Here is a 251,714-nt window from a genome sequence, read left to right on the forward strand (position 1 = left end):
CCCTAGCGGGGGGACCGCGCCGCCCGAGGGGGCAGCGGGATGTCGGGGATGGAACCTCGGGCGGCCCTCGCGGCTGCCAGGGTCTAGAGTGCCGTGGCCACGCGTGCTCTGTCTCTCTGCATCCCCCCAGCAGAGATGTCCCCTCGCCGCAGTCTGCTTCCCCCTCCGCCTCCCCCTGCCCCTCCTCAGGGCACCGGATGTTCCCTCTCAACTGGAGCCTTCTCTTCGGCGAACAGGCTGTGATTTACTTTCTATCCAAACGAAACAAACCTCGCGAGCCGCGAGCCCCCACCCCACCTCCGCCGCACCTCTTCTTTCTCTCGAGCCCACTCCTGCTCTGTCTGAATCCTCGCTGCCTTGACCCACCTGCGGAATCTGGGGACGGTCCTCAGTCCCCCCCCACACACGTGACCATCAGCAGCCCCCGCAGTCCCCTTCCCCTCGGCGCTCCACCTCCGCCTGCGCCCTCAGGGCGCGGCTGGGCAGACCTTTGCCCCCCACTTCATGTCCCTCCTGAGGGTCCCGTCCTCTGTGACTGCTTCCGATTGCGGCTGTGAAGACCAGCCATGCAGCCTCGGATCCCACGTCCAGCCGCCTCCTGAACGCCACCACGTGGACAGCTGACTTCTCGATGTCAGCAGGTCCTAAACTGACCTCCTGATTTCACCCCTCCGTGTGCTGCCCCACCCCCACCCCAAGATAAAATGCTCCGGCCTTCCCTGTCTCAGGTCCGGGCAGACCGTCCCTGCAGATGCTCGGACCAAACCTGCAGCAATCCTTCTAGAAGTTCTGTCTGCCCCACTCTCAGAGCACCCAGACTCCCTCTCCCCATCCCATGGCCGCTGGCCCTGCCCCTGGCCGCCGCCCCTCCGGACTCTTGACTCACCGCGCTGTCTTCCTGTTGCGCCCCCTTGTGGTCCAGTCTCCTTAACAGCCAGAAGGACTTTTTCTTCTAACTTCTTTATTTTTTTTTAAGTTTATTTATTTTGAGAGAGAGAGAGAGAGAGAGAGCTCGCCCGCGAGTGGGGGAGGGGCGGAGAGGGAGGGAGAGAGAATCCCAAGCAGGCTCCGGGCTGTCAGTGCGGAGCCGGACACCAGGGCTGCGTCTCACCAACCACGAGATCACGACCTGAGCCACCCAGGCCACCCCTGTACCTTCCTTTTTACCTTGCAGTAACGCGTACATACATGCAGTAACATAAAATATACCATTTTAACCATTTTTAAGTGTCCAGTTCAATGGCATTAAGTACGTTCACACTGTTGTGCAGCCGTCCCCGCCCTCCATCTCCAGGACGTCCCCATCTCCCCAAACTGACACTGTCCCCGTTAAACGCTAACTCCCAACCCCCAGCACCCACCATCCTACTTGTCGCTGTGATTCTGACTGCTCTCGGGGCCTCAAAGAAGTGGACTCATACAGTGTTTGTCCCTTTGTGACTGGCTTATTTCACTGAGCATAGTGTCCTCAGCGTTCATCCGCGTGGTGGCAGGTGGCAGGAGGTCCTTCCCTTTAAGGTGAGTGATACTCCGCTGTATGGATAGGCCACCTTCCGCTTCTCCATTTATCTGTAGGGGCACCTGGGCTGTTCTATTGTAAATACCACTGCTGTGACAGAAGGACCGTTTTAAATGTTTTTCAGTTTCATTTACTTTTGAGAGAGACAGAGATAGCTTGAGCAGGGGAGGGGCAGAGAGAGAGAGAGGAAGAGAGAGAATCCCAAGCAAGCTCTGTGCTCCAATTCACGAAACCTGTGAGATCCTGATCGGAGCCAAAACCAAGAGTCAGACCCTTAACCGACTGAGCCACCCTGGCGCCCCCTAGAAGGGCCGTTTTAAATCATCATCAGACACTGTCCCCTGTCCGCTCACGGCCCTCCCAGAGCCCATCTTACCCCAGGGACAGTCCAAGTCCTTATGTGGCGGAGAAGCTATGAATATGGGGAGGCACATGTCTTTTCAAATTAGTGTTTTCTTTTCTTTTCTTTTCTTTCTTTTTTTTTTTTTTTTCAGATAAAAACCCAGTAGTAGGATTGCTGGATCATGGGATAGTTCTATTTTTAAGTTTTTGAGGAGGCTCCACACTGTTTTCCACAGCAGCTGCACCAATTTGCATTCCCACCGACAGTGCAGGGAGGCCCCCTTTTCTCCACATGCTCACCAACACTGTTTGCTTCTTGTCTTTTTAATGCAAGCTGGTCTGACAGCGGTGGTGTCTCTTATAAGGACACTAACCCTACAAGATTAGGGCCCCACCTCTAGGTGAAAACCTGAATGTTTTTCCATAAAGCACCCCCCAAATGCAGCCACACTGGGGGGTTAGGGCTCCACGACATAGATTTGGGGGATACAAACCTTCCGTCCATAACACCTCCACCCTCCCCAGCCTACCCTGTCCTACATTTTTTATTGTCCTTACAATTCTCACCTTCTGACACTCTACGTACTTTATTAAACATGTTGATTGCTCATTGGGCCCAGAGTTCCTGGGGGGAGGGGAGGAACTTTGCCCTCAGGGATATCTGGCCGTTTCCGGAGACTTTTGGGGCCGTCAGGGCGCAGGGCAGAGGCGCGGGTCGCTGCCGGCGCTACACTGCCGGGAGACCCTGCCGAAGAGCCCGGGGCAGCACTTGGCCGGATGTCCCCGGTGCTGCGGGGTAGGGGGCGGGGCGGTGTCTGCAGCATCTAGAACTGAGGGCCTTCGGAAGACACGTGTGCGTGGGGACCGGAGTGCGGGGGCCCGGGGGCCCGGGGGCCGGGGGCAGGAAGCGGCCTGGCGGGCACAGAGCAGGCTTTTCTCAGGGTTGGCAGGAGCTGGGACCAAGGGGCACGTCGTCAGGAGGCCGCTGGGGGCAGATGTCGGGAAGCCCGTGCTCGCTGGGAGGCACCACCTTGACAGATGAGGGAGTGAAGGGGTGCTGGGAGAGTGCTGGGGGGAAGCGGGGAATTCTCGCCAGAACCCGGCTCTCCCCCGCCTGGCCCCGTCGGGTTGGAGATTGAATGTGGAAGTGGTCAGCACAAGTGTGGCCTCTACAGTGACACCAGGAAGCTCTGGGACCACGTTTTGTTTTTTTAAGTAATCTCTCCTCCCCACATGGGGCTTGGACTCCTGACCCCGAGAGCACCCTGAGCCAGCCAGGTGCCCCGGGGAAAGAATCCTTTGAGGCCACCCACCCCAACACCCGGAGCCCTCGGGGCCGCTCCTGGTCTCTGGGGCCGCCACCACCTTGTGACCCGGGTGAGGGTCTGGGCCCTCGGGATCATCAAAGAGACGGGGTCGGCGGCTTTGTGCTCGCCTTGGGCTCCGCCTGCTACCGTGTCTCAGGGACCCTCTCCTCCTTCCAGAGCAGATGCACCCACAGGTCCACCATCCCCAATCTCCAGCAGTCAGGACGCCCTCTCCCGTCAGCCCTGCATTCACCTTCCAGAAGGAACGACCAAGTTGGAGATAGAGCCACAGGAGTCACAGATGCACGCGGGATGGGAGAGAACCGGAGGAGACGACGATGGCGTCAGATACGGCCTGGGGGAGACTGGAGGCTTGAGTCCCGGGTGCCGAGGACCAGGGTTTGGCCTTAGCCACGTCGGGTGAGGTCAGCTGAGGCTGTGAGAGCTGGGCAGGGCTGGGAGAACAGAGGTGGGCTTTGTGGCCCCAAAGGTTAGCTGGCTGAGCGCTGGGGTCTGACGCATACACACAACAGGTGAAGCAGAAAAGGGAGGCCCAAAGTAAGCCCTGCCTTTCCTTGCCCCCAGGCCTGGGAGTGAGCTCTCTGGATGTGGAGGGGGAGGGCAGAGAAGACCCACCCCTGAGAGGCTGTGACACCCGTCCAGTGTGGAATTGACAACCAACACTTCTACCAACTAACATGCTAAGAAAATGCGGGCCATGAAATTCTTTGAAAATGGTTTTGGACTAGCTACTCATGGCAGAAGTTAATTCGAATGACCCCAGGGAGAAGGTTTCTTCATCCTTCGACCCAACCAACAATTTTTCAAGGGCAATGAGGTACATGGTTAAAGCAAACGAGGCGTGCACAAGGGAGCACCCACCATGAGTGGGGGGAAGAGAAACTGACCACAAATGATCAGAAATACAAAAATTATCAGACACAGGTTTTAAAGTAGCTATGCGGAAGGAAGGGAGGAAGGAAGGGAGGAAGGAAGGGAGGGAGGGAGGAAGGAAGGCAGCAAGGAAGAAACCTTGAGTATATCAGGAAACAGGGAACAGAAAAGGTGATAAATACAATTTGAAAAAGAACCAAATAAGAATTCTAGAGCTTAAAAGTGCAATCCTCAAAACCCAGTTAGCAGTCTTGGCTGCATATTGAACACAGCTGAGAAGCATAGTAGTGAACTGACGGGAGTCTGGGGGGCTCGGTCGGTTAAGCGTCCGACTTCAGCTCAGGTCATGATCTCGCGGTTTATGGATTTGAGCCCCCCCATCGGGCTCTGTACTGACTGCTCAAAACCTGGAGCCTGCTTCGGATTCTGTGTCTCCCTTTCTCTGTCCCTCCCGTGCTCGTTCTCTGTCTCTCAAAAATAAACGTTAAAAAAAAAAAAAAAAGAATATTAGTGAGCTGAAAGATCAAGAAAATGCCCAGAATTAAGAACAAACAGGTTGGAGGATGCGGGACAGGTGGCACGGCATTAACACCAGAACTCTGCTCCCCACCTGGGGCGGGGCAGGGGCAGAATCTCACGTGTGGTAACTGATGGTTAATTTATATTAATTTCCACTTTCACGGGTAGCACGGGAGCCGCTACCCAGGCCCACAGCACACGGCTGTGCGTGGGTTTCTGGAGCAGCTGGCCTACAGCGTGCGGGAGCCAGGGTGGGCACAAGGGACCCTATCCTGTGCCCTCTGGGGATCTGTGTTTTGATGACTGCTTTTGATCACACGGGTGCAGGCACAGAGGTGGGTGGTCCTTGTCGTTGCACCTCCCCCATCATTGCAAGACCCTTCCCATCCCGCTGAACTGCCTTCCAGGGGATTGGAGGGGTGGGGCCCTCTTTCTCCTACTCGATCTTCTTTCCTCCCTCTGGGAGCCGGATCGAAGGCGAGGGTGTTCAAAAACAAGTGCTCGTGAGGGGAAAATCGGAAAGTGATCGTGCAAGTGCTGGGAAGGCTCAGAACTGACCTGAGAGGACCTTCAGTAATGCCTCCGGCTGAGCCTCAGCCCAGAGACAGCTGACAGCAATTAAAAAAAAAATTAATAATAAAACAATACCACAAACAGCAAACCCTGGGGAAGGAGGAACATCTGATTTTCAGAGTTGCCACATTATTATATTCGAATAATGTTTTTCAACAAAAAATCAATCACAGGGCATACAAAGAAACAGGAAAGCATCCCATTCAAAGGTATATAAAAAAAAATTCAACAGAAGCTGTCCCTGAAAAAGACCTAATGACTACTAAAGACATTAAAACAGTTGCCCTTAGGGGCGCCTGGGTGGCTCAGTCGGTTGAGCGCCCGACTTCGGCTCAGGTCAGGAGCTCACGGTTCGTGAGTTCGAGCCCCACGTCAGGCCCGGGTGCTGGCTGCTTGGAGCCTAGAGCCTACTTCAGATTCTGTGTCCCCTTTCTCTCCGCCCCCCTCCTCCTTGCTCTCTTTCTCTCTTTGAAAAAAATTTGTTTTTAAAGAAACATCTTGGGGCACCTGGGTGGCTCAGTCGAAGTGTCTGACTTCGGCTCAAGTCATGATCTCACAGTTAGTGAGTTCGAGCCCCGTCTGTGCTGACAGCTCGGAGCCTGGAGCCTGCTTCCGATTCTGTGTCTCCCTCTTTCTCCGCCCCTCTCCCGCTTGTGCTCTGTCCGTCTCTCAAAAATGAATAAATGTTAAAAAATTTAAAAAAAAAACAATTGTCTTTAAAGACATTCAGGGGCGCCTGGGTGGCGCAGTCGGTTAAGCGTCCGACTTCAGCCAGGTCACGATCTCGCGGTCCGTGAGTTCGAGCCCCGCGTCAGGCTCTGGGCTGATGGCTCGGAGCCTGGAGCCTGTTTCCGATTCTGTGTCTCCCTCTCTCTCTGCCCCTCCCCTGTTCATGCTCTGTCTCTCTCTGTCCCAAAAATAAATAAACGTTGAAAAAAAAAATTTAAAAAAAAATAAAAAAAATAAAGACATTCAAAGAACTGAAGGAGGATGTGGAAAAAGCCGAGAAAACTATGTGGGAACAGAATGAAGTATCAAGAGGGGCACACGGGCAGCTCAGGCAGTTAAGCATCCGGCTCTTGATTTCAGCTCAGGTCGCGATGTCGCCGTTCCTGAGACTGAGCCCTGTGTTGGGCTCTGTGCTGACAGCAGAGCCTGCTTGGGATTCTCTCTCTCCCTCTCTCTGTTCCTCTCCAACTTGTGCTCACTCTGTCTCCCCCTCTCTCTCTCAAAATAAATAAATGTGTTTAAAGTTATTAAAAAAAAAAAAACCACACCAGAATGATTGAGTCAGAGGAACAGATGGAAAAAAGAAAAGTGAACATAACCCAGGGACGTGTGGGACACCGTGAAGCAGACCAGCATATGCATCATGGGCATCCTGGAAGGAGGAGAGAGAGAGAAAGGGGCAGGGAGACCACTGGAAGAAATAGTGTCTGAAAACTCCCCAAATTTGATGAAACATATAAATACAAATACTCGAGAATCTCCGTGAATTCCAAGTAATAGGAACTGAGAGAGATCAACACCCAAACATATTATAATCAAACTTTTGAAAGCTAAAGAGAAAGAGAGAATCTTGGAACCTTGTGTGTACTTACCACATATAGGGGATCCCCAATTAGGTCAGTGAGAAGATTTCTCATCAGACACTTTAGAGGCCAGCAGGCAGTGGGCCGATACTTTCAAAGTGCGAAAAGCAAAGAAGAAAAGGAAGGGAAAGAAAGAGAAGGGAAGGGGAGGGGAGGGGAGCGATGCCTGTCAACCAAGAATCCTGCATCTGGAAAAACTGTCCTTGAAGCATGAGGGAGAGACGAAGACCTCCCCAGATAAAGAAAGGCCGAAGGAGACGTGATCACCTCACCTGCCCAGGAAGAAATGCTAAAGGGATCCTCCAGGTGAGACGAAAGGACACTAGACAGTGTCTCAAAGCCACATGGAAAAATAAAGATCTCGAGAAAGGTAAACACGTGGGCAATTATATAAGCCATGGTAACAATGGTTTGTAACTCCACATTTTGTTTTCTAGGTGATGTAAGAGATTAATGCATTTAAAATAATTATTACTGGGGCACCTGGGTGGCTCAGTCGGTTGAGGGTCCAACTTTGGCTCAGGTCATGATCTCGCAGTTTGTGGGTTCGAGCCCCATGTCGGGCTCTGTGCTGACAGCCCAGAGCCTGGAGCCCACTTTGGTTTCTGTGTCTCCCTTTCTCTCTGCTCCTCCCCTGCTCATGCTCTGTGTCTCTATCTTACAAAAATAAACATTCAGAAAAATTTTTAAATAAATAAATAAATAACATAATTATTATCTTGTGTTTGGGGCACACAACTTATAAAGATGTAATTATGTGGCGTCAACCCCTGAAAGGGTGGGGACAGAGTCGTAAAGGAGCAGAGTTTTTGCATGTTGGTGGAGTTATGCTGGGATAAAGCCAAGTTAGAGTGTTACAACATTATTTCCATGGTAACCACAGAGAAAATAGCTATAGAATATACATAAAAGGAAATGAGAAAGGAATTTAAACATTTCACTACAAAAAATAATCAACTAAACAGAAGACATTAATGCAGGAAATGAGGGACCAAAAAAAAATCTATAATGTACAAAGAAAACAGCACAGTGACAGAAGTCCCTCCTTATCCATAATTACTTAAATATAAACATAAATGGGTTAAAATCTCCAGTTAAAAGACAGAGACTGGAAGAATGGATAAAACACAAGATCCAAACACAGGTTGTCTACAGGAGACTCACTTGAGATCCAACGGCACAAACAGGTTGAAAGTAAAAGAAAGGAAAACACAGTCCAGGCAAATGGTCACCGAAGGAGAGCAGGGAAATACCAGACAAAACAGACTTAAATTCAAAATGGTTACAAGAGACAAAGGACGGTGCATGTTGATGAAATCCCGACACAAGAAAACATAACGATTACAAACATGTACACACCTAACGACAGACCATCAAAATATATGGAGCGAAAACTGACGGAACGGAGGGAGAAATAGACAGTCCGGCAGTGGTGGTGACCTGAACCCCCCACTGTCACTGGTGGATAAACAACAGACCGAAGAGGAGTCCGGGAAAGAGGCCCAACCCAAGCCGCCAGCCAGACGCAACAGACACACAGAGCCCGCCCAGCCACGAGCACACATGTTCTCCTCACACGCACACGGCCGTCTTCCAGGACAGACTGTGTGTCAGAGTGCGTGGTGAATCTCAGTAGGTTTTAAAAGATGTGTCTTCGGGGCGCCTGGGTGGCGCAGTCGGTTAAGCGTCCGACTTCAGCCAGGTCACGATCTCGCGGTCCGTGAGTTCGAGCCCCGTGTCAGGCTCTGGGCTGATGGCTCAGAGCCTGGAGCCTGTTTCCGATTCTGTGTCTCCCTCTCTCTCTGCCCCTCCCCCGTTCATGCTGTGTCTCTCTCTGTCCCCAAAAAAATAAATAAACGAAAAAAAAAAAAAAAAAAGATGTGTCTTCTGTGACCGCAACAGGATGGAGTTAGGAGTCCATAAGAAGGAAAACGGGAACATTCACAAATTTGTGGAAATTAAGTAATAACACTCTTAAATCAATTGATCAAAGAAGAAATCACAAGAAAATTAGAAAATACTTAGGAACAAGTGAAGATGAAAACACAACAAAACAAAACTTAGGGAAGACAGTGGAGGTGATGCTGAAGTTAGGGGAGATGTACAGCTACAAACACACTTAAAACAGAGAAGATTTCAAATCAGGAACCGAAGTTTACTACCTAATGGACTAGGAGGAGAAGAGCAGACTACACCCAAAGCCATCAGAAGGAAGGAAATAATAAAGGTGAGAGCGTACATAAACAAAACAGACAATGGAAAAACAACAGGGAAAATCCATGAAACCAAAAGCTGCCTCTTTGACAAGACCAACAAAGTTGACAAACCTCTAGCTATACATGGACTGAGAGACAAAGAGAGAAGTCTCAGATTACCAAAACCAGAAACGAAGCAGGAACATTATTACCGATTCTACAGAAATAAGAAGGATGGTAAGAAAGTATTGTGGACAGTCGTCCACCAACAAATCAGATCCCTTTAGATGAAACGGACAAATTCCTGGAAACACAGAACCTGCTGAGACTAAGTCACAGGGACACAGGAAGTCTGAATAGACCTACGGCTGGTATGGAGACTGAATCACTAATCAAAAATCTCCCAGCAGAGGAAAGCCCAGGACCTGTCGGCTTCGCAGGTGAATTCTGTCAAATATTTAAAGAAGAATTAACACCAGTCCTTCCCAAACTTTTCCAAAAAAATTTGGAACACTTTCCAACTCATGCTACGAGGCCAGAATTACCCTGTTACCAAAGCCAGACAGGAACACTGTGAGAAAACTACAGACCAACATCCCTTATGAACATTGATGCAAAATCCTCAACAAAACACAAGCAAACAGAAGCACATGACAAGGCTTACCCTAGGAGGGGGCAATGGGATGATTCCAGCCTGTGGGTAACACTCTAATTCTTTTTTTTTTTTTAATTTTTTAATGCTTATTTATTTTTGAGAGATTGAGAGCGTGAGCAGGGGAGGGGGCAGAGAGAAAGGGAGACACAGAATGTGAAGCAGTCTCCAGGCTCTGAGCTGTCAGCACAGAGCCTGATGTGGGCTGGAACCCACGAATTGTGGGATCATGACCTGAGCTGAAGTTGGACACTTAACCGACTGAGCTGCACAGGTGCTCCTATAGTTCTTGATTCAGACGTTGGAGACACAGTGCATTTCCTTTGTGGAAGTTCAACTGCGCATTTATGATTTGTGCACATTTCTATATGCACTCACTGTAAAGTTTACTTATATTTTTAAACAAAAGATGAGGCAAAATAAAGACATGTTCAGACAGAGACAGAAGGTCCTGAGGAAAGAAATGCCGAGGCTGTGGTTCAGGCTGAGATCCCCATGGAAGATGCGAGATATGAGAGAAAGCAGGACCAAGGCAAGAGGAGCATCTGGCGGGAAACATTAAGAAAACATGACTGCTGGGGCACCTGGGAGGCTCAGTCAGTTTAGCGTCCGACTTCAGCTCAGGTCATGATCTCGCCGTCCGTGGGTTCAAGCCCCACATCGGGCTCTGTGCTGACAGCTCAGAGCCTGGAGCCTGCTTCCGATTCTGTGTCCCTCTCTCTCTGCCCCTCCCCCTCTCATGCTCTGTCTCTCTCTCTCTCAAAAATAAGCATTTAAAAAAAAACTTCAAAAAAGTAAAAGAAAACATGACTGCCTTCAACAACAACAAAAGGATAGAAATAAGGCAGATGATAATGAATAAATCAGGCAAGGGTAAATGGAGTTATATTGTTCTAGATAACACACCCCAAAGACCTGTGTTTACAGAGGAGGTGCAGGCATTGTTTGCTTTATCACTTTTGTACAGGTTCTGTTGGTGTTGATCAGTTTTGACACAGGTGCATACCTATGATGCCATCACCACCTTCAAGATCACTGGGCACTCCCTCCCTCTGCCTCTCGCTGGCCCCTCTCCACAGACCACTTGCCAACCCATGTGCTTTCTAATAGATTTCTAATGTGCTTTCAAACTAATAGATTAGTTTGCATTCTCTACAAGTTTGTGTAAGTGGAATCATATATTCTATGTTTTGCCTGTCTTCTTTGAGTTAGTATCATTATTTTGAGTTCTATCTCTATCGTTGGGCGTATCACCAGGGCTTCCTTTTTTCAGCGAGTCGTGTTCCACTGTATGGAAAACCACAATTTGTTTATGCGTCCACTTGCGGATGGACATTTCGGTAATTTCCAGTATTTGGCCATTACAAATAAAGCTGTTCCGAACACTCATGTATGTGTCTTTATATGGACATGTGATTTCATTTGGGTGTTTTAAAACCTCTACTTAACATTTTTAAAAATTCCAGCATAGGGGCGCCTGGGTGGCGCAGTCGGTTAAGCGTCCGACTTCAGCCAGGTCACGATCTCGCGGTCCGTGAGTTCGAGCCCCGCGTCAGGCTCTGGGCTGATGGCTCAGAGCCTGGAGCCTGTTTCCGATTCTGTGTCTCCCTCTCTCTCTGCCCCTCGCCCGTTCATGCTCTGTCTCTCTTTGTCCCAAAAATAAATAAACGTTGAAAAAAAAATTAAAAATTCCAGCATAGTTAACATGCAGTGTTATATTAGCCCCAGGTACACAATGTAGTGATTCAACAATTTTATACATCTCCTTTTTTTTCATCTCTTAAAATTCAAATTTCAGTTAGTTAACATACAGAGCAATAATGATTTCAGGAGTAGAATTCAGTGATTCATCACTTACATACGATGCCCAGTGCTCACCCAACAAGCACACTCCTTAGTACCCGTCCCCCATCCAGCTCATTCCCCACCCACCTCTTTCCATCAACTGTTTGTTCTCTATCATTAAGGACCTCTTGTATACATCTACATTTTTAATCTTTCTTGTAGCTTCCTGAACATTTGGAATACAGTTATGACTTCTAAGTCTTCATCTGCTGATTCTATCATCAATGTCCTTTCCTGTTCAGTTCTGAATAACTGATTTTTTCCCATCTTTACGAATTGTATCTACAGGCTTCTTTGCATTTATGGTAAGTTTGACTGGGTGGCAGATATTGTGAATTTTACGATGTTGGGTCATGGAGACTTTCTGTTCCTTCATGTACATACATTTGGGCTTGTTCTGGAAGGCAGTTTAGTTACTTGGACATGAATTGGGTCTTCCTTTTAAATTTTGTTAGGTGGGCTCAGAACAATCTAATCCTTTTTTTTTTTTAATGTGTATTTTTGAGAAAGAGAGAGAGAGAAAGAGAGAGAGACGGAGGGAGGGAGGGAGGGAGGGGCAGGCAGAGAGAAAGGGACAGAAGATCCCAAGCAGGCTCTGTGCTGAGAGCAGGGAGTCCGATATGGGGCTCGAACTCACAAACCGCGAGATCATGACCTGCAGTCGGATGTTCAACCGACTGAACCACCCAGGCACCCCAGAACAATCTTTAGTCTAGGTCAATTTGACCATGGCTGGTGGGAACACACCCTATCTCTGGACCCGTGTGAACTCTGAGGGTTGTTCATCCTTTTCCATCGCAGTGGTTCTTTCCCTAGCTGTGGGTGGTTACACTTGTGGGAAACAAAGGCAAAAGAAAAAATTACATTTCCCTTACTGCTTACAGCCCACTGGCCAGTCCTTGAGACACGCAGAGTGACCTTTGCCAGAGGCAAAGAGCAACCTCAGCTGGACATGAGTTCGACCTCCACGATCCTGTAAGTGTTCTTTAACATATAAAAATCTCTTTGGAAAATTCCTTTATCTCTACCTGTACCCCCCACCCCACGATATATATTAGCAGTCATCCCCCAAGCATATGGCCCCCTGACGGACAGCTGAAGGGTCTCGTGACTGTCTCACCAGACAACAGTAAGTCACCTTAACAGCAGCTAGCCTCCTCAAGGTCCTGGAAACCTTGCTCCCAAAATTCCTCAGACGCTTAGGCTGTCCCTAACCTGCTCCCCACCTGAAGGTATATAATCAGTCACCTGTCATAACCCCAGTGCAGCTCTTTCTGCCCACGGGTCCCGTCCCCGGGCTTTAGGAAAACCACCTGTTTGCACCGAAGACGTCTCAAGAATTCTTTCTTGACCACCACTTCAAACCCCATCAGTTACTGCACATGCATGTTCCATCAGCCCTCAGCTGGGGATTTGCAGGGCAAACCACAAAACCCGGAGCCCTTCCCTCTCTCTCTGGTACTCTGTCCTCAAACTGCTAGCCACCCTGGGCACCCCAAACTCTGAGCTCTGTCCCTTCAAGTCAGGGTTACTGCCTAGCTTTATTGGGCTCCTCGACCCTCTCCTGTAGCCTGGAAAGTTCCTCCAGGAGTAGCCTGGGCTAACTGTAGAGCTTCCTGTGTTGTTTGCCTCTTTCAAGGATCACTGTTCCCCGCTGCCTGCAAAGCTGTGTTTCGTATTCTGCCCAGTTCTTTAGATGTGGTGGATGTGGGAGTTCTTTAGATGTGGTAGACCATATAGCCCTAAGTGGAAGTTGGTATTACTCATTTTTAGTATGCTAAGCAGACCCATTGTGATTTCTTGTGAGTCGACTACAAAAAGGCAGAGTGAATAACTTTTTTCTTTTTTTAAATGGATTTATTGATTGATAACTTTTAAACTAATGTGTGTATTGACAAAATGAATAAGGAACAATCAATCCAAAAGAAGACACAAAAGGAGAGAACAAACGTATCAATGAGTTTTATTCAACGATAATGGACAGAATATCCCAGTTAACAAAGATTTTATGTTTTGAATAAAAAAGCGAACGCGACACAGCTATATGCTGTTTATATGAGACACAAGTACATCATAAGGACACACAGAAAGGCTAAAAATAAAATAATGGATGAAAAGCATATTATGTAAACGCTGATTAAAAATAAGACTGGCATCACTCTGTTGATATCAGATAAAACAGATGTCAAGGCAACGACAAGAGAGAAACAGATGAATCCGCTACTGCGGTGGGACATTTCAACACCCCGCTGGCAGGGGGCAGAGAATCACGAAGGACACGGTTAAGGCCGTCCATCATAGTCCTGAATCCAGTCTCTAGTGGACTCTAGGCCACTTCACTCACCAGTGGCAGCACACACATTCTCCGTAAGCTCGCGTGGAACGCTCCAAGACGGTTCACGTTCTGGGCCAGAACACTCCCCTTAACAAATTTGAAAGAATAGAAATCGTACACCATCTGCTCTCTGACCACAATGGAATTAAATTAGAAATCAGTAAAGAAAGAAGCCTGGAAAGTCCCCCCAAATACTTGGAAGATTAAATAGCACTCTTGTAAATAACATGAGTCAAAGAAGAAATGGCAAGAGAAATTTTAAAATATTTTGAACTAAATGAAAATGAAACCCAACTTATCAAAATTTGTGGGATGCAGAGAAAGCAATGCTTAGAGGGAGATTTATAGCATCTAGTGCATATATCAGAAAATAAGAAATATCTATAACCAATAATCTAAATTCTACCTTAGGAAACTGGAAAAAGAAGAGCAAATTAAATCCAACATAAGCAGAAGAAAATAAATAATACAAATTAGAGCAGAGGGGCACCTGGGTGGCTCAGTTGGTTAAGTGCGGCTCTTGATTTCGGCTCAGGTCATGATCTCAGGGTTCATGAGTTCAAGCCCCACATTGGGCTCTGTGCTGACAGTGTGGAACCTGCTTGGGATTCATTCCCTCCCTCTTTCTCTGTCCCTCCCCTCTCTCTCAAAATAAATGAAAATAAACTTAAAAAAATTAGAGTAGGAATGAGTGAAGTTGAAGACATGAAATCGATAGAAAAAAATCAATGAAACCAAAGCTAATTCTTCAAAAGGATCAATAGAATTGATGAGTCGCAAGCCAGGTTAACTAAGAAAAAAAGAATAATATATATAAGCATCAAGCCATTATATTGGACACTTGGAACTAATATATGTCAATTATAGCTCAATTTAAAAAAAAAATAAAAGAGAGGATACAAATTACTAATAACAGGTTATCACTGCAGATCCCACGGACATTAAAACCAATAATAAAGGAACACTGCAAACAACTCTATGCCCACACATTTTTTTTTCCTAGAAATTGACAAATGATTCTAAAATGCATATGGAAATGCAAAGGGTGTAAAATAGCCAAATAACTTTGCAAAAGAACAAAGTCAGAGGACAAACACTACCTGATTGCAAGATGAATCATCAAACTACAATAATCAAGACAGCATGGTGTAAAGACAGATGAATAAATCAGGATACAAAAGTGTCCACAGATATACCCACACATATACGGACAACAGATTTTGAACAAAGGTTCAAAGGTGGCTCATTTGAGAAATAGTCTTTTCAGCAAATGGTGTTGGGACAATTGGATATCCACATTTAAAAACAAAAACTTGTAGGGCACCTGGCAGGCTCTGTCCATGTGGAGCACGTAACTCTTAATCTCAGGGTCTTGAGTTTGAGACATTGCGGGTAGACATTACTTAAAAAACGACAGCAAAACTTTTGACTTCCTAATTCTGCAATCGAATGGGTATAACGGGGCATCTCGTTATGTTAATTTGGACTTTTCAGGTCACTGAGAAGTTTAAGCATCTTCCCTGCTTCTCAAGTATTTGGGTTTCTCTTGTAGGCACTATCTCTTCCTTCCTGGGTGCCCTTTGGTCACTCCCTCCACTGTGGGGCATGCACCTCCCAGATCCTCACACACAGTCCTGGAGGGACTGGTAGGAGGGTCCACATCATGGGTTGTCTGTAGGGTGGGCAACTAGAAGCAATGTGAGAGTTTAATCCTAGAGGAATGGAAAGCCTAAATGTGGCGCATTCAAGATTGGGCATAATCTCACCTCTGACCATCCAAGACACAAACGTACATGTAACACTGAAGGTTTGTTAATGAGACACACATCAGTACACACTCCCAACACATTAGAGTTGGGGCGGGGGGAGGTACCTGGAGAGAGAAGTGAGCCGTGGGATTGGATCTGAGGGGTCTGGACTGCAGATCTGTCCACCAGCCAGGTGCAGAAGGAAAGGGGAGGCAGTGGGTGTGTCCCACCTCCCTCCCCACAGCCGTCTTAATGAGGTGGAAAGACGGAGCCTATGGGAGTGGAGAGCAGAAGGAACAGGTCGGAAGGGGAGATTTGGGCACAGGCATGTTCCCGAGACAAGGAGGTCCTGGCTGTGACGGGGAGGGGTAGATGTGTGTGGGGGCGGGGGTGAGGCACTGGGAGGCCGGTACCTTCCTGAGCCACTGAGGTGCTCCCGGTGTGGTCGCCCTTCCTCCTGCTCACTACCTGCCGTCTCTTCCACCCTCGGCTGCAGTGTCCCCTCCTCAGAGACATGGCCCCAGCCATGCCATGCCATGCCATGCCATGCCATGCCATGCCATGCCATGGTGAGCACGTCCTCACTCCTCCCGGTTTGTCAGCATATTCCAGAGCACCTCCTGGTCCACCAGAGGCCCATCCTCTGAGCAGGACTCTGAGCGATGTCTCCAGCTGGCCTGGGGGAAAGATGGGGTCGGCCAAGGTGGAGAGGGCCCCCTCCAGGCAGAGGGGCACTCACTCAATTTTGTGCTTTCCTTGATTATATGCCCAGAGCCGGCTGGAGCCAAGGCAGGGCTGACTTCCTCTTTAAAAAGGGCTTGGCTGCTGATTCTCCCCTACTTTGTATATCTGGAAAGGGCAGGCCCAAGTCTGGCAGGCGTGGGTGTCCGGGACAGGCCCCGGGGAAAGCTGCCTGCAGCTGACCTTGAGGACATGGAGCCACCCAGTCCTTTCCTGGGACAGCTGCCTGGCCAATGGCAAACAGCGGCACTGGGGACCAGAAGGTTTGGCCAGGCTTCCGTCCTCCCATCACTCCTGCCCACCCCCCCCCCCCCACCCCCGCCCGGCTCTTTCTCTCCACACCACCTCTGGATCGAGGAACCCACAAAGGCGAAGTTTGGGTCTGTGCTCGCTACCGTATCCTCAGCACCTGGAACAGCACCAGGCACAAAGCAAGTGCTCCGTGCACTTTGCTGCATGAATGAATGCAAGCAGGAATGCATGCATGCGCAAGGGAAGCACGCGTGAGCCTGCCTCCGGGCCACCCGGGACAGCCCGGCCGGCGCGGAGCCGGGCCCCATCTGCTTCGCGGCCCGACGGGGAGCGAGCAAGCACGCGCAGCCGGGCAGGCGCCCCGGGGCGTCGGCCAACCCCGCAAGTGAGCACACGCAGCACCCGCTTGGACTTCCGCCGGCCTCCGCCGGCCTCTGCTCCCAGGCGCCCCGCCCACCCGCCGCATGGGCACGACGCCCCTCTCCTGACGTCATCTCCCACGGCCTTCCAGAGAGCCGGCCGCGGACGCCGCCATGCTATGTTACGGCGGCTGGCGGGCCTTCCTCGGCGTCGCTGCACAGCGTCTCGCCGAGGCCCCGCCCCCCCGGAAACGTCACCGCGGCTCGTCCGGGCGGGCGCCGCCATGTTGGGGGTCCTCGCCGCGGGCGCGTAGGTGTCTTCATAAGATGCCGGCTCGGCGGCGTCCGGCTTTCTCCCCCCAAGATGGCGTCCATGCGGGAGAGCGACACGGGCCTGTGGCTGCACAACAAACTGGGGGCCACGGACGAGCTGTGGGCGCCGCCCAGCATCGCGTCCCTGCTCACCGCCGCGGTCATCGACAACATCCGCCTCTGCTTCCATGGCCTCTCGTCGGCCGTGAAGCTCAAGCTGCTGCTCGGGACGCTGCACCTTCCGCGACGCACCGTGGACGAGGTGAGGCGGGCGGCGGTGGGGGCCCGGGCCGCCCCTTCCAGTGACCAGAGGCCCCGGGCCCTGCTCCCTCCCCTCCGACCGTCCCTAACGTACCCCCTCGCACCCCTGGCCCGGACCCTCACGGCCAACCGCCCCCTCACCCCCGTCCCCGCGGACCCTCATTCCCGCCCGGGACCCTCCCCCTCACACCCCCTCCCCACGGAGGGGACCCCCTTCCCACAGACCCTCCCCTCCCCGCGGACCCTCGTTTCCACCCCGCACCCTCCTCTTCACACCCCTTCCTGCGGACCCTCATTCCCGTCCCGGACCCCCTCCCCACACCTCCCTCCCCCTCCGACTCTCATTCCTGCCCCGGTCCCTGGTCCCCGGTCCCCGACCCTCATCCGCCCTCCCCGCGAACCCTCATTCTCGCCCCGGACCCTCCCCCTCACACCCCCTCCCCGCAGACCCTCATTCCCGCTCCGGACCCTCCCCTTCACACCCCCTCCCCGCGAACCCTCATTCCCGCTCCGGGCCCCCTCCCCACACCCCCTCCCCGCAGACCGTCATTCCCGCTCCGGACCCTCCCCCTCACACCCCTCTCCCGGAGGATCCTCTTTCCCTCCCGGGACCCCCCTGGTCCCCGACCCTCACACCCCCTCCCCGCGGATCCTCACTCCTTCCTCCCAGGCCCCGCCCCCCTCTCCGGCCCGTCCCCGCCGCCCCCCCCAGGCCCCACCCTGCTCGCGCTAGGGTCCCGGGGTCGGGAGCGGCCGGTGCGCCCTGGCCGGGAGGGGAGGTTGGGGCGGGGGCCGCGGGGCCGGGGCACCTGTTGGCAGCAGGGCTGCGGCGGGCTCCCGCGCTGCGAGCGGCCTGGGGGGCGGCGAGCTGCCCGGAGGACGGGGCTTCCCGGAGCGGGGCGTCTGGGACGAGACGGAGGAGCTGCGGCCCTGGTGGCCCCGCAGTCTCGGTCCCTGGCGGAACAGCCGCTCGTTTAGGGCCCTGAATCCTTGGAGTCTTGCCACCCTCCCATTTTCCGTTTTCCGGCTCAGTGGGCAGCGGTGTGTTTCTGTGCTTTCCTGGACGGTCCTCGGCGTCGCTTTTCGTGCACGCGGCACTAGTGTTCCCGAATGCCGAAGCCCCGCCGTGGTGCCGGCGGCCCGCAGCGACGCTGCGGTGGTTGGTGGCTTGTGCGGGAGCTGTGCCGAAGCGCCCGCGGGGGGCCGGTCCGCGCCGCCCGGCCTCCCGCCCGCGGCCCGCGTGCCTTTACCGCGGCGGGTGCCTGGCCGGGAGTGGGCGGGGCTCGGCTGGAACGGGCCGGGGGCCGCCGCTTCCCGCGTGGCGCGTGCGGCGTGGCGCGTCCGCTCTGCCGCCGGCCCTGGGCCATTTTCCTTGCGAGTGGCCTTCCCTTCCCGGGGCCGGCAGCTCTCCGTCCACCCCGTCCTGGGGAGACCGTGGCTGGCGGCCAGCTTTGTGCGCTGGCGTCCTGCTGTTGCCCGCGTCGCGGTGTTTGCGTTAGGGTGTCCGTAAGCGTGTCTCTGTCCAGGGTACGGTTTCTGGGATTGGAACTCGGGGCGCGGGCGGGGGGCGGGGGGGGGGCTCGGCACGATGCTGAGTTGTTTTTCCAAGTGGTTGTATCCAATTGGACTCCTCACCGGCGCCTGCCGGCCTGGAGGGTGTGGGAAGGTGTTTGGTGGGGCTTTCTTGTTTGTTTTTTCCCAAAGTACCTACTCCATTTTTTAAATTGAGGTATAATTGACCTACAGTGACATTAGTTATATTCGGGTGTGCAGCATAACGATGCAGTGTTCGTATGTATTGTGTGATCACGTCAATACATCGATCATATATGCAGATCGTTTCTTGTGATGAGAACGTTAAAAAAGTGTTTAATGTTTACTTTTGAGAGAGAGAGAGAGAGAGACAGTGTACGAGTGTGTGTGTGTTGGGGAGAGAGACAGAGAGAGAGAGAGAGAGAGAGAGAGAAATGGAGACACAGAGTCCGAAGCAGGCTCCGGGCTCGCAAATGGATCATGACCTGAGCCCAAGTCGGAAGCTCAACCCATTGAGCCACCCAGGCTCCCCTAATGTTTATTTATTTTTGAGAGGGGGTGGGGGAGGGCAGAGAGCAAGGGAGACACAGAATCCCAAGCAGGCTCCAGGCTCTGAGCTGTCGGAGCAGAGCCCCTTCAGGGGCTCGAACTCAGGAGCCATGAGACCATGACCTGAGCCCAAGTCCATCGCTTAATTGACTGAGCCCCCCCAGGCGCCCTGTGATGAGAACTTTTAAAGACTTACTCTCTTGACAGCTTTCAAATGTGCAGTACAGTATTAAGTGTAGGCACTTCGTTCAGTGGTTTTAACTTGTATTTGCCTTAATACTATTATGGTTGAGCTACTACTACTAATGTGGTTCGTGTGTTTATTCACTGTTTGATTTTACTTTTTGTGAATATTCAAATCTTCTGTGTTTTCCTGTCTTTTTTAAATTGCTATGTAGGTTGAAAATATACATACATACGTACGTCGGGTAGCAGTCCTTTTTTCAGTTGTATATGTTACAGATGTTTTCCAGTTTCAGCTTGACTCAGCCCCTTTCCTGGAATCTTCGGACGTTCGGAAGCTCTTAGCTCTAAGTGTGTGCTTGTACCAGTCCCGCCTCCCCCAGTGATGGGGAGGGATTTTGTCTCGTGGGGCATGTGCCTCCCTGTGGGGGGCGGGGGTGGTGGGGCTCCTGCTGTCCGGTTGAGCTGCACAGTCTGCCTTTCACTTGCCGGTCTTCAGTCTACCTGGAATTGATCGTGCTGTGAGGCTGGGAGTGCAGTTTCGCTTTCCATATGGATGTCCGGTGAGTCCAGCACCACTTCCGGAAACAGCTGTCTCTCCCCGTTGATTTGCACTGTCACTGCTTCGGGTCGCTTCTGGGCTCTGCTCTGTTTCTTCAGGCCATTTGAATGTGTCATTGTGCTAATAGCCCACTGAGTCCTCTTACCGCTGCTTGACACAGAAGCCTTGACAAGCAGCCCCTCCCGCTTTGTTCTTCAGGGGCATCTCGGGCTATTCTCGGTCGTTTCTACTTCCACGTGTGTTTGATCTTCCCTTCTGAGGTTACACATACCTCACGTTGGGATTTTGACCGACATGGAAGACCGAGTTGAACTCACGATGCATTCTGGGGTGAAACCGTCTTAATAATACTCAATCTGATAGATTGTGAATATGGACGTATCTCTCTATTTAGATCTGCTTTAATATTTGTTATGAACTGTTAACGATTTTCTCCACAGAGGCCTGCCATCCTGTTAGATGTATTACTCGATATTTCACATTTTTCATGCTGTTGTAGGTGGTATCTGTTAAAATTTTATTTTTTAGATGAGTTTGTGAATAGTATCTGGGCCAAAGGCTTACTAATTGCAATAATCTTTTCTGTAAACTATTTTTCTGTGTCTTTCCTATTCTCTTTCCAGTTATGTTTTTTCTTGCCTTACTGGGCTCACCAGGACTCTGTCTTGTTTCTCATCACACGGGAAGAACTTGGACTGTTTTGCCAGTAAATACTATGTTTCCTATTATTTTGGATGGCTAGCTTTTGTCTGGTTAAGGAAATTCTTCTCTATTTCTAGATTTTGTTTTAAGTTATAATCAAGAATGAGTTTTAAGAGTTCTATTTAGATATAATTTACAAAGCATACAATTCACTCATTTGAAATGTACAATTCAGCAGCTTTTAGTATCTTCACATTTGTGTAGCCATCGTTCTAGACAATTTTAGAACATTTTCATCAGCCCCCAAATAAAGCCTGTACCCATTAGCAGTCTCCCCCTCCAGCCCTACCCCCCTTCCCTAGCCTGAGGCACCCACTTACCTGCTAGAATTCTGTGTCTAATGATTTGTCTATTCTGGACATTTCATATGAATGGAATCATACAATGTGTGGTCTTTTGGGACGGGCTGCTTTCAAGGCTCATCCATGTTGTAGCACGTGTAAGTATTTCATTTCTTTTTTGCAACTGAATGATATCCATTGTATTGATAGAACACATTTTATTCATCAGTTGATGGCCATTTAGGTTGTTTATACTGTTTTACTATTATGAATAATACTGTGAAAGTTCATGACAAGTTTTTATGGGCATATGTTTTCAATGTGGACATTGGATGTCAATTCTCAGGTATATGCCTTGGAGAAGAATTGTTTGGATCATAACTATTTTGAGGAACTGCCAAACTATTTTCCATAGTGGCTTCAGCATTTTTGCATTTTACACGAGTGATTTTTGAGTGTTCCAATTTCTTACATCCTTCCCAACTTTGTTGTTACCAGTCTTTCTGGCATAGTCATCCTAATAGTGTGAACATGAATGGATTTTGAAATTTGTCAGATGGTTAAAATATCCCTTGGCATGTAACTCACCACATTTATAGAATAGTTTCAATTGTAAACCAGCTTTGCATCCCTGAGGTATAAACCTAATTTAGTCATTTTATATTGTTGGATTATGTTGCCCAGATATTTTGTGTAAGAATTTTGTATTTATGTTCCTGGGTGAAATTAACCTGTAATTTTACTTTTTGAAATTGTCCTTGTCATATTTTGGTACTGAAGTTATGCTATCCTTATAAAAGGAATTGTGGTGTATCCTCTGTTTTCCTTTTCTTTGGAGTTTAATAATCGGATTATTTCTTCCTAAATGTTTGGTAGGACTTAGTAATAAAGCTATGTGGGGGAGCCTGGATTTCCTTTGTGGAGAGATTTTTTGAGTATTGATTTTTTTTTCTTATTTATTATCTTTATTTTATTTTTAAAGTTTATTTATTTATTTTGAGAGAGAGTGCTGTGTGCATGTGTGTGAGTGAGAGAAGGGCAGAGAGAGGGAAAGAGAGAATCCCAGGCAGGCTCCACGATGTCAGCACAGAGTGGGATGCAGGGCTAGATCTCATGACCCTCGGATCATGGCCTGAGCTGAAATCAAGAGTTGGATGCTCAACTGACTGAGTCACCTAGGCACCCTGTTTTATATTCTTAAGTAAAAGTTTGATGTTATTTTTTTTTAAAGGATTGACCATTTCTACTAAAACTTCAAATGTATTGGCATAAAGTAGTTAATACCCTCTTATCTTTTTAATATCAGAAGCATGTGTAGTGATGGTCCCTTTTTCATTTTTCTTTTTTTTTGATCTATTTCACCAGATATTTGTTAATTTTATAGAACTTCAAAGGACCAACTGTTGGCTTTGTTGATATTCTCTGTTATGTTATGTATTTGTTACCTGTTTAACTACTTTTTTTCATTTTCATTATCTTCTTCCTTGTATTTCCTTTTTTCTTTTGGTCTTTTACTAATCTCTTAAGATGGAAGCTGACCTCATTTTCAATGCTTTTTCCCTAAGATACATGTATAAAGCCGCAAGGTTTTTTGTAATCACAGCTTTAGCTGCATCCTGCAAGTTTTGTTAAATAGCATTTTCGTTAAGTCGCAATACTTCCTCATTTCTGTGATTTCTTCACTGACACTGTAGTTTAGAATTGTTTCTTAGTTTCTGTACATTGGAGAGGGAGAGATTTTAGTTATGTTTTGTTAGTGATTTCTAGCTGTATTGAGTGCTCATCAGGATACAGTCTACATTATTTCAGTTGTTTGAAATTTAAGATGGCTTAATGGCAAAATATGTAGTCAGTTTTTGTAGACATTGTGATTGAACTTGAGAAGCAGATTTATTCACTAATTTTGAGATCCATTGCCCTGTATATGTTCATTAGGTCAGTTTGTTTATTGTATTGTATAGGTCTACTGTAGTCTTACTGATTTTTAAAAGAATTACTTCATTTATTAGTGAGAGGGGTATGTTGATCTCTGTTATGATTATAGATTTGTCCATGTCTCCTTACCGTTTTATCAGCTTTTGCTTTATATATTTTGAGGCTATGTTATTAGGTGCATGCAAGTTTAGAATTGTTTTAGTTGCCTGTTAAGCTGAACCATGGATCTTTATATAGAGCTTTCTGTATGTGGTAATGTTTTTTGTGCTTAAAGTCATTTTTGGTCCAACTTTAATATAGATATATCAGCTTTCTTTCACTGATATATATCAATATATGTAGTTCTGGGACTTCATAATACCAAAACAATTTTTATTTATTTATTTGAGAGAGAGAGTATGCGTGTGCACGCATCTGATTGGGAGAGGGGATGGGGAGAGAATCTCAAGCAGGCTCTACCCAACACGGAGCTCTATCTCATTAACTGTAAGATCATGACCTCAGTGGAAAATAAGACGTTCAGAGTCAGAGCTTTAACCAACTGAGCCACTCAGACCCAGGCACCCCCCACACCAGTGTGTGTGTGTGTGTGTGTGTGTGTGTGTGTGTTTAAGGTAAGCTCTACGCCCAGTATGGGGCTTGAACTCAATGACCCCAAGATCAAGAGTCTCATGCTATACCAACTGAGCCAGCCAGGTGCCCCTATATTACAGGAAATTATAATAAAGGAATTATTGGCTAGGTTGCAAAAGGATTAGGCCATTCTGGGTAGTTTACTTTTCTGAAAAGCGTTTTTATTTTCTTGGTATTAAAACTTTTTTATTTTTCCCATTTTTTTAAATGTTTATTTATTTTTGAGAGAGAGGGGGGTGTTTGTGAGCAGGGGAGGGGCAGAGGGAGAGAGAGACAGGGTCCGAAGTGGCCTCTGTGTTGACGGCAGAGCGCCTGATGTGGGGCTCGAACGCATGAATCATGAGATCATGACCTGAGCCAGAGTTGGGTGCTTAACTGACTGAGCCACCCAGGCGGCCCTCTTTTTTTTTTTTTTTTTTTTTTGTTAGTATTTTAAGTAATCTGTACACCCAGCATGGGGTTTAAACTCACAACTCTAAGATTGAGAGTCTCATGCACTACCAACTGAACCAGCCAGGTGCCCCAAGAAAATTTGCTGAAACATCTTAATCCACTTAGCTATCTTAATTATCTTTAAGTTATTTAAGTATCTAATACATTTGAAATGTCATTCTAAAGATTAAGTTTTTCTATATAAGACTGTAGATACAGGGGGACTAGATGATCGGGCTGGATGTGTCCACAGTGTGTTAGAGTTCTCCAGAGAAACAGAACCAACAGGGTGTGTGTGTGTGTGTGTGTGTGTGTCTGTGTGTGCACGTGAGTGCACGCCCTATAAATACTCACATATGCCATATACGGGGGTGGTGGTGGAAGGAATTGGCTCACGTGATTAAGGAATCAGAGAAGTCCCAAGATCTGCAGCCAGCAAGCTGGAGACGCTAGAAGAGCCGGTAGTTCAGGCCAAATCCAAAGACTGGAAAAGACCAGTGTCCCACTTTGGCCAAGCAGGAGTTCTGTCTTCAGTTGGTTGAATGAGGCCCACCCATATCAGGGAGGGCAATCTGCTTTATCTAGTGTGCCAATTCAAATGTTAATCTCATCCAGACACACCTAGAATTGACGTTTGGCCCGATGTCTCGCACCCCCGGCCCAATCATGTTGTGCACCCCCGGCCCAATCACGTTGACACATAAGTTTAACCATCACAACAGCATCTGCTACAACCTGTGTTTCATTGTGAAATCCTGAAACCAGTTTACTAGTTTTATGACCTATCTAGTCTTCTTAAAAGCTAAGTAAACAACAGTCTGTGGCTAATACGGGGGGGGGGGGGGGGGGGAGGAAAAGAGATTTGAATGATCCAGTATTTTAGTTTATTTAGTAAGGGGTACAGAAGTAGGTTAGGGCTCCTGCTCTTTAAGAAATTTTTATTCTGGCTAGGGGAGTCGGAATGATGCCTTGAAAATGGAGGCGAACGATTTCAGGATATTATGTACATGAGGTGTCTTGCTGACTACAGAGTGTCATAAAATGTGAATAGTGACTTTGGGATGTTTGAGCTGTATTTGAAAAGGCATTCTAGGAAATAAATGCTACTGGAAAACACCAGTGACCACTGTGGTCTAAGACACTGACATTGGCGCCAGTGGAAGTCTTAGAACAGCGGGACCGGGAGATTCTGTGTATTCTGTAGAGTTAGCCAGGTCCGGGGTGACCATGGGAGGTCTTGGGGATTCCAGTGACCAGTGACCAGGAGGGCGAGAGATGTCTCAGCTGGAGGGTCAGAATGACAAGGCCAGCTGCACAGGGAACGATACCCAGTTTCCCCCAAGGACACACACTGCTCCTGTGGAGTGCTGAGCCTTCCCTCGCGTGGCTGTCTTACTGAGAAACCGTTGACTGAAATTACAGACTCAAACTTGTTTGTCTGAACTCAGGAAGAAGGAAATGTCCCACTTGTACCTGGAGGATCTCAGATGCTCAGACACACAGAAGCAGCCTCAGTTTCCAACCCAGGGGCGGAGGGTCAGATGAGGAGGGTCTGAACGTGACTTCTACCTCTCTTACCTGTGTTGTTTCCAAGGACACTGGACCCAGGTCTGCATCACGGTTCTGACACAGACCTTTTTTACACACGGACTCACCACTTCGTTGAAATTTCGCCTAAACTTTGCTGTCCCCCTGGAACCTAGTACCTCTGTTGTTTTTCTGCGATGGTGCCCGTGAGCCTCTGGCCTGCAGCTGTGTCACCACAGCGAGCCAGCAGCCTGGCACCAGGCTGTAGGCTCGGCTGTGATGGTCCCAGACCGTTGGTGCGGGACCGTGGTTCACTCGGTCGTCCTGCGAGTTTCCAGTGGCACGTTTTGGTGGGCTTTTCAAATTACAGGTATCTTTAATCTGTCTGTTCTAGAAAATCTCAGCAGTTATTTCTTCAACACTGCCTTCACCCCAGTTTCTCTCCCTTTCTCCCTGATTCTGCAGTTAGGTGCATATGGGACTTTCCTCTCTTTCCTGGGTAGCCCCTCCATATTTTCTAGTGGCTTCCTTTCTTTGTTGTGGTCTGGACAGTGCCTGACTTACCACCCCATCCCTTACTTCTGTCTGCTGTTAAACTTTTTACTGGCTTCCTTTTCCTTCCTACAAAGTCTGTTCTGTCGCACTTACTCTTTGACCCCTACATCCTGCTCCCACGTTCCCTGTAGGCAACAACCATTCTGTTCTACTTAAAAGAGTGTCTTTGCTTTTAGGTGGGGACTTTTCTTTCCTTTCAGGTGTAAGTGATCTAAACTGCCTGTATTTAAGGTGTGTAATGCGACATGTACACACCTGTGACATTAGGACAGTGAAGGTTCCGGCGGATCACAACCCACGTCTCCTGGCCCTCTCCCGTGCAACTGCTTTCTGTCACTACAGATTAAGTTGCACATTATAGAACATTATATGCATGGAATCGTCCAGAGTGGGTTTTTTAGGTCTCGCTTCTTTCACTCAGCGTATAATTTTAATATTCGCCCATGTGTTACGTATGCTAATAGTTCATAACTTTTGTTTTTAAGCTTATTTCTTTAAGTGATGTCGACGCCCATCCCGGGGCTGGAACTCACAACCCGAGCTCAAGAGTCGCACGCTCCACTGACTGAGCCGGCCAGGCTCCCTATAGTTCATAATTTTACTGCTGAGTAGGTTGTCTCGGTGTGGGCATGCCCCATTTACGGCTATGTCCCTGCGTGCACTGCTGTTCTCTGGAGGAAGCATGTAGGAGAGGGATGGCTGGGTCCTTTTTCTTTTTAACGTTCATTTGTTTTTGAGAGAGAGCCTGCACGTGCGCACGAGTGAGGGAGCGGCAAGGAGAGAGGGAGACAGGATCCGAAGCAGGCTCTACGATGACAGCAGGGAGCCCGACGTGGCTCAAACTCACGAACCATGAGCTCATGACCTGAGCCCAAGTCGGACACTTAACCGACTGAGCCACCCAGGCACACTGCTCTCCAGGGTGACGGTACCACTCACCTTCCCACCGGCGACATTCGAGGGCTCCAGTTGTCTTCTACATTTGGTAGCGCCTTTCTAATTTTAGGCATTTTTTGAAACAGATTTTATTTTTAAGTAATCTGTGTGCCCAACATGGGGCTCGAATTCACAACGCTGAGATCAATAGTCGCACACGCCCCTGGCTGAGCCAGCCAGGTGTCCCTACAGTCAGGCGTCCTAATAGGTGTCAGTTTGTACTTCCATAATGATAGTGACATTGAGCATCTTTTCTATCAGTCTTACGTTGCAAATCTTCCATATTTTTAAAAAAACTTTTGAAGTTTATTTCTGAGAGAGAGAGAGAGAGAGAGAGACAGCCAGTGGGGGAAGGGCAGAGGGAGAGGGAGAGGGAGAATCCCGAGCAGGCTTGGTGCTTGTCAGTACGGAGCCCAACCTGGGGCTTGAACTCATGAACTGTGAGGTCATGACCTGAGCCGAAATAAAAGAGACTCGGACTCTTAACTGACTGAGGCACCCAGGGGCCCCTTCACATATTTAAAAAAAATTTTTTTTTAATGTTTAATATTTTTGAAAGAGAGACAGCAAGCAGGAGAGGGACAGAGAGCGAGCGAGACACAGAATCCGAAGCAGGCTCCAGGCTCTGAGCTGTCAGCACAGAGCCTGACGCAGGGCTCAAGCTTACAGACCACAAGATCATGACTTGAGCTGAAATCGGTCACTTAACTGACTGAGCCACCCAGGCACCCCCACTTACTACTTTGAATTGATGTAAAATTATATTGTCTACGTACTTCAATTTTTTTTATTCATTTATTTTTTTAAATGTTCATTTTTGAGAGGGAGAATGCACGGGCACGCAAAGTGGGGGAGGGACCGAGACAGAGGGGGACAGAGAATCCCAAGCAGGCTCAGCACTCAGTGCAGAGCCCAGTGTGGGTCTTTGAAGTCATGAACTGTGAGAACATGACCTGAGCTAAAGTCGATGCTTAGCCAACTGAGCCATCCAGGTGCCCCACTTCAGTTCATTTTTTTAAAACAAAACATTATTTTTAATTATTTCAGCCATGTTGCTGTTTATCTAATCCAAGGGTTGATAAACTGACCTGTGACCTGTCTGTATGGTCTGTGAGCTAAGAATGTTGGCACGTTATTGAAAAGTTTATTTAAGCCTGTCTCATATCTTCCTCCCTCCCTCCTTCCCTTCCCTTCCCTTCCCTTCCCTTCCCTTCCCTTCCCTTCCCTTCCCTCCCCTCCCCTCCCCTCCCCTCCCCTCCCCTCCCCTCCCCATGTGGCCCACAAGCCCTAAAATAGTCACTGTCCGGCCCTTCAGAGAAAAATGGGCTGACTCCTGCTCAACTGTGCCCCCGCAGTTGGTGTCCCTGTGCACGTCCCTCCAGCCCTGGGTGGCAGGCTGCAACCAGCTTGGTTGTAACAAGCAGTGCTGTAGCACAGGGCTTCTTACCCCTGGGTCACTGTGGAGCTATCTTTGAAGTCTACGCCCAGGTGGAAGTGTTGGGTCACAGAATGTATCTGCTTAAGTGGTGACATTGTAGTGTCCACACGCCCACCTGAGGTGCCTGAGGGTACTTGATTCCCCCTCACTCTTCTCACACCTGGTTTTGTCCACTTTTCTGGTTTTGTGGATCAGATGGTTGGAAATTGATAGTTTGTGTTCATTTGAGGCATCTGTCCCCTGTGTTCCTTGCCTTGTCAGATTTCCTTTGTATGTTGCCTATTAATAGCATTTGCCTTTGTTTCCGTTGGGGTTGCTGTCTTGTTGATTTGCAGGGACTCTGTATATTTTGGGTAGTAAACACTGCTGGTTTTGAACATTACAGATTGCATCTGCCATTTTGTTACCTGTTAACTTTTTCATTTGTCCTTTGCTGAACAGAAATCTTTCATTTTAATACACAGTAAGTTTTTGGTTTATGCTTTGTGCTTTTGAAGTTTTAAGAAGTCGTTAGATGTGCCTCTTTCGTTTCTTTTCACTTTGTAGTTCTTCCATTCACAGATAGGTCTTTAATGCGTCAGGAGTGCACCTTTGTACGTGCTGTTATATTGGAAGCCGGTCTCACTTTTCTCTGTTCTGAGTCCGAGATCTGTGTCCAACCATGCATTTAGATGCATGCATTTTTCTCATGGATTTGTGACGCTGTGTGTATATGAGAGAGAGAGAGAGAGAGAGAGTGTGTGTGTGCATGCTTTAGGGCATGCGGCGTTGCCCTCTTGGCAAGACCTGGAAGGTCCTTACTCCAGCATCTGCCTCCCCCCAGAGACCCAATGAAAGCTACCATGAGAACACGGTTGAAGATAGGATTCTTCTTTTTTTTTCTCTTAATGTCTATTTATTTTTGAGAGAGAAAGAGAGAGAACATGAGCAGGGGAGGGGAAGACAGGGAGGGAGACACAGAATCCGAAGCAGGCTCCAGGCACTGAGCTGTCAGCACAGAGCCCGATGCTGGGCTCGAATTCAGGAACCGCGAAATCATGACCTGAGCCGAAGTCGGCCGCTCAACCGACTGAGCCCCCAGGAGCCCCAGACATTTACTTTCTTACAATTCTGGACCATAGGACATCGAGACCGAGGTGCTATCTGATTCAGTGTCTTCTGAGGGCTGTCCTGGCCTGCAGACGGCAGCCTTCAGGCTGTGTGCTCACTCCGTAAGAGAGGTCTGGGATCCCTTTTGTAAAAGGCAGGCACCCCTTCCCTCGGGACCCCGTCCCCTCCCGCTACCATCACACTGGGAATTAGGGCTTCAGCGTGTAGTTTGAGGGAACACGCATTCAGTCCATTAACATTTTTAGAAACCAGCGTCCATTTTGCCTTAGGGTTGTTGTATTAGTTTGCCAGGGCTGCTGTAACAAAGTAGCACAAACTAGATGGCTTAGAACAACAGAAACATAGCCTCTCACGGCTCTGGGTGGCCTCTCCTGACTCGGGATGGCCTCGGCTGTTTGGTTGCTTATAGGAGCATCGCTCCAGTCACATAGCTGTTTTCTCCCTGTTTCTTTACCTTGTCTTTCTTCTGTGAGTGTCTCATGTGTGTCCAAGTTTCCCCTCTTCGTAGGGGAAACCAGTCACAATGACTGCATTTTAACTTGACCACCTCTGTAAAGGCTCTGTTTCTGAATAGAGTCATATTCTGAGCCACTGGGCATTAGGACTCTGCCATATCTTTTTGGAGGAGCACAGTTCAACTTAAAACACTAGGTTTACAGGGCATCTGGGTGGCTTAGTTGGTCTAACATCTGACTCTTGATTTTGGCTGAGGTCATGGTCCCAGGGTCGTGGGATCGAGCCCTGCATCAGGTTCTGCACTGAGCATGGAGCCTGCTTGAGATTTTCTCCCCACCCCCCCCACCCCCCCCACCCCCACACACACAGCAGCTCTCACTTGTCCTCTTAAAGAAAACACCCAAAACAGGGGCGCCTCTGACTTCAGCTCTTGTCATGATCTCACGGTTCAAGGGTTCAAGCCCCACATCGGGCTCTGTGCTGACGGCTCAGAGCCTGGAGCCCGCTTCGGATTCTGTGTCCCCCTCTCTGCCCTTCCCCCGCTTGTCCTTTGTGTCTCTCTCTCTCTCTCTCTCAGAAAAAATAAAGTAAATTAAAAAACCAAAACCACTAGGTTTTTGTGAACGCAGGTGGGTTCTCAGTTTATTTTGTGCTCATGTGTGAGCTGTTTTGAGAGCACGTCTTGTGTCTTGCTTGTTTCTGCAGCTCTAACACCGCACCCCACCTGGCCCTCGGGAGAGACTCTGTCCATAGAACAACTAAGTCATTAGAGGGTCTGGTTAGCTGCACATCTCCTCTTGGGGAGGCTTGGGGAGGGGATCGCGCACGCGTCATTCCCTTCACTGCCTCGCAGAGTCTGCTTTCTCTGGTGGGTCTCTTGGTGGGCGCAGAGCTGTTCCCGTCTTCCGCTGCGGGGAATGCTCTGCCTGAGTGTTCTGTTGCCTAGGTGTGTAGGAGAGCCGGAGGGCACGTTCTTCTCGCCCGGGTGTGCGAGAGAGCCGGAGGGCACGTTCTCGGAAGTGCCGACTGCCCTGAGAGCACATAGCGTATAAATTGCGACGCGTGTTGCTAAGGTAAAAGCCTTGTAGACGTTATGCCCGCTTACGTTCTGGCATCAGCTGCTGTTCCTTTATTCGCGGAGGGGAGTTGTGGCACAGGCACGCCTGGGAATGTGCCCGTGCTTTTCCAGGGAGTGGTGACAGATTTGGGGTTTGGCCCGAGGTGGCCGAGTCCAGGCTGTTCTCCCCGAGGGGCCGCGGTGGTCGCCTGCCCAGGTACCTGCCCCGCGCCGCCAGGCTCACCGCGGGAAGCTTGTCTCCTTTCCGTGTGCGTTTCTTTTACATGGAGTGAGGCTGAGTATCCTTTGCGTTTTTAAGAGTTTTGAATCGTTTTCTGGTAAACCTTTTCTTACTGACTTGTAGGATCAAGTGTGTGTGTGTGTTTAATGCCTGTGATAGGAGTTGCAAGTACTTTTTCTCTAGCTTGTCGTGGCTCTTTTGATTGTATTTATGGGGCTTGGACTTTTTTGGGTTTTTCCATGCCAAAATAGTCGTGTAGTAAAGTTGATATTCTTGCCTTTTGTGGTCCTTGGTTTAGAATCGTATGTACAGACGTCTTTCTCACTTAGCAGTCACAAAAAAGGATTCCTGTGGTTTCTTCTAGTATTTTCACAGTCTTACTTTTCAAACTGAAATCGGATCCATTTGCAGCTTATTTGGAAATAAAGTGAGAGACTCGGAGCGTTCTCCATCGTGTGGCACATTCATAACGCGTTTTCACATCTGGTGAGATTAACGCCCTCTCGTTACCTTCTTTTTAAATGTTTCTCTTATTTTCCCTTGTTGATTTTCTCAGAGGAATTTAGAATCAGATTGTCCGGTTGTGTGAAGAAAACCAGGAATTTGAGAGGGGCGGGTGACCCCACACTTAGCGGCTGAAGGAGAACGGCCTTCCCTGTGGCATCGCGTGCCCTCCCCTCGCCCGCCAGGTCCGCGCGGGGCTCCTGCCCTCACTGCTCCGTCACCTTCCTTTGAACTCATTTGTCTGCTTTCTGGTTTTATTGGAGAGAGTCGTAAACGTTCATGGCACTGTAACCGGTCACCAGCATCACACGCTCTGGAGGAGTATTTGCCGAATCCGGACTTTGCCTTTCCTCCTCTTTGCTTCGACTCTGGCTGCGACTGTGCCAGTCAGTGCCTGCCTGCAGCATTAAAGCTCCTTTTGACCCAAGTACGTGCCTCCTGACCCAGCTGTCGTCACAGCTGCATCCTGGTGACGGGGACTGTCCCAGGCCGGCCTGGGCCGCCTCCTGGAGACACCACTCAGCTGTGCCTCTTGGGTGCTCAGGCGTGTGACGTCTGGGGACACGGCACCCGGGCAGGGGCCCGGGCCCGGGGGTGATGCCGGATCTGGAGACATCCTGCAGGCTTTGGCTACATTTCCCTCGGTTACCCTTCCGGGCACTTCCCCCACAGATTTTTCTGCCTCACATCATTTCTCAGATTGAGATATTCACACAGGACTCGTTCTTTGCACGTGCGGTTTGGTGGTCTGGGTACGTTCACAGTGTTGTGCAGACGTCACCGCTCTCTAATCCAGAGCAGTTCGTCACCCCAGCAGGGTGCCCTGTCCTCATCAGCAGTCGCTTCTGTTCCTGTCGGGCCCCTGTCACATCTCTACAGCGCACCTGGAACTGGTCCACTGTGTGGTCTTCTGGGACTGGCTTCTTTGACTCAGCGTCACGTACTGAAGTTCAGGTTGCATCTGTGCTGTGGGTACGCCCCGGTTGAGTCACCCCTTCACTGCTGAGCTCTTAGGAAGAAAGCCGTTGGCATGCAGGTCTCTGGGCGGACGTGCGTTTTCGTTCTCTCGTGTTTGTGCGGGAGTGGAGCCACGGGTCGCACGGTCAACTCCGTGCGCGTCTCACTGAGGGACAGCCAGGCTGGCTCCCCCCCCCCCCCCCCCGCCCCGCGCGGCCTCAGTTTGCATTGCCGGCAGCGGTGTCCAGAGGGTTCCGGTCCCTCTGCCCCTTTGCCCACGTCGCCCACCTGTTTGATTCTGCCCTCGCCCGGCTCGTGAGGCAGCCGCCCGCCGGTGTGGGCCACGTCATGACGTCACGTTTGCAGCCTCTCTTCTGCGTGGTCGTTGGCGAGTATGGACATTCGGGAGTTTCCTCAGGCGCAGTCTGTGTGTGTTTCTTGTTCTTCGTGCTTCGGAGCCATTGCCCAGGGTGGAACCTGCCATCTTACTGAGCCACTTAGAACGCTGGGCGCTCAGTACGTGTCATTTTCTTAGGCACAATTTTAGTCGGCCTGGGACGTGTTTTTATGCTCTTCTTGTTGTAGCAAGGGACGCATAAAGTTGTTTTAATTTGAGGGGCACCTGGGTGGCTCAGTCGGTCAAGCATCCAACTCTTGATTTTGGCTCAGGTCACAATATCATGTTTCGTGAGTCTGAGCCCCACATTAGGCTCTGTGCTCTCAGTGCTGAGCCTGCTTGGGATTCTCTCCCTCCCTCTCTCTCTCAAAATAAATAAATAAACATCTTTTAAAAATTGTTTAATTTTTTGGGGCGCCTTGGTGACTCAGTCGGTTAAGCATCCAACTCTTGATTTTGGCTCAGGTCATGATCTCACGGTTCGTGAGTTCGAGCCCCACGTCGGGCTCCATGCTGATGATGCAGAACCTGCTTGGGATTCTCTCTCCCCCTGTCTTTCTGCCCCTCCCCTGCTCGCTCTCTCTCTCTCTCTCTCTCTCAAATAAACTTTTTAAAAAAATTTTAAATTGTTTAATTTTTCACTTTGTGCTTTTTTGTTTTTAACGCAGAACAGAGCTTATATTATACCTCAATGGAAGTAAAGGGGAAGGCAGTGGATGGGGCACTCTTCTGTAACAGCAAAAAGCCCCCCCTACCACAAATGTTTACAAATTAATGTTTGCTGCTTTTTTTCTTTTCGAATATTCATTTAAATTCTAGTTAGTGAACATATAGTACAATGTTGGTTTCAGGGTTTATCATTTTTACCATCAGAGAACATATTTCTGCATATTTCAAGATATGGCCTTTTAGAACTGGTCAGCTGGCACCTGACCCTGTGTGTGGCTGGCAGGGGAGGGGGGCCCACCCTGAAGCTTTGACCTCACACGTGGGTACCTCTCCTCCAGTGGGTGGGAATGGGAGGGGGGCAGGGAGCTGTGGTGCAGGTGAGAAGGGCAGTTGCTGCCCCTGCGGGGCCAGGAGTGAGGAATCACATGTCTGAGGGATGGGAAGACCAGTGACCAGGTGGGCTGAGTGTAGGGCTAGTGTGGTCTTGCAGCGGCTCAAGGGTCCGGCCTTCTCCCCTTCCCCGGCCCTCTGTCTCCTGCATCCGTGCTCCCCCGTCAGGACTGTGAGCTCGCCTCTCCTTCCTGAAGGTGCCCCATCAGCAGGTTTCCTAAACAGGGGTGTGGGCCTGGCAAAGGCAGGGGCTTGTGTGTGGACAGCCCTCCCTCCGGCTGCTGTCCCGGCACACGGTCACCTGGGTGCCGCTAGGAGCCATCTAGGGGGCTGTGGGGAGAGGCTGCTGCGGGAGGGGGAGTGGGCAACAGGCGAAGGTGGGGGCGCTCAGTGTGAGTGGGCATCGCGACCTGGCAGAGGCCGTGGTGGCCCAGGGGAGCGGGATGGCCCTGGGGTGGGGGGAGCACAGAGGAAGGGGAGCCCAGGTTCCCGTGAGGAGGGGGCCAGGCACGGAGGCGGTTGCTGTGGAGGCTGGACGCTTCCCCACAGAGCTTCAGTGGGGTGTGAAGGGGGCTGCTGTCTGTGTTAGGGAACAAAGGTGTGCAGACACCTGCACCTGCGGGGGCTGCTGTCCCCAGCTGGTTGCCAAGGCCTGTCAGCAGTGGGCGGGGCTTCCGGGAGGGGCGGCCGTGCAGCCCCCAGGCTCAGGACACTGTCTCTCCTTTCCCGGCAGATGAAGGGCGCCCTGGCGGAGATTATCCAGCTGGCTACCCTGGACTCGGACCCCTGGGTTCTCATGGTAGCTGACATCCTGAAGTCCTTTCCCGACACCGGCTCGCTTAACCTTGACCTTGAAGAACAGAATCCCAACGTTCAAGATATTCTAGGAGAACTTAGAGAAAAGGGTATTTGTGTGTGTGTGTTTTATGTGGGGAGGAGGGAAATGTGAACTTGACATCTACGGTGTTGCGTGGTGTGCGGGGCAGTTGCTGCGGTTCCGGAAATGTTATCTGTGTGCATTTTCCACCCCCACCCCCACCCCCCGCCAGAGCTGCTGCCCAGCTCCTGGCCCGTCTCAGAATACCAAGCTTGTCAACAGCCCGCAAGCCGCTCCTCACTGCTCAGCTCCGTGAGGCCATGGGCTCTGCCCGTTCAGGTTGCATCTCTAGAGCGTAGAACATTCCCTGGCACAGAGTAGATGCTCAGAACTGTGTGTTTAAAGTATCACCAGTTGAGTTATTTTGAGCTTGAACTGAAAATTTTTGAGAAAATTCTCGTAAATGATCAGAGAAGACATAGAAAGACGAGGAGGGCTGTTCCTCCCAGATCTCTCTCTGTCCGGAGACAGGTGCTGGTGCCCCTTCAAGATGGAGCCTGTGCTGCCGCAGGGCCAGTAGCCTGGCCATTCCCCCCACACAACACAGAGTCTTTGGGAGCCCTGGGAAGCAAACCCAGGACGTCTTTGTCCTGGTGGTTATCTTGACCAGGGTCCAGGTGAGGTCTGCCTCTTAGGTGGGGAAGGGCCTGCTTTGTCTTCGGCTGCAGGGGGCTTCTTGGCCCCTGGCGGGGGGGGGAGGGTGGGGCCTGGTCCTATGGTGGGGGGGGGCAGGAAAAATAGGGGTGCATTTGAGCTCCTTCCTCAAGGGTTTTCCCTGAGTTCTGACTCCTGGGGGGACAGAGAAGCCACCCGAGTGCTGCTTCTGAGGGCCAGGATCCAGCAGAAGCCGGAAGAGACCACTGACAGGGGCCCGTGGAGGCTGCAGAGAGAAGCCTATGGTGACCACAGACTCACCTTTCCTATTGCTCGGGGGTGTGTGGGCATTTCTGATGCCTGGGAATGCTGGAGACACTCTCCAAAAATTGTCGTATTGATGCACACCGGTGGGGCCCCATCCTGGTGGGTGGCCACCCACTTGACCACCAGCCATGTTGGTGGCCGCGACTGGCGGGCGACTGGTGGAGTGGAGACGCTGGGGAGTCCGTCTTTGACGGATCAAAGCGGAAGATCCGCAGCTGTAAATAGGAAACGGCATCTTGGATTGTGTTTTCACATCAGTGGTGGAGACGGTGGCCTGGGTGAGGGAGCTCCTAACGAGTTGTGTCGGTTCTTGAATGAGCAGTGAATGAGTGTGAGGCGTCAGCCATGCTGCCACTGGAGTGCCAGTACCTGAATAAAAACGCCCTGACGACCCTCGCCGGACCCCTCACTCCCCCAGTGAAACATTTTCAATTAAAGAGGAAGCCGAAGAGTGCCACGCTGAGGGCAGAGCTCCTGCAGAAATGTGAGTGTCCGCCATCTAGGCGCCGGGCTGGCGGGGACCCTCTCCTCTCGGGGCCGCCCTGCCGAGCTCACGGTCGTGCTTCGGCCTCGGTCTGTACTTTTACTTTCAGAGTTCTTTGATTTATGGCTCCTAACCTGTCTTCTTGAGACCGAGGTCTGCAAAAGTTTTTTAGAAATTTATTTACTGCTACGCTAAACTGTGTGTTCTAAAATCTGCTCTAGAAACTTCAGAATTTTCGGGTTAAAGTGTCTGTAATCTTGTTACAAAAAGTGAAATCTGCAAACAGTGATGTGGGCAGTGATAGGTGGCCTGGCAAAAGCTCCTGAAAGGCCGGCCCCTCCTGTGACTGCCTTTCTCTGGAGTTGCAGATGGCGTGCATTTCACCGTAAAGATGTTTCAGCGTTTTATTTAACGTTTTCTCAGACAGTAGCATGTGAAATGGGTGTGGAAGTTGTTTGCTAGAAAAAAGGCAAGGAAGTTGATTCTTTTCAACCAAATTGCAAAACATATCCCGATAAACTTTTATTTTGAATGGCTACAGAATTGGTGTCAATGACATACGTAAATGCCCTGGTTGCAAAGCATCTGGGTAAAACACACCAGCCGTTGTGACTCTTAGTTCAGAATAGACAGTGTCTTGGGTCTGGTGCCGTGCTGTGGCTGCATGGGGCTGGTGGCCCCGCTGTCCCCTGTGGCAGAGCCTAGTGCTGGGGACCAGGCTTCCGGCCCCGCCTCGCTGCTCCCTTCCCCTTCCCCAGCACCCACCGAGCCGTCTCAGGAAAATCTCGTTCCCTCCTCATACTTCTGCGTCTGCACACACTTTGCCTGATGACCACGGTCATCAGTGTCCAGTGAGGACACTCCCATCGGGGCTGCCCGATTTGAGACCTCACACAGGGTGCCCAGGAGGCCTCCCTCTGGCTCCCCTGTCGGGCCCCTCTGGAGTACGGTTCTGCCCCTTCCGGGCAGCCCCACGGCTCTCCTTACTTGAAAGTAGGTCTTGTAAGCAAAAAACATACCATTTGCAGTCACATTGGGCTTCGGGGAACGTATGAATGTGTCTTTAGGAAGAGAGACCCGTGTGTGTGTGTGTGTGTGTGTGTGTGTGTGTGTGTGTGTGTGAGTGAATACTTACAGCACCTACTTCCTAGCGAGTCATTTCGTGAGCGCCACGCACATGTACCGCGGGACACGCTGCTGACACGTGCAACCCTCTTACAGCCACCGAGACGGCCCAGCAGCTGAAGCGGAGCGCGGGCGTGCCCTTCCACGCCAAGGGCCGGGGACTGCTCCGGAAGATGGACACCACAAGTAAGGCCTTGCCCGCTGCGCTCCGCCCTGGCAGCCCGAGCACGGAGCCGCAGGACTCCTTCCTGCTTCCGGGCTTGCCTCTGGGTCAGAGATTGGGGTTTGGCTTCAAAGACGGTTTTTCCTGGTTAGCCACACCATTTATTTATTTTTTTTTTAATTTTTTTTTTTTTTCAACGTTTATTTATTTTTTTTTGGGACAGAGAGAGACAGAGCATGAACGGGGGAGGGGCAGAGAGAGAGGGAGACACAGAATCGGAAACAGGCTCCAGGCTCCGAGCCATCAGCCCAGAGCCTGACGCGGGGCTCAAACTCACGGACCGCGAGATCGTGACCTGGCTGAAGTCGGACGCTTAACCGACTGCGCCACCCAGGCGCCCCTAGCCACACCATTTAAATGTTGGGCCCCAAAGGTGCCTTAAGAGGTGTTGGGAAAGGAACGCGTGGAATGAGGAGAGCTCAGGGTTAATGCAGGTTTTCCACCTACGGAAAGACCTGGAAGGATATACGTGGACATGCCAAGAGGAGCAAGACCAGAATTTGAGCAGGATGTGGGGGGGGGGGGGGGGGAGGGTGCCCCCTGCGCACGGTGAGTGCCGCCCCGCCGCAGAGCTTCGGGACTGACGGTGGACTGCGAAATGCCCCGGTGGCTGGTGCTCCTGGGCCGTACCTTCCTCCTTCCCTCAGGGCTGGAAACAGTTTCCAGCCCTGCGTGCACATCACCGGAGCAGAGAACAGGTGGCCTGGAGCGTGCCTCCAGAAGGCACCGGACAAACCAACCCAAGGGCAAGAGGCAGGGCCCAGGGTGACCGGGCAGCAGGGGAGGGGTGCCACCTGAAAACAGAGGGCACCCTGTTGAGCTGACAGGGAAGCCTGGCGGGGTCCCTTCTAGAGGCCCGCCCACCCCGCTCACCGGAGAAAGCTCTCAGGTTCTCCACGCCCCAGCAACGTGTCCTGAGGGCAGTGCTGGCCAGAGGCTGCGTGTGCCCTGGGCCTGGCTCACGGGGTGAGACCTGAGCAGGAGCAGGCCTGCGGGCTGAGCGTGGAGATGGGGTCCCGGGGGCGAGAGTGGGGAGGTGCTAGATGCCCAGCGGTGGGGGGGCAGGCCCTGCTTGAAAGGGAAGGTCGCTGTGTGTCAGGTGACTTCTTTTTGACACACTTAGGACCAACTTGAGGAGGAAGGGAGGGAGGGGAGGAGGAAGGGAGGAAGGAAGAGAGGGAGGGAGGGAGGTGGGAGGGAGGGAGGGAGGGTGATTCTGGCTGCAGTGTGTGGGTATCTAGCCTTTCACGGTCAGTTTGCTGGGAGGTACAAGAAGGGAGCGTGGGTAGAAGTTGCGTCCGTGCCGTCGGAAGCCCGCTGTGTTAGGATGGATGGCTGCAGACACGGTGTCGGTTTTTGTTCGTGCTTTGTCAACAATATCCTAGATTGGCTGTGATGTCATTGCTTCCTATGGCCTTGCCCTCAGACTCGACACCTGAGCCCTTGGCCACCAGGAGAGGGTCGCCCAGGGTCGCAGGTGTACTGGTGATGTCGCCTCCACCCACCCTCGCAGAGACACGGCGGTCCGTGGGAATTGGGGTTGCACCCGCTGGGCTCGCGCATGGTGTCACGGGGCCGGTGAAGCGGGCGGTGTGCTGGCAGGGTGGCCTCGCTCCTCAGAGGGAAGCATGAGAGTGGCAGGAGACAGGCCGGTCCCTGAGGTCCCCACCTCTTTGCAGCCCCGCTCAAAGGCATCCCGAAGCAGGCGCCCTTCAGAAGCCCCACCACCCCCAGTGTCTTCAGCCCCGCCGGGAACCGGACCCCCATCCCGCCTTCGAGGACCCCCCTGCGGAAGGAGAGGGGAGTGAAGGTAGGCACTTCCCCTCTGGTATCCGCGGCCTCACGAGACCGGCCTCGGTGTCCCTCACACCGCGGGTAAGGGCCGGCTTCTGTCTGTTTTGACAGCTGCTCGACATTTCTGAGCTGGACATGGTGGGAGCCGGCCGAGAGGCAAAGAGGAGGAGGAAGACGCTGGGTGTGTACACGGGGCTCCCTACAGGGTCTGGGCTGCCCTCCGCCCGGGCGCTTGGTCGGGGAGCCGGGGGTCAGGCATCGGGGTGGGTCTGGGCTGCAGTCCACCTGGGGGCTGCGCTTCCTGGCCGGTCCCTCTCCCGGTGACTCGTCCCGCCGGTGGCTTTTGTCTTGACGCTAGGTCCTCAACCGGGGCGCGGTGATCATACGGGGCAGGACTTCTGGAAAATGAGCTCACTCTGTTCTTTGCCTGGAGACCGTGTTTGAAGCACACGTTCAGTGTGGCGGTTCGGGATTGCACCCCGGGGGCCCGCTGGGCCTGCTTGTGGGGTGCGCGCAGTCGGGGCCACTGGCGAGGACTCTGTTTTGTCAGCAGATGCGGAAGTGGTGGAAAAGCCAGCCAAGGAGGAGACCGTCGTGGAGAACGCCACCCCAGATTACGCGGCCGGCCTGGTGTCCACACAGGTGGGGCCTGGGCGCTGCAGGGGCGCCTTCCACAACCACCCATCTCCCCCCACCCCCCCCCCCCAGCTCCTCTTGCGGCCGACATGTGGTTAGCCACACAGTGTGCCCTGTGGGGAGCGTGTGTGTGTGTGGATACGGGTGCGAGAGGCGTTGCACTAGGGCTGTGTGTGCGCGTCCCACGTGTGCTTTCCGGGGGGCTCTGTGGTGAGTCTCCTCACCTCTGGGCCTTGGTTTCCCCTCTCTAGTGGGGACCTGTCTTTGGGGCCTCAGTCCCGCCCACAGTGGAGGGGGTCAGCGGGCAAGCATAGCCTGCTTCTCGGATTCTCGTCCATGCACACCATCCCCACGCAGCTCTCGTGGGGATGGGGCCACGGGCAAGGGCTGGAGAAAGGCCTTGTGGGCATGGCTTGCTTCCGGGTAACGGCCCAGTTTCCTTCTATTGCAGAGTGGTGTTTTCTCTCCTCCTGGCTGGCTGGTTTGGGAAGCCCCCCCTCCCCCGCCCCCCATGAGGCAGGTCCAGACAGGGGCTGAGGAGAGCAGTGCCCGCCGTCCTGCCCCAGGGTTGGGAGTGCCTCCCGTGGGGGTGGAGGATGGAGTCTGAGGCTCACAGGGGAGCCAGCACAGGCCAGCGTCCAGGGGAAGCACTGAGCCCTGGGTCTCTTCTGGGAGGGATCGTAATAAAATCTGTTCCAGAAACTCGGATCCTTGAACAACGAGCCTGCGCTGCCCTCCACGAGCTACCTGCCTGCCACCCCCAGCGTGGTCCCGGCCTCGTCCTACATCCCCAGCTCCGAGACCCCACCAGGTGAGCGGGCAGGTGTCCGGCTCAGCCTTCTCCAGACCCCTCCCCAGCACCCACCGGGACTGCCGCCCGCTGGGGAGGGAGCGGATCCTCCCTTGCTCACATGGCGCTTCCCTGGGCGGCAGGGCATCTGTGCTGGAGCAAAACCCCAAGTTTTCACCTGCTCTGTCCTTTCTGGAGGCCCCTTCGTAGGGCCCAGTGGGGAGTGGGGGAGCTGGAGGAGGGGGAGGGGGTTGCCCAGCTGACGTCAAGATAGGGTCCAGGGATCCCCTCGCAGTCACAGAATTTCTGACAAAAAGGTGGACCCAGGGTAATGGACTTGACTCTGGGGCTCTGGCGTCACTGGGCTTAGCTTTGCCCTCCGGGAGCGGAAGTGGCCAGAGGGGGCCATGGGGGCCAGCAGCCCTGTTGGGCTGCAGGAGGCTGCCTTCCTGTGTTACCGGGGCCGTGGTGGGGGGGGGGGGGTAGGGAGGGGTGCGGGCAGGGGGCTGGGCCAGGCCTGGACATCTCATCTGCCGTCTGGAAGAGCCTGAGACTCCCTGCTCCCGCGGGGCCCGGAGGTGCTGCCGGTGGTTCAGGCTCAGGCCCCAGCTTCGGCCAGACGGCCTCCCACTGGGGACTCAGAGGCAGGACGGGGTCTGGCAGTCAGGGCCTGGGAGGTGGAGCAGGACCTGTCCCCTTGTTCTAGGGGCAGTGGAGCCCAGGAGAGCTCAAGGGCCGGGGGGGGGGGGGTCCCCGGGGTCCCCGTCCCCCCTTCCTTCCCCCGCCCCATCACCAGACCGCATTCTTCTTACAGCACCGTCTTCTCGGGAGGCTGGCCTGCAGGCCAGCCGGCCGCCTGAGGAGCCCAGTGCCCCAAGCCCTGCGCTGCCAGCACAGTTCAAGCAGAGGGCACCCATGTACAACAGCGGCCCGAGCCCTGCCGCGTCCACACCCTCAACGCCCACCTCCCCCCTGACGCCCACCACACCCCCCGGCCGTCACCCCGGCCGCCCAGACGCCTCCGGTGGCCATGGTGGCCCCACAGACCCAGCCCCCTGCCCAGCAGCAGCAGCCCAAGAAGAACCTGTCCCTCACGGTAGGTGTGCCCTGGGCGGGCTGAGGCCTTGCCCGCCCGCAGCTGCAGTGGGGGCACCCGCAGTGCCCGGATACCCACACCCCTGTCCACGCTTGCAGAGAGAGCAGATGTTTGCCGCGCAGGAGATGTTCAAGACGGCCAACAAAGTCACACGGCCGGAGAAGGCCCTCATCCTGGGCTTCATGGCCGGCTCCCGAGGTAGGTGTGTGTGTGGCTGGCCCCGGGGGGGCGGGCGGGGGGACGAGGGCCCCGGGAGGGGCGGGGGGACGGGCTCCTCAGTCCCCGGTGCCCCGCCCAGCAGCCCCTGCCCTCCGCAGAGAACCCGTGCCAGGAGCAGGGCGACGTGATCCAGATCAAGCTCAGCGAGCACACGGAGGACCTGCCCAAGTCGGACGGCCAGGGCAGCACCACCATGCTGGTGGACACCGTGTTCGAGATGAACTATGCCACAGGCCAGTGGACGCGCTTCAAGAAGTACAAGCCCATGGCCAACGTGTCCTAGGGGCCGCCCGCCGCCCGTGCCGGCCTTCGCCGTGGGGCTTGGCGGGACGGCCGCTCCTCGGGCTCCACCGGGCCCCAGCCCGCTAAAGCTTTAGGTTCATTTCTCGGGGGTGTTCTGGACTTGTTTTTTAAATTTTACTATGGGTTACCTTTTGTGTGATTTCGGATACTTTTTTGGATTCAATATTACATTTTCGAATGTTCAAGTTAACCAGAAAAGTTATAACTTTCGAATTTTAGCGACAGCTCTGCTTATTAGACTTTTATCTTTTTTATTTTTTCTTAAATTCCACTGACCACGAAGGAGGGCTTTTCCTTGCTAGTGCGACGCTCTCCCCGCCCCCCGAGGTTGAGGGGACCAAAGGGATGCCTGGCGCGGTGGACAGGGTGAGGTAGGGCTGCCGAGTACCCCAGGGCGGGAGATGCGGGCCGCGCTCACCGCCCGCAGCTTTTGTATTTGTCTTTTGTACGGTTGTGAGCGTTGAGACCGGTCTTCTGGTACCTGTTTTCATTGTAAAACTATCTGAGTAATTAAAGTCTAGCTTTTCTAAAGAAAGCCCCGCGGCGGTGTTTCAGGCCAGCCCGTCCTCTCTGCTCCAGGGCCGCAGCCCCCGTTGGGGTGGGTGGCGGCGGGCTGGCAGGATGGTCACTCCCCGACCAGGGGGAGCCAGGGTCAAAGGCTCTCCTCAGGGAAGATGGAGGACCCGGGGCGGGGCTGAGCGTCCGCTCAGAAGGGTCGGCAGCTCCTGACCGTTTCACCCTCGATGGGGATTTGCTCATCAGAGTGTTTAAAAAAGCGGGGGGGGGGGGGGGGGGGCATTGGGGCATTTTTTCCGAAAGGAGAGCTACACTTACTGTTTGTGGTGTTTGCTATCCCTCCGAGGCCACAGTCAGCTTCTACCAGGGCAAGTGAGCGGTGGAGCGACAGTCTGAGGACAGAGCCCTTCCCGAGGGAGGGCAGGCGGGGCTGTGCCAGCAGCCTCGGAATGACCACGCAAAGTAAGCGGAAAAGTGGGAAAAAGCCCAGAACTTCAAAAATGCAATCCCATATAAAATAAGTTTAAGAAAAAAAGCCTTTAAAAAGTTTTTAATACAAAAATACTCACATACAGTTTTCCAAACACAGCTTCCCACTTTAAATGCTATTCTCCCGACTGGCGGTTCCCGAGTCTACAGTTCCGTCTAGCCGCCCCGCCCCCCGCCCCCCCGCAGGAAGTTCAAGTTTTTAAGTCTAGCGAAACCGGTGATAGCACCGAGTGTTCCTATGAGGAGCCTGACCTCATTCTGTATGAAGCGTAGACACCAACAGGCACATTTAAATTCATATTTAATTTCTGACAGGGCATTTCACATCTCAACAGGGTTCGCTGGACAGCACGACGCCTGCGACAGCATTTCCCTCTAGTGACTAACATCCAACACTGTGCTGCTCAGAGGATATCGAGAATTTGGCAACAGTCCTTTGCGTTAACTTTCCTCAAAACAGGCTTATCTTTAATTAATTCCTGGAAACCAGGTAGTTCTGGAAGATGGGCACGATACACACTGTGGTTTTTATGTCGAGATAAGAATTTCAAAGGCGTCAGACGCGCAGACCTGAGTGCGAGTGAGGCCCAGGAAGCAAGGGAGGCGGGCTGTCCACGCGGTTCCTTACCGACCGGGGCAAACGGGGTCACTGTGCCACTCCGGTCCCCACAGTGGTCCTACTTCCTGACTGCCAGAGCGGACGTGTCCTTGTGCCCCGTGCGGTGTGCGAGGCGCCCGGGTCCCCGGAGGCCAGTGTTGGCACGGGAGGGCGAGACTTCGCAGGCCACGGGCACAGCACCAGTCGTTCTGACGCTGAGGGATCTGGAGGTGTTGGGGCGGCTTTCGTTTTGTTTCTGCTTCACATTGGTGACAAAGGGGTGAAGCTGACATTCATAAAGACTGAATCACCCCCCCCCCACCCCCAGCAAAACGAGCTCTCCCTCAGATTCAGAGCAAAGCCCTGGCAGGAAGGCCCTTCGAGCTCAGCCGCTGCGCCTCAGCCTTGTTGTACTCGGATTCGTAAACCAGTTTTCTAGAGATTTTCAAAGTTAGTGTTATTTGCTCATTAGTTTTAAGTTTTTGGAAAGAGGATAACCATATTTAAAATAATTTTTCCAGCATTTCCTTCAGATCGTAGAATTTGAAAATATCAAAAGTGACTCAAAACTCACAAGATTTTACTACTGTCAAGTACAAAAATAAGTTAATCTGCTCCCCAAAGTGCGCTGCAAAGCCAGTCTGATGGTCTGACTTCTGGTGGGAGAGGAGAAGCGAGGGGCGAGGCTGCACCCAAGGCCCTGGGCCATGAAGAGCGGAGCCCGCAGGCCTCGGGAATCCCTCAGGCCCTGAGCCGGAGCGCCAGGGCATGGGAACGCTGCTGGGCTCGTCGTGGGAACAACCTTCCAGGTTGTTTGGGGAAGAAGGAGCATAAATCTATATAAACCAATCCAGTATTTTCTTGGGACGATTTGAGAGAAACGAGTTCTACGCGGAAACACCCCACAGTTCCCCGGGTCCTACTGAGCAAGTGCATTTCCAGAGGTCACCTAAGCCACACGCAGGAGGGGTCCACTGATGACCAAGCTCTCGTGTCTCCTTCGTGGCCGCGGATGGCTCCTTCCTCCAGGATCACGATGGGAGAAGGGCAGAGGGACGCCTGGGTGAGACCCTGTTCATAGCGAGCGAGGCCCTGTCGGCGCCATGGAGCCTCACACCCGAAGCAGACTCTTCCCCGTGGTCCGAGCCCGGCAGAGACCGCTGCCCCCAAGAGCTCACGTCACCAAACCACGGAGAAGAAGTTAAACGGGGGGTCCGGGTCCAAGCATGTCCTGCAGTTGCACGAGGCAGAGGCAGTGATGGAAGAGAAACAGACAGGAGAGACCTCGGGAGTTTTCAACAAGGGACGTGTGTACGTCTCTGTTCTCCTTCGGTTGTTTTAAGAAGAACGGACCAGAAACAAGCATCTGCTGCTGAGTATTCCATTCCCTTCCCTCCCATCGTCAGCATGGAGGCTGCGGGCCCCACGGGGCGCACTTGGCTGCCTGGCGTCCGGGACCCCCGCCCTTGGTGCTCCGGACTCCCCAGGGTCAAGAGAAACTTCCAAAGAGAAGAGACCTTCGTGCTCCCAGGAGCTCCTCCCATGGTGCGGCCAGGCCTCGTAAGGAGTAAAAAGTTAGTGACGTCTCACAGAGAAGTTCCAGGCCCGACGCCCACAGATGGCGCCTCGGGCCCCCAGCACGAGTGCCTGGCGGTGGCGTCCTGGCTGGGCGCGTGTGACCAGCACAACTCCCGTTTTCTATGAACAGACCCCCAGGGGTGACGGGAGAGTAGCAAGTAGGTGCAACGGTCCTAGACTCTGCGTCTCTCCTCAGACCCCGAAAGAACAATTTTCGGAAAAGCCCGTCTCCCACGTGCTCTGGGTCCCCGGGGTGGGGAGCACCTGGCCGTGCCCTGCTGCCGGGACTGTCCCCTGCCGGGCCGCGGGCGCACAAAGCCCCGACAGAACCATTTCTGTGAACTCGGCGCTTCACACAAACTCACCGCGGGGCCGCACCCCCACCGAGTTGGCCCCTTTCCCTGGGAGAATTCAGGGCCGCATCAGTAAATACACGTTTCAGTCGGTGGTAATTTGTGAAAACAAGTTTAGCAAAAATATATTGAGAATAAAAGCCAGAAACTGGTAAAGAAAAGCCCAATGAAAAAAATATACAAAGTCTTCCCCCAAATGTTGGTTAAGAACCTAGTGCGTTCAGGGACAGGCCCAGGTGAGATGCGCCAGACCTGGCCTGGGCCGGGGAGGCCGCTCCGAGAGGCCCCACGCTTGCAAGGCCCACGGGGTGGCGCCATTCAGTCCAAATCCACGACAGAAAAAACTACGGGACAGCTTACAACACTGTCACTATCACCACTCCTGGGGCCGGCTCCTCACTAGGATGGAAAAGAAGCATTTTGAGGAAAAATTTCACATTAGTACAAAAAAACCCCCAAATCATACAGCTGTTTCAGAAGAGCAAAGTAATGATCAAAATCATGGTTTCCAAGGAATCCAGGGTCTGAGTCCTTGCCCGGGCCCCGCCCTGGTCTCCACTAAGTGACGAAGGCAGGTGAGCTGGCCAAGTGACTTTGTTAAGATGAAAGAGATCATAGTGAGCCTTTAGAAAAACACTACCCTCTACATTTCAGGTGAGATAAAAACATTTCATATGCCAATTAATTTTCAATTATAACTTTAACCTACAAAAATAGAGTGGGAGGGAACCTTGACATTCTCAGAAATTCAAGTGTAGCTGTAATGCTGTGTAGTAAGGCTTGTTTGTCCTGGAACCTTCTGAACCTCGCGGCTCAGACGGGTCATCAGTGCAGACGCAGCGGGCGCTGCCGAGGATGGCTCAGTGGTGGACAGGCACTCCCTCCCAGGAGGCCTACACGGCTGTCATAGCGGCTTCGAGCTGGGTCCTCCGGGCCAGGACCCCGCTCCTCCCCTCCCCCCCCCCCCCCCCCCCGCGGCCCTCCCCCCACCCCCCTCCCGGAGCTGGCCAAGCCACTGCCTGGCGCTATTTGCCTTCCGTGACCCTCCGCCAGCACCTCCTTCTCTTCCTCTTCCCCTTGGACTTGCTGGGTTCCGGAAAGGGTTTCCCAGTCTGGGCGCTCCGGGCCGACACGGCCCCCAGGTCATGCTCGCAGCAGCATGGCCGCCCGTCCCGCGTGGAGCCGAGGGCCGCCCCGTCCTGGTGCTCCTTGCAGAATGAGTTGGGGCAGAAGTGGCAGAATGACGTGGAAGGTCTGCCACACACGTCACAGTGGTGCCAAGGACATTCCCACTTCCCTGCAACGAAACACGAAACGTGAGCCGGAGCGGTGGAAGCATCGACAACTTCTAGCGTTTGCGTGGACTGTCCGGTGAGACGAACAGAGACGACACCGCTCCTCCCCAGCTGACGCGGAGAGGAGCAGAGGCCAGGCGGGCCGGCCCGGCGGGGGACGCGGCCCACCCCCGGGCCCCGCTGGCACCCCGGCTTCTCTGTGACCTCGCCGTGGCCTGGACCGCCTTTCTACTGGGGATTTGATCTTTCCGGCGTTAATCTGCACCAGCTTGCTGCTCAGTGGGGTCACCACCCCGTCACCTGCACACTTCCCTCTCGCGTCTGTCCAGAAAGTCTCGTTCTGTCATCTTTTGCACACGATCTGTTTTCTTTTACGATCAAACGTGTTTGCCTTCCCTTTGTATAGATTTTGGTTTGCATGAGGATCTGTTTCGCTTCTGGACAAGTTAACGTGTCACACCCTCACCCATCATCCCTCCAGAGCGAGGCTGTTGAGAACAAGGCGGAGCCCGCCCCGTGTCCCCCTCCCGGCCCTGCGCGTCCCAGGCTGGCTCCGGGGGCCCCCTTCCTACGACACCCAAGGCTGGGCAGAGCTCTGCGCCCGGAGCCCGGCCCCCCTCCCACGCCGGCAGCCCTGGCTCGGCAGCCACTCGCGGGACCTCGGCCCAAGCCGCGCTCCGGGTGGTCCGAGGGGCTCCACGGCCGTGCCCGCCGCAGATCCTGACTCCACGCACGGACCTCCCTGGGCCGGGCCTCGCTACCTGAGTCACCGAGTCTGTGACCGGGAGAGGACAGCCATCGACAGGGACCCCCAAAGGCCGCCGGGGGGGCCCGCTCACCCACCGAAGGGCCGCTTGCCCAGGCCCAGGCACGACAGGTGGTAGGCCTTGGTGCAGGACTTGCGGTCACACAGCACCAGCTGGCCGCCGTCCCCACAGCGGAAACACTCATCCTCGGACTCCTTCTTCCCTTCGCCTCTGGTTCTCCGCCTCCTCGTTCTTTTCTTGCTCTTTTTGCCCTTTTCCTCTGAAGAAAGGGACGTCGAGGTCTAAAGTGAGAAACAAACGCGCTTTGTTTACGAGACCTGCGTGGACCAAAGCAGTAACAAAAGGAACCACAAAGAGGGAGCACAAGAGCCGTGGTGCAGGTGCGTGCATCTCTGGGGACTCTGCAGACGCTTTCGCCTGGAGAAGACCGAGCGGGGACCAGGCGTGTGCCTCGGGGGGGTGGGGGGGGCTCAGCTCATCCCACACACGCCTGTTCTGCCCCACGGGTGACCACTGAGCACAGCGAGGAGGACCAGCTTTGCCAAGAGCCTCCGTAGTAGCAGCTGTCGGCGCCTCCCGGATCTGTGGGCGGGACGCACAGGCCCGGAGCGGCCCCGCCCCCACGGGACGCGCCCCTCGCTCTTTCCAGTAAGAACCGCACTGTGAGCGAGAAAAACAAAATCATGCCCTCGGCTGAAGCGGGAGACCCCCGTGGACATCCCAACTCCGGGCCAGATGCCCGTGATCCCCCCCCGTGTTTGGGGGCCTAGGCAGGCAGGTAAGTGGGCCCCAAATTCATGACCTGCCCGGAATCTCAGAACGGGATGCTCCTTGGAAACGGTGTTGATGCAGATGTAATACGTTAGGGTGAGGTGCTACTGGGGCAGGGCGGGCCCTTAACCCAGAATGACTGGCATCCTCACGAGGAGAGGAAGGGACACAGAGACAGGGAGAAGGCCCCGTGCAGATCGGGGCAGAGACGGGAGTAACGCGCCCACCAGCCAAGGAACGCCAAGGCCGGCTGGAAACCGCCAGAAGCCAGCAGAGCCTCCGGACAGAGCGAGGCCCGGACGGCGCTCTGGCTGCAGACTTCCGGCCGCGTGGCCATAGGAGCCCGGAGCCCTGCCTCCCACACCCTGCAGGGACCCCCTCCTGCCCGCCAAAGCTACCCGCCAGCCCGGAAGAAGGGACGGACGTGTGCGCAGACGTCAGAAAGGCTGGCATCCGTGACCTTACCTTTGGTCTGTCCCCAAGGAACCCGCTGCAGTTGGAGGCCCCACACCGACAGACTGTCTTCTCGTTACCCAAACAGTCGAGGTTGTAGTTAAAGGTCAGCTCCGTCCCTAGGGGAGAAGAGACACGCGGCCACCCTGGAAACGCGTTCGTCAGGCCCACAACACACACTCCTACTCGCTCACGTCCACACCGGCGTCACGGCCTCGGGGGAGCCCGCGGATATGTCGTACCTGCGGGGATGTCGCACACGGCAAACAGGCCCACGCGAGTGTCCCCGTTCACCGTCCACTTGAGGGTCTCACAGTTGGGCTGGCAGCTGTGATTCATGAACCGGGAGTAGTTTCCTTTGGGGCCAGCATCAATTATCCGGTCCTGTAAGGTACAACTCAAGTTTCAAGTCGCATTTAAACGCGGGGGTGACCCTTAGCCATTATGCCCTTCTTAAAGGGAATTTTCACCGTCTCTCCCACCGGACGACGATGTTGTACTGGAAACCGTGGTCTCCTGTGTCCACTCGGACAGGACGCCCCCAAACCAGTTCTCTGTTTCTCTCACTCACGGAGGGCAGGTCAGGACCACGTGGCGAGGACCAAGCCCCAGCGAGTCCCGGTGAGGACGGGGCAGCCAGCAGGCGCTTCCCCACACCAGCCGGCAGGTGACAGACAAGCCAGGAGGGACGGGAAGGTGTCACCACTGACAGCCGCCAGAGACTCACATCGACGGACACAAACGACAGGACCCCGGTTCCAAAGGAGCAAAGGATATGACCACGCGACTGCCGAAGATCTGACCCAGACGCGCAAGCACTTTGGGAAGGTGTCCACGTTGCCAAGCAGTGGAGGAAACGCAGGTGAAAAGGACAACGGAACCGGACGCGCTCGGTGACCGCAGGAACGGGTTTGATTAAAGCAGCCGGCACTGGCGAAAAACCACAAATATGCGCACGCCGTGGCCCTGCCCTGGGGCCAAGCCCGCGACGCAGCACTCGTGCACACGCCATCACCGTCCAGCAACGGGACGGTGCGGCTGGAGGTCCCTGCCCCGTGAGGGGGGCAGCCGAGGTAAGAGATGCACGGGGGAGGAGGGCACTTAACATCAGGCACATACAGCACTGTGGTCACGAGTTTGTGCAAAGCTCTGTGTGACTGGGGTGAACAAACGTGCAAATACACGACCCACACCCACGCCAGGCGTTCCTTTCAATGCAGCAACGCGATCAGAACGGGCTTGCTCTGCAGTGTGCCCTTTCCCTCCGCGTAGGGGCCTTTCACGGCCCGCACAGTGTTCCTTCCCACAGCGGCGGACGCCCTGGCCCCACAGCTTCCACGGCGTCACCGGCCCCAGGGCTCCAGGGCGCGCTTCCTGGCTGAGGGCTGAGGGCCAGCGTCCCTGGGCGACCTGGTGACCTGCAGCTCCCTCCCTGTGTGTGTGTGTGTGTGTGTGTGTGTGCGCGCGCGCGTATATTCTGGATGCCAGACCCTTGGTAACTACGTGTCAAATCTTCCTCCTAGGACGACACTCGATTTTTAACTCGATGGTACCTTTTCTCGCTCAAAACTTGCCCGGTTTTACACAACTGATTTTGTTAATCCTTCACTTTATGCGTTCGGGGTCTTCGACCAGCCTCGCACAGCCTTCTCTAACCCCTAAGTTACACAAGAGACCTCCGGTGTTTCCTGGCTCCTTACGGCATCTGGAAGATGTCCTCTTGTGAGTGCAGTGAGGGGGCACCATTGCCCAGAGGTCTGTCGTCTGCCGCCCCATCACTTGCTGCTGAGACTGGGCCACACCGTTCACGGGAACGCCACAGAGCGTGAGTGAGCGCCGTTCAGTCCTGCAGGCTTCGCCGTCTGCGTGGGCTCTAGATGGCCCGTCGACATTTACTTTTATAATTTTTTTTAACGTTTGTATTTATTTTTGAGACAGAGAGAGACAGAGCATGAACGGGGGAGGGTCAGAGAGAGGGCGACACAGAATCCGAAACAGGCTCCAGGCTCCGAGCTGTCAGCACAGAGCCCGACGCGGGTTTCAAACCCACGAGCTGTGAGATCATGACCTGAGCCGAAGTTGGACGCTCAACCGACTGAGCCACCCGGGCGCCCCGACGTTTACTTTAAATTGTTAATATTCGCGTGGAGATCACGGCGATTCGACGGTGGGGAAGACGCACGTTGTGACGACATTTCCTCTCAACCAGAAACGGAGCCGTGTCTCGTTCGTTCATGTCCTCTCACATGTCCCGCGGGAGAGCTGTTGCCAGTGTTTCCGCGTGTGTGGGGGGGACCCGACGCCGGTGCGGTCGTCCGCGAGCCTTCCCCCGTGCCGCCGTGTCCGGGGTCAGGAGCAGCAGCCACAGCGTCTTGTCTCCTTCCTGAGCCGTCTCAGGCCGAGAGTCGGGACACATTTTCACAGCTTCACCAAACTGGAAGAAACTCCCTTCTTTTCCCGGTTTCCGAGTGTTCAGGGAGCGGGGCTTACACAGCCTCAGAGGATTCCGCGGCACTCGTTAAGGTGACAGTGGGTGTGCCTTCCTGTGTCTGTCAGTCCTGGGCTGTGAAGGCCCCTGCGCTCCCGGGGGGCGGGGGGGTGCTTCTCAGGGGCGCACCCTCCCCTCCTGTGGGCCCCAAGCCCGCTCCCTCTGCCCCATCACTGGGCCGGGCCTGGGATCTGCCCTTGGGGTGGGGGAAGGGGAGGGGGGGTGTGTCTTTGGAAAGTACTGGGCACCGTGGGGGCGGGGGGGGGGGGGGGGACGGACGGACATGGCTTTTTACTTGTGCTGTTTGCTAACTGCTAAAGTTGTGCGTTGACTTCAGTTCCCTCATTAACCGTGTTCTTTCTGTCTGTCTGTCCAGGGCCCCTCCCTCTGCCTCGGAGGCGGATGCATGGCAGACCGGCTCCCCCAGCCTCTCCTGGCCCCCCTGTTGCCGCACGAGGGATGTGGCGCCGGGCACGCGCTCTGCACGAAGGGGTCCTTGCCGCCATCGAGGCCTTCCTTTGAGCCCCCGGACGTGGTGGGGCCGGAGTCCGACCTCACCTGACAGGGGCCGCCTGCCCCGCACACGACTTTACACTCCAGCTTTCAGAATCTTTCTTTCTACGGACAGCAGAGAAGCAGGCTTTGCTTTACGGACCACTTGGGGAATCTTTAAACAGGTGAGTTAATTCAATTCCCTCTTTACAGATAGGACGATTCGCCGTGCACAAGTCTAACCTACCAGCCCGTTCTGTTTGCAAGCAGGCCTCTTAAGCCTTTCACCGCGAAGTAAGGCGGATCTCGTTACAATTTTCCTGTCCTGTTGGCAATTTGGAGTTTTGTCCTCCCGACCACCCTTTATAAGCAGCCCGGCATCTCCAGCCGTGTGTGGCACCCACGGGTCTGCCACCATGGCCTCAGTGACCCCACCTCGCCAGCACCACTCGGCCACCTTCGGTCTCCCTCCGGGAGTTACCGGCTCCGATCCCCGGCTCCCACCGGAGGTGACCCGGGCTGCCCTTCCCTGTGTTGGGCACGATACCCCAAGCACGCTGTGCTCCCGGACAGTCTCCTGGCTCCGCGCCTCACACTCGAGCCTCTTACCCTGTAGCCGCTGCCCCTGACGAACCGCTCAGCTGGCCGCAGGGTCTCTGGTCTCTGGCCCTCTCTTCTGAACACCGTGTGGGAGCTGACCCTCTGCGCTCAGGCGCGGAGCTCTGTGTCCACAGCTGGCAAGCCGGCCTCATTCTCTTCCCTGGTACGCAATTCAGTGTCTTCGTCCGGCTACCAGAGGGTTTTGTCACACCCATAATTTTGATACAGTATTTACTACGCTGGCCATTCTGGATGGATTTCCCGGAAACACAGCACCGTCTTCACCTCCTTCCGGTGTCCGGAGCGCCCGCGGTCACGCAGAGACTGTCCTCGGCCTGTGCCCTGTGTTGTGCTGGTCTCGTCCTTCCCCGCTCTCTCCCCACCGCGTCCTGCTCAGTCCCCACGTCTGTCCCACGTCTGCCCCGCGCTCCCGCGCGCTCCGGGCAGCTGAAGCTTCTGCTGGGAGATGCCGGTCTCCTCCTGTTCCACCCCACGCCCCCTGCGTTCCCGACTCAGCTCTGCCTGCCGTCTGGCCGCCTCTGACTCCTCACTCTCTCAGGTCCAGTGCTTTGTGACAGCAGCCGTCCCAGTGGCTTCTCTCCACCACAGACGGCTTCTGTGGTCCCTTGACCACCCCGCTCGGAGGGCGCCGGGGCTCCGCAGCAGCCGGACTCAGGGAGTGTGCGCCACGTGCTCTGTCTCGGGCACCTTCTCTGTCTCTCTCGGAAGACGGCCCTTCCCGAGCCCGTCACTCCTGCCTCCCAGGAGCCCCCACACCTCCCGTCTCCACTGCCCCCTTCCGAGACTCAGTGCTGCTGCCCAGCAGGTGCCACCTGCAGACGGCTCTTCGTCTCTTCTGACAAAGGCACTTCCAGGCTGATGGCCTGTCTGTCCCCAGCCCCACCGAAGACGTACTCCATATACCTTTTGTTGCTGTTGCTCTGGGAGCGAGCAGCCACCCTCTCCTACCACAGTCCTACATGTATCTTAATGTTTACAGGCTCCTGTTGCTGCGCCGTGGGTCCACTCCTGTCTCCCGTTTTCTTCACTGACCTTCTTTTAAGATCTCCAAGCTGTTAGACACGCATTGAGTTCCTGGGTCTCCTCCACCCCCACAACTGCACCCAGTACGCAGGGGAGTGAGGACCCTACTAAGGCCTCCTCCTTGGCTGCTGTGGCTGTTCAAAGTCTACCTTATCTGGTGCTAATGTACTACGAACAGCCTTCTCTGCACTAGCCTCTACTAAGTTTTTAATCTTCTAGTACACTTACAAGCTTTCTGCTTCCTTTTTTTGTTTAATTTTTTAAAGTAATCTCCACACCCAACATGGGGCTTGAACTCGTGACCCCGAGATCAGAGAGGCCCGTACTCCACAGACTGAGCCGGCCAGGCACCCCTCTAGTTCATTCTAAATACATAAGTCACAGAGCTTCAGATCAGATTCCTGGGGCGCCTGGGTGGCTCAGTCGGTTAAGCGTCCGACTTCGGCTCAGGTCATGATCTCGCGGTCCGTGAGTTCGAGCCCCGCATCGGGCTCTGTGCTGACAGCTCAGAGCCTGGAGCCTGCTTCAGATTCTGTGTCTCCCTCTCTCTCTGGCCCTCCCCCGTTCATGCTGTCTCAAAAATAAACGTAAAAAAAAAAAAATTTTTTTTTTAAATCAGGTTCCTGTATTTTAGCCAGTCTAAACCTTAGTCTTATAAATTAAGCCATTTACGTTTATTGTGATCATTGCCACACGTGTATTTTTGTGTCCCGTGCATGGTTTTTTGTTTTTAAGAGAGAAAAAACAGAGGAGATGGGTAGGAGAGAGAGAGACCCAAACAGCCTCCACATTCATTGTGGAGCCTGATGCAGGGCTTGAACCCAGAACTCTGGGATCATGACCTGAGCTGAAATCACGAGTTGGACACACAACCAGCTGAGCTAAACCCATGCTTTCTAATTACCCTCTTTTCTCTTTTTACCTCCCTCCTACCTCACTGTCTACTTTCCTCATGCTCCTTTCCACTCAGTCGACGACTGGAAAGTCACACCTTCTGTTTCTATTCATTTAGTAATTTTCAGTGTAGCTTTAACACATATACTTTGCCAAAGTGGAAAGTTGGTGAGACCTCACCCCCGCATCCACACAAAACAAGCAGCTCGCAATGGCTCCGTGCCACCACTTCTAACCCCTCCGGGGCCGTCAGCCTGCCCTGCCCCTGACACCACAGCCCCTCCTGCCCAGCAGTCACCACCGTGGTTCCCACGGTGCCAGGCAGCCAGACCCGTACAGGTGTGCCCACTGTGGATTCGCGTGCACACCACACCTGCTTGCGTCTCGCAGGTCACTTCTGAAGCTCACTCTGCTTCCTCGGTGGTGCTCGACTGTGGAGCGGGGGCTACCACCTGCCACTCTGTGCCGTGTCTTCTGGCCGTGGGTCACATGTGGAGGAGTCTGACTGTCTGGCTGTCGCTCCTGGAACGTGCTCCTCTCTCTGCCACTTTCAGTCTCTGGTGTCCCTGCTACATGTCTTTGCTACGTTTGGGTGTTTTTTTTTTTTAATAGCATCTCTAGGTATACGTTTATTTTTAGTTATGCTATTCAAAACTTGGGTCAGTTTCCATCAGATTCTAGAAAATCCTTTTGCCACATGACCCTTCCCCCATTCTCTTGTCTTTCCTCTGGAGCATCTGAACATGTCTGCCTTCTGCGTCTCCCGGCCTCTCCGACAAAGTTTTCATCTTCCCTTCCCGTGCCACGGCCGACAGCCTCTCTGGTCCCGGCTTCCGCTCCAGCCATTTGCCCTGGGGCTGCCCAGCGTCTCCTCAGCCGCCTTCTGGGCTCATCTCGAGGACTGCGTGTTAGCTCTCGGTGTGAGGCGCGATCGCCACGTCTCCTTTAACGGCTTCGGCCGTTTCTCACACGCTCACTTAAGACTTGGTGCCAGACTTCAGTCTTACTACTTCTGGCTCTCACCAAAAGCTTCACCTTTGTGAAGGTCCTGCTTAAGGACATCTTGTTCCACGGCCCCGTAAGCGCTGAAGTGGGGCTTGCACTCTTTTTGTGGCAAGGACGTGACGTGAGGTATGAGTTGTTTCTCTCTCGCGGGTCTTTGGCTTTATCTTCTCTTCAGTCAGGGAGCCTAAGTGAATTGTTAGGGTTCAGCAATTTCAGGGACCAATGTGTGTGTTAAATGACGAACCTGGCATTTCTTACAACACACGAGTGGTTTACATTTTGACTCCAAAACCTGGTAAGACACGCGTTTCAAGTATTAAACTTCTAATAAAACAACCTCCCTCACCACTACCGTCTAAAAGGGAGGGGGGTGGCAGCGGGAAGCCTAAATCCGCTACCCTCGGGGCCAAGCATACGGGCCCCTTGCCTAGGACTACAGCCCTCTGAGGGGTCTACACGGGTGCCTCAGCTCCAGCTGCCCGCCAGGCCTCCGAGCAGGCCTTGGCGGTGGTCCCCACACGAGGGTTGGCCCCCGGAGGCTGCACGCGCTCGCCCCTGCTTCTGAGAAGCGGGCTCTCTGCCCCTCACCTGCCACCCTACACGCGTGTTGTGGGCAGTCGGTCCTCCCCCATCCACAGCTGGGTGTTCTTGTACCACGGGATCCCCGTTTGCCAGCCTGTGGGGTCTGCCGGACCCGCCTCCGGCAGGAGCTCCGGATGTACTGTGCCCCCCGACGGGCCCAGGGAGGAGCTCCGCCCCCCTCTAGTGCAGGACCCTCACCTTTCTAACCAATTCCTTCACCTTGAACGATTTCGAACTTACAGGAAGAAAAACGGAATGCTACAGCCGACGCCCGTACCTCTCACCCGGACACGCCGCCTACTGACACTTTCGCACGTTTGCTTTCTCCTCGTCACCTAGCCCGCAGAGGTGCCCGCGCACACGCTCCTTCCCTCGCCCTCTGCCAGTGAGCTCTTCGGACACGTCAACGCTGTCCTCCCGAGGAGCTCCCTGTGCAGACACTTAGCCGTCAGGGACGGCACCGTGTCCACAGTGGGGTTTCCCGTACGGTCTCCAGGGGGTCCCGTCCGGCATCCCAGCCCCAGGGTCTAGGGTCCCGGCAGGAAGCGCACGGACCGCGGCATCTGCCTCGTCTCCTCGTGGTGGGGCCGCGGCCTCCCTGGGGACGACCCTGCGAGGTCCCTGGGACCATCCTAACCTGGTGCGTGATCATCTTCTACCTCGTTTCCGGCCATCCTTCGCGGTAGCCACCCGCTCCTGCTGGACGACGGCCTCAAGGCCGAGCAGCGGACACGAGCCTCGTGACTGCCTTCCCCACGCACGGCGCTCGGGCACCACAGAGGCCGCCCCTGGGGTCAGAGCAGCCCTCCGCACACACACCCGGGAAGGGCCGTCCTGGCGGGCGGGAGCCAACCCGTGCGCGTCCCGGATGCACCTTCTTCCGTTCGCCCCCACCGGCAAACGGGCGGCGTGGCCCCTGCTCCGAGGACATCGGTCCCTCTGGCCGACGTATCCTGCAAACTGCACACCTGGGCTGTGCGGCCGAAAACGTGTAACTCTCCTCATCTTTTCTCCTCTTTTCACCGACCCTCGGTCCGGCCTGTTTGGTACTTTGTGCACGCACCAGCAGATGCACGCGGCCCCAGGACGCCCTCACGCAGACAGGCCCTCAGGCAGCTGCCGGAAGACGCCGTGCCCCTCAGGAGAAAACGCATAAACGTCTGAAGACCGGGCCACGTGGACGGGACCACAGACAGGCCTGTGGCCCCGGGGCACAGCGCAGCACACGGCCCGTGGGGAGCTGGCAGCACTACCTTGTCTATGGTGAGCATGTAGAAGTGTGTGATGTCGTTCTCGTGTGCGTGTTTGATCCTCGCCATGCACTCCTCCTCGTCAATCAGCTCACCGACGTACTCATTCACGAACTCTCCCTGGAAGGCGGAACGGCAGACCGTGACCGTGGTAAACAACGGGGTCCGGGTGCAGGAGCCCGCGCCCGAAGCGCCCGGAGCCGGCACCGCGCGCGCGTCACGATGCGGTCCGGGGCGCGTCTTCCCAAGTCCCTGGAAGTTCAGGTCTACCTCAACGACTCCATACTCGGCTGTCAGGGAACAGTTCACCCGAGCGTCCTTCCCAAAGCGGCACCCTAACTCTCGCTTCCTGCAGCAACTGCCTCTGGGCACCCTGGCGGCACACCCCGAGCTCCCACACGGCCGGCTGCCACGGCTCGCCTTCCCTAGTAGAGTCTACACGGCGAGAGCCCGGAGGAACTGGACGCCGAGGCGGCCAGTGGAACCAGACCCGCAGGGGCCGTGCGCGTTTCAGAGCCGCTGCTCTCGCCCAGGATCGGCCCTGAACCAGACCTGGGGTCTGAGGCCGCCGCCGCCCCCCAGGCCACAGCCTGGCTTCATAAGCCAATTCCGGCTGCCTCTCTACTTCCGGCTGCCCAGCCTAGGACATGGGCAGGCCGTGTGTGGCCTGTGGCCTTGACGGACGACCTGGTCCCGCGCTGCCCCGGACGGAACGGCCGCCCATCCAGGGCAGGGCTCCTTCACAGTCTTTCCTGTCATAGAGCAACCACCAAAATGCCAAGTGGAGGCCAAGTCAGGGGCCTGCTGAGTTTTACTTTGCTAGACAGCACGCACGTAACGTTTTACGACATTCAACCGTAGTAACTCAGACTTTTTAAAAACCCCGTTCTTACGTGCGTGCAAAAGCGTACTAAGCATATCCAAGCGTAAACCGCCAGCCGGCCCGGGACTTCTTGCAAGCAAGGAAAGGGGCTCGGCACACACCTTTCTGATGTCCCGCTTGGCGACCAGGCCCCACCCTTTGCCGTCGGTCTTGATGATCTTGGTCTCGGGGTACTGGCGCTTGGTGAAGCACTGATTCTGGCAGTACTCGCCCGCGGGGCACACCTGCGGGTGGCACTCGAACATCAGCATCCGGTTCAGACACTCCGAGTCGAAGCCGCAGGGGTTCTCGTCGGTGGGCTTACAGTTGCACTTGGGGATCTCAGAGATGTCGGCCGTGTGGATCTGGACTTTCCCATAGGGCTTGTTCACCTGCCGGGGACACGGGGGCGCGTCAGACAAGAGAGCAAGCACCCCGGCCTCCCGCCGGTCCCCACGCTGCAGAGGAGGGTGGCGGGGGGGGGGGCACGCCCGCTCCCCCCCCCCCGCCCGTCACTTCACGTCCCTCGTCCACGCTTGCCCCGCCAGGCTGCCAGAAGTCAGGCGCACAAGCACGTGCTGAGCACGGGGCAGGGTCCCTGTAGCCGGGGACCCGCAGGCAGGTGACCAGGGAGGCTCTGCCCTGGCAAACTCGCGGTTCACGGTGACAGCACAAGAGCAACCCGACCACAAAGCCACAGACAGAGGGGAAGAGGGACTGAAGCAGAGGCCAGTAAGGCGAGGGGAAACGTGGCGGAACAAAGGCCCTCCTCACTGCTGGGCCGCGACAGCGAAACACAGAAGCGCGATCCGAAAACCCGCCTCAGGAGCCCTCAGGTCCCAAGCTGTTTGACCCAGGAGCCCCATTTCCACGAAGTCATCCCTGAGGAAACACTAGCCCCAGAGAACGTGTCACCTGCACACGCACACACAGGGCGCGCCGCCCGGATCTGAGGAGCAAAGACGCGGCCTTGAGCGGCCAGAAGGCAGCTGACACACCGTGTTGAGGGGCTGCCGGGCCCCAGGCGGCAGGACACGGTGACATGGGCTCACCCCGTGTGGCTGTGAGGAGCTCCCGGACCCCTCTCCCTCCCACCCCGTGGGGACGTGGGGACCCAGGTTCCCTGCCGGGACTGCCGGGCTCGCCGGAGGCAGCACGGCCGCCCCCGCAGTCCTTGTGCGGCATCCACACCCTCTACGGCGGGAACATCGCTTTGTCTCCAGGGCTCCGGCTGACCAAGCCACGTTCCAGCCGAGCACCGGCCCGGGCTGGCCACCTCTCATCCAAGCTCGTCCCCAGCGCCGGGTGACGACGGCGTGCCCGCCGCCACCCCCCCGTGCCTCACGGGCTCCCGGCTGGAGCCTCACACGAGGGCAAAACCCAAAACCGCAGAGACCCCCCGCCCCCCAGAAAGGACACGCGCTGGGCAGTGGCTGCACCTGCTCTCTGCCCGTGACCTCAGGCAGCGGTCCACACGGGGGCTGCAGACAGATGCTTGCTCACGGCAGCCCTCTTACCCACCGCGGCTGGAGGGCCCACCCACGGTCCCGGCAGTGACCCCTGACCCGGCCCCCCACCCCCGTCACCTTAATGTGCTTGTACGGCGGGGGCTTGCGCTCACTCTCCTGCGTTTCTCTGGCTTCCCTTTGAAGTTTGATTTCACGAAAACGAGCTTCAGCTTCCTGCAGTGCTAAAAAGTCCACGAAACGTGAGCGTAAGAGGTTTAGTGAATTCACACCTCCACCTACAGGCTCTGCGTCTCAACGGCCGACGCAAGCCTCCGTGTCCCGCCAAGTGCGGTTACCAGTCTCCGGGAGGCTCTGGGGTGTGCACGCTGTTCAGGGCGGGCGCTTTAAATGCCGCGAGGGTTTTCCACCCAAGATGCTCAGAGCGCGCCGGGCCGAGGAGGCCTGGGAGGCGCTGCGCTGTGCCACCTGCCACCAGGAAGGCCCAGGGCGGGTTTCTCTGGGAGGGTGATGCTCTAGCTCTCACTGTCCACGGGGATCTAACATCCTCCCGGGAGGACACGTCCTCTGGGAGGGGGCGGGGCGGGCACCGGGCTCAAGCGAGGGCGGAGGACGCCACGCGTGCTGGGGCCACCCTGACCCCCAGGACTCAAGTCTGACCTCACGACCCGCCAGCGGACTCCAGCACGTTAAGTCTCAGTTTCAACATCTGTCATCTCGTTACGAGTTTTGAAAAATCTTTCTCATCAGACCTTTGCTGCCCGCTGTGCGTGAGGCCCACAGGAGACAAGACGCCGGTCTGTCAGCACAGCCCACCCAGCCACCCCCATGTGCCACCGGCCGCGATGCGCCCGCCCTCCGTGGACCAGGACGAGCCGAACGCACGCCAAGTCCCCCTTCCGCCCCACTCACTCTCGGCCCCGAGTAAATGCCACCTCCTCCAGTCAGGTGGTGGCATTCCCATCCCGTCAGTCACCCTGGCTGTGGTATCAGAGAGCGGGGCACCTGTCTACCTACCCACACCTGGCCCTTCCCGGGGCACCCGGTCTAGATGGCGGCAAAGTCTTCTCCACATTTCTATCTTACATAACAGGCAAGGCAGAAGACACCTCTGTAAACCCGTACTGGAATAACTTCTTCTAAGTAACTTCCACTGCGGGGCACCAGGGGGGCTCGGTCGGTCAAGAGACCGACTCTTGCTTTCTGCTCAGGTCACGGTCTCGGGGTCGTGGGATCGAGCCCCGCGTCGGGCTCCACACTGACGTTGCAGAGCCTGCTTGGGATTGTCTGCTCTCTGCCCCTCCCCCGCTCACTCTCTCAAAATAAACTTAAAAAAAATTTTTTTTAAATAAAAATAGAGCTTCCAATGCATGTGAGTGAAATTAATCCCAAACCAATGCCGTAAACGTTACTCGGGAGTACATTTTATCCTGTGCCTCAACAAATCAGTCTGCAAACCTACGTTTTCCTAATTGAAAGCACGGCTAGAATGCTTAGCCTGGTGTTTTGTACAGAAACCAAACTTTCAGACAACAAAAATCAGGGTTAGCAGAAGGTACCCGAGAGTGCGGTTTCACTCCGTCTGGAAATGTCCGTACCGTTTTTGAAGACTCTTCCGATCCCTCTGACCCCCTGGTAGCGGCTGCCCCGGTCCCCCTCCATGTACGGGAACACTCGCGCCTGATGCGTCCAGTAATAATCTTTAGACCCAAAGAAAAACACAGGGAATTCTCCAATCTCGTGCTTCATTTTCTGAATATTTGGGGGAACATTTTTGGGATGGCAAACTTCTGCCGGCCACCATCTATTATAAATATTAAAAACAGGGTTCACAGACTCTTCAGACAGAGTGACAGTCATTCAGCGCTTTCAGTCCTGCAAAGTGAAAAGAACACAGTGAACAAGGAGGCAGACAGGGTTCCGGTCCTCACACCTGTAGTTCCCCAGTTTAACCCAGACGACGTCCTGGAAGTGCAGCTTCTTCCCGGCTCGGCACTCGTTGCAGAACCAGCTGCCGTCGGGCATCTCGATGCTCAGGCAGTCGGGGTGGAAGGCCGCCGGGCAGGACTCACAACACAGCAGGCTTCCCCCTGCAAGGGAGGGCGAGCGGCTCACACTGGCCCTTCCCGACCCGCAGCCACCCCGCCCCTCGCTCCACGACGCGAGCCCAACCACGGCCGGCCGTCGGGGCGCAACGAAACAAGCCCGTTTTGTTGGCATCACGGAGAACTCGCCCTCCGGCGGTGCGCCGGCCTCCGTGAGTTCAGAAACGCCGCGGCGCACACCGGCACGGGAGCCCTTGGGAGACATCGGGGGCGTCCCCACCCGGAGCAGGGCGGGCGCGGAGGCCCCAGGGGTTACCTGCGAGAGCCGTGCGCGAGGGAGCCCAGGGAAGCAGCCCGCCCTGGCCGCCCGCCGTGGCGCCAGCCCTCACCTTTGGAGCACACGAAACACCAGCTCACGTTCACGTGAGCGTGATGCCTCTTCCCCTTGCGGGCAGTGAAATGGCTGGTGCAGATGATGCTGTGGGAAGCGATCACGGAGCAGCCGGCCGCCAGACAAGCGTCCCCTCCGTGGTAGGCGACGGGGCAGCGGACGCACCGCATCATTTTCCCTGGGGGCAGAGACACGCGCTGAAGGCCCGACAGCGAGCAGGGCGGCGAGAGGCGACCGAGCCCCCCACGCGTCTAGAAAATTCACGCCGAAATAAACTCGGAGTGTTTGACGAAAGCAGTAACTAGGATGGAAAGAACACTTAATAGATGTTACAGAAACACATCTCCCCCAGGCAAAGGTGCTTCAGAACCATCAAGAGAATAGTCAATCACTTAAAATGCCTTATTCTCTCTCTCTCTTTTTTCTTTTTAAATAAGAGTTTATTGGGGCGCCTGGGTGGCGCAGTCGGTTAAGCGTCCGACTTCAGCCAGGTCACGATCTCGCGGTCCGTGAGTTCGAGCCCCGCGTCGGGCTCTGGGCTGATGGCTCGGAGCCTGGAGCCTGTTTCCGATTCTGTGTGTCCCTCTCTCTCTGCCCCTCCCCCGTCCATGCTCTGTCTCTCTCTGTCCCAAAAATAAATAAACGTTGAAAAAATAAATAAATAAATAAATAAAAGTTTATTTATTTTTGAGAGACAGAGAGACGAAGCACGAGTGAGGGGAGGGGCAGAGACGGAGGGGGAGACAGACTCTGAAACGGGCTCCAGGCTCCGAGCTGTCAGCACAGAACCCGACGCGGGGCTCGAACCCACGAACTGCGAGATCGTGACCTGAGCCGAAGTGGGACGCCCAACCCGCTGAGCCCCCCAGGCGCCCCGCCACATTCTTAAATAAGGTCAAGCAGGGCTGATAAACCCAGGCACCGCCAGCCCGTGGGGCCTGTAGTGCGTCTCGCAACGGCTCCAGCCTCTACCCACTGGGTGCCAATCTGCGCCCCCCAGGGTCTCCCCAGACGTGGCCCAGTGTTCCTGGCGAGCAACATCGCCACGGTTGAGAACCACCGGTGTCAGAAGTACAGATAGCCCGCCGTCCTCAATCCCACACGCCTAACGTGAAATAAGGCAGATACGACTTGCTGTTAAAGTATCTTCCTCAGGGCGCCTGGGTCGCTCAGTCGGTTAAATGTCCGACTCCCTTGCTTTCAGCTCAGGTCACGTCACGATCGATCGTGAGATCAAGCACGGAGCCTGCCTGAGATTCCCTCTCCCCCTCCCCCCCAGCCTCACTTTCTCTGCCTCTAAATGAACAGATGAATAGAACATTTTTCTCACATACGAAGAAGCACTAAAACTGGAACAAACATACGGGCACCTGGGTGGCTCAGTCAGTTAAGCATCTGACTACAGCTCAGGTCATGGTCTCGCGGTTCGTGAGTTCGAGCCCCTCGTCGGGCTCTGTGCTGACAGCTCCGAGCCTGGAGCCTGCTTCAGACTGTCTCTCTCTCTCTCTCTCTCTCTCTCTCCGCCCCTCCCCTGCTCATGCTCTCTCTCTTGAAAATAAATTTAAAATTTTTTTAAAAATTAAAAACTGGAACAAACAGAACCTATCAGAATGGTTCACAGGCCCCCCTCCTAAAGTGGAGGCTCCGGGAGGACACGGAGGGCAGGAAGAAGGCACGGCAGGGCGGATCCTCTTACCGACTTCTCGAGAAAAACCCTGCTAGCCGGTGTCGAGTCAGTAACAGAAAGACAACCGCCACTCCAAAGAAAAACCGAAGGCCTTTGGGGACAGACCTTTCGGCCACCGCGCCCGCCTCCCGTGAGCGCCCGTACCTTTCGACGGCCTGGGGTTGGAAGGGTTGGATGCGTGGCAGGTCACGCAGCTGTGCAGGGGGCAGCGGAAGCCTCGGCTCTCGAACACGGTCAGAGGGTACTTCCTCACACAGGCTTCGTGGTAGAACTTCCCGCACTGTGACACGACGCAGCGCCTGACGTCGGTCTTGCTCTCCTTACACACGAAACACGAGTGAATCCCTAGCAGACGGTCAAAGAGGGGCAGGGAACAAGAATTAAACTGTCGTCCCTGAGCCACCGAACTCCAGCAGCCCCGTCAGGGGCGGCCCGTGCTGCCGAGGCCTCGGGCTCTCTTCGGACCTCGGTGCCCGGTCCGAGCACGCTTCAGAAAACGGTCCCACCATCAGGGCCGTTACCTTGCCGTGAGATGGGCTCCAGCTTCCCCGGAGGACAAGGAAGTCTGAGCAGGAGGCGGCTGAGGTGGGCACACCCCCTCGAATTAGCGGGAAGCCGGAGAGCAGGCGTTCCTCCGAAGGAAAGCTTTTGCTCTCCCTCCTGAGCCATCAACCAAGTACAGCGAACCTTCGCTCAGAACCAACCACAGGCAGCGGAGGCGAGGTGCCGTCACATCGGATGGCCTCGGCTTGGGACTGGAGGGACTCGGGAAGACTCCACGCGTCTTCCTAAGCTAGGACACGCGCCCACGAGAGCCAGGAGGCCCTCGGGGCTGCGCGTGGACAGGAGGGGCCGCATCTGAGCGGCCCCTCTTCCCAGCGGCCCCCAGAGTGCGCTGGCGAAGGAAGCGGTGCGGCAGAAGGAAGCCGTGGCCGCTCGGGGACGGGCGCGTCCTTGCCGTTGACCCCGGAGTTCGGGTCCGCGCCGCGTGTCTACGGAAGCCCACGTTCCCGTGAACGTCCGTGTCCTGGGACTGACCGGCCAGCTCACCTGTACTGGTAACGCCGGGCCCTCTGACACCGGGGCGCCCACGCCGGCCGCCTCCCAGCGCGGGGCTCAGGACAGCCCGTTCCGTCACTCTGCCGGTTACCCTACGCCGCTCTACCTCCCGGTACGGCCACCGCCACCGAGGGGAGCGCGTCACGCTGGAGAGAGCAAACCGTGGGGACGCCGAGGGGAGGCGCGCACCCGCCGGGGCGGGGGGGGGGGGGGGGGGGGCCAGGCCCGTGAAGCGCGGAGGCAGGCGGCCCGGTGGGGGGGGGGCCGAGGAGGGGGGGGCGGGAGGGGCGCCCGCGGAACTTGCCTGAGGCGCACTCGCTGCAGGTGAACCTCCCTTCGGGTCTCCGGGCCAGCCCGAGGCAGGCGAGGTGGAAGGCTCCGCAGCAGGGCCCCTCGCACAGCAGGAGGCTGCCCGGCTTCTCGCACAGCTGCGGGGCGGTGAGGACGGTGAGGACGGTGAGGACTGAGGACGCCGGTGGTGCCGGCCAGGCTGAGCCCGGGCGACCCCCTCCCCCCACCCCCCGGCCCGCCCGCGGCTCCCCTGCCTCCCCCGTCCACGCCCGACTTCGCACGTTCGGAACACGCGTGCGCCACACGGCGCCACACGGTGGTGACACGAAACAGCCTCGCGCGGACGCCCGAGCCCGGCCGGGGCGCTCGGTCCCGGGTCCCGTCCCCCCCCCCCCACCCCCCCCGCGGCCCGGCGCCCTCACAACAGAAGCCCGTGTGACCGCGGGTGCGAGTGCGGGCCCGGGCCCGGGTCAAGGACGAAAGCAAGCGGCGGCCGACCCCTCACCTGACACACGTACTCCTTTTTGGCGGCCACGCCCCGCTCAGACTTCTTGGAGGAGACGGACGCTTCGGTCTGGGTCTCGTCGGCGCTCTCGTACGGGGACTCGGCGGGCTCGTCTCCCGGGCCGTCCGACACCTGGGGGCGAAGGAGGCGGCACGGGTCACCAGTGCGGGCGGAGGCGGCCCGACTCCTGCTTGGCTGCGGCCCGACTGCCAGCTCCTGGCCGCAAAGGCCCGGTGCCCACGGTTTCCTGGGAGGGCGCGGCGGGTCGACCGAACTGTAACTGTGCGGAGGCTCAGAAGCGGACTTCGCCCTCTCCGCGCGGGCAGAAGGGGCACAGAGGCACGTGTCTTCGCGTTCCTGCCATCCTGACCAAGGAAGGAACTGGTGAAAACCCCACGTGCCCCAGCAGGTGACCTGGGACGGGCCCGGGACTGGGAATCTTGACCTCTGTCGCCCAGTCGCTTACGGCCCAGCTTTTCCCAGTAAGAGAAGCAGATCAGCACCCAGTGACTTTCCAGAAAAGCCAGAGCGAGGGGCAGGAGGGGAGCCTCCGCGCGGCGGGCCCGGCCGCTCCTGGAAGCCGCCAGCACACGCAGTGGGCCGCGACTAACGGGCCGTCCCGACTTGCCCTCTGCCTGCCGCCCGTGGTCCCCGGGCGGGTAAGCGGGCGAAGGCAAGGTCAGACCTGCCGGCTCTGGTAACGCGTGAGCCCAAGAGAAAGCCCTGGGAGAAAAGCATGGCAATCGTGGAGCAAACAAAGGCCCCCCCCACCCCCCGCCCCATCCCGGTCGTATTTCATCCCCCTTCATTATCAGGGATCAAGGAGACCAGGCTAAAGCCTCCCTCTCATCACTGTATGCAACGTCTTGCCCTCACTTGAGCAGCAAGAAACCTCTAAATAGAAATCAATAAATCTTTAGTACGAAAACGTTCTTCTATACCAAATTGAAACTGAAAAAAAAAAAAAAAAAACACCTAAAAACACATTTAGCATTTATTTGACGTTAGGTAAATGGAATGTTGAATACTGAGTTTTTCAACACAGCAGAAGTATAAACTACATTTCCTGTATACCTTGATAACCACGACAAGTAATTATGTTATATATAGGCCTGCCGTTTACCAATGACTACAAAGCTAGAAATTAAAATCGGGCCACAATTAAACAAAACAGAACAAACCCCACCAGCCAACCCACCCAATTCTGTAGTCTTATCAATTAACTTCCTCCAGACTTAGCTCGATGAAATTACAGGGAGAAGAAAAACACCCCAAAACACTTAAGAGCTGGTGTTAGCGGGCTGGTCTTTGAGGGACACGATGCCTCTGGCTGGTGTGTGCATCGGTTGTGGGGGGGGGGGGGGGCGGGACAGGAGGTCGGGCCCAGCTCTCCGCCCTTGCTCCTCTATGCTGACCCCTCCCGCAGTAACACAGTCTCAGGAGGAAGCCGCCTTTACACTCCAGTTCCTCACCTTTTCCAGGAAGACGGAAACAGCGGCATGAACGTACACTAAGTTATGGGGGTCTCACACAGTAGTAGGTCTCCCCTGCCCCCCAGGCTGGCCAGATGGTGCCCCTCCCTATCAGCTCAGCACATTTACTCCTTTATCATCAACATCCAGAAAGAAGGCAACTTGATAAAAAAAAAAAAAAAAACAAAAACAAAAAAAACCTCTGCGTTCAAACCCCAATTTTAACATGTCCATCGTATTCGGAGTCACAGATGGGCGGGGTCTGAGACGCTAGGGGTGCTGGGGGAGCCCGGGGCGTTGGGAACACCAGCCACACCTCGGGGCCCCGGTCAAAGGGCAGCCCAAGGCTGACCCGTCTGACGAGGAACCGAGGCCCAGAGAAAGGGCCTTCAACAGGGGCTCAGGGAAAGCGAGCCCAGTGCCCTGCCCACCAACCCACATTCTTCCCTTCAATGTGGTCGGAACAAATTTAAAGCTTTACGAAAAAAAGAAAAACAAAAAACAAAAAACAAAAAAAAAAACAAAAGAAAAAATGCATGGAGAGAAAGACAGAAAACACAGACCAGTCCTGGGTCGAAGAAAGGAACAGCACCTTTTATTTAAGATTTACAGAAAAAGTTAGCACGTTTCCACTTGGAGATATTTCCTAAATTAACAAAGTCTGTTTTGAGGAAATAAACACTGAATACATATTTTGAATGGAAATATAAATGTTAAGACACACATGAGGCTTGTTTCCTGATTGGGGTCTAAGATACACATACAGAATACAGACCTTACAATATTACAGTCCGTGACACAGATGCGGGAGATGGCGACCTTCGGCCCAGCGAACCCCTTCCCAGCGACCCAACGACCACTAGCACAGTCGGAGGGATCCACCGGCTCTCCGCTCGGCAGACCACCCGCAAGAGGAGCAAAGTACGCGGGCACCGCGCCAGCCTCTACTCCGGGTGCAGGGCTCCGCCTCCACGGGCACCAGGTGACGGTACTTACTCGGAGATGCCGTTTGTGAAAGCGACACCTTCACCCGAACGGTCCCAACACGGTCCCAAATCTCAGTCTACGACATCTACGGTCTATTCCATATCCAATAGGATGCATTTGGGAAAAGAGAAATGTAGTAACTGAACGGACACAGACTGTCAACAACTTTCCCGTCGCTTCCCGATCCACCAAAGCCACACCTGTGGCACGGATTTCCAAGCAGCTTAGTTCCTGACTTCTCCGAGTTTTCTGGAGTCTGAAAACACTTTCTCTACCCTCCACTCAGTATGTGATAGTATCAAATTGCCTATTTGCCTTAGAAATACGTTCCTTTAGGGGCAGGGAATGCTGTCTCCACAGTAAAGCAGGGATTTTTCAAGATGATATTAAGGAACACAAAGTAACCTAGTGAACATATTTGAACCAACTTCAGGAAACAATGTAGCCGTTTAGGGGGACTAACGAACCCCAGTCCTCTCTGCTGTGACTGGGGGGGGGGGGCGGCCTGTGCCTCAGACGGCAGGGTACAGAGTGATTTTTAAATTTTTTGACAAAACAAATCCCTTCACAAATCGAATTCCACATCATTTTTGAAATACAATTACAGACCTTGAACAATATATATTTCTATAAACCAACATTATTTCCATGTTTACGTTACGCTTTTGTAAAGGAAGAAAGAACTATAAGTACTTTCACATAGCATCTTGGATTTACAAACGGTAAATATCCTGTGCTCAGCAGAGTTAATGAGCTTAAAATCCAAAGACCAATCTCAGGTCCTCCAAATTAACATCACAGTGAAATATTAAGAGTGGAATTAAAGTAATTTTTAAATCAGTCATTCACCACCTAAAACACTACAGTTCAGAGTAACTTTTATTAAAGCGACCCTCCTAGATGACCTCGACTACAATGTCCTGGGGGCGCCTCAGTTCTAGGGCTGGGCCGGGTCACCGAGAACACACACACACCACACACACACACACACACACACACACACACACACACACACACACACCCACCCACCTTCTACCCTGGAAGCCTCTGTGTCGTCCAACGGCCCCAGAAGGTGCCAGTGAGAGCCAACAGGTCGGCCACGGCCACAGCCATCAGGCCATGTGGCGGCCGCTCCAGATTCAGATTCAAGGCTGGCTCTGATCGTAAGAGGAGTCTCTACAATGTCCTATCGACCCGACCCCACTCCGTCCCAACGGTGTCCTCAGCAGTGGGGGAGGGGCCAGGGCCAGCCTGCTACAGGCAACAGCAATAGCAAGGCAGGGCAGCGTGAAAACAGTAGCAAAGCTCCCACCTGCAGCTCAGCAAGCCCTCCCCCCCCCTGCACCCCTGCACCTCTGCACCCCTGCATGGGCCGACATTTCTTAAAGATACAGTGTGCCTGAATGATCAGCATGCTTTAAAAGGTACACCAAAGAATTATGTGCCCAAGCTCAACAGCTCTGTGTAGGCCAGAAGAAGTTATAAAGCGGATCTAATGTGTAACTGTCTAGTCGCTGTCAGGTTCTTGGACGGACCCTGAGGGACATCCTCCCTGGCTGGTGACAGCGCCTGGAAGGGAGTGTGGAAGGGAGTGTGCGTCTTCCCAGACAGTACAAGGAACAGGGTGAATACAGTGCATGCCATTTTCCACCTGCTAAGGGTAGTCGGCTTTCCATCAATGGCCAGTAAGTCAGTGGTGATTTCTAATAGGCTAGGTAAAACAGCAAAATAGAACTGAAAAGGGATCAATACCAATGTCCCTAACCAGAAATCCTAAAATACACAGGAGCCAGTATACTTCTTAAAACAAAAAAAGGGAAGAAAAAGGAAGGAAGGAAGACAAACCTCAGAGCCAAGAAGCAGCCAGTGACAGACTGACAGCGTGTGGAGACTCTTTTCTAACCAGACTCCATTCTTTCAGCTAATGACAATCCTTTAAATTCTTATTCCAAAGATAACCAGCAGGCCTCGGCAATTACTTTCTCTGTTCAAAGATGTTTAAAGGCTGAACGTAACGGTTCTAAAAGCGTGGAACGCTACGGCCCGCACGAGGTAGAAAGAGGCCTCACCAGGCCGCACACAGAAGTCTTCCTGATCAGAACCACCTTAAAATGGACTTAACAACCTAAAGGGGCTAAACGTGGTCGAGAAGCGTTAGGTCAGAAACCAAGCGAGAAAGGAACCCAGAAGACCTGCCCACGTACGGACGTCTGCCCTCTCCGACAGGAGCACAGCCTCCTCGCCAGCTTGGCCACACGCGGGGCCTCTGGGTCACCAAGCCTCCCCTTTCCGCCGCGCTGGAGGCAGCAAATGGAGGACTGGACTTAAAGACGCTCGTGCTGTTACCAAAATGGCACACAAAGTCACCGCTCGTGGTCTGCCACAGCAGGCCCCACACCACTCACATCAGGCTTCGGCCAAGACCCCTCTCCAAGGGCATTCCTTCATCACTGGAGTTTCACATCCACACATGGGTGCATTTTTTTGTCTTTCGGAACCAGATGCTAACTTACAATCTCAGCTTTATTCTCAGCTTGGGGACAGTGCCCAGGCAGACCCTTGCTGGGTATGCACGTCACCACCCCCGGGCAAACGCTGGCTCTCCTCACACACTTCTGGTCCCAAATCTTAGGCAAGCAGGTCAGGGCCAAAGAGACACGGGAGTCCCGATCGGGTCGCTAACGGTTCAGGTCTCACACGGTGCGTGTGGCCTGGCCGGTGACACCCCAATTACGAAAAGTCCTGTAACGGCCACTCCCCTGTCCCACCCCCCAAACCCTGAACACTTCGTCTTAACCCCTTCTGTGCTTGTGCGTGACCGTCCAGCGAAAAGCTCGGCCTCAGACACACGCTGAAGGCGGGGGACCCCACAGCGATCACCCACGAAGCAGGCTAACCCTTCCTGGAGGGCGGGACAGACAGGACTCGTCCATGCACCGTGCGGGTTCTGTTCACCACACGGAGCATTCCTGTCATGAGATCTGGCCTACATTTCCTGTTGGTTTTTAGGAGCTAGCTCCCTCTTGAAAAAAACGGGTTATTTTCAGTCGGGAGACAGAGATGTAACAGACACAATTACAAAGAGGGTGTGGAGATGCACCCAAATCCATCACCATCAGAGGCAGACGTTTAACTCTTGTATTAACTCTGGAGGGAGGCCCACATGGGAGACAGAAGCCCCTAACAGGTGCATCAACAGAACGGGAACCTCTACTGCCGACAGGTGCACATACTTCATGGGACCTCTATCATCGCGGGAAACTTCCAGTCTCAGAACAGCTACAACCTCAACTTTTATATATTCCAACAGGTTTCACCTCTTCCGAATGCCTTGCGCTCCTTCTCGTAGCTACCGCCCCTGACCAGGCACCAGCGTGGGGTAGGAAGATGGACTGCAGCAATTAAGTGGGGCCGTTAACAACGGTTCTATGTACAAGAACAGTCACCTCCACAACAAGCAGTTCAAACGGCAAGACTAGAACGTGTTCGGTGTTGTCCTGATCTCTTTACAAAACGAGGGAATTTATGTTCGGTTAGTAGCATAATGGATGTGTATCGTGGCAGACAACCTTCCTCGCCTCCTAAGCTCTTTTCAGAACAGGAGCCCTGTCCACTCACCTTCAGGAAGAGCCGCGGGTGGGAGTGTTCCCCAGCAAGACCGCTGCTGCCATCTGGAGCGGGACGGCTCTGCCCCACGCGGGACCGTCTGCGTCCTGCAGGAGCTGAACACACCTGCCACTGCCTGGTCGCCCGCCTGGTCACTTCCCGACATCCTCGGGGCGGGGGTGGGGGGCGGTGCCTTCCCCGGTGGAGGAACACCGCGTGACCCCCATCCCTGCCCCACCCCACACCCTCCTGTGTCCTCGGCTGACGCCACTCAGCGGACGTACGGGCCCGTCATCCCGGCAGGCGCCTCAACGGGGAGGAAAGCCCCTGCTCTCCGGCTGACTTCTGGTGCCCCCGGCGCGGGCTGGGAGCCGGCCGGCCGCCTACGCAAAAGTCACCGCGCTACAGTTTCAAACGGGCTCGACCCTGCTTGCGATAGTTTCCTGACCCGGGCCACTCCTACACGACCTTCCTTCGCACTTTCCAATTTCGTAACTAGTTCTCCGCCAGCCCTGCCCACACTCACGTCCGGGCCTCCCGCCGCGTCCGAGCAGAGCCACCCGCCCAGCGCTCAGCCACAGTCTAGCGCCCGGCCGTGCTCCTCAGACCCAGCGTCTGCCACTCGACCCCCACGTGCACGGGGCAGTCAGGAGGAGAGCTCTTCATGCCAGAGCAGAATTTATACTTTGGGATAAAAATGGAATGATGGAGATTTTATTGTTTTTATTGTTATAACCATTATTGTCACAATAGCGAACCACCGAGTCCCTGCAAGGCGTCAGGTACCCCAAGTGTTTTACATGCGTTACAGTACTTAACGGTTAGAACACAAGTATTAGTCAGAAACTTCCATTAAAGGTAGAACGCGTGTGAAGAGTGTGCTGGGAATGACCGAGGGCTCCTAACACGGTAACGTCAACAGCAGTCCTGCCTCCGGGAGCTGAGGGGCAAGTGTGGCCTGTGCCCCTCCATGCAGGCATGCGGACGCCCCGGGGTAGGACAGCGGGCGACACCCAACACTCAGTCATTTAATGTGACAGCTGACGTCCTACAAAAGCAACCGATTAAGCTGTGGTTGTAAATAACCTGATCGAGGTATCCCCAAGATACTGGTCGCTGCATCAAAAGTTAAATGGCTCGTATGATACTGAAAATGAGATTCTTCCTACAAATTCACTGTGTCTAGTGTCATAGTAAAACTGTGTAGTAAAAAAAGGACAGAATCGAAACCCTTCCTGCCTTCGGTGTTGGAAAGCGGTTTCGTGTCTACAGTGCTGAGTGCATTCCAGCTGGCAACGGGGCAGCTGACGCGGGCTCCTCCTACTGTGTGCGGCTCGCTCTCTTTCCGGCGGTGCGGGCGCCGGCAGTGTTCGGTACAAACTCGGTAAGTCACGAGCCAGAGGACGAGGGTGGCCTCTAGCAAGGCCAGCCCCTTCGGCGTGGCGTCCTCGTCGCAGGCCCAGGGCAGCCCCGTGTGGCGGGCGTCCCTTCGGCCTGACATCTACACGGACCGCTGCGGGAGGAGTGTGCCTCTATCGTGAGATGAGCGGGATCGGGTAAATGGCCTTGCCTGGGCATCTTACCTTGGTCTTAAAATTTGTTATCTGTTCTCTTCATTGTGTGTGTTATTGATACCAGTGAAAACAGATTATCACACATCTTCCATAAAATGACTGGGGTACGAGTGTCACTGAGTGAGTGCGTGGACGTGCCACCTGCAGCAGGCATCTGGAATATTACAGCATTTAAGTGCGGTACGGGGCAGCTGGGTTCACATCCAACTTGGCTGATGTGGGCTCCCGTAAAAGCTGTTACCAGCGAAGGCGAAAAAGATAAGAATTTGCTCTACTAAGGGAATAAGAAACGAGGTTACAAGACACTTAAATCACATCAACTCCCTCACAGGCCTTTGTCACGCAAGCGTGCGATCTCCGTCTATTCTCTTCATCGTTTCACCATCAGGGCAACGAAGCACTTGGCAGCAGTCCTTCCGATATAAGTTTTATTTCCCACGTTTACCTTTTTTGAGAAAAGTTTAAACCACGAGTGACCTAAGAGATCTTGAAACACCAGCTCTGTGACAAGCCCTTATTCCAACCAAGGGTGACAAAAGTAGGAAGGAGAAACAGCAACGGGTGCGTGGCCCGAGGAAGGGCCGGTCAGCGCAGACCGCAGCCCCACGGGGCCTGACTCCCTGCGCCCCCGGACCAGGTCTGCACGGTGCTTCTGTAACGCGCACTGCGCCTCTTGCTCCCGAAGGCGGCCAGCACAAATACGCCGTGAACGCGTGCTGTGGCTCTGGAGCGTCAACACATAACAGACAAGGCTTTTCGTTCACCCGAAGTGGTTTTAATGAACAACGTAATCCTGTGAAAATTAACTCTAATGGAAGGCTTCTGCAAGCCACGCAGAAGTGGCCTGACATCAAAGGCCTGGTGGTTTAAACGTTGTTGTATAAGGAGCTGAACGCACGTGATGGGAACTATGTATCGCCTTCAAAATGCAGGAAGGTATAGGATTATAATGTAGTTAATATAGAATATAAACATAATTAATAAACTAACCACTTCTAAAGTTCCAAAGAATTAAGAATCAGTTAAGTCTACTGATTATAAAATGCTTCCTCTAAGTCTCCCCGAGTTCAGAACAAATGTCTAAACCGGGAAGACCACGCTCACCCTGGTTACAACGAGAGTCAGGCTGCCCGACCCTAACCAACCCCCGCTCCCCGCCCCCACCCGCCCCAACCCCCCCCCCCCGCACCTCCCTGCCCTGGGCCAGGGGGCCCCTGAGCCCAGGCCTCTGACTTGTACAGCTTCTGACCAGGAATGACAGAGAAGATTTCAGCAGCCTCAGTGCCTTGCCTTTGATTGGATCTGACGAGGGTGTAAGTAAAAACTCAACTGAATGGTGGATCAGAATGCGATGACAGAAAAAAAAAAAAAAACCCCATTAAAAATCTTTTTACATATAAAAGCCGACTTTAAGCAAAAGGGATCTACGGACCTGAAACTTTTTATTTTTAGCATTCTTTTTCTTTGGGATGGGAATCCTCATTTTTAAAAATTCTTTACGATACTAATCATAATTCCGACAAGAAAAAAGGAAAAAGGAAAAAAAAATCTGTATAGAATTGGTCTCTTCCACGTTTCAATAAGCCCCCTGGAAGGTTAGTGAGCGCCTACTGCATTTTCGTGAATGTGCCCGAACAGAAGAGAGGTCTAGTCCCCTGTGCACATCAGATGGCAAGAAAGTTCCAGTCCCGCGCATGTGAGCAGCCCCCACCGCTACTGGTGTTGAGTCCCCAGAGAAGACCCCTCTCTGGGTGGCTCTCTGCACCCGCACCCCATCAGACTGCCCGCTGCCTGGGCCCCCGAGGACACCTCACAGGGGAAGGGCCCCCTCGTCAAAAGGGAGGAAGCAGCCGAGGCTGAGAGACAGTGACCGTGGCAGGGGCCGGGTCACAAGGGCCACCTTGTCACCCAACAGGGCTAGGGGCTACTACCTTGTTCGAAAAAGCCCAAAGTTAGCAAGTCCTCATAAATGTTCTAAAAACAGGCCTCCTGTCTACAGTGAGGACGAGAGGCCCCCAGGAAACAAAACAACAAGGAATTAAAACTGGAATAGAAGCTCCTCGGGTAGTCACTAGAATCGGGAATCCAGAGCCCCCTCTGGACAAAAAGTGCTACGCTTGCATTCTGAGGCTGTTTTTTTGTTTTGGTTTTAGAGTGGCAAAGACTTTAGATTTGATGACGAAGTCCAGATGTCATGATACAAGGGTGGGAACAGCCTCAGAGAGCTGTCACTCTGCTTCTGTGTGTTCTGCAAATCCAGAAAATAGAGGAGTCGTATTACCATGGTAGTTGTGACTCACCTCAACACTCAAGTACCTAAGAATATGCCAGACTTTAAAGGACCAAAACCAGGGAACGCGGGAGGACATTCCTCCGTGAGCCCAGGTCCAAAAGCCGCTGAAAGGCACCACGACAGGTAAGCCGCCCTTCTTCCCGCCTGAGGTGGGTGAGTGCACGACGGCCAGGGTCAGCTCGAGTGACACAGCGCGTCGTGCCAGGGCCAGAGCGGGCTTGCGGTGACGTGGGCCAGGTTACAATGTGAGGGCTACACGGAGCACAACGTTCCAGAGACAGACTGCGAGAACAACTGCACTACGTCCAGACCGGAGCACATGCACGCCCGCCTGTGCGTACTCTGCGTGCATGCGTGTCTGTGGCGCTCACGGAGGCTGAAGTCGTCGCTTCTTCCGCCTCCGACTCGCCCAGAGTTTAAATGACCTGAGACTCACCTACGTTCGCCTGTGGCCAACACCAGTGTCACGCGTGTCAAGTCTGACTCACTGGTGCTTCCACCTGGGCAACTAAATGGCCTTCACGTGAACGCCAGTTAACGCTAGGATTATGATTTTACCTCATTCTCAGTTAGGGACGCAGAAGGAGATGAACTTTTGCTAAAAGGAGCGCACGACGCTGCTGCAGACGCCCGATTTCGCTTCTTCAGTGGTTTGCATGCGTCAGACAGGTGTTTCGTTGCTGTAAGACAATTTTGGTTTATAGAGTAAAATTTGAAGTCTTCTGCCCTCCATCTCCTTCTTTTCTGCTTTAAAATCACCCCCCTAGTAAGTGAGGTTCTAAAGATAAATTTCCCGGGCCGCTTTGTGACACTAAAGGCTTAACTTTTTACCGCGAAAAAACCTCACTCTAAACAAGGGCAGACTGTACAGTGAGCCCCAGTGTCCCCCTGCCTGGCCCCCGAATCCATCAACCTGGGGCCCAGAAGGCTCCATCCACGCCTAGTTTCACGTCCCCCTGGCCACGTTCTTCTGGTGTGCATTCCACACCCCGTTTCACCTGTAAAAAGCTCAGTACGTGTCTCTGAGACAAAGTCTCAAATACAAGCGCAATGCCGCGACACCATTCTTAAAAGTAACTCTCGATCCCTTCGTATCATCAAATATCCACTCAGTGTTCAAACTGCTCGTAAACGTCTTCCTTCCAACAGTCTATTTAACCGAGTTTTAAAAACCAGCACAGCACTTGCTGCAAGATAAGGGAAATGAATCCATTTCCAACCCTCGTTCCTCCCGTGAATGTTTCCTTCCCTAGGTAAGAGCTGGAGATGGTAAGCCCCCTGTGATAAACTATCAGATACGATAAAACGACAGTGAGAAGGTAAGGCGGCCCAACTCCCCCTTCATTCTTTTGACGGTTACTTTTCACAAACATTCAAAGCCAGTTTTCAACGCGTGAAAGGGAAACAACTAGTCACTACTTTTACTTCCGCTAATACAGTAAGTGAAGGATCGGCTCCTAAAAGGGGTGGAATCTATAGCAGCAGCTGGCACCAGCAAGTTAGAAACACGGATGTTCCTGGTTGAAGGAACTTTTCTAGTATCACTTTAAACTGAAAATAAAGCCCAACAGAAATCAGTAGAAAAATAACTTCAATAAAACGTAGCTGGATCATTAGAACAACTTACACATTCAAGCAGTTGATCTTTCAGCTGCGCGAGAACGTCCCTCCACCTTATCCTTGGACCCTGGGCCGTCAGAGCCCCGGGCTCCCCGGACCCTGGCCCAGCCCAGCTCCCCGTCCGTCCACCTGCAGCCCACCAGGCGCCTGGAAGGGCCTGCCAACAAGGAAGAAGCGCTAATGCCCACATTACCTGCCTGGCTCTTCAGCGAGGTGGCGGCCTCCATGGCCTTGCAAGAACCTGTTCGGGCCGTCTTGTCACTCGCCGTCTCTCTCTGTTGTTAAACAAAAGAAACAGGAGAACAAGAGGAAGGGAAGAAATCTGACGTGAACCGACACGGGTTGCCGAAACGTGCGACAGAAAGGTCTTCCTCTGGAGATGGGCTCCACGCGCGCCAGGAGGGGGACCCCGCCTCACCCCTCTCCACTCTGCCATCTGCTGGGACAAGGGGGCCAGCGGGGCTGCGCCTCACGACCTAACGGTCATGCTGCTGAGACTCTTCACGTGAGCGGCATTTGATGTGCTACTCAAATCTGCCTCTGAATTCAAAGTGGAGTCGGGGGTCCGCCCCCCAGGCTGTCCCGTGAACCTGAAGGGGCCCCGGGTCAGTGCCAATGTCACCGTGCTGACCCCCCACTCGGAGGGGCCCCGACTCGGAGACCAGCTCCAGGTGAACTTCACAAAGGTCATCCGCAAAGCACGTTTCACCACCGAGAGACTCCACCCAAAAACACGGTACGGGGACCGTTTTTGCCTAGCACTCGGAACCAGAAGCAGGTGTAGACAACCTCTCCCGACAGCCCCAGGGGCCAGGGGACCGGGTCACAGGACTGTGCAAAAGGGAACAGGCGCACGGCACGGGGCGGCACCTGGCGCATCCAGGGCTCCGCGTGTTGGGAATTCTGTAGGACACACTTACTCAGATTGATAACTAAACCCGAGGAGACACCACTACTCTCTTTGTTTGCTATTTCCTGAGCTATCAGCTAATCAAACATTTCTACCTAGCTACTTAATGCGAGTTTTGATATTTCAAATGTCCAGGGCCACACATTTTTTTAAGGTAAATATGAAATGCAAATATTTCAAAGCAACCGAGGTCACTACGATTGCCGGCAAAGGACTGCTCTAACACCAGGTGGCCAGAGGGCACAGTCACCACACGCAGTGCAGCGACTCAAGGTGAACATTACCTATCTCAGCACTGGACACTTGACAGGTGCCCCAGAAGAGGCCCTGGTGGCCAGAAACACTGGGCAGGGCCCGTGTGCCCCCTGAACTGCAAAAGCAGCTTTGAAGTAACAGGGGCGCCCGCGTGGCTCAGTCGGTTGAGTGTCCGACTCTTGGTTTCAGCTCAGGTCGTAACCTTGCGGTCTGTGGGATCCAGTCCCGTGCTGGGCTCTACGCTGATGGCTGGAGCCTGCTTGGGGCTCTCTCCCTCTCTCTCAAAATAAATACATAAACAATTTTTTTTTAACGTTCAAAAAAGAGAAAGAAGACAGAAGATGTGGTGGCCGCATATTTACGCTTCAACGACATGCGGAATTCATTTTCCATTCCAAAAATACAGCAAAACAATAAAGGAGCCTCCTAACTTAGGTTAGAAGATGGTATGAGGCTTTACTCAAAACCGTAAGTACACAACTACTCTGTCAGAACGATCGCTAAACAGCTTTACACTAAGACATAAGACGCAAAGCCTGTTGGGGCGCCTGGGGGGCTCGGTCGTTCGGGCGTCCGACTTCGGCTCAGGTCACGTTCTCGCGGTCCGTGAGTTCGAGCCCCGCGTCGGGCTCTGTGCTGACAGCTCGGAGCCTGGAGGCTGATTCGGATTCTGGGTCTCCCTCTCTCTCTGCCCCTCCCCCGTTCATGCTATGCCTCTCTCTGTCCCAAAAATGAATAAACGTTAAAAAAAAAAAAAAAAATTTAGGGGCGCCTGGGTGGCGCAGTCGGTTAAGCGTCCGACTTCAGCCAGATCACGATCTCGCGGTCCGTGAGTTCAAGCCCCGCGTCGGGCTCTGTGCTGACAGCTCGGAGCCTGGAGGCTGATTCGGATTCTGTGTCTCCCTCTCTCTCTGCCCCTCCCCCGTTCATGCTCTGCCTCTCTCTGTCCCAAAAATGAATAAACGTAAAAAAAAAAAAAAAATTTAAAGATGCAAAGCCCGTTTACGCTCCCGGTTCATGGAGAAGCTCACTGGACGTGTGAGACAGTTTCCATAAATGACACTGAGTCATAAAGCACATTGGAAAAGGCTCCCGCTCCCTGCAAACATGAGCACCATACGCCAGGTGGGAGAATCCGCCGTCTCTCCAGCTATGTGGACCCTGGCCAGGCAGACTCGGCCCCCTGATGCACGTTCGACACCCACTGAGCACCACCCCAGAGGAAGGCCTCCTGCCTCCCACAGGCATCCACTGAAGAGTCACACGGGAGGGCCACAGTCCTCCAGCCTGGACAAACCCGGGGTGCAGTTACCTTCCGGAGACCGTGCTTGTCGGTCCTGAGTCTCTTCCTGGGTGCGTCTTCAATTTCAACGTCTTCAGGAGGGTCCTGTGTCCTCTTGGTATGGTTTCTTTTTTTCCCATTTACGTTACCTTGGAACAGAGAATGGGCGAAACTGACGTGAAAAGCACTCCACGAGCCACCCTCCAAAGCACTGCTCCCCCAGCCGGGGCACGCGTGCACCAACCCAGCCCAGGAGGGTCTCCTGCAGGGCCATCGGTTCCCAGGGCCCGAGAATTAAGGGCCAAACCTCTCTGCATTCTGCACACGTAACATCGAATACTGGAGAACGCTTATCTCATCTACAGATTATTATATTGGTATTGCTCATAATAACGTTTTAACGTACTAGAGCATTAAATGTAAATATAACCCAGGAGTTTACTAACACTCAAAGATGGAGGAATTTAATAATTTTTTTTTTTTCCAACGTTTATTTATTTTTGGGACAGAGAGAGACAGAGCACGAACAGGGGAGGGGCAGAGAGAGAGGGAGACACAGAATCGGAAACAGGTTCCAGGCTCTGAGCCATCAGCCCAGAGCCTGACGCAGGGCTCGAACTCACGGACCGCGAGATCGTGACCTGGCTGAAGTCGGACGCTTAACCGACTGCGCCACCCAGGCGCCCCAAAGATGGAGGAATTTAAGTGGAACTTTAGAAAGGACACAACTTGCTACTTTTTATACATTTCCTTAAAGAAGCATGTTGGGTAGCAGCAACACGGCTGCGGTGTCTGCAGACTAAGGGTTTTCTACCAGTGGTTTGTGCCAATTACGTGTTTCCAGGAATATCAACTAATCCAAGTCTTAACGTGTTCAAACAGTACTGACCTAGAAAAGTGAGACATAAGGTAATCTTACGGTGCGGTAAGAATTCGCAGTGCAAATTCTAGAGAGGTGATTAATTTGAACGCGCCGATGTTTATTTCAAACACAAACCCAGCATTTCCATTTGCACGACTCTCTTACAGAGGTGCAGGGCTTATCCCTGGACTGTCCGGGAAAAACATCCCGTGGGAGGGCAGCGCTGTCCTCAAACCTTCCTACCAGGCGGGACAGAGCCCTCGGGCCAGGAGTGTGGCGCCCAGCAGGAGGTCACCCCAGCCGGGGCAGACACGGGCACAGAGCTGAGCGGCCGGGCAGTCCCGGGACGGCGTCAGCCGGCCCCCTCCCGGCCACAGCACCGTGGGCTGCCGTGGCGGCACAGGAGAGGTGTGCCCGTGGAGGTGTGGGGGCGGTGGCGGCTGCTAGGAGGCCGTCCCCACGCAACCGGCACAGGGCGCCGCCAGCCCGGCCTGCCGCAGCCTCCACCGCCCGGCGTGCCCACCCTCCTCGCAAGTGTCCACTGAGCCACAGACACCCGCTAGCAGCAGCCGCCATCCGGCGGCTCACCTTCACACAGGTGAGGTGGGGCCGCAGTCCTCGCGGAAGACGTCCCCTGGGCCCGAAATGACACAGCAGGGGCTTCGTACACAGGTAAGCAACGTGGGCACCTGCCTGACTTCCTCACACTGAGGCCGTGGCACAGCTTGTCCCACAAACACAGTCTGCCCGCCATCTTGGTCACCGGCACGGGGGCCCCGATGGGGAGGCCGGGGGGCCCCCAGGACAAGCACACACTGGACACACACACGGAGGAGACCAGCCCTGTCCCCCTGTCTAAGCACTTGGTAGCCGTCCCAAGTGACCACACGTGACCCACAACCACCTGCACACTTACTCCAAGGGTAGTTAAATCTGGCTTCAGGAAAACCCGACTCCTTCTTAAGTAAGCCAGTCATTGAAAAGGGACACTCCTCTAGATGTAGGGTCCTGACAGAGTCAGGTGATCTTTTGCCTTTTAAAGAAAGTGCACGAGGGGCGCCTGGGTGGCTCAGTCGGTTAAGCGTCCGACTTCGGCTCAGGTCATGATCTCGCGGTTCGTGAGTTCAAGCCCCGCGTCGGGCTCTGTGCTGATGGCTCGGAGCCTGGAGCCTGTTTCAGATTCTGTGTCTCCCTCTCTCTCTCTGACCCTCCCCCGTTCATGCTCTGTCTCTCTCTGTCTCAAAAATAAATAAATGTTAAAAAAAAAAATTAAAAAAAGAAAGTACACGAATCCAAAATATGCTTACTAGTCTACCTGACAGCATTTGCAACAAATCCTGAACTGGACAAAGTCAGTATTAACATATGAGAGAGTCGATGTGGAGACCCAGAGGCCCTAGAATCAAGATCCTCCATGAACGAAACAGAAAGGTCTCTAGTGCGTGTGCAATTGGTCAGATGCACCAGTGCTGGTCCAGAAGCACGAGCAGGTGCACACGAGGAAAGTGCGACTCCTTCTGGCTCTCGCCCCCCTCTAGGGGGTCTTCGAACACTTTACATCTGGCCTCTCCAAAGCTCTTCAGGACTGAACCTTGAGGTACAGAACTGTTCTGTATTTAAACTGATAACCGACCCATCACGCTTATTTTTTACGTTAGAAACGTCGGTTTTCCACAACACGTGTCCAAGCGCACACAGATGACAAATCTGACCGTCGTCACGGTTCCTCCAAAAGCTCACAGTGTTAAGTCTCCCTTCTCTTTCCGTTCACCAAAGCAAAGTAGCATTTTTTTGATATTTAAACTGAAGGCCTGTGAAAAACCAGAGGTCACCCACATTTAAGGTCAGTCCACAGTCACCTTCCTCACCCTGCGAGCTCTCCAGCAAAGAGACCAGGAAGGCCCCCCTGCCTGTAGGGGCAAAGCCCCTTGCGAGGGGCAGGCACAGCCCCTGCTGGGACGGCAGCCTCGCCAGGGGGCCACAGTCCACGGTCGGACTCTACCGTGCCACGTAAGCCCGGGCCCCCTTCCTTTGGGTGTCCTCCCCTACACCGCCCTGCCGGCTGCAGGGGTTAGAGCGCCCGCTGCGCTAGGGCACAAGAGCGAGGGACCCGAGGCCAGACAGAGGGTGACACCGAACAGCTCTCATGCGACGATGAGGGAGGAGCCGCAGACAGCGGAGGTGGCTTGATCGCGCCCACACACACCCTGGCTGCCGGCACGGGCAGCAGGGGCAGGGCTGGGGAGGGTGGCCCCGCCGCCCCCGGGCTCCCAGACCGGGGCTCGGCCGGCCCCACTACGCACACCGCACACCTCAGCAGAGCGCACTCGCTCGGCTCTAGGTTTACCGGAGTCTTCTTCAGGCTGGGGAGAGGCCACGAGGGCAAACTTGGTGTTATAGCGCGCCTTCTGCTTCTCGTTGAGCATGTCCCACTGGGAGCCGAGCAGCTCTTTGACCTCCTCGGCCGAGGCGTCCGGGTGCTCTGCGACCACCTGTGGGCACAGCAAGGGCGGGGTGAGAAAACCACACACCTGCAGCCCACTGGGGGGTCCGTCCGCACCAAGTCCAGGCACGGCCCCGAGAACCCAGCACGTGGCACACTTACCCCCGCGTCACGGAGCTGTACCCCACAAAAGCTTCAAAGAGAATTAGTGAGGATCTGCTGCTATAACTCGTCAGAAGTTTATAAATAAAAGCAGCGTGGTGAAAACCAGTCAACAGAACTTAGGACAACTCAGGAAATAATAAATGGCTAGAGAAAAATACATATTTTCCCCAAATCACTAAAGTATTAGTAAGTTACAATTTTCTAGGCATCCTTGACAAGTCAGCAGTGGGAAAAGTGCCCCGCGAGCGCTACCTGTCAACACGGGGGGCGGAGGCTTGGCTTGGCTTTCCATGACCCATGACTCGGGCGCCTGGCCTGGATGGATGACACAGGGGACGAGGCAGGAGCACCAGGCCCCATCACCGCCCGGGTCGGCACACAGAAGCAGGCCAGAAATGCGGACCTCGGGCCACACCCCGGCCTTCCCCAAGGTCTCCGGGGGACCCAGAGTACCCTGATCAGGTACCCGGAAGCCTGATTCCTGGGCCCGCGGCCTTGGCTGCATGCTAACAACCCGGGGAGTTGGAAAACCTCTGGTGCTCAGGCCACACCAAGGCCGGGTCACGCTCTGGGCCTGACGTGGCTGCTGTGAGGGCTCCCGGGGGCCCCGCTGGGCTCCCAAGCTGGAGAGCCACCAGCAGCAGAGGCGCGGAGGCTGACAGATCGCGGCCTGCAGGCCAAGCGAGCCCCACCTGCTGTCCTCTGTGTGGTCTATGAACCAGGAATTGATTTTACACTTCTAAATGGCGGGGAAGAAGAACACTTCGTAGCTCGTGACAATTACAGGAAGCTCGGGTATCGGTGCTCCTATCTAGTCTTACTGGAATTCGGCCCCAGGCACCCCCGGCCGGCCTCCCAGGGCCGCCTTCCGGCCCCCCCGGCAGAGCCCCTTTGAAGGCCTGCTGCCTGACTCTGAGCACTGGCCAGAACGCTCTGGAGCCAGACCCCAGTCGGCCTGTGGCGCCTGCACTCGCAGCTCCGCAAACTCGGGTGAGCAGAGGTGCGGTGTCGTCCTCTGAGATGCGGCCACCCCGATCTCCCGCCTGTCCGGCCACCACGGGCCACGTCTGCCCCAAAACGCAGCCCCCACTCACACCACGGTCACCACAGCCGGCTTCCTACAGCCTCCCGTGTCCCCCACTCGTCCCCACGTCCCGGCACGCCTCCGGCTCCCCCGGCCTTGGACCTCGGAGCACGTGCACCTCCACATGTGGGTGCACAGCCACCCAGCCCTCTGTGCCCTCCCATCACAGGGCGCCTCTGGCAACCACAAGTCCAGCCCCGGTGCCCCGTGGGAACTGTCCCCATCCCCACCCTGCCCCCGCCGCGGCCCCACACACACCTGCCCTCCCCTCTCACCTTGGGGGCTCCCTCGGCCTAGGGGCCGGCAGGGTTCTGTCCCGCCCGCCCAGCCTGAGGGATGAGCTCACCAACCCCCACGCTTCAAGCACCGAAGGTCTCAGACCTTCAAGCAGCAGAGGCTTCTGTGCACGGCTTGGACTCACAGGACGCTTGCCTTCTAGAACTCTCCTCTTGAAGATTCCTCAAGATCAGCACATGCATTTGTGGACCCCCCACCCTATCACCCACCCCTGAGTACAATGTCCTCAATCAGAATTAATCCTAACAGTGTTCACAGCCACCACCCCCCCGCCCCCCGTCAAACAAGATTCCCCACTCCTCCTTGAGGCCCCCTTCCCCCCTGCACCCACATCCCTGCCAGGCCAGCCAGCCCCTCTCCCGGATGCCTCTGCACCCACCCCACCTGGATGGCTATGGTTTCAGCCACCGGTTTTCTGGCTCTTGGTCCTATCCATCTACCTGCTGACATTCCCACCCTAAGAGGTCTCCCTCTTGCACCAAGAGGGACCATGGCCTGGCCCACATGCAGGGTAGAGTCCCTGCCAACGGACAATGTCTTCCATGGCCCCTCAGAACCTGGAGCCCATCCTCACCCTCCTCTCATCCCTCCCCGGACAACTCTGCACTCGGGGACATGATGGCTCTGTCTCTCCACAGGCCCTTCCCTCCCAGAAACATGATCTTCCATCAGGCTGACTTTGGAGCGTCCTTCAGCTACAACGCTGCCTGCCTGCCTGCCTTCCGGCAGCATCCGGAGCTAGGGGACAGGAAATAGTGTCGTGGCAGCCACCACCCCACCTACAGCACTCACCTCATTTTTTCACCCCAGTCGCCCACCCAGACTCTGGCCGGGGCCTCAGGGTCTCCCTCCCGCGTCTCAGGTTCAGGAAGCAGCGGCTGCCCAGGAAGGTCTGCGGGGTCTCATCAACGCACTTGTGCGGCACAACGGCTGCACGTTCAGCGTGCACACACGTTCGTGTGCACAGGCAGGCACACACGCACACACTTAGGGCCAAGTCCCACTCCTCCTTCCCGCCTGCGTCCCCCCACTGGCAGAGGACGGTCACTTCACATGTCTGGGTTCAGCGTAGCCAGCCCTGAAACGGGGATGACTTGTGCCAGCCTCAAAAGGCCTTCGTGACAACTGAACGTGAGTTTTTCCAGGAGCGCCTGGGTGGCTCAGTTCAGGTCAGGATCTCACGGTTCATGAGCTGGAGCCCCACCTCGGGATCCCCGCTTGGGATCCTCTTTCTCCCTCTCTGCCCCTCCCCTGCTCGTGCGCACCATGTCTCTCTCAAAAGAAATAAACTTAAAAGCAATAAATAAGACGGTCGTCACAGTGGCGTACCAGCCACATTCCTCACAGATGGCAAGCACTCAGCGGTGGCCACTCCCATACTTTCAATAAACTACTTCGGACACACAAAAAGGCACAGAAGGCTGAATACCCCCAAGCTCACCCACTGCGCTGACTCAACGACACCGGAACAAAGATTCCCCGCGCCCCTCAGGGTTCGCACTCCCTGCCCCCGGCCCACCTGTCTGCTCACGCACCCGTTCAGACCTTTGTGCCGCCTTCTAGACTTCTGGGATGGTCACGGCGCCACCCTCCGAGGGGCCCCGGGAGCCGCTGCCAGGACTCCCGCCTCCCTGCTGAGTGGCACTGCCAGTGTAGCCAACGCACAGTGTAGACAGGCAGCCCACCGGCTTTCAGGTCTGAACTTCCAGAAGACGTCGCCCTGCCCTCCGGGATCACCCGTTCCACAAGACGCCTGCCTCGGTGCCACCCCACAGACAGGACCACGCGCTGAGGCCTCCCACAGGCGCCATCAGTGCAGCACCTCAGAAGACCATCCCCCAGCCCCAGCCCCCCTCTTAACTGTGACCTCACGGGACACCCTGAGCCGGAGCCCCTGAGCTGCTCCCAAACCCCCGACCTGCAGACACCGTGGGCGGATCCACGTGTGCCGGTGGTGGTGGTGGCGGTGGCGGTTTTCAGGCCGGCTTCACACCCAGTGCGGAGCCCGACGTGGGGCCTGAACTCACCGTCCTGAGATCAAGACCTGAGCCAATGGGGCGCCTGGGTGGCTCAGTCGGTTAAGCGTCCGAAATCGGCTCAGGTCACAATCTCATGGTCCGCGAGTTCGAGCCCCGCGTCGGGCTCTGGGCTGATGGCTCAGAGCCTGGAGCCTGTTTCCGATTCTGTGTCTCCCTCTCTCTCTGCCCCTCCCCCGTTCATGCTCTGTCTCTCTCTGTCTCAAAAATAAATAAAAACGTTAAAAAAAATTAAAAAAAAAAAAAAAAAAAAAGACCTGAGCCAAGATCAAAGTCGGACGTTCAACCGACTAAGCCACCCAGACGTCCCTATGCGTGTTGTTGTTTTAAGCCACTAGGTTCTGAGGCAATGTGTTATGCGATACTACATAACTACCGCGAACGTTCGTACAAAGAAGGAAGACATGAAGCACGGTTCGCTTCTATCGCATCGATAAAAACTGGGATCAGGGAAGGTGAAACAGATTCTTTAAAACTTGGAAACTGAGACCATACACATCAATAACCAATGACATTGCTACTGATGCTGGAGCCTCTGGGAGATCCTTCCTGGGATTTTCGTCACAGTGGGGCTCCCCCAGCTGCTCTCCCTTCCTTGCCTGCAAAGTGCCCCCCACCCCCACCCCCGCCCAGGCCTTCATCAGCAGGACTCCATCCCACTGCGGGCTCCGTCTCCCAGCAAACTATTCACCACCCCCACTGCAGCCCCATCACTGTGCTCCAGGGACGCCACAACAGACACTTGTGAGCCGAGCCTGCTGGACAGAGAGAACCAAACGAAGCACGTTAATGAAGAACTCAACCCACTTCACAAGGCAGAATATTCTCCTTCGTTTGCAAGAAGGAACTTGAACTTCAAAACAAAAGCCCGCGGGTAGCAGCCAAATATCCCTGAGAGTCACAGTCTTCTATCTAGTGACCCCGGAAGAGGGGGCAGGAAGCAGAGGGAGGGCTTCATCCAACTCTGTTCCTCAAGAGTTGGCCATGATTCATCAACTAACTACCAAACAAAAACCATCCTTGGAGTCACCGTCACCCCTCAAAAAGAAAAAACCACCTAGACAGACCCAGACCATTTTCCAGGGTGAATCAGAGAGCAGCCTCCCCAATTCAAGCCTAGAATTACTTATCACAGAACCAGCACAAACACACTTGTATTAACAACAAAGTCGCTGAAACGGTTGAAGAACATCCAGGCGTCATCACTCTTCTGACGACGATAATCACCCCAAACCAAGCAACACCTGCATCCAGCTGGGAGGGAAGGGGCCCATGGGCCTCATACCCCATCCCCAACAGAGACTGGGTACAGGCAGGGCAGGGTAGGGCACCTGTCTTGAATGTGAACTGAAGCTTCATCGCGCACCCTTCAGTTTTGGCTTCTGCATTTAGCAGGACGCCACGGCAAACCTGTGCGTCACGTGCTCTGGAAGGCGCTCGGAGCTGAGGGACTCCGCGGGTGCCCAGCACCTCACACACGCAGTGTCTGGAGTGAGAGGCTTCTGTTTGCTCTTGGCACTTTCCTTAGTACTAGAAAGGCCATCCTAAGAGCAGGATGGGTCCCCAAAGGCAGAAAGGGTGGCCTCGGGAAAGCGGTTTGAATTCTCAGGCACCCGCTTTTCTCTCGTAATTTCAGATGCGCGGAGAGACCAGGGACAAACAGACGGGAGTGTGGCTGGCTGGCTGGCTCTGGTCGAGAGCCCTGACCTGCTTCCCAGGGCACGCAGCTGCGCGGCAGCCACAACGGGGGCCCGGCGGGGACCGTCCACGCCGCTCAGCGCCCCGTACCGCTTCCAGTCCGACAGAGGCCGCGGCTCCTCCCCGGGCCGACTTCTCCGCTCCGAGACGCTGCTCTTCAGGGACAGATGAGGCAGATGGGTGGGTAAAACGGGGGGTGCGCTGCACTTCTCACACTTCCCACAAGTGACAGGATCTGCACGTCCTTCGGCCGACGGCCTCCTGCTGGACTTGCGGCGGCCGCTTCGCCGCCGCCCCTGCCCCTCCCTTAACCACCTTTCAGTTGCAACCACCGTGCCGTCTCCTTGGGCACGTGGGCCACCTTCTGCAGGGTCAGTACCCGGGAGTGACCTTACAAGACAGAAAAAACATGCATCTTCGGGGCATCGGGCTGGCTCAGTTGGAAAAGCATGTGATTCTTGATCTCAGGATTGTGAGTTCAAGCCCCACGTTGGGTGTAGAATTACTCAAATGAATGAAAAAGTAAATTTTTAAAATAAAAACTTTAAAAACACAAAAACAAAAAAAACACGCATCTTCAATTCCGCGATACGTCACCAAATTTCTCTGGAAACCAAGTGTAAAGAACGATGCGGGCTCTCTCTGCCCGTCCTTCCCGAGGCGCAGGGCTGGGGCGCTCACCCGGCAGCCGCGGACAGTCCTCCGTGGTTCCCTGGCTGCCAGCGAGGCAGAGCGACCTCTCTCTGTGGATGCACTGGCTGCCCAGGCTCTTCTAGAAATTGCCATTTTCGCAGCCTTCAGAATGGTCTGAGCTCCGTACCCAGTTTGTCCTTTCGTTTTGTTCCCGGGTGTCCCTGTCACATAAACTTTCATTTTAACGTAGCTCCTCAGGGGCCTGTGATCGGTTTGGCTTAAGAAATCCTCCCCTCTCCCAAAGGACAAAGTTGTCCCGCAGTGGCTGAGTCCTGAAAGCCCTGGGCGGTCCTGGCGCCCGTCCAGACTGTCCAGCTGCCCGCGCCCCTTCCCCATCTGCTTCCAGGTTCTTCTCTGGGTGCGGCCACTGCCCTGAACATCCCCGGCCGACACCACTGCCCCCAGCAACAGAACCTCCTGTGTGGTGGGCAAGTCCTCAGGCCGGGCTTCTCCTCAACGTGGCTACTCATCACCCACTTACAAAGTGCAAACAAATTCCTACTGGGAGTTTTATTGGGATTACATGGAATTTATAGTTTAATATAAGGTAAACGGACAACCTCCACTTCAGAATACGGAACCTTCCTATATATTAATGTGTGTATTTATTCAGGTCTGCTAAAATACCAAGAGTTATTTTTCCCAAAGTCATACATATTTTGTTATATTTTTTTTCCTTCAAATTTTTATTTATAATTCTCATTAGTTAACATATGTAGTGTAATATCGGTTCCAGGAGAATCCAGTGACTCATCACGTCCATACAACGCCCAGAGCTCATCCCAGCAAGCGCCTTCCGTACTACCCATCCCCCATCGAGCCCATCCCCCACCCACTTCCCTCCGTCAACCCTCAGTGTGTTCCCTGTCCTTACAGTCTCCTGTGGTTTGTTTCCCTCTCTCCCCTCCCTTCCCATGTGTCCATCTGTTTTGCTTCTTAAATTCCACATATGAGTGAAATCATGTGGTATTTGTCTTTCCCAGACTGACTGATTTCGCTTAGCATAATGCCCTCTAGCTCCATCCACATCATTGCATATGGCAAGATTTCCTTCTTTTTGATGGCTGAGTGGTACTCCATTGTATACATACACCACATCTCCTTTACCTGTTCATCATTTGGGCTCTTTCCACAGTTGTTGATAATGCTGCTATAAACAAAGGGGTATGTTGTATTTATTTCTTGATACCTTATGTTTTTGTTGCTGTCATAAATGGTATCTTTTTTTTTGGTAAGATTTTATTTTTAAGTAATCTCTACACCCAATGTGGGACTCAAACTCACAACCCAAGATCAAGGGTCGCACGCTCCACCAACTGAGCCAGCCAGGTGCCTCAAATGGTATCTGTCTTATGTTAATTTCCTCTTTGTTACGTTCTTGTATACCCCGGTCCTAGTGAACTTTTATCAATTCTGAAGATTTTCTTTTTTAAATATTTTTTTAAATGTTTTTTTTATATTTTTGAGAGAGAGAGCACGCACATGCGTGTGCTACTCCACCTCAGTGGCACCCGGGGCGGGGAGAGGGGCATCTGAAGTGGGCTCTGAGCTGACAGCACAGAGCCCAACGTGGGGCTCAAACTCACAAGCTGTGAGGTCATGACCTGAGCCAAAGTCGGATGCTTAACCGACAACCACTCAGGCGCCCCTGTAGATTCTCTGAAGTTTTCTACACAGACCTCTACAAACAATGACAGCTTTATTTCTTCCTTTACAACTATGCCTTTTTTATTTGTTATCCTTATCTTACTATACTGACTAGTATTTTCACTACAACACTTAACGTAAGTGGTAAAGAAAGGCATTTTTGTCTTGTTCACAGTTTTAAAGAGAATGCTTCTAATGTTTCACTAGTAAGTGTGATGCTTGCCGAAAGCTTCTGATTGATACCCTTCCACAGATTAAGGAAGTTACCTTCTAATCCCGGTTTGCTAACTTCGTATCAAAGAGCAATGAATTCTATCAAATGCCTTTTCTCCATCTACCGAGTGGATCATTGATTCTGCAACACAGTGAGTCACACACTCGATTTTCTCCCATTACACCTTTCTGTTCCTAAGGAAAGCCCCTCCCAACCCGTGTATCACTATGCATAATATCGAACATAACCAAGGCCGGGGGTCTAATCCCTTCAGCTCTTTACAACCAAGCCCTTATCACCATGTACTAACCGATGCCGCATTCCAGGAAGGTGATCAAGAAAAGTGTTCAAACGCTTGCCCTATCGATATACTTCTGTCCCTGCTGTCTCCTCATCCACAACGGGAGGGACGTTCTAGTAACCCAGAGCACACAGGCAAGCATCTCCGCCCTCCAGGACGAAAGTGGCGGTTCCCTAACACTCACGTATTACAGCTCAAACCTCTGCAAAGCTCGCTACAGACCGTGCTGAGAGCACCGCGGAATGGGAGGACTGCGCTGAAAGGATGTTCCCCAAACTCAGGAACCCCCAGAATAAACGCACAACTGAGAACCCGGCACAGTACCGACCTCATCCCTGTGCTTCTGACAGAAGACCAGAAACTGGGATGCCGCATCTCCCTTTCTGCTTCGTGGAGCGGAGGCCGTGGCCTTCTTCCTCCCAGGAGGAGACCCGACTCCTCTCTTGGGGTCGGCCTCTGCCATCTTTTGAGGAGTACTCTGTACTGTCCCAGGGTCACCCGCTCGGTTTTCGGCAGAGCTAGACAGCTTCACTCTCCGCCTTCTCTTGATGGGAACGCCCTCTTCTCGCATGGACTTGGGGTCAGCAGCAGCTTCCTCGGGGACTCCTGAGGGCTCTACCATGGGTCCCAGAGGCGGAGCCTCCACAGAAATGCCTGCCTCCTTAGCTACGTGAGGGTTGAGGTGAAGCCGCTCCCCCACGTAGAGGAAAGTGAACTTGGCCTTCCGCTCCTCCACCGACATGCTTGCAGCTTCTTCTGCTTGAACGATGCCCGTTTCCCACTGGGCCCTCAATTTCCCTGAAATAGGTTTCAACAGCTGAAAAGAGAAACATAAGACACTGTAAATTTCATTATACAAACAAAAAAGCTAACCCACTTTAAAGAAGAATATTTTTAGAATTCCAGACAAATTTAGAAATCAAAAGCTATAAAAACCAATTTACTTGAACGTTTAGACAGAATTCAGCCCAATGTAATAACTGTTTCTTTAAACCAATTCCAATCCCATTTAACTAATGTAACATATACACTACATAGTATATATCAGAGATAACATTTCATGTATTTTTATGTATACAAAGAAAAATAAAAATTATAAAAGAAATTATCTGATTATCATCCAATGAGTAAAACGAATAAAGTAGGTCTCTAAGGACACTTGTCGTATTCCGTAACACAGCATACTTGGGCAAAATCAAACAATGATAGACATAAATCATTATAATATATCAAGCAACCATAATTTCAAAATAAGGTAATAATTAAGAGTAAAAATTATTTTGGTCTAAAATTATACTTAAGGAACATCTATCACCTTAATTTTCTCAGCTTTCGTGGGTGCCTGCTTGGCACTTTCCTGGCATAATTTTTCAAACTGTCCTTCTCCTTCAAAAGCTACAAGGCTCTTCTCAAATATCCAAGCTCTTTCTGGGGCATCACCAAAGAATTGTACGTGATACTGGCGTGCACTCTTTTTCTGACCTAGTTTTTAAAATAAAATGTTAGAACTTGAAAGTTAGAATTTGGGATCAAATTAGGCAAGTCTATTAATAATTAGTGATATGAAGCTGCTTTGAAGTTGTTTTATTTGGTTCTGTTTCAGTCTGTTAACCTCAAAAAAAGTCCTACTCTTTTTACCCCACCAAGCTCCATGTCAAAGAGAAAGGAAACACATTTATGAGGGATTCAGGTAAGATTCAAATTCGACTAGGAAAGAAAGTAAATAAATGCTCTCCTTTATCTCCTCCGTCAAGATCCACTTAAAAAGATTACCAAATAAAGAAAGTAAGAGAGGACATCAGCAAAAGGGCCATTCAACAGAGAGGGTACTAGGCAGCAATGAATGGGATATAGACTGGTGTCAGATGGCCCGGGTTCAAATCCCAACCCCATCACCTACCAGCTGGGCAACCTTGGGCCGGCTACTCACTCACAATGCTCAGAGGGGGAATCAGGGTACCAATGACCTCTGAAGGCAGCCATGAGGCCACAGGGTAACCCCTCAGATGTCCACTGCTGTTCCTCTTAGCAGAAAGGAAAAAGCCACATCCTACAGTGCAGCCAGAAGGGAGATGGGTGAGGCAAGAGACACTTGAACCCAAAATCCAAGAGAGGATCCCAAAATGCCATATTTGGCTGAAGAAGAGTGAGGCTGAAAACAAGCAAGCTGGTTAAAAGGTCAGACCTCTGTGCCAAGTGGAGGGAGAAAGGGGGATCTCCATGGGAGGACCGCCAGGCCCTGTTCCTTCACAGAGAACGTTGGCCAAAAGAAATCCAAGAACACTTTCTACAGAACCAACACATCCAGAGGAAAAATGTCTCCACTGAGTCTTTTGGAGATCCCCCCAACTAAGTGGCCGATGGCCAGCTGGACCCTCTAAAATAAGCTGTCCGTCTCCCCACACACAGGCTGCAGCAGCTCTAAGTGGCGCTCTCTCAAATGCAAACGCAGCATCCAGGACTCCCGGGACCCAGGGAAGCCTCTAGCACAAACAAGCCCAAGATACACAAAAATAAGCAATCTCTGCAAGGCCACACACACACACACACCATGCCAGGAAGAGAGGACACCTGACAAAGAAAATCTCTAGTTTGCTATGTAAAGAAAACAAATAAAAAGAGCTATCAGAAACTTTGAAATACAATTATGAAAAAATAAAATCATTAAGAAAGCTTGGAAGGTATGTTAAGAAATCTCCCAGAAAGAAGAAGGTTAAGATGAAAGATATCTACTCCTGTCAGAAACCTATAGGATCAATCCAGGAAGGACCATACTCAAGTAACTGTCCTTCTAGAGAGAGAAACAGAGAAAGTTGTCAAAGAATTAACAACACAAGACCACGTCTCAGAACTAAAACAATTCTAAGTGTCTCATCCAATACCCACACCAAGGTACATCTTTGTGACATTTAAGCCATTGAAGGAAGACAGCTTCCATGTTAATGGAAAAGTGTAATAGCACTTCAAGAACAATTCTGGATGCTAGAAGGAAATGGTGTAATACCTTCAAAATTCTGAAAAGAATTATTTTCAACATAAAATTCTACGCTGAGCCAAACCATCAATCAAGTGCGAAGATAGAGAAGTAGCATCCTATGAACCACAAATTTACAACCCATACACACTTTCTTACAATACCAAAAATATATTCCAGCAAAAAAGGAAAACTGACCAAAAGCACAGTGTGGAACCACACAAAACAATGCACATAACTCAGGAATGCATCTTTAAGAAGTCTAAGATTACTATAATGCAAAAGGTTAAAAGAGTGCTGGCAGTCCAGACTGAAGCAGGAAAATGGAAAATTCTAGCACAGAGCTCCAGGGGAAGAAAAGATGAGAAAAAAGAACATTTCCATAGCAAAAGAAAATCTGAGCAGCAAGGAAAGATGGTTAAAAAACGAGATCCAGGGAGCAGAAAAGGAAAATAGCAAACACAGGTTTTCACATTTTCCCCCCAACAGAAAAATCTATATAAAAGGAGGAGTTTCAGGGACAGAAAAATAAATAAGGCTGTATAGACAGCAAAGCACAGGATTTAAAAGTAAAAGCAGCAGTGCCTGGCTGGCTCAGTCAGTGGAGTATGTGACTCTTGATCTCGGAGTGTAGGTTCAAGCTCCATATTGGGCATAAGAGCCTACTTTTTCAAACAAAACAAAACAAAGGCAATAATTAACTCCAGGAAAAAAAAAAGGTTGTATAAGAAAGAAAATGCAATTATAGAACACACTTCTCTTTTCACTCAATGATATTTACATAGTCAAAATTATGTGAACATTTATGTTTGATGTAATAAAAACAGCAAGTTAATTATATGCAGAGGATGAAAAGAAATAAGAAATAATGGAAGGGATCACTTTCCATAATAGAAAATCAACAGAAAATATCTAAATGATAAATCAAAAATGGTAGTTAATTGGAAGTCTGGGTGGCTCAGTCAGTTAAGCGTGTGACTTCAGCTCAGGTCATGATCTGATGGTTAGCGGGTTCAAGCCCCACGTTGGGCTCTGTGCTGACAGCTCACAGCCTGGAGCCTGTTTCAGATTCTGTGCCTCCCCCTCTCTCCCTACCCCTCCACCACTCACATTCTGTTTCTGTTTCAAAAATGAATAAATGTTTAAAAAAATTTTTTTAAATAGTAGTTAATCCAACTATATGACATTCTGAAAACAGCAAAACTATGGAGACAGTAAGAAGATCAGTGTTTGCTGGAGGTTCAGAGGGAAGGAGAGATGAATAGGCAGAGCACAGAGGTTCTTCAGGGCAGTGTAACTATTCTGAATGATACTATAATGATGGATATAGGTCATTACACATTTGTCCAAACCCATAGAATACACAACACCAAGTAGGAACCTAATTTAATCTACAGACTTAGGGTGATTGATGTATCACTGTAGGTTCATTGATTATAACAAATGTACCACTCTGGTGGAAGATGTTGATGGGAAGGGAGGCTGTGCATGTGTGTGGGTGGGCTATCTGTACCTTAATGCTTCTGTGAACCTAAAACTGCTCTGAAAAAAATAATAAAGTCTTTAAAAAAAAATAAAAGTAGTTAAAACTAGAAGAAAATGTTGGAAGTGTTAAAAATACATTAGCCCTAAGGAGGAGACTGGACTATTTTTCACTATTAAACTCTCAATAGAATTTGATTTGTTTGTTAAATGTGCACACTTCTTTGGGAGCTCAGAGCTTGGGGTCTGCTTCAGATTCTGTGTGTGTCTGCCTCTCCCCCACCATGCTCTGTCTCTCTCAAAAAAATGAACATTAAAAAAATTTTTTTTACGTACGTATACTTTGATTTTACAATAGGTGAGATTCAAAACTATGTTAAGAGATTTGTGACTTCTTCCATTACTTTAATACTTTGAAAGAACTTTCCTTGGTCACGAAAATGACTATAGGCATATGTCACACCATTCGCATAACAAAGAAGGTCTGTTACAGTGCATATAGTGAAACAATATGAACTTACGCTATTTTCTATCAAAAGTTAATTACACAAAAAAAGACTCCTTACAGAGAAAGTGAAAAGAAAAAAAAAAGCAGAGAAAAATACTATAGTCTGATCCCAGGTTTGTAAAATAAATATAATTAGTTTTTTTTGTTTTTTTTAAATTTTTTTTTTTTAACGTTTATTTATTTTTGAGACAGAGAGAGACAGAGCATGAACGGGGGAGGGGCAGAGAGAGAGGGAGACACAGAATTGGAAGCAGGCTCCAGGCTCTGAGCCATCAGCCCAGAGCCCGACGCGGGGCTCGAACTCACGGACCGCGAGATCGTGACCTGGCTGAAGTCGGACGCTTAACCGACTGAGCCACCCAGGCGCCCCTAAATATAATTAGTTTTGAAGTTCTTTCCTGCCTAGAAATTTGGTAACAATATAACCCAGTTTTTTTCCTAGTTTTGTGGGTTTCTTTAATCCATATGAATTTCACTGCTTCAAGAGGTGAATATCTCAGTGTTTTATTTTACCACATAATTAACCAGTTGTCCCACCATTTATTAGTAATTATTTCTTCCTGTGATTTCTGATGTTCATCAATCATGTTCAGTATGAAAACACTTGTCATTGACTCCCCCTACCCACACAACCTTCTAAAAGAACCTATCCTCCACCAATAACCCAGGTACCTAATTTTGCACTACAATCCTTTTGTCCCCATCATGGCCCATTGGACTCAAGGTGACCCTGACCCTCTGGGCTAGAATGAGCCAGAATCTCTCCAGATTCTGCGAATCCTTTGAGTTGACAGCAGTCACCCATGCATGCAGAATGGACCCCACAAAGAAACAAGGCTGCTTTGCAGCTGAAGCTCCAGGCAGGAAGAGCAGCAATTAAAAAAAAAAAAATGCAGACAAGTGTCTACAGAAGCAAGAATAGAGAACAGGGACAAAATCACAAGGACATGACACCACAGAGTTCCACAGAAAATAAACGACAAGTATCACCATGCCTGAATTTCCTGGTTTAGTCCCTGGAGGGCACTAGAGCACCAAAACAGGGAAAGCAGACACTGACAAAAAACTGCCACCAGAAGAAGGCAGGTTGGCTATCAGTCGATCATTTTAACATACCTCTCTTGGTAACTGAAAGAATAAGCCAAAAAGAAAAAATCAGTAAGGAGATGATACTATGAAGCGATACGATAACCCAAGATATGAGAAGACCAGATTACCCATCATATTTTTTGAAAATGCTGGAATTTAGAAATCAAGCAATGAGGGTGACCTTCCGTAACAGAAAATGTGACAAAAATTTTTTCCACAACAGAAAATGACTGGACTCCAGACAGCAGTTATCTGATGAGGAGACTAGTGCGATACGGGCATACCCTGGACACGGTGAAGCTCTCAGGTGCAAGACAATTGTTCTCTTCATAGTGTAGTATCTAAAAACCTACATTTATCTTCTGTTTCCAACTTGAGTCAGGCCTCAAAGCTGCTCATCCATCTAAGATACCCTGGTAAATAACAGGCCAGACAAGTCCTGCTACCGTGTATCACAAAAATGCTGTCTTAACGTTTGTTTATTTATTTATTTCGAGACAGAGTGTGAGCAGGGGAGGGGCAGAGACAGAGGGAGAGAGAGAATCCCATGAAGGCTCCACACCGTCAGCAGAGAGCCCGAATCGGGGCTCGATCCCAGGAACCGTGAGATCATGACCTGAGCCGAAATCAAGAATGGCGACACTCAACCGGCTGAGCCCCCCAGGCGCCCCTGTTACAAACATGCTATTAAGACTTTCATTAACTTAGCTTCTCAAAGGGAATCTACACTTTCAAAGGAGCCTGGATTGAGCTGTGGTCTAGGAGTTGTATTCTCGTCTGCATGAATGTTGAACACCGGGTTTTTAAATCTGAGTATATTACTAAGATCCAGATTCAACCACAACTATAAATCCAAGTGTGATTAGAAAAAAAAAAAAAAAAAAGTACGCCTACGCAAAAAAGAGAGAAAACTTGGGGTGGGGTAGGGGTAGGGTGAGGGAGTTGCGCCTCACAGGGAAAAGATCCCCCCATGCTCAGCCAGCGCCATGCCAGAAGCCGTCCTTCCTTCAGGTCCCTGTCCTCCCCCAGTGAGGATGCCTGAGCCCCCAAAGCTTGCCCATCACTCACCATGTCAACCCACCAGGGGCTGCTGCATGCCAAGTGTTCAGAAATCATAAACGGACCCCAAAGTTCCACCTGCAGCCAGGTCTCCGTCCTGCCTGGAGACCTACCTCACACATCCCTGGTGAACTCTCGGTCTCCCACAGCCGTGAACACAAGCAGTGCCCACACGTGGGCTTCCACACACCGCCGTCTTCTAAAGGACCCAGCTTTCCTCCCAGGAAATGGCGGACACGGCAGAGTGTAAGTAAGTGTGCATGGAGCGTCTTGTGGGTCTCCACAAGGAAGCCCTCACGGGCTCACTGAGACACATCAAAAGGACACAGCTGAAAGGGACTTAATGGCACTTCTGCTGGTTAAAATCTGGGACAACTAGGGCATTAAAGAGTAAGGACTGTAATACATAACTAAGTGTTTAGGAAGAAGCTCATTTTCACAGAAAAATGCCACTTAATTAAACACAGGAGGAAGCAGGATAAAAACGGGCAGGTACATTTGCTCAGCCGATGGGTCGTAAAGGAGTGGGGAGGGCGTGGGGAAGGGCTGGCGGGGGGACGTGGTGCCCACGTATGGCCACGGGGCACTCACTAGTGACAAAAAAGGACTGCACCTTTCCACTGGAGAGCTCTGTCAGCCACCAGCGACCGAGAAGTGGGACAGCAGACACCAAGAGCTCCCCAAGCAATTCCACCAGGACACGTGTCCTCATGGTTTCCTCTGACCCCTTTTCCTTTCAGAGGTCACGTGAGCCTGCTATCAGCTGGCAGGAGGGCAGGGCGTTCACCTGGGCCCTCCTCCTTCTGAACTACTTTTCAAAAGCACAGTACCGCTCTTCCCAAGGTGATCTGCTTGCAATCGTGAGCGCCCCCTCCCCTGTGTCCCCAAACAACTCCTGGAGGAACGCGCCGCGAGGAGCAGGTACTTGGTGACAGGCCCCACGTAAGCCCCCTCCCTCAACACCTGCACGGGACTCCTGAGTCTGATCACAACACGGCAGCGCAGTTAAGAACGGGGCTGGGGGCACAGAGCGCTGTGCTGGACCGCGGGGGCCTGAGGAGCCGGGCCAGCTGGTGCAACGCAGGCACCCTATCCAATCCCGAGCGAAGGAAAAACACGGGCACAGGGAAAATCCTGGGGAAGTCCACCCAAGGGCCGTCGTGTCACTGCTGGAGGGCTCCCCTGCATGTAGCTGGTGCTGAGCTGGGCAGGAAGCGGTCCCTGTCCTCAGAAGACCCCGCTGACGTGTACAGGTGAGGCACCAGGAGGCCTGCGCCTACGTTCCCGCGGGCTGGCAGAGAGAGAGTGTTCACAGACAGAGAGAGATGGAACAGGTCAAAAAAAAAACATGTAAAGTTCACAAACACAGGTGAGGGTGCATGGGTGCCCAGCATACTGTCCCACTTTGAACTATACGCTCGGAAGGTTTTTAAATAGAAGACGAGCAAGCAGGGACGCCTGGGTGGCTCAGTCAGTTAAGCGTCCAATTTCAGCTCAGGTCACAATCTCACAGTTTGTGGGTTCAGCCCCGCGTCAGGCTCTGGGCTGACAGCCTGGAGCCTGGAGCCTGCTTTGGATATTCTGTGTCTTCCTCTCTCTCTGCCCGTCCCCCACTCATGCTTTCTTTCTCTCTCTCTCAAAATAAATGAACATTAAAAAAATTTTTTTAATTCTTTTAATGAAAAAAAAAAAAAAGCAAGCGAACAATAAATAAAACATTCCACAAAACAAACAAAAGACAAGATGGAACTCAAGTGTGACCCTTCAGCACGGCTATCAAAGCCAGGCCACATCTGGGGACGTCGAGGCACTAACAATGGCACAAAATTCCTTAAATTAAATGGCCCAAAACTAGGGCCGTGCAGGGGGAAACAACTGGTCAAACAGGAACGTTTTCAGGAAAGAGCCCTGATTCTGAACGCTCACTACTCACCACGCTGAGACTTTCCCAAACAAGGGCTGGTATCATTACCCTCCGTTTCCATACAGAGGGAAACGGGGGCTTAAATTAAGTGGTTCACTACCAGACCAAGTTGCTGAGCGGGGCCCCAGCAGGCTAAGTCCAGAGCCCACACCTCAGCTGGAAGAAGAATCCTCCAATGTCGTAGGCAAAAGAGTAAAAGTCCTGGGCTGGAGTGAAGGCTCTAAGAGTAAAGAAAGAGGAAGTGAGAGATGAATAAAAACGTGCTGTGTCTGCACGTCATTTGGACAGGCTGCTGGAGACTGCGGGAATTCTTTTGCTCTACATCAGGGGGAAGATGTAATGAAATTAAAGTTAATTCATCCCAGTAGCTGGAACAAAGAGACATTCAAAAGCCTCCTTCAGTTACAAGGGTCGGACAAGCTAGGAGCTTCATGTAAACAGAGCAGAAATCCTCAGACACTAAAAAGAAACTGCTTGTGATGTGCTAGGCAGACCAGAGACGTGGAAGCCATGAAGGCCACACTGACTTTTACTTCAGTTTGCTGTGTGGCTGGCTTGTTTCTTTATTTTGAGAGAGAGAGAGAGAGAGAGAGAGAGAGAGAGAGAGAGAGAAGGCAGGGGGGGAGGGAGAGAGAGAGAGAATATGCATGTGTGCACTCAAGCTGGGGCGGGGGGGTGGGGAGGGAGAGGACGAGAACGCACACATCCAGTCGAAGGGGGGAGGGGCAGGGGGGAGACAGAGAGAGACCCTCAAGCAGGCCCCACACCCAGCGCAGAGCCGGACTAACATGGGGGCTCACGACTGACCCACCGTGAGATGACGACCCGAGGAGAAATCAAGCCGGACACCTAACCCGTGCAGGCGGCTGAGCCCTGAGAAGGGTCCAGCAACGCCACACGTCCGCACCTGTGTGGCCACCCAGCTTCCGTCTCAACTACTTCTTTCCACACTCCAGGTCTAGATGCCTCCGGGGTGCATCCTGGGGCCCCCGAAGGCTTGTGGAAGAGACCCCCCCCCCCACCAATTCTGGCAAGCTGAGGACGCTGACAGTCCTCCACGGGGCGGGAACCGCAGCTGGCCCGCCACAGCCCGTGCTGAGCACGTGCGCGTCCCCGAGCCTCAAGGCAGAGGCCAACCACCTCCAGGGACAGCAGGCCGGGCACAACTCAGACGGAGGCACTTGCCACTGCAGTGTGGACCTCTTCGTCCTGAGCCCGTCCCCCCCTCCGGTCCGCTGGCCAGGCAGGCGCCCCCATGCCCCTTCCCCAGCGGCCAGCCGGCGTGAGCAACAGCCCCACCCAGGGCTGCAGCCCGGCAACAGGGGGGGCCGCATCCCGAGTCCCGCCCAGCGGCCACACGAGGCTGACCGGACAACCGCACGAGGAGGCCGGGAGCCCGCCCGGCCCAGCCCCCGGCTCTAGTCACCCACACTGCAGAAGGGTGCACAGACCTGTGGGGTGCTACCCGGCTCAGCTCCAACCCTGTACTCACACCTAGCACCTTCTTCAAACTCAAGTCAAACTTTAAAAGAACTTTCCAGAAAAATCTCAAACCATCCAAACTCGTTTTTTGCTCCAGAAACACAAGAGTTTTTATGTTTTGTGAGTTCTCCAATTACTGCTTATGTTAGGATCTGCTCTAATCTGTATCAACACGTTGTATTCTTACCCTGTTCTCCAACTGCTCCGTGCAATAATTTATATTCCCAAGTTTCCTGATGCAAAGATCATTTCTGGTTTTTCCTTCTCCCCACAGGCCTAAAAAGTAAACTGGGACATCTTTATAACTCAAACTTAGCAGAAAATATGATTTCTGGGGTGGCGCCTGGTGGCTCAGTCAGTTGAGCACCTGACTTAGGCTCAGGTCATGATCTCACGGTTTGTGGGTTCGAGCCCTGTCAATTGTTCTGAGAGCACAGAGCCCACTTTGGATCCTCTGTCCCCCTTTTTCTGTACCTCCCCCACTTGTATTCTTTCTCTCTTTCTCTCAAAAATAAACAAACAGTTTTAGGGGTGCCTGGGTGGCTCAGTCGGTTAAGCATCCGACTTTGGCTTAGGTCACGATCTCGCAGTCTGTGAGTTTGAGCCCTGCATCAGGCTCTGTGCTGACAGGGGCAGCCCGGAGCTTGCTTGGGATTCTGTGTCTCCCTCTCTCTGCCCCTCCCCAACTCACACTCTTTCACTCAAAAAATAAACATTAAAAAAAATAGAAAGTTTTAAAAATGCTATTTCTGAAAATCACACTGAAACAAGCAATCATTATGTATCTAAAACGATAATAAATTACCATAAAACCTGAAAAGCAACATAAAGCCACGACCACTCCTCAATTAATAATACTAATTCAATCAGGTAAGGTAAATGTCTGAGTTGGATATAAAAAGAAATGGCAATGTGTTACATCCAAATCAAGTATTAACGTTGCAAAAATGAACCACAGTAAATTCAGCAACAAAAAAACCAAAATCTGATTCACATATGGGCAAAGGGCTAGTACAGACACTTTTGCAGGGACATACAAATGGCCAATAAGCATGTGAACAGATGCTCAGCATCACTAATCCTGAGGGCACTGCAAACCAAAACCACAAAAAGGAGACAGACAACGGAACGGTGGGCACCAGGGGCCAGGAGGGGCAGGAATGGGGGTTAGCGTTTAATGGGCACAGAGGTCCAGACCCGTAAGGTGAGTGAGCTCTGGCACGGATGGTGGAGACGGTCGTACAATGCTGTGAACGTGTTCAATACCACTCAACTGCACACTTAAAAAATGGTTAAGATGGTCAATTTTATGTTATGTGTATTTTAGCACAATTTTTTAAAATAGGAAAACAAAAAAAGAACCACCACAGTAGGGCCGTTTAAGGAAAGGTAAGAAAAAAGTTTGGAGATTAGAAAGATTAAGTGCAAAAAGAGAAAGACGGAAAAACAGTCCATAAACACAATACCTTTAAGTTTGGTGTAGTTGTGAAGGAGTGGGTCAGCAGAAACCATGCACGGCCACCAAGGGTAACCGGACACTTTGGACCACACCAAGTCGCCAACACTGTATTTCAACAGGTGGTCTTTGTCTCTGCCAGTATTTGGACAGGACTCTTTCTTAGCCGCAACCTGAAAATGAACAACAAAATACATACTAACAATCTAAGTACCCCTAAATCCAATCTTCTATCCAAAGATTACGCGGGCTAGAGGTCTCTCTCTCTCTCTCTCTCTCTCTCTCTCTCTCTCTCTCTCACACACACACACACACACACACACACACACACACACACACACACACACACGGAGAGTGCTTCCCCTGCTATCACTTCATCAAACCGCACACAGTAGGTACCCGACTATGAAGGGCCCTACATAGCTCTATTTCCTTGGTGTGGTGGGTGGTCTTTAATGGTGCTTTACTCAGCTGGTCAAATAAGTTATTTTCGTGGAAGCGTGGATCCACACTCTGACCCTCCCGCGCCCCCCAGCCATGTGTCTGTCAGTTCTCGGGAGCACTTGTGTCACCCAGCACAAAAGGACCCAGGGTGGCAAGAACCTCAGGAGGGCTTGGCAACAAGTCTCAGCTCCATCGTGATCTGGGTCCTAGGGGTCTCTGAGCCTCCATTTCTCTTCCTGAGAACATGAGTCACTTAGGAGCTGGAGGCCTGACCGGGGCCACGGCCATCCCACTCCTCTCTCAGTCCCTCCAGTGGGACAAGCAAGGTCAGCATGGCTCCTGGCCTCCTCCTGAGTGTCACTTCCCGAGCCTTCTCCCAGAGCTCTACATACCTGGGCAAGTTGCTGAACTTGTTTGGGCCTCAGTTTCCTCGTCTGTAAACCAAGGATAAGGGCTCTGAGATCTCACTGTGTGTTATGAGGACCCGTGCGCACGGTGCTAAGGGCTGGCACACAGCTGCTACGTGCTGGCTCTCCGATTAGCCCACAGCACCCCAGCTTTGCATTTTCATGTCCTCTAAGCCACGTGAGAGCCCCATGTGGAGGGTCACCACCCCACTCTGAAGATGAGAGTCAAAACTCAGGTATTTACCCAAGTTTATCAAAACCGACTGGCAGAGCAGGAGTAACTTGCACCAGCCTCTTCCCTATGAACGAGCGAGGTCCCCCACAACCACGCGAACTTCAGACCCTCGTTGCATCAGCCCAGCTCGCTAAATTCATCTATTTTTTTAAAAAATTCACCGTTGCAATACATTAGCAAGAGCCAAACAGCTCCTGAGCACTCACTTTTCTAAACCTTAAAAAATCTTCATTATTTTAACGATTTCAAGGGAATTTTGAACATTCTCCCTTTTATCTGTGGAAACTGTAAATAAAATTCCTCAAGTGTAATTTTAAACTAAATACTCCAACCTCGGTGATGATACCAACCCAAAGTGGTTTCAGGCTCCCTCTCCCTACCCCTGCAAGTGGGCCTGGAGCTTCGACTAAAGACCGAAGGACCCCAGGCCCCTTCCAGCCTCTGTTCACATAGACCACAGACACCATCAGCCCTTGGCACCCTCCCTAGTTCCTTCTGCCAAGGCCAAGGCTCCTTGGCCGCTTTACATGGCTTATACTCATTTCAGCAGCGGGCCATCGCAGTGCCACTTTAAGACATGGTGGCATAAACCCCTACAGTCCTTCATCACAAGCAGGGGTTTCCACCCGTCTTTGAGGACTGAACACCTGCTCACACGTGTTCAAGTGCTGGGCTCCGCACTGGGAACCAAGAGCGTGAAGGTACAAGGCAGACCCAGTCCTCAAGGAGGCGGACCGTCTGCGGGACCACCGGGTAGAGGAGACAAGAGCGGATGGCAAACCATGTGGAAGGACAGGAGCCCCCCTGCACCGCCCCCCCCCAACATGGCACCAGGAAGCCAGATCCCAGCACCCTCTCGTTCTCTCGTTCTCTCGTCATCGTCAGGCTAAGTCCTGAAGGTCAAGGGGTGTGGAACTGGCCAGACCTGGGTCTAGAAACCGGTTTTACCTCTTTTTATCCATTTCACTCTCCAACACTCAGTCAAGTCCCTAGTTTCACAACTGGCTCTGCGGGCGGGCGGGCCGGCCGCTGTGAGACTTAACACAGGGTCGCCTGAGCCACAGCCGGGCTCCCTTGTCAGCCCGGTGCACCCAGGGCGAGGGGGCACACTCTCCTCCCCTGCGCCCCGCGTCCCACGCCCAGAAGGGGCTGCTGCGCGCGACCCCACCCGGGCCACGCCTCCTCACAGGCACCTTTTTGTCGGAGGGACTCGAGATCCTGGACACCAGCGCTGCCTCAACAAGGCCGTGCTCCAGCAAGGAGTCATACTTTATGCTCCGCTTCCTGTTCCTTCTGGCCTTATTTTCCGGTTTTTGTCCGTGTTCTTCCGACTGGGACACGGCAGCAGCACTGTCCCCGCAAATCGAAGATTCAAAGAGAGGTTTCCCGTTCATGTACGTTTTGGTGATCTTCAGCTTAATCTCCGGAGAGCCGTTTTTGATGGGGGTGGTGCTGGGCGGCGTCCCGAGCGCCTTCACTTCCTGGGACTCAAAGCGCAGCCTGGCATCATGAGCACCAGGTTCGCCATTAAATACACGGGACGTCAGGTCCTTCAGCTTCTCGGATGGGATAAAGGGAAGTGCGTCGTGGCCGTTGAACTTCTGCATGACCCCCTCCTGTAGACTGGTCGAGAGCTGGGCTTTGCTGAGGAACACGGAACATTCACGATTCACTTCACAGTTCTGGGTCTTCCCGTTCGTGCTGCCGAGGGTCTCCGGTGCCTGCTTCATCTTGACACACTTCGCAATCTTCTCAACAGAAAGAGGACCCTTTTGATGCTAAACTGCATTCAGCCCAGACGCTCCGTATCTAGAGCACTACAGTGTTAGAAAAACAAAAAGAAAAAGAAACATCACGTTTAGAACCTAACAGAAGTATCCTGACACCTCTACGGCTTTGTGTGGTTTATCGTGAGACCATGTATGACGTTCACATAATCCCTCGGTCATAGGAGGCAGCTCCAGTATCACAGAAATGAGACAGAGTCACAAAATGATAAAGTGGAAAGGAAAGGGAAAGGGGAAAGGGGGAAGGGGGAAGGGGGAAGGGGGAAGGGGAAGGGAAGGGGGAAGGGGGAAGGGGGAAGGGGGAAGGGGGAAGGGGGAAGGGGGAAGGGGGAAGGGGAAGGGAAGGGGGAAGGGGGAAGGGGAAGGGAAGGGGGAAGGGGGAAGGGGGAAGGGGAAGGGAAGGGGGAAGGGGGAAGGGGGAAGGGAAGGGGAAAAGGGAAGGGGAAGGGAAGGGGAAAGGGAAGGAAAGAGGAACGGGGGAAGGGGAGGGGAAGGGGAAGGGAAGGGGAAAGGGGAAGGGAAGGGGAAATGGGAAGGGGGAAGGGGGAAGGGGAAGGGAAGGGGGACGGGGAAGGGAAGGGGAAGGGAAGGGGGAAGGGGAAGGGAAGAGGAACGGGGGAAGGGGAAGGGAAGGGGAAATGGGAAGGGAGAAGGGGGAAGGGGAAGGGAAGGGGAAAGGGGAAGGGAGAAGGGGGAAGGGGAAGGGAAGGGGGAAGGGGGAAGGGAAGGGGAAAGGGGAAGGGGAAGGGAAGGGGAAATGGGAAGGGGGAAGGGGGAAGGGGAAGGGAAGGGGGAAGGGGAAGGGAAGGGGGAAGGGGAAGGGAAGAGGAACGGGGGAAGGGGAAGGGAAGGGGAAATGGGAAGGGAGAAGGGGGAAGGGGAAGGGAAGGGGAAAGGGGAAGGGAGAAGGGGGAAGGGGAAGGGAAGGGGGAAGGGGGAAGGGAAGGGGGAAGGGGAAGGGAAGGGGGAAGGGGAAGGGAAGGGGGAAGGGGAAGGGAAGGGGGAAGGGGGAAGGGGAAATGGGAAGGGAAGGGGAAGGGGAAGGGAAGGGGAAGGGGAAGGGAAGGGGAAGGGAAGGGGAAGGGGGAAGGGGGAAGGGGAAGGGGGAAGGGAAGGGGAAAGGAGAAGGGAAGAGGAATGGGGGAAGGGGAAGGGAAGGGGAAATGGGAAGGGAAGGGGAAAGGGGGAAGGGGAAAGGGGGAAGGGGAAATGGGAAGGGAAGGGGGAAGGGGGAAGGGAAAAGGGGGAAAGGAAAAGGGGGAAGGGGAAGGGAAGGGGAAAGGGGGAAGGGGAAGGGAAGGGGAAAGGGGGAAGGGGAAGGGAAGGGGAAAGGGGAAGGGAAGGGGAAATGGGAAGGGGGAAGGGGGAAGGGGGAAGGGGAAGGGAAGGGGGAAGGGGAAGGGAAGGGGGAAGGGGAAGGGAAGAGGAACGGGGGAAGGGGAAGGGAAGGGGAAATGGGAAGGGAGAAGGGGGAAGGGGAAGGGAAGGGGAAATGGGAAGGGAAGGGGGAAGGGGGAAGGGAAGGGGGAAGGGGGAAGGGAAGGGGGAAGGGAGGGGGAAGGGGAAGGGGAAGGGGAAGGGGAAGGGGAAGGGGGAAAGGGAAGGGGAAGGGGGAAGGGGGAAGGGGGAAGGGGAAAGGGGAAGGGGGAAGGGGGAAGGGGAGGGAACCACTTTTAAGGGGGAGAACACAAAAGTCAGGCCAGGAGACACAAGCCATGCCACCACGAGCCAGCAGCGTGGCTGTGACAAGTGGCTCATCGGCCCCGTGGCGGTGAGTGCTGGTACCTGAGGTGGCTGGCACAGAGACAGGCCGGCCTTTGCAAAAGGGTAAGAGGGAAGGGCTCAGAAGCCAAACCGATCGTCTGGGCACGGCTGAGGGGGACTCCCAGGCAGAGGTCCGGCAAATGCCCAAGGTTACTGCTCAGCACAGCCGAAAACGAGACCTCCCAATGCCTGGCCCATCATTAGTTCCAGACTGACGATGGGGGGAAGCCAAACATCAAGAGTAACAAAGTGAGAAGACGGCCCCAATCAGGTGTGCTTTATGCTCAGGCCAGTCATCTGATCTCTGTCATCCACCCCTCCCTGCCCAGGCCCAAATTAAGGGCTGACGACAAGAAGCATCGTAGTAATGGTGCCTTCTATTCAGCTGTCTCCTGGAGATTCACTACCAAGGTCAACACTGCTGAGCCATGACGTACTTTCGCAGCGTGCCGTTCGGGCCGCGGGGGGACCCACGAGCATTAGGAAGACCCCTCAGGCTGCCTGTGACGATGAGGTCTTTGCTGCAGGACTGCAGTCCCCACGTGGGGACACCCAGTGACGGCATCCAAGCCCAAAAGGCAGCCAGGAACAAGGAACAGGCGGGCACCCCTTCACCAAGAGTGCACTGGGACCCTCCGAGAAGGCAGCACAGCGGCAGGGGCGGCAGGGAAAAGCCAAGTGCGCGAGAGTGCACACACCAGAGAGGTCCACACGTGCACGGCAGCCGCTCCCCATGCTGCCCGAGGACAAACGTCTGGAACCGATTTTTACTGTTACCACTGGGGAGCTGCTACAGACGTCAACTGGGGAGGGGGCAAGAAGCCCGCGAAATGCCCTTCTCCGCACAGGACAGCCCCTACGACACAGGATCATCTGGCCAAACACGCCGACGGTGCTGTGGTGGAGAGACCTCCAGTGCAGCAAGAGGGCTTGTGGCCTCCGGGGTTTCCACCCAGACCTCGTAGGAGACACAGGAAAGGAGAGCAAACTTAACAGGCCAAGATCCGGCTCGGCTTCACGCACACCGGATGGCCTGCTAACACCAGGAGACGTGGGAGCGCACGTGGTTTCGCTCACGCAACGCTTTTTTAAAGGCAAATGATTCCAGCTCATGTCAGACCAAAGTGGGCAAAAACAAAAAAAACAGGGATGCCTGGTTGGCTCAGTCAGTAGAGCATGTGACTCTTAACCTCAGGGGTGGGGAGTTCAAGCCCCACATTGGGAACGGAGCCTACTTAAAAAAATAATTACGGGGGCACCTGGGGGGCTCAGTCAGTTGAGCGTCTGACTTCGGCTCAGGTCATGATCTCACGGTTCAGTTTGTGGGTTCGAGCCCCACGTCGGGGTCTGTGCTGACAGCTCGGAGCCTGGAGTCTGCTTTGGATTCTGTGTCTCTCTGTCTCTCTCTCTGTCCCTCCCCTGCTCGTGCTCTGTCTCTCAAAAATCAACATTAAAATTTTTTTTTAATTATGTAACATATGTATATACGTCACAATTACTTGAAGACACAAAGAGAGACAAAAGCAGGAAGAAAATAAATGGGACTCTGCTCCTCAAAGAAAGGAACAGTGCTGGGCGAACGTCCTGGCTTCTAGTTTCGTGCCTAAGGAGGGTCTGAGAGGACCCCTGGAACACCCTACAAGAAGTAAGACTCCCAACGGGTGAGAGCCGTGGAGGAAGAGCTCCAGATCCCGCAGACAGACTGTGCCCAAATCCCAGGCCGACACATATGTGGGGCAGAGACCACACAGCCTGGCTTGTAAAGTAAGTGAAGCAAGATTCCAGCTGCTAGACAAAAAATAAACCACAAGACCACTTTTAAGATCAAAACCACAATGAGATCCCACCTCACACCCAGTGGGATGGCTACTTGCAAAAAAGTACATAAAGTAACCAGTGTTGGCGAGGATGTGGGGAAACCGGGAGCCTATGCGCTGTCGGTGGGAAGGCAAAATGGTGCAGCCGCTGTGGAGAACGGTGTGGAGGCTCCCCACAGAACCAGAACCAGACCCACCACAGAATCCCGCAATGCCACCTCTGGGTATGTACACAAAAGAACGGACAGCAGGGGCTCCAAGAGGTGTGTGCACCCCACGTTCACAGCAGCACCGTTCACACCAGCTAAGACGAGCAAGAACCCAGAGTCCGTCGACAGACGCGCGGGTGAGAAAACGTGGTCCATCCACACGGCGGAATGTTCCTCGGCCTCGAACGGGAAGGACGTCCTGCCGCCCGCCACCACACGGATGGACCTGGAGGACATTGTGCTCCGTGAAACAGGCCGGTCGCGAGGGGACGAATACTATATGATTGCACTTACAGGAGGTCTCTGGAGCGGTCAGATCACAGAGACAGAAGGCAGCTGGTGGAGCTGGGGTCTGGGGGGAGGGAGGACGGGGAGTTGGTATTTGATGGGCGTTAGAGTTTCAGACTCACAAGATGAGGACTTCGGGGGCTGGATGGTGGGGACGACTGCACAGCACGGCGGACGTACTTAATACTACTGAACGGACACTAAAAATGGTTAAGACGGGGCACCTGGGTGGTTCAGTCAATCATCTGACTCTTGATTTCAGCTCAGGTCATGATCTCAACAGTCGTAAGATTGAGCCCCAAGTCAGGCTGCCTGCTTGGGATTCTCTCCCTCCCTCTGTCCCTTCCCCACTCACGCACATGCACAATCTCTCTCTCTCAAAAAACAACAACAACAACAACAACAACAACAAACTAGTAAAGATAAATTTCATGTTATGTGTACTTTAAGAGAATTAAAAGTAAAAAAACACTACCACTCTTAACGGGAACATAACAGAATCCAGAGCATCTACAGCATATCATCAAAATATCCAGGATATGACCCCGAATTACTAAACATATGAAGAAACAGGGAAACCACACAAACCAACCCTGAAATGGCCCAAATATTAAAATCCAGCAAATAAGAATTTTAAAACTTTTTTTAATTAAAAAAAATGTTATTTGTATTTTAGAGAGCGAGCAAGCACGCACAGGCAGGGGAGGGGGAGAGAGAGGGAGGGAGGGGTAGTGAGAGAGAGAGGGAGAGGGAGAGGGAGAGAGAGAGCGAGCGAGTACACAAATCCCCAACAGGCTCCGTGCTCGGCGCAGAGCTTGATCCCACAGATCAAGACGCAGAGCTTGATCCCACAACCCTGTGATCATGACCAGAGCTGAAATCGAGAGTCCAACACTCAACCGACTGAGCTACCCAGGCATCCCAGCAGATAACAACTGTAAAGCATCTATTATAACCATGCTCAAGAACATAAACAAAAATGTATTAATAAAATAATAAACTGGAAATGTAACAAAGAAATAAAAACTATTTTTAAAAAAAGAGCCAAATGTAAATTTTACAAGAGAAATACTGTAACTGAAATCAGAGCATCATTGGATGGATATTAGATATACATCCAAAGTATATTAGATATGTCAGGAAACTTGAAAATAGATCGTTAAAAATTATCTTGTCTAAAAAACAGAAAAATTCATTTAAAAAAGAAAGAGGGGCATCTGATGGCTCATTAGGTCAAGCTCCTGACTCTTCATTTCAGCTCAGATCATGATCTCACGGTTGGTGAGTCCAAGCCCCATGTTGGGCTCTGTGCTGTCAGTGCAGAGCCTGCTTGGGATTCTCACTCCCTCTCTCTGTGCCCTCTGCATTCTTTCTGTCTAAAAATAAATGAATAAACTTTAAAAAAAGAAATAAAGTGAGTGAGCGAGCCTCAGCAATCTACAGAACAATATCAAAACGTCTGGATTCCCACTCACACCCACAAGGAGAGAAGGAAAAGAGTGAGACAGAAAAAATATTGGGGGAAGAAACAGCTAGAAGTATTTCGCAAACTGGGTGAAACATAAATTTATAGATGCAAGAAATGCAGCACAATAAATATAAAAGAACCCACACGCCAAGTGCACATCAGTCAAAATGCTGAAACACAAGATAAAGAGAGAATCTCAAAAGCAGTCAGAAGAGGGGTGCCTGGGTGGCTCAGTGGGTTGAGCGTCTGACTTGAACTCAGGTCACGATCTCGCGGTTCATGGGTTCGAGCCCCGCGTCAGACTCTGTGCTGACAGCTGCTTCAGATTCTGCGTCTCCCTCTCTCTCTGCCCCTCCCCCGCTTGCACGCTGTCTCTCTCTCTCCCTCTCTCAAAAATAAACAAGCACTAAAAAAAAAAAAAAAAAAGAATGAAGGCAAAAATACATTTTAAAAGAAATACAAGTTAATAAGCTGTCAACAGATCTACACTACAAGAAATGCTAAAGGAAGTTCTTCGGGGGAAGAAAAATGAGACCAGACTAAAATTTGGATTTTTTTTTTTTACGTTTATTTATTTTGAAGGGACAGAGTGTACGCAGGGGAGGGGCGGGGGAGGGGGGAAGAGAGAGAGAATCCTAAGCAGGCTCCACACTGTCAGTGCAGAGCCTGATGTAGGGCTCAAACCCATGATCTTTGAGATCATGACCTGAGCCGGAATCCAGAGTTGGACACTTTAACCGACTAAGCCACCCGGGTGCCCCTGAAACTTGGATCTTTAAGAAGGAAGGAAAGGCACCAGAAGTATTGAATAAATGAGTAAATATAAATGACTCTTTGTTCCTCTTAGTTTCAAATTCATGTTACCAAAGCAAACTTTATGATTGTGGGGACTGTAACTTAACAGATACGTATGACGACTGTAGCATGGGAGAGGAAGTAAATCAATCTAGACAGTTGCAAGAATCTTAAACTTTCAATGAGGTAGAATATTACCTCTAAGCAGACCCTGATGAGTTAAGTGTGAAAACTGCAATCCTAGTTAGAGCAAAACCACAAAGAAAACAATGCTAACAAGTAGAGCCCGCCGATAAGTCAAGAGTTTAGCTGCCGACAGTTAAAGTTTGGGATATTTTACACAAAAATTCAGATTTCTGGCTTCTCTCAGAAGGTACCCAGGATCACAAGGCTAGAAGTCCCAGGGCCAGGATTCAATGTCAAGCCTAGGTTTACGTGAATCACAACCTGACGTATGAACCACACTTTTCAAGATTGCTGGTTCCCATTTTAAATCCTTAAACATGTTAAACCTAACTGTTTTAAGTTTGTGGACTTCACAAGTCTGTTTTCGCTGTTGTTTTTTTAAGTTTCATTTGTGTTGCTGGTCTCCTTGCCTCGTCACTGTCTCCTCCTCACCTGGGCGTGGACGGCTGACGCCCCAGGACCCCACCTGCGAGAAGTCTCCAAGGCGCAGGGCCGCCACAGGCCACTGGCCTTCACCTCCCACGTAGCAGCGCAAGTCAACGACCACTTCGTCTTATGTTTCTAAAGTCATACCGAAGTCATACCGATAAATTAGAAAATCTTTCACTGTGTCCAGCCTTTCAAGAAAAACCAACCGTAAGCAAGGGGTGGAACGCCTGAGAGGCCCAGAGCCCACAGAGCCCAGAGGGCCACACTCCCCACCGCCCCGCAGGGACCCGTCATTCTCCCCGGGAGGGGAGGCAGGGGCTTGCAAGAAGGAAGCGTGAGGCACAACAGGCCAGAACCCCCGCCCTGAAAGGACAGTGTGTTAGCCCCAGGCCACATTCGCTTCCAGCCGTCTTTATACGGAAAAAAGGAGAGCGAGAACTCCAGACAATAGCACCCACAGACTTAGTGCTTCGGGCTTACTCTGGGGTGCTCGGTACCTGAGAACTGCAAAAGGAAGTGCACGCAGCACCCTGTGGGCCTCCTCTGGTCAGACCGCCCGCCACCCACAACAGCCTGCGGCGGGTGCTCGCATCCCCTTTCCCGGGCGCGGACACCGCGACACCCGAGTCATAAAGCGGGAAGGCACAGGGGCAGCGGCGGTCCAGCCCCCGGTGCTGCCTCCCACAGGTGTGGGTTGGAGGAGTGAAAGTCGGCCTCCTCTTGAAGCCAAGTCTCGTCTGCCCTTCCTCAGAGGCGATTCCCGTCACAGGTTCACTGGGCATCCTTCCAGCCTCAGGCGTGCATCCGGCAACAGAGTTGTTTCGCGGGTCCGTATTTCCACAAATGCGATCACGCACCGATCAACCTATCTTTACTTCCCCATGTCGATATATGCCAGTCGAGCTCAGTCTTTCCAACTGCTATGCCTTGTGCATCACATAAATATCATTCCCGCTGTTTAAATTACTCCAGAACGTAGAAAATACTGGAAAGTTTCCCAAAACATTATAGAAGGCTGGCATAGCTCTCATACCAAAACCAGAAAATTGCATGCAAAAGAGAGCTATAGACCAAGATCAGTAAAAAAAACACTGTAAATAATATCACAAAACAGAAGTAAATCAAACCCCGTCACTACTACACTAAAAGATGCCAGAGAGGATTTACCCAGAAACGATGATTTGGTATCAGGAGCTCTATTAATGTTATGTCACCGTGTTAACACACTACAGGAGATTTCTGATGAAGGTGGTCAAGTAGTTTTTCCTTTTAAAAAAAGCCAGCTATGCTGCCTAATTCAGAGCAAGAAAGGGAAACCTTCAGGTCCAGGAAGGAAAAGCAAACAGCAATCAGCCTCAGCGGGCAGAGCCCGCAGCTGTGAGCGAAGCAGAGCTCGGGAACAAAGCGAGGGCTTGGGGCTCCTGGCTCCCCAAACAGAGCCTATAGCAGATCAGAAGGGTGTGGAGGGCAGCGGGCTGGAGTGGCTCAGGGCACCGCGTGGAGGCCGCTGCCTAGCCTGGAATCTGGGCTCCAATGCTTATTAACCATCCGAGTGACAACATGCTCTCCTCCACACTCCACCTCCTGAGGACAGAGGACCGACTTCACAGGGCGGTTCTGAACACTGGGGAGGAAGAGCAGGCATCACCCAGAGCAGACCGGAGTGCCTACTGTCACAGTGCCATCGGCATCTGAGCCGATGGCCAGCCTGGGGCAGGGCCCTCAGCAAATACCCACCAGAGAACACCGGGGAGACAGAATCACTCTGGAGAAATCTGCCTCAGAGGCTGTGATATCTCAAATCCTGAGCCAGGAAACTTAAGTAAAAACCTCTCTAGAATGAATGATGCTGGCAGGGCCCCGCAAAGGCAAGCTGGAAGCTGCTCGGGGGATCTTGTACAACCCAGAGCAGGCTGGAAGATCTCCCTGCTGCAGGAAACCAGGAGAAAGAGATCACACAGCACGCAAACCCAACACCAGCAGAGAGGAATATCCAAGGAGCCAGGCACAGCTCCTAGCTCCGGAGAACGAGCTCCTAGCTTCCACAGAGTAAGAATAGGAAGTTATTTTTCTCACAATTTGCAGATTTGGAAAAGAAAAAGAAGGCACTGGAATTAAAACAGTTGAGTTGAATACAGCAGACTAACCACAGCTAAATATATAAATAAACTAATAAATTAGAAGATAAACCTGACCAACTCACCAAGCCGTATGGCTGGTAAAGACACGTAAAATATTTAAGAGGGATTAAGAGACACAACATTCATGTTTCATTCTTTCAAAAGTTTCTACAGTGCCTATGCTGTGCCAGACACGGGATTTTAGGCGCTGGGGCTACACTATGGAACAAAACAGGATTAAAAACATTCTGCCATCCTAGCTAATGCAATTAAGACAAGAAAAGGAAATACAAGTATACAGACTGGGAAGCAGAAAACAAAACTGTTGTTCACTGATGACATGGTGTCTATGCAGAAATCTGAAAGAATCAAAAAAAGTCCTGGAACTAATAAGCATTCATATCAACATTAGAGGACACCAGGCTAGCATACAAAAAAGTCAATCACTTCCCTACATGCCAGCAATAAACAAGTGGAATTTGAAATTAAAAACACCATTCACATTAGCGCTCCAAAAAATGAAATACTTAGGAATAAATCTAACAAAACATTTGCAAGACCCTTTGAAGGAAAACTATAATGTTTTTATTTATTTTTGAGACAGAGAGAGACAGAGCACGAGCAGCGGACGGGCAGAGAGAGAGGGAGACACAGAATCCGAAACAGGCTCCAGGCTCTGAGCTGTCGGCACAGAGCCCGACGCGGGGCTCGAACCCACGAACCGTGAGATGGTGACCTGAGCAGAAGCCAGACGCTCAACTGACTGAGACACTCAGGCGCCTCTTGAAGGAAAACTATAAAACTCTGATAAATAAAATCAAAGAAGAGCTAAACAAATGGAAAGATGTTCCATGTTCATGGATAGGATGGCTCAATATTGGCAATATGTCAGTTCTTCCTAACTTGATCTAGAGGCGAAACGCAATCCCACTCAAATCCCAGTAAGCTACTTTGTGGATATTGACAAACTGATTCTAAAGTTTATGTGGAGAGCCAAAAGACCCAGAAGAGCCAACACAGTAATGAAGGTGAAGAACAAAGTAGGAGAACGGACACTACCTCACTCTGGGGTTCCTATGAAGACAGTACACCAAGGAAGGTAGCGTTGCACTGGCAAAATCAGAGATAAGTGTTCAACAGTAAAGAAGAAACAGACCAGAAACAGACTGTCATAAATACAGCCAACCAATCTTTGACAAAGAAGCAAAGACAATACAACGAATCAAAGACAAGCTTTTCTACAAACAGTGCTGGCACAATGGGACAACCACATGCAAAAAAAAAAAAAAAAAAAAGACTCTAGACACAGACCTTAACCCTTCACAGAATTAACCCAAAATGGATCATAAACTTAAATGTGAAATTGAAAAAAACTACAAAACTTCTAGAAGACAACACAGGAGAAGACCTATACGACATCGACTTTGGCAGTGACTTTTTATATACAACACTAAAGGCACAATCCATGAAAGAAATATCTGATAAACTGCACTTCATTAAAAAAAAAAACAAAAAATACCAAAACAAAACACCTTACCTTCTGTGAAAGACAAGGTCAACAGAATGAGAAGACAAACCAGACTGAGAGAAAAAATTTGCAAATGACATCTGATATAAGACTGTTATCCAAAATATTAAAAGAACTCTTAAAACTCAACAACAAGAAAACAAACAACCCAACTAAAACATGGGCCAAATACCTTAAAACAAAACACCAAAGAAGAAATATAGATGCCAGATAAGCATATGAAAAGACGTGCAATATCATAGGTCATCAGGGAAATGCAAATTAAAACGAGGTAGAACTCCACACACATCAAAACGGACAAAATCCAGAACACTGACAACACCAAATGCTGGCAAGGATACGGAACAAGAAGACCTCTCCTTCGCTGCTAATGGGATGCAAGGTGGTTCAGACACTTTGGAAGACAATTTGGTGGTTCCTTACAAAACCAAACATAATTTTATCATAACATCGAGCAATCCCATTCCTCGGTATCTACTCAAAGGAGTTAAAAACTAACATCCACCAAAAAACCTGCACAAAGATGGGCTCTACGCCCAGTGTGGAGCCCACTGCAGGGCTTGAACTTACAACCTTGAGATCAAGACCTGAGCTGAGATCAAGAGTTGGATGTTTAATTGACTGAGCCACCCAGGCACCCCTGCACACAGACGGTTTATACCAGCTTTTATTCATAATTGCCAAAACCTGGAAGCAACCAAGATGTCCTGCAGGAGATGAATTAACAAACGGTGGGCCATCCAGACAATGAAATATTACTCACGCTACAAACAAACGAGCTATCGAGCTAGGAAAAGATACGGAGGAACGTTCGATGCACGCTACCTTGCACGCTAGGGAAAGAAGAGATTACACACCGTATGCTTCCAACCACAGGACATCCTGAAACAGTGAAAAGATGTCAGTGGCTGCCAGAAGGAGGGCGATGAATAGGCAGAACACAGAGGATCTTTAGGGCAGGGAAACTACTGCGTAGGATGCTGCAACAGTGGACACCTGCCGTGAACCACACAACGCGCAACACCAAGGGTGGGCCCTGATGGAAACTGTGAACGCCGGCGATTAAGACACACCCGTGCAGGTTCATCAAGTGCAGCAAAGGTACCACTCTGGTGGAGAATGTCGGTAACAGGGAAGGCTATGGATGTGTGTGGGTGGGGGGCAGGGTATATAGGAACTCTCTGTACCTACCTTCCTCTTAATCTTCCTGTGAATCTAAAACCGCTCCAAAAAAACTAATTCTGCCCATCCAGAAGAATTTAAAGCAGAGACTCAAAAGATGTTTATAACCCAACAATCACAGCAACATTATTGATAACATCCAAAAGATGCCCGCCTGTCCATCAGCAGGGAATACGCAAAATGTGTACATAGACAGCGTCCAGCCGTGAAGAGTGATAAATTCCTGCACACTACAATCTCCGTGAACCTTGAAAACATTATGCCAAGTGAAAGAAGACAGTTATAAAAGGAAAGTACTGGTTTTTAATCTTTTATTTATCTACTTTCATCTTATTTCAGAGAGAGCGTGTGCACAAGCAGGGGAGAAGAGCAGAGGGAGACAGAGAGAGAGAGAACCCCAAGCAGGCTGCCCACTTGGACTCCATCCCACAACCCTGGGATCATGACCTGAGCCGTAATCAAGAGTCGGGACACTCAAGCGACTGAGCCACCCGGGCGCTCCTTTTTAAAATTTTTTTTTTTTTTATTTTTTAGTAATCCCTACTCATGACCCCGAGATGACTCAAACTCATGACCCCGAGATGAAGAGTCACATGCTCTTCCAACAGAACCCCCCCATTTTTTGACGTTTATTTACATTTACTTTGAGAAAGAGAGTGTGAGTGCAGTGTGAGCACAGTGGGGGTGGGGCAGAGAGAATCCCAAGCAGCTCCGTAGCTGTCAGCACAGAGCCTCGAATCCACAAACCGTGAGATCGTGACCTGAGCTGGAGTGGGACACTTAACCGCCTGAGCCCCCCAGACGCCCCTTCTTTACGTGCGTGTGCACGTATTTACTTACTTTTAGGGCAAACACTGTACCACTCCACCTACACGAAGTACCCAGAGCGATGATATTCATACAAAGTGGACTGGTGGCAGCAAGAGAACGGAAGCAGAGTGGGGGCTGGTGTTCAATGAGGGCGGGGTGTCGGTTTGGGAAGGTGAGACGGTCCCGCAGATGGAGGGGGGTAACGCCTACACCGAGGTGAACGGACTTCATGCCACTGAAGTGCACACTCAAGAGTGGTGAGAATAGTAAATTTTACGCCGTGTACGACCGCCACAAAAGAAAGGATACTCTGCCCTCAGGAAGCTGACGTCCCAGTGGAGTTCTGGGAGAGACAGGAGGATGCGGGACAGGCAATTTCAAAGGGATAATGATGGAAATTTTCGCAGAGACGGAAGGAAATCATGTTTTCAGACTAAAAGAGCAGCCAGGGTCCTAAGCAACATAAATAAGAGCAAATCGGTGTCTAGAGCCACGACTCAACACTTAGATGAACGCATTCTCCTAAGACAGCTCACACCACGTTGAAGTAGCTGTAATTATTTAAAACTCCACCCTGACGCTGTTGACTTTGGGCCTCGCCACGCTGAAGCCACACAACATGAAGGACAAAAAGACAATCTTAAAACCCATAAAGAATAAGCTAACTAGGGGCGCCTGGGGGGGCTCAGCCGGTGGGGCATCCGACTTCGGCTCAGGTCATGATCTCGCGGTCCGTGGGTTCAAGCCCCGCGTCGGGCTCTGTGCTGACAGCTCAGAGCCTGGAGCCTCTTTCGGATTCTGTGTCTCCCTCTCTCTCTTCTCTTCCCCCACTCATGCTCTGTCTCTCTCTCTCTCAAAAATAAACAAACATTAAAAAAAATTAAAAAAGAAAACATGACTGCTGGGGCAGCTGGAGGGCTCAGTCAGTTGAACGTCCGACTTCAGCCCAGGTCATGATCTCACGGTTTGTGGGTTCAAGCCATTCATTGCTTCGGGCTCTGTACTGACAGCTCAGAGGCTGGAGCCTGCTTCGGATTCCATGTCTCCCTCTCACTCTGCCCCTCCCCTGGTGTGCACTCACTCGCTCTCTCTCTCTCTCTCTCTCTCTCTCTCTCTGAAATAAACATAAATAGGGGTGCCTGGGTGGCTCAGTCAGTTGGCTCAGGTCATGATCTAATGGTTCGCGGGTTCCAGCCCCGCGTCAGGCTCTGTGTTGACAGCTCGGAGCCTGGAGCCTGCTTTGGATTCTGTGTCTCCCTCTCGCTCTGCCCCCCCTCTGCTCATGCTCTGTATGAGTTCCATATGCACATCCCTTTTACAAAAGAAATGCTAAAAGAGGCATGGTAGCAAGAACATAAACCCAGAAGAAAAAACAGGATGCAAAAAGTAAGGGGAAAGAGGTAATTCTAAAACAATTTTTATATTTAAAAAGACTGTGAGGGGCGCCTGGGTGGCTCAGTCGGTTAAGCGGCCGACTTCGGCTCAGGTCATGATCTCGCGGTCCGTGAGTTCGAGCCCCGCGTCGAGCCCTGTGCTGCCAGCTCAGGGCCTGGAGCCTGTTTCAGATTCTGTGTCTCCCTCTCTCTGACCCTCCCCTGTTCATGCTCTCTCTCTGTCTCAAAAATAAATAAACGTTAAAAAAAAAAATTTTTAAAAAGACTGTGAGAGGGGCGCCTGGGTGGCGCAGTCGGTTAAGCGTCCGACTTCAGCCAGGGCACGATCTCGCGGTTCGGGAGTTCGAGCCCCGCGTCGGGCTCTGGGCTGATGGCTCAGAGCCTGGAGCCTGTTTCCGATTCTGTGTCTCCCTCTCTCTCTGCCCCTCCCCCGTTCATGCTCTGTCTCTCTCTGTCCCCCAAAAAATAAATAAATAAACGTTGAAAAAAAAAAAATTTTAAAAAGACTGTGAGAATATTTCTCACACGCATGTACACTCCTTCCGGAAACCCCAATAAAAATGACAGCAAAGGAATTTCAAGAACTGCGTGAACCCCCAGGGACACAGGCAGCAGAGGGAGTGGGGCTGCAGGTGCCCCGCGTGGGGGGCCCACAGGGACCGAAGCCGCCTCACAGGCACGCGGGAAGAGAGAGGCCAGTAGCCCGAGTCCTCTTGTGCATAAACATGGTCCCTGTCAAAATGTCTTCCAGGAACGAATGTAGCACGTGATCGTGGTAGAAAGGAAAGAAAACACTGAAACAGAGTGAGAAATGAAACTATGGAAGTTAAACCGAAATTAGCAGCTCCGAGCTATGGGTGGCTTTTCCAGGGGGCAAGTGCAGGGGACTACGCACCCTGCCGCTGCCGTCCGCGACGAGCTCTCCAGGGCTACGTAATGACCACCTCGCGTGTCACACGACCAACGGCACACGTCAAACGGCTGGGCAGGGCCACATGGAACAGAGGAGGGTCTGCAACGTGAAACAAGGCACGCTGCTTTCAGGAGAAAGGGACAAGCCACCCAGGAAGAAACGATCGGCATTCAGAACGACTTACGGGCACCAGGCCTGCTCCAGCAGCACCTGGAAACAGAGCGGCAGGTAAAGCACATTCTGTATTCTTGTGGAGCTCATATTCCAGAGGAGCAAGACATTTCAAAACACAGACGGAGTATGTGAAGGAAAAGAGGAAGGAAAAAGAGGGGTGGAAGCACAAGACGGCAGGAAGAGCGTCCTCCCCAGACCAGAGCTGAGCACTCTCCAGAGCTCATCCCGCCACGGGGCCCCGCTGTCCCACACCCCCGGCCACTCGAGCATTGGGCCGCGGCCTGTGCTGTCCACTCTGGGAATCCAACCGAGCAGAATCACTGCAGAGAAGTCTCGATGCTGGACAGCAGTAAGGCCTTCAGGACATTCCCTAGAGCCAAGCCGGCGGAGGGATCAAGCTCTTGGGTCACTCCCCCAGGGGCAGACGAGAGACTTGCCCAGAAAGCCGGGAAACCCTAGCCTACAAATAAATCTGACTCGCAGACACAGACTCCTTCCGTACTCCCTTGCTTTCTAACATGTCACACTCATCTGCCTGGAATACACTCTTCTCCTGCCTCCGCCGAGTGATGACCTCCATCCTCACAATGAAGACTGCCGTGGGATGAACAACGAAATCAGGATGGCTTGCTGTAGAACCAGGGTTGAGGGCAACAGCCACTCCAAGTCTCTCATGAAGGAGAAGCTTTACTCTACAAAATTTAGAATTCATAGCAAAAGTCTGCTTCTCCTGCAGAAATGCACCTAGAAAAGTCAGGACTTTATAAATGACCTGTTTCTTGTTTTGTTTGGAAGCTTCGAGCCTCAGGCCGATCTCGATGCTAGCCTTGGGCCTACCCGTCTGCTTGCCTCCCCTGCTGCTCCAATCCTAACTTCATGATGATACCCAAGTTGGTATCTTCCTTGGTCCCATTGCTGGTTTTTACTCTCAGTGTTAAACGTCAAATCTCTGGACCCTCCTACGCTGCTGGTGGGGATGTGAAATGGTACGGCTGCTGTAGAAAACAGTCTAGCCATTCCTCAAACAGTTAAACACAGGGCTCCCACGACCCAGCAATTCCACTCCTCGGTGTCTACCCAAGAGAGAATTGAAAACATACGTTCATACAGAAACTTGTACAAGAATCGTCACGGCAGCATTATTCTTAAAAGCAAAAAAAACCCACCCAAATAATAATGATAAACTGAGGAAAGAAATGTGACCTACCATACAATGGAACAGTCAGCCCTAAAAAGGCCACACATCATATGATTCTATTTATAAGAAACATCCAGAACAGACAAATGCATGGAGCCCAAAAGGAGAAAGGTGGTTGCTGGGAGCTGGGGCATGAGAGGGGACTGAGAGTGACGGCTAGGAGTACTGGGCTCCACACCAGAATGATGAAAACAGGCAAGAATTACACGGTGCTGACGGTTGCAGAACCCTGAGACATACTGAGCAAACAGAAAGGAAAAAACAAAAAACAAAAACAAATACGAAAAACATTGAAGTAGGGGCACCTGGGTGGCGCAGTCGGTTAAGCGTCCGACTTCAGCCAGGTCACGATCTCGCGGTCCGTGAGTTCGAGCCCCGCGTCGGGCTCTGGGCTGATGGCTCAGAGCCTGGAGCCTGCTTCCGATTCTGTGTCTCCCTCTCTCTCTGCCCCTCCCCCGTTCATGCTCTGTCTCTCTCTGTCCCAAAAATAAATAAACGTTGAAAAAAAAAAAATTTAAAAAAAAATAAAAAAAAAAAAAGAAAAACATTGAAGTATAAATCTTAAAATGGTTTAAGTGGTGAATTTTATGGTATGTGAATTTTACCTGGTTTTTAAATATCAATTTATTTTGCTGAATAGGAAGGGTATTAAAAGCATATTAAATTGTATTGTTCATAGCCGTGAAATATTTTTTCCTATTTTCCCTGTAAAATACACCTGACGCAGAATGAGAATTCACCACATGCAGCAGGGGCGTCTGCTACAAAAACTGGGAAGAGCTGGTGTAGGTCCAAGAAATATGCAGCCCCAGCCCCGTCCCCGCTGGACACAGCCTGGAGTCTAGTCTCCGGACGGGGCGCATCGGAGGGGCGCACTACCGGGGGGGGGGGGGGCGCTCAGCGCAGCGCAGCAGCGATTTCTAAGACAGCTGCCCGGACCCAGGGGGAAAGGCCCACCAAGCCTGACGGTGGGGTCCCGACCAGTCAGCCTTCAGTCAAGCCCCCCACCCAGACCCTGCCACCGGCTCCGGGACCTCCATCTTAACAACAAACCTTCACTGAGAGGGGCAATCAGAACAGCGAGGAAACTCACCACGAGAAACAAGAATTTACAAAGGCAGAAGCGAAGCAGCAGCTCAGAGGACACCTCGCACAGAGAACGGGAGAGCCCTCGATGTGACTCCCACGGGAGTCCAAACAGACACAGCCTCCCACTTGGGTATTCTCTGCCCACCTCTGGTGACACGGTGGCCTCTAGGGAGGTGAATCGGGTGGCCAGGGTATGGGGTGGGAGAGAGATTTTCACACCATAACGTTTTAATTCTGAAGCAGGAGAACGTATCATCTAGGCTCTTCGTTAGATTTTTAAAGGAACATTATGAAAATGTAAAAATATTCCCGAAATAATTAAAAACGACAGCACTGTCTGTAGTCACATTCCAATACCACTAAGGGGACAAAAAGAGACAAGACATCATAATCTCCTAGTCTTGCCAAAGGGCAGAGAGGAAGGAAGGAGGGAGGGAGGGCGGCAGGAAGGGAGAAAGGAGGAGAAGGAACAGGGAGCGGGTGGAAGGAGGAGGAAGGCAGGAAGGAAAAGAGAAACACTGGAGAGAAAAAGAAGAAAATCTGAAGATCATGCTGACACAACAGCCATGTGGTAAGAGTTCCAAACAGAAACAGAAGGTTTTAGAAATTATAAAAGAGCCCTAAACAGACATTTGTCCCAAGAGGGCCCGCAGACCGCCAGCAGGTGCACGAGAAGATGCCCAGCACCACTCATGGTCACAGAGAGGTCGTTCAGAGCCACGGTGAGGACGACCTCACCCCTACCAGAATGGCTAGCATCAAAACACAAGAAACGAGCACAGGCAAGGAGCGTGTGCTGCTGGTGGGGACGTGAATCTGGTGCAACCACTGGGGAGGCCAGGATGGAAGTTCCTCAAAAAAATTAAAAACAGAAATACCATCTGAGGAGTGTCGGTGGCTCGGTCAATTAAGCGTCCCACTCCTGATTGTGGCTCAGGTCACGATGCCACGGTTCGTGCGATGGAGCTCAAGGTCAAGCTCTGGGCTGACGGCACGGCCTGTTTGGGATTCTCTCTGCCCCTTCCATGCACGCTCACGCGTGTGCTCTCTCTCAAAATAAAAAAAGACATTAAAGAGAAAGAAGAAACAGCACGTGACCCAGCAACCCCATTCTGAGCATTTATCTGAAGGAAACAACATTGCTATCTCAGAGGTATCGGCTACCCATGTTTAGTGCAGTGTGATTTACAACAGCCAACACATGGCAACAACCTCTGTGTCCATCAACCCACCAGCTGATGAAGAAAATATGGCCCCAAAAAATTGCCCCAATTAAAAAAAAAGAAAAAAGGAAATTCTGCCATTTGCAACCCAGACGACATTATGCTAAGTGAAATAAGCCAGAGAGGGAAAGCCAAAAACTGTGTGATCCCCCTTACATGTGTAATCTGAAAAAGAAAAAAGAAAAAAGTCACACTCATACAAAAAGAGAGTAAAACAGTCAGGGGCTGGGGGTGGGAGAAACAGGAGAACATTGGTCAGAGAACACAAACTTTTGTTTTGTTTTGAATCTGAGAGAGAGAAAGGGCACACCTGTGCTCGCACAAGCAGGGGAGAGGCGCGGAGGGAGAGAATGTGAAGCAGGCTCCAGGCTCAGCAAGGAGCCCAACCCGGGGCTGGACCCCACAACCCTGGGATCATGACCTGAGCTCACCGACTGAGCCACCCAGGTGCCCCAGAGAATGCAAACTTTCATTTATAAGATCAAAGATATAATATATATTATGGTGACTATAGTTAATAATGTATTTCACTTGAAATTTGCTAAGAAAGCAACTTTTAAGCACACTCACCACACATAGTTTATATTGTACGCTTGAAACTAACATAACACTGTATGTTAACGACACTAGAATTAAAATTTTTTTTTAGTATTTATTTTTCAGAGAAAGAGACAGAGAGAGGGACAGAGACAGTGCAAGCAGGCGAGGGGCAGAGAGAGAGGGAGACACAGAATCTGAAGCAACTCCTGGTTCTGCAGAGCCTGACACAGGGCTCGAACCCACAAACTGCGAGATCGTGACCTGAGCCAAAGTCAAGACGCTTAACTGACTGAGCCCCCCAGGCGCCCCTAAAAACATTTTTAAAGGTAACTTTTAAGTGATGGATAACTTGATTATGGTACTCATTTCACAATGTATACATATATCAAATCATTACCTTGTATGCTTTAAATATATAACAATTTCGCTGGTTATACCTCAATAAAACTGGAGAAAAATAGAAACATAGTCAAGATTTTTTAATTATGGAAGAAATAACTCAAAATGTCCCAGAATCAAACGGTTAATAAGACCCACCAAGTCATCAAGTGCCAGCATAATGAATGCAGAGGAGACCCATGGCCGGGAGGGGTGGGGGGTGGGGGGCAGGGTGCAGATAACAGGTCATAGGCAAAGAATCAGAAACCGCGATAGCATCAGTGTTCCTAAAAGAGAAAATGCACACGGAAAGCCCCAAAATACTGAAGCAATGCACTTCAAATTTGTGAGAAAATTATTTCCAATCCAAACCACATACCTAGCCAAGCTATCAACCGACATAGGAGATTGTTTTAGCATGCCAGGTCTCAAAAAATGTCGCCTCCCGGAGCACATTTAAGAGAAGCACCACAGGTCAAAGTAAATCACAGAAGACAAGACACCCAAGAATTGGAGGTCCACCTGTGAAGGGAAGAACACGCAGCCGTGTCACAGGCCCGTGGGGACCCAGTCTGGAGCAGGAGGGCAAAGAGCTCCGAGGTCACCGAAAGAAAAACATGGCCGTGACAGAGTCCAGCTGACCATCACTAAAGGCTGTTTACACGGTTCACCTGGAAAACCTGGGACTGAATTAGTAATAGACGCACAGGAGACCAGGCAAATGGAAAACAACATAACGGTTTCCACTAAGGAAACACGAAAGCAAATATTACCCATCACACTGCACGGTTCAGCTGAACGATGTAACAGTTGCTACACATCCATTTAAACCAAAAACTGTTATAAAACTGTGGAGGATGAAAGATGGCCCCAAATCCTCTCTCGCTCCCCTGCACAAAGAAATGTCTACGTTTCCACGCCCTTTGTCTGGCCTGGGGCTGTGACTGCTTTCACGGAAAGAGCATGACAAGAGCAATGCCACACCAGCGCCGGCCTAACCTTGGAGAGCAGCCACCACCACGCTGAGAGGAAGCCCAAGCAGCCTTGTGGGAAGGCCCACCTTGGGGAGAGCAGAGGCCTGCAGCCTTGTGGGAAGGCCCACCTTGGGGAGAGCAGAGGCCTGCAGCCTTGTGGGAAGGCCCACCTTGGGGAGAGCAGAGGCCTGCAGCCAAGAGCAGAACTGCACACAGACAAATGCTAGGTTTTCAACCACCGAATTCTAGAACAGCCCGCCACGTAGAAATAGATTCGCCAGCACCACAATATTGGGAGGAAGCAGGGAAGGGAGTGGGAGGCGAGGGGACAAGAAAGATCCTGAACTCCCAAAGATGGAACCTGACACATAACATGTAAACCTCAAAGTTCTCAACTCTGCAAAATGAGCAAGTCCTTTTTTTCAGAGTGCAGACAGAGTCTACAGAAACGACTAACAAGAGTGCAGCGGTTGCCTCAGGGGACAGGGGAGCAGAATTTGTTCTTAGGGTTCGTGGTCCAGTTCGATAAAGGAGAAGCTAAGCCAGAAATAGCCATAAACATTTTAGTTGGTGAGGTTATGTTTCCTTCCTTCCTACATTTCTGTATCATACCAATTTTTCACAAAATGTGTTTTCTGATTTAAAAGTTATCTGTAATAGGGGCGCCTGGGTGGCTCAGTCGGTTGAGTGTCCAACTTCAGCTCGGGTCATCATCTCACGGTCCGTGGGTTCCAGCCCCACGTCGGGCTCGGTGCTGACAGCTCGGAGCCTGCTTCAGGTTTTGTGTCTCCCTCTCTCTCTCTACTCCTCCCCCGCTTGCACACTCGCTCACTCTCTCTCTCTCAAAAATAAAGATTACAAAATTTAAAAATCATCTATAATAATAATTAAGCTTCCTATTTCGCCTTAATGATGTGTCAAGAATTCACGTATCCTTGAAAGTAGGACTTCTATGAACTCCAGCGGGAACTCAAACTCGGGTTCTGCTCCACCCCTACCCTGCCCATCACTCCTGTGCCCAGCGGTTCATGAAGGGAGAAGAGCAGCGAGGTGACACCAGGATATGAGCAGCTACAAAGAAGCAGCCCTGAGATCTCGGCCGCGCGCGGAGAACAGGTAGCTGGCGAAGACCACGGGAGCCAACACTGGTTTCTATGGGACGCAGACAGCCCACAAAGGGGCTCAACCACGAGCGGCCGCCAGGTCCAATGCAACAGCAGGTGCACGTCCCTCCCACACCCGCGCTGGCCACGCTGGGCCCCACAAGGAGTCTCCCTGGGGGACTCAAGAGGCTGCCGGTAAAGGAAGAGCGAGGCCCTATTATTAAAATGTAACGGGCCGCCAAGGCAGATTCCCTCTGCCTCAGACACTTCTCAACCTACAAAAACAAGGAAGGCCCCTCTCCAAAGGAAGCAGAGAGGGTAACGGTCCAGGATTTCTTCTGAACCAGGAGACAGCCCTCAATCACACTCCACTGACCCGTGGCGGGCGGCCGACACGAGAGCACGGGACGCCACCCTGTTTCTGCCCTTTACTGACGCCACCTGCGGATTCACACGGGTCCCTAGAGCAGCCGAGAGCACCGTACTGTCTGAGAGGCGCACGCGAGCTTAGCCTCCAAAGGTGGGCAGTGGACAACACGAACCACTCCTATTTTTTCTCAAACAAGTTATAAGCGGTTGAATTTTAAGGAAACAAATACTTTTTTTATACAACTTTCAGAACTAGACAGAAAACAACCCAATGACCTGTTAACGTGATGCGTAATCCCGACTCAGGTCCCACAAAGCACAGAGCTTCAGAAACAGAACGGGGGAGAGGAAAACCCACCACGCTGCCCTGTCAGCAGTCCCGCTTGCAAGCCTTCATTCCGGGCACTGCTGCTTTCAACAAAACATGCTTGTCCTCTCCCACCTGAGGAGGACTAAGCCGCCCGAAGTCAGACAGCTTCCCCACGCCCTCAGGCCAGACCTTCCCACAGAAATTCCAACAGATGAGAATCAGGGGCCTCGCTACCAGACGCCGGACAATGCTCGGCAGCACCCCAGTCACACGCAGACCAAAACCCGAGCGGTTCTAAGTCGCCCGCACTCCCTCCTGCTCACCCCCCGAGGCCGTGGTGGGTGGCTGCGGCCTGCTCTCGGATCTGGCCACGGGGACTGCATCCGGTGCTGACCCCTCAACAGGCAATTGTCTGTTCGGCTCACACACGCCGAGTGCTTGCAGGGACACAGAAGTGAACTCGAGACAAGGGCCCTACCTTCAAGAAGCTTCCACTCAAGGGGGAGGGGCAATAAACAAAGTAGCGGCTGTTGTGGAGAAAAATAATCAGCCAGGGGGATCTGGGGAGCAGACAGGACGCAATTTCAAAGGCGGGGGGGGGGGGTGGGGGGGATCAACGTGAGCTTCACTAGGAAACTGATATTTCCACGAAGACATCAACAGACGTTTTCATGATTCTTTAATAGGCTGTTCTTGGTTTCTGAACCCTGAAACCAAAGTAGATATAAATTGTTCTTACAGAAGAATATTTTGTCTAGACGGTGAATGGCACCCCATCTATCTGGTTTTATCAGACAAAAACTTAGGGGCCACCCCAAACATCTCTCCCATCCCAAACAACAGGTCTTATCAGTCTTATTCCAGAATCCTTCCTACCCACACCCACCTACTTCTCCCCACACCCACCACCTCGGCACTAGCCCACCACCAGCATCCTTCACCGGACAAACACCGCAAGGTCCTAACTGGCTTATCAATCAGCAAAGTCACAGGCAGTTCTCCTCGACGTAGAAAGCATCACAATCACGTGAAAAGCTCATCTGAACACAGATGCCGGGCCCCGCTCCAGAGCTTAGGACTCAAGAGGCCGAGGACAGGCCCGCGAACGTGTGTGTCCAACAAGTTCCCAGGTAAATATGGTGTCAGTCTAGGGGCCACGCTTGGAGACCCAAGGACTAGGTCATGCTGCGGTGACAAGCCCCAAAGCCATCACCTGTTACCTGGCTCAACCCAAAGGGTTCTCTCCTGCTTACAGTACAGATCTGTGTGCTCCCACAATGAGAGTCAGAAAAAGAAGATATGATAAAGCACACATCCCTCAGACCCTCTGGTCAGAAGCAACAGGTCACTTCTCATTGTCCAAAGCAAATCATACGGCCACACCAAACTCCACGGGGGCAGGACTGTTCAGTCCTACCGGGCACCAAACGTCCAAAGCAAGGACGACTGGAAAGATCCCCATGCAAAGAGACAGCAGCCACAGCCTGGCCTCCTGTACCCAGCTCTTCACGCTCCCCCGTCCTCCCATCACCAACTCTACAGACGACTCCGACAAAGGCACTGTCCAAAGCCAACGGATGTGTGTCTCACCCACACGCCCCGCCCTTCCTTAAACCCTCCAAGGGCCTCGCGCTGCTCTTAGGAGGAAGATCCTTCCTACAGCCCCAAATTCCTGCCCCCTTCCGACCTGTGCAGCTTCATTTTGCACACGGTCCCCTCACCCTCCGTTCCCGCCCCAGGGTCTCTGCACAGGCTGCCCCCTCCTCTGCGTACGGGTGCCTACCTCAACTAGGTGTGTCCCCCACCAAGCCCTCTCCTGCTCTCTGCTCCAGCACCCATCCCATCAGGAAGTCTTCCCTGAAAGCCAGTCCCCAGCTACATAGAATCTCCCTACAGATGCTACTAGACGCATCCGAGATTTCCTTCACGACTTTCCTCTTTTCTGTCATGGAGAATTCTAAATACACATAAAGGTAGATAGAGCAGGTACAGCCCCACGTTCCCATACCAACCTCGACCTAGGTCAGTCCTGATCCAGCCAGCCATACATCCACTGTCCCCTCTTCAGAGAATTGTGAAGCAAATCCCACGTGGCGCATCATTTCATAGGTAAGTAACTGAACGTGTCTCTAAAAGGTACAAGTTCTTTTCGTAAGTAAGCTCCGTGCCCAATACGGACGGGGCTTGAACTCAGGACCCTGAGATCAGGTCACATGCTCTACCAACGGTGCCAGCCAGGTACCCCTCAAATTATGTTCTTCAAATATAACAAAACCATTATGGCAGCTAAAAAAAAAATACTTCCTTAACGACACATCCAGTCAGTGTTCCGGTTCCTAAGTATCCCGGCTATCACAGGTGATGTTTAGCCATGTCTCTAACCAACTGGCCTGTCTTGGACACAAATAAAACGTCCACAGAACACTTTTGTTCCTTGTTGAAGAGATCAGGTCACTGGTCTTGTAGGTTCTGCCAACGGCGACCCTATGGTTTAGCTTAACGTGTTCCTCTCCCCCTGTATTTCCCATGAATTGGTTGTTGGACACAGAGCCTTGATCAGATTAAGGTTCAACGGTTAGGCAGGACTATTTCAGGGTTTCCAAAGACGTGTCTCCCCTGTTTCATCCCCCTCACAGGTCTGTAAACTCCACGGGGTGAAGGCCATAGGCTCTGGTTCATCGCTGGAACACAGCTGATACTCAGTGAGTGAAGAAATGTTAGAAAGAAGTGCACCGCCATGCTGACTAACAAAAACAGAATGGCCCACCCTCCCAGCCACGTATAGACGGGCTTCTGTTTAGACGGGCTTCTGTTAAAACATCCCGAGAGGCAGAACAGTAAGCTGCCAGAGACGGAAACAAAGGTCAGGCCTTGCAGGGGCTCTAATCACTTATGGCCGCGTGCCTTTGGGTCAGTACTTAATATCTCTGGGTTTCGGCCTCCTGCTGTGAGGGTTCGACAAGAGGTAAAGAATATTCAATGCTGGAAGCTGCAGAGAAAAGCTCTATGCAGACGGCACCAACTTCAAATCTTTTGGGGGAAACGACACGAAGTCTCTTATTTCTAACATATATTTCAATCTAAAAAATGTAGGAATTCACACTTTCATGAAACAAAAGGCTTCAGGAAAAGAGAAGACTCCAAAGCTGTCCCCGCTTGTTAACGGAGTACTCAGTGGCACTGTTCGAGGACCCGAAGACAGGTCAGAAGGTCCTCCCCCTGAAAAAGTCACGACCTAGAAAAGAGGAAGGGACAGGAGCCCACACAATGTGCGGTCACGACAGGGCCTAGCATTCACAAAGCGATGACAAACTTGGGAGCAAAAAAGCCAAACAACAAAGACCCTGTATCTAGTGCTGTGGGTGCTGGGTGGGCAGCACCAGAGGCAACAGGTCACCAGAGCTGCAGCACCAGGACAGTGAGGTCTTGGAGCAGCCAACAGAGATGCTGGACAAACACGCAGGGGCCACACGCTGTGCTCAAGACCCATGGCCTCCTCTACGGAAGGAAGAGGAGGAAAAGCACCAGGGATACTCGTGGCTGGCAGGTGAGATCAGAGCTCCTTTCTGCAGGGAACAGAGATCAGAAACTAGGCCCAACTTCCCTCTCACGAGTACACAGGGAGATAAAAATGGTGCCCCAGCCACCAGATTTTTCAAATTATGAATACTGGAGTCACCTGGACCAAATCTGTCCCCTGAATTTGAGCCCTATGCTGTGCCCCAGCCCATCAATCCCACTTCAGCCCCCTTTCTTGTATCTGCCCGCTCTTCCCACCCCTACCTCCGGGGTCTTGGAGAGCCACAATTCTCTAGCACTGGTTCGTGAGCCTCCTCTCTGACATCTGTCACCTGCCCATGGCCCTCCTCTGCATTCCCAACCTCACAGCAGGGCAAGCATGCTCACAGCACTTCTGAGACTGTATACACTCAAAATCAAAGAACTGAGAGTCCATTCATTCAAATAATCACGGAGCAACTGATGGTCACTGGGGCACCACCCTAGGCACTTGGGGGTATGAGAGTAATCAAAGCCAGAAGAGAACAAGTCCCCACCCTACAGACATGTCAATGGAGCCAGGCAGATGGACAGATCAATAAAACACAGTGTCAGGGGATAAGTGCCAAGGAGGAAAGGCTAAGGCAGATGGGTAGTGCCAGGGTCTTTTAAGTCAGCGGTCAGGGAAGGTGCCTGGGAAGAGGTCTCAGCAAAGACCTAAAGGCAGGCAAGGAGCTAGCCGTGCAGGTGTTCAGGGCAGAGCATTCTGGGCAGAAGAAACAGCAAATGCAACTACCTGAGGCCACGCGTGGCCGCGGTCCTTGCGATGGGCCAAAGAACAGTGGGAATGGAGAGTGGGCGAAGGTGGGCGAAGCACAAAGCGCTCCCGGCATAATTACGAGGGCCTCTCAAAACAGGCAGAGACTTGGGTGGCCCTGTGGGAGTGTGGTCCAAGCAGAGAGTTGAGCGAGAGGTAAGAAAAGCCAACGGTGCCCACGTACGCACTAGGGGGTGTGTAGGCAGGGAGGCGGCAAGCACTGACCATGCAGATGCCCAAGGGAAAAGCGCAGCCCAGAGATGGGCCGCAGGACGAGATAAGTGCAGCACAGGCTGAGAGGCCAGGGACGCTGGTCTCGAACCCTAAGGCAATGGAGATCCTTGAGAAGTGGGGCCTCACGTGATGACACGTGCACTTTTCACAGTCGAGGCAGGGTGTAGAGAGCTGACTGAAGGCGGTAAAGCTGGAGTCAGAAACACGCTTTCTGATCTGTTGGCCTCCAGAATACAGCAGCAGAAACACATGAAACGTTACCAGAAACACGAAGGTGCTGCTGATACAAATATATCCTTTAACAGCATAACAAACAATTCACACCATCAACTCTTTCCGTGACAACCCAGTCAGCTTAAACGCTGAGGTCCCAATTCCTTCCAGGAATAAGGAGTGTTCCCTGTACACCTGCTAGGAAACTCTCACTACTGGGAGCTTTAAGCTACAGGCCAACACTCAGCTTAACCAAGACTTTGCAAGGTCTGTGCCTCTATGTTTCGTTGAAACCGTTGAAGTATTAGAGAAACACATGCTTTGAAGACGCTTATGTGGCCACTTGCTTGTTGGAAGGCAGACTCAAGGACAAAACAACTTTGTGGTCCATCTTCAGTTTTTTACCTAGCAATCCAAATTTCATCAAACCAATCAACTCCTTCAGAAGCTATATTGCAACCAATAGACAAATTAAAACGCTGACAAGTCCCTGGGGCAACCAACTTAAGTCTCTTTCTCCCCAAAGGGCTTAGTATAAATAACCATGCCTGGAAAAGAAATTAACAAATCACACAGGGGGTGCCTGGGTGGCTGAGTAGGTTATCCGTGGGACTCTAGATTTCAGCTCAGGTCGTGATCTCACCGGCATGAGATTGAGCCCTGCATGTGGCTCAGCACGGAGCCTGCTAAAGATCCTCTCTCTCTCCCTCTCTCTCTCTCTGCCCCTCCCTCGCATGCTCACTCTCAAAAAAAAAAAAAAAAAAAAAAAAAAAATCACATAAAGACTGTGTGTAAAGCAAGAGCCTAAGCCTCCCTCCATTCACCTCTTGTTTCTCACCTCCTGTTCTGTATTTGCCCCGCAAGACAAACAGGTACGGTCAACACATCACTGCTTGCTTCATCTCGGTGGTAGATACAGGTCTACTACTCGTTACACTTACATGCCTGCAGTGTCTCATAATCAACTTTCATTTAACTTTCGAGTTAGCTATGATGAGAGAAGGAGACAGCCCTGCCCGGCAAACACGGTCTTGGCTCCCCGACCGAAGCCCGGTGACCCTAGGCCAGCCGCTTACGTTCCATACTCAGCTTCTTCCAGAGGATCCCTTTCTGCGCCAACGAGACTTACAGAAAATAGAGGCAAACAGGTCAGGTGCTGACTTTAAAACGGGCTGTTTGTTTATCCTGAGTCGTATGCCCGTATATTCAGCATTCGCGGAGTTCTTGCCGTGAGGAGGCACCCCAGAGCCTGTGCCGCCCAAGGCCAGGAGAGCCCTATCTTCAAGAGCTAGGCCAGGAGGGGGGAAAGGTCACAGCCGGCCACTGGAAGGCCGGGTACTCCGCGCTCCAGCAGGAAGGACAAGCAGTGCCCCTGGTCCAACAGCAGCCTGCGCAAAGGCCTGGAGTCAGGGCAGGGCACCGCATATTTGGGGAACAAAGACACACTTGCTGGAGTCCAGCAAAAGAGGAGAGTGAGGCTCAGGCAACTGAGACGCTAACCCGAAACTGCTCACGTTCTGTCACCAAGCCGGAACCGCAGCAAAAGTGTGTACCAGGACAGGGGAGCGTGAAGCCTAAATCTCCCGTTCCCGCTGGCTCCCGAAAGTGTTTCTTAGAAAGGTTATTTGCCCAGAATAAAAAGGGCAGAGCAAAACACATCCAGACGGCAAACCTCAGCATCATCTTAGCACCTTTTACATGGGCTGTGTCTCACGAGGCACACCTTTTATGGGCGTTTTCCACCGTCTGCCAGCACCTCTGAGTCTATCCCACCTACTCTTACACCCGAGCGTCAAACCATAAAAAGGAAGTAACTAATTAGTTGACATTCTGCCGCAGGAGCTGGGACTTTTCAAAGTTGGGACTCCTTGTAGGAGGAAAGGGCATCCAAACAGGTGGAAGGCTAGACCCACTCCTCCTTAACCAGAGCCGCGGAGCCTCTCATTTCTGGCATCGAATTCCCACAGTTCCTCACTGGGCTCCTCACATTAAAGCGCTACTTACTGTTTTAAGGGTTCCATATGAATCACGTGCATAAAAACCCTAAGCCTAGCTGCCACACCTGGTGGCCTGTTTATTGTTTCACTCGGTGTTTCCACAAATCGCAGGTCGGTTTACTTTGCGTAAGAATAAAATTGTCTCTCAAGCTTCAGTTACTTATCTGAAACTCTTACACAAGAAAGTTTACAGCTGGAGTCAGAGGCCAGTCTGACCCGCAGTCATGTAGTCGGAGGGAGGATTTTTGCGCAGAAGAGATCAGAGCTCTCCACAAAAGCTCTCACCAACTCACAACCACGCAGCACGCCCTCTCTTTACCAACCATCAGCCCAAAACTGAAGGCTGCCGGGCGTCTGAGAAAATGGAAGAAAAGAAAAGGAAATGACTCAAAGTAATCATGCTTAAGGCATGAGTCCCCTTCACTTCCAGTCGGTAGTTTAGATTTGAACTATGGACGGTTGTGGGGTAAGAGCACACAAGGCAAGGGTTGTGCGCACAGGCCGGGTTTCCTCCGTCTTGCCGTTTGCAGCTGTACTTTGAAGCACTGTTGTTCTCACACTTAGACACCGAGGGCATTTAAAGCATTTGAAAAAATAAAAGGTAAGGTCCTAGCTGCGAGAATGGGACGGCTTCTTACTTAACATCCTGACAACCTCATTTTAAAATACACGAAACACAACGTAACCGGTGCGCGGGGTACCTACGTGAGCTCCTGAAGTTGTTCAGTGATCAAGGAAGCTCGGGGTTTAACTCCTGTAAAAGTCAAGGCCCCCAAAATCTAAGCGTGGGTTGTCAGCGCCCAAGCCTCGCGCTCACGCCCTACCACAGCGGCGTGTTCCTCGCAGGCTCACGCTCACGCTCTCACTCTCGCACCCGGAGCCCCCACTCATCTGCTGCACCAGCGTGCGGCCCGGCGGAAGGGCAGCCGCGATACTAAGTTTCCACCTGGATGTCAAACCTGGGGCGGCTCCGGCCCCCGGGCACAGCGGGAGAGAGGACTGACGCCGCGGGCCCGCGCGACCTTTCCACCCAGACTCAAGACCAGCATTTTTTAAACGCCGAGATTTTCAACCGCCCTTCTCGCGAGTGGGGCCGCGGCAGCCGTGCGGTCGGCGGCCGGGCTTCCGCGCGTCCCGAGACCCCCCCCCGGGGGGCTCCCGGTCCGCGCCGGGTGGGGGGCGGGGGGAGAGGGGGCCGGGGCGGCGCGCGCCGACAGCCCCGGGCGGGGTCCCCGCGCCTCCACCTGCCAAGGCCCGGCCCGGCTCCGGGGCGCCCGCGCTGACCAACGGCCGGCGCCCGCGAGTGTCACCCGCGGACCGTCCGCAGACAAAAAGCGCCTCCCCGCCGGCCCGGCGCGCCCCTCCCACCGCCGGCCGGGCCCCGCGCCTCACAAAGGCCGGCCCGGCCCGCTCGGCGCCGCCGCGAACAAAGGCCGCCCGGCCCGCAGGCCGGCACAGGTGCAGCCGCCGGCGGCCGGGCCCAACATGGCCGCGGCCGCCCTCCGCCCGGCCCCGTTAGCCGCGGCCGCCCCCGCCCCGCCGGCCGGCCTGCTCCTCCCGGCCCCTCAGCCCCGGCCCCGCGGCCCCCGCGCCCCCGGACCCCTCAGCCCCTCGGGGCCCGCGGCGGCGGCGGCGGCGGTTGAGCCGGCGGCTCCAGTGACCTGTTGTGCGTCGCATCCTCCGGCGGCGGCGGCTCTCCCGGCGCGGCGGCTCCGGCGGCTCCGGCGGCGGCGGCGGCGGCGGCGGCGGGCCGGGGAGGGGGCCGGGGCCGCGGGGGAGGGAGGGCCGAGGGAGGGGAGGGGGCGGCGGCGGCGGCGGGCGCAGCGCGGCCAGGCCGAGGCTCTCCGCGCGCGGCGCCGACCCCGCCCCCGCGCCTCCCGCCCGCCGCCGCCGCCGCCGGGCCGCCGCCGCCTCGCAGAAGCCGCGGGAAAGTGCGCGCCGCTGATTGGCTGCCGCGCTCGCGGGGCTGCGGCCGGACTTTTCAAATCCGCGCCGGGCGGGGCGCGCGGGCGGGCGGGGCGCGGGGGCGGGCGGGGACCGGGAGGGGGGGAGGGGAGCGGGGGGGGGCGGCGCGCGGGGGGCGGGGACCGGGCGGGAGGGGGGAGGGGGCGCGCGGGGGGCCGGGGCCGCGGGACCCCGCGAGCCGCCTCAGAGCAGCGCGGAGCGCGCGTCCCGCTCCCGCTACTCGGCCGGGCGCGCGCCAGGCGGCGGCTAAACCCAAAGCCCGGAGCCGGGAGCCCGAGGCCGGAGCCAGCGGGCGCCGGGTGACGTCACGGCCGCGCGCCCAATCGCGGCCCGCGAGCCGGCCCCGCGCGATCGCGGCCCCTGCCGGGGGCGCGCGGCGGTGGATCTGGGACGTCGGGCAGCCGCGCGCGTCCTCCTCTCAGCACGAGCCACTCGGGCTGCGGTGCGGTGGCCGGTGCGCGCGGCACCGCGGGGCCAGCCCGCGGGGGCTGCCAGCCCGGCACCCAGGTGGTCACCCACGCCCCTACCTCGGGGGCGGGAAGAAGGCGCCCGGGACAGGAAGCGCGGTGGCGCGGGGAAGGCGGAGGTCAAGTTCCAACTGCCCCTCCACACACACACACACACACACACACACACACACACACACACACGCCACACACACACACACACACACACACACACACACACACACGCCTGCGCTCCTGGAGCCTACGCTACAGACTTGGCTTCCGATGGTCCCAAACAATGGGAGGGAGCGTGGAAACAGGCCGGAGAAGGATTGGCCAGCTCGCTGGTGTCGGAGTCTTCCTGCAGAGTATCTGCAGGGCGTGGATTCAGCGGTTCCCCACCCCGTCCCCAGTCTCAAGTCTGGCCTGGAGCTGGGTGGAGTGGGGGATCTGTGGTCAGAGTGAGGACTCGGTCCCTGGAACTGCTGGGCGATGTGCCATTCCAATGAGGCTGCAGCGGGGCAGGGCGGCTTAGGAATGCCAGCCTGTGGTCAGAGCACAGCTTTGAGAAGATCACTCTGGCTGTGGTAAGGACAGGGGGCTGGTATGGTGGACACGACGATGTGCCGCTCAGGTCCCCTTCCAAGCAGGGTCTTCCTGCTCAGCCTCCAGCCGCCACGTTCTACGGGGTTGGCCTCAGCTGCAAAGAGCCATCTCACCGCAGGTCTCATCCCGTGTCTGAGGGCCTGGGGATACAAAGGCTGTCCATACAGTTCCGCCAATGTAGGACCCTGGTAGGAAACTCTGCGTTAGACGTGGGCACTTCAGAGTCCCCACCTTGACCGGCTCCAAGCTGCTTCCCGCCAGAGCAGGGACCGGCATAGGGCAAGCCAGGGCAGGGGTGAGACCCTCCCCAGTGTCACAAGTGAAAGGAATTAGGGAATTGCTCACGCTGTCAGCCAAAAGGTATCCATGAGGTCCTAATGTGTGCTGTGTCCTTGCAGGGTGCTGGAGATCCCGAGATAACTGAAGAGACCCCCCCCAGCAGTCACTGCCAGACTCCACCGGAGCTCCTGGCAAGGTGTCCAGCTGGACGGTGGCTCATTCATGCTCTCATTTAGCCTTGGTATCTGTCCGGCTGTGGGGAGAATAGGTGTCCTTGTCCTTTCTGGGGGCCCAGGATCCCTCTGGGGAACAAACCTGAAAACTGTCTTATAAATCTTGTAGTGCAAGACAGATACCACCATCTCTCATTTGATTTCACAGATTTGGAATTAAAGCTCCTCTCCTGAGGAAAAAAAATGCATTTAGAATAGTGTGATCAATATGCAAATTTATTCAAAACATGCAAGTGTGTGTTTAGATTCTCTTGAAGAAAGTGATTTGGGGCTGGCTGGTCTTTTCCCGCCCAGTGCAGTCCTCCCCGGGCCCAGCCTGGCTGACTCAAGGAGGTCCTGAGCCCTTTTCAGCGAGCCTGACCAGCAGGACAGCCCCCCAGCCCTGCACACTCCAGGGGCCTCGCCCTGCGGAGACCGTATTTCCGATGGCTGAGTCTCCCTCGGTGTGAAAAAGAGGCTCTCAGAAGACTCAGGACACCCCCCATGCACAGACGGACTGCTGGGTGAAGAGGCCTTCGTGTGCGGGTACATCGGTGCCCCCCACAGGTGTTCACGTGTGAGGCTTCCACAGGTAGGCAGTCGTCCCTGGGGTGGCTATTTCAGTGCGTACAGAGCTTGGCAATTCTGAGAGCCTGGGTAGTTCCGTGCGGGACAGGCTGAGAAAACATGTTCTTGGAAAACAGGCCCCAGGCGTGCGGGGGAGCGCCATGAGAGGCACAGCCCCAAGCCCGGCGGGCCCAGAGGGATCCCAGACACACAGGGACGGCGGCAGCTGGGGCGGAGTCTCAAAGAGACTCCTGTCCTTTCTCTGGACAAAAACCCCGTACTCAGAGGCGGGCAATTAACAGATGATGGAGCGAGCGCTGCCCCGCTCTGGCCTGGTGGGGTTCAGCTGCCCTCCATCTCGGCCCCCACAGCACCCCTCCCACCTTCTTAGGCAAGGCCAGCTGGGCAAGGCCTTTAGAACCAGAGGACTCCAGGCCTGCCTGCTGGCACCAGCAGACAGAACAAGGGCTCGAGAGGAGCGGGGAGTCCCCTGAACACGAGGTGTGCTGCTGTGCCCCTCTGGCCGCCTGCCTTGCGCTAGCCGCCTACTCTGGGCACGCGGCTCCAGGAGGCACACGGCAGTCTCCCTCTTGTTTCCAGTGCGGCCGTGGCCGGAGCACTCTCTGCCTCCCTGCTTCTCCCCACCACATGCCCTGCAGCTCACCGCCTGACCTCCCCGGAAGAGCTGCTGCCGAAAGCAGAGCCCAGGCCCCTGAGCCCAAGTGAGCCCCATCCCCTGCCAGGGCCAGGGTCCCTGAGGGGCCAGGCTCATCGCGGTTTCCATGGGGATGTGTGCACTCTGACCCCAGCCTTTCTCCATCCCTGGCCAAATAAAGAGGGCTTCCAAGTGGAAACTGGCAGTGTTAAGCCACCCCTCCTCCCGTGCCCCAGGTGGCCCCTGCCTCCAAGGAGGGGAAGGAACAGAGGCCCTTCCCCCAGCCCAGGCAGAGCGGGGGGGGGGGGGCTCCCCGCACCCCACCTTCCCAGCAGCCCCTTCCCAGCCCTGCCCACTCGCTGCACTCTCCAGACTTGGAAACTTGCCTTTTCCGAGGTCTGGCTCTGCCTGTGCTCCCACCTGGCCCGAGGGCCACTTCAGTCTGCTGGGACAGCCACCAGGAGTCAGCAGGCAGCACTGCAAGGCCCCTCAGGGCCACAGTGGCCAACCCTCCGTGGCATGGGGGTCGCTGTCAGGCAGGGAAGATAGACATGTGGACTGAAGCCTGGCTGAGGGGTCTCCCGTCCAAGTCCTGGCTAAGAGGCCTGAGCAGGAGGTTTGTCCACCCTCTCTCCTTCCACCTTGGGGCTGACCCCCCCCAGAGCCTCCCAGAGGCCTGAAGCACCTGTCATCAGAGTCTCAGTGGTCACCTCCAAGAGCAAACCAAAGCCCAAGGCCAGGGTCCGGTCCTGGAGGTAAACACAGACCCTCCTGCCCCCAAAAGCCGCTTCCTGGAGACCCCACCTAGCATTCCCCCACACCCTCCAGGGACTCCACTTCCTACGTCCCTTCTGATCCAGCCTGTCTCCAGTAGGAGGCAGCCTTGGCCCCCTCCAGTCCATGCTCTGCATTCAACCAGGAGAATGTTTCTTTTGTGTGTTTTTTTTTTTTAATGTTTATTTTATTTTTGAGAGAGAGAGAGAGAGAGACAGACAGAATGTGAGCAGGGGAGGGACAGAGAGAGAGGGAGACAGGATCCCAAGCAGGCTCCAGGCTCTGAGCTGTCAGCACAGAGCCTGCCACAGAGCTCGAACCCATGAGCCATGAGATCATGACCTGAGCCGAAGTCGGAAGCTCAACTGAGTTACCCAGGCGCCCCTCTTTTTCTTTTTTAAGTTTTATTTATTTTGAGATAGAGCATGCGCATGAGTGGGGGAGGGGCGGAAAGAGAATCCCAAGCAGGCTCCCCACTGTCGGTACAGAGCAGGGAATTTTTCTAAACCACAAAACTGACCACGTCAGCCAACTGTTTAAAATCCTGCTTGACTCCTCGGGGCTCCAGGTGGCTCAGTCAGTTAAGCGTCTGTCTTCGGCTCGGGTCAAGATCTCAAGGCTGGTGAGTCTGAGCCCCACATCGGGCTCTCTGCTGTCAGTGCAGAGCCCGCTTCAGATCTTCTGTCTCCCTTTCTCTGCCCCTCCTCCGCCTTGCACACGCACTCTCTCTCTGTCTCAAAAATAAACATTAACAAAATAAAAAATAAATAAAAATAAAATCCTGCTATGACTTCTCCGTGTCCTTCACACAAAACCCACTCCTCGGCCAGTGTTGGACTTTCAAGAGTGGGAAGGACACTGCCTGTGCCTCTCCAGCCCAGCCCTCTCCCCAGAGCTCCAGTGTCTGAAGCTGACTCCCTCCCTGCTGGATGTCAGCCCTTGGACAGCCACACCCACCCACCCTTGTTGGATGTCAAATTGAACTTCTTCTCCCCCTGCCCGCACATCAGATCTGAGCTGGGAGACTACTTTCTCCAGAAGCCTTCCTTGGCTCCTCCCAGGCTGGCTGAGTCCCTCTGGAAGGTACACACAACTCTGTGTTTATCTCCAGGTGGCACTGCTGCCTGGACCTGGATGGCCAGTCTCCTAGTCCTGGTTGCACTTTAACAGGTAGTTTAGGGGCCCCACTAAAGTGCCATCAAACAACACAGTTACTGTTTCACAGTTGTGGAGTCCAGAAGCCTGAAGCTGGGGCGCATGTAGGGCCATGCTCCCTCTGAGGCTCTCAGGGGGAATCTTTCCTGGTCCCTTCCCAGCTTCTGGTGATGATGGGCAGTACTTGGTGTCCCTAGGCTTGCCTTGGCATCGGTCCACTCCTGGGCTCTGTCTTCACACAGCCTCCTTCTTGTGTGTCCACCTGTCTGTTTTATCTTCCTTTTTTTTTTTAAGATTTTATTTTTTAAAGATTGTTGAAGGAGAAAGAGAGAGAGAGAGAGAGTTTGCACACAAGCCGGAAAGGGGCAGAAAGACAAGGAGTGAGAGAATTCCAAGCAGGCTCTGCCTGATGTGGAGTTTGATCACACAGACAGCAAGATCATGACCTGAGCCAGAATCGAAAGTCGGTTACTTAATGGACTGAGCCACCCAGGCACCCCCCTCTTTTTTTTTTTTTTAATTTTTTTAACGTTTATTTATTTTTGAGACAGAGAGAGACAGAGCATGAACGGGGGAGGGGCAGAGAGAGAGGGAGACACAGAATCGGAAACAGGCTCCAGGCTCTGAGCCATCAGCCCAGAGCCCGACGCGGGGCTCGAACTCACGGACCGCGAGATCGTGACCTGAGCTGAAGTCGGACGCTTAACCGACTGCGCCACCCAGGCGCCCCTCTTTTTTTTTTTTTAAAGACTTTTTTTGAGTAATCTCTATACCCAAAGTTGGGACTCCCAACTCATAACCCCAACCAAGAACCTCATGCTCCACCAACTGGGCCTGCCAGGTACCCCTATTTTCTCTTAAGGACGCCAGTCACTGGATTAGGGCCCCCCTAAGAACTTCATCCTTATTCGATTACATCTGCAAGGGCCCTATTTCCAAATAAAGTCGCATTCACAGGCAGGGGGTTAGGACTTGGACATATCTTTGGGCGGACACCGTTCAACCCACATCTCTCTTACTAGCTGTACGACCTCGGGCAGGGTGTGAGGCTTCCGTGTGCACAGCGGGGCAGTAGGGCAGCGCCCGTGGGGAGCGGCTGGCAGGAAGCAATGGCCGCGTGAGGTCAGAGCCCGCCTCCCTGAGGGCACATGCTCCCATTTGCCCGGCGGCCTTCCCTCGAGGAAGCGCGGGGCACGCCCGGCTGGGGGGGGGATGGCGCGGGCAGCCGCGGCGTGGGGGTGGGCGCCGAGGGGGGCGGGGGTAGCCGGGCAGGCAAGTTCGCGCGATCCGGCCGCGGGATAGGAAGGCGGCCGCCCGGCGACCCCAGAGGTTAGGGACCTGCCCCAGCCCGGGACGCGGGGCTGCCTCCGCCCTGGCCCCGCCCCACAAGTCCCGCCCGGCCCATTGGCCACGCGCCTCGAGGCCCCGCCCGCCGCTCCGGCCCCGCCCGCTCCTCGCTCCTGGGGCGCTTCTTCCTGCCTCCGACCTCCCGTGGCCCGGCTGCAGGCGGGTTGGGTCTCTGCAGCCTCGGCGGAGGGAAGGAAGCGATGCCGCAGCACCGAGGACAGTGATGAGAGGAGGGGCCATCTACGCCAGGCCGCGCCCGTCCCTCCGGCGGCCCCCGCACCCTCGTCCTCCGCGGGGACTGCCCCAGGTCGAGGACCACTCGGGTCAGGGCTGCGGCCAGCGCTGCCCACTCATTCAGGCTTTGGCTAAAGAACCATTGGTTTGTGCTAAAGTAGCGCTTCTTTTTCTAATTATGAAGATTGCAGGAATTCAAAACCCAAAACAACAAAGAGAAGAACATGAAAGGTCTTCCCAAGCCCTGGGCCTGCCGGAAAGTGTAAGCCCTGGTAACAGCTTGGGGGATGCTTTGGACCACGGCTGTTCTGGACTAGTGACCGGCTTCACCAGCCTGAGTTGGGGACTGACCGGAGACAGCAGGAGCGGCCATTCAGAGCCAGGACACAGAGACACAGGACACAGAGCCTGGCCTCTCTCCCTCACTCCTGTACCAGCCAGATGGATCATTTAACATTTTTTATTGCAATAATGTCACATTTACAGGAAAGATGCACAGGTAACACAGAGCTCCCCCCACCCATTTCCTTTAATGTCCACACGTTACATTTCCGTGGTAGCTTTATCACAACTAAGAAACCAACGTCAGTCCATCACCACTAACTAAATTCTAGCCTTGATGCAGAGCTCACCAGGTTGCCCACAAACGTAGAAAGAGCTTGCCTTTGAAAAAAACACATTTGATTGAGGCTTCTGTATGGGCTATTGGAGAGAATCCTGTGCCAGACTGGCCCTCCACTGTAACCAATCATTAACATGGACAAAACAGACCAGGCAGCCCTTTTCAGGTGTGAAAAACAGGAAATGCAGGACTGCAATCCCCAGGGAAGGGAAATTCCTGAGGTCCACCTTGCCCACCCCAGCTTGCTACTGTGGCCGTCTCCCACCCTGGCACAGAGAGATGGCGTCCAGCCAGGCCACCCCGTATTACTGAGCTGAGGACGCAGTGGTGCTGCTGGAATCCGTGGAGAGGGGAGTCTCAGAGTTCCCACTGTCCTTGGCTGAGGACGGGGCTGCACGGATGGTGAGGCCTCCAGGCTTGCCACAGAACAACTGTCGTGGGAGCTCTGGGCCCGCTGGAGTGGACACCTCGTCCAAGCCCACGAACGTCCCTGGCATATGGCAGAGACACCGGGATCCATGCCCCGGGAACTTGTCTATTCTTGATTGTCATGTGTCACGTTACCCCAAAACTTAATGGTTGAAAACAACAGTAGACATTGATTATCATGTGCAGTTTCTTTGGTCGGGTATTCAGGGTGGGTGAGCCAGCTTTGGGGCTGCAGGTGGGCTACCAAGATGGCTGACTCGGGTGTTTCTGGATATTGGCAGGAGGCCTCCATTCCACCCCACAGGGGCCTCTCCACAAGCTGCTCCAGTGTCCTCCCAACACAGGGCTGGCGTCCCCTGGAGTGGGAATCCGCAGGAAAGAAGGCGCAAGCTGCAGAGCTCTTAGTGATCTGGCCTCGGAAAGCGCGCGCTGTCATCGTCAAAAGAAGATAACAGAATCTAGAGACTATACCGTATTATCCACAACAAGCAATGAACAATAAAGTCACTCAGCATGCAAAGAAAACAGGAGATGTGGCTATTATCAAGGAGAAAAAAAGAATCGACATAAGTCAACCCTGAGCCCCATTTTAGGTTTGACAGAGAAAAACTTTAAGGCAGTTGTTTTAAGATACTCAATAATTAAGGGAAAATATGGTCTAATGAATGAAGAGAAATCTCAATAGAAAATAGAAGCTGTTAAAAAGTACCAAATAAAAATCCTACAAATGACAAAAAAAAAAAAAAAATCACCATATGGGCTTCACAGCAGACTGAAGCTGATAGAAGAGTGAATTTAAAGACAGACTAAGGGTCATTATCCAATCTGAAGAACAGGAAAATGTTGAAGAACATGAGCAAGCCGTCTCAGGCACCTGCTGGACAATATTAAAGGGTTAACATATGTGTGTTAGAACCTGAGAAGGAGATGGGGCGCCTGGGTGGCTCAGTCGGTTAAGCACCTGACTTCGGCTCAGGTCACGATCTCTCGGTTTGTGAGTTCGAGCCCCGCGTCAGGCTCTGTGCTGACAGCCTGGAGCCTGCTTCGGATTCTGTGTCTCCTTCTCTCTCTGCCCCTCCCCCACTTGCGCTCTGTCTCTCTCTCTCTCTCTCTCTTAAAAAATCAACAAACATGGGGCGCTTGGGTGGCTCAGTCAGTTGAGCGTCTGACTTCGGCTCAGGTCACGATCTCGCGGTCCGTGAGTTCGAGCCCCACGTCGGGCTCTGTGCTGACGGCTCAGAGCCTGGAGCCTGCTTCCGATTCTGTGTCTCCCTCTCTCTCTGCCCCTCCCCCGTTCATGCTCTGTCTCTCTCTGTGTCAAAAATAAATAAAAAAACATTAAAACAATTTTAAAATCAACAAACATTAAAAAAAAAAAAAAACTTCATAAAAAACAAAAAAAGAACCTGAGAAGGAGAGAAAGGTAGGACTGACACGGGGGAAAAAAAAAAAAAAAAAACAGTTGTCAAAATAATGGCGAAACTTTTCCAAAGTTGACAAAAACATTGACTTACATATCCAAGACGCTCAGCAAACCCCAAGCAGCCCTGCTGGGGTGCAAGCACACATAGGCACTTCCTGGTCCACCCGGAAGGGCCCGCAGCACGGAGAGAGTCAGGGGCCCTAAACAACCGCAATCCAAATAGCCCACTCTATGAACTTTCCCCAAAAAGGAAAGAGCTATGTGAATGCACTGACTTGCCAGAGGCTCATGCAGGTTAGTGGCAGGGGGACTGTGCCTCAGTTCAGAATGGTTAGTGGTCCGGGGAACAGCCGGCCAATGAGAGAGAAGGGAAGAGAAGAGAGTCCAGGGGCACCTGGCTGGCTCAGTCGGTAGGAGCATGTGACTCTTGATCCCAGGGTTGTGACTTCAAGCCCCACGTTGGGCATGGAGACTAATTAACTTTTAAAAAGAGAGACAGAGAGAGTCCAGAAACAGACCTTCCTGGTAGAACTTTGATATATGACTATCCAATTAGAAGGCCTGGGAAAGGACTGTGTTATCTACAAGGAAAAAATGAACTTGGGCTCGCATCTCACACTACACGCAGAAATTCCTGGAAACTCCAGATGGGTCAAGGAAGAACGAAAGAAAATCTTTAAGGGGTGCCTGGGTGGCACAGGTGGTTCAGCGTCTGACTTCGACTCAGGTCATAATCTCACGGTTTGTGGATTCAAGCCCCACATCGGGCTCTCTGCAGCCAGCACAGAGCCTGCTTGAGACCCTCTCTCCCCCTCTCTATGCCCCTCTCCTGCGCTCTCTCTCTCAAAAATAAATAAACATTAAAAAAAAAAAACCACACATGCAAACAGGCTTGAAGAAGAAGAAACTGGAGGTCTGACAGCACCATATACCAAGACAGGTTATAAAGCTAGAGTAACTAAAAGCACTTGGTATTGGCTCAAGTGTAGCAAAAACAACAAGCAACAGAATAGGGTCCCAACGGGCTACCTGCTGGCTAACAGACGTGCCACGATTGCATCAGGGGTATGTTAGTTGTTTGCTTCTGTAACAAGTTCTCACAGACTGAGTGGCTTAGCACAACACAAACCGATCGTCTCCAAGTTCTGTGGGTCAGAGATCTGATGCAGGTCTCGCTGGGCTGATGACCACATGTCATCAGGGCCACATTCCTTTCTGGAGGCTCCAGGAGAGAACCCATGTTCTCACCTTTGCCAGCTTGCGAAGGCTGCTCGCATTCCCCGGCTCAAGGCCCTTCCTTCACCTTCGAGGCCAGCAAAGGCTGCATCGTTGCGACCTCTTCCTCTGTATCAGATCTCCCTCTACCCTTCACCCCTGCCTCTGTCATCCATTTCTAAGGATGCTTAACGATGACATTGGCCTAGCTGCCTATTCCGGAATAATATCCCATCTCCAGATCCTTAATACAATTATCTCTGCAAAATCCCTTTTTCCATGTAAAGCAACATATTCCCAAATTCTGGGATTACGATGGGACACGGGCATCTTCCGTAGCTGTGATTCTGTCCACTGAATAAATGGTGCTGGATCTACTTGGTACCCACAGGGAAAAGTAATCCTGATGCCTGCTTTACAGTATACAAGACAAACACCAATTTTAAATAATCATAAGCCTACATGTGAAATATAGAACAATTAAGTTTCTAGAACAAAACATAAAAGAATGTCCTCATGACCTTGGGGTAGCAAAAATTTCTTCAACTCACCAAAAAAGAGATTGAATCATTAAAATCAAGAATGATTCCTCAAAGACACCATTAAGAGTTGAAAAGGTAATCTACTGAAAGGAAGAAAAGGCTTGCAATACATACATCTAAGGACTCATATCCAGAATACACCAAGAACTCTTACAAATCAATAAGAAAAAGACAGATGACTGAATGGAGACGTTGACAAAGAACTAACCTTACTTACATAGACACTTCCCAAAATAGCAAGTCCAAATGGTCAAGGGTAAATGAGAGGACGCCTCAAAATTTTCAGTCATGCAAAGGAATGCAAAATGAAAGCACAATGTGCCTCCAGAATAATTATAGTCACAGTCACAACAGAAATGAGGGTCAGTGAGGGTATGGAGCGGCTGCATCCCTCCTGCTCTGCTGATGGCGGGCTAAGCCGAAAGGACCCCTTTGGAAACCATTTGTCAGTCCCTACAAACATTGAATTTAAGTACACCCCTGACCAGCAATTCTCCTATCAAAGCTGTACGTATGTGCAAAAAAGGCACATGTGAGAACATTAATAGCAACGTTGTTCACACTGGCCAAAAGCTGAGGGCCCATCAACCCTCCCAGCACTGAAAAATGAGCTGTGGTATACTCATTAAAACACATAATGGGATACTGTGTATCCCATTGAAAAATTCCCGATTTTATATACCAATGAAAAATAACGTATGTGACTCACAACAGTGCTGATGAGTTTGATAGACATAGCGTTAAATGAAAGTAGCCAGATTTAAAACGCATCCACCACAGTTGACTCTTGAACAGGGGCACCAACCCCTCCACCCTCGTGTACTGGAAAATCCACGTATAACTTTTGACTCCCCCCAAACTTAATTATTAATAGTCTACCGCTGACCAGAAGCCTTACCAATAACAAAAATGGTTGAGTAAGACATATTCTGGGGGCGCTTGGGTGGCTCAGTCGGTTGAGTGAGAGTCTGACTCTTGATTTTGGCTCAGATCATGATCCCAGGGTCATGGGATCGAAGCCACATTGGGCTCTACGGAGTGTGGAGCCTGCTTGGGATTCTCTCCCTCTCCCTCTGCCCCTCTCCCCCACTTGTGCTCTCTCTAATTTTCTTAAGTTTATTTATTTGAGAGAGAGAGAGAAGCAAGGGAGGGGCAGAGAGACAGAGAGAGAGAGAGAGAGAGAGAGAGGAGAGGGGGAGAGAGAGAATCCCGAGCAGGCTCCACAGTATCACCGAGGCAGAGGAGCTCAACGTGGGGCTCGAACTCGTGAACCTCAAGATCATGACCTGAGCCGAAACCAAGAGTCAGTTGCTTAACAGACTGAGCCACCCAGATACCCCACTCTAAAATAAATTAAAAAGAGGGGCGCATGGGTGGCTCAGTCGGTTAAGGGTCCGACTTTGGCTCAGGTCATGATCTCAGGGTTTGTGAGTTCGAGCCTCATGTTGGTCTCTGTGCTGACAGCTCAGAGCCTGGAGCCTGCTTTGGATTCTGTGTCTCCCTGGCTCTCTGCCCCTCCCCCACTCACGCTCTGTCGTGCTCTCTCTCTCTCACAAGTAAATAAACATTAAGAAAAATTTTACAAAAAATGATCCAGGGGCACCTGGGTGCCTCAGTTGGTTAAGCATCCAACTTTGGCTCCGGTCATGATCTCACAGTTCATGAGCTCAAGCCCCTCTAACAGCTCAGTGCCTGGAGCCTGCTTTGGATTCTGTGTCTCCTTCTCTGCTCCTCCCCCACTTGCGCTCTGTCTCTCTCTGTCTCTCAAAAATAAATAAATGTAAAAAAAATTTTTTTTAATAAATTAAAAACCAACAAACACAAAACAGGCCAAAGTGGTTTTGAGGCAGCAGTTAGAGTGGAAGGTGGTGTCTGAGAAGGGGTGACAACAGAGGGGGCATGAGGCTTCTGGAGCGCTGGCGGCCTTCTGCCTTGATGGGAGAGGGGCAGCAGGAGTGTGCGCACAACAGGGAAACGCTTCAGACTGCTCGCTTAGGACTTGACCACTTCACTCGACATACAGAGGTATGTACACTTTACATACGAGTCAAATTTAAAGTTTAAAGTTAAAACCTTTCATTTTAAAAGTTTGCAAAAATATACATTTGCATCACATTGACTCAGCAATCTAGCTTTTAGGGATTTTTCCTTGAATCCGTTATGATTAAATGCACCTTTATATACAGAAACCCCTTCAAATAACAGTGACTGAGAAAAGATAGATGTTTTCTCACTTTTAAGTCAAACAAGTCCAAGGTTGGCAGTCCAGGGTCCTTTCTTTCCATTCCATCACCCTCAGTGCTTGGCAGGCAGAAGGAAGAAGGGTCAAGGGAGGCCGGTGAACGGAGAACCCAGCGCTCTGTTACGGAGACAGGGAGAGAACAGGCGTGGCCGTGGGCTCTGTCTCAGCCCCACAGACACCATTCTCGAGTACTCATGACCCAAACGAATGTCTCTTCCATACCCGAGCCCGGGCCACTGCCCCGGGCATGCAGGTTGTTCTGACAGGTGAGAGGGGGCTGGAGGCCAGCGCCCACCCCTTCTGCTGCGTGTGCCGGGTGAGCCTGCTTTCAGTCGGAGGAAGGCATGCCTTTCCCCATGGCGCTCAAAGGCGTCCTGGCTCTTCTACCCAAGGACCTTGGCCTCCAGCCTCACTTGAGGCTCTTCTCCCGGGCTCACTTCCTAGCCCCTGCCGTGGACGATAAATGTGGGCCACCCACCACCCACTGTGAGCACCCCCCTCTTGCTCTGGTACCTGAGTCCAAACCCTCTTCAGGATGAGCAGCCTCCACAGGCCAGTGGTCCTGCCACTTCCCGCCGTCCCACACTGCTCCCACCTCTTCCACCCTCCCTCCACCCCCCGCCCCAGTTTAAACTCCCCAGTCAAGCCTTATGGCCACTCTTCTGCACACATCTTTACTCCACTGTCCCTCTCCTCCTTTGTCACGCTTCTGGGCAAAACTCCAACCCCATCAAATCCAACTTCACCTGCTCTGAGCCTGATCGTGGCTGCAGTACGGCACATGGCGGGGTCTTTCTCTGATCCCTGATCTGTCTCCTAACCCGCCTCCCTAACCTGCCTCATGACCCCCTCCCATTCCCAACCTGCCTCCTAATCAGATGTCTAACATGACCCCCCCACGCCCCTAACCTGACTCCTGGCCTCACCCCTAGCTAGATTCTCTGACCTCCCTAGCTGGGACACCTGTGCTGCCTGAATATTCCACCCTGTTTCTCTGAAGTCTTGTCACTTATGTGAACGTGGAGCGACTACGGAAAGTTGTGTTCAACTTGTGGGGAGCACAGGGAAAATCAAAAGGCCTGTAAAAAAAGAGAAGGGAGAAAGAAAAGAGCAAAAAGGGTCCATGATACAAAACCAGACCTGCTGTGCCAGGATTCTGTGCACTTGGACCTGCTGCATGAGGGGCAGGGCAGGAAGGCAGCTGCTCATACGGCTTAAAGGGTATGCACGGTAAGCTGGCAGGATGCCAGATTTCTACTTTTTTTTAAAAAAATTATTATTATTATTTTGTTACACAAGCTCTATGCCCAACATGGGGCTTGAACTCATGATCCTGAGATCAAGAGGCACAGGCACCCCTCCACTTGTTTCTTTATATTTTTTACAAACTTGTTATAATAAGCACATGCTCCTTACCTAACTAGAAAACCCAAAGTTTAAAGTTACTCTTGAAAAAATGAATTTCTCCAGGGCTATCTGGGTGGCTCAGCTGGTTGAGCATCTGACTCTTGGTTCTGGCTCAGGTCATGATCTCGTGGTTTCGTGGGTTCATACCCCACCTCGGGCTCTGTGCTGACAGTGCAGAGCCTGCTTAGGATTCTCTCTCCCTTTCTCTCTGCCCCTGCCCTGCCCATGCTGTCTCTCTCTCAAAAATAAATAAACCTAAAAAAATTAATTTATCTAAAACCCTATCCTGGCAGAGCTGTAGGAAGCATCACAGATGGTGTTCAGAAGCGCCCACCCCCACCCCCTCGACATTCCCTCAGTGGACACCCTATTTTTGGCTTCTCCCTCTCATGCAACCTGGCTAGGCCAGAGGTGAAACATCCCAAGGGGAAGTGAGCGATGTTGCCACATTTCCTCACACCAGTCCCTCAACCCCTGGGGCAATACTGAGGCAAGTGGGGCTTTCCCCCCACTCACTGTCCTTCAGAGTCCCACGGACGTCTCATTCCCCCTGTGGGGCCTGCCTCCTTGCCCCTTGATGGCTTCGGAACAGAGCTGAGGGCCAATGCCAGCTACCAGCACTAGCGCAAGCTTTCTCCTGCACTTGCGGCTTTGAAAAACCAGTTCTGTCTGGTCCTGAACACCTATTTGCCAGGACTCAGACCTGACCCTGGGTAGGGGGACAACGATTGCCCTTCCTTATCCCACCCTTGCCTCCTGGGGAATGTATAGAAAAGAAGCCTGGCTTTATGGTATTTTTGGCTTTGGAGGCTTCAGTTTCAGGAATCCATGTGCTTAGATTAACTGCAGTTGAAGTCTCACTGCCCAGTGCCAATGCAAGCACCGCCTATCATCTCCCAAGTGCCCTGTACTACCTAGCTCCATTTTCTCCCACCTGAGATGGGGACTGCAGACCCATCCCAGTCCAGCGTCAGGCAGTTCTGGTGCAGGAAAACCACTTCAGGCGGGCTATTTCTTCCTGACGGTGAGGGCTGAGTGCTGGAGGAGCCTCCTAGGGAGAACGCCATTCAGCCAAATTCAGTCTCTTTAGAGTGGGGAGCCTGCTAAGACCAGGAGTTCCACAGTCGCGCACCCCGGAGAACAGATATGCACTGAGTACGCACTGCAGGACCTTCACCAAGCGGCACCCTGGGATAACATTAGCGAAAAAGAGTCGGGCAGAAGAGGCCAGGAGGAGGGAAAACACCTTCCAAGCAAAACGTCGGAGAGGAGCAAAGCATGGGAGAGCGGAAGCGGTGTGGCGCGTCCCGAGAAAGAGCCTGGTGCCACTGGGCTGGAGCGCAGGCTGGTGGGAGTGGCCTTCCGGGGAAGACCGTGTCCACTGGGCCCCAGGAGCTGGCCACCCCATTTCGCCCAGCCTGCCTTCCCTGCGTCACCTCATCCATCCCCGCACGACCTTCGCGGATAGGACACCGTCTTAGGAAAGGGGAGTGTGGGGCTCAAAGGTCCTGCACGGAGAGATCTGGGAGCAGGCGTTTGAGCGGTCAGCCCGGTGGGCCGGGCCGCGAGGTAGGGGCGCCGCCCCGGGCCGGATCCGAGACCGACCAAGGGTCAGCCATTCAAGCCGGGCTGTCAGCGCCCCTCCGCGGGGCCCTCCCCGAAGGCGTCCCCGCGGCCGTACGCCGAGCCACAGCCGCTCGGACGCGGAAGGGCCCAGCACGCGTGCGCAGCGAGCACGCCCGGCCGCGCGCCGGCTGCGCGCCGAGACCCAGAATGCCGCGCGCCCTCGGGGGCCGGCCGTCGCGGGGCATGCCGGGACCCGTAGTCCACGGAGGCGCGGGCCCGCCCCGCACCTGGCGGGCGGCGGGCGCCCGAGGGGCCCAATGGGAGCGGCGGCCCGGCCGCCCCGCCCCGCGCCGCCGGACGCTGTGCCGGGACATGGCTGCCGCCGGTGCCGGGTCTTTGAGCTGAGTGTCGGCCGCCGGGAGCCAACCGCCGCCCTCAACCGTCCGCGCGGGCGGGCGGAGGCGCCGGCGGGCCGGCGAGCAGTCGCGGCCGCCGCGGAGGACGGGGAGGCAGCAGCAGGAGGCCGGAGCGGCCGCCGCAGCCGGGCACATGGCGTCCATCTTACTGAGGAGCTGCCGCGGCCGGGGGCCCGTTCGCCTGCCGCCGCCCCGCGCCGCCGCCCCGAGGGGTAAGCAGCCGGCCGGGGCCGGGTGGGGGCTGGGAGCCGGGACAGCGCCGGGGCCGGCGGCGGCAGCGGCAGCGGCGGGGGTCCAGGGGCTGGGGTGGGACCCGGGGGCCAGGGGCGTTAAGAGGGCCGGACCAGGGGGGTCCGGGTGTCTCGGCCGGGGCCGAGACCGGCGGGCGGCAGAGGGCCTCGGGCCCAGCGGCCCCGCGACTCCCCAGCGCGAGGCGGCGCCCCGGTGGGGTGGGTGGGTCGGGGCGCTCGGGCGCGGCCCGGGGCTGGGGTCAGGCCGGGCTGGGACTTGGGGCGGCCTCGCCCCTCCGCCCCGCCCCGACCAGCCGGTTGCCGGGGCGTGAGTGCCGCGTGCGGGGCGGCCCGGCGCGGGCGGCGGCCTGTGACTCACTCGCGCTGTGACCTTAGCCGCCCGGCTGCTGGCCGCTGCGTCCAGAGCGGGTTTGGGAAAGTTTTTTGAAGGGAGCGCGCTGACGGCCAGCCCTGGGGCTGTCTGGGCGCTCCTCTCGTGGTTAAGCTTGGTGGAACGTGGTATTCACTCACGAGGACAGTCGTGCCCTTGGGCCACGTTTAGGACTCTTCACGTGAGACGGCCTGGGTCTGCCGCCTTGTGGGACATCCGTGGGACCGATATCCGTATAGGACTGTGTGGGGCATGTGTAGAGGGGCCCCAGGCCTTGCTGTGCATGGCCCCAGCCTGGCCCCTTTGTACCCCCAGGCTCTGTGACCCTAGCTGTCCACACAGATCACACCTAACGCGGGGCTCCTAGGGGTTCACATGCCAGCAGCCCACACTCCCTTTCTGACTCTCTCCCCTTTGACATTAACCTTTCTGAGTTCCTTATTTGTAAGATTGGGACTTGCCCTACAGAATTTAGATTCAAGTAAAATAAATTTCAAGGTACGTACAATTCACAAAAGCACTCCCAAGAAACATGATTCTTGTAATTTTTAAGTGATGGCTGGTTGGCTTCTTAGAACTTTGGAGCCATGGGAAGGGCATTGGGCCGCAAGAACTGACAGTGTGAATGGTCTAGGTGCCCAGTCAGCCTCCCACCTTACCACCTGCCCTCAGAGTTTTCCGTGTTTAGGATGGTAATGAAAATGGTTGGCCACTTCACGGCTCTGTGGCGTGTTCACAGTTTAAAAGTTAGCGGAGTTTGTCCTGTGGTTGCCTCGTTCTGGGACCACCGACGTTTCCTGTAGTTGGCACTGTTCTGTATTACACAGGAAGGGGCTGAGAGGGGGTCAGACCTCCGGGTTGCTGCGGGACCAACAGGGAATCCAGAGCCTGTGAGACCCAAGACTGGACTGTGGGGCACAGTCCCAAACCCTCCGAAATGGCACTCCCAGCTGGGCACAGCAGTCCTTCTCTGGAGCACTTTTCCCCATCGTTAACTTCTTTCATCAGTATGGCTCGTTGTCGTAATTAGTAAACCAACTTTGAAGCATTATTACCGACTGAGGTTCTGTACTGTATTCGGATTCCTTTCGTTGTGTTCCATACTTTCTTCTGATTTTTGTTTTGTGATTTACGTACTGTATATTCTGCACGTACTTTTCTATTTGTTGGAAACATTTCCTTTACTTCTTTAATTTGCACACATTTTACTCTGATGTCTTTCTTTGTCCCAGGATCTTATCCAGGACACCACATTACATGTAGTTATTTCTCTTTATAGTCTTGGCTGTGACACGTTGCTCAGGCTTTCCTTGACAGTTTTGAGGACTGTTTAGATCTAGTGTAGAATGCCCCTCTATTGGGATTTGTTTGGCATTTTTTCTGTTTCTTTTTCTTTTTTTAGTTTTTAATTTTTCTTTTTTCTTTTTGAGAGACAGAGTGTGAGTGGGAGAGGGGCAGAGAGAGAGGGAGACACAGAATCGGAAGCAGGCTCCAGGCTCTGAGCTGTCAGCACCGAGCCTGACACGGGGCTCGAGCTCACGGACGGTGAGATCATGACCTGAGCTGAAGTCGGACGTTTAACTGACAGCCACCCAGGCGTCCCACGTTTGGCATTTTTTCATGGTTAGACTGGGGTTATGTGTTTTGGGGAGGAAGATCACGGGTGTGATGTCCTCATCACATCCTGTTTAGGATGCCTGCTAGCAAGATGAGTTTTGTAGTCAGTATTGACCTTGATCACTGGGCGGAGGTAGTATTTGTCAGATTTCTCCACAATGGGGAGTTACTTTTCACCCCCTTTTTGTGCCATGCTTTGGAAGTTGCTGTGTGGGGCACATACTTGGGAGTGGGCTGGGGCCCTGTAGCGGGGGGACTGACCGGGTTTGCCACAGACTGGGTGAGAGCTGTGAGGTCTTGGCCTTTGGCGACTGTTGAAACCGGGGAGGACTCAGGGAGGAGCAGGCCGGGGCAAGCCGTGGGTTCTCAGAGCTGTTGGATGGGAAGTGCTCAAGGGACCTCAGAGTCTCCTATCCTCACAGGTATTCCAATGCAGGGTGCCTGGGAAGGTGCTGGAGGGTGGGTAGGGAGGATCCTGCCCGGAGCAGCTGGTGGAGAGAACCCAGAGAGCCCTGTCTCCTGGAAACCAGGTGGAGAAAGGTGTGGGATATGAAATACATTTGGTCTGTGCCCTGTCCCTGTTCCCGGCAGAGTTCTTAGAACCTTTGATAGTTCCTGCAACAAAGGGGTGTTTTGTGTTACTTATAATGAGCCCCCTTTCTTCACACCTATGCTAACAAGGTACCTGAGATTAGAGGGTTGGCTCTTCCCAGCCCAGCCCCGACCTTCAGGGATGGGAAGGGATCTGGGGATTGAGCTCAGGCACCAGAGGCCGAGGCTGTCGTCAGTCACGCCTAGGTAAGTGAGGATGACTCCTGACTAGGGAGGCTTGGGGAGCCTCGGAGTTGGTGGCTTCTGCAGATGCCGACCCCACAGGGACAGAGGCTCCTGCGCTTAGGAGTCCTGGAGACCTTCCTTGGGTACCTCACCGTCTGGCTGTTTTTCCTGTCCTGTCTAATAAACTCTAATAGTAGGCAGAACACTTTGCTGAGTTCTGTGCTGTTCTGGAGAATTAACAAAACTGAAGGTGATCGTAAGAACCCCCAAATCTGTAGCTGGCAGATGTGTGGGTGGCCTGGGGACCCTGCTTGCAGCTGGTGTCCCTAGTGAAGCAGTCTTGTGCTGAGTGCTTAACCAGTGGGTTTGCATTAACTCTGGATAGAGTCAGAATTGAATGGTGGTTGGGGCCCCTGGGTGGCTCAGGTCATGATCTCACAGTTCATGAGTTCGAGCCCCGTGTCGGGATCTGTGCTGACAGCTCAGAGCCTCAAGCCTGTGTTGGATTCTGTGTCTCCCTTTCTCTGTGCCCCTCCCCTGCTCGTGCTCTGTCTCTCAAAAAATAAAATAAAACGTTAAAGAAAAAAAAAAAAAGAATTGAATGGTGGGTTGCCCAGTTGGTGCTGGAGTATGGGTTGTTGGGAAAAAAACAAAACAAAAGAAAAGGACTTCTAGAAGGAAAGAGTGGCCCACCCATGAACCGTATCTCAAGAGTCCCCATCACCTCCAGGAATGGGGTTTCTCAGAGGGCCAGGGAAGCCTTCGGAGTGGGGAGATTGTGGGAAGGGACCAGGTGGGACCGGGATGCACAGTTCACACAATGTAGAGATGGGGGGTAGGCCAGGCAGCTCTGGGAGCTGTGATGGCTTGTGTGCTTCCGGGGGGGGGGGGGTGCAGCGTGGGGTTGCAGGGAGCAGGCCCAGGGTGGGGGTGTGCAGGGGAGTGCATAGGGCAGGGGTGTGGGGGGCAGCCCAGGATGGGAATGCGGGGTGGGGGGGTGTCCAGGGTGGGGGTGCACTGGGGGAGTGTGCAGGGCAGGGGGCTGGCCCAGGGAAGAGGATGTGGAGGGTGTGCAGGGCAGGGATGCAGAGAGCAGACCCAGGACAAGGGGTGGGGGTGTGTGCAGGGCAGGGGGCTGGTCCAGCGCAGGGGTATGTGTGTGTGGGGGGGTGTCCAGGGTGGGGCTGCAAGGCGGGGAGTGTGCAGGGCAGGGGGCTGGTCCAAGTCTGGGAGTCCTCTGTTTGGTCCTCAGCTAGAGTGAGAAAGACTTGATGTGATTGGAAATGTAGTGTTTGAAATGGAAAAGGTTACTTTATGAACCACAGTGACCACATGTGAGCCCAGACCCCAGCTTAAAACAAGGCTGTCACTCATACTACAAGGTCCTAAATTTAATGTTTGATGGGAATATGAGAGTTGCCTATGATGACATCGGGCTCCTTCTGAGTTACATAAAGTGACCAGTGGAAGTGTGTGTCCCCAGAGGATCCACTGGGAGCAGCCTGGATCTGCCCTGCCTGGTCTGCTCCGAGCTCGTCCAGGAGTCGGCACCTGTCCCCTGCCGTGCCTGTCTGCTCTCCTCCCTTCTCACGCTGGCTCCCCGAGTAAGGCCTCGGCACCCCAAGCCTGCTCTGTGCACTCCTGCTGCCTGAGGGTCTTAGGGTGCTGGCCCGCCTTTCCAGCCCTGCTCTGCCCTGACAGCACGGTGCCTGTGGCCCTGCCGCCCCAGGATTGCCAGTGCCTGTCTCGTCCCCTCCACCGCTTGTGTCCGCAGCACAGGGTCTGAGCACAGGTCGTGTGACTGGACTTGGAATTTATGCTCAGGGAAAGTGTCAAAAATACACGAAAATCCTAAAAGCGTGCTGTACGCTCAGCGGTAGTGTTTATCCAAGATACGGTTTACTTGCAGTGTTTGGTCTACGAGTGGTTCTCATAACCCTCGCTCTCCTGTGGGCAGAGAAGTTGGGGGACCCTTTGGATCAGGCCCTTGCTTGCCCTGTGGGGCTGTCTGTGCACTGGGGGGTCCCGCGCAACTGTGCATCAGCTGGAGCGAGTAGGGTCCTGCCTGGGGAGACCTTCAGGCCCGGGCTCTGGGCCCTCGGCTGGTGGAACCCGGTGTCCCCGGTAGGGGTGCGTGAGGCCAGGGGCTGCCTCAGGTCCCCCTTCTTCCCTAGAGCTACCCCAAGACACTGTGTTCCTAATGTGTCCCTTCACTTAGCAACACCCTGAAACCTTCCGGCACTCAGAACACGCTTCCAGACACTTACTCTGTGAAAGACACGGGGCACCCTTTCGGACTCTAAAAGGTGGTGTTGGTGTGAAACGCCTGGTTTGACACGAATTTTCCTGCTTTTTCTTTGTCTCTGTCATAGGTGGTCTGGGAGAGCCCGCTTGTCTCAGTTGTGCCAACGCCGTGGGGTTGATAAGCCACTTGTAAGTAAATCGTCACTTATCGTCCTTCTGTAAGTGGGAGCTTGGAAGTGCTCGAGTGACGTGTGACTCCTGATTGTGGGGAGACAGTACCTCCTGCTTTGCTGTTTTTGTTTTCCTTTCTTTTCACCCTTTATCTTTTCATTTTGAAACATAACCACATGTTAGTGGGTCTTTGGAAAATAAGCATTCATAATTTCAGTGTCTGTTACAAATATTATTAGCATTTTGATGTATTTTATTCTGGTCTTTTGTTCACGCATCTGTTTTTTATTTGTTTATTTAAATGCTTTTTATTTAGTTTTTTTTAAAAAAAATTTTTTTTTTCAACGTTTATTTATTTTTGGGACAGAGAGAGACAGAGCATGAACGGGGGAGGGGCAGAGAGAGAGGGAGACACAGAATCGGAAACAGGCTCCAGGCTCTGAGCCATCAGCCCAGAGCCCGACGCGGGGCTCGAACTCACGGACCGCGAGATCGTGACCTGGCTGAAGTCGGACGCTTAACCGACTGCGCCACCCAGGCGCCCCACTTTTTATTTAGTTTTGAGAGAGCGCAAGAGTGTGAGCAGGGGAGGGGCAGAGAGAGAGGGGGACAGACGATCGCTCTGTGCTGATACCAGCAAGCCTGACGCGGGGCTTGAACTCACAAACCGTGAGATCCTGACCTGAGCCGAAGTTGAGCATCTGACTTCCCACTGAGCCACCCAGACGCCCTCACACGTCTGTTTTGGAAAGTGCGCTGGGTACTTCGCACCGTGTGCTTTGCCCTGCTCACATGGCTGCTGTTTTCAGTGGCTTTTCATGGACTTTGCAAAAAGACGTTGGGTGCTCCACACAGCATTGCAGGTGTGGGGCTCCCTCAGTGAACACACTAGACCCTCGCTTGAACCCCATTTGGTCCTTCACAGAGCGTCATGTTGAGCGAGTGGTGGCCGCAGGGCTCACTTACCCCCACCTGGTTCTGGGGATATGTCTGCAGTGTGGATTTAGCCCTTCCCTCTGGTGAGAAGTCTGTGATACTGTTGCGAGGCTTGGAGGGCTTCCTGGAGGGAGTGGCATCCACTCTTCCCTGTGTGCTGTCGCAAATGGACTTGAACTTCTCTCAGGGTTCCTGTTCTCTCCCACCTGCATTCCCTCTGCCCAGCATCCCTGAGCACAGTTTCCTTCTGATCCCCCTCACCTACGTGGTGGGATGCCCAGACCTTTCTTCCTGATCCCAGGCCCTTGTCCCAGACACCCAGAGTGGAGCCCGTCTCTCCCTTCCATCCCTGATTCTCCCTGTTGGAGAGTGCAGGACCCCCTTCCCAGGTGCCACCCAGGTGGCCCCTCACAGCATCTTGCCCATGGAACCATGGGGGCTTTTAAGTTTTTTTACTCATTTGAGATCGTTAATTTGTTACCTCATCTGGAGAGGGGCTAGGCTCAGTCAGTTAAGCGTCGTACTTCGACTCAGGTCATGATCTCACGGTCTGTGGGTTCAAGCCCCACAGTGGGCTGTGTGGTGACAGCTCGGAGTCTGCTTGGGATTCTCTCTCTTCTCTCTCTCTCTCTCTCTCTCTCTCTCTCTCTCCCTCTCTCTCCCTCTCTCCCTCTCCCTCTCCCTGCCCCTCTCTTGCTTGTCTCTGTCCCTCTCTCTAAATAAATAAATATTTTTTCTAAACAGACCTTTTTTCTCTCTCAGGTGAAGGTCACTTTCTTTGTGTAGGCCACATGCATTAATTGAAGGCAGTTCCCAGATGTGTTGGATTTGGTCTCGTTAATGGACCTCTTGTCTCATTTTTTGAGTGGTTATTGCTGGCACGTAAGTTACCAGCTGTCTTGTGTCCAACCACTTCTCACAGCTCCCTTTACTAGGTTTTAGCTCCTTCTATAACACCTTTCCTTAGTGGTGGGGGTGGTCCTGGGACGTGGTAACAGTACCAACGTGTGTTTCTGCCTCTGTCTAGCTCTTGCTTCTGCTGCTTTTGGGTTCTCTCGGCAGCCGGAGAGCTGCAGGCAAGAAGTAGTATCTAGTGTTGAGTCTGGAAGGTTGGCTTTTGTTTCTAGGACTCTGCTGTGTCTTTTTATTTGTAGAGTGCGCTAAAATGTTTTTATTAGGAATACGTGTTGAATTTTTCAGGCACCTTTTAAGAGTCAAATGTACCTGCATTTAAGATTCATATTAAAATATAAGCACTCTGTGCTTTATTAACATGAATTTTTTATAAGTTAACAATTTTTAGAAAATTAAACACTTTTTCTGGGGCGCCTGGGTGGCGCAGTCGGTTAGGCGTCCGACTTCAGCCAGGTCACGATCTCGCGGTCCGTGAGTTCGAGCCCCGCGTCAGGCTCTGGGCTGATGGCTCAGAGCCTGGAGCCTGCTTCCGATTCTGTGTCTCCCTCTCTCTCTGCCCCTCCCCCGTTCATGCTGTGTCTCTCTCTGTCCCCAAAATAAATAAACATTAAAAAAAAAAAATTAAAAAAAAAAAAAAAGAAAACTAAACACTTTTTTTTACAAAGTTAAGCAGTGAGGGGCACCTGGCTGACTCAGTCTGTGGATCATATGACTCTTGATTTCAGGGTCGGTCGTGAGTTCAGGCCCCACGTTGGGTGTAGATTACTTAAAAATAAGTGAAATAAAATTATATGTAAAAAAAAAAAAAAAAAAGGAAAGTTACATAACGAGAACTATAAAGCTGTTTTGCTGAACTCATGCATCTGAAATGAGCAGTTATAGGTGAGAGTTGAAGTTTTATATCACATCCAGCACATGTTACTTGTTATTTTGATGGCACAGATAAGTATCGGCGACCCTTGAACAAGAACGCAAGGCGGGGCTGGGGGCGCTGGCCCCTGTGCAGTCGAAAGTGCACCTGTAACTTTTGACTTCCCTGAAACTTAGCTACTGACATCCTGCTCTTGACCAGAAGCCTTGCTGAACATAAAAAGTCAATTAACACGTGACTCGTATACGTATCATATGCTGTAGTCTTACAATAAAGCAAGCTAGACAAAAGAAAACTTAAGAAAACGGTTAGGAAGAAACGCTTACGGGACTGTCCCGTGTTTATGAAAAAGCCTCAGCGTGGACGCGATCCCGGCACAGAAGTCCGTGCGTGGCACGGGCCTGTGTGGTGGCGGTGCCCCGTGAGGGGGTCTGTCATCTCAGTTTTCAGTTCTGGTGGTCCCGACCCCAGAGCGTGAGCGGCTGCGGAGTTTCTGATCCAGGACCACTCGATCGATGGGCGTTATCTAGCTGCCCTTGACCTCCTTTATCCTAAAAGTGAAGGCAGAGAGGGAGTCCAGTAAAGTGCAGCCCCTTGGTTGCAAAGCCCCCCAAGCACAGGGGGTCGTTCGGCGGGAGGACGGGGCTGCCGTGAGGCTCTCGGGCTCCTGCATGGGACCACTCGGATTGGTGGCGGGTGCTTGCCTGGCCCCCAGAGTGTCCTGCAGGGTGCGCTGGGTACCACAGGGCCTGGAGGGCGCTGACAGGGGTCCCAGTGCCATGGGCGGCGGCGGCCTCCCATTCCCCAGCTGAGGGGCACCTTGTCCTGCGGGCAGCGTCACCTCTTGTCTCTGGGCAGAGAGGCACCCTGCGCTTCAGGAACCATTCCTCCTGGTCCTGGGACTGGTGGCTTTATCATCCTCCTCTGCTTCCCTTGCTTGTTGCTGCTGTCACCACCCTTGCTGACGCTATGTCCCTGAAGAACTGAACGTTCTTGGCACGTTGAGGGTTGGCGCCCTCCGTGGCCCAGCCGTAGGCCGTTGTCTGGGTGGGCTGTCCCCTTGGGAAGGGGACGTGTCAGGTGGCCCGCAGGTGTTGTGCCTGTGGCATCTTTTCAAGGGTCCAGAAGGTGCTGTGGGGAGAGCAGGCCTGGGTCCCTCTGCCTGCCATCCTGTGTTCGTGCGGCTGATGCCACGAGGCCCGGGAAATGCTCTGACCCGCGAATGCACTCCTCTGCCAGGTGCTGCTTAGGACTTCTCCCCTTTTTTTTAAGATTCCATTTCATTTCTTTTCATTTCATTTCATCTGTTTATTTGAGACAGAGAGAGAGAGAGAGAGAGAGGCGGGCTCTGTGCTGTTAGTGCAAAGCCCATCGTGGGGCTCGATCTCGCAAACTGTGAGAATTCACAAACCCCATGATCAAGAGTCGCATGCTTGGGCGCCTGGGTGGCTCAGTCGCTTGAGAGTCTGACTCTTGATTTCTACTTGGATCATAGAGGTTGGGCTCTGTGCTGTGTGTGGAGCCTGCTTAAGATTCTCTCTCTCTCTCTCTCTCTCTCTCTCTCTCTCTCTCTCTGCCCCTTTCCCTTGCTCATACTCTGTCTTCAAAAAAAAAAAAAAAAAAAAGTCACACACTCTACCACCCGAGCCACCCAGGCACCCCTGGTTTTTCTCTTGTTGAAGGTGGCAGCAAGTTGTCAACGTTGAGGTGGACGTGGGAGCCCGCACCCTTAGGTGAAATGAATGCCTTTGATAGGAGTCCCTCAGCGTTTTCATGTGAACAAACAGACTGTCCTCTAGTGACTGTGTATTTCTTGTTGACGTTTCTTTTGTCCAGAGTGGTTTTTTTCCCCACTTTAAGGGGAGCGAAGAAAAGAGAAAGCAGGAGAAGGTCTGGTGGTGGGCCGGTGGGAAGCTGGGCCCACTGACCCCGTGTAGGTGAGGCGGGCGCTTCTCGGGAGGGACGCCGAGCCGTGGACTGTAGCGACCTGGGGCAGAGCAGGGTCCCGGCAGTGCCCAGATTAGTTTTGACGAATATTTCTAAAGTAATAAATTACGCAATTTTATGCTTTTTGAAAACAGCTAACCCTTTCTGGGTAGAATACTGGTAATGTTAGTTTCTAGCGTGCTTGAAGATAGCCAGATCCCGGAGCCTCGCTGGCCCCAGTGGATATGCTGGTGCCTTGCAGCTTGCTGTGTTTTCGCGAGTCTCTGCTTTCGCCTGTTGGCTGTGCTGTCCAGCGCCGATGTCACGCCTTCTTGTGGAAGCCGCTTGCTTCCTCGCTCGTTGGGTGTCGGGAGCCTGGATCATTAAGTTTGACAGAGACAGGATGGCAGGTTGATCCCTGCACCAGGAGGTGAGGCCGAGGCACAGAAGGCGCAGTCGGGGGCCACAGTCCCACAGCCGCAAGTGACTGAGCGGCTCTGCTGTGCTCTGTGCAGCCTGTCCCTCGGCAGCCGTGACCCAGTCAGGGCAGGGTGGGTTCAAGGCCGCGCCCTTCCCGCTCGGGTGTTGACCGTGGGGCCCTGGGGCTCACGGCACAGGACTGACCCTGCCCTTTGAAGGCAGGAGGCCGTTGAGGGGTTGCTCGATGGGTGGCGGGTGATGCCCTGTGCCAGCTGCACCCACGTGATGCAGGCTGTGAACCGAGGCGGGCACGCCTCTGGCTGTCCTTCAGCATTCCCCACCGTAAGCGGTACAGCTGGACCAGACGTTCCCTGGCTTCCTCCAGCCCCGATTGGCGGCTGCCAGCTCCCTGGTGGGTGTCCTATGCACCTGGCGCTCTGGGTGCTTCACGTGTCTATTACTGCACACATTTACAGAGGACGCTCACGAAGCACAGAGAGAGGTTAATTAACTTGCCCGAGGTCTCAGCATTAAGTAGTGGATTGGAATTTGGGATGGGGCAGGCAGCTGCGGAGCCCAGGTCCCGTGAGATGCTCCAGCCGATGGGAAGAGGCTGGGCTTGAGGCTGGGCTTGTGTCGGTTATGAGCACGAGCCTATGAGCTGACTTGGAGCCTGTGGCCTCCCGGGGGTGGGTTTGTGCCCGGGGGCGGGGGGAGCGTCGTCCAGTGTGACGGGTGGGGTACGAAGGAGATCCCGGGGCTCCAAGAGTCGTGCAGGTAAGGTGTTCCAGCGCTGGATGTCATCGAGGCTCTGGGCTGAGCAGAAGCAGCAGCGTGGGGAAGATGGAGGAGCGGGTCCGGGGCGTGATTCGTTGGGTTTTCGCCACTTGGTACAAACGTCTCTGCTGGACAGTGCACGGGTTTGGGTCCCCGTGGATTTGAGCGTCCTCACTAACTTCCGGGGCTCGCTCAAGAACTGCAGATCTTCGTAGAAAGTCACCTGGTAGGGAACGGACCTCCCTGCCCCGCCTCCACCCCCCCCAATTCCCCAAGTCTGGGAAGCCACCTGGGAGACCTGCCCCGAGGTCGGTTCTGTAGTCCGGGGGTCAGGGGCCAAGCTCTGCTGTTTGTGTCCAATCTGCCCTTCCTTCGAGCCCCCGGCCCCTTGGTGCCCTGGTGCCACCTGTGAGCCCACGGGGACCGACAAGCCCCTTCCCAGCAGCCCCTCTCCCTCCTGATGTGTTTCCCGGGCACGCAGACGCGGTGGGGAGTCGGTGTCGGTGCTGGGAAGATTGAGTGTCTGTGTGGTTGTGACGCAGCCTGGTCCGTGTCGCGCTTGCGGGTTTGAGGTGCCAGGAGGTCACCCCTCATCGCTGTTTTCCTCTCTCTCTCTTCAAGGAATGTCTCGTTTCGCTGCTGCACTCCTGCCCACCCCGTGTACCTGTCCTTCAGGACCGATCCCCGTGGCTGCTGGACTGCGAGGCCCGGGCGTGTGTGCTCGGTGGCCCGAGTGCCGTGGGCCCCCGCCCCCGCTGGCCTGTTGGTCACAGGGCCTCAGTTCCTCCCCATGCGCTGCTGGCACTCCACGCCCCCGCTGGGTGACGACTCTGTGGTGGAGAAGTCCCTCAAGTCCTTGAAGGACAAGAACAAGAAGCTGGAGGAGGGAGGCCCCGTGTACAGCCCCCCGCCGGAGGCGACCGTGAGGAAGTCCCTGGGGCAGAGGGTCCTGGACGAGCTGAGGCACTATTACCACGGCTTCCGCCTGCTCTGGATCGACACGAAGATTGCGGCGCGCATGCTCTGGCGGGTCCTCCACGGCCACAGCCTCACCCGCAGGGAGCGCAGGCAGGTAGTGGACGCTCGGCAGCTCCGGGTCGGGCCGCCTCTTAGGTGCTTTCAAATACTTCCGGGGCTTTCCTTCTGCAACTTGTGGTTAGAAGATAATAATAACAACAGGAAACTCTAACCGTGAACCTCCCTGTACCACCGCTGATAATCTCTCGGTGCCTCCGCGGCCAGAGGGTCTCACACACCCCGTCTGTGGTCTCCCGTCGCTCTGGCCTTGTGCCACCGCGTCGGCCTTCTTTCCTGTCGGAGGCCTGTGCCCACCCCGGCGGACTTCTTTTGCAGGGTAGCTGCCTTTTCTGTCTCGTTGCTTTCCAGATGTCTGTCTTTAGGGCTGTGCTTCTCCCTCTGTGAGCTGGGTCTTACTTGTTGGCTCTGAGCTCCTGACTCAGGTGTCACCTCTGTCATCGGCTCCAGAACCTGCCCGCCCACCGGCTCTTTAGCTGCCGGGAGCTCTGGTTCAGCATTCGGTACGCCAGCTTTCTCCGCCATTCACCAGCTCTTTTATTTTTAAACCTGTTTCTTCATGTTTATTTATTTGGAGAGAGAGTGAGCGTGAGCAGGGGAGGGGCAGAGAGAAAGGGAGAGACAGAATCCAACGCAGGCCCCTCACTGTCAGCCCAGAGCCTGACTCGGGGCTTGAGCCCACGAACCGCAAAATCTTGACCTGGGCCAAAATCGAGAGTCGGACGCTTAACCGACTGAGCCAGCCAGTCACGTCTGCCCTTCACCAGCTCTTAAAAAAAGATTGCTCCTGGGGCGCCTGGGTGGCTCAGTCGGTTAAGCGTCCGACTTTAGCTCAGGTCACGATCTCGCGGTCCGTGAGTACGAGCCCCGCGTCAGGCTCTGGGCTGATGGCCCAGAGCCTGGAGCCTGCTTCCGGTTCTGTGTCTCCCTCTCTCTCTGCCCCTCCCCCGTTCATGCTCTGCCTCTCTCTGTGTCTCAAAAATAAATAAACGTTAAAAAAAAAAAATTAAAAAAAAAAAAAGATCGCTCCTATTTTTCAGGAGCTCAGACCTTCTGGGTGTCTTACTTTGCCTGAAATAACTGACAGTTACACTGTAGACTTTCCTTTCTCCCCTTCTTGCCCTGTTCTTTTTTGGTGGGTCCCCAGGGGCCAAGGGGCAGCTTTAAGTTCTCAGTGCCCTAGGATTCTCCGAGGAAAGGTGCAGAAGTGTCTCTTCCCTGGAAGTTGACTGCCAGAAGGTTCCTCTGTGAGAAAACAAGGACTTGACTTTAACGCGACCTGGGGAGTTGGCCGTTCTGTGTGAGAGCTCCTCTGGCTTCTGATTTCATACGTGTTCTCAAGAACTTCTGGAGAACCTGGGTCGTGGTTGTTTGACTGGCCGGGATTTCCCCTGGGATGCCACGTTAGAAGGGAGCAGATGGAGAATTGAAAGAAGGACAGTTGTATTGGAATTTCAGGATCATCCTGTTAGTGTCTGTCGGATGTTGATGACGAGGCGCGTTGTTGAGTTAATCACAATGTAATGCTTTATATCCTGGACTCCCGTGCGCTGCTCCCCTACCCCGCGAGAGCTGTGTGCATTTGCTGCTTCCGTGAGGATGATGAGACTTCGTAAGAACAAAAACAAAAGAGTGGGAGCAGATGAGCACGTCCCAGCGAGAGGTCCCAGTGAGAGGCCCCAGCGAGAGGCCCCAGCGAGAGGCCCCAGGGAGAGGCCCCAGGGAGAGGTCCCAGCGAGAGGCCCCAGAGAGAGGTCCCAGCGAGAGGCCCCAGGGAGAGGTCCCAGCGAGAGGCCCCAGGGAGAGGTCCCAGCGAGAGGCCCCAGAGAGAGGTCCCAGCGAGAGGTCCCAGCGAGAGGCCCCAGCGAGAGGCCCCAGTGAGAAGTCCCAGCAAGACCCCAGCGAGAGGCCCCAGCGAGAGGTCCCAGCGAGGCCTCAGCGAGAGGTCCCAGCGAGAGGTCCCAGCGAGGCCCCAGCGAGAGGTCCCAACGAGAGGTCCCAGGGAGAGGCCCCAGTGAGAGGTCCCCGCAAGGCCCCCGCAAGAGGTCCCAGCAAGGCCCCAGCGAGAGGCCCCAGGGAGAGGTCCCAGCGAGAGGCCCCAGCGAGAGGTCCCAGCGAGAGGCCCCAGAGAGAGGTCCCAGCGAGAGGTCCCAGCGAGAGGCCCCAGGGAGAGGCCCCAGGGAGAGGTCCCAGGGAGAGGCCCCAGGGAGAGGTCCCAGCGAGAGGCCCCAGGGAGAGGTCCCAGCGAGAGGCCCCAGGGAGAGGTCCCAGCGAGAGGCCCCAGGGAGAGGTCCCAGCGAGAGGCCCCAGGGAGAGGTCCCAGCGAGAGGCCCCAGAGAGAGGTCCCAGCGAGAGGTCCCAGCGAGAGGCCCCAGCGAGAGGCCCCAGTGAGAAGTCCCAGCAAGACCCCAGCGAGAGGCCCCAGCGAGAGGTCCCAGCGAGGCCTCAGCGAGAGGTCCCAGCGAGAGGTCCCAGCGAGGCCCCAGCGAGAGGTCCCAACGAGAGGTCCCAGGGAGAGGCCCCAGTGAGAGGTCCCCGCAGGGCCCCCGCAAGAGGTCCCAGCAAGGCCCCAGCGAGAGGCCCCAGGGAGAGGTCCCAGCGAGAGGCCCCAGCGAGAGGTCCCAGCGAGAGGCCTCAGAGAGAGGTCCCAGCGAGAGGTCCCAGCGAGAGGTCCCAGCGAGAGGTCCCAGCGAGAGGCCCCAGGGAGAGGTCCCAGGGAGAGGCCCCAGGGAGAGGTCCCAGGGAGAGGCCCCAGGGAGAGGTCCCAGCGAGAGGCCCCAGAGAGAGGTCCCAGTGAGAGGTCCCAGCGAGAGGTCCCAGCGAGAGGCCCCAGTGAGAAGTCCCAGCAAGACCCCAGCGAGAGGCCCCAGCGAGAGGTCCCAGCGAGGCCTCAGCGAGAGGTCCCAGCGAGAGGTCCCAGCGAGAGGTCCCAGCGAGGCCCCAGTGAGAGGTCCCAACGAGAGGTCCCAGGGAGAGGTCCCCGTGTGCATATGGACTTGGCAGGGGTAGCACATGGGAGAGGCTTTGTGGGGCTGTGCTTTCTTCTCCTTGTTTCAGGGCCTTCCAGGTGATTTGAATTTGAACAAAATGTTGGCATATAGAAGAGTGACTCTTACAATTAGGATATTTACAAAGGCAAGCAGTTGTAAAATAATTTGTAGGAGTCGTTTAAGTGGAAGATAGATTTGAAATGTGAATTTAACTCTTGCTGTTGTCGTGAAGCAGAATTCACCAAACGTTGGGTTGTTCCCCCCCCCCCCCCGCCCCCACCAGGGAACATGAGCTGGGTTTGGACCGCCGTGAGACAAGTTAGCTGTACCCCACTGGCGGGGCGTGCTTGCCATGGTGATCCTCAGTCCAGAGGAGGCGCAGTCCAGACACCTGGTATATGTGCTTGGCCGAGGCTCCAATGGGGCGAAGGTGCCATCTGTGGGATTATGACTGGCCACCTCTGAGTCAGAATCCTGCCCAGGCGGAATGATAGGACAGCGCCACGGGGCCTCGATGGCCTCGGATGGCTGCTCCCCCGCCGGCCCTGCCGGCCGGCCCTGGTGCGTCGGGACCAGGGTTGGGTGCCGAGAGCCCCTCGTCCTGGGCAACAAGGCCACCCCTTTGCCTGTCATGCAGCGCACGTTCGTGGGGAACCTGGTGCTTTAAACCATTCACGGACGACCGGTTTCTGAGTGGTGGCTTCCCACATAGCACAGCAGCTCCCTCACTGCGATCAGCTGAAAGTCAGCCCTCCTTAAAAAAAAAATGAAATGTGAATTTAAGGTCACAACTGTTGAATGCATGCTGATCGTGTGAAACAGAGAATGACAGAAACGTCTGAGGATTGCTGTGGAATAGAAGTATTGGGAAAGTAGTTTTGTGTTCTGACCTTGGGCCCCGTGGACCTGCAGGGTTTGGAAGGACTGTTTCTGTCCCCCAGATGCTCACAGCAGAGTCGGCGCACCCTGGAGATGCCTCTCGGTGGCAGTGTGAACGTCGCAGCAGGGAGGATGGAGAAGCAGGGCTGAGGTCTGGTCACAGCGTGCGTCTGTTGACAAGTGTCCGGCGGCCATGCAGGCAGACTCTGTCCCGTTACCGGCCTGCGTTCGCGCTCAGTTAGCCGAGCGTTCCTTTAGGTGCCTCAGCACCGTGCGGGGGGCTGCAGCCGGGGCCTGGTCGGCACACTCCCAGGGGTTCTGGGGAGCCGAGGGCGGGGGGCCTTCGGGAAGGGGCTCCTCCTCCCAGAGCTTTCCCACCGCGTGCTTGCTTAAGCTGAAGCACGTCGGAGGGCTGATGCCTTCATCTGCAGCGACGCTCTTGGGACGGTTAAACCGCTCGCTGGTCCTCCTTCGACGCCAGGTATGTGGTTGGGAGTCACCGAGGCTTCTCCAAGGCCCCGCAGTGAGTGTTATGTCCTCAGAGGCTCTGGCTGCACCAGCCTGCTCTCATCTGGTCCTTGACCCCTCCTGTGGTCGAGCCTGGTGCTCCAGCAGATGTGGCAGCAGCGACAGCCTGGTAGCAGTGAGCACACTGGGCCCCCGGCCCTGGGCTTCGCTCCTCCCCACGAGGGGGAGCCAGGGCTCCTTGGAGACTGAGCCCAGCAACAGCTGGGACAGCAGTGGTACAAGAGGAGGAGCCTGGGTCAGAAAGTAAAGAGAACGCGGGCACCTCTGGGCGTGGCCAGTGTGGAATAAAACAGATTTCTTGTTTCATTTCTTTCAACAGTGTTGTGCAGTTTCTTTTTTTCTTAACGTTATTATAAATAGTTTTTTTGGGGGGGCGCCTGGGTGGCGCAGTCGGTTAAGCGTCCGACTTCAGCCAGGTCACGATCTCGCGGTCCGTGAGTTCGAGCCCCGCGTCAGGCTCTGGGCTGATGGCTCAGAGCCTGGAGCCTGTTTCCGATTCTGTGTCTCCCTCTCTCTCTGCCCCTCCCCCGTTCGTGCTCTGTCTCTCTCTGTCCCAAAAATAAATAAACGTTGAAAAAAAAAATTTTTTTTAAATAAATAAATAAATAGGTTTTTTTGTTACAAAGTAAACAACCTAAAATTTACCCTTTTAGCCATTTTTCGGTCTGTGCTTATGCGGCACCGAGGACCTTCCCAGTGTCGTGAACGTCCCTACCACCCGTCTCCAGAACCCTGCCGTCTCCCCAAACTGAAACTCTGCCCCCGTTCCACACTCACTCTCCAGCCCGACACCCACCACCTCCCTTCTGTCTCCGTGATCTGACTCCCCTGGGGCCTCATGTAAGGGAGGTCACAGAGCGTCCGTCCCTTCGTAACTGGCTTACTGCACTTAGTCTGCTCAGAGTTCATCCGTGTGGCGGCAGGCGGCAGGCGGCAGGAGTCCTCTTTTGAGGCTGAGGCTGAATAGCACTCCATTGGGTGGATGGACCGCACTTTCTCACCTGTCCATAAGTCACGGACACTGGGTTTCTTCCGTCTTTTGGCTCGTGTGGGTGAACAGAGCTTTTAAAATTTCAGTCTCCACGTGTTGATTGCTAGTACAGGTGACCCTTGAACCACACAATTCGAACTGTGTGGATCCATCTCTGTGTGGGTTTATTTTTTATAAATATACGAACATGGAAAAAATATGGAAACGTGTGCGCTACTATAAATGTACTTTCTCTTAAGATTTTCTTAACGTTTCCTTTTGTCTGGCCTTATTGAAAGAATGCAGCATGTGATACCTACAACATACAAAGTGTGTGTTAATTGTTTACGTATCGCTGAGGATTCTCGTCAACAGTAGGCTGTCAGGCTTTTAGTAGTTAAGTTTTGGGGGGATCCAAATTTACGCGAGGCTTTTTGACCGTATGGGACAGTCAGTGCCCCTAGCCCTGTATTGTTCAAGGGTCAATTGTATATAGAAATACAACTAATTTTTACAAAGCTTTTTTAAATGTTTGTTTATTTTGAGAGAGAGGGGGAGAGAATCCCAAGCAGGCTCCGTGCTGTCTGTGGAGAGCCTGACGTAGGGCTCAAACTCACAAACTGTGAGATCATGACCCGAGCCAAAATCAAGAGTCGGACACTCAGCTGACTGGGCCACCCAGGTGCCCGCACAACTGATTTTCATATATTGATCTTATATCTTGCAGAGTCACCAAAGACGGTTGTTCTGGGATCTTTTTTGTTTCTTTGTTACTGTTTTTAAAGATTTTACATTTTTTTTGCAAACATTTGTTTTCCCATTTTTGTGAACATTTGTAATCTTTTGTAAAGATTAACATTTTTTAAAAAAACATGTATTTTGAGAGAGAGAGAGAACGAGAGAACGCGAGCGGGGGATGGGCAGAGAGAGGGAGACAGAGGGTCCACAGTGGGCTCCGTGCTGACAGCAGAGGGCCTAATGCAGGGCTTGAATTCGTGAACCTCGATATCATGTCTTGGCCCCTAAACATTTTACTTTTAAGTGATCTCTACACCCAACGTGGGGCTCGGATTCACAATCCCTAGATCAAGGCTCGTATGCTTCACCAGCTGAGCCAGCCAGGTGCCCCTCTGGTATCATTTTTGTAAATTCCATCAGAGTTTTTATCAGGAATGGATTTTGGGTTTTGTCAAATGCTTTTTCTGCATCTGTTTAGATGATCATACGGTTTTCTGCCGATTAAATGTTTGAGGTTGTAAGATGAGATTAAAAGGCGAGACCTAACTACACGCAGTCTGCAAGAAACACCCCTCAAATATGAAGACACAAATAGGGGTGTCGGGGTCGCTCAGCCAGTGGAGCCTGTGACTCTTGATCTTGGGATTGTGAGTTCGAGACCCACGTTGGGTGTAGAGATGGCCTAAAAATAAACCTTAAAAAAAAAAAAAAGTAAAGGCACAAATAGATTCAAAGTGAAAAAATGGGAGAAAGTAAGTGCTGCTAACAGCAGTCGGAAGAAAGCTGACGTGGCCACCTTAATGTCAGACTAAGGTGGTTTCATAGCAAAGATACCCAGGGATGAAGAAGGTCATCCTGGCATTTAACGTTGCATAATGTCAAAGGGGTGCAGTCATCGAAAGGACATAACATGCCTAAGCATTTGTGTGTCTCATGGCAGAAGCCAGATGCCAAAGAATGTCTTCTACAGCCCCATGTGGGCAAACTTAGAGAAACAAATCGATTTACCGTTTTCCTGGGGCTGAGGGTTGAAATGGACTGCGGATGGACATAGGGCACTTGATGGTATGATGACAGTGTGCTAAAGGTGGATTTTGGTGATCGTTTCACAAGCTGTAAATTTACCAAGAATCATTGAATTACACACTCACAGTGAGTGAATGTCACGGAATGTAAATTAAACCTTGATAGAACTGCTGAAAAAAAATTAAGGAGGAATGTCAGAAAACACAGACACCAGCTTGAAGGGCCTCTTCTGGGACCATTTGAGCATAAAAGTAAAAATAGTAATAAATTGTAAACAAATGAAAAAGTACAGGAATCCGTGAGTCTGTTTTGACGACAGATAGAAAAGTGAACGGGATGGGGCGCCTGGGTGGCGCAGTCGGTTAAGCGTCCGACTTCAGCCAGGTCACGATCTCGCGGTCCGTGGGTTCGAGCCCCGCGTCAGGCTCTGGGCTGATGGCTCGGAGCCTGGAGCCTGTTTCCGATTCTGTGTCTCCCTCTCTCTCTGCCCCTCCCCCGTTCATGCTTTGTCTCTCTCTGTCCCAAAAATAAATAAAAAAAAACGTTGAAAAAAAAATTTAAAAAAAAAAAAAAAAGAAAAAGAAAAGTGAACGGGCAAGGTTTGTACGTGGGAAGACGGGCTCGAGGTCGGGGTCCCTGTTCCATGACCCTTGGAGCAGAGACTGGTTTGGGAAGAGCTGGGTGAGTGCTGCCCAGGGAGAAGAAAGAGCCTCAGGTGTCTCCTCCACAGAGTGCTGGGGAGGGGACCCTCTGGCCGGGTGGTCACAGTGCGCACCACCACGGGGCAGGTGGCTCCCAACTGCCGCGAAGGGCCGCCAGGATCTGGGGAGCGGCGCCCCGGCAGGAACATGCCACTTGACCGTCGTAAGTGTCAGAAGAGGCCAGAACAAAGCCGTTTCTAGGAATGACCTCGCTTTTCCGGAGACGTGTAGTTAACGACCGTGGAAATGCACACCTCGACCGGCACGAGCGTGCATCTCGGTTCCTGTGAGCCTAGGCAGCTTGGGGTCAAAGGTGTTGACTGAGTAGACTGAAGAGAAGGCTGCCTGGGGACCCAGCAGCGAGTGTCCGCTGAGTGTCACTCGGGGGCTTTCGATGCTTTCAACTTGTGAACGTGTTTACTGGTGTCAGCAGTAGTGGGTTCACGTCGAGGAAGCGTTGGGTTTTGGCCTAACTGTTGCTGTGTGGTCAGACCCTCTCGCCCAGTGTCACAGCCGTGACACTCTCTCTGCGGGCTCTTTGGGGCGGGCGGTGTGGCCACAGCCTTCCCTGGTGGCCTCGGCCTGCCGTTCTCATCCCGCTGGCTTCCGAGTTCAGGGGGCAGCACGGTGTCTGCGTCAGGCTGTCTCCGCAGAGCGGAACCCCCTGGTGGACAGGGCGAGAAGGGATGGGCGGTCCGCTCCCCACGCCGGCTTCCGCCCCTCCTAGCCTTTCTGAAGGCTGTCTTCCCGTGGTGTGGACGCTGGAGAAACAGATGCCTTTGGGAGCAGCGTGCCGGGCTGTCGGGACTTAGCACCCTCGCCGACCCCCGTCGGGCTTGGGCTGCCGTCGCGCCACTGACGGTCGTCGTGAGCGGTGTTGACGCCTCACCCCCTGCTCCCTTCCGCCTTTTCCCAGTTTCTCCGGATATGCGCTGACCTCTTTCGCCTGGTCCCCTTCCTGGTCTTTGTGGTGGTGCCGTTCATGGAGTTCCTGCTCCCTGTCGCCGTGAAGCTCTTCCCCAACATGTTGCCGTCCACGTTCGAGACCCAGTCCATCAAGGTGACGGGGCGTCGGGGCCGTGAGCTCGTTTCAGAGCGAATTTGGGCGTAGTTACAACGTCTGCGTTGTTTGTGGCTGACGTTCAGATGGTCGATGGTTTTGAAGTTGTATGTTTTCTTCCTAATTGGGTCATGCTGTGCTGTGATTAGTAGACGGTGGGTTACGGAGTTGTTTTTCTTTAAATGTGTTTTAAAGTACGGTTTCTGTAGCCCACTGTCCTTCAGGCCACGGGGAGAGGCCGCCCGTGGGCGGTGCGACCTGCGGAGGGCAGGGCCCATCTGCTGTCCCCGCAGTCACAGCGTTGTTTCACCCACGGCCCAACGGCCCACGAAGCTTAGAAGCTTCAGCGGCCGGTCCCTGTCCTGAGGGGCCCCACGACTATCTTCTCAGGCCCAGAACTGGAAGCGCGAGTCTGGGAAGGCACAGTCCCCGGGGGAGCGCGTGCCGCTCAGGAAAGTGCGGGAGGTGCCGGGCTGAGGGGTAAAGCGGACCCCGTGCTGGGTGGAAGCAGGCGGGGGCCGGGGTGTGGGCCAGGGGAGGGTAGCACCCCCTCTTTGACCTCACAGGAGGAGAGGCTGAAGAAGGAGCTGCGGGTCAAGCTGGAGCTGGCCAAGTTCCTCCAGGACACCATCGAGGAGATGGCCCTGAAGAACAAGGCAGCCAAGGGGAATGCCACCAAAGACTTCTCCGTGTTTTTCCAGAAGGTGCCGTGATGCTTCAGAGCCCTGGGGGCCTCAGCCCTCCGGTCCCGAGTGCCGGTCCGAGTGCCGGGGAGAGCCTCAGGGCCGCCCCGTCTTACGTAGGGCGCGCCTCCCGTCCCTCTTGTTCACTGCGGGATGCGGGAGTGGAGCCCCCAGGCCGCCGTGGGCTGGTGCCCTAGGGGGTTTAACCCTGCTCGGTGATGTTGGTTGGGCCTGCTGTCCTGAGCTTGCTGACATCAGAATTATTTGCCTGTGACTCCGTACTTTGCAGCAGCCCCAGGGGAGGCAGAGTTCAGTAGATTCGGAACTAAGACCCTGCCGTTGTGACGAGCTGGGGGGCCAGGCCGGGGGAGGAGGGGATGGGCCCCGAGGCTGCTCCACAGCCACGGCCACGGCCACGGCTCTGCTGGCGTGGGCGGGAAGGGTCCACGAGCGGGAGGGGGGCCGGAAGCTGCAGGGAGGCATCACCCCGGGGGAGCCAGTGCAGGCTGGGCGCTTGGAGCCCTCGAGGGGCTGCTCCCCAGGAGGAGCCTGGCGACCAGGGAGATCCGAAGGGGGGGTTGTGGATGGTCCGGGGCACTTCCAGCTGGGGCGTGTGGCCCGAGGCCGTGGGCGGTGCTAGGGAGCCCCCTCCCCCCAGTGGGTGGCTCGCTTGATTGTTCCCACAGATCCGAGAGACCGGTGAGAGACCCAGCAACGAGGAGATCCTGCGTTTTTCCAAGTTGTTCGAGGACGAGCTGACCCTGGACAACCTGACGCGACCGCAGCTGGTGGCCCTGTGCAAGCTGCTGGAGCTGCAGTCCATCGGCACCAACAACTTCCTGCGTTTCCAGCTCACCATGAGGCTGCGCTCCATCAAGGCCGACGACAAGGTGGGCACCCGCACTCGCGACCACCCTCTCCAGGCACCTGGGGCTCCGGTGTCCTGACCGTAGGGGAGGCGGAGTCACCAGCGGTCCTGTCATTCCCAGATCGCGGCGGTGGGCACTTTGCGCCTCTGCCCACTGTGGCCTGCGTGCACACACCCAGCGTGCGCGTGCGTCTCCTGGAATGACGTTGGAACCGCACGGCCCTTACGGTCTGTCCCTTGACGTGACATTAGGAGACCTGCCCGTGTCGCTAAGTATTTGTTGAAAAGGTGAATTTTAGTGGCTGCCTGATGTTTCATGGTGTGGACACGTCGTGACTTATTCACCGGTACTTTGGCTAACGTTTTGCCCCCCTAAGCTGCGCTGTGATAAACGTCTTTTAGCAGCTCTTTCTGCCCACGGATCCTGTCCCCGTGCTTCAATAAAATCAAAACAGAAGCCACGCTCTTTTGACACAGAGTTTTGTTACCGATCTTTGACAGTCTTCATAAGAAGAGTGACCTAGGATTGGGGCTCCTGAGGAGAAGGGCAGGAGGTCAAAAGCAACCACCTTGCTCCTAGGGCTGTGCTGACCACGGTGTCCCCCACCGCATGTGCCCTCCAGTGTGTTTCCGGGAAGAGCTGCTAAAACCCTCCCTTTTCTCTGAGAGTGTGCCCTCCAGTGTTTCCAGGAAGAGCTGCTACACCTCTCCCTTGTCTCCGAGAGCGCTGCCGGCCCCGGAATCTGCGGCGTCTGCCGGCCGTACAGGCACCTCGGAGGTGTCCGGTCTCTGCTCCCGGCCACTTCTCTGTGTTCGCGAACGTGCTCATCATAGTTCGTGTCTGACCACTCCAGTAGCTGTGGTCTGTGGGTCTTTTTGTCCGGTTTGCAGTGTCTCCTTCCTGGACCTAGACGTTGTCCGTGAGAAGTTTCCGAGGTTCCAGGCAGGGCCCGCCTGGGTCTGCCCCGCTAGAGAGGGGCCACTTGGCCTGAGACCACTAACCACGGATCGGGGCCGGCCCTGCTGCCTCTGGTTTGCTCCCCTGACAGAGCGTGGGCTGCAGCTCCCCTGTGTCCCTTCCTCGCGGTGCCCCCTGCGGACCAGAGCCCAGGAGCCCCGCCCCGCTCTGTGCACGTTTCCTGCCCGGCTCCTCGCTTCCCTCTCCCTGGGCGGCAGCCTCTTGGCTCTGGCGGGGTGTCTCTGCCTCTGAGCAGGGGCCTTTGGCCTGGACTCTGAGCCTGCGCTACGCGTCGGCAAGTGTCGCTGGGTCCCCAGTGGCTCACACCCCCGTGGTTGTCCCGTCTTTCCCGGTCTGCGTAATCTTGCTGTCCCCGAGCCCTGTTGTGCTAGCTTTCTGGTGCCTCCGAGCCTGTTTCTGTGTTCGTTTCAGCTGGTTTTTCTAGTAGCTCTCGGCAGGGGTGCCGATCTGGCAAAAACCGGCTCCTGGCCGTAGCTGGAAGTGGCAGGCCATCACTGCGGGTTTGTAGGGTTGAAAGGAAGTCCTTCCTCCACTGTGTACGCATTGCGTCTCGGAAGGCGCTTGGGACACCCACTCTGTGGGCGTGAGGGGGGCTGGCACGGGCAGTCCTCTGGGGGCCACCTCACTCCCCGGGAGCCTGCGTGTGGCTGCCCCCACCTCAGGAGAGGCAGCTAGGGGCAGGTGGCCCCGGCTGGAGTCCTGGCCACTCCCTTGCTTTGTGACCTTGGACGAATCACGGCTCAGTGCCTCAGAGCCCTCTGAAACAGAACAGCCTGCACTGTCAGAAAGGTGGCCTGGGCCTCCGCTGTCCTGGGCGTGAAGTAAAAACCAAATACAAGAAGTCTCTGAGAAGTGGGAGAAGACGACCCTGGGACCCCAGGACCAACCAAGTGGGTGTTCGCGCCCTGGTGCTGAAGGAGCGGCCGCTGAGGCTTGCTGATGAGTGCGGACTCCGGAAGCCCTGACGGGCAGGGCTCTTACCAATAGGGTTGTAAGTTCGAGCCCCACGTTGGGTAGAGAGATTATTTAAAACACACACAAAAACAACCCTGAGAAAAGCCTGCTCCCTCTGGCCAGAGGACAGGAAAGGGGCTCTCCAGGGGCGCCTGGGAGGCTCAGCTGGTTAAGCGTCCGACTCTTGATTTTGGCTCAGGTCATGATGTCACGGTTGGTGAGGTCTCTCTCCCTCTCTCTGCCCCTTCCCCGCTCGCGCTTTCTCTCTCAAAATAAGTAGATAAACTTTTTTTTTTTTTTTTAAAGGAAAGGGGCTGCCTAGCAGGACAGAAGGCTTCAGACGGTAACGCTCTACTCCAGCCAAACACTAGAGGAAGTAGTCCCCCCACGGCAGGCGCCGGTGGGTGAGGGCTGAGACCTCCACCCTCTTCAGGATGTCACAACTGGGGTGGCGTCAGGGAAAGCCAACGAGGCTGCTCCTTCCTCCCCGGTGGGTGGTAACGAGCTGCCGCTCCGGCCCCCGGGGCACAGTGTCCCCATAGAGACCAGCAGGGGGCCTGGCAGTTCCAAGACCTTCCCTGCACACCCCGTTTGGATGGCGTCCAGAGGCCAGGTGGGGCAGCCCCAGAGGTGCGTGGAGGGCTCCCCGCTACCCTGGCTTCTCCTCTGGGGCTTGGCGGAGGCTGAATGGGGAGCCTGGCAGCAACGAGGCGGCCCCCTAGTTGTTCCAAACTACCACGGGTGTAATTTGTGGGTGTAACCGAGAGGGGGCACAGACAGATCAGCCATCAAAGGGAGCTTGTGACTCACGTTTGCGCCAGAAGCGGGTACAGCCCCTGCTCAGGACTACATGAGACGCTGATGCCCCTGGGGACCAGGAAGCGGGAGCAAGGGAGGACGTGGGACTTGGCCTTTATTGCTAGTGTGGTCAGAGTGGCCAGCTGCAGTAAGTGATACGCAGGGCTTAGGCTTTGTGTTCGGAGGGCTTGAGACAGGATTCTCACGTCCCCGTGAGAGGAGCCAAGCAGTGGGGCCAGCCCGGAGACCGGAGGTGAGGAAGCACACAGCAGGCCCAAAGTAGCCGCGTGTGGCGCCTCACCGGGCAGCTAGGGAGTGAGCCGCGTGGAGACACAGCCTCCCAGGAGAAAAGAGGAGGAGACGGGCCCCTGGGGGACTCAGTCGGTTGGATATCAGGTCTTGATTTCAGCTCAGGTCATGGTCTCACAATTGGTGAGATCGAGCCCCAGGTCAACTCCACGCTGTGAGCGCGGAGGATGCTCGGGATTCTCTCTCTCTCCCTCCCTGTCTCTGCCCCTCCCCTGCTTGCGCTGTCTCCCTCTAAATACATAAATAAGCGTTAAAAAAGAGGAGGGAGAAAAACCAAATGGAAATTTAGAATTGAAAAATACAATCCAAAACAAAAAGCTCAGTGGATGAGCCCTACAGGAGAAAGGAGAGGACAGAAGACAGGATCAGTGAACTTTTAAGATAAACTATAGAAATTGCCTGTTTGGGGCACTGGCTGGCTCAGTTGGAGGAGCGTGCCACTTTTTTTTTTTTTTAATGTTTTATTTATTTTTGAGAGAGAGGGAGACAGAGTGTGAGTGGGGAAGGGGCAGAGAGAGAGGGAGACACAGACTCTGAAGCAGGCTCCAGGCTCTGAGCCGTCAGCACAGAGCCCGAGGCGGGGCTTGAACTCATGAACTGTGAGATCACGACCTGAACTGAAGTCAGACACTTAACTGACTGAGCCACTCAGGTGCCCCAAGGAGTGTGCGACTCTTGATCTGAGGTTGTGAGTTCAAGCCCCACGTGGGGTATAGAGATCACTTAAATAAATAAAAACTTTAAAAAATCACCCATTTGAACATCTGAGAAAACAGTTAAAAAACAAGCAGGGTTTCAGCCACCTGTGGGACTAGAGGAAAGCATCTAACATACTCGTCATCGGAGTTCTGGAAAGAGGGGAGGGAGGCTAGAGCTGGGAAGGTGTTTGAAGAAATAACTCCTGAACACTTTCCACATTCAGTAAAAGACCTAAGTCAACACATTTTATTTGTATTTGTTTTTTAAAGCTTATTTATTTTGTGAGAGAGAGCATGCACGCATGCATGAGTGTGTGAGCAGGATAAGGACAGAGAGAGAGAGAATTCCGGGCAGTCTCCGTGCTGTCATTGCAGAACCCGACACAGGGCTCAGACTCACAAACTGAGAGACTGTGACCTGAGCTGAAATCGAGAGGAGGATGCTTCACCAACGGAGCCACCCGGGTGCCCCTGAAGTCAACACATTTTAGAAGCTGCGTGAACCTCAGGCAGGACCAACCCAAAGAAATCCACATGAAGACCCATCACCGTGACACTAAGCAGCGCCGAGGACAGGTAATCGTGACGGCAGTGAGCGAGACCGGCGTCTGGCACAGGGAGGGTGACCCCAGGGACAGCAAGCTGCTTATCAGAAACTGTGGCAGCCAGGAGGAGGGAACAGTATTTTTCACATACTGGAAAAAACCTGTCAACTCAGAATCCTGTATCCAGCGAATATCCTCTGAAAAAGAGGGGAGAATCAAGACCTTCTCAGGAGAAGGAAACCCCCGCGAGAACCTGGAGGAGGGTCTCTAAACAGGAAGTAATCAACGCTTGAACAACGTGGGGCTTAGGACACTGGGCCCGGCACGGTCCCCCGGCACGGTCCCGGCACAGTAGAAGTTTCCTTTACGCGTGAGTGAGATAAAGTTACAGCGTATAAGTTAACACAGCTGCAGTCATACCGCGTGGCAAAATAAATTGTCTAGAAGGCAGCAAAAGTCCATGGTGAGTGTGTATAAAAAGGCAGTGTTTACAGTTGCACTTGTTACAGGATTCTTGGCTCTGTGATGTTTCAAGTTGAGTTCTTAGAAAGAAACAAAATGCCCAAGATTAAAGGGAAAAATACCCAAAGCACATGGATTTGACTCCATTAAAAACGCAAAGCAGAGGGAGCGTCCTGTTCTCTGTTGCCCCACGGTGGGCCAGCAGGTGGCACAGCCCCGCCCTCCGTGCAGGACGTTGGGCTCCCCAGAAACTTAACTGCCGATGGCCTACTGTTGACCTGAAGCCTTACCGAGAACATAAACGGTTCATTAGTCCCTATTTTGTGGGTTACGTGTATCGTATGCTGTGTTTGTGTAATGAAGTACGCTAGGGAAAAGAAACGGACGTTTACAGCACTGCTGTGTCGAGGGACACCTGTGCATAAGTGGACCTGTGGACAGTTTAAGCCCGTGTTGTTCAAAGATCTCTGGAACACGAAGAAGAAAGAAGGTGGTCAGCAAAATACGGGTAAACCCAGTAGACTTTCCTTCTCGTTTGCCTTCTAAAGTCCGTGTGATAGTTGAGACAGAAGCGACAGTGCCGTGTGGGGTTGGAAGGAAGAGACATTAAGACGAGCTTAGAGTAGGAGAGGGCTGAGGGGCGTCCGGGGGTGAGGTTTCCACATTTCGCTTGGACCCGAACAAGGACGCGGAGGGCGTGCGTCCATCGGTAACACCCAGAGCGACCACCGAAAACGCCATATGAGGAGATAGACTCGGAAGCGCCGTGGAATTCGTGTTTCCCACAGGAAGATGGGGAGAGGGGAAAAAACGAGGTTTTCCGTTATAAGCCCACAGCGGAAACAGCCCAGTTGTCGTGCGATGGGAGAAGGTCAGCCCGGATGGTCCTACTGTGCAGAGCTAGTTAGCACCCGAAAGAGAAGTCATGGTTAATGTGCTCGACAGCCTGCAGGAGTCTTCCAGGAATCCCCAGCAGCGTGTGCGTGCACGCGTGTGACCCCACCCGTGCAACATGCTTCACACACAGACGCGCGTGAAGGCTGGATTAGTGGTCGGATTCGTGGTCGCCACGGGTTCAGGAGGTGCCGGTGTGTCTGTGAAAGGACAAGAAGGGTTTTCTGCCATGACCGGCTTGGTGTCCTGCCGTCATTCTGGGTGTGGTTTTGTCACTATGGTTCGTGAGACGCTACCGCTGGGAGAAACCCTGTCACACCTGCGTGTTGATCTCCAGTCAGCCCGGGATGAGAAGCTTCCTTTGGAAAAGGGAAGCGATGGATGCGTCTGCCTCCCGGGGTCGTCGTGAGGTTGAGTGGGGCCGAATGAGGTGGCGGGTGCACCCCTGCGCGGCATCGACCTGGGGCCACTCTGGTTCTTTTTCTGTCCCCTCCCCTGCCACCCCTGCACCGTCTCCGCGACATTCTGTGTCTTCAGTCTCCGGGACTCTGGTTTATTTTTCTCCCTTGCATCACCGTAGTCTCAGGCTGAGGAGGAGGGAGGGGGCTCTGGCTGCGGTCAGGCTCGCCCCGCTCTCCCTCCTTCCTCCTCTGTCCTGAGGATCCTGAGAACCCGTGGTGGGGTGGGGAGGACAGCCGGGGTGTTCACAAAGAGGCGGCGGAAGAGGAAGGGGGCGCTGAGAGCGAGGAGCCGGGCCTGGGCAGAGGCCGGATCGGTCCTGGCCACCGTGCGCTTCCCCGAGGCCCCCACCCCCCACCGGACAGCCTGGTCACTCCGGACCCGGAGCGGAGGCCTCAGTGGTGGCGATTCGTCCTGCGCCTGGTGAGGCACATCAGGGAAGCGTCTGGCATTTAGACGCTGGGTTCCAAGCGTGTCACATAAGCACCACCACCTCTGATGACCTTTCCGTATGTAGTTTGTCGGCTTTCTTTTGTAGCTAATCGCCGAGGAAGGGGTGGACAGCCTGAACGTCAAGGAACTGCAGTCAGCGTGTCGGGCACGAGGCATGCGGGCCCTTGGAGTCACAGAGGATCGTCTGAGGGAGCAGCTGAAGCAGGTGCGTGGTTGAGGGGCTTTCCCTTACGTCGGGCCAGCGTCGATAGGCTTGTTGTGCCAAGACCTCCCCGGGATCCGGTGGTGTCAGCCCCCCCCCCCCCCCCCCACTGGCTGGGGGTCCGGACGAGGGTGTGGTGACCCTGTCACGTGCCATGTGTTCACGGCTCTGAATGTTGCCTGGTTTTTCTCCCCTGCTCTTGGTCGATAACGGCCTTACTGTCCCCTCCTGGTCATCTGTGGACAGATGAGGACGAGGTTAACTTCCCTTGAAATTTCAGTCGGCCTCTTAACTGAGGCCAGAGACCTCTGGGTAAATAGGCCCGGGCCAGCCCACCCCAGGGGCCTCTCTCGGCTGTCTTGACACCTCTGCAGCCCGGAGGGCCCTTGATCGGGACCCAGAGGCCAGCTCTGCAGCTGGCATCAGGTTGAGTGGGAGGCGACATTCCGCGTTCACAGCGATTCAGCTGTCGCGTCCGAAGACCTATGGTGTGTCTGGTGCCGGCCGGCACCCTCCTTGGCGGTTCCCCTCCGCGTGTAGACGGATATATGTCAGTACCCGCTTCTCCTTTGACACAAGCGGTGTTTGTTATGTGGCCCCCAGACGGAGCCTTCTCTGGAGGGTGAGTCTCCCTGTGTCTTCCCCCACGCGTGCCTGGGATTGTGTCCAGTCTTCTCTGAGCACGCTCAGGACACGTGTGAGTGTGGGCGCTGCCCCCACGGCGCTGTCGGGGATCCGAGTGTTTGTGCGTCTTCCTTCTTGTCCCACCTCCCGTCCTGCGTCCAGATAGTGTCCACACATGTTCATGGGCTTCCTTGTCACTTTGAAGGCCGTCTTTGTATCGCGAAACAGCCGTAAGCAGTGCGGGCGCTCGGCAGGCATGCGGGGCCCTGAGGGCCTCATGAGGCCACGGGTGCTACCATTGTGGTTCATTTTTTTTTTTACGTGACAGAAGTGAAGAGCTTCGGTAACAGAGTCTGGGCGTCTCGCTCAGTTTCTTCTGAGCCCGGCCGCCATGCCGTGTGGCATCTCATGCTTGACTCCCTGAGGGCGGGCGGCAGGTCGTAAGAGGCAGCGGTAGGTGGGCGTGGTGGAACTTGAGGACTCCCGTTCTTGGGAGAACTTCCTTTGGCGACTCGGTGCGCCCATCCACTCGAGTCCTCCCCCCCCCATCAAACCAGAACAGAGAGGACCGTTCCAGGGTCCGGGCCCCGGGTTAGGCAGACACGGGGCACGGCCAGTGGGTGAGTCTGTCTCGAACCCCCGATTGCAGTGGCTGGAGCTGCACCTTCATCAGGAGATCCCCACGTCCCTGCTCATCCTGTCCCGGGCCATGTACCTCCCCGACACCCTCTCGCCCGCCGACCAGCTCAAGTCCACGCTGCAGACGCTCCCGGAGATCGTGGTGCGTACTGCCTTCTGCGGCTCCCTCTGGAAGGGGCCCTCTCGCTTCTGGGGGGAGCAGCTGCAGAAGAGGCCCCCTCCTCGGCCAGGGCAGCCCTTGGATCCACGCTCCCAGCTTCTCTCTCGTCTCGTCTTTTCCCTGAACGTCGAGGACTCCGGTGGTGTGTGCAGAGGGTGACCCTTGGCCGCCTGGTGGCCTTTGCCCGCCGCTGGGGTCCCCGCGGTGTGGTCCTTTCCCCTTGGAAGCCCGGACGGCGGCCCCTCTCAGAAACACGGGCTGGGGGCAGGGTGCTGTGCGAGCCTCCCCGGCATCCCCCCCTCACGGGTGTCCCCTCTCTGAAGGCGAAAGAAGCACAGGTGAAGGCGGCCGAGGTGGAGGGCGAGCAGGTGGACAACAAGGCGAAGCTGGAGGCCACCCTGCAGGAGGAGGCGGCCATCCGGCAGGAGCACCGGGAGAAGGAGCTGCGCAGACTCTCAGAGGCGGCGGTGAGCGGCCAGCAGGGCCCCTGGACCTGCCCGGAGAGGGGGCCGCCTGGAGCGGGGCACAGGCCGAAGGTGGTCTTCGGCCTTCCCGCTGGCGGACCGGGTCCGAGTCCCTACGGTCCGCCTCCTCTGTCCTTCCTGGAGCCATCGGGTGGCACAGCGGACGCAGGGGTGCTCGGGGCGGGGGGCTGCGGCTCTGAAGTGGGGGCAGGACCTGGCCGGCAGGTCACGCGGCCCTCGAGGTGTCCCCTCTGGAAGGTGTGGGCAGCTTCCCAGAGCTGTCAGGGCAGGGCCGAGGATGGAATCAGACTCCGTAGCCGCTTTATATGGGGGCCTTGGTTGACCTGGGAAACGCCAGCGCCCAGCCCCCCAGGGCCGCGTCACTGCACCTGTTGGGGGCCCGCCGTGAAGCCCACAGAAGGCGCGTCACCTGCCGCTGGTTGACAGGTTCTTACAGCGCCCGCCAGCTCGGAGCGGGCCTGTCGAAAGCGCGCCCCTGGCCTGGGCCGGCGTGGACGCCTCGGGACGGCGGCCAGAGGCACCGAGCTGACAGTGGTCTTGCATTTCAGAAGGAAGCAGAGCCGGACGTGACGGCAGAGGCCGCCCCTGGGAGGCCTGTGGCCGAGCTGCAGCCAGACGTGTCTGAGGTGACTCTGCCGTCAGAGGCCCTGAAGGACCCCGCCCCCGTCCTGGAAGGCTCAAAGGTAGCCGCGCACGCGCCCCCTCGCCTGCCCCCCCGGGGGTGGAGGCTGTGTTGGAGCTCAACCGGAGGGTGAAGGGGGCTGGCTTGCGCAGCGGGGGCTCCTGAGGAGACGGGGCCACGGGGGTCACGGCCTGGCTTTGGACACTAGTAAGTAGCTGTGGGGCGAGGAGGTGAGGCCGCAGGTCGGCGATGTTTCTGGGAGGCCCAGTGTGGTGTGAGAAGAGCCAGCTGGGCCCCAGGCTTTGGGCCTGAGCACCTGGAAGGTCGAGGCATCCATTACTTAGCACCCCCTCCTCCCAGCCCTCTGTAGCCCGAGTGTCAGGGCCCCCCATGCCTGGAGGCAGGTCCACAGGCCCTTTTATTGGCTGGGCTGTGCAGTGGGAGGGCCTGCCCGCTGTCACCTGCCCCAGTCTGATGTGCTGTGCACCCTAGGGATTCTTCTCAGGGTGGCCTCACTGTCCTGCCTGTAGCCCCCTCCCCTTGTGGGACGCCTTCCGTCTTGATCTCCCAGGAGTCAGGTAGACAGATGGCGGAGGAGGAGTGAGGCCCGGGCAGCAGATCCATGTTGGGGGATTTCAGGCAGGGTCCCGGGCGGCCTCCAGGTCCAGAGGTCAGAAGAGACGGGGCTATGGAGGCCGCGCTTCTGCGGTCCGACACGTTGACGCCTGGGTAGAGGGGGCTGCGTCCAGGGGAGGGTGGGCCTCGTCAGGAGTATTGAGGGTCTGGTGGGGGAGGCCTGAAGACTGACTCCAAATGGGTAGGGGGAGGTGGTCTGTGGCCTTGGCGGGAGCAGTTTGGAGCAGAGGTGGCAGGAAAGGCCCCCTGGGGTGTCTCAGCCTTCTCCAGGCCTGGGGGGTGGGGGGCGCTGGAGCAGGTGGCAGGGAGGCCTGGGGCTCGGGGCAGACCTCTGCTGGGGGTTGGGGACAGTGGTGGGGAGGGAGGCCAAGGCCATCCTGGGACACGACCTAGGAGAGAGAGGGAAGCAGACCTGTGGCGGTATTGGCACATCGGGTGGGGGACAGGGGCGGGGAGAGAGGGTCCCAAGGACTTGGCCAAGCTGCCCTCAAAGGGTGACCCGGGGAAGGGTCAGGGCCAGGGCCCGAGGTGTCAGCGTTGTTTTTGAGGTGGGACAAGGCTGGGATGTAGACAGCTGAGCAGAGATGGAACCCGGCTGGGCCCACGCGGTTCAGGAGGAAGGAGGCACCTGTCATTAAGTCCAGTGGGTGTGCCCAGCTGTCTTCACGGAAGCGGATGCACCCCACTTCCAGCGGATTAAAGACCTGAGTGTGAAAAGACGTTTCGGAGTCTCAGGAGAACTAGGGCTTAACAAGGGTTTCTTAGCAAGAAGCACAAACCGTTAAAAAAACTAAGCGGAGGACCTTTCTTCCCCAGAAAGATGCCGTAAAGAGTGGGTGGAACAGGCGGCTTGTCCCCTCTTGCGGTGCGGCCTTGTAGGTCTTAGCGGCGCTGGCTGTCTGCGGGGCCCGACGGAGGACGCTCACAGCTCTCCCTCAGCGCAGAAGTCGAGCTTGCGCCGAAAGCCTTTCCACGGAGAGACCCAGGCCCACGTGGCTCCACAGGCGAGGCTCCTGTGAGTCCAAACGTGTAGGGAAGGGGTCCCACACAGACTGCTTGCAGAAAGCGAAGGGGGGTCGTTTCCTCGCTCACTGCGGCGAGCATCGGCAGCATCGGCCAGCACCAGGTCCGCAGGAGGAGCCTTCGGAACCGCGTCCGTCGTGAGCACGGTGTGAAAGTTGTCAGCAGACATGCAGCGGGTCCCTCGCATCTGTTCTGTGAAAAGGATAACCGTGGTCTCGGGGGGCTTGTCCGGGAACATGGCACAGTGGCAACACGCTGAGGGGAAAAGCCACAGACGACCATCTCTGTGAATACGGAAGTACTTCACAGAATCCAGCATCTCCCTGATTAAAAACACACTTCTCAGCCAGTGGAGGGGAACCCTCTCACCCCAGTGAGGACATCTGTAGAGGTGCCGCGGCTGGCGTGGCCCCTGGCGAGGGCGCCCACTTTCGCTACGCACCGTGCAGAGGTTGTGGCCAGGACACCTAAGCAAGAAAAAGTAAAACCACTCCGTCAAAAGGAAGAAATGAAACTGCCTGTTCACAGACGGTGTGAGCAGCTACAAATCAGCTGTGTCCTCTGTACTGGTGATGAGCAGTGGGGTCGAAATTTCAAAAAGTGTATCGTTTCCAGCCCCTAAAGTGAACTACTAGGGAGAAATTTGACCTGTACGTTGAATGCTGTGAAGTGTTGAGATTGATTACCTAAAACAGATTTCCTGCGCTCATAGATAGATGCGTGCGAGGTGTTAGTTCTCCGACCGACGTACAGATTCAGAACCATCAAAATCCCAGTAGGCTTTTTGTTGACACAGACGGACGTCTTCTAAGACGTCTGTGGAAGCTCAAAGGAGCTACAATATAAAACAGTGGGTGAGCGCGTTGGGTAGGTGTTCCGGATGGGATACTGTTCAGCACTTGAAAGGCGTGAGACAACGCGGGGTCTCCCACTCAGAAGGCGAGCGAGGGCACATGTGCAGGAGCTCGCTCTCTGGGACCTGCTCAGTGTGTGACCCCCGAGGTTTTGGGGTGGCCGATGGTTTCCTGAGTGCGCGTGCACGTCAGATCCACGCTCGGGGCGCCCCCGGGCACCGTGGGCAGTGAGCACGGGCACTGCGCGTCTCTGCTGGCCTCTGCCCACCGCGGTGGGAGCAGACTCTCTGGCGGGGTGGAGGGGGAAGGGCTTTCCTTCAACCGGGTTTTCCCTGGTGTGCCCTTGTTTTCTCCACAGGAAGAGGAAATAACGAAAGAGGAAATCGACATCATCAGCAATGCCTGCTCGAAGCTGAAAGAGCAGAAGTCGTCCCTGACCAAGGAGAAGGAGGAGCTGGAGCTGCTGAAGGAAGACGTGCAGGACTACAGTGAGGTGGGCGGGGCTGCCAGTTGGGGGGGCATCAGGTGAGGGGGTGCCAGGTGGGCGGGGCCGCCAGGTGGGGGGGGCATCAGGTGAGGGGGTGCCAGGTGGGCGGGGCCGCCAGGTGGGGGGGTGGGGGCCGCTCCACAGACCTGGACAGGGAAGGAAATCCCAGGGGTGCTCAACGACTGATGAACGGCACCTGCTCTAGTCCTGCGGTGCTGGCCGTCCAGGGGCCTGCCCCTTGTGGTTTCTAAAGGCACGTGAGGGATGGGATAAAAAGCCTGGATGTTTGATAAAGGAAATCTTAGTTTCATTCACATTTCCCGGAAAGAGATTTCTCTGTTACGTACGCTGTGTGTGTGTGTCTAAGGAAAACGTGTTTGTTTGTTTTCTAAATACTACTTTCTAATCTGCTTTCAAAGAGCTGTTTTGGGGCACCTGGCTGGCTCAGTTGGTGGAGTGTGCAACTCTTGATCTCGGGGTCCTGAGTTCTAGCCCTACGTTGGGTGTAGAGCCTACTTTGTAAAAAGGTGTAAAAGACCTGTGTTTTCACAGACGTACTCGGAAGAGACGGTTCCTCGTCTCTAGCCCCGTTTTCCATCCTCCCTGTAATGCTTGCTCACAGGGAAAATCCTGACTCAGGGTTTAAGAAGACATTTCTTGTTCCTTAATTCTTTCAACCATTTATTTACTGTCTTAAAAGACACATGAAGAAAGCTGAGACTCAAATAGATCCCATTCTTTGCTACAGAAACAGTATTTGGGTTTGCAGAACCAAGCTAATAAGACTTTGCAGCTTTCCGTGGCTGGAATTGGTGGGTTTCTGTTTTGTTAATGACCTGGAACTTTTTATCTTTGTGATGCCACTTTGGGTTAATTTAATTGTTACAAGATAAAGTTAATTGTAAGATTCTTTTTTTTTTTTTTTTTTGAGACAATCTTTTATCGCTAAATCATTTCACTAGGACTTGCAAGAGATCAAGGAACTTTCAAAGGCGGGCACAGAGGTCTGTGTGGAGGAGTCTAAGGCCAGCAAGAGGCTGACGCGGAGAGTGCAGCAGATGATCGGGCAGATAGACGGCCTGCTGGCACAGCTGGAGGCGGACCAGACGGCTGGCAAACTGGGCACGGCCGCCGCCAGCCCGCCTGCAGGGTGAGTGTGCCTCAGGTGCCGGCCCAGGGGAGCCCAGGGCCTTTCTGGCCTTGGAGTGCTTCTCTGCCGTGGTGCCAGCCCCTGACCTTTGACCCAGTGGTTCCAGCCAGAAGCCCAGCCACATCTTTTCAGTGTCCACTTCTCAGTGATCGTTTTACTGAAGGAACTCTCAGGGTGGCCTCTTCTGCACACACACACGTGTATGCACACACACGCACACCTTGGCCACTGTCAGGACCACAGCCGTGGCTTGGCTCCTCTCCCCCTGGCCACGATAGTGCACACCTCTCTCTCTCCAGGCTTCTATCAAGCTGGTCCTTCCAGAATGTACAGAGGGTTACAGCTCCCCTGGGAACCCCCAGCCTCTCCTCCCCCTCCAGCCACAGCTACGCTTAGTTCCTGTTCTCCCAGATTCCCAGTGCTCTCCTGCCTCCTCCCTCTTTCCGAGCCCTCCACACACAGGCGCTCGGTGATGGCCCCCACTCTGGAGGTCACTGTGTGCCAAGGAAACGACTCTGCCAGGTGGTAGCGGCTGACACTCGATGCTCCCGTGGGCTGGGCACTGTGCTCTGAGCGCCCACGTCTCTGAGGGGCGGGTGGGCTGGCTGCAGAGGTCCTGCTGTCCTCAGGTTGGGGGGCCTTCACCCCCAGGACAAGGTCAGTGTCCCTTCCCGGGGTGACCTACTGTGCAGGGTGGGCCCACTCTGACCACGGCACGGGCAGGCCTGAGGGACCCGGTCCTAGTAACCACGGGACTCCCTGTCCCCATCACCAGTGGAGAGGCGGGGCTCACCGGGGGACTGCACACACAGGGAGACCTTGGACTGACTGATGGTCTCTGGTTTTGTGTCCGAGTTGGCCGGGCGTTCCCAAATGCAGGGGCGAGGGGCCCTGGAGGGAGGGAGAAGTTGCCCGGGTCGAGCTGACCCGTGGGAGGCCTGGCGAGGCTGTGGTACGTCTGTGCCACATGCAGGCTGTGTCCCCCCAGGGAGACTGTCATCAGCGTCACCGAGCTCATCAGTGCCATGAAGCAGATCAAGCACATTCCGGAAAACAAGCTCATCAGCTTGGTCTCGGCACTGGATGAAAATAAGGATGGCAAGGTCAACATCGATGACCTGGTCAAGGTGAGTCGGCGGGGCCGGGTCAGGGCCACCAGGCCCAGCCGAGGGCTTGCTCGGGGGGCGTGTGTGGCACGTGTGGCCCCGTGTCTGCCCTCACACAGAGTGAGGAGTGGTGCGGTTGGAATGTCCGTCCAGAGCAGCCCACCCGCTTTTTGACAGGACACTTGGCTCCCCCCGCCTCCCGCGGGGCCGCGGCGCAGTCTGGGAAGCGTGTTAGCAGGGTGCCTGGGGCACACTGACCTTGGCGGGCTGCTGTGGGTCGGCTTCGGTCCTGGTGGCGAACTGGGCAGCCCGGGAGACCCAGAATGGGATCCCCCTTTGTAAGGAGGCCTGTGGCCTTGCATTTCTGAGGAGAGAGCCCCTTCACGGGTGTCGGAACGGTTCCTGGTGTTTCCAGCTAGTGATTTTTTTACACGTTTCCCGAGCGTATCCGCTAACTTACCGTGTAGTTCAGCCGCAAGGCCAGACGGTACCAAATGCACGTGCTGGGTCATTGCTTTGCCGGCAGCAGAGGCCGGGAGGCCCGAGCCCCCGTCACCCGCCCCTTCCCTGGGGCCCCTTTCCTTGGTGTGGACGGCAGCTCACGTGTTCTCGCCCTGCACTCAGAGCGCTGCACTCTGTCCGGGGCAGGCCCCCCGGCCTTGTGTCCACCTGGCCTGGCTTCCGCTGTTCCTTCCTGCATGCCAGGCCCGTAGGAGGCGCACCCAGCACCCTCGAGAGCCACACGTCCCCTGCCTCTGGAGCCCCTCTCCCTCGTGGCTTGTAGCTTGGCCTGGGCCTTGGGAGCCTGTTGGCCTCCTGGGGGTGGGTGGTGTCTAGTCATCAGAACCAGGGCAGCTGAAGGACCCCGGGGGCACCCCTGCTGGGACGTCACTGATGGCCATTCAGCCTGGTAGCCAAGGACGCAGCTTGGAGGGGGAGCCGCGCCGTGTTCCCGGCGTGTCCCCGGCGTGCTCCTTGGGGAAAGCGCCGCGCAGGGACAAGGCCACCCCTGAGCCCCCTGGTCCTTTCCCGTGTGCATAGGTCATCGAGCTGGTGGACAAAGAAGACATTCACATCTCCACCGGCCAGGTGGCCGAGATTGTAGCCTTGCTGGAGAAGGAGGAGAAGGTGGAGGAGAAGGAGAAGGCCAAGGAGAAGGCCGAGAAGGAGGCCGCGGAAGTGAAGAATTAGGGGCCGCCTGCTCGTGTGCGCCTCGGGCCCTTCCCGTGTCTGCCTCCACCCCGCCGCACCGGCTGCCGCGGTCCTGCCGTGGTAGTGATGGCTCTGAGGTGATTCTTAGTGACGCATCTAGCATTTTGTCTGGAATAAATCAGAAACTTCCATAATCAAGTAATTTTTAATTTTCATCATTCCACGAAGATTCATTCAGTCTGGAATCCCCGAACCCTTGCAGGGAATCACGTCCGGATTCACACGGTGGCACGGTGCTGCAGCGGCCCCAGCCGTGGTGGCCGCACGCGGGCCTCGTGGCTCCGGAGGTGGGCCCGGCCGGACTGGGGCAGGGAGGCGCCTCGCCGAGTGCCGCACGCTGGCGGCACCTGTCCCGGGAGGAGAAAGGACCGGCCGCGTGGACCCCCGTGCCCGTGAAGCCTGCGGCGTGCAGATGGGAAGGAGGCACGCGCGGCCCTCCCCAGCTCTGGACAAGCGTCCGGCAGTCAGTCTGCGGACTCGGGTTCCTGCCCGTCAGCGTTGAAAGCACCGATCCGTGCCCATTTCCAAGGTCGTCTCTGTAGCGACGGGGATCGCGTGGCCTCTGGAAAACCACAGTTGTCTGGCAGGAATGTCGTGCCTTGTGCGAGCCCCCTGTCGTGGTGTGTCAGCTCTTCCTTGCTCTCACCTTTGATTTTCACCTAGTCCCTCACCAGTTGACTAGTACAGAATTTTTACACACGACGGTCCGCCTGCCGCGTGCGTAACAGCTAACGTGAATCGTGCCGTGAGAGATGCTAATGAAGCCCTTGAAAATGAAGCATTTCCGTTTGAGTGATTTACCACCCTCTTGTAGCTTTCGGAAAGTTTCCCAGTTTGGGTCCTTAGCACCTCATCGCCCCTGTGGGTGGTCAGAGCAGGTCCCCCCGCGTGTCCAGGCCGACGCTCTGCGTGCGCCTCGCCCACCATAGCTCTGCAGCCCCGCGGTGTCCTCGTTGCTCCCGGCGCTGCTAACTCGGTCCCCTGGCCCCCCGCCCCCACCCAGGACAAGTAGGCCGCTGGCCGTGCTCCTGGTCCTGTGGGTGGCGCGTCCCGAGGGGGCTTCGGAAAGGCAGAATCCTGCCGTGGGTCCGCGTAGGGCCGGCCTGGTGCGCCCCTGGGGGAAGCGGGGCGGCCTCCCTGGGCTTGGCGCCCCGCCCTGGCCTCTGGCTGTCTCGGCACCTGGCAGCTGAGGTCGGCGGTGCTCAGTGGGCGGCCTGTGGCCTCAGCTCTGTGTCGCTGGCCCTTCAGAGGCCGGGTCCGTTATGGGCCAGGACGCGCTCTCAGGGGAGGCCAAGCAGAGGAGCCCGAAGACATAGGAACTGAGTGGCCAGAGCAGCCAGGAGAGGCCGAGCGCCCAGAAACGATGCACCTGAGTTACTTGAAACCCTTCGTTCCGCCGTTAAAGAGGAAACTTGACAAGATAGGAACACGATTATGTATCGTCAAACGTAAACCTTTGTGAAGTAGCAGCTGGGCTCTAAAGGGTGTTTCCTTCAGTTGTTTGAGAAGGAAATCTATATATTCTAGATGCTTAATTAATTTATCTATGAATGACCTTACACGCATCTCAGTAGCCTGGTTTTCAGCTGTAGGGAGCGCGCGTGCGTGCCAGCCTTGGGTGGCCCACGTGCCCCGTGGATGGCGGTTGTCTTTCCAGCAGGCACTGCTTTGGGGCCCAGCAAGCCGCGCCCACCCCCTGTCCTCAGCCTCGGCGCTCCGGACGTCCTCACGGACGCTGTCCCGGCGGCGGCCAGGCGCTCCTGCCGTGCCCGCTGCCCTGGAACCCCCCTCCTGGGTTTCCTGCGCTGTCCGGGAGCAGCGCTCACCCCCAGAAGCTACGGGGGGCTTCCCGAACACACGTGGGCCTGACCTGCTGGTGGCGGCCTTCCGTGTTGGCGAAGTCGGCTGCTGGCTCCCTCTCTGTCACGTGTGGGCTTTTACTGCCCCGAACCTCACTTACTGCAGCCGAAATCAGTGTCTGGGTGCAGGCCCAGTACGTCGGGTCTAGAGAGCGGAGGCTTGTGCGCTAAGGTGTTCAGAGGCGGCTGTGTCCTGACCGCCTGCGGCCGAGTCTTCCCGCGCTCTCTCCGGAGGGGGAGGTGCCCGTATTTTCGGGCGCCTGGGAGGGCAAAGACTACTTGCAAATGAAACAGGAATTCTTAGCACAGGCCTCATCCTTCACTCCGCCTGAACGCCCACTCTTGTACTTGGGATTCAGGAAGTTGGCACGTGGTTCCTAGAGCCCTTTTGGGACGTCAGAGTCCGGCCTTTGTAAGTGAAGGGCACTTTGTAACTTTTGAAGAATGACCTGCAGGCGGTGGTTCTCACGGAGCGGCCCTGGGGTCAGCAGGGCAGCACCCCCTGGCCTTTGAGCGCTGTCTCCATGTGTCCTCCGGGGATCCCAGGGCCCGCTCCACTGAGAACCTCCCTCCCGGGCTGTGTATAAACATCTTTTTTAGAAATAGCGTTTTTATTAAAATAGGACATTGCTGCTCCCGTAACAGTTCAGACTAAGGTCTTTGAGTCATGTGACACATCGGAAGCCAATGCAAGACGTCAGGGTGGTTGCAGCGTCTGCCTTTGTGACAGCCTTGTGCCCCCACGGTCTGGTTCTGCCTCTGCAGCGGAAGGGGGTGGGGGGTGACCATGGGTGTGAGTGTGCCGCGTGAGGCCAGATTCCAGATGGAGAGTCCCCTTCCGGAGCTCTGGCCCCGGCCGGGGTGCCTGCTTGTCTGGTGACAGCGGGCCTCCGTGTCGCGTCGGGCCGTGCACCCAGGCCGATCCCTGTGGTGGGGACTAGACGCTGAATTTGATGTAAGGAGAAGGTATAATAAAGCACTGTCTCCATGACCTCTGCCTGCCGTGCGATGGCTGCTTTGTCCAGACTGGCTCCCCCTCCCCCTCCCGCAGCCCGCAGCCCGCAGCGGGTGCCTTGGGGCCTGGGTGGGCACAACCGGGTTCCTGGCCCAAGGGTCACCCAGGAGGGCATGGTTCTGTGTGAAATACTCTGACGGCTCCTGGGAGTGGGGGCTGCGTGCTCCGCCGAGGGGGCCCCAGATGCTGCAGGGGCCCTCCCTACCCTGTAGCCTGCTCCCCAGAGCGCCGAGGGGGCACGTGGGCAGTAGGGCTTCCTTGAAGCTGCCTGTGCTCTACCCTAGAGTGAAGGGCCGAGGCCCCCCGTTGGGGGCCACCTGGCACAGGGCGCCGGGAGCAGGACAGGCACAATGTTACCTCCCCCCATCCTGCCACTCCTTCCGGCCCCGCTCCAGGGACAGATCACAGCCCTGAGCCCAGGACCTCCACCCTGTCTCAGGCGGCCTCACCCCTTCACTGGCACCGGGCTGCATGGGGCGCTGTGTGGGATCCTTCCACCTCTGCTGGGTCTCCTCCCTGCCCAGAGGCCACCCTAACCCGTGTCCCTTCTCTCCCTGAGGCCAGCCTTGGCCATTGTCCCCTCCGCCCCATAGGTCTGGAGAGCCGAGGGCCGCCGGGGCCTCAGCCCTTGTCTTCCCCCTGCCTGGGCCCTGGGCCAATGGCTCCCATCCAGGTTCATTGTGGTGCCCCTGGCAGGCATCCAGGCATGTGTTCACTCCGTGGGGTCCTTCCCCAGGCCACGCCTGGGAGTCAGTGGCCAGGGACAGGGGCCATGTGAGCCTGTGGCCAGCAGCTGCCCCAGAACACGAGGCCTGGTCTGCAGCCCGTTTCTCGGTTCCACGGCTCAGAGGGCCACCAGGGCTCTGGAAAGGCTGATCTGGGGCAGAGGCAGGGATTGCTTATGGAGGTGGCGCTGCAGGGACACAGCAGCTGGCCCGAAGGGATGCTCCTGGTCCAAATGAGGACAGAACGAGTATGAAACAGCAGAGAGAGCGTGTGGGTTGCAAGCAAACATCCACGCCCCCGCTGGTGCAGATCATTGCCCTGGTTCTCTTCTCAGGAGAGTCTACCCCCGAAGCTCTTTAGGGAGAATCTGCTGGTGGACCCGCAGAAGCGCTGGAATCCGCTCGTCCTGCTTTGCAAACCCCACAGAATGGTGCCCGGGGGTGGTGGGGGCAGTGAGCCGGGGCCCCTGGGTGCTGCGGGAGCCGGGTGGGAGGGCTGCTGGCCAGGTGCCCTGGCTCTGCCCCCTTCCCCCACGGCGTTCCTGCCCCAGGTGCCCGGCCAGGAAAATCTGAGGGCCCCACGGGAGCACCAGCATATCCAGGACATGGCTGCCCCCTTCAAAAAGTTGCCGGCAGAGAGGTTAGGGGCTATTCCGGTCCGAGGAGAGACAGCGGCAGTCAACTGTGCGGGAGGCGATTGGAGTGTGTTTCGTGTGGGGACGCAGCCTCTGAAGACCTTGGCAGCCGCCGCGTGGGGAAGAGGACGCAGGGTGCGCGGATGACGGATGACGTCCAGTTTAGCGGGACAGGCCGGTGGGGGGCGGGCAGCGGACCTCGTAGGAACCAGACTGCGAAGGCTGAGCCTGCAGGGGGCAGGAGTGTGGAGGCACTCGACCCAGGTGGAGCCGGCCCGGGCGCCGGAGCGGAAGGCGAGGGGCGGGGTCGGGCCTGGAGGTTCGGGAATGGGGGAGCTCGCCACCCGCCGAGGCGGGGTGGCGTGTCGGCCCTGAGGCCTGCCCGGGGGCTGGGTCGGAGCCGACCGGTTCCGGGGAGACGGACAGCCCGGGTGGCAGGTGAGGGGCGGAGCCGCAGGTGCCGCCGGACAGGTGCAGCCCTACAGGGGCCGGGGCCGCGGGAAGAGGCTGAGCCCGCGGGTGAGGTGCAGAGAGGCTCCGGGCCGCGCGGAGGGCAGGGCTGCGCTTGCCTGCCCGCCTGGTCCGTTCCTCTCCCGGCCCGCCCCGCCCCGCCTCGCCCGGGGTCTCCGCCGGCGTCCGGAAGACAGCCTCTCCCCCGGCGGCCAGGCCCCTCGTCCCGAGCGCGCACCCGGAGCCCAGCGGGACCGCGCGGGAGAGGCGCCCGGGACACGGGTGGTGGGAGGGGCGGGGGGCGGGGGGCGGGACGCTGCCCGGCAGGCACTAGAGGGCGCTCCCGGCCCGCGCTCCGCCCGCCTCCGCGTTTCCTGCCTCCCGCCCTCCCCCACCGGCTCCCTGCAGGGCTCCTCCCCCTCCCCAGGTTCCCGCCTCTCCCCCCCCCCCCCCCCCCCCCCGGCCCGGGCTCCCCGGTCCCCCTTCCCATCCGGGTCCCCACCCCCCACCCCCCGCCCCGGGGCTCCCTGGCTCTCCCCGGGCTCCCGGCCCCCCTGCTCGCCGCAGGGCTCCCCGCCTCCCTGAGACTCCTTCCGCCCCGTCCCCGGGCTCCCCAGTCCCCTACCCAGAACCCCACTGGGCTAGGGCGCACGTGGCCCACGCCCTCATTGGCCTCCATCGCTGTTCCTGCCCCCAGCGCTCTGGACACAAAAAACATGGGATCTCTGGCAGGCTGGAGGGGTGTGGGGAGTGCTTCCCTGAGTGGGGTCAAGGTATTGGGCGGCACCGGTTATCGGTTACCCGGAGGCAGGACCCTGGTAGCCTCGCCTGCTCTCCGGGAGGCCCCACAAACCCGTCACTCGTCACTCGTGGGAGGTGAGTTGAACTCAGCCACAGGGGAGCCAGTTTCTTAGAAGCCAGAGTAAACGCGCACACAGCCCAGGGGCTAGTTAACCAGCTGCGGCCGGCCCTTCATGGTGAGACCTGACAATGTGAGGAGCCACAGGGGAGGGAGGGGCACGCGGTTGGCAAACCCCTGGGGAGCTGGGGAGGGCTGGGCAGCGCTAGGCTCCAGAGAGTTCTGTGCGAGTCTGCGCACGGGCACCTGTCCCAGAACCCTCTTCAGTCTCGCCGCCCGGTGGCGGCACCACGGTCTCCCTGAGAGTGAGTCTTCCCAGACTTGCCCCCCCCCCCCCCCCGCGCTGCACTGCTGTGCGGGTGGGTGCCCCCTCCGTGGCCCCACTCCCTCAGACCCCGGAGCAGAGGGGGCCAGATCCTGTCACTGGGTCCTCAGTGCCCCCTGAGGGTCAGGGAGCAGCATCTGCCCAAAATCATAGGACGGGTGGGGGGGGGGGGCAGGCCAGGGATGGGGAAGGGAACGTCCAGGAGCAGGAGTATGGCCAGCAGAGTGGAGCCCACGTCCCAGGGTCTGGTGGATCAGAGGCCAGGTGAGAGCTTTGCTTACATGTGGCTCCATGGGGGTGGGGGGGGACCCACCTAGAAACCACCTCCCCCTCCCCAGCTGATTGGGGGGAGGAGGGGGAGACCTCAGCCCCCAGAGCCCACGTGGACTCCAAGGGCTGGGGGCAGCCAGGGGGCTTGGCAGGCCTACAGCCCCCCAAGGAAGGGGAGGCCCGCCCCGTGATGGTCTCATCGTCCCTCCCGTGGACGCTACGGTGCCTGCACCCCCTGCCCTTGGGGACCTCGGACTGAGGCAGTGAAGGCCACCGGTGGTCCTAAGGCTCTGCCCTGCGGGGGCCGTGCCCCCGTGCAGCTGGACACACCGGACCGCGCTGACCCTGGCTCTGCCCAGGGCTTGTCCTATCCCAGCCAGAGACCTGAGCTGGAAACCTGTGGAGGGCTTGTGACCCAGGCAGCCGGTGACCCCGCCCTCCCCCGGGGGCAGACGACAACCTGTCCCAGGTGGAGAGGACGACACTGCCTGGGGTTGCAGAAGGGCAGGACACCAGAAAGCACAGAGCAGGGATGTGAACCAGTTGTCTCTGTTTATTTTTTGGAAAGCGCATCTGCCAGTTTGGGCCGACACCTTTGACCCCCATGAGGCTGGGGACCTGAGAACAGAGACCACCCTGGACCGCTGCCCGGCTGGCGGGCCGATGAGCAAGACAGCCACCCAAATGCGGGCCATTAACAGTACAAAAAGTAACAAAACTGAATTCACGGCTTTCTCTCCCAAGCTTTGAAAGGTAGCAGTCTGGGCTATAAAAGTCTAAAAGCATTGCGTAAGAAGTGTTAAATCTACAGCAAATACATCTTGTAAAAACTCAATAAATTATATATATAGATATATATAAACTTGTAACATCTAATAACATCTGAACCTGCGCGCAGGGTTGCCCCCCCTCCCTGGAAACTGCCTCCTCACTCAGAACACATGGCAATTAGAACTTGTATGAAAATACCAGCTTGCTTTGAAGTCCAAAAAATACATCTCCTAAAGAAAAACCCTATAGAAACCTAATTCCCCTGTGAAAGAAGGCCAAAGGAAATAAAATATCCTCACTAGAATCACCTCAAACTATTAACGACCCTTAAGGGTGCAAGGGACCTGGCCGGGCTCTGGGGTGAAGCCCTCAGCGGGCGCTCTACATGAAGCAGGAACCTTCTCGGCTGTTAATAAGTTAAAACTGAGACCTCTCTGCCACGCGGCTGGCTGAACACTGTGAGCACGGGGGGAGAGGGGCACAGGGCCGGGGGTTCTGGGGGTCGATAAATAGCTTTACAAATATACACTTTTTAAAACAAAACTGCGTGGCCAGAAAAGCCTCTCGAGCTCCTGCTGGTTCTCGCGTTGATCTCAGCAGATCCCTCGGGAACCTCCCGGGCCGGCGGCTGTGCCTCCCTCCTGCACCCTCAGGGTCCCGTGCCCGTTTAGACCAGCCCTCCTCCCTCCGTATAGATATCTCTATATATACGTATGTGTAGATCCTGTACACAGCATCTATTTATATAAATGTACACTCATTTCTGGAACGAACCTCTCGGACAGAAGTTAAAGCCTCCTGCCTTCAGGTACCCGTAATTCAGTCTCCCAAGGAGCAGGGTGGGAAGTGGGGAGGCCTGGAGGTGGGGGGAGGCTGCGGGCTAGCACTCCCCCCCCAGGCCCAAGGTGCCGCTTGGGTGGGAGGTGTGTCATGGGGGGGGCGGGGCGGGGGGAGGCTTCCCTGCAGGCTCAGCTTGGGCAAGTGGAGGGGCCTCGGTCCACGCTGGATGCCAGAGCTTGGCCGGCCCCCCCCCCCCCCAGTGCTCCCCGGCGGGGCAGCGATGGGTGGGGGGAGCCTGGGGGAGGGGCCCCAGGGAGGAGCCCCTTTACATTCTACATTCGGTCCCCCTGGTGCTGCCAGCACACGTGGCCAGGAGGTCATCATACAGCAGGGCGGGCACCCCAGGGACCCTGCGCCGGGGCGCCGGGGGCCTCAAGACTCACGCGCTCACACACGCGCGCACACACACGAAGCTGTCTGTCCGTCCGTCCATCTGGCCCGGGTCTGAGGCCCAGGCCAGGGGGCCCCTGCGGTCGACGGCGGCACGGTGAGCTGGGGTCTGCTCTCACATTGGTGGGGGCTCGGCCTGCAGGCCGGCGGCCCTTCACGTCCGAGGGCCCCCGCCGCCGGGAGGGGCCGGAGGCAGCAGGTCGTGGGCAAACACGGAGTCGTCCCCCGAAGAGCTGGAGCTGGGGGTGTCCTGGCCGCCCGGCGAGTACTGCTCGAAGGGCACCGACAGGTCTAGGTATTCCTGCGGGGGGGGGGGGGGCAGCCGTCAGGGCCACGCCCCCACGTGCCCCCTCCACCCCCGCAAGGTGGGTGGGAGCCGCACTCACATCGGTGGACGTGACGGTGAGGATGCGGTCCAGGTCCTCCACCAGCTGCTTGAAGGTGGGCCTCTGCGAGGGCACCGCGTGCCAGCACTCCCGCATGATCGTGTACCTGGCCGGGCGCTCAGGTGAGGCTCCGGGCCCGGTGCCCGCACGGGTCCCGCCCGCGCTCGCTCCCCCCGCCCCCCGCCGCGGGCACCAAAGCCACGCCCCCCCGGGGCCCCAACCGGGCAGCGGCCGAGGGGCCGCGCACTCACAGGTCGTGTGTGCAGTTGGCCGGCTTGTCCATGCGGTGGCCCTCTTTCAGCAGCTTGAAGAGCTCCTCCACGGGGATGCCGGGGTACGGCGAGCCCCCCAGAGTGAAGATCTCCCAGAGCAGGACCCCGAAGGACCAGCTGGCGGGGAGCACGGCACCGTCAGCCCGTCTGTCCTACCACCAGAGGTCCTGTGCCCTCTGCAGCCCGCCTGCCCCAGACGCACCCCGCTGCCAAGAAGGGGAGATCCACCACAGGAGCCACCGCTGGGGCCCCCCCCCCCCGCCCTGCGTCCCACGCGGCCCCCGGCCCTACCACGTACACGTCACTCTGGTGGGTGTAGACTCGATCAAACAAGGCCTCGGGTGCCATCCACTTCACGGGCAGCCGGCCCTGGGAGGACGAGGCGGGGAAGGGGGGGCACGTCGGCCACCAGATGCCCTCCTGGCGCCTGGGGCTGCCTACTCCGCACCCCCCCCCCCGCCTCCCCACTCCGCAGCCCTCCCCCAGCCAGGCTCACATTGGTGGTCTTTTTGTAGTAGTCAAGGTTGTGCACGTCGCGGGCCAGACCAAAGTCCGCAATCTTCATCACGTTGTCCTCGGTCACCAGCACGTTGCGGGCCGCCAGGTCCCTGTGGATGCACTGGGGGCGGGAGGGGGCAGGGCTGAGGCTCCCGCCAGGCCCTGACCCTCCCCCCCACCTCCCCTGCAGGCCGGGGTGCCCTCATCGGCCCCCTCATGGACCCTGCGCCGCCCCCCCCCCCGCCCTGCTCACCTTCTGCGAGGCCAGGTACTCCATGCCCCGCGCCACCTGGTAGGCACAAGACACCAGGTCCTTGCAGGTGAGTTGCTCCTCGGGCAGCTTGCACGTGTCGAAGGAGTAGTCCATGCCTGGCGGCCTCCGCGCCCGCAGGTACTCGCGCAGGTTCCCCTTGGCCGCGTACTCCACCAGCACGTACAGGGGCCCTGGGGGCCCAGGCGTCAGAGGAGGGCCCCGCCCCGCCGCCCCCACCCCTGCCCGCCTGCCCGCCCCCCGCAGCCTACCGCCCTGCGTGCAGGCCCCCAGCAGATTGATGATGTTCTTGTGTCTGCCGATCATTTTCATCATCTCCATCTCCGACACCAGATCCGACAGGTCCTTGTCTGTGGCGTCGTCTGCACGGGAGGGCAGGCGCATCGCATCAGGCGCTGCCGCGCCGCCCCGCCCACACAGGCTCCCCTCGCCACATCCTTCCCTCCTCCCTCACCTTTCAGCATCTTCACGGCCACAGTGACAGGCTTGGCGGCCCGGTCCTTGTCAATGCCGATGGCCTCTGCCATGACCACTTGGCCAAAGCAGCCCTCCCCGAGAGGCTTGCCCAGGGTCAGCCTGGGGGCAGAAACCGAAAGGCAGTGAGCACCCACACCAGCTCAAGGCCCTGTACCGGACAGTCTTTGAGGCCTAGCGTCGCTGCCTCCAGGAAGCCCTCCACGCTTGCCCCCGTGACTACTCGTAGGATAAAGGACGTTGGCCGGCCAGCCTCTCACCCTGTGTGGGGCCATCCAGACAGCACTTTGCAAGGGGCGCCGACACCTCAGGAGCACCTGCCCCTGGCCCGGCCTCCTCTGGTCGACAGTTGCCACGCCATCAACGGTGTGGACTCCTACCCGACTCTGATCGGAGTCCGATCAGGTTTCTGAGTGGTGCCCCCTCCCCCGCCACAGGACCACACCCTGTGTGTGCCCCCACCCCCGCCGGGTCAGGGCCCCAGCCCCACTGACCGGGCCCTGGACAGCTCCCACTTGGGGTCGGCGGGCAGCTCGAGCTCGGAGACGTTGGCCAGCGCAGGACCCTCCCCGGAAGACAGCCGGGCGATTCGCACCAGCGGCGTGTTGGAGTTCATGGACGAGTTGGACTCCAAGGACACCTGCTTGGGTCGGCAGGGACAGGTTGGTGCCAAGGGGCCGACCCACAGGGTCAGGGGGGAGGGTGAGACACGCCCCAGGGGTGGTGGGGCCGTGGCTTTGCCCACGCGGGCAGGGCTGCTAAGGGGTGGGGAGGGGGCATCTGACTTCCGCTCAGCCCTGAACGAAGGAAGGCCCTAGAAGTCCTACGCTGCAGGGTACCCCAGGCTCCTGGTGGAGCCCGCGCAGACCAGGGAGGGGGGCGGCTCAGCCACCACGGAGACCTGCGTCCCCGGGAGGCCCCAGGCCTCCCGCACCACGGGGAGTCCCTGAGCTCAGGAGCCCAGAGGAGCGGGCCCCGGGGGCGTCCGGGCGGCTCGGAACCCGGTAGCTACTTTCTGTTACCTGTCGCTTGAGTGGAAAGCGGGAGACCTTGTGCACGGTGGGCGAGCCCAGGCCCTTCTTCGGGGGACTGTGCAGACGGCACAGTGTCACGGCGGCCACCACCAGGATGAAGAGGAGGAAGCCCGCCCCGTAGCTGAGGACGCCCGCATACACGCTGCCCGCCGCACCGGCCTCCAGCAGCTCCTCCTCGGCTGCAAAGACACCGTCGCTGCAGGCCGGGCCCCGCCTCCCGGGAGCCCCCGAGGGCCGGAGCCCCAGGCGCCGCGGGAGTGGGGCACAAGGGGCTCGGACCCCTGGTGGGGACGCCGAGGCCTCAACGTCCCCCTCCCTGAGGGTCCGCGGTCAGAAACGCCGGGTCAGGAGGGGCGCACCCAGGAGAGCGAGAGCCCAGCGGAGCCGGCAGCGTTGACGCCCGCCACCCGGGGTGACACCGGAGCCGCCACACGGGCTGCTGGGGACCGAGCTGGGGGGGTGGGGGGGCTCGAGGGAGGCCCCTCGGAGGCAAGACGGCACGTGCACTTTATCCCCACACCAGCCCCGGCCAGGAGCTCTGCAGAACGAGGTGGCCACGAACCACGGCGTCCCCCGCCTGCCCTCGGCAGCTCCGGTGTGACCCAAGCCAGCGACCCCGAGAGGACAGGGACAGAGCAAGCAGCAGCAGGAGCCAGTACCTGGCAGCACCACCAGCCACGCAGAGTGATGGGAAAACCCGATAGAATTGCCCGCCAGACACGTGTACTCCCCCGCGTCCTCAAAGGTGACATTGCGCAAGGACAGAACCTCTAGCTCCTTGTCGGTGCTGTTAGCGCCCGCCGTCTACAAAGAGAGAACAGAGCGCGATAGGCGAGCGCCAGCACCTGCCACGGGCACCACAGCCACAGTCCACACGGCGACGGTCCAGCCAGGCTGCAAGGAAAACGCCGCCGCCACCGCCACCGCCACCACCACCACCGCGGCCGCGGCCGCGGCGCCACGGGTCCTCCGCCTCGTGCGTCCACACAGAGCCCGAAGCCAGTCCCTCCACCGGCGAGTCCTCTGTCCCAGGCGAGCGCCAGGCGTGCGGCCGGCAGCGCTGCACAGACGCGGCATGCGGGGTGAGCGCGTGTACGGGGCGGGGGCGGGCGGGGGGCGCCGGCGGACGGACACGCGCACGCGCACGCGCACGCCAACGGGGGGGGCGAGCGGGCAGCGGAGCCAGGGGCAAGCGAGGGTGAGACAGACGTACAGACGCACGCACACGCGCACACGCACGCACACGCGGGGGAGGGTGGGGCGGAGGCTCACAGAGGGCAGCGGCCCCCGCCGGGGCTGGAGGCCTTCTGGGGGTGCGTGTAGGGCACAGGCAGGGGCAGCACAGGCCGCGGGGGCTCGAAGCGGGCGGTCACAGTGGAGGCCAGAGGCACCGGCACTGCAGAGGTGGCTCCGGCCGGAGCGCCATGCGAGCCGCAGGGCAGGGAGCGAGCAGGACGGGGGCGCACGGCCAGGGCGTCGGGAGCTGGAGCTCGGCGTGCCAGACAGCGTGGGACAGAGTCGTTACCTGCTTGGGGCCCGTGGACACGCAGCCAAAAGGCCTTCTCAGCCACGCCTATGAAATTGGAGGCTCGACAGAGGTACTCGCCCCCGTCACGCTCGGACACATTGGCCAGGCGGAGGCGCGCGTCGGCCTCCACACTCTCACTGATCCAGGACTGCGGGGACAAGAGACCCGGCTCAGGCGCGCCCTTGGCAGCCTGGCCGGGCACAGAGTGGCCGTGCGGGAGCAGGCCCCTGGCGCAGACCCCGCCACGAGGGTGGCCCTCAAGGAACGGAGCGGGGGCTCGGCGAGGGCAGCCGGCAAGGCTGCCTGCGGGAGGCGGTGGCGGGCTGTGGTTTCACAGGAGGCCCCTTCCCCGCGTCCACCCACCACGGCCCCCCGAGTGCGGCCCCGCAGGCGCCCCTCGGAGAGGCCCTCCTGGGCTGGCACTCAGCCTGCCTATCCCTGGGCTCCGGGCTGGGCCTGCCGTGACGGTGCCCGGCTCACGGTGAGCGTGTTCCCACGAGTGCAGACAGATCACCCACCGGGGCCACGGCAGCCTCCCCAGGCAGATCTGGACCCCTGCTCTCAGCCCAGGCGCCTGGCCCTCCACGCCCCCACCGGCGGCCGACGTCTCTCTTCGGGCTGAGTGTCGCAAGCACCCCAGCTCCGGCGGCCCACCCCACCCTGGGGCCGTGGGAACCAAGCTGAGGCTGCCCCAGGCGAGCGCCGAGGGAGCCAGGCGGGCAGCGAGCCGCGCTGCACAAGCACTGACACAGCCCGCTCGGGGTGACACAGTCTGATCCCTGACCGGGGCGGCTGGAGGAGCCGCGGCCTGCGCCTGGGGCCCAGAGCTCGCCCGGAGGCCTAGGCTGCCACCTGCCTGCCCCCCCCCCCCCCCCCCCCGCCCCGGGCCCCTGAGCTTGAGCCCGGCCCAGGGCGCTGCCTGCAGGCCCACCCTCAGAGCAGAGGGGGAAACTGAGGACTCACTGCGGGGCCGTGTGCTGCTCGCCTGACATGCTGGGACCCAGCCCAGACTCCCCAGCCCCCTCCGGCCCCTGGCCCCCGGCCCGCCAGTGCCGGGCCGAGCCCTCCGCCGCTCCTTCCCCGACGGTCCGATGCCTGGGCCCCACCCGCCGACCCCGTAATCCAGTCCCCGGCCGCTGGGGGCCAGCAGGGCCAGGCCCCAGGGCCCGGGCTCGGCCGGTGGCGGCACCCACCTTGAGCACGGTGACATAGGGGGTGCCGTCGGGCCCCACTTTGCTGCCGTTCACTTCCACGTGCTTCAGCCACTGGATGTGGGGCTGGGCGTCGCTGTACACCTTGCAGTGGAACTCAACGTCGCTGCCCAGCACCGCCGTCTGGTTGGCCGGCAGCCCCGCCTGCAGGATGGGCCGGTGCGGAGAGCGCTCTGCGGGGAGGGCACACGGGGCTCAGGGGCCGCTCAGGCCGAGCCGTCGGGCCGCCCCGCCCCGCCCGCGCCGGGCCTCACCCAGCACGTCCAGGGTGTAGGTCTGTCGGATGCTGCCGAACTTGTTCTCGACAACGCACGTGTAGTTGCCGCGGTCCGACGGGACCACGCTCTCCATGACCAGGCTCCACTGCTGGTGTCGCAGCTGCGGGCGGGCACGCGGGTGAGCAGGCGGCAGCCCGAGGCCCCCACCGGCCGGCGCCACCCGCCGCCAGGCCCACCTTGATGCCCCCGATGCGGTGCTCCCCCCGGAACTCCTTGCCGTTCTTCAGCCAAGAGATGGACGGAGTGGGGTTGCCGGCGGCCGGGCAGCGGAAGCGGACGGTGTTGGCGGCCGGCACAGCCAGCAGCTTCTTGTCCATCCGCTCGGGCCGCGTCCAGTAAGGGGCCCCGGCTGGCAGAGGGGCGCGCGAAGGCCGTAAGCAGGCTGCGAGCAGGGCACGCCTGACCACCCCGCCCCCCCTCCTTCGGAAGCTGTCCCACCACCCACCCCTCCAGCCTCAGTTTCCTCCCTTGCACAGAGAGTGTCGGATTTTGGGGCCCCCCGCCTTGGCGGGACAAGGTTCCCGCCGACCCCAACACCGCCTCCCAGCATCCTCGAAGCCAAGCCACACATCCCCTCCTCTCCCTGTCCGCTGCCCCCAAGCACCCACACCAGCCAGGAGGGCCCAAGGGTCCAGGATAATACACCCTCACCCGGGAGCCTTCAAGACACAAGGGTATCTCCCAGGGGAGCACCCAGACACCCAGGGAGGCACCCACAGGGCAGGCCCGCTGAGGGGAGACCGGGCCAGCAGAGGAACCGGGTCAGCCCAGGTCACAGAGCCCAGCCGGATGGACCAGGGGCCGGGCTGCGGAAGCAATTTACCGGGACGTGAGGCCCAGCCACCTGGAGAGCCCAGAGTCTTGAAGGTGGCCAGACTCTGAGACCGAGTCACCCTCTCTAGCACTCCAGGGTCTGCTGGGCAGTGGGAGGGGCCGTGGTGACAAGGCGGTGACGTGGCACGTGGGAGGCCCTGCCCCCTTCCTGGTTCTCAGGGTTGTCCCCGCCCCCACCCTAAGTGGTTTCCATCCTTCTTTGGAGCTGAGGTGGGGACCGCATTCCTGCCACGGGAAGGGAAGGGACACAGCGCACCCCTCGCCCCCGACCCCTGCCGCCTCCAACACAGCCACCTCGCAGAGGAGGGTGCTGAGGCCCAGGCCGGGGGCACTCCCGGGGCAGAGACTCTGGGGTGACCCAGGGAGCCCTGCAGGCCCAGACGATGGTGGCTGAGCACGGCTAGAGACGTTGCCCTTGCAGAGCAGCCCTGCCCGTGACCCCCGGAGCCCCTGAGCCCACCGGGTTTGGGAGGGGGGTGGTCAGAGGGACCAGGAGCACTGGGCCTGGAGTTTTGCTCTGAACTTCCTGGCAGCCAAAGGAAAAAGGGAAAAGAGAAGAAACCCAGCGGCCCCTCAGCTTTCCTGCCTACCTCAGGGCCCAAGGCAGAGCTGCTGCATGAGTATCCCGGCACCTGACTCCTCTCCCGCGTCCCCACCCAGCTCTGTGTCCCTGGCCGGCCCCTCCTCACCTCTTTGCCCGCCAGACCGCACAGGGCCCCCCAACCATGTCCCACGTCTCTCGGCCTGGCCAACCGGGCTCCTCGGAAACAGCCCACTGCCCCTCCCTGCCCCCCACCCCCCACGACAGGCAAGGTGGCCCCGCCACCATCCCAGGCTGGAACACCCCGGTGGCTGCCGCCCCTCCTGCTCTCCCGCACCCGTGGCCTGTCACCAGCAAGTGCTGCGGTATCCCCTGTACCATCAACACCCGCCCAAACCTGGTGTCCCTGGCGCCCACGGCCACCCTCCTCCCCCACCCCCTGGGCCCCCGACCCCTTAGCCCACCGGCCCCACAGCAGCCCCCTGAGCCCCCTGCCCTGTCGTACTCACACCCGGCACAGGCCACCTCACCCGAGGCCGCAGCGGCCTCCTTGCCGCTCCTCGAGCCCCGTGCAGCACGGTCCCCCCTCCCCCAAGCTGGGGCGCACAGGCCCAGGGCTCGCTCGAGGCCACCTCAGCCCGAGGAAGACCCCGCACTCGGTGGGACCCTGGGGAGGCGGCCGCCAGGCCTCGGTCTCCCACCTGCCTGTGAGCAGAAGGCCCCATTCCCAGGGAGCACGGGGCTTGGCAGTTAGGAAGGCGGGTCCCCAGCCCTGACTCGCCCTGTGCGCCTGGACCCCAGGCTCACCTGTGTCCTCAGCCTCATCCTCTCCGTCTTCGTCATCCCCGGAGGACGGGGCATCTGAAACGCAGGCAACAGAGCGTGTGGCTGTGGGACAGGTGCCCTCGCCGTGTCTCCCGTGCGGCACCCTCCTCTCTACCAGGGACCACCGAGACCCCCAACGTGGGGCGCTGCAGAGCACCGCCCCGAGACCCCCCCCCCCCCGGCCGCTCAGGGAGCTCGGAGGACCCCGGCGGGCACGTACCTGTCACACGCACGCTGAAGTCGCATAGCACGCGCTGGGTAAGCCGCTGCCGGCAGCTGTAGGCCCCCGCGTCCTCGTGGGAGGCGTTCAGCACCTGCAGCCGCTGAGGCCCCACCAGGATGCGGTCTGAGGGCGCCAGCCCCACACCGTCCTTGACCCAAACGCTGGGCCCTGTGGGGCCACCTGCAGGCAAGTGGCAGCTCAGCTCCACGGTGTCCCCGCTGCCAAAGACCAGCTGCTCCTGCGGGCCGGGCTCAGGTCCCGGGGCCTCTGTAGGTGATATGGATGTGACCCTAAGGCAGGAGCCCCCAGAGCGGGAGCACCGGGCGCCCGGCACCCCGGGAGGCACCACGGCGTGCCCACTGCATCGACACGCGGTGGAGGCCGCAGGGAGGGGGCTTGGCGAGGGCCCACATGGCCCCACACGAGGGAGGGACCAGTGTCCAGAACTGTGGTCCTGCAGAGTGCCCCGTGAAGGCGGGGGCGGAGGGGGGACAATATTTTCCGGCCGGTCGCCGGAACGCTGACATAGACCACACGCATGTGAACGGACGCATGCGGCCCAGCGCACACCCATCAGAACATGCGTAAGGGCGCTGAAAATCCAAATTTCAGTGTAAGTAAGTCTTCTTCTTTGTTTTTCTTTTTTTTAAGTTTATTTACTTATTTTGAGAGAGAGAGAGAGACAATCCTAAGCAGGCTCTGCCCTGCCACCACGAAGCCACACGAGGGGCTCGGGCTCACGACTGGGACATCACGACCTGAGCTGAAGTGAACAGACGCTTAAGCTACCGAGCCAGCCAGGCGCCCCCTCCTTGGACTTGCTCATAACCGTTTGGAAACGCAAACTCCATCCCGAGGTCACAGACAGTGCCTCACACGCCTCCGGCTGGAACAGAGGCTGGAGGCAGGGACGTTGGGCTGGGGACAGGGGCGATTTGCCCCAGGAGAATGGGACCCACTTGACGCCCCCCCCCCCCCCTCTCATCCTGGCTTCGAAAGCAGTTCCGGACCGGAGAGCAGACGCTCGGCCTCACGAGAACGGAGCCGGCACTGGCCATGGGCTGGTCACCAAGAGCCGGCGCACCCCGCGGGGCGGGTCAGGGCGGGGGCTCTCCGGGACGAGGGACGACTGCACCGTGACTAGAGAGAAGGGTCTTGCACGCGAGCTACACCTCAGTGGTACACCGAACGCACAGTAAGAAGCAGGTCGTAAATAGGATACGATGTCTGGACAGCGGTGTCTCACAGGCCCGTGGGGGGAGGGGACCTGGGACTCCCATTTCACAGCCGAGGACACGAGCTGCGGGAGGTGGGACTTGTCCAGACTGAGCCAGCGAGCAGGCCAGAGCAGGCCAAGGTGCCCTGGCCCACCTCACCGTGTACACGCCACGTTGGGGTAGAGGAAGGAGCCTTGCCAAGGGCGGGAGTCCACCGGAGAGCCCCGGGGTCCCGCACCGCTGCCCCGCGGCCGCCTACCTCTCAAGGGGCCGAGGCCTGAGATCCAGGGACACATCACTGGCGGGGCTATCACCCCCAGGCCTCCCTGCCAGGGCCAGACAATGCCCGGCGGGCAGCCTGGGCTTGGGGCCCGGGACAGGGGTGGGTGGTCCCAGCGCCCAGGCCTCCTTCCCCAGACCCAGCTGGGTCAGTTACATCATCACTTGTCATTCTGCCGACGCGTGGCCTAGATTCGAGGGCCCAGCTGCCCGCCGTTAGCCACACCGGCCCCTGGCTCCCTGGACAGTCCCAATTCTGCCCACCCACTTCAGGTGGCCTCACCAGCCCCGGGCCCACCGGGAGGGCCTCTCAAGTACCTCTGAGCCTGTGTCCCTGAGGGCCCCGCTGTCGGAGGACTCCTGACCCGACCTCCAGCCCCTCGGTCCCGGCCACTGTGTCCTGTGGGGACCACCCAGTGCTGGGAGCGGACTGAGGCCCCCCAGAAGGCGGAGAACAGGCTGGTCATGGCAGCCTCAGCCCCAGGCCCCGGCCCAAGGGCAACAGTTGTTGGTTCCGGTTTGGTCTGGGCAGCGTCAGCAGGTCAAGCCATCCACACAGTATATTCACTTCAACCCGGTCCAGTGTGGGATTGACGGACACAGAGCAGCCCCGGGGCCAGCCATGCCTGGCAGCCGTCCGCCGGTGGGCGGAGGGAGGTGGGGGACGGGACACCCCTGGACCAGGGCAGAGACTGGCAGAAATCCCTGCCTCCAGTAGATCTGAGCCACGGGAGACCCTGGGGGTGACCCACCAGTGGCGTGAGTGGGTGGTGTCAGGTAGGGGGACAGAGAGCAGGCAGGACTCCAGGTGACAGGCATGAGCGGATGCTAAAAGTCACGGTCTGGCTCCACTCGGGCAGTGGCTGGGGCATGTGCCGCTCGGCCCCAGGAAGGGGTCTTTCCCGATCAACAAAAGGGGGCTCTGGGGCCCACACACACTAGAGGACGGAAGTCCTGTGTGCCACGGCAGGTGCCCACATGCCACTGAGGGGGGTGAGCACAGGCGGAGGGTCTGACCCTGTGGGTCCCACGGCGCCTGCTCCTGGCTGCCACCCCTGCCCCGGTGTGGGCCACACGCCAAGTGCAGCCCACAGGCACAGCCCAAGGACTACCGCGTCCTGGAAGGGCCCAGCTGGGCTTGCGGGGATGTCCCCAGTCGGTGTCCTCCTGACTGTTACTAACTGGCCTCATACCCCAATTTCCCCCACTGTGGCACAGGGCAAAAATCCCACCCGCAGGCCAGGGAGGCCACCACAAGCGGTTTAAAGTGCTGGAGGGGCACCTGGGTGGCTCAGTGGGTTGAGCTTCCGACTTCAGCTCAGGTCACGCTCTCGCGGTTCATGGGTTCGAGCCCCGCGTCAGGCTCTGTGCGGACAGCCCGGAGCCTGCTTCGGGTTCCGTGTCTCCCTCTCTCTCTGCCCCTCCCCCGCTTGTGCGCTCTCTCTCTCTCTCTCAAAAATAAACAAAGGTTAAAAAAAATTCATTTAATAAGTAAATAAATAAAGTGCTGAAGCATGCGACAGCCAGGCTGAGAGATGCCACCAGGCTGTGGTCAGGGTCAAGCCTCCCCCAGTGTGTGGGGGGGAAGGGGGGAGGCACAGGGATCCTCAGAAAGGCCTTCGGGGTGACCCCAGAGAACACCCAGCAAATTCAGACCTGATTCAAAGGACCACTGGAGCTGGCAGCTCCCGAGGGATTTGGGTTTTGGGGCGGAATGAGGAACAAAGGGTTCCGGTTCAGGGTGCGTGGTGAAGCTTTCCACTCTTTCCAGGGGGTGGGACCGGCTGCCAGGGACGTGCTTTAAAACAGCCCAAGGGGGGCGCTGGGCAAGCTCAGTTTGTTAGGTGTCCAACCCGATTTCAGCTCAGGTCACGATCCCATGACACTGCGATCGAGCCCCGTGTCGGGCTGGGCTGCACGATGACAGTGCAGAGACTGCTCGGGATTGTCTCCCTCTGTCTCTGCCCCTCCCTCACTCGCTCTGTGTCTCAAATAAATAAACATTTAAAAAAAGTCCAAGAAAGGAGGGGTGTCTCAAAGGGACCTCAAGTCAAGGGAGAGGATCTGATCTTCCAACCTCCCCACCTGGAAACTTTCTGAAAAGTTTCATAACCAAGGGAAAAAAGCGGGATTTGGAAACCCAGCAAGCTAATGTGGGCTTACAGGATTATTCAGCCTAACTTTCCCAGAACCCGGTGAGTAGCGTCCTCACACACACAGGTGAGGACCCCCAGCAGGATCTAGAGTCGGGAGCTCCCCTCCCATCCAGAAGAGACTCCGGGAGTTGCTTACTCACTGGTAAATGGCTCAGGCCTGCCTGGCTGCCCCCCCCAAGCCCGTCCCTGCCAGGGCTCCAGCTCCCCTATAGTTTCAGTTGTGAACCGGGGCACAGCCAGGCCCCAGATCAGTCCCAAGGAAGACCTGAGGCCCTGCAGGGGTGCTTCTCAGCTCAGTGCAGGGGCTCAGTGCAGCTGAGGCCAGAAGTCCAGCCTCGGCTCGACCAGGTTAATGAACCACCCAGGGCTCAAAGTCCAGCCCTGATGAAGGGGTGGGGGAGGCTGCCGCCAGTGCTTTTGTGGGAAATGCCCTGTGCCCCCCAAGAGACTCCTCCGGTTGGGTGGGCTCAGACTGCAGGGCACGTGGCACACGCCCCTCCCCCCCCCCATTAACCTCCCCGAGCAAGCCCCTCACCCAGAACACTGGCCCCATGTGGACATGAAAGCTGCCCAGGTCAGTCCGGGGGCGAACACCTTCCCCACCTTGACCCCAGCGGACTGTGGCGTTTTAGTTTATGTTTCCTGGCGAAAATGTCAGCTGGACCCTCTAAGTTTCAGAAGGTCTTCGTGTTTTTGCTGTCTGGTTCATCTACTTAAAGAAATGGTTTAAGTATACTGACCCATGTATTCAGTACCTGTCTTCCCGGCTCTACTTCGGGGATAAGGAGGTTGGGGTGGGGGGGGGTCACCTATGCTCTGGTGGAGGAAAAAGTCCCTGTACCTCCCACCCGCCACCCCTGGGGTCCCTCCTGCTACTGTGTCCCAGGCCTGCATCCAGTGGGGGCACCACAGGCTTTGCGCCCCAGGACCGGCCTCCCGCGGACTGCCAGTTCCCAGAGGAGGGGGGGGGTGGAGGGCCCCGCACGCCGCAGGGGGTCCAGGCGAGGGCCCGGAGCCCCGCCCGCCGCCCCCTCCTTCGCCCCCTCCTCGGGGCTAGTTGACATTCCTCGGCCGTAGGGAGTAATATCTTTATCTGAATGCGAATGCTAATTCGGGGCTCCCCCCGCGACCGCCTATTCGGCGCCCCTGGAAGCTGGGGCCGCCTAAGCAGGCGCTAAAAGCGCGCGCTGACCTCGCGACGGCCTCTGTCACGCCGCTGAATGACACACGCATTCAAGCGCCAGGCCCACTTCATTCATAAAAAAATGACATTGTTCCGGGAGGCTGCAGCCGCCGCCGGAGCAGGGGGCGCGGGGGCGCAGGGAGGGGCGGGCCGCCATCTGCCTCCGTCCCGCCCGCGGCCGCCGCCTCCCTGGCACGGCGCGCCCGCCGCCGCTCAGCTCACACCTCCCCGCGAGGCCGCCGCGGCCGCCATCAATGCGCGGTCTGTGGCCGCGCCGGGTACAAAGGAGCGGCTGTTCGGGTCTCGCCCGGGTGGGGCGTGAGCTCACCGGGAGAGGGCCTCCCTCCGCGCGGCCGCCGGGACGCAGCGGGGCTGCGCGCGCCCCGGGGCCCGCGGCCGCCGCCCCCCGCACGCCGCCCCCTCGCGGGCGCCCCGGGAGCCCGGAGCCGGGAGGCTCGCGTGCGGGGCTGCGGCTCCCCGGGCGCCCGGCGGGGGGGCCGCGCGCGCCGCACCTCGAGGGCCTTGGCGCGTGTGCGGGGCGGGGCCTGGCGGGCCGACGCGCCCCCGCCCCTCCGCGCCGCTCGCCGACCCCCGACGTGCACCGGCCCTGGGCAGTCCGCCGGCGTCCGCGGCTCCCCGTCCCTCGGACAGCGGCCAGGCGTTACGGCGCGCGCCCTGGGGCGGGGAGGGAGGCAGGCGCTGTCACCCACCCGGCAGGGTGGCAGGGCTGGGAGCCGAGGCACCCGACGCCGCGGCCTCGTCACGCGGCCCACGGGGGGCGGGCAGGGCCCCGGTGGCAGGCTGACGCACTCTCACACCCTCCCTCCGAAATGCGGTCTCTCGCTCGGGCCGAAGCCGGCCACGAACCCGGACGGAGGCGGGCAGGGGCTGCGGCGCCGACAATAGGAACTTGCCGTCAGTGAGAACCCGCAGAACAACAATGGGAATCACCGCGGAAACGTAGCCCCCGCGCCCTCCGGGTGATGCCCGGGATCACGCTGCGCCCCATTAGGCAACCGCAGGGGGCGGTGGCCGCGGACTCCACGGTCGCGTTCAGCTGCCCGCCGCGGCCTCGCACTTGGGTGGGAGCCCTGAGCCTCCAGGGGCCCCACACACTGCCGCGCCAGCTCTGGCCCGGATCTCCGGGGAGCGAGGGCGGCAGGAACCCGGACACGGGCTCCGCAGTGCCAGCCCAGGGCGCACCCTCGGGCCCACTCAGACCCGGCGCCCGAGACCCACCCAGGAGCCCTTTCCTGGGCCCCGACGCCCCTCGCCGGTACCCGTCGGGTCCTTCCGTACCTGCCGCTCTCCGCACGACGCGCTGCTCCATGCCGGGGGGCCCCGAGGCGGCGCCGGTCACGACCGCCACGGCCACGCAGAACGCGAGGGCGCGAGCCAGGGCGCCCATAGTGGGGGCGGGGGCTACGACGTCCTCAGGCGGCGCGCGCGGGCATGCTGCCCCCCATGGCCCCGCTCTGGCACCGGCGGGAGGAGGGCGCCGCTAGGCAGTCTGCGGGAGGAGGCGGGCAGCTCGTCACCCCGGAGGATCCGGGGCGCGCAGCGGCGGAAGCGGCGGTGGCTGGGCTCCTGCGCCCCGGCTCCTCCGACCCCCGGCCGCCCCGCCCGCCGCCGCTGCCGCCGCCCAGGGCTCCCGGGCCGCCTGGCGCCGGCCGCCTCCTCCCCGCCGCGGTCCCTCCCTTCCTCCCCCTTCCCTCCCTGACTTCTGCAGAGCCCTCCCAGGGCGGCGGCGGCGGCGGCGGCGGCGGCGGCGGCAAACTTTCCAGAGCGGGAAGCCTGCGCCCCGGCCGGGCCCCGCCGCGGAGACCGCTCGGGACGTGAGCCCGCCGCGCGCTCCGGCCTCGCCGCGCGCCCGCCTCGTCCCCTCCGCGCCCGCGCACCGACCTGGCGGCCGCTGGCGCCCACTCGCTGCCCGCGGCTCTTGCTCCGGCTCCTTGTCCGCCGGCCGGACGCCCGCGCCCCGTGCTTCCAGCGTCGGCTCGCCGGTGCGTCCGTGCGCCCGGCGGAGCAGGATCGCGCGGCGCCAGCTGTCCGCACCGCCGCCGCCGCCGCCACCGCGCACTGAGCCCGGGCCGCCAGGCGCGCGGCAGCCAGCGGGGGCTGGCCCGCGGCCGCCACGCCCCCAGCCCCGCCCCGCCCCGGCCACGCCCGCCCGGACTCGCCGGGCGCGGGACACGCCCCTCCCCTGAGACGGCCCGGAGGCGGGGCCGCGGCTCGCCTGGCCCCCGCCCGCGGAGGGGATTAGAGGGGGCGGGGCCGGGCGGGGGCGCCGGGCGGTCTCGGAGGGCGTGGGAGCCGGGGCTGGACGCGCGAGGCCCCCGGTCGCACTACTGGGCCCCGCGAGCGCGCAGAGGGGCCGAGCGCGGACCCTTAGTTGCGCCGCGCGCAGTCCCGGTTGCCACCCTGCTGCCTGCCCATCGGGGCCTCAGGTCAGGGAACCCGGGGACGTAGAGAGGGCGTTGTTGCGGTAGGTGAAGCCCGTCCGAGAGGCTTCACGGAGAGGGAGCTGCTCACGCTGAACCCTGAGGTGTGAACAGCCAGTCCTCAGGTGGAAAAGCGCGGAGCGGCATCGAAGCAGGCGGAACCGTGTGCGCAGAGGCCTGGGAGCGAAGGGCAGCTCTGCCTGTTTGCCTGGGGCTGAAATACGAGGGGGCTGTGGTCTCACTGCTGCTTTTATTAGGGGCCTGTGGTACCCTTGTAGCTAAGCTGCCTGAGTTCCCTGCCAAAGGGATCCTCACCCCCAATCCTCCAAGAGGAAATAAGTTTAGAGATTGGGTGCTTGCCAGCCATCAGAACGGAGAGCAGGGGCTGGGGGCCTCAGACAGGGACACCAACCCCCCAACCCCAGGGCTCTGAGGAGGGATGAGGGTAGCTGGTGGCCAGAGCTGTGCCAGGTGCTTGCTCGCTGTTGGGTGGGACAGAGCCGAGCTGGAGAGGACCCAGTGTGCCCACCTTCGCAAGGAAGAGGGCGCTCCCACCTTCAGGCAAACCCAGAGGACCTACAGGCGCCAGGTGGGAGAGGAGGGCACCTGGGCATGGCTCTGGCATGCCCCAGCCAAGTGTCTCTGGACCACCTGGCTTGCGGCTTTTGAGACTCGGTTTGCTCATCAGGAAAATGGCCATGAAAGCCCTTCTGTGGCTGGCTGCTGACACCACCCCACAGCCGTAGGTGCAGGCTATGCTTTGAAGACACCAGCCTGGAGACACCCAGCCTCTGAGGCCAGACTTCAGGGCCCTAAAAGGATCCCCCCCCCCCAGGGAGCCCTCAGGGAGCCCCTCTGTGCCTACCTGACAGATTAGCATCTCTGCTGTGTGCTGCCCTCCCTCGTTGCCTGCTCTAGTCAAGCCCATGCCCCTTCTACTGCATCCTAGCTGGGCTGTCCAGACCCCTCCAGTGCCCGGCCACCCCACCCAGGTCCTCTCCCGGGAGACCGTCCCAGGGCCCACAGCAGCACATTGTGCTCTGATCTATTAACCAGTTACTTAATCAGTGACTTAACATACCAGGATGGGTGTGGGACGATGGTCCCCTTTGCCCTCTTCCTCTGTGTGGACTGGATTGAGTTTGTCCTCCCAGGTTCCTTGGTGGATAGAGCTGGCAGGCGGAGCCAGCGTCTGCTCAGAGTGGGGCAGGGAGGAAGGACCAGCCGCTGGCACCTGGGGGCTGGCTTCCCAGGGGGCCCTTCCAAGGCCCAGCAAAGGCTCTGTATTGTTCCTTGCGGTCCGCTCCCAGGACGGTGCCCACGGTTCCCTCTCAGGGGTCCACGCCTGAGAAAAGAGCCCTGCATCCCTGTGACTCTGAGAGGCGAGCATCTATCCATCCTCCTGCGAGTGGCTTTCTGCCTCTCAAGACCGTCTCCTTAGCAGAAGTGCCCATAGGGGATTGCCCGTCTGTGTTAGCTATTTCCTCGTGTCCCTTCTTCTATCTGTCCCAGCAAGCCTGACCCCACACGCGGCGTCACCGGCCCTGTCCTCTGCGGCTTCTGTGTGGATCTGACCATCAGGCAACACTAGCAAGAGGAGAGGTTGCTGGGAGACGGGGCCCATGCTCTTCTGCCCTGCCCCCTCTCCCTCAGGCCTGCGGGAAGGGGTGTGCCCCCCTCTTCCTCCAGCGCCAGGCCTGGGCTGACCCCTGGGTGCCTCACACTCTGTGTTCCTTTCCTAAGGCTGCTGTAACAAGTCACCACAAACCGGCTGGCCGAAATTTAGTTTCTCACAGTCCTGGAGGCCAGAAGTCTGAAATCAAGGGCCCTGCTCCCTCCAAAGCTCCAGACGAGGGTGCTTCCCACCCCTTCCTGCCTCTGGAGGCTCCAGGTGCTTCTGGACTCTTGGCCGTATCACTGTAGTCTCTGCCTCCACGGTCACATGGACTTTGCCCCTTCTAGCTCTTCTAGGAACACTGCGCATTGAATGTGGGACCCGCTCAGATAATCCAAGACCGTCCCAAGACCGTAATTTAATGACACCACAAAAAATAAGGTCACATCCCCAGTGTCCGGGGGTCTGGATGCGGACTTGTCTCGTGTGGCGGCACCCACAGTTTGAAGGGATCCCTTCGTTACGGCCTCTCCTAAACGTCTGGTGGCATTTAGGTCAAAGCACAGGAGGTTCCTGTGGCTCTCGGCTGATTCTGCCAAACTGCTTCCAAAAGGTCCAAGCACTGCCTGTCGCCAGCACCAGGGGACTCGTCTGGTGTGCCCCGCCCTTGCCACCAGGGAGGGCATTGCTTGAAGGCATTTTTCATTGTTACTGAGAAATAATTTAATTGTTCACCATTGTTCTTTCCAGGTCCAAGCGTTCACGGGGCCTTCCCTTGACATCAGGGCGTTCCCCACCATGCTGTCTGTGCCTTGCTCCCCAAGATCTCAGCGACCCTTTCTAAAAATCGGCCATTATAGCCACTGTGCCATCTTGGCCCTCTTGACGGAGCATTTCCCCTGAGACCCCTTGTGTCCTGGACGTCGTGGGGGAGGCCGTCTTTGGGCGCATCCGGCAGGCGCGCGGGTGCCAGGGAGCGGAGAGTCTGCTGAGGGTCGGCGTGGTGGCGGTAGGAGTCCTGGCCGGGTAGTCTCCCTTCAGTGTTTATACCCCACCCCCGCTCCCCCCACACAGCCACCCATCCCCCCCCCCACGGGGGTCCCCAGTGAAGGTGAGTGGAGGAGGCCTCGGGCAAGAGTGGGGGGCTGACGGGCAGCCCGGCCCAGCCCAGCCTGGTCAGTGACTCAGAGCTGGGCGGCCCGGCTTGCTGGGGCCTGTGCAGGTGTAAGCTGAGAGGGAGGCTGCGGGAGGGGGGCCGGGCCGCGGGGCGCCTGCCCCGGGTGTAGGGATGGGTCCCTCAGCCCGTGTGGGGACTTGAATCCACATCCTGCCTGCTGTCCACAGCACTGTTGGCATGCCGCGGTCTCCACGGCTGCCACCCAATCGATGCCCATCAGGGCCTGGAAGCCAGGGCACGGAGGGCCCCTGCTCACAGCCTCCTGCCCGTCTACCCCTGCGATGGAGTGCCTGGCCCAGGGGTGCGGCTGCTGCTGGGGGCTTCTCCCTGCCCTGCCCCAAGGCCCAGGGCTCCGATGGGGGAAACTGAGGCCCCAAGGGAACTTCAGGTCTCGGGCCCATTCACCTGGGGCCCCCCAGGGCGGACTGCCTGATCTCCCCTTGGAGCTCTGCATCTCCTAGCGCCCATCTCCGCCTGTTCGGGACACCGTTGCTCCCGTGTGGGCCCCAGGGACTGGGGCAGGCTACCGCAGGATGGGGAAGGAGGTGCCGAGCTGGGCTGGGCTGACCTTGTCCCCCAAAGAAGAACAGATCTGAGAGAGGCCCCAGCTGCTATGGATCATGGATAATCTCTGCCTTTTAAATTTATACTCAGAAAATAGGAGGAGGATTAAAATAAAAAGCACAACTGATTCGCTCATGATAACAGAAGCGGGGTTTTAAAGAACATGGAGAAGAGAATATATTCCAAAATCCATTGGCCAACACTAGCTACTGTACAAGATCCTTAATGTTAGCTCTGAGCTTCCTGGCAGGCTGAGCAAAGAGGGCGACACCATAATCGTGTGCTGTTGGGAGGCTGTCTTCTGGGAGGCGCAGCCCCGGTCCAGACTTTCTGGCCTCTTTACCCCTTGGTTTGTGCAGGCCACTAGACCTCAAATCCTGACTTCAGGTTTGGAAAGCGTGCTTGCTACCAGATGAGCAAGTGGGGAGACCAGGGCTGTCTGTAGATGCAGGAAAGCTGTGGCACGGGGTGGGGGAGGGAGAGACGAAAGAAAGCTCGAGCTTCCGCTGGGCTCGCTCCAACCCAGGCTGGGGGTGAGGGGCCCCCAGCTCCCCACGGGGAGTCCTGGCCCATCAGGAGGGGAGTCCTGGCCCATTGGGCCGGCGGGTTCCATAGCCCAGGGGGCGGAGGGTCCGACTGGGGAGGTTCCCTGGGGGGGGGGTGTGGGCCCGGGCATCAGGGCCCCGTGGAGAGGTGGCCAGAGCCGGCCCAGGCCCAGGAGCGGTTAAGGCCTCTGCCGCTCCCGGGGCTGGCGGGGGCCAGGCCGGTAGCCGCGGAGCAGCTCAGAAATCTATTTTTCTAAGCACTTGGCATTCGCCTGAACCCTCAAGTGTATTTTCCCTAAGTTTTATTTTTTCTTTGACCCCAAACTCTGGTAAATTTAAGGGAAATTTAATTATGGTGTTTTGGGTCCATTTACACTTAAACCTTCTCAGCATTTTTTCCAAGACCCTTTTGGAGTTCAGCACGTCTTGGGAGCCTTCTAAATGAGCGTTTTTATTATTATTATTTTTTGAAAAGGCTTCACTCCCCCCCACCCCCCAACATCAGCCTTCCTGCCAAGAATAAACAAGCCCGGCTTGCAGGCTCCCGCTGAATTAGGAATCCAGGCCTCAGGGGCCGCTGAGCCAGCCCCGCGTCACACCCTCCTCCCTCCTGGTCAGCCTCCACCCTGCTTCGTGGAAGGCCCCCTCCTCTGGGTCCCGCTGGCCAGTGTCACCTGCTCTGGGAAGCCCCTGCGAGCTCTGCCCTGAGCCTCAGCCTCGTCAGGGCCTCCGTCGCTGGCCCTTCGCCCCCGCTGGCCTCTGCACAGGTCACCCGTGGAAAACCCTCAGCCCCACTTCCAGCCAGAGCCGGCGAGGTCAGAGCGGCCGGCTGGGTCCAGTGGGCAGGGGAGGCCTTCGCCTCTGCCAGCTGGAGGCCAGAGCCACTGTCTAGCCCAGGCTGGGGCCAAGGGAACCCCCCAGAACTCAAGGCCGGGCAACCTCCAACCGGTGGGACCAGGATCAGGAGGACTTAAGTTGGTGGTGATGGCCGCTCTGACAAAGAACCTCACACCTGCTCCTCAGCCGTGCTTGACAGGGGGGGAAACCGAGGCACAGAAGCTTGGGTGGCACGGCCCGCCCAGGTACACAGCGACCTGGGGAGATGTCCACTGAGCTTGGGCAGGGTGAGGCGTTCTCTGCAGCATTTAGGGAGTCCGTGGGGCGGGCCGCCCCCCCCCACCTCCAACAGCCTCAGGCCCGCGCCTAGCTGCTGGAGGGAGGGCCCGCCCGCCCCACCCCCAGGCCCTTCCCCCGGATGCTGGCGCGCAGAGCTGCACCGAGCTAATTGGAGGAGGCAGCTGTTTGCAGAATGAACTTGCCGAGGAGGCCGGGCAGAGGCTGCTGGCACACCAAGCCGCCACTGTCGTCAGGAGCCCTGTTCTCGGGCCCACCGTGAGCTCAGACTCAGGCCCACCGTGAGCCCCGATCCCCGCCACCCCCCGCCCCCCTCCAGGCCTTCTGCCCGGGAGAATGTAACATGGGGGCACGCCCCGCTCCAGGATGCCCCAGTGGCCAGCTCAGTCCCGCGGCCCTGGCTGACACTGACGCTTGGCCTAGGGGTAGGCTGCGGAGTGAAAGGTCGAAGCCTGGCGTCTGGGGCAGAGTCCCAGATCTGCCCCAGCACCACTGCTGCCCGGTCCTTTGGTCTCGGACAAGGGCCTCGTCTCCCATCTGTAGAGGGGCCGTGACCGCACCTGGGTGGAGGGCGGTCCGGAGGAAGGAGGCAGCTCTGGGAAAGAGTTCGGGGCGGGGGGCCGGGGTGGGGGGGCGCTTCCTAGGGCTTCCTAGGGAAGGGGGCCTGGCTCTGGGGATTTGGAAGAAAAGCCGTAGCTGACCTCCGCTGATCCAGGGCCCTGTGGCCGTGTGCCTGCACCCTCTCCAGCCCTGGGGAAGGAGAGCTGGGGAGCAGTGGCCCATCAGGGGCTTCTCCCCAAGCCCAGATGCTGGGCTTTTAGGAAGAGAGGCTACCGTTCATGTGGGGGTTCATGTGGGGTGTGGCCAGTCCCTGGCAGGAAGCCCCTGCTCTGGTCCCACCCTCCCAGGAGACTGGGACAGGGGTGAGTGCTGGGCGCCTGCTGAACACAAGGGGAGCACCTCGGGAGGACTGTGTCTCACCAACTGCTTGCTAAGGGTGCTCCCCCACTCAAGGGGTCTCTCAGAGTGGGGTGCCATCACCATGCAGCTCCCAGCCTCAGTTTGCTCCTCTGCCTAACGGGCCTGCCCTCCCAGTGGGCCCTGGTGGACAGTGAGCCTGAGGGCCACCTCTGCCCACGCTCGCCCCCTCTTCCAGGTCCTGGGAGGCCCTGGGGCTGGGCAGGGTCTGCGGCCCCCTAATAGAGATGTCTTTGCGGGGCCTCCCGAAGCCTCCTTCCCCTGCCACGCCTGCCTGCCTTCCCCATGGCCCAAAGCTTGTGACAACTTTATTGTCCAGCGGGCCTGCCCTGCAGGGACTGGGGGCGTGGTTGGGAGGGCCCCCTGGGCTATCCCAAGCAGAGGGTAGCTGTCATGGAGAGGGTGCCTGGGCAGTGTGCCACCGTCCCACACAGAGCAGCGTCCACACCTGTGCCCACGCTGTGGTACAATTCAGGTCAGACAGGGCTGCTCAAGGGGCCACAGCCAAGGGGCGGCCTCACGGGGGGCCCCCAGGCTCAGGGTGAAAGCAGTGGGGAGCCAGGGGGGAGAGGTGTCCACTCCCAGGCCGGTGAGGCCAGATACAGCCAGGCCAGGGCTGGGGGAGGCCTTGTAGACCAGGGCGGTTTCCGGGGGGAGGCACGCACCAAGCTTCCCTCCCTGCTTCATGGGGCGCCTGCTGGGTTTTGGCTCAGGTCACCCCTGCCCCAGCCTCCCCCCGAGCCTGCCCGGACAACCAGTCACGGTCTGGGCCAGGGTCTGCCCAGGGCGCCGTGGGTGGGGGCAGGGTGCCTTGGAGAGGACAGCTTGGGCCAGGGTCTGTGGCTTCCAGGTCCAGGTTATCTCAGGATGGGGGGTCTGTGTTGCCTCAGTGCAGATCAAAGGGGCTTATCAGTCCAGAGCTCCCTTCCCACGGCCACCCTTCCGCACTCCCTCCCTTCCCCCTCCCAGCAGGCTCTGCCCTGGCAATGCCCTGCGGCCTCCCTGCCCATCCGGACCCTCCCTCTCACCCCTCCTCTGGGACGGCTCCTGAGGCCTTCCTAGCCCTTGTGGCTCCGTGGGCTTAGCCCCAAATCCATGACCTCCCAGGATCCTGGTCTCCAGCTGGGCTATGACTGACCTCCAGGAAGGGGTAACCGGGGAGCACTCCGCCAGATCAGTAGTGGGGGCCCACGGGGCTTGGCCCTTGGATGATGTATCGGCTCGTCCTGAGGTAGGAGAGGAGGTGGGCAGGATATAGGGGGGCCTGGAAGCAGCTGGCCCGCCCCCAGGAGGTGGGGTCCGGAAGCCTCAGAGGGGGCCCCGCGGATACACCTTTGAGCACATGCACGTGGACCCCCACACAAGCCCGTGTCTGCACCCGTGTGTCCCCAGGAGCCGCCTGTGCCCCAGCCCTCAGCACATCGAGCTAGCTGGGTGCCACCGGCCCAGGGCACCCACGTTGCTGACGAGAAGTTCTGCGAACTTCCACTGCCAGTGCTGCCCGCCGGGCCGGGCCTGGAAAACTGGGTCAGAGCAAGGCTGGGCAGGCTCCCCACACCTGCCCAAGCACACACCCAGTGAAGGCAGGGGCTTCAGATCCCAGCACACCCTGGGCCCGGGCCAAGCCTGGGTGCACACGTTTGCGCGTGTGTGTTTCTGTGCTCACATGTTCATGTCTTGGGGGCACGAGCGGGTCGGAGGCCTCAGCTGACGGCCTCTGCTCAGGGCTCTGGGTGGCCCCCGCTCCCAGCCCCACAGGGACCTGGCTTGGCTGAGGACAGCCTTTGGCTAGTGCAGACTCCAGGCTAACCCACAGAAGCTGGGTAGCCTGGGGATCCTGACCAACCTTGGCCGGCTCAGGAAAGGGCTCCCTCTCCCAGTCCCTTGGGCCTTTGAGGCTGAGGAGGTGACTGACCTCAAGCAGACAGACGAGGAATCCACTTTGATTCAGAGACGATAGCCACCCGTCCCAGGACACACGGCAAATCGAGAGCAGCCTCGTCCCCCTTGGCGTGCGTCTGGTCGTGCCTTTCCAGGGCACAGAGTGTCTTCGTTAGTTGCCCTCCCGGACAGCCTACCCCTGACTTCCACCGGCCATGTCCCCTCCTTTCCTCGGCAGAGAACTTTCCGAGGGTTTGGTGAGGCCTGTCCGCCATGGCTTGTGCTCAAGGCTTCTCCTACTGGTGCTGGGGGCCTGCAGGTGTAGCGTCGTGGACACCTGGTCCGGGTGGGGGGGGGGATCTCCAGGTCCGCACAGCCTGAGCCCAGCCCACAGAGGCGGCGGGTACAGAGGAGGAAGGGCTACCAGCCGCCCTGCCGTCCCCCGACCCACACCCAGGCCACTTCCTGCCTTCACGGTCCAGAGTGGCTGGGGGACAGATTCACCACGCCAGCCAGAGGAGTGGGGCCATTCACACACTATCCCGGGCTGGGGGCCGGTCCCCCAGTTCCCGGGCTGGCCCCTCTCTCATGCCTCCCACCGCGGCCATCCCGCTGAGGGCTAGGGGAAGCTGCAAATCCCTGAAACCAAGAGCTGGGAGAGCCGCAGAGACTTCTTTATTCCCACGTCCCCGTCCTGCCCTAACCGCGTCCTGCTCCTGCGTGCACGCATGCGGCCCAGACAACGTGTTCTCCGTGTAAAGAGCTTAAGGGATTCGGGGCTGTGCGCTACTGTTGAGCTCACAGAACTGGTGATGCCAGAAATCTGGGCTGGCCGGGCAGGTGGAGACTGGATGTGGGCCGGCCCACCCCCCCCCCCCGGAGGCCTCCCGGCTCAGGCTCTCCCCAGCCCGCCCTGCCCCTCCGCCCCCGAAAGATCGCCCTCAGAAGTGGGGAGCTAGGCACGGGAGCCACCTGCCCCCTCTTCTGCAGACCCCTCCGCTCTCCTGGCCTCTGAATGTCCCCGTGCCCCCCGGGTTTTTGGTGCCACCACCCCTGGCCACCCAGAACCTCCATCCAGACCGCCCCCGTCCCATCTCAGGAGTGTTCCTAGCCCAGAAGGCACTGGATGTAGGGGGCCCGGCGCTGCCGGCACTTACTGAGTGGTCTCAGGCATGTTTGTAAAATGGGGACAGTAAAGGTGCCACTCGATGGATGAGGTGACTGGAGACTGGGTCTTTATCAGAGCGCCTGGGACGTGTGGCACAGGGGCTGGCCTCAGACCCTTCCCATGGCCCCTGCAGTTCAGCCCTGTCCTCTCCAGCCCTGAAGGAGTCGCCGCCATGAAGTCAGACCCTGTCCACTGTCCTCCACCAGAGACCCCTGGAGGGGGCTCGCCTGGGTCCCCCAGCGCAGGGCCAGCTCGCCCACCACAAGGCGGGCGTCCCTCGGCAGCTGAGCTGGCCCAGAGACCCTGGGTCAAGGAGGATATGGCAAGGGGCTCCTCGGGGAGGGGTCTCTGAGGTCTCCGGGGGGGTGTATGACCCTAGAGGTTAGAGCTGGGGGCTCAGAAGCCACCCCGGAGGTGTGCCAGCCCGTCCCCTGGCAGACATCCCCAGTCACCTGCAGCATCACCTCTCTGGCCGTGGTTGCGGGCTTGACCTCCACACGGGTGTCCCCACCACAAACCGGACAAATCTGGGTCCCTGTCTTCAGTTCGCCAAGTCTGGCCCATTCCTGGAAGGGGGTCTGTCCTGCTGGGGGAGGGGGGGGTCTCAGCCAGTGCCCCCCGACCCTTTGTCCACCCTCGGGTCTCTAACCCTGCTCCCAAAGGCTGTCTTCAGTCCTGGACCCCCAGGGCCCCCTGATCCGAACTGAGGAGGCCAGCTGAACCCCCCCGAGCCCCTGCCCAACCCCATATTCACAGAACGGCTCTGGGGCTAATGCAGCGAGTTTCAGGATGGGCGAGGAGATTCTGTTCCCTGACAGTCAGGACCCCTGCCCCCAGGACAGCGGCTGTTGAGGCTCAGAACAGCTGTGTGAGGCCGAAGGGGGGGGGGGGGCTGCCGGCCTCCGCCCTGTGGGGGCAGTGAGTGTGCCCTTGAGGACAGCTGGCTGGCGCAGGGCACACGGTGCGCCCTCTGCGCGGCGGGACTCCCAGGGGCCCCAGGATGTGCACCAGTCCCCCGCCAAGGCACCCACATCTGGGCCGTGTGCGGCGGCCGGCTGCTGCCAGCTGGAGCCAGGACCCACCAGCAAGGACACATGTGTCCTGCCAGGTGGGCAGGGTTAGTGGCTCTCGCCAAGCACAACGGCCAATTGACAGTGGCCTGAACACAGCCGTCCTTACTGGGGATGCCTGCCAGTCCCCAGGCCCAACAAACCCCCAGCCAGCTCCCCCAAACCCAGGGCCCTGCCCTCTGGGAGCATCGGGTGCCAGGTGTAAGGGCTTCGCCGTCTTCCCCCAACCCGCTCAGGGCGTGACCCTTCACGGAGCCTCGTGCCCGCCATCGCAGCTCTGCCAGTGTCTTGGGCCCTGATGGCATCGGCTTCAGCCCTCCAGGAACAGGAAACTCACCCCTGCTCAGGACACCCCTTCTCCCTGGGAGGCACCTCGGGGCGCAGGTGAAGTCCCCAGGTCCATGACAAGGGAGGTGCAGATGTTGTGTCCGTGTGTGTTGATGCCCTTGGGGATGGGCTGGGGTCTGCCCCCCTCCCCACCCCCACCCTGGCGGGTCTGAGAACAAGCTTTGCGTAACAGCAGGGGCTTGGCTCCGAGCTGCCCACCCCAGGGTCCCGGCTCTCGGTGACCGCTTCTGACCAGGGCCAGGGCAGCAGGTTCAGGTGGCGGCTCTGCGGGGACCAGGGCTGGGCCACGGCGGGGGCAGTTTGGGGCTGACGCGGAGGAAAGCGCCGCTCGCTCTGGGAAGTAGGGACGCCTGCTGTGCGGGTCTGAGCTTGAAGCTGCTGAGAAAATATGCTTTTCCACCCTGGATTTATTGAGGCCAAGAAGAGAGAAACAGCCCAGAACCTGGGGAGCTCTTGAGCCCTTAGCTTGATCCCGAGCTCCCTGGAAGCCTGGGCAAAGAGGGAAAGCCTAAGGCCACGTCTTCCCTCTTAGGGCTGAGACCACGGCTCCCACCCTGCAGCCGTGCCCCAGAGGGGCCTGGAGGGCCAAGGCGCCATCAAGACCAGCCGTGGTCCTGGATCGCACCCCAGGCAAAGGGGAGCTGAGTGGCAACAAGCAAGGTCGTCTGGGGCTCAAGTTGCTGCCCAGGCCTGAGCACCAGGTGGGGCAACAGTGGGCTGGGACCCCTTGGATGGGTGCAGCCCTGTTGGCTGGTCTGTCTTCCCAGAGCCTCCTGGTGCCTGACCTTGGGCCCTGCCCCCTCAGTCCCGCCTCCCCGGGCAGCCGAGGGTCCTGCTGAAGTCAGCATGGACCACACCACCCTCTGCTCAGGACCCCTGTGGCTCCCGGGTTCCTGGCCGAGTCTCAGCACCGCCGAGGCCTCAGAAAAGCCTCTCTGACCACCCCCCTGCCGGCCGCTCCTCAGACACAGAGTTCATGGGTATCTCGGGGCCTCTGCACAGGGCCCCTCTTCCCGGAGCTCTGCCCCCCATCTCCCAGCACCCACCTTACCCGCGCTGGCCTCTCGGGGGCCACCTGCTCGGCGAAGCCATCCTTGTCCACCCTCGGCCATGGGCAAGGGCGCCTCACGACAGCCTGCCCCCCGGGGTCTGTAAACCCCAATGATGGCCTGGACACGGGCCTGGAGGTGTGTCTGGGAGGAGGGTGAGAGGCGGGCCACGAGGAGCTTGGCGGGAGCCCGAGGCAGCTGGGCAGTAGCTGGGCTTGGGGTGTGTGGGCTCCCAGAACGGGGCCCTCCACGACCCCAGGCCTCGCTGCCCCCACCCAGCCTGACAAAGTGTGGACGATGGGGGCCCGCGGGGGACCCGGGGCGTGGGGTGACTTCTTGGTGGCCCTGCTCCTGTGGGCGTCACACCCCCACACTACTAGGCCAGCTGTCCCCGGGCTTCCCCTGAAAAACGAGGCTGGTAAGGGGTCCCCACATGTGCAAGTCCAGCGAGGACAGTCCCGCTCAACGAGCTGAAGCTGGACAGCCCGCGGGGCGAGGGAGGCGTGGACGGCTGCTGCAGGCCGACAGGGGTGTGGCGGCGGGCCAGGCCCGGGGACTCCGCAGTCCCCTCCACTCCCCGGTGCCTCTTGCTGTCAGCCTCAGCTCTGCATTATGAAGCGTCCGTCCGTCCGTCCGTCCATCCATCCCACGACTATCCTCCGAGCACCCCTGGGGTGTCTGGCATTGGTAATGGCTCTGGGGGCTACGTGAGCCGCACGGAAGGACCAAGTGCTGCCCTTTCATCCCCGGCGGCTCCCGGAGAGCCCAGACCCTGCCCTCAGCACCATGCACTTCGCTTGTCCGCAGTTCCCTGCCACCTGTCTGGGGGGCACGCGGGCGGCTGTGCCTGCGTGGGATGTGTGCCAGACCCCGGCAGGCTGTCCGCCCTGGCCGAGGATGCCCCCCCTTGCTCTTTTCCCCCCTCTCAGCCGCCCCCCCCCCCCGCCCCCTTGCACCCAGGAGACCGGCGGGTGAGTTCATCTTCCCAGGCAGGGCGGAAGGAGGTGTCCTGACGGGGCCGCCCTGCCGCCCGCGGGCACCGAGCCAGCCTGTCTCCTGCCCCCGAGTTCTCTCCCAGGTGGGGGCCCTCGCAGCCCGGCCTTTGTGCCTCCTGGCCACCCACTGCCCGCTGGGACTACTTCTCCTGGGCTCAGGTTCCCTGGCATCCGACCTGACTCCCCCCCCCCACCCCCCCGCCACCCTGGCCCGAGACAAGGCCTCAGACACGGTCTGAGGGGAGGGTCGGACTGTGCCCAGCCGTGGAGGGCAGCAAAGCCCAGGGTCCTGTCCGGGTGACCCGTCTGGGTGAGGACAGATTCCAGCGAGCCCTGCTGAGTCCAGCAGCGGGCCTGGGGTTGGCTCCAAGGAGGGGGTCAAGCCCTTGGGCTGCCTCACGAGTCGGGCCTCCGCCCTCAGGGCCCCAGTGTGGCCAGGACAAGGGGTCGCCACCACGCCACCTTCGGTTTTCCCTCAGGGCTGCCGTGAGACTGCTGTGTCCTGTCTGGGGTGCTGGGGACGGGTCCTGGCCATGCTTGTGGGCATTGAAACCCCGATTCCTCGCGTACACGTGGGGCCCCTGACGGCCAGGCTCAGGACAGATGCTGACCGAGAAGCGGGGAATGAAGTCCCACCTCCACCTCCGGGAGGCTGGCATTGTGGGCGGTGAGGACACACTCGGGGGAGAAGGCAAGGCTGGATGACAGCAGGTGACGGGGAGTGGGGGCGGGGGCGCCGCTGGGCAGGGGAGCCGGGTGGCGGCCAGGGGTGGGTGGGGGGAGACAGCGGTCAGTAGGTCGAATAGGAGAATGGCCTCTGTGCCCGTGGGCACCGGGTGCACCAAGGGCTCCAGGCAGGAGTGCCCCACGACCCGATGACAATCCCGTCTCTGGCTGTGGCGGGAGGGGTGACAGGACCACAGCTGTGCGGTCAGTTGGTCAGTCATGAGGACCCAGGCCCGTGCCTGCTCTGGGCGCAGGAAGGCACGAACCGGGTCCCCCTGGCAGGTGACATTGGGAACACTGGGAGGCGGGTGGGACAGAGGAGGGGGGGATCCTGAGTGGAGGGGCACTGACGGCTCAATCCCGCCCGTCACCGCTCAATGGGCCCTTGTCCCTGGCCATTGAGTGCCGCATTCCCGGCCCCCTGGCGACCGGCCTGGCCGTGGCCATCTCCGGGGAGGCAGGAATGTGGCGGGCGGGGCTCAGGCGGGGGGTGGGGGCTCCCGTTCTCACGCCCGAGGCCACTCAGGCCGACTCAATTGGAATTTAAATGCCGGCCATTGTTGTCCCCAGAATAGCCAGGAGTCAGCACTGCCCTGGGGGCTGGACCAGGCCAGGACTGGGGCAGCAGCCAATCCCGCAGGCCAGCCCTTGTTCTCCCGTAGGCATGTCCCCCAGCCCCTTCTTCCAGGCAGCCCTCCTGGAGCCCTCCTACCCTCTCTACTGGCTGCCCAGTTCTGGTTCTGTCTGTCCTGGAGGGCAGGGAAGTGGAACCCGTCACAAGGGCCCTGCCCAGGCTGGGACCTGACTGGAATCTACTTCCCTTGGGGAGCCCGAGCTGTCTCCCTGACTGGCTGGGCCAGGCCGCTCTGTGAAATACAGACTTTACCCTTCCTGGATCCCCACTCCAGGGGCATCGGAGGGCCGAGGGGCTCAGGGCCATGCTCTCAGGGTTTGGTGCAGGTCTCTGTGTACCCACGAGTCTGGTGGTGGTGACAGAGGAAGCTGGGGCAGGGGGTCTAGCTGACTCTGAGGGGTCCTCAGGGCTAGGCTGGGGGCAAGGGGGAGCGCAGGATTCTCAGGGAGGCCTGACCTGGGCAGAGGGCGTGAGAGCAGGGCACAGGTGCCCTCTGGACCCCAGGGCTGGGGGCTCAGGTTCAGGTGCTCGTGTCCCACCCTGGACAGCAGTGCGTGGCAGTCCCCAAATCACACCTGCCTTTCGAGGGGCTCAGGTCCACCAGGCGGGTCTCTCCTCTGGGCTAAGAGTTGACTCCGGGTCTAAGCTGGGACCCCAGAAGATTCACAGTCAAGGGTGGCACCTGGCTTGCAGGAACACAGGGGACCACCTGTGCAGACCCGTCACCTCTCTTCGCCCAGGCTTGGGGCCTCCGATCCTGTCCTCCCTGGGGGGCCCATGATGTGCTGTGGGACAAACCAAACTCCAGACTGAACCAGTCTTAAGCCTTTGTGGGAGCCCTCAGTGTGACCCTTGGGATGCCTGGGCCTCATTCTCCTGAACAGCCTGGGCAGGCATGTCCCCTGTTATCCCGGCCGGCCGTCCTCTCTGTCCCTAGCCTGTGTGCCTCCCGGGATGCCAGTCTGCCCCGCCTCCCCCCAAGCCCGGCCCCTTCCCACCACCTCTTCCTCTCGGAGACTTCATTCATTTATTTATTTGCTGAACCTCTGAGGTCCCTGAAAGGGGCCTTTGTCCGCACAGACAATCAGTGGTACAAATGGAAATGGAGTTGTGTTTGAGGAAAGTCTAGTGTGTGTGTCTGTGGGGGTGGGGACCATGGTCCAGGCGCAGGGGGCGGGGGACAGCCACGGGGTGGGGGGGGGACCTTGAGTATTCTCAGCCCTCTGGGAGCCACAGACACCAGAGCAGGGGACACAGACCAGATCCCCAGCCCTATGAGCCCTGAGAGGGAATGAAGGAGAGCCTTCCTAGCTCCCGTGGCCACCGTGCTCACCGTGGCCAGCCAGGATGGCTGACTTCATCTCCAGAGAGGCCGAGCCGAAGGTGGGGAGAGGGAACACTGAGTAAACAGCCAGAGGTCTCGCCCCGACCACTAGACCACATGACCCTCTGATGCACAGGGAACAGCCCCTGCAGGAACCCTGAGGCTGGGTCCTGCTGGCCAGTCTAAGGAAGTGAGGCGACCGAGGGGGAAGGGGAGAGGCCGTCTTGCAAAGGGTGCTGACTGCCTCAGGCACGGGCACAGCTCGGGACCCAGGCCCCCTTGGGCTGGCGTGCCGGTGGCCAGGAGCTTGCAATGAAGTCTCAAACGTCAGCTCCCTCTGGGGACATCCCGGTCGTCTGAGGCCAAGGGTGACAGACCCAGCCGAGGCCCTCAGGGGGTGAGCTCTGGGGCCTTGTGGGCCTTATTCAGCCCCTCCTCTACCAGCGTCCCCAGACCTGAGTGCCCAGCAGTCTATCCTCTTGGAGGAGGGTGTCTGCTTGATTCTGACACGTTGACGTGCAGGAGGGCGATGGTCACCCTCACCCGCCAGCTCCTGGCTGCCCGCAGTGGTGTTGCTGAGAAGCCCCCGTCTCAGACCCTCAAGCTGTAGGGGCCATGGTGGAAAGTGGGCACTGTCCCTTGGGTGGCCTGCAGAGGGTCCCAGGCAGTGGCTGGGTCCTGCCATGAGCTCTCCCGTTCCCAGCCCCCCCGGCTCCTCCCGACGCCACCGGCCACAGCCTCAGCCCATCCTCTGACTTGGCCGAGACGTGCCTTCCTAAAAGCAAAGCCGTGTGGTTTTGATATGCTCGGGCCACATCTGGGGACAGAGTCCAAGTGGGATGGGGTTCTCGGGGATGTTGGAGCTGGACTGCAGGCCACGGATGGGTCCTATGTCACCTCCCTTCCGGCCGCATTCTGGGGCCCGGGTGTCCCCCGGGCCTGGAAATGACTGACAATAGCCAATGGGACCCACAGCCCAGACTCAACGGCCATGGGGCCTGCTCTGGGCCCGAGGGGGCAGGTCTGGGAAAGCTGGCTGAGCCCGGGAGTGGCCTTCGGTCAGCCCAGGGATGGCGTGGAGAAAGCGCCCACTGTGTGTGTGGCCTGGATAGGGGGACAGAAGGACAGCAGGTGAGTGGACGGCCCAGAGCTTCCAGGCAAATCCCCAAGATGCGGGGACAAAGCAGAAGCAAGAGAGAGGTCAGAGACCCTCCGTGAGAGGCCCTGCCTGGACCAGGGCTGCAGCACGGTGGCTGGGGCAGGAATCCGGATGCTTCTGCAGAGGAAAGGGTGGGATGCAGGAGAGCAGGGAGGTGTTGACGAGCTGCCCAGGTGACCAGCACGCTGGTTGGCACTGGTGGCCAGTGGAAGGAAAAGCTGCTCTAGAGCACCAGCAGGCAGCTTCGGGCTGCCTGGCCCAGGGGGGGCTGTGCGGAGAGCCGGAGAACAGGCTGAGCCCCCGGTGGGTTTCGAAGCTCCAGGAAGATGGGTCCCTCCCACGTGCACATCGCCCCGTTCCCAGGGCCCACTGCCCCACCGCGCACACTCAGCTTTGTGGGCATCAGACACACGGGCACTCGAGGGGGACGGCTGTGGGGCCCCCTGGAGGAGCCGTCCTCCCTGGGAACCCCCCTCACAAGCAACGCGGGCCAGGAGGGGACGGGCCTGGAGTCAGGGGCTCCAAGAGGCTTCCCAGAGCAGGGCCCAGCTGGCCCGTGGCCCGAGGAGTGAGGACGTGTGTGCTCGGTGAGGAAGCACTGCCTGGGTGGGCACCGGGTGGGCACAGGACCCGGGAGGGGCCCAGGTGGCGGCCACGGGTGGGGAAAGGCCTGCAGGCTGCATGTGAGTTGGCCCGTCGTGGCGACTCCCCCCCCCCCGCCCCCCCGCCGCCGCCCCCGGAACCGTCTGGGCACAGGGTGCCTGAGGGAGGGTTTTGTGAGAGCAGTAAGTCCACACCGGTGCACACCCCTGCTCCCGGCCCCCATCCTGACCCAGATCTTGCTGCCACCTGAGCAGGAAGGGAGTTGGGATCCGAGATTCAGCCTCCCCCAACCCGGGCACTGAGACACCAAGACCCAAGATCCCCCTCCCGTCCCGTTGTCCGGTGTCCTCCCCACCCTCCCCACCTGGCTCACTCTGGAACCCTCCTTATCTGGGGGCAGATCGATCTGGGAGGGGCTGGGACAAGGGTCCTGCTAATCTCTGCTCCCAGGGGAAGGACCGCCAGGTTTGCGGCAGGTGGGGGCTGGGGGGTGGGGTTGGATTTCCAGTTGGCCCCTTCCCAGGCGCCGACACCTGCCCTGGGTGTGACGAGCCCATTCTGCCGCCGTCACAGATAGCACCTTCGGCGCTCACCGGCTGTCCGGGGAACAAGGGCTGGCACCAGGCTCCGGCCCGGCGGGGAGGCGGGCGAGAAGGGGCAGGGCCCGAGGGAGGCACAGGTGGGAGCGCGAAGCCTGTCCCCTCCCCGAAAGCTTCTCTCAGGGGCTCAGGCTTCCCCTGCTCCTGAGTGGCGGCCACGCACCTCCCTGCCCCCAAGCCCCGAAACCCCGGCCCAGGGGCAAGGTTGGAGCCGACTTGTCCGAGGGGGTCCCTTCCCCCTGAGAACACAAACTACCCCTGCCCCGGACTGGCCTTAGGCTCCAGGTCAAAGGAAGTGGCCAGAAAAGAAGAGGGGGAAGGAGGCCAAGGGCGAGTAGCCCAGCAACAGCATGGGGACCGGATCGGCACAGGACTCGTCCCTGCCCTGCAGCCCCGGCCCAGCCTGGGTCCCCAGTCCAGCTCACGGGACCCCCTGCCTGGCCATGGGACCATGGGCATCTTTTTTTGTTTGTTTGTTTATTTATTTTGGAGAGAGCGACAGAGACAAAGACAGAGACAGAGCGTGAGCCAGGGAGGGGCAGAGAGAGAGGGAGACACAGAATCCGAAGCGGGCTCCGGGCTCTGAGGTGTCAGCACAGAGCCCGACGCGGGGCTCGACCCCACGGACCGTGAGATCGTGACCCGAGCAGAAGTCGGCCGCTTACAGGCTGAGCACCGCCCCCCGCGTCCCGAGCCCATGGGCATCTTTCAGTGGCTGTGACCGCCCTCCTACAGTCTCTTTTTCCCACCCGGGGAGATGGCCTGCCCCGGGGCGCCCTGCCTTCACTGGATCCCTGGGAACACGTGTCTGGGTAGCTGGCTTTGGCCAGACCCTAGGTGCCCCAGCCCACCTTGGGCCCCCTGCCTGGCTCTGGCCTTTCCAGTAAACTGGATCGCACGGCCTCCGGACCCCTCGCCCTGCTGCCCAGCACCAACACCCAGTGGGCCCCGATCCTGCCGTGGGCCGGGCCCGAGACCTGTGCCCACGTGCTCACTCCTGTGCCCCCGTCCACATGTACGTGCCCGTGTGTGCCGCACGGCTGTGTGCACGGAGGGTCAGGCTCGGGTCCTCGGTGGGGCCGGCGGATTTGGCCCTGGACCCCCGGGTTCCCCTAAGCAGTCAGGTAAGCAGGGTGAGGGTCCCAACACGCGTTGCCGGCCAGGAAGCCGAGGCCTGTGCTCCGCCAACCCCCCTTACACACCCTGTTGCTCACCTCTGGGCCTCTGCCTGCCAAGGCCCCTGTTCCCCCCTTCGAAGTCTGGGGCCCCACAGGCGTCCTCCATAACTGGAGGGGGCATGGGGGCGGTGGCCGCACCGACCACAAAGCAGACCCAGAGGCCCCAGCGAAACCGCGAGGCCCTGGCTCTGAGCGCCCCCCCCCATCTGGTGGATGGGGCGTCGGGGAGGGCTCCGGGCCTGCAGTCCCAGCCCCCCAGGTCCCCACACACCCAGCCCGGCCTCCAAAGAGGGGCGGGGCAGCGCCTCCGAGGTGGTACGGCAAGGCAGGATGGGCAAACAGAGTGGGGGCAGCCCCGGCAGTGACACCCCAGCACCCCCTAGCCAGCCATCATGGCCTCCCGGCCCCCATCTCCCTCCGCCAATTAAATCCTGCTTCCACCGTAGCTCCCAAGTGACCCGAAGCCCTGGGTTGGGGGACATTTTGCTAAACACACAGAGACCTCCAGGGGCCTCTCAGGGCTTCTCTGTCCAGTCTGACCTAGGCACCTCAGAAGTTTCTGGCAGACTCCCTCGGTCCTGGCACCCACCCTCTCCAGCTCCCTAGGGCTGCAGGGCCTGGAGCACCCGGCCCTCACCCCTGTGGGCCCCTCACCTGTCACCCCAGGGCCGCAGGTCACTCCGTGGAGTGAAGGTGCTGGGAGAGAAAGCCTCCCAGATGTCAGGACGTGCGCCCCCCTCTGCCTCGGCCCCGAGTCTGGGGTCACCAGCCCTCCACCAAGCCCTGTGGCCACCAGCACTCGCCCTCCAGACCCCAGCCCCTGCCTGGCTCTCGCCATGTGTGAGGATGTCTCGACCTGGGAGCCCGGCTGTCTGGGGGGCTTTGCACGGGGCGGGGGGGGGGGGTCCCTGCTGTCAGGTGTTTCTCTTTCACAGGGGCGGCTCAGAGCTCCGCTGGCAGGTGGGCACAGACAGGGGAAGTCCCCTGGGTCTCCCCTCTGGAATGGTCCCAGCCCTCCCCTCCCCCCAGTCCCACCGCCTCTGCGCCCCCCTGGCGCGGAGCCCAGCAGCCCACGGAGCTCATTAGCGCCGCGGCAACCCTGCCGAGCTCGCTTTAATTGGGGCCGGCAGGACGTGAGAACCTGAGGACCCCGTGCCCGGGCCGCGGGGGGAGGGGGCGCCTCCCTGAGCCGCCCGCCGCGGGCCCAGATTATCTCGGCTCAATGGGCCCAGCGAGTGGTAATTAAAGCTGCCCGCCCGGGCCGCGGCGACAGAGGGAGGCTGTGGTGCCCGCCCTGGCTGGACCTGCCGTGCGCCCCGTGCCCACGGGTCCCGGGAGGCCACCTGTGCTCACCCGGGCCGTCCTCCCATCCTCCCCGCCCGCTGGGGCCTGCCTCGGCTTCCCCTCCTGAGAGTTAGGTGGCCCGGTCCATCACAGGTTGGTGTGGGACCCGAGGCTAGTGAGTGGGGGCGTTGGTGTGACAGCCATTCCAGGCCTCTGGGGACCCTGCCCGGGGGAGGCCTCCCAGGGGCTAACGGCCTGGCTGGGTGGCTGGACACTAGGCCCTAACTGAGGGGCGGCCCGCACGCGGCTCTGGGAAGCTTGGGCTGAGCCGGCGCGTGTGCGTGGGTGGGTCCCCGAGGGCACAGGCGCGTGTGTGGGTCCCCTCAGGAGCGTGTGCGTGGGTGGGTCTGGGTGGGGCCAGGGGCTGCAGGACACCTGTGGCCCTCTGTAGCTCCTCTCTCCCGAGCTCCCCGGCCTTCACCTTAGAGCCCTGCGGCCCAGAGGCCTGGGCCAGAGGCGCCAGATTGGCCCAAGGAGAGGTGCAGGTAACGATGATGCGGGGATACAGACCTCCCCCTGGCCTGACGCCCCTCTCCAGGAGAGCAGTTCCAGAAGCTCCAAAGGTTCTCAGGGTGGGGGAGCCTGGTGTGGGCTGGCGGAGGGGGTCAGGCGGCCAGGCTCGAGTGAGAGGCGGGGGGCCCAACGGGGGCAAACGCAGAGCGGAGGATGGCGTGATGGGCCTTGAGGCCTGGCTTCTGGCGTCAGAGGGAAGTGGAGGAATGGGGTCCCTCTGCTGCCGATGGGCCTGTGGTGGGGCCCTCAGCCGGCCACCCCCACGCCAACCCTGTCATTAGTTGATCGGGTTTCCCGATGCAAACCCCAGGCTCCGTGTGGTTTCTCCAGAGTCATAGGATCTGGCCAGGCCGGTCCTTGTCCTGGCCAGGCGGGTGGGGGCCCCTGGGCAGGGGAGGGTCTGGACCTGCCTCTCTTTCCAGGGGCAAGGGGCGAGAGGCAGTGGAGACCTCCTGAAACCAGCGAAGGCAGGACTCCTGGACTCACCATCCCAGTGGGGCCAGAACCCAGGGGGCCTCAGTCCGGGGCCTCCCACTGCCAAGGGTTTTCTCTAAGGCCCACAGGCCCCAAGCTTGTCTGCAGCCGGTCCTGAGCTACCTGGGGCACGGGCTAGGGGTCACAGGACACTCAGGAGGCAGAGCTATGGGCCCATGGGCAAGACAGCTTGGTTTTCTTTAAAAAACTATTTTTTTTAATGTTTGTTTATTTTTGAGAGAGAGAGTGAGACAGAGCATGAGTGGGGGAGGGCCAGAGAGAGGGAGACACAGAATCTGAAGCAGGCTCCAAACTGTCAGCACAGAGCCCAACGTGGGGCTTGAACCACGAATTGTGAGAACATGACCTGAGCTGAAGTTGGGTGCTTAACCCACTGAGCCACCCAGGCACCCCAAGACAGCTTGGCTTTCTTTAGGCAAGATCCCATGGGGAGACGGGGCAGCCCTGGGGGTCCTACAAGCCTTGAGAGCCACTCCTCGGGGCAGGGGGCAGGTGCAGGTGCAAGGGGCAGGGGATAGAGGGACAAGGGAGCAAGGGGGCAGGGGGACAGGGGAGCAGGGGGGCGGGGGAGCAGGGGGCAGGGGGGCAGGAGCAGGGGGCAGGGGGAGCAGGGGGCAGCGGGGCAGGGGCAGGGTGACAGGGAGGCAGGGGGGCAGGAGCAGGGGGGCAGGGGTAGCAGGGGGGTGGGAGCAGGGGGCAGGGGAGCAGGAGGGCAGGAGCAGGGGAGCAGGGGGTCGGGGGGCAGAGGCAGGGGGAGCAGGGGAGCAGGGGGCAGGGGGGCAGGGGCAGGGGTAGGGGGTAAGGGGGCAGGGGGAGCAGGCGAGCAGGGGGCAGGGGGGCAGGGGCAGGGGCAGGGGGTAAGGGGGCAGGGGGAGCAGGGGAGCAGGGGGCAGGGGGGCAGGGGCAGGGGCAGGGGGTAAGGGGGCAGGGGGAGCAGGGGAGCAGGGGGCAGGGGGGCAGGGGCAGGGGCAGGGGGTAAGGGGGCAGGGGGAGCAGGGGGCAGGGGGGCAGGGGCAGGGGGAGCTCACACTCAGAGGCCAGCCCTTGTGGCATCACACTGCTACCTGCCCAGCTGATCCCGTAGGCCTGCCCGGCCCGCGCTCCCCACAACACCCGCCTGCCCGTTGGGAGCCTGTCCTGTGGAGGAGGGGGGCTGTCAATGTTTTACCACCAAACTTGAGAGGCCATTGACTCCGGGGTGGTAGCAGGAGTGGGGCCCACGGGCCTCCTGGGTCTGGTTTGGCCACATTTTTTCTCTCGGGAGACAGGCCTGTTGCTTCCTCCGGAGGAGATATTTACTCTTCCCAGGGTGGGGGCACTGCTGTGGTGCGTGTGCATGCGTGTGCATGCGTGTGCGTGCGTGTGCATGCGTGTGCGTGTGTACACATGTGGGGCCTCGGGCACGGGTCCAGGTGGCAGGTGGGCTGGTGCCGGGCTCCAGCCACCAGCAGGAAAGGAGGCTCCGTGCAGGCCACACCTTGGGGACGTCCAGGCCTGGTCATGCTGGGCAGATGGTGAGGGCCCCAGGGCCAACAGGCGCCCCAGACAGGCAGGTGGCTGGGTTAGAGGGTGCAGGGGGCCTCTCCCTGGGTGTAGAGTTTGACCCCGACTGCTGGCAGTGTGACCTTAGGTGGCTTCCCTGCCCAGCACCCCAGTTTCCCCATCTGTGAAATGGGGGCAATTAGTAACACCTTCTCTGGGTAGTTTAGTCTGGGACAGGTGTCAGGGACAGGGTGTGGTAGGCAGACCGCACTGTCCCCAGTCCCACCGGGGATGGTGTCTTCTCCTATCTGTAGTCTCCTCTCTGGCCTTGGGAGTCACTGGCCCGGGGGGCTCAAGAATTATCTTCAGAGGAAAAGGGGAGCCTCTAGCTGGTGCTGGGGGAGGGATGCTAACCCACCGAGGGGATCTTGGAGTCAGGGGGTTCCAGGAGGAGAAGGTCTGGGAGACCCAGAGGCCTGGAGCTCAGCTTGGGAAAGTCCAGGCAGGCTGCTGGGAGGAAGAGACGCTTGGGTTAGTGAGAAGGTTGGGAGCGAGGGACGGAGGTGGGCGTGGGAACAGCCGTGCAGAGTTCTAGGGGGCACTGTGCGCCCCTCTTCCCATGTGCAGGCCACTTTCCCACGTGCGGAAAGTGGCTGGGGCTCTTCCCAGGTCACCCCCTGCAAGCGGCGGGGGGATAAGGGGGCTGGGCTTCCCCGCGGGGGTGCCTGCCCGGCCGGGGTTGGGGGGGGAGGCTCCGCAGGCCCGTATGTCCTGGTCCACCGAGCGGCGGGGCGCCCGCTTCCCGTCCAGGCCGCCCCTCGGCTCCGGACTGGGGTAAAGCCCGACCCCGAGGCCTGCCACCCGAGGGCGGGGGATCTGGCCCCGCGGCGGCCGGCCGGCCCCTCCCCTGCCCCAGCACCCCCCCCCCCCCCGCCCGCGGGCCGGCGGAAGGGGCGCCCCGGGCGCCGCTCAAAGGGCCGCTAATGTGCGCTAATCCCGGCCTTTCAGGCGGCCGGCCGGGCTGTTGGCCCAACAACCCGCGTCTGAAAGGGGAGCGCGGGGCGCGCGGGGCCGCTGCCCCCCGGCCGCCACGCCCCCGACCCCGGCGGCCCCCCGCCCCCGGGGACCCCGAGCCCGCAGGACGGGGCGCAGGTGCGCGGGCGCCGGCCGTTCCAGCTGGGGAGACCGAGGCCCGGAGCGGAGCCGCGGGGTGGGGCTGGGGTGCGGCCACCCCCCGCCCCCCGTCGGGAATCGAGGGGGCCCCCGGCCGGGCAGGGGGGAGGGGGGCTGGCCGGGCCGCCCCCTCCGGCTGCGCGGCGGTTCCCAGGCCTGGGAGGGGCGCGGGGAGCCCTCACGTCGCAGACGGGGCCGGGCCCCTCCGGAGCGTGACCCCGGCTTTCAGCGCCGCCTCTGGCCCGGCCCCAGCGCCTCGTTAGGGATTTAATTAAGGAGCCGCCGGGGATTTGCATAATCTCCGAGCCGGGCTGGGAAGCCCCGGGACCCGGAGGGCTGGGCGGGGGAGGAGCCGGCCGAGCAACTATTTGGGCTGGGGGGTCTCCCAGTCCAGGGGACAGAGGGTCCCGGAGGAGGCGATGGGACAGGCTGGAGGCAGGAAGGACCCTTTTGTGTCAAAGCCGCCCCCCCGCCACCCGCGTCCGACTCGGAGGGTCCCTCCCCCACCACAGCTGACTGGGCTGTGGACTCAGCTGGGCCTCGGGCCCCAGGACCCGGGAGGGGCCCCGGGCACCACCCCCCTCGGGCAAACAGTGAACGCAAACATTCCAGCCCCAGCCCCGCCCCTGCCGTCAGGTTCTAGGGAGTCCGTCCTCCGTGTCCCTGATGGCAGCTGGGGTCAGGCCATCGGGGGCTCCCAGCCGGGGCAGAGTGAGGGTGGGGGCTGTCCACCCTCCCAGCGCCGCCCACCCGTCCTCCCCAGTCAGTGCCCGGCGGAAGAGGGCAGGGACCCAGCTCTGCACCCCACTTCTGGCTGGAGCTTCTGGGCTGACCACCGAGTGGTGGCAGTGGCCTGGAGATAGAGGTTAAAGAGGGGCCTCCTTGTCGTCAATGAGGCCGACGCTGCAGGGGTGAGTGGGGAGGCATCTCGCTTCCTCACGTTCTCAGAATCTCTCTGCCTCTACTGGGAGCACGGGTGGGGAGACTGAGGCACTGGGCACAGACCTTGCTCTCTGCAGGGTCACGGAGGGTGGGTACCTCAGCCCCCATCGCCCACCGGCGCGTCAGACAGGGCCAGAGCCTGACGATGTGGCCTTGGGAAGGTGGCCAGGGCTCAGCCAGGAGGCCCTTTCGGCCCCCGCCGCACCACCGGCGGCCCCCCTCCTGGTGCCTGGCACCCGCCTGCCCTGCGGGCGTTCCCACAGCCTTCAAAGGGCACTGTGGGGGCCCGAACGGGGCAGGGCCAAGCAGGGCCTTTTATCTCCCGGGTGGTAGGCCGTGAGCTGGAGGATCCCAGGGGGCACAGTCACCTCCCAGGCCCTTCCCCGCGCCCCTGCCCAGCGTGGGTTCTGCCCACTGCGTCAAGGAAGGGCCCCAGGGCAGGCTGCGGGGACAGGCGGCGCGGTACAAGGGCCTGGAATTTCGCCTCTTCCCCAGGACTGGCCCGGACCCCAGCCCCCTGCGCAGGGCCCTGCCGCCCTGCCCGGTGCCACTGGACATCTGTAGCGGCTTCTGTGGCTACAGCCAGAGTCCCTGCTGTACCCAGGAGGCTGGAGAACCCCGTGCCCTGTGCCCCGGGGCCCCACGTTCCCGCCTCCCCCCAGCTCCATCTGCTCCAGCCACTGGGCCACCGGGGACCCTGTTCAGGGCCACTCAGGCCTAGCTGCTTCTTATCAGTCAGGTCTCAACCCAAGGTGCCCTCCCTGCCCTGTTGCTGCGTACTCATACCACTACCCGAGTCCCTGTGATCCGTCTCCGGGTGGGAGGCCAGCCCCGCGGCCGGCCGGTCTGGTTCACGGGAGCCCCCCACCCGAGTCAGAGGGCAGATGTGAGTTGTGGATGCCCCGACAAGGGGGGTGGCATCTGCAGACGGCTGTGTGAGCCCTGGAGACCCCACTCACCAGCTGGGGAGGCCAGCTTTCTGAAGCCACGCGGGGAATCCGGGCAGGCTCTGGGAGCAGCACGTGCTTAGACAGGCTCGGGCCGCGCGGAGCGGGTCTGAGGAGTGGAGACCGCACCCCGGCCCGCTGCGGGGGGCGTCCTGCCTGCACAGCGGCCCCGCTTTCACCTCCTAGAGGGGAGGGTGAGTGGGCAAAGCCAGAGGGGGCTGGGGTCAGTGTGAGTGGTGGTGGGCCATTCTGGCCTGGTCAAGCCAAGGGGCTTCCTTTGGGCTAGATGTGACAGAGGTGGCAGTCCGGTGGGGACTCTGAGGACCAGGCGCTGCCTGGGCACATCAAGTTGTGGTTCTGACAGCCCCTCCTCCCACCAGGCTCAGGCTCCGTCCAGCTCTCTGTGCCCCCGGGAACCTCTACGCGCCTGAGAGCCAGAGGCGGGGGGACAGGAGGGTCCTGCTGCAAGGACCAGAGGGGACGGGGAAGCCAGATGTGACCTGGAATGGGGCAGCCCTCGGCCAGCCTTGAGCACAGAACATGGCCGCCTGGCTGCAGCAGGAGGACATCCCTCCAGCCCGACGGGGAGGCGTAGGCAGAGGGGCTCTGAAGCTCAGAGGGAGACTCCACCCTGCCCTCCAGGCCCCGTTTTCGGCTGAGGTGTCTGCAAGGTCCAGAGGGCATGGGCCAAGGCCAGGGCCAAGGCCGGCTGCGCTTCGGCGGAGAGGCCAGATGACCCTGTGCTCTGAACGAGGCCTTGCGTGCCAGGTGTCGTGCCTGAGGTCTTATTAGCAGACACTTACCCTGCTGGGGACTTCCAGGCAGAACAGCTCGGCCCTGCCCTCCCGGAGCAGCAGGGCAGGGAGGAGGGGGGCAGGCCTTGGGCCGCAGCTCCCACTGTGGCTCTCGGGGCTGGGGTGCTGGGGTGCTCGGGAGGCTAGGGGCACAGAGGTGGTAGGCGGGGGACCTGGCTCAGGGGGAGAGCCCCTACAGGGGCTAGGCTGGGGGGGGGGGCAGGGCTGCGGGCCACCAGGGGCTTCCTTTGGGGGTCAGTATGTGGCAAGAGCCACACTCGGAGCCCCCCTGAATTTCTATTCACTCACCATGCCAGGGTCTGTGGAACCCTAGAGTCCTCCTGGTTGTGGGAGGAATAGAGATAAGGCCCCTGGTTTCCATTCATTTCCACCTAAATTGTCTAAATATTATCCTAGGCAGCTTCTAAAGCCCCCCGGCCTCCTGTGACCCAAAAGCTGAAGACCCGGGAGCCCGTGGATGCCTGGGCAGGGGGCTGTGCCCGAGGGCTGGCCTGTGGCCGTGGCCGCGCCCCCCCCCCCCCCCCACAGCGGAGTGCCACTCAACTGAGCGGGGCCTGACGCCACTGGGGGCCAGTAAGGGGCCTGGGTCTTCGTGCCCACGCCTTCCCTGATCCCCGGGCTGTCCCTCGCTCAGCCCAGACAGCAAGGGGAAGATACGGCGCTTGGGGGTGGAGGCGGCTCACCCAGGAACCCCGCTCCGGGGTGGGCGCCGACCGGCTCCGGGGATCTGCGGGGGCCCAGGCAGCGTGTGGGGGACAAGCGTGGGGCCGGCCGGGGAGTCTGCGGTGTGAGCCTCCCGGTCCCGGTGCGGGAGCGAGCCCTGGCCCCATGGCTGGAGCCGGGCCCTCCCGACGGGACCTTTTTCCGAGGCCCCGGGGTGCGGCTGGAGCCCCCCGCCTGCCCGGTGCCCGGCCCTGCTGTTGGCGCCTCCCAGCCGGGCGGCCACAACCCTGATGTTGCTTTAATAAAACAAAGTTTTTCTTTCGTGCGCAGCCTCCAGTGGTGAAAGGGCCGATTTACGGACGCCCGCGCCCCCTCCCGCTGCCCCGCCTGCGCTGCGGTGGCGCTGGCCTCGGCCGGGTAATTTATAGCTTCAACTTAGCACACTCTCGCTGGGCCAGCCCGGCGGCATGACTGGGGCCATTTATCCCGGGCCCCCCTGGCTGGCCGCAGAGGACGGCCTTTCTCCGGCGCTCACAGGCGCCATTCACGGCCCAGCCGCCACGCTCCCGCCCAGGCCACGTTCCTTATTAAGACTTTTGGAAACTCTGCGGAACCCCGTGGGGGAAAACAAGGCGGGCTGTTTGTGCCCCGGCAGCACGCGGCCACCGCCCCCACCTCCGCCAGCCCTGGCCACAGGTGAGCGGGCCCGGACGGCCACCGCCGCGGGGACAGTTTCCTTTCTTCCTTTCTGTTCGGCGGGACTCCAGTGCGTCCCAGGAGCACAGGTTGCTCCGAGGGGACCGGAGGCAGGCAAGTCACAGGAAGGTCATCGGGTTTGGAGGCTCGCGGGTTGAGGGCCTGCCTGCCCGAGGCCAGGAAGTGGCTTCATTCCTGGCCATCCTAGAACCCCCACCCCAAGAAGGAAGGCGCCTGTAAGAGGGGCTGGGGGCCCAGAGCCCAGCTGAAGTTCATCGTCCCGAGGGCAGTCGTGCTGTGGGGGCAGAGCCCAGGGGTCCCCGGGGAGGACTGTGCGCGACCCCTCAGCGGGGGCCGCCTCTCCCACTCGTGGACACACAGTGAGGGCCTGGACGTCAGCACCCGCCACGCACACCCACCCTGGTGGCGCTTCCGGGCCCAGGCCCAGCTCTGGACCGGCCTACACAGGCCCACGGGCACACGCGCGTGGCACGGGCACAGAGGGATGCTCGTGAACATACAAATGTGTCTACACTTGCACCCGGCCAGGGGGCGTCTTGACTGGGTGTCCTGAACTGGACAGGCTCGTACTTTGCTCCTGACCCTCAATCACTGACCGGCTCTCAGCCCTGATCCCTGGGTTCTCGTAGAGTCTGTCCAGCCTCCGGCCACCTGGACGCCCCGCTGAACCTCGGCCTCCGCTCCGGCTGGCCTCACCCACACTCCCTGGGCCATCACAGCTGCCCCTCCCTGGTCGCCCTGTGTCCACCGGGCCCCATAGTCTGTCCAGTGGAGGGGTCCTGGGGAGATGTGGGTGGTGGGTACCTGCCAGGGCCGAGGTCCAAGAGCAGAGGTGACCCTGTGGAGAAGCCCTGACCTCTGTCTACCCCCCGGCTGGGCTCCCCATCCTGAGTCCACCTGGACAAGACGGGCCTCCTGCAGGAGCTGAAATCATGTCACTCTCCGTTTTCTGGAGTCCGCACCCCAGCCCAGCGCGTGGAGCCAGTCCAGGGCGGAACGCGGAGCCCAGTCCTGGTGGCGGGCTCAGGCTGCGGAGGCGGGCCCTCCTTCACAGGGATCTGGCACCCAGGGGGAGATGTGCCCTGCCCGGCGCTCCCGAGGGTGCCTCCTCCCACTGCCGCCCCCCATGAGCGGTCCCGGCCTGCCTGCCGCCTCGGGGCGGGGGGGAGGGGCTGCTCACTCCCAGCACCCCCCTCGGTGCTCTCTCTGGATTGTCCGGTGTGGCCGCTGCTGGAAACTTCCATCTGTTGCCCCACTTCCACTCTAGGTCCCTGGACACCTGGTCCTCCGGGAAAATGAGGCTCAGGGCACCACAGCTGGCGATAGGCCCAGGCCCGGTCCTGCACATGGAGGCAGGGGTGGGAGGAGGTTTGGGGGCAATGGAGTGGGTGGGGAAGGGAAAGGGAGGGTGTCTCTGAGGACCTCGGGGGCTGGGAGCAAAAGTACTGACCGGTGCAGGGTGCTGGGGGCACGCGGGGTGCTTCCACTCAGGGCCGCCCCAGCTCTGAGGCCCACGGAGGCCTCCCCTGTCCCCTGGTGAGGAAGAGCCCCGTGGAGACATCGGGGCGGGTGGAGGGCAGACCCCCCACCTGCAGGTGATAGCCTGCTGGAGCCCGGCGCCTGGTCCTAGGCTGAGGTCAGGAGGCGGGAAGGTTGCAAGCCCAGAGGTGCTGCCTCCCGGCGCGTGTGTGTCTGCCGTGCGGCCCCTCAGTCTCACCTGGAGCCTTGGGCAGGGGACTGGGGCACAGGGCGCCGGGGTTGATGCCTTGGGGACCCGGGCCCCTGGCCCTGTTCCTTTAGACGAGATTTTCTTTCCGTGCCCCATCTTAAGGGGTCAGTGATGGGGGCTTGGCTGGGCGTGGGCAGCCCCGGGGCAAGGGCCCGACAGGGTTAACGAGCTGCCTCCACTCCCGCCGTTATAGTTGGGTCATTAAAACCCCATCTCCTGCCTGTGTCCCAGCCCTCCCGGGGCCTCCCGGGCCTTTGTCTCACTTTGTAAGGCTCTGACAGGATCGGCTGGGTGGGGGCCCAGGAAGAGAAGGGGGCCTGAGTGTACAAAGCCCCCCCGCCCCCGGCCCTGGCGCCTCCTCTGCCACTCCCAGGATGCCCTCCTCCGGGGGCTGGCACGGGCCAGGCCGGGCAGGCATCCCCCAAGCCCAGCCTGGGATGGATCCGCCCCGGCCGCACCCCACGGCCACCCCTGCGCTGTTCCCAGGCCCTCCTCACATTTGCCCACGCTCGGCTGCAGGTTGCTAGGAGCTGGCTGGGGGGTGGGGGCGTGCGGCCTGCGGCCGGGCCGGGCGGAGGATCCGGGCAGGGGGGGCGAGCGCCCGGGGACAAAGCCCGCCTGTGATTAAGTCATCTGCCCGATGGCACCAGCTGAGGGCCACTCCTGCCCACGCTTTGTGGCCACCGCAGCCCACCCAGCCTCCTGTCCAGGGGGCTGGGCTCGAGGGGTGTCTGCCTCCGTCCGCCTCACCGCTCTGAGCAGCCTCTACCGCCCACGACACCCTCCCAGTTCTGCCACTGACCTGCAGGTGACCACAGCCAAGGCCCCTTTGCTCTCATGTACCTGTTGTGCAGGCTGGCTGAGTATGTGGCCCCTAGTGCCAGGCTGCGCGGCCCCCACATCTCCCAGGTGCCTGGCCCTCGTCCCAGTGTCCCACCCTGATGCCCTGAGGCCTTCCCTACCCTAAGCTCCCATCTCAGCTGGAGGGGGCCCGGGAAGTGGCCTCAGGGTGGGTAGGCGGGCCACGATGCCCCAGCTGCCTTTCCTGCTGCCCCTGTGTGCCCCCAACCGGGTCCTCTCCCCTCCCTGGGGGCCTCCTGGGTGGGCTGGATTTTCCCTGTGTATCACCTCCCTGGGAAGCGGGGGCTCTCCAGTCCCCACTGACCAGGCCATTAGGACTCCCTTGCATGGACCCCCACCACTTCAAAGGCAGGGTCCAGTCTGGTGGGGACCTGGGGGGCACCAGGTCTGGGGACATGAGAAAGCACAAACCAGCTTCCTCGCTGAGCCCTCACCCAGGAGCCTGCTGGTCCACCAGACATTTTGGGGCCCTGGCCTGGCCACGGCAAAGTCAGGTGGGGAAGGTCCTGGGGACCCTCGGTCAGCTCACGCCTAAAGTGGGCGGAGAAGGCTGGGGTCTCGGGGAGGGCCAGCGGGTGTGTGCCGGTGGTGGCGGCCTCTGGGGCCAGGCCTGCCCCGGATGGGTGGGATCACTGCCCAGGCTGCAGATGGAGTTTCAGGATGGGGCGGGAACTTCCCGGGATTTGCCGTTAATCAGGTCCTGGGGCAGGCAAGCTTATCCGTGCCTCAGTCACACGTTATCTCTGCTGCACGGGGAAGGGGGGCATGGTGGCGTCCTGACTGGGGCGGGGGGGCCCCCCCGGGGCCACACACAGCCGAGGCATGCGGGTGGGCACCAGAAGCCTTGACGTGGGACCCGGACCTGCCCTTCTTTCTCAGGCCCTGGGCCTCCCCAAGCATATCCAGGAGGGTGTGGTGGTGGTCAGTTCCCTGGGGAGCCGTCCAGGGTCCCAGGGCCCCCTTCTCCCCAGGGAGCTGCTCTGTGGCCCGGGGGACCTTGTGGGCATGAGGGAGATGCCCAGAGAGGGTGCGAGTGACGGAGAGGCCTTCCTGCCCCCCTTCCCCGTGCTCACGGAGGGTGGGGTTCAGCTGGACGCCGGGATTTGCACGGGTCGCCACCACTCTGCTCTACCGGGGACCTTGGCCAAGTCCCAGCACCGCCAGAGGATGGTCCTCTTGAATCGTCCTCGGTTTGAACGCCAATTTTCCCAGCTCCCACTCAGCTGGGCAGGGGACCTGGGGTTACAGGCAAGCCAAGAGGACACGCTCCTCACCTTGCCCCTGCCTGGTACTCCAGCAGCTATCCACCGAGCGGCCGCCCGTGTGACCCCAGCCCGGGTGCGGCGCAGCGAGGACCGCAGATGTCCGCCCTCCGCCTGAGGCAGCTTTGCTGCCTGTGGCTCTCAGGGGCCAGGGCCATGGACCCCGACTGAGAGCAGGAGGGGGCCCGGTGTCCCTGTTCTCAGGGGCGTAAGGGGGTCAAGACCTCGGACCAGGTGCCGTGCTGACCCAGGGGACGTGGCGGTGAGGCAGAACCACCCTCCCCCACGCCGTTGACAGTGACTCCTGAGCCCCATGGCCACCTCCCACTGCCTGTAGACCCCCCCACCCCAGTTGTGGGGGGCACAGGGGTGGCATTTTCTGATCCTCACGGCCTCACGGAGCTGGTTCCGCTGGCCTGGTGCCAGAGCCCGGGGCGGCGGGGGGGCCGGGGGGACCGACACTTGACAGCTTTCCCCATCCGGCGCCCCGGAGATCCATGTTCGGGGGCACCTGCGACCGGAGTCTCCCCCTCGCCGCCAGGCGTGAAGAGCCGCCGTGGGGGTGGGTAGGCCCCAGCCCCGCTGGCGGGATCGTGCCGCCGCTCCCCGTAGCCGGATTCCAGCCAGGGAGCCCTGGCAGAGCCCAAGCAGGGCCTGCGGCGGACAGGTCACGGTGGGGGTGTCGGCCCCGGCCCACCGTCTGCTGGAGGGGGGAGCGGGATGGGAGGCAGGTTTGCCTCCATCGTGCCTGCTCAGGCCTGTCCGGGCCGGGCCTTCCCGGAACCCCAGGCTGCAGCCCTGGAGGGGCGGGGGGTGGGGGGTGTCTGGTCGCCCCTCCCCCATTCGAGCTCCAGCCTTTGGTGTGGCCCTTACACCCCGGGGGGGGGGTGGGGGGGGTGGAGGAGGACCCTTCCCTCACCCCCACGCCCGGTTGTCCCAAGATGGCCCTCGGCTCCTTCCTGGGGTCCCAGACTCCACTCACCAGGTCTGTTGTCCCCCACACGCCTCCTGGCCCACCCCCCTCGGGACCCGCCAATTGCCACCCGCCCCGCTAAAGCCCCCGTGCTCCCGCCCGCCTCGCGTCGCACCGCACCCACTTCAGAGCCGGTGGCCACCCCACTCAGCCGACCCACTGGCAGTGTCCTCGCCGCTGGCGTGGAAGCTCCTGGGCACGACCTTGCCCCGGGAGTGCCTGGGTCCACACGCAAGGTCAGTAAATGTTTGTCGCTGGACGGATCCGCCACTGGTCCAGTGGCAGGATGGGGGACGCAGTGAGGGGCTGGTGAGTCAGTGGGTCTGTGGGTGGCCCGTGGCATGGGGGGCTGCGCACACACTGTGGGGTGAAGAGATGGGGAGGGCTGCTGGCATACAGGGCTCTCGTGCGTGGGAGGCAGGTGGGTGATGAGGGCGGGGAGGGGGGAGGATATGGAGGGTGGCGGGCGGGGGAGGGGGGAGGACATGGAGGACAGAGAACGGAAATGGAAGTCAGCGTTGGCCGGAATCCTGGGAGTTCGCACCCAGAAAGTATAGCTTTTTGAGCTGCCGGTGACAGTCCACAGGGGAGGCACGCTTGGTCTGCTCCGGCCCGGGTGTCAGAAAGCATGATGTGTCGGGACTGCTGGTGCCAGGTGGCCTCAGGTTGGGAGGTGGCTGCTCGCGTCATCGGTGCGGGGTTTGGGGGGGGGGGCTGGGGAAGGACCAGGAGGAAGCCGGACTCCACCAGCGTTGGCCAGGGTCCGGGGAGGCCTGGCGCAGAGCTGAGGGCTGTTTGTGGGTGGGGAGGGGTGAGTCATCAGCCTTGGGGAGCCCGGGTGAAGGAGCACACCCACACCTGCCTCAGTGGGCCCGTGGAGCACCTTCATCATTCCCCGCGGAGGTGAGGCCGCAGGATGACATCACGTCTGCCGCGGGCGCCCCAGGGCCTGGCAGCAGGCATAGAGCCCCAGAGGTGTGGCGGGTAGGGGTGCTCTGCCTGGTGCTGGACCGGGTCCCCGCCGTGACCCTGCCAGCCTCGGTTCACTCGGGGTCATCCCGGGGTCGTGGAGTGGGCGGGGCACGAGGAGGAAAATCCTAGTACCAGGCAGGCTTCTGCAGCCCCAGCGCTGACCACCTGCTGACCTTTCTCTTCCGTCGCCCGCCCTGGGCGTACCCTTGCCCTCGCCCTCTGGGGCTGGGTCTCCCCGAGCGGGCAGAACCAGGGCCCCCAGCTCCCACTCTGGTCCTGGCCCGGCCCCCAGTTGTCTCTCGAAGCTGGGGACGATGCTGGCCTCTGGGCGCGTCCCCGCGTGGAGCGGCACGGGGAGGCCCGTTCGGCCGGGGAGGGGGCCCAGGCAGCAGCCGGGACACAAGCCGTGGGACGGCACTGTGCTCACTTGGAGCCAGGACGGAGCTGCATTCGGCGGTCAGCCAGGCGGTGCCGTCCAGGCCCTCTGCTGACCTGGGGCCCGGGCTGGTGACGGACGTCCCTGACACGCTGGTCTCCTGCTGGCCCCTGCTCTGGGGTCTGGGCCTGCCCACTCCAGGGAGGCCACTGCTCGGAAAGGCCCCCCCGGGCCGGGTGCCAGCTGCTCTGCTTCGGGCTGCGCGGCCTAGCGGGTCCGGACCTCAGTTTCCCCATCTGTAAGCTGGCAATCATGAGCGCTAAGGACTACTGCCATCTGGGCAGCGAGCCCCGTGCCCCTGCAGCCACTGTCACCCTGGAGGGAGCCCGGCCCGTCCTCCCTTCTTCCCCTCACCCCAGGCCTAGCGCAAAGCAGCCATCGCTGGGGTCCCCATCTGGAAACGATTGTGCTCGTGGCCCTCAAAGATATAATTAAAATATATTGGCTTTTTATGCTCTTTCCTTGGCCGGGTGGAATCCAGCCTGGTTATGAAACAGGATCGTGCTGACGGTGGGCACGGGGAGTATCTGACCCCAGCCCCGGCTGCCTGTCTTCATGGCCTCGGGCGACACTCCGAAGGGAGGGGGTGGTGGTGGTGGTGGTGTCTCTGAGTCCTGCCTGCCCCCCCGCCCCCCGCCTCCCATCTCTGGGTGACCCTGTTCTTGGGGGCGTCCCCGGCCGGCCCTCTGGTCAGGGCTGCTGTCTGTGCGGCAGGGAGTCTGCCCAGCTTCGTCCTGCTCCTCTCCCCGGGAGCTGCCTTCCCTCTCCGGGTTCTTCATCCTCCAGGCCTTGCCTCCCCCAGGAAGCCTCCCTAGCTGGCCGCCCCATTGTGGAACGGGGGCCCCCCTTCCCCACACAGCCCCGTCTCTGAGATTCCAGGGTCATCCTGCCCGGGGCGGGGAAGGGTTTGGGGCCTGAGGGGGCCTCGGAGGGGTGCCTGCCCGGCTGAGGCCAGCCCCTCCCCCAGCCCAGGCGCGCACGCCAAACCGCTGGCTCCAGGGGCTGATGAGAACCGCCCCGCGGAAGCCTCAGGAGCTGGCAGCCCAAGGGGCAGGGCCCTGGGCCGGCTGCCTCCTCCTTCAGGGAGCCTTCAGCCTGCAGGGCTGGGCCACTCACCCCACCCTGGACTCCAGTTCCCCTGAGGCCCTGTCCCCCTCCCAACCCCTGGCCCCAGGCTGCTGGCCTCTCCCCAGTCCGGGGCTGGCATTGGTGGAGGGGGGGGGCGGCGGGGGGGGGCACCTGAGAATGTTGGGACAGTTTTACTGGAAGCAGCTGCTGTGTCTTGTCACAGCCCCTCAGGGACTCAGGGAGGGGAGGGGACGTAGAGGGCCCTGTTGAGACGTGGCTCCCACCGGGGCCTTCTGTGCGCCCGGCCCGAGCCCGAGCAGAGAGCTTCAGTGCAGGCCCAGGACAGTCGCTCACTGCCATCCCACCCGGCCTCCCGCGTCAGCTGGGGGACGGGCCCTGGCCTGGCCGCGCACCCTGCTGGCCCCTGGCGG

General features: G+C 57.1%; 4 protein-coding genes, 3 long non-coding RNA genes and 1 other non-coding gene across 13 annotated transcripts; 3 read left to right on the forward strand and 5 right to left on the reverse strand.

Moving 5' to 3' along the window:
• Positions 1-13,384: 13,384 nt before the first annotated feature.
• Positions 13,385-16,531, reverse strand: LOC124522650 (uncharacterized). Its single transcript, XR_006964820.1, has 3 exons — positions 15,935-16,531; positions 15,647-15,793; positions 13,385-13,860 (listed from the first exon to the last, which is right to left on the reverse strand). It is a non-coding gene; the product is annotated as an uncharacterized LOC124522650 (long non-coding RNA).
• Positions 16,532-17,143: 612 nt separating this feature from the next.
• On the forward strand, positions 17,144-43,492 carry NELFA (negative elongation factor complex member A). The gene is given in 12 exon segments (XM_047094238.1): positions 17,144-17,447; positions 35,227-35,398; positions 36,614-36,775; positions 37,997-38,086; positions 39,803-39,933; positions 40,029-40,098; positions 40,471-40,559; positions 41,253-41,364; positions 42,158-42,330; positions 42,332-42,439; positions 42,538-42,637; positions 42,757-43,492. Coding segments are annotated over 12 exon segments (1,602 nt in total). The 5' UTR covers positions 17,144-17,237; the 3' UTR covers positions 42,942-43,492.
• Positions 43,493-44,012: 520 nt separating this feature from the next.
• Positions 44,013-137,485, reverse strand: NSD2 (nuclear receptor binding SET domain protein 2). Of its 3 annotated transcripts, XM_047094235.1 has the most exons (23): positions 137,410-137,478; positions 106,135-106,758; positions 103,866-104,028; positions 93,197-93,363; positions 92,210-92,698; positions 83,651-83,795; positions 80,472-80,590; positions 78,188-78,269; positions 76,933-77,054; positions 66,443-66,574; positions 65,951-66,074; positions 64,732-64,932; positions 62,899-63,078; positions 62,398-62,554; positions 62,063-62,268; positions 60,585-60,688; positions 59,121-59,390; positions 58,140-58,256; positions 50,024-50,165; positions 49,794-49,900; positions 48,634-48,838; positions 47,552-47,792; positions 44,013-46,894 (listed from the first exon to the last, which is right to left on the reverse strand). In XM_047094235.1, the coding sequence occupies exons 2-23, from the start codon at positions 106,669-106,671 to the stop codon at positions 46,852-46,854; spliced, it is 4,053 nt and encodes a 1,350-aa protein (XP_046950191.1). In that variant the 5' UTR covers positions 106,672-106,758; positions 137,410-137,478; the 3' UTR covers positions 44,013-46,851. The 3 variants fall into 3 exon arrangements, with proteins under 3 accessions (XP_046950191.1, XP_046950192.1, XP_046950193.1); XM_047094236.1 differs by lacking the exon at positions 44,013-46,894 and having other exon boundaries at positions 47,663-47,792; positions 48,630-48,838; positions 137,410-137,485; XM_047094237.1 differs by lacking the exons at positions 44,013-46,894; positions 47,552-47,792; positions 48,634-48,838; ... (10 more) ...; positions 66,443-66,574; positions 137,410-137,478 and adding an exon at positions 72,735-74,315 and having other exon boundaries at positions 106,135-106,719.
• Positions 50,159-58,146, forward strand: LOC124522655 (uncharacterized). Its single transcript, XR_006964821.1, has 4 exons — positions 50,159-51,606; positions 51,991-52,304; positions 52,646-52,946; positions 57,129-58,146. It is a non-coding gene; the product is annotated as an uncharacterized LOC124522655 (long non-coding RNA).
• On the reverse strand, positions 50,274-50,400 carry LOC124522676 (small Cajal body-specific RNA 23). Its single transcript, XR_006964826.1, has one exon. It is a non-coding gene; the product is annotated as a small Cajal body-specific RNA 23 (non-coding RNA).
• A 6,949-nt stretch (positions 137,486-144,434) lies between the features above and the next one.
• On the reverse strand, positions 144,435-153,546 carry LOC124522659 (uncharacterized). 2 transcript variants are annotated; one of them, XR_006964824.1, is made up of 4 exons: positions 153,305-153,546; positions 152,803-152,968; positions 150,454-150,578; positions 144,435-145,468 (listed from the first exon to the last, which is right to left on the reverse strand). It is a non-coding gene; the product is annotated as an uncharacterized LOC124522659 (long non-coding RNA). The 2 variants fall into 2 exon arrangements; XR_006964823.1 differs by having other exon boundaries at positions 152,803-152,919; positions 153,305-153,544.
• A 370-nt stretch (positions 153,547-153,916) lies between these two features.
• Positions 153,917-195,204, forward strand: LETM1 (leucine zipper and EF-hand containing transmembrane protein 1). 2 transcript variants are annotated; one of them, XM_047094177.1, is made up of 14 exons: positions 153,917-154,062; positions 159,238-159,298; positions 165,747-166,197; positions 174,909-175,052; positions 175,619-175,756; positions 176,422-176,625; positions 183,240-183,359; positions 184,630-184,761; positions 185,103-185,246; positions 185,816-185,947; positions 188,758-188,892; positions 189,849-190,036; positions 191,025-191,163; positions 192,184-195,204. In XM_047094177.1, exons 1-14 carry the CDS (start codon positions 153,984-153,986, stop codon positions 192,331-192,333), a joined length of 2,217 nt encoding a protein of 738 aa, XP_046950133.1. In that variant the 5' UTR covers positions 153,917-153,983; the 3' UTR covers positions 192,334-195,204. The 2 variants fall into 2 exon arrangements, with proteins under 2 accessions (XP_046950133.1, XP_046950132.1); XM_047094176.1 differs by having other exon boundaries at positions 153,918-154,062; positions 185,813-185,947.
• A 4,100-nt stretch (positions 195,205-199,304) lies between these two features.
• FGFR3 (fibroblast growth factor receptor 3) lies at positions 199,305-215,127 on the reverse strand. 2 transcript variants are annotated; one of them, XM_047094260.1, is made up of 17 exons: positions 215,003-215,127; positions 208,866-209,135; positions 208,628-208,681; positions 206,622-206,794; positions 206,422-206,545; positions 206,150-206,340; positions 204,088-204,232; positions 203,417-203,607; positions 202,889-203,034; positions 202,375-202,496; positions 202,172-202,282; positions 201,903-202,093; positions 201,648-201,770; positions 201,450-201,520; positions 201,131-201,268; positions 200,880-200,985; positions 199,305-200,794 (listed from the first exon to the last, which is right to left on the reverse strand). In XM_047094260.1, the coding sequence occupies exons 1-17, from the start codon at positions 215,109-215,111 to the stop codon at positions 200,648-200,650; spliced, it is 2,412 nt and encodes an 803-aa protein (XP_046950216.1). In that variant the 5' UTR covers positions 215,112-215,127; the 3' UTR covers positions 199,305-200,647. The 2 variants fall into 2 exon arrangements, with proteins under 2 accessions (XP_046950216.1, XP_046950217.1); XM_047094261.1 differs by lacking the exon at positions 204,088-204,232 and adding an exon at positions 204,954-205,104.
• Between the last annotated feature and the right edge of the window lie 36,587 nt (positions 215,128-251,714).

This window comes from Lynx rufus, unplaced genomic scaffold (genome assembly GCF_022079265.1).
Source record: "Lynx rufus isolate CCGP_SWC_20201006 ecotype Redwood Valley unplaced genomic scaffold, mLynRuf1.p SCAF_38, whole genome shotgun sequence".
NCBI classification, from domain to species: domain Eukaryota; kingdom Metazoa; phylum Chordata; class Mammalia; order Carnivora; family Felidae; genus Lynx; species Lynx rufus.

Coding starts and splice junctions, on each gene's coding strand:
- NSD2 (XM_047094235.1), bottom strand. CDS start 106,671: ATGAAGCAGGCACCGGAGACCCTCGGCAGCACGAACGGGAAGACCCAG. Junction 66,075..66,442: donor AAAAGGAGTACGTGTGTCAG/GTGAGGGGTCGG, acceptor ACCGCCCCGCAG/CTGTGCGAGAAGCCGGGCAG. Junction 63,079..64,731: donor CAACCCCAGGCCGTCGAAAG/GTACGGGCGCTC, acceptor CTCTGCCCCCAG/GGAAAATGATGCGGTGCGTC.
- LETM1 (XM_047094176.1), top strand. CDS start 153,984: ATGGCGTCCATCTTACTGAGGAGCTGCCGCGGCCGGGGGCCCGTTCGC. Junction 183,360..184,629: donor TGAGGGAGCAGCTGAAGCAG/GTGCGTGGTTGA, acceptor CCCCGATTGCAG/TGGCTGGAGCTGCACCTTCA. Junction 184,762..185,102: donor AGACGCTCCCGGAGATCGTG/GTGCGTACTGCC, acceptor CCCTCTCTGAAG/GCGAAAGAAGCACAGGTGAA.
- FGFR3 (XM_047094261.1), bottom strand. CDS start 215,111: ATGGGCGCCCTGGCTCGCGCCCTCGCGTTCTGCGTGGCCGTGGCGGTC. Junction 202,497..202,888: donor TGGGAGCTGTCCAGGGCCCG/GTCAGTGGGGCT, acceptor TTCTGCCCCCAG/GCTGACCCTGGGCAAGCCTC. Junction 200,986..201,130: donor GCCAACTGCACACACGACCT/GTGAGTGCGCGG, acceptor GCGCCCGGCCAG/GTACACGATCATGCGGGAGT.